Genomic DNA, 288,358 nt, shown 5'->3' on the forward strand with positions numbered 1-288,358 from the left:
AACAATATATTACATGTCATTATGTAATATTGAATTGTATATGACACCCGAGGATCACATATGCGTATTTTTACGTAACACAAAGAGAAACTACCTAATTCTATCAAACTTATATATTTTTCTGAAATCGAAGTGTTATTTTGTCTTCTGCAGCGCTATATTTTGATGCACCCTGTATATATATTTTCGATGTCAGAACAAAATATGTTGTTTTCATATTCTACACATCAGGACGAAAAGCACAAATTAGCAGAATAAAAATAAAATAATGAAGTTAGAAACATATATTCTACATAAACGACTTTAACCCTTACCTTTTCAATGAGATCACATGACGCACACCTTCTGTCAAAAATTGATTCCAATTACCACGGAGCTATTCAATTTTGTCTTAATTTTCTTATTTCACGTAAAAATGTTGGCTGGCAACCGCCTAACAATATATTACATGTCATTATGTGCATATTGAATTGTTACTAATTGTCGTGTATTATAATCTGTTTTGGTCTATATCTTAAGAACCATTTAACATATTTTCACGAAATAAAGCTCAAACTCGAGTACCAGCACTTCTCTCATAGCGGTCGCAAACCCGGGTCCCTATGGCTGAAAAAAAGTACGTTATCCTGTACCATGTTTGTTACTACTTTATTCTTTTTTTCAAAATAACGCATATTTCACTGCATTTCCCTACACTGACACACCACTAGGTTGCTTGCATATGACACCCGAGGATCACATATGCGTATTTTTACATAACACAAAGAGAAACTACCTAATTCTATCAAACTTATATATTTTTGTGAAATCGAAGTGTTATTTTGTCTTCTGCAGCGCTATATTTTGATGCACCCTGTATATATATTTTCGATGTCAGAACAAAATATGTTGTTTTCATATTCTACACATCAGGATAGGTACGAAAAGCACAAATTAGCAGAATAAAAATAAAATAATGAAGTTAGAAACATATATTCTACATGAACGACTTTAACACTTACCTTTTCAATGAGATCACATGACGCACACCTTCTGTCAAAAATTGATTCCAATTACCACAGAGCTATTCATTTTTTTTAATTTTCTTATTTCATGTAAAAATGTTGGCTGGCAACCGCCTAACAATATATTATATGTCATTATGTGCATATTGAATTGTTACTAATTATCGTGTATTATAATCTATTTTGGTCTATATCTTAAGAACCATTTAACATATTTTCACGAAATAAAGCTCAAACTCGAGCACCAGCACTTATCTCATAGCGGTCGCAAACCCGGGTCCCTATGGCTGAAACAAAGTACCTTATTCTCTACCATGTTTGTTACTACTTTATTCTTTTTTTCAAAATAACGCATATTTCAATGCATTTCCCTACACTGACACACCACTAGGTTGCTTGCATATGACACCCGAGGATCACATATGCGTATTTTTACGTAACACAAAGAGAAACTACCTAATTATATCAAACTTTTAAAATTTTCTGAAATCGAAGTTTTATCTTATCTTCTGCAACGGGTTATTTTGATGCACCCTGTATATATATTTTCAATGTTAGAACAAAAAAAATGTTTTCATATTCTACACATCAGGATAGGTACGAAAGGCACAAATTAGCAGAAAAATCATAAAATAATGAAGTTAGAAACATATATTCTACATGAACAACTATAACCCTTACCTTTTCAATGAGATCACATGACGCTCACCTTCTGTCAAAAATTGATTCCAATTACCACAGAGCTATTCATTTTTTTTAATTTTCTTATTTCATGTAAAAATGTTGGCTGGCAACCGCCTAACAATATATTATATGTCATTATGTGCATATTGAATTGTTACTAATTGCCGTGTATTATAATCTATTTTGGTCTATATCTTAAGAACCATTTAACATATTTTCACGAAATAAAGCTCAAACTCGAGTACCAGCACTTCTCTCATATAGGTCGCAAACCCGGATCCCTATGGCTGAAAAAAAGTACCTTATCCTGTACCATGTTTGTTACTACTTTATTCTTTTTTTCAAAATAACGCATATTTCACTGCATTTCCCTACACTGACACACCACTAGGTTGCTTGCATATGACACCCGAGGATCACATATGCGTATTTTTACGTAACACAAAGAGAAACTACCTAATTCTATCAAACTTATATATTTTTCTGAAATCGAAGTGTTATTTTGTCTTCTGCAGCGCTATATTTTGATGCACCCTGTATATATATTTTCGATGTCAGAACAAAATATGTTGTTTTCATATTCTACACATCAGGATATGTACGAAAAGCACAAATTAGCAGAATAAAAATAAAATAATGAAGTTAGAAACATATATTCTACATAAACGACTTTAACCCTTACCTTTTCAATGAGATCACATGACGCACACCTTCTGTCAAAAATTGATTCCAATTACCACGGAGCTATTCAATTTTGTCTTAATTTTCTTATTTCACGTAAAAATGTTGGCTGGCAACCGCCTAACAATATATTACATGTCATTATGTGCATATTGAATTGTTACTAATTGTCGTGTATTATAATCTGTTTTGGTCTATATCTTAAGAACCATTTAACATATTTTCACGAAATAAAGCTCAAACTCGAGTACCAGCACTTCTCTCATAGCGGTCGCAAACCCGGGTCCCTATGGCTGAAAAAAAGTACGTTATCCTGTACAATGTTTGTTACTACTTTATTCTTTTTTTCAAAATAACGCATATTTCACTGCATTTCCCTACACTGACACACCACTAGGTTGCTTGCATATGACACCCGAGGATCACATATGCGTATTTTTACATAACACAAAGAGAAACTACCTAATTCTATCAAACTTATATATTTTTGTGAAATCGAAGTGTTATTTTGTCTTCTGCAGCGCTATATTTTGATGCACCCTGTATATATATTTTCGATGTCAGAACAAAATATGTTGTTTTCATATTCTACACATCAGGATAGGTACGAAAAGCACAAATTAGCAGAATAAAAATAAAATAATGAAGTTAGAAACATATATTCTACATGAACGACTTTAACCCTTACCTTTTCAATGAGATCACATGACGCACACCTTCTGTCAAAAATTGATTCCAATTACCACAGAGCTATTCATTTTTTTTAATTTTCTTATTTCATGTAAAAATGTTGGCTGGCAACCGCCTAACAATATATTATATGTCATTATGTGCATATTGAATGGTTACTAATTATCGTGTATTATAATCTATTTTGGTCTATATCTTAAGAACCATTTAACATATTTTCACGAAATAAAGCTCAAACTCGAGCACCAGCACTTATCTCATAGCGGTCGCAAACCCGGGTCCCTATGGCTGAAACAAAGTACCTTATTCTCTACCATGTTTGTTACTACTTTATTCTTTTTTTCAAAATAACGCATATTTCAATGCATTTCCCTACACTGACACACCACTAGGTTGCTTGCATATGACACCCGAGGATCACATATGCGTATTTTTACGTAACACAAAGAGAAACTACCTAATTATATCAAACTTTTAAAATTTTCTGAAATCGAAGTTTTATCTTATCTTCTGCAACGGGTTATTTTGATGCACCCTGTATATATATTTTCAATGTTAGAACAAAAAAAATGTTTTCATATTCTACACATCAGGATAGGTACGAAAGGCACAAATTAGCAGAAAAATCATAAAATAATGAAGTTAGAAACTTATATTCTACATGGACAACTATAACCCTTACCTTTTCAATGAGATCACATGACGCTCACCTTCTGTCAAAAATTGATTCCAATTACCACAGAGCTATTCATTTTTTTTAAATTTTCTTATTTCATGTAAAAATGTTGGCTGGCAACCGCCTAACAATATATTATATGTCATTATGTGCATATTGAATTGTTACTAATTGTCGTGTATTATAATCTATTTTGGTCTATATCTTAAGAACCATTTAACATATATTCACGAAATAAAGCTCAAACTCGAGTACCAGCACTTCTCTCATATAGGTCGCAAACCCGGGTCCCTATGGCTGAAAAAAAGTACCTTATCCTGTACCATGTTTGTTACTACTTTATTCTTTTTTTCAAAATAACGCATATTTCACTGCATTTCCCTACACTGACACACCACTAGGTTGCTTGCATATGACACCCGAGGATCACATATGCGTATTTTTACGTAACACAAAGAGAAACTACCTAATTCTATCAAACTTATATATTTTTCTGAAATCGAAGTGTTATTTTGTCTTCTGCAGCGCTATATTTTGATGCACCCTGTATATATATTTTCGATGTCAGAACAAAATATGTTGTTTTCATATTCTACACATCAGGATATGTACGAAAAGCACAAATTAGCAGAATAAAAATAAAATAATGAAGATAGAAACATATATTCTACATGAACGACTTTAACCCTTACCTTTTCAATGAGATCACATGACGCACACCTTCTGTCAAAAATTGATTCCAATTACCACGGAGCTATTCAATTTTATTTTAATTTTCTTATTTCACGTAAAAATGTTGGCTGGCAACCGCCTAACAATATATTATATGTCATTATGTGCATATTGAATTGTTACTAATTTTCGTGTATTATAATCTGTTTTGGTCTATATCTTAAGAACCATTTAACATATTTTCACGAAATAAAGCTCAAACTCGAGCACCAGCACTTATCTCATAGCGGTCGCAAACCCGGGTCCCTATGGCTGAAACAAAGTACCTTATTCTCTACCATGTTTGTTACTACTTTATTCTTTTTTTCAAAATAACGCATATTTCAATGCATTTCCCTACACTGACACACCACTAGGTTGCTTGCATATGACACCCGAGGATCACATATGCGTATTTTTACGTAACACAAAGAGAAACTACCTAATTATATCAAACTTTTAAAATTTTCTGAAATCGAAGTTTTATCTTATCTTCTGCAACGGGTTATTTTGATGCACCCTGTATATATATTTTCAATGTTAGAACAAAAAAAATGTTTTCATATTCTACACATCAGGATAGGTACGAAAGGCACAAATTAGCAGAAAAATCATAAAATAATAAAGTTAGAAACATATATTCTACATGAACAACTATAACCCTTACCTTTTCAATGAGATCACATGACGCTCACCTTCTGTCAAAAATTGATTCCAATTACCACAGAGCTATTCATTTTTTTTAAATTTTCTTATTTCATGTAAAAATGTTGGCTGGCAACCGCCTAACAATATATTATATGTCATTATGTGCATATTGAATTGTTACTAATTGTCGTGTATTATAATCTATTTTGGTCTATATCTTAAGAACCATTTAACATATTTTCACGAAATAAAGCTCAAACTCGAGTACCAGCACTTCTCTCATATAGGTCGCAAACTCGGATCCCTATGGCTGAAAAAAAGTACCTTATCCTGTCCCATGTTTGTTACTACTTTATTCTTTTTTTCAAAATAACGCATATTTCACTGCATTTCCCTACACTGACACACCACTAGGTTGCTTGCATATGACACCCGAGGATCACATATGCGTATTTTTACGTAACACAAAGAGAAACTACCTAATTCTATCAAACTTATATATTTTTCTGAAATCGAAGTGTTATTTTGTCTTCTGCAGCGCTATATTTTGATGCACCCTGTATATATATTTTCGATGTCAGAACAAAATATGTTGTTTTCATATTCTACACATCAGGATATGTACGAAAAGCACAAATTAGCAGAATAAAAATAAAATAATGAAGATAGAAACATATATTCTACATGAACGACTTTAACCCTTACCTTTTCAATGAGATCACATGACGCACACCTTCTGTCAAAAATTGATTCCAATTACCACGGAGCTATTCAATTTTATTTTAATTTTCTTATTTCACGTAAAAATGTTGGCTGGCAACCGCCTAACAATATATTATATGTCATTATGTGCATATTGAATTGTTACTAATTTTCGTGTATTATAATCTGTTTTGGTCTATATCTTAAGAACCATTTAACATATTTTCACGAAATAAAGCTCAAACTCGAGCACCAGCACTTATCTCATAGCGGTCGCAAACCCGGGTCCCTATGGCTGAAACAAAGTACCTTATTCTCTACCATGTTTGTTACTACTTTATTCTTTTTTTCAAAATAACGCATATTTCAATGCATTTCCCTACACTGACACACCACTAGGTTGCTTGCATATGACACCCGAGGATCACATATGCGTATTTTTACGTAACACAAAGAGAAACTACCTAATTATATCAAACTTTTAAAATTTTCTGAAATCGAAGTTTTATCTTATCTTCTGCAACGGGTTATTTTGATGCACCCTGTATATATATTTTCAATGTTAGAACAAAAAAAAGTTTTCATATTCTACACATCAGGATAGGTACGAAAGGCACAAATTAGCAGAAAAATCATAAAATAATGAAGTTAGAAACATATATTCTACATGAACAACTATAACCCTTACCTTTTCAATGAGATCACATGACGCTCACCTTCTGTCAAAAATTGATTCCAATTACCACAGAGCTATTCATTTTTTTTAATTTTATTATTTCATGTAAAAATGTTGGCTGGCAACCGCCTAACAATATATTATATGTCATTATGTGCATATTGAATTGTTACTAATTGTCGTGTATTATAATCTATTTTGGTCTATATCTTAAGAACCATTTAACATATTTTCACGAAATAAAGCTCAAACTCGAGTACCAGCACTTCTCTCATATAGGTCGCAAACCCGGATCCCTATGGCTGAAAAAAAGTACCTTATCCTGTACCATGTTTGTTACTACTTTATTCTTTTTTTCAAAATAACGCATATTTCACTGCATTTCCCTACACTGACACACCACTAGGTTGCTTGCATATGACACCCGAGGATCACATATGCGTATTTTTACGTAACACAAAGAGAAACTACCTAATTCTATCAAACTTATATATTTTTCTGAAATCGAAGTGTTATTTTGTCTTCTGCAGCGCTATATTTTGATGCACCCTGTATATATATTTTCGATGTCAGAACAAAATATGTTGTTTTCATATTCTACACATCAGGATATGTACGAAAAGCACAAATTAGCAGAATAAAAATAAAATAATGAAGTTAGAAACATATATTCTACATAAACGACTTTAACCCTTACCTTTTCAATGAGATCACATGACGCACACCTTCTGTCAAAAATTGATTCCAATTACCACGGAGCTATTCAATTTTGTCTTAATTTTCTTATTTCACGTAAAAATGTTGGCTGGCAACCGCCTAACAATATATTACATGTCATTATGTGCATATTGAATTGTTACTAATTGTCGTGTATTATAATCTGTTTTGGTCTATATCTTAAGAACCATTTAACATATTTTCACGAAATAAAGCTCAAACTCGAGTACCAGCACTTCTCTCATAGCGGTCGCAAACCCGGGTCCCTATGGCTGAAAAAAAGTACGTTATCCTGTACCATGTTTGTTACTACTTTATTCTTTTTTTCAAAATAACGCATATTTCACTGCATTTCCCTACACTGACACACCACTAGGTTGCTTGCATATGACACCCGAGGATCACATATGCGTATTTTTACATAACACAAAGAGAAACTACCTAATTCTATCAAACTTATATATTTTTGTGAAATCGAAGTGTTATTTTGTCTTCTGCAGCGCTATATTTTGATGCACCCTGTATATATATTTTCGATGTCAGAACAAAATATGTTGTTTTCATATTCTACACATCAGGATAGGTACGAAAAGCACAAATTAGCAGAATAAAAATAAAATAATGAAGTTAGAAACATATATTCTACATGAACGACTTTAACCCTTACCTTTTCAATGAGATCACATGACGCACACCTTCTGTCAAAAATTGATTCCAATTACCACAGAGCTATTCATTTTTTTTAATTTTCTTATTTCATGTAAAAATGTTGGCTGGCAACCGCCTAACAATATAATATATGTCATTATGTGCATATTGAATTGTTACTAATTATCGTGTATTATAATCTATTTTGGTCTATATCTTAAGAACCATTTAACATATTTTCACGAAATAAAGCTCAAACTCGAGCACCAGCACTTATCTCATAGCGGTCGCAAACCCGGGTCCCTATGGCTGAAACAAAGTACCTTATTCTCTACCATGTTTGTTACTACTTTATTCTTTTTTTCAAAATAACGCATATTTCAATGCATTTCCCTACACTGACACACCACTAGGTTGCTTGCATATGACACCCGAGGATCACATATGCGTATTTTTACGTAACACAAAGAGAAACTACCTAATTATATCAAACTTTTAAAATTTTCTGAAATCGAAGTTTTATCTTATCTTCTGCAACGGGTTATTTTGATGCACCCTGTATATATATTTTCAATGTTAGAACAAAAAAAATGTTTTCATATTCTACACATCAGGATAGGTACGAAAGGCACAAATTAGCAGAAAAATCATAAAATAATGAAGTTAGAAACATATATTCTACATGAACAACTATAACCCTTACCTTTTCAATGAGATCACATGACGCTCACCTTCTGTCAAAAATTGATTCCAATTACCACAGAGCTATTCATTTTTTTTAATTTTCTTATTTCATGTAAAAATGTTGTCTGGCAACCGCCTAACAATATATTATATGTCATTATGTGCATATTGAATTGTTACTAATTGCCGTGTATTATAATCTATTTTGGTCTATATCTTAAGAACCATTTAACATATTTTCACGAAATAAAGCTCAAACTCGAGTACCAGCACTTCTCTCATATAGGTCGCAAACCCGGATCCCTATGGCTGAAAAAAAGTACCTTATCCTGTACCATGTTTGTTACTACTTTATTCTTTTTTTCAAAATAACGCATATTTCACTGCATTTCCCTACACTGACACACCACTAGGTTGCTTGCATATGACACCCGAGGATCACATATGCGTATTTTTACGTAACACAAAGAGAAACTACCTAATTCTATCAAACTTATATATTTTTCTGAAATCGAAGTGTTATTTTGTCTTCTGCAGCGCTATATTTTGATGCACCCTGTATATATATTTTCGATGTCAGAACAAAATATGTTGTTTTCATATTCTACACATCAGGATATGTACGAAAAGCACAAATTAGCAGAATAAAAATAAAATAATGAAGTTAGAAACATATATTCTACATAAACGACTTTAACCCTTACCTTTTCAATGAGATCACATGACGCACACCTTCTGTCAAAAATTGATTCCAATTACCACGGAGCTATTCAATTTTGTTTTAATTTTCTTATTTCACGTAAAAATGTTGGCTGGCAACCGCCTAACAATATATTACATGTCATTATGTGCATATTGAATTGTTACTAATTGTCGTGTATTATAATCTGTTTTGGTCTATATCTTAAGAACCATTTAACATATTTTCACGAAATAAAGCTCAAACTCGAGTACCAGCACTTCTCTCATAGCGGTCGCAAACCCGGGTCCCTATGGCTGAAAAAAAGTACGTTATCCTGTACCATGTTTGTTACTACTTTATTCTTTTTTTCAAAATAACGCATATTTCACTGCATTTCCCTACACTGACACACCACTAGGTTGCTTGCATATGACACCCGAGGATCACATATGCGTATTTTTACATAACACAAAGAGAAACTACCTAATTCTATCAAACTTATATATTTTTGTGAAATCGAAGTGTTATTTTGTCTTCTGCAGCGCTATATTTTGATGCACCCTGTATATATATTTTCGATGTCAGAACAAAATATGTTGTTTTCATATTCTACACATCAGGATAGGTACGAAAAGCACAAATTAGCAGAATAAAAATAAAATAATGAAGTTAGAAACATATATTCTACATGAACGACTTTAACCCTTACCTTTTCAATGAGATCACATGACGCACACCTTCTGTCAAAAATTGATTCCAATTACCACAGAGCTATTCATTTTTTTTAATTTTCTTATTTCATGTAAAAATGTTGGCTGGCAACCGCCTAACAATATATTATATGTCATTATGTGCATATTGAATTGTTACTAATTGTCGTGTATTATAATCTATTTTGGTCTATATCTTAAGAACCATTTAACATATTTTCACGAAATAAAGCTCAAACTCGAGTACCAGCACTTCTCTCATATAGGTCGCAAACCCGGATCCCTATGGCTGAAAAAAAGTACCTTATCCTGTACCATGTTTGTTACTACTTTATTCTTTTTTTCAAAATAACGCATATTTCACTGCATTTCCCTACACTGACACACCACTAGGTTGCTTGCATATGACACCCGAGGATCACATATGCGTATTTTTACGTAACACAAAGAGAAACTACCTAATTCTATCAAACTTATATATTTTTCTGAAATCGAAGTGTTATTTTGTCTTCTGCAGCGCTATATTTTGATGCACCCTGTATATATATTTTCGATGTCAGAACAAAATATGTTGTTTTCATATTCTACACATCAGGATATGTACGAAAAGCACAAATTAGCAGAATAAAAATAAAATAATGAAGTTAGAAACATATATTCTACATAAACGACTTTAACCCTTACCTTTTCAATGAGATCACATGACGCACACCTTCTGTCAAAAATTGATTCCAATTACCACGGAGCTATTCAATTTTGTCTTAATTTTCTTATTTCACGTAAAAATGTTGGCTGGCAACCGCCTAACAATATATTACATGTCATTATGTGCATATTGAATTGTTACTAATTGTCGTGTATTATAATCTGTTTTGGTCTATATCTTAAGAACCATTTAACATATTTTCACGAAATAAAGCTCAAACTCGAGTACCAGCACTTCTCTCATAGCGGTCGCAAACCCGGGTCCCTATGGCTGAAAAAAAGTACGTTATCCTGTACCATGTTTGTTACTACTTTATTCTTTTTTTCAAAATAACGCATATTTCACTGCATTTCCCTACACTGACACACCACTAGGTTGCTTGCATATGACACCCGAGGATCACATATGCGTATTTTTACATAACACAAAGAGAAACTACCTAATTCTATCAAACTTATATATTTTTGTGAAATCGAAGTGTTATTTTGTCTTCTGCAGCGCTATATTTTGATGCACCCTGTATATATATTTTCGATGTCAGAACAAAATATGTTGTTTTCATATTCTACACATCAGGATAGGTACGAAAAGCACAAATTAGCAGAATAAAAATAAAATAATGAAGTTAGAAACATATATTCTACATGAACGACTTTAACCCTTACCTTTTCAATGAGATCACATGACGCACACCTTCTGTCAAAAATTGATTCCAATTACCACAGAGCTATTCATTTTTTTTAATTTTCTTATTTCATGTAAAAATGTTGGCTGGCAACCGCCTAACAATATAATATATGTCATTATGTGCATATTGAATTGTTACTAATTATCGTGTATTATAATCTATTTTGGTCTATATCTTAAGAACCATTTAACATATTTTCACGAAATAAAGCTCAAACTCGAGCACCAGCACTTATCTCATAGCGGTCGCAAACCCGGGTCCCTATGGCTGAAACAAAGTACCTTATTCTCTACCATGTTTGTTACTACTTTATTCTTTTTTTCAAAATAACGCATATTTCAATGCATTTCCCTACACTGACACACCACTAGGTTGCTTGCATATGACACCCGAGGATCACATATGCGTATTTTTACGTAACACAAAGAGAAACTACCTAATTATATCAAACTTTTAAAATTTTCTGAAATCGAAGTTTTATCTTATCTTCTGCAACGGGTTATTTTGATGCACCCTGTATATATATTTTCAATGTTAGAACAAAAAAAATGTTTTCATATTCTACACATCAGGATAGGTACGAAAGGCACAAATTAGCAGAAAAATCATAAAATAATGAAGTTAGAAACATATATTCTACATGAACAACTATAACCCTTACCTTTTCAATGAGATCACATGACGCTCACCTTCTGTCAAAAATTGATTCCAATTACCACAGAGCTATTCATTTTTTTTAATTTTCTTATTTCATGTAAAAATGTTGTCTGGCAACCGCCTAACAATATATTATATGTCATTATGTGCATATTGAATTGTTACTAATTGCCGTGTATTATAATCTATTTTGGTCTATATCTTAAGAACCATTTAACATATTTTCACGAAATAAAGCTCAAACTCGAGTACCAGCACTTCTCTCATATAGGTCGCAAACCCGGATCCCTATGGCTGAAAAAAAGTACCTTATCCTGTACCATGTTTGTTACTACTTTATTCTTTTTTTCAAAATAACGCATATTTCACTGCATTCCCTACACTGACACACCACTAGGTTGCTTGCATATGACACCCGAGGATCACATATGCGTATTTTTACGTAACACAAAGAGAAACTACCTAATTCTATCAAACTTATATATTTTTCTGAAATCGAAGTGTTATTTTGTCTTCTGCAGCGCTATATTTTGATGCACCCTGTATATATATTTTCGATGTCAGAACAAAATATGTTGTTTTCATATTCTACACATCAGGATATGTACGAAAAGCACAAATTAGCAGAATAAAAATAAAATAATGAAGTTAGAAACATATATTCTACATAAACGACTTTAACCCTTACCTTTTCAATGAGATCACATGACGCACACCTTCTGTCAAAAATTGATTCCAATTACCACGGAGCTATTCAATTTTGTTTTAATTTTCTTATTTCACGTAAAAATGTTGGCTGGCAACCGCCTAACAATATATTACATGTCATTATGTGCATATTGAATTGTTACTAATTGTCGTGTATTATAATCTGTTTTGGTCTATATCTTAAGAACCATTTAACATATTTTCACGAAATAAAGCTCAAACTCGAGTACCAGCACTTCTCTCATAGCGGTCGCAAACCCGGGTCCCTATGGCTGAAAAAAAGTACGTTATCCTGTACCATGTTTGTTACTACTTTATTCTTTTTTTCAAAATAACGCATATTTCACTGCATTTCCCTACACTGACACACCACTAGGTTGCTTGCATATGACACCCGAGGATCACATATGCGTATTTTTACATAACACAAAGAGAAACTACCTAATTCTATCAAACTTATATATTTTTGTGAAATCGAAGTGTTATTTTGTCTTCTGCAGCGCTATATTTTGATGCACCCTGTATATATATTTTCGATGTCAGAACAAAATATGTTGTTTTCATATTCTACACATCAGGATAGGTACGAAAAGCACAAATTAGCAGAATAAAAATAAAATAATGAAGTTAGAAACATATATTCTACATGAACGACTTTAACCCTTACCTTTTCAATGAGATCACATGACGCACACCTTCTGTCAAAAATTGATTCCAATTACCACAGAGCTATTCATTTTTTTTAATTTTCTTATTTCATGTAAAAATGTTGGCTGGCAACCGCCTAACAATATATTATATGTCGTTATGTGCATATTGAATTGTTACTAATTGTCGTGTATTATAATCTATTTTGGTCTATATCTTAAGAACCATTTAACATATATTCACGAAATAAAACTCAAACTCGAGTACCAGCACTTATCTCATAGCGGTCGCAAACCCGCGTCCCTATGGCTGAAACAAAGTACCTTATTCTCTACCATGTTTGTTACTACTTTATTCTTTTTTTCAAAATAACGCATATTTCAATGCATTTCCCTACACTGACACACCACTAGGTTGCTTGCATATGACACACGAGGATCACATATGCGTATTTTTACGTAACACAAAGAGAAACTACCTAATTATATCAAACTTTTAAAATTTTCTGAAATCGAAGTTTTATCTTATCTTCTGCAACGGGTTATTTTGATGCACCCTGTATATATATTTTCAATGTTAGAACAAAAAAAATGTTTTCATATTCTACACATCAGGATAGGTACGAAAGGCACAAATTAGCAGAAAAATCATAAAATAATGAAGTTAGAAACATATATTCTACATGAACAACTATAACCCTTACCTTTTCAATGAGATCACATGACGCTCACCTTCTGTCAAAAATTGATTCCAATTACCACAGAGCTATTCATTTTTTTTTAATTTTCTTATTTCATGTAAAAATGTTGGCTGGCAACCGCCTAACAATATATTATATGTCATTATGTGCATATTGAATTGTTACTAATTGTCGTGTATTATAATCTATTTTGGTCTATATCTTAAGAACCATTTAACATATTTTCACGAAATAAAGCTCAAACTCGAGTACCAGCACTTCTCTCATATAGGTCGCAAACCCGGATCCCTATGGCTGAAAAAAAGTACCTTATCCTGTACCATGTTTGTTACTACTTTATTCTTTTTTTCAAAATAACGCATATTTCACTGCATTTCCCTACACTGACACACCACTAGGTTGCTTGCATATGACACCCGAGGATCACATATGCGTATTTTTACGTAACACAAAGAGAAACTACCTAATTCTATCAAACTTATATATTTTTCTGAAATCGAAGTGTTATTTTATCTTCTGCAGCGCTATATTTTGATGCACCCTGTATATATATTTTCGATGTCAGAACAAAATATGTTGTTTTCATATTCTACACATCAGGATAGGTACGAAAAGCACAAATTAGCAGAATAAAAATAAAATAATGAAGATAGAAACATATATTCTACATGAACGACTTTAACCCTTACCTTTTCAATGAGATCACATGACGCACACCTTCTGTCAAAAATTGATTCCAATTACCACGGAGCTATTCAATTTTATTTTAATTTTCTTATTTCACGTAAAAATGTTGGCTGGCAACCGCCTAACAATATATTATATGTCATTATGTGCATATTGAATTGTTACTAATTTTCGTGTATTATAATCTGTTTTGGTCTATATCTTAAGAACCATTTAACATATTTTCACGAAATAAAGCTCAAACTCGAGCACCAGCACTTCTCTCATAGCGGTCGCAAACCCGGGTCCCTATGGCTGAAACAAAGTACCTTATTCTCTACCATGTTTGTTACTACTTTATTCTTTTTTTCAAAATAACGCATATTTCAATGCATTTCCCTACACTGACACACCACTAGGTTGCTTGCATATGACACCCGAGGATCACATATGCGTATTTTTACGTAACACAAAGAGAAACTACCTAATTATATCAAACTTTTAAAATTTTCTGAAATCGAAGCTTTATCTTATCTTCTGCAACGGTTTATTTTGATGCACCCTGTATATATATTTTCAATGTTAGAACAAAAAAAAATGTTTTCATATTCTACACATCAGGATAGGTACGAAAGGCACAAATTAGCAGAAAAATCATAAAATAATGAAGTTAGAAACATATATTCTACATGAACAACTATAACCCTTACCTTTTCAATGAGATCACATGACGCTCACCTTCTGTCAAAAATTGATTCCAATTACCACAGAGCTATTCATTTTTTTTTAATTTTCTTATTTCATGTAAAAATGTTGGCTGGCAACCGCCTAACAATATATTATATGTCATTATGTGCATATTGAATTGTTACTAATTGTCGTGTATTATAATCTATTTTGGTCTATATCTTAAGAACCATTTAACATATTTTCACGAAATAAAGCTCAAACTCGAGTACCAGCACTTCTCTCATATAGGTCGCAAACCCGGATCCCTATGGCTGAAAAAAAGTACCTTATCCTGTACCATGTTTGTTACTACTTTATTCTTTTTTTCAAAATAACGCATATTTCACTGCATTTCCCTACACTGACACACCACTAGGTTGCTTGCATATGACACCCGAGGATCACATATGCGTATTTTTACGTAACGCAAAGAGAAACTACCTAATTCTATCAAACTTATATATTTTTCTGAAATCGAAGTGTTATTTTGTCTTCTGCAGCGCTATATTTTGATGCACCCTGTATATATATTTTCGATGTCAGAACAAAATATGTTGTTTTCATATTCTACACATCAGGATATGTACGAAAAGCACAAATTAGCAGAATAAAAATAAAATAATGAAGGTAGAAACATATATTCTACATAAACGACTTTAACCCTTACCTTTTCAATGAGATCACATGACGCACACCTTCTGTCAAAAATTGATTCCAATTACCACAGAGCTATTCATTTTTTTTAATTTTCTTATTTCATGTAAAAATGTTGGCTGGCAACCGCCTAACAATATATTATATGTCATTATGTGCATATTGAATTGTTACTAATTATCGTGTATTATAATCTATTTTGGTCTATATCTTAAGAACCATTTAACATATTTTCACGAAATAAAGCTCAAACTCGAGCACCAGCACTTATCTCATAGCGGTCGCAAACCCGGGTCCCTATGGCTGAAACAAAGTACCTTATTCTCTACCATGTTTGTTACTACTTTATTCTTTTTTTCAAAATAACGCATATTTCAATGCATTTCCCTACACTGACACACCACTAGGTTGCTTGCATATGACACCCGAGGATCACATATGCGTATTTTTACGTAACACAAAGAGAAACTACCTAATTATATCAAACTTTTAAAATTTTCTGAAATCGAAGTTTTATCTTATCTTCTGCAACGGGTTATTTTGATGCACCCTGTATATATATTTTCAATGTTAGAACAAAAAAAATGTTTTCATATTCTACACATCAGGATAGGTACGAAAGGCACAAATTAGCAGAAAAATCATAAAATAATGAAGTTAGAAACATATATTCTACATGAACAACTATAACCCTTACCTTTTCAATGAGATCACATGACGCTCACCTTCTGTCAAAAATTGATTCCAATTACCACAGAGCTATTCATTTTTTTTAATTTTCTTATTTCATGTAAAAATGTTGGCTGGCAACCGCCTAACAATATATTATATGTCATTATGTGCATATTGAATTGTTACTAATTGCCGTGTATTATAATCTATTTTGGTCTATATCTTAAGAACCATTTAACATATTTTCACGAAATAAAGCTCAAACTCGAGTACCAGCACTTCTCTCATATAGGTCGCAAACCCGGATCCCTATGGCTGAAAAAAAGTACCTTATCCTGTACCATGTTTGTTACTACTTTATTCTTTTTTTCAAAATAACGCATATTTCACTGCATTTCCCTACACTGACACACCACTAGGTTGCTTGCATATGACACCCGAGGATCACATATGCGTATTTTTACGTAACACAAAGAGAAACTACCTAATTCTATCAAACTTATATATTTTTCTGAAATCGAAGTGTTATTTTGTCTTCTGCAGCGCTATATTTTGATGCACCCTGTATATATATTTTCGATGTCAGAACAAAATATGTTGTTTTCATATTCTACACATCAGGATATGTACGAAAAGCACAAATTATCAGAATAAAAATAAAATAATGAAGTTAGAAACATATATTCTACATAAACGACTTTAACCCTTACCTTTTCAATGAGATCACATGACGCACACCTTCTGTCAAAAATTGATTCCAATTACCACGGAGCTATTCAATTTTGTTTTAATTTTCTTATTTCACGTAAAAATGTTGGCTGGCAACCGCCTAACAATATATTACATGTCATTATGTGCATATTGAATTGTTACTAATTGTCGTGTATTATAATCTGTTTTGGTCTATATCTTAAGAACCATTTAACATATTTTCACGAAATAAAGCTCAAACTCGAGTACCAGCACTTCTCTCATAGCGGTCGCAAACCCGGGTCCCTATGGCTGAAAAAAAGTACGTTATCCTGTACCATGTTTGTTACTACTTTATTCTTTTTTTCAAAATAACGCATATTTCACTGCATTTCCCTACACTGACACACCACTAGGTTGCTTGCATATGACACCCGAGGATCACATGTGCGTATTTTTACATAACACAAAGAGAAACTACCTAATTCTATCAAACTTATATATTTTTGTGAAATCGAAGTGTTATTTTGTCTTCTGCAGCGCTATATTTTGATGCACCCTGTATATATATTTTCGATGTCAGAACAAAATATGTTGTTTTCATATTCTACACATCAGGATAGGTACGAAAAGCACAAATTAGCAGAATAAAAATAAAATAATGAAGTTAGAAACATATATTCTACATGAACGACTTTAACCCTTACCTTTTCAATGAGATCACATGACGCACACCTTCTGTCAAAAATTGATTCCAATTACCACAGAGCTATTCATTTTTTTTAATTTTCTTATTTCATGTAAAAATGTTGGCTGGCAACCGCCTAACAATATATTATATGTCATTATGTGCATATTGAATTGTTACTAATTGTCGTGTATTATAATCTATTTTGGTCTATATCTTAAGAACCATTTAACATATATTCACGAAATAAAACTCAAACTCGAGTACCAGCACTTATCTCATAGCGGTCGCAAACCCGCGTCCCTATGGCTGAAACAAAGTACCTTATTCTCTACCATGTTTGTTACTACTTTATTCTTTTTTTCAAAATAACGCATATTTCAATGCATTTCCCTACACTGACACACCACTAGGTTGCTTGCATATGACACACGAGGATCACATATGCGTATTTTTACGTAACACAAAGAGAAACTACCTAATTATATCAAACTTTTAAAATTTTCTGAAATCGAAGTTTTATCTTATCTTCTGCAACGGGTTATTTTGATGCACCCTGTATATATATTTTCAATGTTAGAACAAAAAAAATGTTTTCATATTCTACACATCAGGATAGGTACGAAAGGCACAAATTAGCAGAAAAATCATAAAATAATGAAGTTAGAAACATATATTCTACATGAACAACTATAACCCTTACCTTTTCAATGAGATCACATGACGCTCACCTTCTGTCAAAAATTGATTCCAATTACCACAGAGCTATTCATTTTTTTTTAATTTTCTTATTTCATGTAAAAATGTTGGCTGGCAACCGCCTAACAATATATTATATGTCATTATGTGCATATTGAATTGTTACTAATTGTCGTGTATTATAATCTATTTTGGTCTATATCTTAAGAACCATTTAACATATTTTCACGAAATAAAGCTCAAACTCGAGTACCAGCACTTCTCTCATATAGGTCGCAAACCCGGATCCCTATGGCTGAAAAAAAGTACCTTATCCTGTACCATGTTTGTTACTACTTTATTCTTTTTTTCAAAATAACGCATATTTCACTGCATTTCCCTACACTGACACACCACTAGGTTGCTTGCATATGACACCCGAGTATCACATATGCGTATTTTTACGTAACACAAAGAGAAACTACCTAATTCTATCAAACTTATATATTTTTCTGAAATCGAAGTGTTATTTTATCTTCTGCAGCGCTATATTTTGATGCACCCTGTATATATATTTTCGATGTCAGAACAAAATATGTTGTTTTCATATTCTACACATCAGGATAGGTACGAAAAGCACAAATTAGCAGAATAAAAATAAAATAATGAAGATAGAAACATATATTCTACATGAACGACTTTAACCCTTACCTTTTCAATGAGATCACATGACGCACACCTTCTGTCAAAAATTGATTCCAATTACCACGGAGCTATTCAATTTTATTTTAATTTTCTTATTTCACGTAAAAATGTTGGCTGGCAACCGCCTAACAATATATTATATGTCATTATGTGCATATTGAATTGTTACTAATTTTCGTGTATTATAATCTGTTTTGGTCTATATCTTAAGAACCATTTAACATATTTTCACGAAATAAAGCTCAAACTCGAGCACCAGCACTTCTCTCATAGCGGTCGCAAACCCGGGTCCCTATGGCTGAAACAAAGTACCTTATTCTCTACCATGTTTGTTACTACTTTCTTCTTTTTTTCAAAATAACGCATATTTCAATGCATTTCCCTACACTGACACACCACTAGGTTGCTTGCATATGACACCCGAGGATCACATATGCGTATTTTTACGTAACACAAAGAGAAACTACCTAATTATATCAAACTTTTAAAATTTTCTGAAATCGAAGCTTTATCTTATCTTCTGCAACGGTTTATTTTGATGCACCCTGTATATATATTTTCAATGTTAGAACAAAAAAAAATGTTTTCATATTCTACACATCAGGATAGGTACGAAAGGCACAAATTAGCAGAAAAATCATAAAATAATGAAGTTAGAAACATATATTCTACATGAACAACTATAACCCTTACCTTTTCAATGAGATCACATGACGCTCACCTTCTGTCAAAAATTGATTCCAATTACCACAGAGCTATTCATTTTTTTTTAATTTTCTTATTTCATGTAAAAATGTTGGCTGGCAACCGCCTAACAATATATTATATGTCATTATGTGCATATTGAATTGTTACTTATTGTCGTGTATTATAATCTATTTTGGTCTATATCTTAAGAACCATTTAACATATTTTCACGAAATAAAGCTCAAACTCGAGTACCAGCACTTCTCTCATATAGGTCGCAAACCCGGATCCCTATGGCTGAAAAAAAGTACCTTATCCTGTACCATGTTTGTTACTACTTTATTCTTTTTTTCAAAATAACGCATATTTCACTGCATTTCCCTACACTGACACACCACTAGGTTGCTTGCATATGACACCCGAGGATCACATATGCGTATTTTTACGTAACGCAAAGAGAAACTACCTAATTCTATCAAACTTATATATTTTTCTGAAATCGAAGTGTTATTTTGTCTTCTGCAGCGCTATATTTTGATGCACCCTGTATATATATTTTCGATGTCAGAACAAAATATGTTGTTTTCATATTCTACACATCAGGATATGTACGAAAAGCACAAATTAGCAGAATAAAAATAAAATAATGAAGGTAGAAACATATATTCTACATAAACGACTTTAACCCTTACCTTTTCAATGAGATCACATGACGCACACCTTCTGTCAAAAATTGATTCCAATTACCACGGAGCTATTCAATTTTGTTTTAATTTTCTTATTTCACGTAAAAATGTTGGCTGGCAACCGCCTAACAATATATTACATGTCATTATGTGCATATTGAATTGTTACTAATTGTCGTGTATTATAATCTGTTTTGGTCTATATCTTAAGAACCATTTAACATATTTTCACGAAATAAAGCTCAAACTCGAGTACCAGCACTTCTCTCATAGCGGTCGCAAACCCGGGTCCCTATGGCTGAAAAAAAGTACGTTATCCTGTACCATGTTTGTTACTACTTTATTCTTTTTTTCAAAATAACGCATATTTCACTGCATTTCCCTACACTGACACACCACTAGGTTGCTTGCATATGACACCCGAGGATCACATATGCGTATTTTTACATAACACAAAGAGAAACTACCTAATTCTATCAAACTTATATATTTTTCTGAAATCGAAGTGTTATTTTGTCTTCTGCAGCGCTATATTTTGATGCACCCTGTATATATATTTTCGATGTCAGAACAAAATATGTTGTTTTCATATTCTACACATCAGGATATGTACGAAAAGCACAAATTAGCAGAATAAAAATAAAATAATGAAGATAGAAACATATATTCTACATGAACGACTTTAACCCTTACCTTTTCAATGAGATCACATGACGCACACCTTCTGTCAAAAATTGATTCCAATTACCACGGAGCTATTCAATTTTATTTTAATTTTCTTCTTTCACGTAAAAATGTTGGCTGGCAACCGCCTAACAATATATTATATGTCATTATGTGCATATTGAATTGTTACTAATTTTCGTGTATTATAATCTGTTTTGGTCTATATCTTAAGAACCATTTAACATATTTTCACGAAATAAAGCTCAAACTCGAGCACCAGCACTTATCTCATAGCGGTCGCAAACCCGGGTCCCTATGGCTGAAACAAAGTACCTTATTCTCTACCATGTTTGTTACTACTTTATTCTTTTTTTCAAAATAACGCATATTTCAATGCATTTCCCTACACTGACACACCACTAGGTTGCTTGCATATGACACCCGAGGATCACATATGCGTATTTTTACGTAACACAAAGAGAAACTACCTAATTATATCAAACTTTTAAAATTTTCTGAAATCGAAGTTTTATCTTATCTTCTGCAACGGGTTATTTTGATGCACCCTGTATATATATTTTCAATGTTAGAACAAAAAAAATGTTTTCATATTCTACACATCAGGATAGGTACGAAAGGCACAAATTAGCAGAAAAATCATAAAATAATGAAGTTAGAAACATATATTCTACATGAACAACTATAACCCTTACCTTTTCAATGAGATCACATGACGCTCACCTTCTGTCAAAAATTGATTCCAATTACCACAGAGCTATTCATTTTTTTTTAATTATCTTATTTCATGTAAAAATGTTGGCTGGCAACCGCCTAACAATATATTATATGTCATTATGTGCATATTGAATTGTTACTAATTGTCGTGTATTATAATCTATTTTGGTCTATATCTTAAGAACCATTTAACATATTTTCACGAAATAAAGCTCAAACTCGAGCACCAGCACTTATCTCATAGCGGTCGCAAACCCGGGTCCCTATGGCTGAAACAAAGTACCTTATTCTCTACCATGTTTGTTACTACTTTATTCTTTTTTTCAAAATAACGCATATTTCAATGCATTTCCCTACACTGACACACCACTAGGTTGCTTGCATATGACACCCGAGGATCACATATGCGTATTTTTACGTAACACAAAGAGAAACTACCTAATTATATCAAACTTTTAAAATTTTCTGAAATCGAAGTTTTATCTTATCTTCTGCAACGGTTTATTTTGATGCACCCTGTATATATATTTTCAATGTTAGAACAAAAAAAAATGTTTTCATATTCTACACATCAGGATAGGTACGAAAGGCACAAATTAGCAGAAAAATCATAAAATAATGAAGTTAGAAACATATATTCTACATGAACAACTATAACCCTTACCTTTTCAATGAGATCACATGACGCTCACCTTCTGTCAAAAATTGATTCCAATTACCACAGAGCTATTCATTTTTTTTTAATTTTCTTATTTCATGTAAAAATGTTGGCTGGCAACCGCCTAACAATATATTATATGTCATTATGTGCATATTGAATTGTTACTAATTGTCGTGTATTATAATCTATTTTGGTCTATATCTTAAGAACCATTTAACATATTTTCACGAAATAAAGCTCAAACTCGAGTACCAGCACTTCTCTCATATAGGTCGCAAACCCGGATCCCTATGGCTGAAAAAAGTACCTTATCCTGTACCATGTTTGTTACTACTTTATTCTTTTTTTCAAAATAACGCATATTTCACTGCATTTCCCTACACTGACACACCACTAGGTTGCTTGCATATGACACCCGAGGATCACATATGCGTATTTTTACGTAACACAAAGAGAAACTACCTAATTCTATCAAACTTATATATTTTTCTGAAATCGAAGTGTTATTTTGTCTTCTGCAGCGCTATATTTTGATGCACCCTGTATATATATTTTCGATGTCAGAACAAAATATGTTGTTTTCATATTCTACACATCAGGATATGTACGAAAAGCACAAATTAGCAGAATAAAAATAAAATAATGAAGTTAGAAACATATATTCTACATAAACGACTTTAACCCTTACCTTTTCAATGAGATCACATGACGCACACCTTCTGTCAAAAATTGATTCCAATTACCACGGAGCTATTCAATTTTGTTTTAATTTTCTTATTTCACGTAAAAATGTTGGCTGGCAACCGCCTAACAATATATTACATGTCATTATGTGCATATTGAATTGTTACTAATTTTCGTGTATTATAATCTGTTTTGGTCTATATCTTAAGAACCATTTAACATATTTTCACGAAATAAAGCTCAAACTCGAGCACCAGCACTTATCTCATAGCGGTCGCAAACCCGGGTCCCTATGGCTGAAACAAAGTACGTTATCCTGTACCATGTTTGTTACTACTTTATTCTTTTTTTCAAAATAACGCATATTTCAATGCATTTCCCTACACTGACACACCACTAGGTTGCTTGCATATGACACCCGAGGATCACATATGCGTATTTTTACGTAACACAAAGAGAAACTACCTAATTATATCAAACTTTTAAAATTTTCTGAAATCGAAGTTTTATCTTATCTTCTGCAACGGGTTATTTTGATGCACCCTGTATATATATTTTCAATGTTAGAACAAAAAAAATGTTTTCATATTCTACACATCAGGATAGGTACGAAAGGCACAAATTAGCAGAAAAATCATAAAATAATGAAGTTAGAAACATATATTCTACATGAACAACTATAACCCTTACCTTTTCAATGAGATCACATGACGCTCACCTTCTGTCAAAAATTGATTCCAATTACCACAGAGCTATTCATTTTTTTTAATTATCTTATTTCATGTAAAAATGTTGGCTGGCAACCGCCTAACAATATATTATATGTCATTATGTGCATATTGAATTGTTACTAATTGTCGTGTATTATAATCTATTTTGGTCTATATCTTAAGAACCATTTAACATATTTTCACGAAATAAAGCTCAAACTCGAGCACCAGCACTTATCTCATAGCGGTCGCAAACCCGGGTCCCTATGGCTGAAACAAAGTACCTTATTCTCTACCATGTTTGTTACTACTTTATTCTTTTTTTCAAAATAACGCATATTTCACTGCATTTCCCTACACTGACACACCACTAGGTTGCTTGCATATGACACCCGAGGATCACATATGCGTATTTTTACGTAACACAAAGAGAAACTACCTAATTATATCAAACTTTTAAAATTTTCTGAAATCGAAGTTTTATCTTATCTTCTGCAACGGTTTATTTTGATGCACCCTGTATATATATTTTCAATGTTAGAACAAAAAAAAATGTTTTCATATTCTACACATCAGGATAGGTACGAAAGGCACAAATTAGCAGAAAAATCATAAAATAATGAAGTTAGAAACATATATTCTACATGAACAACTATAACCCTTACCTTTTCAATGAGATCACATGACGCTCACCTTCTGTCAAAAATTGATTCCAATTACCACAGAGCTATTCATTTTTTTTTAATTTTCTTATTTCATGTAAAAATGTTGGCTGGCAACCGCCTAACAATATATTATATGTCATTATGTGCATATTGAATTGTTACTAATTGTCGTGTATTATAATCTATTTTGGTCTATATCTTAAGAACCATTTAACATATTTTCACGAAATAAAGCTCAAACTCGAGTACCAGCACTTCTCTCATATAGGTCGCAAACCCGGATCCCTATGGCTGAAAAAAAGTACCTTATCCTGTACCATGTTTGTTACTACTTTATTCTTTTTTTCAAAATAACGCATATTTCACTGCATTTCCCTACACTGACACACCACTAGGTTGCTTGCATATGACACCCGAGGATCACATATGCGTATTTTTACGTAACACAAAGAGAAACTACCTAATTCTATCAAACTTATATATTTTTCTGAAATCGAAGTGTTATTTTGTCTTCTGCAGCGCTATATTTTGATGCACCCTGTATATATATTTTCGATGTCAGAACAAAATATGTTGTTTTCATATTCTACACATCAGGATATGTACGAAAAGCACAAATTAGCAGAATAAAAATAAAATAATGAAGATAGAAACATATATTCTACATGAACGACTTTAACCCTTACCTTTTCAATGAGATCACATGACGCACACCTTCTGTCAAAAATTGATTCCAATTACCACGGAGCTATTCAATTTTATTTTAATTTTCTTATTTCACGTAAAAATGTTGGCTGGCAACCGCCTAACAATATATTATATGTCATTATGTGCATATTGAATTGTTACTAATTTTCGTGTATTATAATCTGTTTTGGTCTATATCTTAAGAACCATTTAACATATTTTCACGAAATAAAGCTCAAACTCGAGCACCAGCACTTATCTCATAGCGGTCGCAAACCCGGGTCCCTATGGCTGAAACAAAGTACTTTATCCTGTACCATGTTTGTTACTACTTTATTCTTTTTTTCAAAATAACGCATATTTCAATGCATTTCCCTACACTGACACACCACTAGGTTGCTTGCATATGACACCCGAGGATCACATATGCGTATTTTTACGTAACACAAAGAGAAACTACCTAATTATATCAAACTTTTAAAATTTTCTGAAATCGAAGTTTTATCTTATCTTCTGCAACGGGTTATTTTGATGCACCCTGTATATATATTTTCAATGTTAGAACAAAAAAAATGTTTTCATATTCTACACATCAGGATAGGTACGAAAGGCACAAATTAGCAGAAAAATCATAAAATAATGAAGTTAGAAACATATATTCTACATGAACAACTATAACCCTTACCTTTTCAATGAGATCACATGACGCTCACCTTCTGTCAAAAATTGATTCCAATTACCACAGAGCTATTCATTTTTTTTAATTATCTTATTTCATGTAAAAATGTTGGCTGGCAACAGCCTAACAATATATTATATGTCATTATGTGCATATTGAATTGTTACTAATTGTCGTGTATTATAATCTATTTTGGTCTATATCTTAAGAACCATTTAACATATTTTCACGAAATAAAGCTCAAACTCGAGTACCAGCACTTCTCTCATATAGGTCGCAAACCCGGATCCCTATGGCTGAAAAAAAGTACCTTATCCTGTACCATGTTTGTTACTACTTTATTCTTTTTTTCAAAATAACGCATATTTCACTGCATTTCCCTACACTGACACACCACTAGGTTGCTTGCATATGACACCCGAGGATCACATATGCGTATTTTTACGTAACACAAAGAGAAACTACCTAATTCTATCAAACTTATATATTTTTCTGAAATCGAAGTGTTATTTTGTCTTCTGCAGCGCTATATTTTGATGCACCCTGTATATATATTTTCGATGTCAGAACAAAATATGTTGTTTTCATATTCTACACATCAGGATATGTACGAAAAGCACAAATTAGCAGAATAAAAATAAAATAATGAAGTTAGAAACATATATTCTACATAAACGACTTTAACCCTTACCTTTTCAATGAGATCACATGACGCACACCTTCTGTCAAAAATTGATTCCAATTACCACGGAGCTATTCAATTTTGTTTTAATTTTCTTATTTCACGTAAAAATGTTGGCTGGCAACCGCCTAACAATATATTACATGTCATTATGTGCATATTGAATTGTTACTAATTGTCGTGTATTATAATCTGTTTTGGTCTATATCTTAAGAACCATTTAACATATTTTCACGAAATAAAGCTCAAACTCGAGTACCAGCACTTCTCTCATAGCGGTCGCAAACCCGGGTCCCTATGGCTGAAAAAAAGTACGTTATCCTGTACCATGTTTGTTACTACTTTATTCTTTTTTTCAAAATAACGCATATTTCACTGCATTTCCCTACACTGACACACCACTAGGTTGCTTGCATATGACACCCGAGGATCACATATGCGTATTTTTACATAACACAAAGAGAAACTACCTAATTCTATCAAACTTATATATTTTTGTGAAATCGAAGTGTTATTTTGTCTTCTGCAGCGCTATATTTTGATGCACCCTGTATATATATTTTCGATGTCAGAACAAAATATGTTGTTTTCATATTCTACACATCAGGATAGGTACGAAAAGCAGAAATTAGCAGAATAAAAATAAAATAATGAAGTTAGAAACATATATTCTACATGAACGACTTTAACCCTTACCTTTTCAATGAGATCACATGACGCACACCTTCTGTCAAAAATTGATTCCAATTACCACAGAGCTATTCATTTTTTTTAATTTTCTTACTTCATGTAAAAATGTTGGCTGGCAACCGCCTAACAATATATTATATGTCATTATGTGCATATTGAATTGTTACTAATTGTCGTGTATTATAATCTATTTTGGTCTATATCTTAAGAACCATTTAACATATATTCACGAAATAAAACTCAAACTCGAGTACCAGCACTTATCTCATAGCGGTCGCAAACCCGCGTCCCTATGGCTGAAACAAAGTACCTTATTCTCTACCATGTTTGTTACTACTTTATTCTTTTTTTCAAAATAACGCATATTTCAATGCATTTCCCTACACTGACACACCACTAGGATGCTTGCATATGACACACGAGGATCACATATGCGTATTTTTACGTAACACAAAGAGAAACTACCTAATTATATCAAACTTTTAAAATTTTCTGAAATCGAAGTTTTATCTTATCTTCTGCAACGGGTTATTTTGATGCACCCTGTATATATATTTTCAATGTTAGAACAAAAAAAATGTTTTCATATTCTACACATCAGGATAGGTACGAAAGGCACAAATTAGCAGAAAAATCATAAAATAATGAAGTTAGAAACATATATTCTACATGAACAACTATAACCCTTACCTTTTCAATGAGATCACATGACGCTCACCTTCTGTCAAAAATTGATTCCAATTACCACAGAGCTATTCATTTTTTTTTAATTTTCTTATTTCATGTAAAAATGTTGGCTGGCAACCGCCTAACAATATATTATATGTCATTATGTGCATATTGAATTGTTACTAATTGTCGTGTATTATAATCTATTTTGGTCTATATCTTAAGAACCATTTAACATATTTTCACGAAATAAAGCTCAAACTCGAGTACCAGCACTTCTCTCATATAGGTCGCAAACCCGGATCCCTATGGCTGAAAAAAAGTACCTTATCCTGTACCATGTTTGTTACTACTTTATTCTTTTTTTCAAAATAACGCATATTTCACTGCATTTCCCTACACTGACACACCACTAGGTTGCTTGCATATGACACCCGAGGATCACATATGCGTATTTTTACGTAACACAAAGAGAAACTACCTAATTCTATCAAACTTATATATTTTTCTGAAATCGAAGTGTTATTTTATCTTCTGCAGCGCTATATTTTGATGCACCCTGTATATATATTTTCGATGTCAGAACAAAATATGTTGTTTTCATATTCTACACATCAGGATATGTACGAAAAGCACAAATTAGCAGAATAAAAATAAAATAATGAAGATAGAAACATATATTCTACATGAACGACTTTAACCCTTACCTTTTCAATGAGATCACATGACGCACACCTTCTGTCAAAAATTGATTCCAATTACCACGGAGCTATTCAATTTTATTTTAATTTTCTTCTTTCACGTAAAAATGTTGGCTGGCAACCGCCTAACAATATATTATATGTCATTATGTGCATATTGAATTGTTACTAATTTTCGTGTATTATAATCTGTTTTGGTCTATATCTTAAGAACCATTTAACATATTTTCACGAAATAAAGCTCAAACTCGAGCACCAGCACTTATCTCATAGCGGTCGCAAACCCGGGTCCCTATGGCTGAAACAAAGTACCTTATTCTCTACCATGTTTGTTACTACTTTATTCTTTTTTTCAAAATAACGCATATTTCAATGCATTTCCCTACACTGACACACCACTAGGTTGCTTGCATATGACACCCGAGGATCACATATGCGTATTTTTACGTAACACAAAGAGAAACTACCTAATTATATCAAACTTTTAAAATTTTCTGAAATCGAAGTTTTATCTTATCTTCTGCAACGGGTTATTTTGATGCACCCTGTATATATATTTTCAATGTTAGAACAAAAAAAATGTTTTCATATTCTACACATCAGGATAGGTACGAAAGGCACAAATTAGCAGAAAAATCATAAAATAATGAAGTTAGAAACATATATTCTACATGAACAACTATAACCCTTACCTTTTCAATGAGATCACATGACGCTCACCTTCTGTCAAAAATTGATTCCAATTACCACAGAGCTATTCATTTTTTTTTAATTATCTTATTTCATGTAAAAATGTTGGCTGGCAACCGCCTAACAATATATTATATGTCATTATGTGCATATTGAATTGTTACTAATTGTCGTGTATTATAATCTATTTTGGTCTATATCTTAAGAACCATTTAACATATTTTCACGAAATAAAGCTCAAACTCGAGCACCAGCACTTATCTCATAGCGGTCGCAAACCCGGGTCCCTATGGCTGAAACAAAGTACCTTATTCTCTACCATGTTTGTTACTACTTTATTCTTTTTTTCAAAATAACGCATATTTCAATGCATTTCCCTACACTGACACACCACTAGGTTGCTTGCATATGACACCCGAGGATCACATATGCGTATTTTTACGTAACACAAAGAGAAACTACCTAATTATATCAAACTTTTAAAATTTTCTGAAATCGAAGTTTTATCTTATCTTCTGCAACGGTTTATTTTGATGCACCCTGTATATATATTTTCAATGTTAGAACAAAAAAAAATGTTTTCATATTCTACACATCAGGATAGGTACGAAAGGCACAAATTAGCAGAAAAATCATAAAATAATGAAGTTAGAAACATATATTCTACATGAACAACTATAACCCTTACCTTTTCAATGAGATCACATGACGCTCACCTTCTGTCAAAAATTGATTCCAATTACCACAGAGCTATTCATTTTTTTTTAATTTTCTTATTTCATGTAAAAATGTTGGCTGGCAACCGCCTAACAATATATTATATGTCATTATGTGCATATTGAATTGTTACTAATTGTCGTGTATTATAATCTATTTTGGTCTATATCTTAAGAACCATTTAACATATTTTCACGAAATAAAGCTCAAACTCGAGTACCAGCACTTCTCTCATATAGGTCGCAAACCCGGATCCCTATGGCTGAAAAAAAGTACCTTATCCTGTACCATGTTTGTTACTACTTTATTCTTTTTTTCAAAATAACGCATATTTCACTGCATTTCCCTACACTGACACACCACTAGGTTGCTTGCATATGACACCCGAGGATCACATATGCGTATTTTTACGTAACACAAAGAGAAACTACCTAATTCTATCAAACTTATATATTTTTCTGAAATCGAAGTGTTATTTTGTCTTCTGCAGCGCTATATTTTGATGCACCCTGTATATATATTTTCGATGTCAGAACAAAATATGTTGTTTTCATATTCTACACATCAGGATATGTACGAAAAGCACAAATTAGCAGAATAAAAATAAAATAATGAAGTTAGAAACATATATTCTACATAAACGACTTTAACCCTTACCTTTTCAATGAGATCACATGACGCACACCTTCTGTCAAAAATTGATTCCAATTACCACGGAGCTATTCAATTTTGTTTTAATTTTCTTATTTCACGTAAAAATGTTGGCTGGCAACCGCCTAACAATATATTACATGTCATTATGTGCATATTGAATTGTTACTAATTTTCGTGTATTATAATCTGTTTTGGTCTATATCTTAAGAACCATTTAACATATTTTCACGAAATAAAGCTCAAACTCGAGCACCAGCACTTATCTCATAGCGGTCGCAAACCCGGGTCCCTATGGCTGAAACAAAGTACGTTATCCTGTACCATGTTTGTTACTACTTTATTCTTTTTTTCAAAATAACGCATATTTCAATGCATTTCCCTACACTGACACACCACTAGGTTGCTTGCATATGACACCCGAGGATCACATATGCGTATTTTTACGTAACACAAAGAGAAACTACCTAATTATATCAAACTTTTAAAATTTTCTGAAATCGAAGTTTTATCTTATCTTCTGCAACGGGTTATTTTGATGCACCCTGTATATATATTTTCAATGTTAGAACAAAAAAAATGTTTTCATATTCTACACATCAGGATAGGTACGAAAGGCACAAATTAGCAGAAAAATCATAAAATAATGAAGTTAGAAACATATATTCTACATGAACAACTATAACCCTTACCTTTTCAATGAGATCACATGACGCTCACCTTCTGTCAAAAATTGATTCCAATTACCACAGAGCTATTCATTTTTTTTAATTATCTTATTTCATGTAAAAATGTTGGCTGGCAACCGCCTAACAATATATTATATGTCATTATGTGCATATTGAATTGTTACTAATTGTCGTGTATTATAATCTATTTTGGTCTATATCTTAAGAACCATTTAACATATTTTCACGAAATAAAGCTCAAACTCGAGCACCAGCACTTATCTCATAGCGGTCGCAAACCCGGGTCCCTATGGCTGAAACAAAGTACCTTATTCTCTACCATGTTTGTTACTACTTTATTCTTTTTTTCAAAATAACGCATATTTCACTGCATTTCCCTACACTGACACACCACTAGGTTGCTTGCATATGACACCCGAGGATCACATATGCGTATTTTTACGTAACACAAAGAGAAACTACCTAATTATATCAAACTTTTAAAATTTTCTGAAATCGAAGTTTTATCTTATCTTCTGCAACGGTTTATTTTGATGCACCCTGTATATATATTTTCAATGTTAGAACAAAAAAAAATGTTTTCATATTCTACACATCAGGATAGGTACGAAAGGCACAAATTAGCAGAAAAATCATAAAATAATGAAGTTAGAAACATATATTCTACATGAACAACTATAACCCTTACCTTTTCAATGAGATCACATGACGCTCACCTTCTGTCAAAAATTGATTCCAATTACCACAGAGCTATTCATTTTTTTTTAATTTTCTTATTTCATGTAAAAATGTTGGCTGGCAACCGCCTAACAATATATTATATGTCATTATGTGCATATTGAATTGTTACTAATTGTCGTGTATTATAATCTATTTTGGTCTATATCTTAAGAACCATTTAACATATTTTCACGAAATAAAGCTCAAACTCGAGTACCAGCACTTCTCTCATATAGGTCGCAAACCCGGATCCCTATGGCTGAAAAAAAGTACCTTATCCTGTACCATGTTTGTTACTACTTTATTCTTTTTTTCAAAATAACGCATATTTCACTGCATTTCCCTACACTGACACACCACTAGGTTGCTTGCATATGACACCCGAGGATCACATATGCGTATTTTTACGTAACACAAAGAGAAACTACCTAATTCTATCAAACTTATATATTTTTCTGAAATCGAAGTGTTATTTTGTCTTCTGCAGCGCTATATTTTGATGCACCCTGTATATATATTTTCGATGTCAGAACAAAATATGTTGTTTTCATATTCTACACATCAGGATATGTACGAAAAGCACAAATTAGCAGAATAAAAATAAAATAATGAAGTTAGAAACATATATTCTACATAAACGACTTTAACCCTTACCTTTTCAATGAGATCACATGACGCACACCTTCTGTCAAAAATTGATTCCAATTACCACGGAGCTATTCAATTTTGTTTTAATTTTCTTATTTCACGTAAAAATGTTGGCTGGCAACCGCCTAACAATATATTACATGTCATTATGTGCATATTGAATTGTTACTAATTTTCGTGTATTATAATCTGTTTTGGTCTATATCTTAAGAACCATTTAACATATTTTCACGAAATAAAGCTCAAACTCGAGTACCAGCACTTCTCTCATAGCGGTCGCAAACCCGGGTCCCTATGGCTGAAACAAAGTACTTTATCCTGTACCATGTTTGTTACTACTTTATTCTTTTTTTCAAAATAACGCATATTTCAATGCATTTCCCTACACTGACACACCACTAGGTTGCTTGCATATGACACCCGAGGATCACATATGCGTATTTTTACGTAACACAAAGAGAAACTACCTAATTATATCAAACTTTTAAAATTTTCTGAAATCGAAGTTTTATCTTATCTTCTGCAACGGGTTATTTTGATGCACCCTGTATATATATTTTCAATGTTAGAACAAAAAAAATGTTTTCGTATTCTACACATCAGGATAGGTACGAAAGGCACAAATTAGCAGAAAAATCATAAAATAATGAAGTTAGAAACATATATTCTACATGAACAACTATAACCCTTACCTTTTCAATGAGATCACATGACGCTCACCTTCTGTCAAAAATTGATTCCAATTACCACAGAGCTATTCATTTTTTTTAATTATCTTATTTCATGTAAAAATGTTGGCTGGCAACCGCCTAACAATATATTATATGTCATTATGTGCATATTGAATTGTTACTAATTGTCGTGTATTATAATCTATTTTGGTCTATATCTTAAGAACCATTTAACATATTTTCACGAAATAAAGCTCAAACTCGAGCACCAGCACTTATCTCATAGCGGTCGCAAACCCGGGTCCCTATGGCTGAAACAAAGTACCTTATTCTCTACCATGTTTGTTACTACTTTATTCTTTTTTTCAAAATAACGCATATTTCACTGCATTTCCCTACACTGACACACCACTAGGTTGCTTGCATATGACACCCGAGGATCACATATGCGTATTTTTACGTAACACAAAGAGAAACTACCTAATTATATCAAACTTTTAAAATTTTCTGAAATCGAAGTTTTATCTTATCTTCTGCAACGGTTTATTTTGATGCACCCTGTATATATATTTTCAATGTTAGAACAAAAAAAAATGTTTTCATATTCTACACATCAGGATAGGTACGAAAGGCACAAATTAGCAGAAAAATCATAAAATAATGAAGTTAGAAACATATATTCTACATGAACAACTATAACCCTTACCTTTTCAATGAGATCACATGACGCTCACCTTCTGTCAAAAATTGATTCCAATTACCACAGAGCTATTCATTTTTTTTTAATTTTCTTATTTCATGTAAAAATGTTGGCTGGCAACCGCCTAACAATATATTATATGTCATTATGTGCATATTGAATTGTTACTAATTGTCGTGTATTATAATCTATTTTGGTCTATATCTTAAGAACCATTTAACATATTTTCACGAAATAAAGCTCAAACTCGAGTACCAGCACTTCTCTCATATAGGTCGCAAACCCGGATCCCTATGGCTGAAAAAAAGTACCTTATCCTGTACCATGTTTGTTACTACTTTATTCTTTTTTTCAAAATAACGCATATTTCACTGCATTTCCCTACACTGACACACCACTAGGTTGCTTGCATATGACACCCGAGGATCACATATGCGTATTTTTACGTAACACAAAGAGAAACTACCTAATTCTATCAAACTTATATATTTTTCTGAAATCGAAGTGTTATTTTGTCTTCTGCAGCGCTATATTTTGATGCACCCTGTATATATATTTTCGATGTCAGAACAAAATATGTTGTTTTCATATTCTACACATCAGGATATGTACGAAAAGCACAAATTAGCAGAATAAAAATAAAATAATGAAGTTAGAAACATATATTCTACATAAACGACTTTAACCCTTACCTTTTCAATGAGATCACATGACGCACACCTTCTGTCAAAAATTGATTCCAATTACCACGGAGCTATTCAATTTTGTTTTAATTTTCTTATTTCACGTAAAAATGTTGGCTGGCAACCGCCTAACAATATATTACATGTCATTATGTGCATATTGAATTGTTACTAATTGTCGTGTATTATAATCTGTTTTGGTCTATATCTTAAGAACCATTTAACATATTTTCACGAAATAAAGCTCAAACTCGAGTACCAGCACTTCTCTCATAGCGGTCGCAAACCCGGGTCCCTATGGCTGAAAAAAAGTACGTTATCCTGTACCATGTTTGTTACTACTTTATTCTTTTTTTCAAAATAACGCATATTTCACTGCATTTCCCTACACTGACACACCACTAGGTTGCTTGCATATGACACCCGAGGATCACATATGCGTATTTTTACATAACACAAAGAGAAACTACCTAATTCTATCAAACTTATATATTTTTGTGAAATCGAAGTGTTATTTTGTCTTCTGCAGCGCTATATTTTGATGCACCCTGTATATATATTTTCGATGTCAGAACAAAATATGTTGTTTTCATATTCTACACATCAGGATAGGTACGAAAAGCAGAAATTAGCAGAATAAAAATAAAATAATGAAGTTAGAAACATATATTCTACATGAACGACTTTAACCCTTACCTTTTCAATGAGATCACATGACGCACACCTTCTGTCAAAAATTGATTCCAATTACCACAGAGCTATTCATTTTTTTTAATTTTCTTACTTCATGTAAAAATGTTGGCTGGCAACCGCCTAACAATATATTATATGTCATTATGTGCATATTGAATTGTTACTAATTGTCGTGTATTATAATCTATTTTGGTCTATATCTTAAGAACCATTTAACATATATTCACGAAATAAAACTCAAACTCGAGTACCAGCACTTATCTCATAGCGGTCGCAAACCCGCGTCCCTATGGCTGAAACAAAGTACCTTATTCTCTACCATGTTTGTTACTACTTTATTCTTTTTTTCAAAATAACGCATATTTCAATGCATTTCCCTACACTGACACACCACTAGGATGCTTGCATATGACACACGAGGATCACATATGCGTATTTTTACGTAACACAAAGAGAAACTACCTAATTATATCAAACTTTTAAAATTTTCTGAAATCGAAGTTTTATCTTATCTTCTGCAACGGGTTATTTTGATGCACCCTGTATATATATTTTCAATGTTAGAACAAAAAAAATGTTTTCATATTCTACACATCAGGATAGGTACGAAAGGCACAAATTAGCAGAAAAATCATAAAATAATGAAGTTAGAAACATATATTCTACATGAACAACTATAACCCTTACCTTTTCAATGAGATCACATGACGCTCACCTTCTGTCAAAAATTGATTCCAATTACCACAGAGCTATTCATTTTTTTTTAATTTTCTTATTTCATGTAAAAATGTTGGCTGGCAACCGCCTAACAATATATTATATGTCATTATGTGCATATTGAATTGTTACTAATTGTCGTGTATTATAATCTATTTTGGTCTATATCTTAAGAACCATTTAACATATTTTCACGAAATAAAGCTCAAACTCGAGTACCAGCACTTCTCTCATATAGGTCGCAAACCCGGATCCCTATGGCTGAAAAAAAGTACCTTATCCTGTACCATGTTTGTTACTACTTTATTCTTTTTTTCAAAATAACGCATATTTCACTGCATTTCCCTACACTGACACACCACTAGGTTGCTTGCATATGACACCCGAGGATCACATATGCGTATTTTTACGTAACACAAAGAGAAACTACCTAATTCTATCAAACTTATATATTTTTCTGAAATCGAAGTGTTATTTTATCTTCTGCAGCGCTATATTTTGATGCACCCTGTATATATATTTTCGATGTCAGAACAAAATATGTTGTTTTCATATTCTACACATCAGGATATGTACGAAAAGCACAAATTAGCAGAATAAAAATAAAATAATGAAGATAGAAACATATATTCTACATGAACGACTTTAACCCTTACCTTTTCAATGAGATCACATGACGCACACCTTCTGTCAAAAATTGATTCCAATTACCACGGAGCTATTCAATTTTATTTTAATTTTCTTATTTCACGTAAAAATGTTGGCTGGCAACCGCCTAACAATATATTATATGTCATTATGTGCATATTGAATTGTTACTAATTTTCGTGTATTATAATCTGTTTTGGTCTATATCTTAAGAACCATTTAACATATTTTCACGAAATAAAGCTCAAACTCGAGCACCAGCACTTATCTCATAGCGGTCGCAAACCCGGGTCCCTATGGCTGAAACAAAGTACCTTATTCTCTACCATGTTTGTTACTACTTTATTCTTTTTTTCAAAATAACGCATATTTCAATGCATTTCCCTACACTGACACACCACTAGGTTGCTTGCATATGACACCCGAGGATCACATATGCGTATTTTTACGTAACACAAAGAGAAACTACCTAATTATATCAAACTTTTAAAATTTTCTGAAATCGAAGTTTTATCTTATCTTCTGCAACGGGTTATTTTGATGCACCCTGTATATATATTTTCAATGTTAGAACAAAAAAAATGTTTTCGTATTCTACACATCAGGATAGGTACGAAAGGCACAAATTAGCAGAAAAATCATAAAATAATGAAGTTAGAAACATATATTCTACATGAACAACTATAACCCTTACCTTTTCAATGAGATCACATGACGCTCACCTTCTGTCAAAAATTGATTCCAATTACCACAGAGCTATTCATTTTTTTTAATTATCTTATTTCATGTAAAAATGTTGGCTGGCAACCGCCTAACAATATATTATATGTCATTATGTGCATATTGAATTGTTACTAATTGTCGTGTATTATAATCTATTTTGGTCTATATCTTAAGAACCATTTAACATATTTTCACGAAATAAAGCTCAAACTCGAGCACCAGCACTTATCTCATAGCGGTCGCAAACCCGGGTCCCTATGGCTGAAACAAAGTACCTTATTCTCTACCATGTTTGTTACTACTTTATTCTTTTTTTCAAAATAACGCATATTTCACTGCATTTCCCTACACTGACACACCACTAGGTTGCTTGCATATGACACCCGAGGATCACATATGCGTATTTTTACGTAACACAAAGAGAAACTACCTAATTATATCAAACTTTTAAAATTTTCTGAAATCGAAGTTTTATCTTATCTTCTGCAACGGTTTATTTTGATGCACCCTGTATATATATTTTCAATGTTAGAACAAAAAAAAATGTTTTCATATTCTACACATCAGGATAGGTACGAAAGGCACAAATTAGCAGAAAAATCATAAAATAATGAAGTTAGAAACATATATTCTACATGAACAACTATAACCCTTACCTTTTCAATGAGATCACATGACGCTCACCTTCTGTCAAAAATTGATTCCAATTACCACAGAGCTATTCATTTTTTTTTAATTTTCTTATTTCATGTAAAAATGTTGGCTGGCAACCGCCTAACAATATATTATATGTCATTATGTGCATATTGAATTGTTACTAATTGTCGTGTATTATAATCTATTTTGGTCTATATCTTAAGAACCATTTAACATATTTTCACGAAATAAAGCTCAAACTCGAGTACCAGCACTTCTCTCATATAGGTCGCAAACCCGGATCCCTATGGCTGAAAAAAAGTACCTTATCCTGTACCATGTTTGTTACTACTTTATTCTTTTTTTCAAAATAACGCATATTTCACTGCATTTCCCTACACTGACACACCACTAGGTTGCTTGCATATGACACCCGAGGATCACATATGCGTATTTTTACGTAACACAAAGAGAAACTACCTAATTCTATCAAACTTATATATTTTTCTGAAATCGAAGTGTTATTTTGTCTTCTGCAGCGCTATATTTTGATGCACCCTGTATATATATTTTCGATGTCAGAACAAAATATGTTGTTTTCATATTCTACACATCAGGATATGTACGAAAAGCACAAATTAGCAGAATAAAAATAAAATAATGAAGTTAGAAACATATATTCTACATAAACGACTTTAACCCTTACCTTTTCAATGAGATCACATGACGCACACCTTCTGTCAAAAATTGATTCCAATTACCACGGAGCTATTCAATTTTGTTTTAATTTTCTTATTTCACGTAAAAATGTTGGCTGGCAACCGCCTAACAATATATTACATGTCATTATGTGCATATTGAATTGTTACTAATTGTCGTGTATTATAATCTGTTTTGGTCTATATCTTAAGAACCATTTAACATATTTTCACGAAATAAAGCTCAAACTCGAGTACCAGCACTTCTCTCATAGCGGTCGCAAACCCGGGTCCCTATGGCTGAAAAAAAGTACGTTATCCTGTACCATGTTTGTTACTACTTTATTCTTTTTTTCAAAATAACGCATATTTCACTGCATTTCCCTACACTGACACACCACTAGGTTGCTTGCATATGACACCCGAGGATCACATATGCGTATTTTTACATAACACAAAGAGAAACTACCTAATTCTATCAAACTTATATATTTTTGTGAAATCGAAGTGTTATTTTGTCTTCTGCAGCGCTATATTTTGATGCACCCTGTATATATATTTTCGATGTCAGAACAAAATATGTTGTTTTCATATTCTACACATCAGGATAGGTACGAAAAGCAGAAATTAGCAGAATAAAAATAAAATAATGAAGTTAGAAACATATATTCTACATGAACGACTTTAACCCTTACCTTTTCAATGAGATCACATGACGCACACCTTCTGTCAAAAATTGATTCCAATTACCACAGAGCTATTCATTTTTTTTAATTTTCTTACTTCATGTAAAAATGTTGGCTGGCAACCGCCTAACAATATATTATATGTCATTATGTGCATATTGAATTGTTACTAATTGTCGTGTATTATAATCTATTTTGGTCTATATCTTAAGAACCATTTAACATATATTCACGAAATAAAACTCAAACTCGAGTACCAGCACTTATCTCATAGCGGTCGCAAACCCGCGTCCCTATGGCTGAAACAAAGTACCTTATTCTCTACCATGTTTGTTACTACTTTATTCTTTTTTTCAAAATAACGCATATTTCAATGCATTTCCCTACACTGACACACCACTAGGATGCTTGCATATGACACACGAGGATCACATATGCGTATTTTTACGTAACACAAAGAGAAACTACCTAATTATATCAAACTTTTAAAATTTTCTGAAATCGAAGTTTTATCTTATCTTCTGCAACGGGTTATTTTGATGCACCCTGTATATATATTTTCAATGTTAGAACAAAAAAAATGTTTTCATATTCTACACATCAGGATAGGTACGAAAGGCACAAATTAGCAGAAAAATCATAAAATAATGAAGTTAGAAACATATATTCTACATGAACAACTATAACCCTTACCTTTTCAATGAGATCACATGACGCTCACCTTCTGTCAAAAATTGATTCCAATTACCACAGAGCTATTCATTTTTTTTTAATTTTCTTATTTCATGTAAAAATGTTGGCTGGCAACCGCCTAACAATATATTATATGTCATTATGTGCATATTGAATTGTTACTAATTGTCGTGTATTATAATCTATTTTGGTCTATATCTTAAGAACCATTTAACATATTTTCACGAAATAAAGCTCAAACTCGAGTACCAGCACTTCTCTCATATAGGTCGCAAACCCGGATCCCTATGGCTGAAAAAAAGTACCTTATCCTGTACCATGTTTGTTACTACTTTATTCTTTTTTTCAAAATAACGCATATTTCACTGCATTTCCCTACACTGACACACCACTAGGTTGCTTGCATATGACACCCGAGGATCACATATGCGTATTTTTACGTAACACAAAGAGAAACTACCTAATTCTATCAAACTTATATATTTTTCTGAAATCGAAGTGTTATTTTATCTTCTGCAGCGCTATATTTTGATGCACCCTGTATATATATTTTCGATGTCAGAACAAAATATGTTGTTTTCATATTCTACACATCAGGATATGTACGAAAAGCACAAATTAGCAGAATAAAAATAAAATAATGAAGATAGAAACATATATTCTACATGAACGACTTTAACCCTTACCTTTTCAATGAGATCACATGACGCACACCTTCTGTCAAAAATTGATTCCAATTACCACGGAGCTATTCAATTTTATTTTAATTTTCTTATTTCACGTAAAAATGTTGGCTGGCAACCGCCTAACAATATATTATATGTCATTATGTGCATATTGAATTGTTACTAATTTTCGTGTATTATAATCTGTTTTGGTCTATATCTTAAGAACCATTTAACATATTTTCACGAAATAAAGCTCAAACTCGAGCACCAGCACTTATCTCATAGCGGTCGCAAACCCGGGTCCCTATGGCTGAAACAAAGTACCTTATTCTCTACCATGTTTGTTACTACTTTATTCTTTTTTTCAAAATAACGCATATTTCAATGCATTTCCCTACACTGACACACCACTAGGTTGCTTGCATATGACACCCGAGGATCACATATGCGTATTTTTACGTAACACAAAGAGAAACTACCTAATTATATCAAACTTTTAAAATTTTCTGAAATCGAAGCTTTATCTTATCTTCTGCAACGGTTTATTTTGATGCACCCTGTATATATATTTTCAATGTTAGAACAAAAAAAAATGTTTTCATATTCTACACATCAGGATAGGTACGAAAGGCACAAATTAGCAGAAAAATCATAAAATAATGAAGTTAGAAACATATATTCTACATGAACAACTATAACCCTTACCTTTTCAATGAGATCACATGACGCTCACCTTCTGTCAAAAATTGATTCCAATTACCACAGAGCTATTCATTTTTTTTTAATTTTCTTATTTCATGTAAAAATGTTGGCTGGCAACCGCCTAACAATATATTATATGTCATTATGTGCATATTGAATTGTTACTAATTGTCGTGTATTATAATCTATTTTGGTCTATATCTTAAGAACCATTTAACATATTTTCACGAAATAAAGCTCAAACTCGAGTACCAGCACTTCTCTCATATAGGTCGCAAACCCGGATCCCTATGGCTGAAAAAAAGTACCTTATCCTGTACCATGTTTGTTACTACTTTATTCTTTTTTTCAAAATAACGCATATTTCACTGCATTTCCCTACACTGACACACCACTAGGTTGCTTGCATATGACACCCGAGGATCACATATGCGTATTTTTACGTAACGCAAAGAGAAACTACCTAATTCTATCAAACTTATATATTTTTCTGAAATCGAAGTGTTATTTTGTCTTCTGCAGCGCTATATTTTGATGCACCCTGTATATATATTTTCGATGTCAGAACAAAATATGTTGTTTTCATATTCTACACATCAGGATATGTACGAAAAGCACAAATTAGCAGAATAAAAATAAAATAATGAAGGTAGAAACATATATTCTACATAAACGACTTTAACCCTTACCTTTTCAATGAGATCACATGACGCACACCTTCTGTCAAAAATTGATTCCAATTACCACGGAGCTATTCAATTTTGTTTTAATTTTCTTATTTCACGTAAAAATGTTGGCTGGCAACCGCCTAACAATATATTACATGTCATTATGTGCATATTGAATTGTTACTAATTGTCGTGTATTATAATCTGTTTTGGTCTATATCTTAAGAACCATTTAACATATTTTCACGAAATAAAGCTCAAACTCGAGTACCAGCACTTCTCTCATAGCGGTCGCAAACCCGGGTCCCTATGGCTGAAAAAAAGTACGTTATCCTGTACCATGTTTGTTACTACTTTATTCTTTTTTTCAAAATAACGCATATTTCACTGCATTTCCCTACACTGACACACCACTAGGTTGCTTGCATATGACACCCGAGGATCACATATGCGTATTTTTACATAACACAAAGAGAAACTACCTAATTCTATCAAACTTATATATTTTTCTGAAATCGAAGTGTTATTTTGTCTTCTGCAGCGCTATATTTTGATGCACCCTGTATATATATTTTCGATGTCAGAACAAAATATGTTGTTTTCATATTCTACACATCAGGATAGGTACGAAAAGCACAAATTAGCAGAATAAAAATAAAATAATGAAGTTAGAAACATATATTCTACATGAACGACTTTAACCCTTACCTTTTCAATGAGATCACATGACGCACACCTTCTGTCAAAAATTGATTCCAATTACCACGGAGCTATTCAATTTTGTTTTAATTTTCTTATTTCACGTAAAAATGTTGGCTGGCAACCGCCTAACAATATATTATATGTCATTATGTGCATATTGAATTGTTACTAATTTTCGTGTATTAAAATCTGTTTTGGTCTATATCTTAAGAACCATTTAACATATTTTCACGAAATAAAGCTCAAACTCGAGTACCAGCACTTATCTCATAGCGGTCGCAAACCCGCGTCCCTATGGCTGAAACAAAGTACCTTATTCTCTACCATGTTTGTTACTACTTTATTCTTTTTTTCAAAATAACGCATATTTCACTGCATTTCCCTACACTGACACACCACTAGGTTGCTTGCATATGACACCCGAGGATCACATATGCGTATTTTTACGTAACACAAAGAGAAACTACCTAATTATATCAAACTTTTAAAATTTTCTGAAATCGAAGTTTTATCTTATCTTCTGCAACGGGTTATTTTGATGCACCCTGTATATATATTTTCAATGTTAGAACAAAAAAAATGTTTTCATATTCTACACATCAGGATAGGTACGAAAGGCACAAATTAGCAGAAAAATCATAAAATAATGAAGTTAGAAACATATATTCTACATGGACAACTTTAACCCTTACCTTTTCAATGAGATCACATGACGCTCACCTTCTGTCAAAAATTGATTCCAATTACCACAGAGCTATTCATTTTTTTTTAATTTTCTTATTTCATGTAAAAATGTTGGCTGGCAACCGCCTAACAATATATTATATGTCATTATGTGCATATTGAATTGTTACTAATTGTCGTGTATTATAATCTATTTTGGTCTATATCTTAAGAACCATTTAACATATTTTCACGAAATAAAGCTCAAACTCGAGTACCAGCACTTCTCTCATATAGGTCGCAAACCCGGGTCCCTATGGCTGAAAAAAAGTACCTTATCCTGTACCATGTTTGTTACTACTTTATTCTTTTTTTCAAAATAACGCATATTTCACTGCATTTCCCTACACTGACACACCACTAGGTTGCTTGCATATGACACCCGAGGATCACATATGCGTATTTTTACGTAACACAAAGAGAAACTACCTAATTCTATCAAACTTATATATTTTTCTGAAATCGAAGTGTTATTTTGTCTTCTGCAGCGCTATATTTTGATGCACCCTGTATATATATTTTCGATGTCAGAACAAAATATGTTGTTTTCATATTCTACACATCAGGATATGTACGAAAAGCACAAATTAGCAGAATAAAAATAAAATAATGAAGATAGAAACATATATTCTACATGAACGACTTTAACCCTTACCTTTTCAATGAGATCACATGACGCACACCTTCTGTCAAAAATTGATTCCAATTACCACGGAGCTATTCAATTTTATTTTAATTTTCTTATTTCACGTAAAAATGTTGGCTGGCAACCGCCTAACAATATATTATATGTCATTATGTGCATATTGAATTGTTACTAATTTTCGTGTATTATAATCTGTTTTGGTCTATATCTTAAGAACCATTTAACATATTTTCACGAAATAAAGCTCAAACTCGAGCACCAGCACTTATCTCATAGCGGTCGCAAACCCGGGTCCCTATGGCTGAAACAAAGTACCTTATTCTCTACCATGTTTGTTACTACTTTATTCTTTTTTTCAAAATAACGCATATTTCAATGCATTTCCCTACACTGACACACCACTAGGTTGCTTGCATATGACACCCGAGGATCACATATGCGTATTTTTACGTAACACAAAGAGAAACTACCTAATTATATCAAACTTTTAAAATTTTCTGAAATCGAAGTTTTATCTTATCTTCTGCAACGGGTTATTTTGATGCACCCTGTATATATATTTTCAATGTTAGAACAAAAAAAATGTTTTCATATTCTACACATCAGGATAGGTACGAAAGGCACAAATTAGCAGAAAAATCATAAAATAATGAAGTTAGAAACATATATTCTACATGAACAACTATAACCCTTACCTTTTCAATGAGATCACATGACGCTCACCTTCTGTCAAAAATTGATTCCAATTACCACAGAGCTATTCATTTTTTTTTAATTATCTTATTTCATGTAAAAATGTTGGCTGGCAACCGCCTAACAATATATTATATGTCATTATGTGCATATTGAATTGTTACTAATTGTCGTGTATTATAATCTATTTTGGTCTATATCTTAAGAACCATTTAACATATTTTCACGAAATAAAGCTCAAACTCGAGCACCAGCACTTATCTCATAGCGGTCGCAAACCCGGGTCCCTATGGCTGAAACAAAGTACCTTATTCTCTACCATGTTTGTTACTACTTTATTCTTTTTTTCAAAATAACGCATATTTCAATGCATTTCCCTACACTGACACACCACTAGGTTGCTTGCATATGACACCCGAGGATCACATATGCGTATTTTTACGTAACACAAAGAGAAACTACCTAATTATATCAAACTTTTAAAATTTTCTGAAATCGAAGTTTTATCTTATCTTCTGCAACGGTTTATTTTGATGCACCCTGTATATATATTTTCAATGTTAGAACAAAAAAAAATGTTTTCATATTCTACACATCAGGATAGGTACGAAAGGCACAAATTAGCAGAAAAATCATAAAATAATGAAGTTAGAAACATATATTCTACATGAACAACTATAACCCTTACCTTTTCAATGAGATCACATGACGCTCACCTTCTGTCAAAAATTGATTCCAATTACCACAGAGCTATTCATTTTTTTTTAATTTTCTTATTTCATGTAAAAATGTTGGCTGGCAACCGCCTAACAATATATTATATGTCATTATGTGCATATTGAATTGTTACTAATTGTCGTGTATTATAATCTATTTTGGTCTATATCTTAAGAACCATTTAACATATTTTCACGAAATAAAGCTCAAACTCGAGTACCAGCACTTCTCTCATATAGGTCGCAAACCCGGATCCCTATGGCTGAAAAAAAGTACCTTATCCTGTACCATGTTTGTTACTACTTTATTCTTTTTTTCAAAATAACGCATATTTCACTGCATTTCCCTACACTGACACACCACTAGGTTGCTTGCATATGACACCCGAGGATCACATATGCGTATTTTTACGTAACACAAAGAGAAACTACCTAATTCTATCAAACTTATATATTTTTCTGAAATCGAAGTGTTATTTTGTCTTCTGCAGCGCTATATTTTGATGCACCCTGTATATATATTTTCGATGTCAGAACAAAATATGTTGTTTTCATATTCTACACATCAGGATATGTACGAAAAGCACAAATTAGCAGAATAAAAATAAAATAATGAAGTTAGAAACATATATTCTACATAAACGACTTTAACACTTACCTTTTCAATGAGATCACATGACGCACACCTTCTGTCAAAAATTGATTCCAATTACCACGGAGCTATTCAATTTTGTTTTAATTTTCTTATTTCACGTAAAAATGTTGGCTGGCAACCGCCTAACAATATATTACATGTCATTATGTGCATATTGAATTGTTACTAATTTTCGTGTATTATAATCTGTTTTGGTCTATATCTTAAGAACCATTTAACATATTTTCACGAAATAAAGCTCAAACTCGAGCACCAGCACTTATCTCATAGCGGTCGCAAACCCGGGTCCCTATGGCTGAAACAAAGTACGTTATCCTGTACCATGTTTGTTACTACTTTATTCTTTTTTTCAAAATAACGCATATTTCAATGCATTTCCCTACACTGACACACCACTAGGTTGCTTGCATATGACACCCGAGGATCACATATGCGTATTTTTACGTAACACAAAGAGAAACTACCTAATTATATCAAACTTTTAAAATTTTCTGAAATCGAAGTTTTATCTTATCTTCTGCAACGGGTTATTTTGATGCACCCTGTATATATATTTTCAATGTTAGAACAAAAAAAATGTTTTCATATTCTACACATCAGGATAGGTACGAAAGGCACAAATTAGCAGAAAAATCATAAAATAATGAAGTTAGAAACATATATTCTACATGAACAACTATAACCCTTACCTTTTCAATGAGATCACATGACGCTCACCTTCTGTCAAAAATTGATTCCAATTACCACAGAGCTATTCATTTTTTTTAATTATCTTATTTCATGTAAAAATGTTGGCTGGCAACCGCCTAACAATATATTATATGTCATTATGTGCATATTGAATTGTTACTAATTGTCGTGTATTATAATCTATTTTGGTCTATATCTTAAGAACCATTTAACATATTTTCACGAAATAAAGCTCAAACTCGAGCACCAGCACTTATCTCATAGCGGTCGCAAACCCGGGTCCCTATGGCTGAAACAAAGTACCTTATTCTCTACCATGTTTGTTACTACTTTATTCTTTTTTTCAAAATAACGCATATTTCACTGCATTTCCCTACACTGACACACCACTAGGTTGCTTGCATATGACACCCGAGGATCACATATGCGTATTTTTACGTAACACAAAGAGAAACTACCTAATTATATCAAACTTTTAAAATTTTCTGAAATCGAAGTTTTATCTTATCTTCTGCAACGGTTTATTTTGATGCACCCTGTATATATATTTTCAATGTTAGAACAAAAAAAATGTTTTCATATTCTACACATCAGGATAGGTACGAAAGGCACAAATTAGCAGAAAAATCATAAAATAATGAAGTTAGAAACATATATTCTACATGAACAACTATAACCCTTACCTTTTCAATGAGATCACATGACGCTCACCTTCTGTCAAAAATTGATTCCAATTACCACAGAGCTATTCATTTTTTTTTAATTTTCTTATTTCATGTAAAAATGTTGGCTGGCAACCGCCTAACAATATATTATATGTCATTATGTGCATATTGAATTGTTACTAATTGTCGTGTATTATAATCTATTTTGGTCTATATCTTAAGAACCATTTAACATATTTTCACGAAATAAAGCTCAAACTCGAGTACCAGCACTTCTCTCATATAGGTCGCAAACCCGGATCCCTATGGCTGAAAAAAAGTACCTTATCCTGTACCATGTTTGTTACTACTTTATTCTTTTTTTCAAAATAACGCATATTTCACTGCATTTCCCTACACTGACACACCACTAGGTTGCTTGCATATGACACCCGAGGATCACATATGCGTATTTTTACGTAACACAAAGAGAAACTACCTAATTCTATCAAACTTATATATTTTTCTGAAATCGAAGTGTTATTTTGTCTTCTGCAGCGCTATATTTTGATGCACCCTGTATATATATTTTCGATGTCAGAACAAAATATGTTGTTTTCATATTCTACACATCAGGATATGTACGAAAAGCACAAATTAGCAGAATAAAAATAAAATAATGAAGTTAGAAACATATATTCTACATAAACGACTTTAACCCTTACCTTTTCAATGAGATCACATGACGCACACCTTCTGTCAAAAATTGATTCCAATTACCACGGAGCTATTCAATTTTGTTTTAATTTTCTTATTTCACGTAAAAATGTTGGCTGGCAACCGCCTAACAATATATTACATGTCATTATGTGCATATTGAATTGTTACTAATTGTCGTGTATTATAATCTGTTTTGGTCTATATCTTAAGAACCATTTAACATATTTTCACGAAATAAAGCTCAAACTCGAGTACCAGCACTTCTCTCATAGCGGTCGCAAACCCGGGTCCCTATGGCTGAAAAAAAGTACGTTATCCTGTACCATGTTTGTTACTACTTTATTCTTTTTTTCAAAATAACGCATATTTCACTGCATTTCCCTACACTGACACACCACTAGGTTGCTTGCATATGACACCCGAGGATCACATATGCGTATTTTTACATAACACAAAGAGAAACTACCTAATTCTATCAAACTTATATATTTTTCTGAAATCGAAGTGTTATTTTGTCTTCTGCAGCGCTATATTTTGATGCACCCTGTATATATATTTTCGATGTCAGAACAAAATATGTTGTTTTCATATTCTACACATCAGGATAGGTACGAAAAGCACAAATTAGCAGAATAAAAATAAAATAATGAAGTTAGAAACATATATTCTACATGAACGACTTTAACCCTTACCTTTTCAATGAGATCACATGACGCACACCTTCTGTCAAAAATTGATTCCAATTACCACGGAGCTATTCAATTTTGTTTTAATTTTCTTATTTCACGTAAAAATGTTGGCTGGCAACCGCCTAACAATATATTATATGTCATTATGTGCATATTGAATTGTTACTAATTTTCGTGTATTAAAATCTGTTTTGGTCTATATCTTAAGAACCATTTAACATATTTTCACGAAATAAAGCTCAAACTCGAGTACCAGCCCTTATCTCATAGCGGTCGCAAACCCGCGTCCCTATGGCTGAAACAAAGTACCTTATTCTCTACCATGTTTGTTACTACTTTATTCTTTTTTTCAAAATAACGCATATTTCACTGCATTTCCCTACACTGACACACCACTAGGTTGCTTGCATATGACACCCGAGGATCACATATGCGTATTTTTACGTAACACAAAGAGAAACTACCTAATTATATCAAACTTTTAAAATTTTCTGAAATCGAAGTTTTATCTTATCTTCTGCAACGGGTTATTTTGATGCACCCTGTATATATATTTTCAATGTTAGAACAAAAAAAATGTTTTCATATTCTACACATCAAGATAGGTAGGAAAAGCACAAATTAGCAGAATAAAAATAAAATAATGAAGTTAGAAACATATATTCTACATGAACGACTTTAACCATTACCTTTTCAATGAGATCACATGACGCTCACCTTCTGTCAAAAATTGATTCCAATTACCACAGAGCTATTCATTTTTTTTTTAATTTTCTTATTTCACGTAAAAATGTTGGCTGGCAACCGCCTAACAATATATTATATGTCATTATGTGCATATTGAATTGTTACTAATTGTCGTGTATTATAATCTATTTTGGTCTATATCTTAAGAACCATTTAACATATTTTCACGAAATAAAGCTCAAACTCGAGTACCAGCACTTCTCTCATATAGGTCGCAAACCCGGGTCCCTATGGCTGAAAAAAAGTACCTTATCCTGTACCATGTTTGTTACTACTTTATTCTTTTTTTCAAAATAACGCATATTTCAATGCATTTCCCTACACTGACACACCACTAGGTTGCTTGCATATGACACCCGAGGATCACATATGCGTATTTTTACGTAACACAAAGAGAAACTACCTAATTCTATCAAACTTATATATTTTTCTGAAATCGAAGTGTTATTTTGTCTTCTGCAGCGCTATATTTTGATGCACCCTGTATATATATTTTCGATGTCAGAACAAAATATGTTGTTTTCATATTCTACACATCAGGATATGTACGAAAAGCACAAATTAGCAGAATAAAAATAAAATAATGAAGATAGAAACATATATTCTACATGAACGACTTTAACCCTTACCTTTTCAATGAGATCACATGACGCACACCTTCTGTCAAAAATTGATTCCAATTACCACGGAGCTATTCAATTTTATTTTAATTTTCTTATTTCACGTAAAAATGTTGGCTGGCAACCGCCTAACAATATATTATATGTCATTATGTGCATATTGAATTGTTACTAATTTTCGTGTATTATAATCTGTTTTGGTCTATATCTTAAGAACCATTTAACATATTTTCACGAAATAAAGCTCAAACTCGAGCACCAGCACTTATCTCATAGCGGTCGCAAACCCGGGTCCCTATGGCTGAAACAAAGTACCTTATTCTCTACCATGTTTGTTACTACTTTATTCTTTTTTTCAAAATAACGCATATTTCAATGCATTTCCCTACACTGACACACCACTAGGTTGCTTGCATATGACACCCGAGGATCACATATGCGTATTTTTACGTAACACAAAGAGAAACTACCTAATTATATCAAACTTTTAAAATTTTCTGAAATCGAAGTTTTATCTTATCTTCTGCAACGGGTTATTTTGATGCACCCTGTATATATATTTTCAATGTTAGAACAAAAAAAATGTTTTCATATTCTACACATCAGGATAGGTACGAAAGGCACAAATTAGCAGAAAAATCATAAAATAATGAAGTTAGAAACATATATTCTACATGAACAACTATAACCCTTACCTTTTCAATGAGATCACATGACGCTCACCTTCTGTCAAAAATTGATTCCAATTACCACAGAGCTATTCATTTTTTTTTAATTATCTTATTTCATGTAAAAATGTTGGCTGGCAACCGCCTAACAATATATTATATGTCATTATGTGCATATTGAATTGTTACTAATTGTCGTGTATTATAATCTATTTTGGTCTATATCTTAAGAACCATTTAACATATTTTCACGAAATAAAGCTCAAACTCGAGCACCAGCACTTATCTCATAGCGGTCGCAAACCCGGGTCCCTATGGCTGAAACAAAGTACCTTATTCTCTACCATGTTTGTTACTACTTTATTCTTTTTTTCAAAATAACGCATATTTCAATGCATTTCCCTACACTGACACACCACTAGGTTGCTTGCATATGACACCCGAGGATCACATATGCGTATTTTTACGTAACACAAAGAGAAACTACCTAATTATATCAAACTTTTAAAATTTTCTGAAATCGAAGTTTTATCTTATCTTCTGCAACGGGTTATTTTGATGCACCCTGTATATATATTTTCAATGTTAGAACAAAAAAAAATGTTTTCATATTCTACACATCAGGATAGGTACGAAAGGCACAAATTAGCAGAAAAATCATAAAATAATGAAGTTAGAAACATATATTCTACATGAACAACTATAACCCTTACCTTTTCAATGAGATCACATGACGCTCACCTTCTGTCAAAAATTGATTCCAATTACCACAGAGCTATTCATTTTTTTTTAATTTTCTTATTTCATGTAAAAATGTTGGCTGGCAACCGCCTAACAATATATTATATGTCATTATGTGCATATTGAATTGTTACTAATTGTCGTGTATTATAATCTATTTTGGTCTATATCTTAAGAACCATTTAACATATTTTCACGAAATAAAGCTCAAACTCGAGTACCAGCACTTCTCTCATATAGGTCGCAAACCCGGGTCCCTATGGCTGAAAAAAAGTACCTTATCCTGTACCATGTTTGTTACTACTTTATTCTTTTTTTCAAAATAACGCATATTTCAATGCATTTCCCTACACTGACACACCACTAGGTTGCTTGCATATGACACCCGAGGATCACATATGCGTATTTTTACGTAACACAAAGAGAAACTACCTAATTCTATCAAACTTATATATTTTTCTGAAATCGAAGTGTTATTTTGTCTTCTGCAGCGCTATATTTTGATGCACCCTGTATATATATTTTCGATGTCAGAACAAAATATGTTGTTTTCATATTCTACACATCAGGATATGTACGAAAAGCACAAATTAGCAGAATAAAAATAAAATAATGAAGATAGAAACATATATTCTACATGAACGACTTTAACCCTTACCTTTTCAATGAGATCACATGACGCACACCTTCTGTCAAAAATTGATTCCAATTACCACGGAGCTATTCAATTTTATTTTAATTTTCTTATTTCACGTAAAAATGTTGGCTGGCAACCGCCTAACAATATATTATATGTCATTATGTGCATATTGAATTGTTACTAATTTTCGTGTATTATAATCTGTTTTGGTCTATATCTTAAGAACCATTTAACATATTTTCACGAAATAAAGCTCAAACTCGAGCACCAGCACTTATCTCATAGCGGTCGCAAACCCGGGTCCCTATGGCTGAAACAAAGTACCTTATTCTCTACCATGTTTGTTACTACTTTATTCTTTTTTTCAAAATAACGCATATTTCAATGCATTTCCCTACACTGACACACCACTAGGTTGCTTGCATATGACACCCGAGGATCACATATGCGTATTTTTACGTAACACAAAGAGAAACTACCTAATTATATCAAACTTTTAAAATTTTCTGAAATCGAAGTTTTATCTTATCTTCTGCAACGGGTTATTTTGATGCACCCTGTATATATATTTTCAATGTTAGAACAAAAAAAATGTTTTCATATTCTACACATCAGGATAGGTACGAAAGGCACAAATTAGCAGAAAAATCATAAAATAATGAAGTTAGAAACATATATTCTACATGAACAACTATAACCCTTACCTTTTCAATGAGATCACATGACGCTCACCTTCTGTCAAAAATTGATTCCAATTACCACAGAGCTATTCATTTTTTTTTAATTATCTTATTTCATGTAAAAATGTTGGCTGGCAACCGCCTAACAATATATTATATGTCATTATGTGCATATTGAATTGTTACTAATTGTCGTGTATTATAATCTATTTTGGTCTATATCTTAAGAACCATTTAACATATTTTCACGAAATAAAGCTCAAACTCGAGCACCAGCACTTATCTCATAGCGGTCGCAAACCCGGGTCCCTATGGCTGAAACAAAGTACGTTATCCTGTACCATGTTTGTTACTACTTTATTCTTTTTTTCAAAATAACGCATATTTCAATGCATTTCCCTACACTGACACACCACTAGGTTGCTTGCATATGACACCCGAGGATCACATATGCGTATTTTTACGTAACACAAAGAGAAACTACCTAATTATATCAAACTTTTAAAATTTTCTGAAATCGAAGTTTTATCTTATCTTCTGCAACGGGTTATTTTGATGCACCCTGTATATATATTTTCAATGTTAGAACAAAAAAAATGTTTTCATATTCTACACATCAGGATAGGTACGAAAGGCACAAATTAGCAGAAAAATCATAAAATAATGAAGTTAGAAACATATATTCTACATGAACAACTATAACCCTTACCTTTTCAATGAGATCACATGACGCTCACCTTCTGTCAAAAATTGATTCCAATTACCACAGAGCTATTCATTTTTTTTAATTATCTTATTTCATGTAAAAATGTTGGCTGGCAACCGCCTAACAATATATTATATGTCATTATGTGCATATTGAATTGTTACTAATTGTCGTGTATTATAATCTATTTTGGTCTATATCTTAAGAACCATTTAACATATTTTCACGAAATAAAGCTCAAACTCGAGCACCAGCACTTATCTCATAGCGGTCGCAAACCCGGGTCCCTATGGCTGAAACAAAGTACCTTATTCTCTACCATGTTTGTTACTACTTTATTCTTTTTTTCAAAATAACACATATTTCAATGCATTTCCCTACACTGACACACCACTAGGTTGCTTGCATATGACACCCGAGGATCACATATGCGTATTTTTACGTAACACAAAGAGAAACTACCTAATTATATCAAACTTTTAAAATTTTCTGAAATCGAAGTTTTATCTTATCTTCTGCAACGGTTTATTTTGATGCACCCTGTATATATATTTTCAATGTTAGAACAAAAAAAATGTTTTCATATTCTACACATCAGGATAGGTACGAAAGGCACAAATTAGCAGAAAAATCATAAAATAATGAAGTTAGAAACATATATTCTACATGAACAACTATAACCCTTACCTTTTCAATGAGATCACATGACGCTCACCTTCTGTCAAAAATTGATTCCAATTACCACAGAGCTATTCATTTTTTTTTAATTATCTTATTTCATGTAAAAATGTTGGCTGGCAACCGCCTAACAATATATTATATGTCATTATGTGCATATTGAATTGTTACTAATTGTCGTGTATTATAATCTATTTTGGTCTATATCTTAAGAACCATTTAACATATTTTCACGAAATAAAGCTCAAACTCGAGCACCAGCACTTATCTCATAGCGGTCGCAAACCCGGGTCCCTATGGCTGAAACAAAGTACCTTATTCTCTACCATGTTTGTTACTACTTTATTCTTTTTTTCAAAATAACGCATATTTCAATGCATTTCCCTACACTGACACACCACTAGGTTGCTTGCATATGACACCCGAGGATCACATATGCGTATTTTTACGTAACACAAAGAGAAACTACCTAATTATATCAAACTTTTAAAATTTTCTGAAATCGAAGTTTTATCTTATCTTCTGCAACGGGTTATTTTGATGCACCCTGTATATATATTTTCAATGTTAGAACAAAAAAAATGTTTTCATATTCTACACATCAAGATAGGTAGGAAAAGCACAAATTAGCAGAATAAAAATAAAATAATGAAGTTAGAAACATATATTCTACATGAACGACTTTAACCATTACCTTTTCAATGAGATCACATGACGCTCACCTTCTGTCAAAAATTGATTCCAATTACCACAGAGCTATTCATTTTTTTTTTAATTTTCTTATTTCACGTAAAAATGTTGGCTGGCAACCGCCTAACAATATATTATATGTCATTATGTGCATATTGAATTGTTACTAATTGTCGTGTATTATAATCTATTTTGGTCTATATCTTAAGAACCATTTAACATATTTTCACGAAATAAAGCTCAAACTCGAGTACCAGCACTTCTCTCATATAGGTCGCAAACCCGGGTCCCTATGGCTGAAAAAAAGTACCTTATCCTGTACCATGTTTGTTACTACTTTATTCTTTTTTTCAAAATAACGCATATTTCAATGCATTTCCCTACACTGACACACCACTAGGTTGCTTGCATATGACACCCGAGGATCACATATGCGTATTTTTACGTAACACAAAGAGAAACTACCTAATTCTATCAAACTTATATATTTTTCTGAAATCGAAGTGTTATTTTGTCTTCTGCAGCGCTATATTTTGATGCACCCTGTATATATATTTTCGATGTCAGAACAAAATATGTTGTTTTCATATTCTACACATCAGGATATGTACGAAAAGCACAAATTAGCAGAATAAAAATAAAATAATGAAGATAGAAACATATATTCTACATGAACGACTTTAACCCTTACCTTTTCAATGAGATCACATGACGCACACCTTCTGTCAAAAATTGATTCCAATTACCACGGAGCTATTCAATTTTATTTTAATTTTCTTATTTCACGTAAAAATGTTGGCTGGCAACCGCCTAACAATATATTATATGTCATTATGTGCATATTGAATTGTTACTAATTTTCGTGTATTATAATCTGTTTTGGTCTATATCTTAAGAACCATTTAACATATTTTCACGAAATAAAGCTCAAACTCGAGCACCAGCACTTATCTCATAGCGGTCGCAAACCCGGGTCCCTATGGCTGAAACAAAGTACCTTATTCTCTACCATGTTTGTTACTACTTTATTCTTTTTTTCAAAATAACGCATATTTCAATGCATTTCCCTACACTGACACACCACTAGGTTGCTTGCATATGACACCCGAGGATCACATATGCGTATTTTTACGTAACACAAAGAGAAACTACCTAATTATATCAAACTTTTAAAATTTTCTGAAATCGAAGTTTTATCTTATCTTCTGCAACGGTTTATTTTGATGCACCCTGTATATATATTTTCAATGTTAGAACAAAAAAAATGTTTTCATATTCTACACATCAGGATAGGTACGAAAGGCACAAATTAGCAGAAAAATCATAAAATAATGAAGTTAGAAACATATATTCTACATGAACAACTATAACCCTTACCTTTTCAATGAGATCACATGACGCTCACCTTCTGTCAAAAATTGATTCCAATTACCACAGAGCTATTCATTTTTTTTTAATTATCTTATTTCATGTAAAAATGTTGGCTGGCAACCGCCTAACAATATATTATATGTCATTATGTGCATATTGAATTGTTACTAATTGTCGTGTATTATAATCTATTTTGGTCTATATCTTAAGAACCATTTAACATATTTTCACGAAATAAAGCTCAAACTCGAGCACCAGCACTTATCTCATAGCGGTCGCAAACCCGGGTCCCTATGGCTGAAACAAAGTACCTTATTCTCTACCATGTTTGTTACTACTTTATTCTTTTTTTCAAAATAACGCATATTTCAATGCATTTCCCTACACTGACACACCACTAGGTTGCTTGCATATGACACCCGAGGATCACATATGCGTATTTTTACGTAACACAAAGAGAAACTACCTAATTATATCAAACTTTTAAAATTTTCTGAAATCGAAGTTTTATCTTATCTTCTGCAACGGGTTATTTTGATGCACCCTGTATATATATTTTCAATGTTAGAACAAAAAAAATGTTTTCATATTCTACACATCAAGATAGGTAGGAAAAGCACAAATTAGCAGAATAAAAATAAAATAATGAAGTTAGAAACATATATTCTACATGAACGACTTTAACCATTACCTTTTCAATGAGATCACATGACGCTCACCTTCTGTCAAAAATTGATTCCAATTACCACAGAGCTATTCATTTTTTTTTTAATTTTCTTATTTCACGTAAAAATGTTGGCTGGCAACCGCCTAACAATATATTATATGTCATTATGTGCATATTGAATTGTTACTAATTGTCGTGTATTATAATCTATTTTGGTCTATATCTTAAGAACCATTTAACATATTTTCACGAAATAAAGCTCAAACTCGAGTACCAGCACTTCTCTCATATAGGTCGCAAACCCGGGTCCCTATGGCTGAAAAAAAGTACCTTATCCTGTACCATGTTTGTTACTACTTTATTCTTTTTTTCAAAATAACGCATATTTCAATGCATTTCCCTACACTGACACACCACTAGGTTGCTTGCATATGACACCCGAGGATCACATATGCGTATTTTTACGTAACACAAAGAGAAACTACCTAATTCTATCAAACTTATATATTTTTCTGAAATCGAAGTGTTATTTTGTCTTCTGCAGCGCTATATTTTGATGCACCCTGTATATATATTTTCGATGTCAGAACAAAATATGTTGTTTTCATATTCTACACATCAGGATATGTACGAAAAGCACAAATTAGCAGAATAAAAATAAAATAATGAAGATAGAAACATATATTCTACATGAACGACTTTAACCCTTACCTTTTCAATGAGATCACATGACGCACACCTTCTGTCAAAAATTGATTCCAATTACCACGGAGCTATTCAATTTTATTTTAATTTTCTTATTTCACGTAAAAATGTTGGCTGGCAACCGCCTAACAATATATTATATGTCATTATGTGCATATTGAATTGTTACTAATTTTCGTGTATTATAATCTGTTTTGGTCTATATCTTAAGAACCATTTAACATATTTTCACGAAATAAAGCTCAAACTCGAGCACCAGCACTTATCTCATAGCGGTCGCAAACCCGGGTCCCTATGGCTGAAACAAAGTACCTTATTCTCTACCATGTTTGTTACTACTTTATTCTTTTTTTCAAAATAACGCATATTTCAATGCATTTCCCTACACTGACACACCACTAGGTTGCTTGCATATGACACCCGAGGATCACATATGCGTATTTTTACGTAACACAAAGAGAAACTACCTAATTATATCAAACTTTTAAAATTTTCTGAAATCGAAGTTTTATCTTATCTTCTGCAACGGGTTATTTTGATGCACCCTGTATATATATTTTCAATGTTAGAACAAAAAAAATGTTTTCATATTCTACACATCAGGATAGGTACGAAAGGCACAAATTAGCAGAAAAATCATAAAATAATGAAGTTAGAAACATATATTCTACATGAACAACTATAACCCTTACCTTTTCAATGAGATCACATGACGCTCACCTTCTGTCAAAAATTGATTCCAATTACCACAGAGCTATTCATTTTTTTTTAATTATCTTATTTCATGTAAAAATGTTGGCTGGCAACCGCCTAACAATATATTATATGTCATTATGTGCATATTGAATTGTTACTAATTGTCGTGTATTATAATCTATTTTGGTCTATATCTTAAGAACCATTTAACATATTTTCACGAAATAAAGCTCAAACTCGAGCACCAGCACTTATCTCATAGCGGTCGCAAACCCGGGTCCCTATGGCTGAAACAAAGTACGTTATCCTGTACCATGTTTGTTACTACTTTATTCTTTTTTTCAAAATAACGCATATTTCAATGCATTTCCCTACACTGACACACCACTAGGTTGCTTGCATATGACACCCGAGGATCACATATGCGTATTTTTACGTAACACAAAGAGAAACTACCTAATTATATCAAACTTTTAAAATTTTCTGAAATCGAAGTTTTATCTTATCTTCTGCAACGGGTTATTTTGATGCACCCTGTATATATATTTTCAATGTTAGAACAAAAAAAATGTTTTCATATTCTACACATCAGGATAGGTACGAAAGGCACAAATTAGCAGAAAAATCATAAAATAATGAAGTTAGAAACATATATTCTACATGAACAACTATAACCCTTACCTTTTCAATGAGATCACATGACGCTCACCTTCTGTCAAAAATTGATTCCAATTACCACAGAGCTATTCATTTTTTTTAATTATCTTATTTCATGTAAAAATGTTGGCTGGCAACCGCCTAACAATATATTATATGTCATTATGTGCATATTGAATTGTTACTAATTGTCGTGTATTATAATCTATTTTGGTCTATATCTTAAGAACCATTTAACATATTTTCACGAAATAAAGCTCAAACTCGAGCACCAGCACTTATCTCATAGCGGTCGCAAACCCGGGTCCCTATGGCTGAAACAAAGTACCTTATTCTCTACCATGTTTGTTACTACTTTATTCTTTTTTTCAAAATAACGCATATTTCACTGCATTTCCCTACACTGACACACCACTAGGTTGCTTGCATATGACACCCGAGGATCACATATGCGTATTTTTACGTAACACAAAGAGAAACTACCTAATTATATCAAACTTTTAAAATTTTCTGAAATCGAAGTTTTATCTTATCTTCTGCAACGGTTTATTTTGATGCACCCTGTATATATATTTTCAATGTTAGAACAAAAAAAAATGCTTTCATATTCTACACATCAGGATAGGTACGAAAGGCACAAATTAGCAGAAAAATCATAAAATAATGAAGTTAGAAACATATATTCTACATGAACAACTATAACCCTTACCTTTTCAATGAGATCACATGACGCTCACCTTCTGTCAAAAATTGATTCCAATTACCACAGAGCTATTCATTTTTTTTTAATTTTCTTATTTCATGTAAAAATGTTGGCTGGCAACCGCCTAACAATATATTATATGTCATTATGTGCATATTGAATTGTTACTAATTGTCGTGTATTATAATCTATTTTGGTCTATATCTTAAGAACCATTTAACATATTTTCACGAAATAAAGCTCAAACTCGAGTACCAGCACTTCTCTCATATAGGTCGCAAACCCGGATCCCTATGGCTGAAAAAAAGTACCTTATCCTGTACCATGTTTGTTACTACTTTATTCTTTTTTTCAAAATAACGCATATTTCACTGCATTTCCCTACACTGACACACCACTAGGTTGCTTGCATATGACACCCGAGGATCACATATGCTTATTTTTACGTAACACAAAGAGAAACTACCTAATTCTATCAAACTTATATATTTTTCTGAAATCGAAGTGTTATTTTGTCTTCTGCAGCGCTATATTTTGATGCACCCTGTATATATATTTTCGATGTCAGAACAAAATATGTTGTTTTCATATTCTACACATCAGGATATGTACGAAAAGCACAAATTAGCAGAATAAAAATAAAATAATGAAGTTAGAAACATATATTCTACATAAACGACTTTAACCCTTACCTTTTCAATGAGATCACATGACGCACACCTTCTGTCAAAAATTGATTCCAATTACCACGGAGCTATTCAATTTTGTTTTAATTTTCTTATTTCACGTAAAAATGTTGGCTGGCAACCGCCTAACAATATATTACATGTCATTATGTGCATATTGAATTGTTACTAATTGTCGTGTATTATAATCTGTTTTGGTCTATATCTTAAGAACCATTTAACATATTTTCACGAAATAAAGCTCAAACTCGAGTACCAGCACTTCTCTCATAGCGGTCGCAAACCCGGGTCCCTATGGCTGAAAAAAAGTACGTTATCCTGTACCATGTTTGTTACTACTTTATTCTTTTTTTCAAAATAACGCATATTTCACTGCATTTCCCTACACTGACACACCACTAGGTTGCTTGCATATGACACCCGAGGATCACATATGCGTATTTTTACATAACACAAAGAGAAACTACCTAATTCTATCAAACTTATATATTTTTGTGAAATCGAAGTGTTATTTTGTCTTCTGCAGCGCTATATTTTGATGCACCCTGTATATATATTTTCGATGTCAGAACAAAATATGTTGTTTTCATATTCTACACATCAGGATAGGTAGGAAAAGCACAAATTAGCAGAATAAAAATAAAATAATGAAGTTAGAAACATATATTCTACATGAACGACTTTAACCCTTACCTTTTCAGTGAGATCACATGACGCACACCTTCTGTCAAAAATTGATTCCAATTACCACGGAGCTATTCAATTTTGTTTTAATTTTCTTATTTCACGTAAAAATGTTGGCTGGCAACCGCCTAACAATATATTATATGTCATTATGTGCATATTGAATTGTTACTAATTTTCGTGTATTAAAATCTGTTTTGGTCTATATCTTAAGAACCATTTAACATATTTTCACGAAATAAAGCTCAAACTCGAGTACCAGCACTTATCTCATAGCGGTCGCAAACCCGCGTCGCTATGGCTGAAACAAAGTACCTTATTCTCTACCATGTTTGTTACTACTTTATTCTTTTTTTCAAAATAACGCATATTTCACTGCATTTCCCTACACTGACACACCACTAGGTTGCTTGCATATGACACCCGAGGATCACATATGCGTATTTTTACGTAACACAAAGAGAAACTACCTAATTATATCAAACTTTTAAAATTTTCTGAAATCGAAGTTTTATCTTATCTTCTGCAACGGGTTATTTTGATGCACCCTGTATATATATTTTCAATGTTAGAACAAAAAAAAGTCTTCATATTCTACACATCAGGATAGGTACGAAAGGCACAAATTAGCAGAAAAATCATAAAATAATGAAGTTAGAAACATATATTCTACATGGACAACTATAACCCTTACCTTTTCAATGAGATCACATGACGCTCACCTTCTGTCAAAAATTGATTCCAATTACCACAGAGCTATTCATTTTTTTTTAATTTTCTTATTTCATGTAAAAATGTTGGCTGGCAACCGCCTAACAATATATTATATGTCATTATGTGCATATTGAATTGTTACTAATTTTCGTGTATTAAAATCTGTTTTGGTCTATATCTTAAGAACCATTTAACATATTTTCACGAAATAAAGCTCAAACTCGAGTACCAGCACTTCTCTCATATAGGTCGCAAAACCGGGTCCCTATGGCTGAAAAAAAGTACCTTATCCTGTACCATGTTTGTTACTACTTTATTCTTTTTTTCAAAATAACGCATATTTCACTGCATTTCCCTACACTGACACACCACTAGGTTGCTTGCATATGACACCCGAGGATCACATATGCGTATTTTTACGTAACACAAAGAGAAACTACCTAATTCTATCAAACTTATATATTTTTCTGAAATCGAAGTGTTATTTTGTCTTCTGCAGCGCTATATTTTGATGCACCCTGTATATATATTTTCGATGTCAGAACAAAATATGTTGTTTTCATATTCTACACATCAGGATATGTACGAAAAGCACAAATTAGCAGAATAAAAATAAAATAATGAAGTTAGAAACATATATTCTACATAAACGACTTTAACCCTTACCTTTTCAATGAGATCACATGACGCACACCTTCTGTCAAAAATTGATTCCAATTACCACGGAGCTATTCAATTTTGTTTTAATTTTCTTATTTCACGTAAAAATGTTGGCTGGCAACCGCCTAACAATATATTACATGTCATTATGTGCATATTGAATTGTTACTAATTGTCGTGTATTATAATCTGTTTTGGTCTATATCTTAAGAACCATTTAACATATTTTCACGAAATAAAGCTCAAACTCGAGTACCAGCACTTCTCTCATAGCGGTCGCAAACCCGGGTCCCTATGGCTGAAAAAAAGTACGTTATCCTGTACCATGTTTGTTACTACTTTATTCTTTTTTTCAAAATAACGCATATTTCACTGCATTTCCCTACACTGACACACCACTAGGTTGCTTGCATATGACACCCGAGGATCACATATGCGTATTTTTACATAACACAAAGAGAAACTACCTAATTCTATCAAACTTATATATTTTTGTGAAATCGAAGTGTTATTTTGTCTTCTGCAGCGCTATATTTTGATGCACCCTGTATATATATTTTCGATGTCAGAACAAAATATGTTGTTTTCATATTCTACACATCAGGATAGGTAGGAAAAGCACAAATTAGCAGAATAAAAATAAAATAATGAAGTTAGAAACATATATTCTACATGAACGACTTTAACCCTTACCTTTTCAGTGAGATCACATGACGCACACCTTCTGTCAAAAATTGATTCCAATTACCACGGAGCTATTCAATTTTGTTTTAATTTTCTTATTTCACGTAAAAATGTTGGCTGGCAACCGCCTAACAATATATTATATGTCATTATGTGCATATTGAATTGTTACTAATTTTCGTGTATTAAAATCTGTTTTGGTCTATATCTTAAGAACCATTTAACATATTTTCACGAAATAAAGCTCAAACTCGAGTACCAGCACTTATCTCATAGCGGTCGCAAACCCGCGTCGCTATGGCTGAAACAAAGTACCTTATTCTCTACCATGTTTGTTACTACTTTATTCTTTTTTTCAAAATAACGCATATTTCACTGCATTTCCCTACACTGACACACCACTAGGTTGCTTGCATATGACACCCGAGGATCACATATGCGTATTTTTACGTAACACAAAGAGAAACTACCTAATTATATCAAACTTTTAAAATTTTCTGAAATCGAAGTTTTATCTTATCTTCTGCAACGGGTTATTTTGATGCACCCTGTATATATATTTTCAATGTTAGAACAAAAAAAATGTCTTCATATTCTACACATCAGGATAGGTACGAAAGGCACAAATTAGCAGAAAAATCATAAAATAATGAAGTTAGAAACATATATTCTACATGGACAACTATAACCCTTACCTTTTCAATGAGATCACATGACGCTCACCTTCTGTCAAAAATTGATTCCAATTACCACAGAGCTATTCATTTTTTTTTAATTTTCTTATTTCATGTAAAAATGTTGGCTGGCAACCGCCTAACAATATATTATATGTCATTATGTGCATATTGAATTGTTACTAATTTTCGTGTATTAAAATCTGTTTTGGTCTATATCTTAAGAACCATTTAACATATTTTCACGAAATAAAGCTCAAACTCGAGTACCAGCACTTCTCTCATATAGGTCGCAAAACCGGGTCCCTATGGCTGAAAAAAAGTACCTTATCCTGTACCATGTTTGTTACTACTTTATTCTTTTTTTTCAAAATAACGCATATTTCACTGCATTTCCCTACACTGACACACCACTAGGTTGCTTGCATATGACACCCGAGGATCACATATGCGTATTTTTACGTAACACAAAGAGAAACTACCTAATTCTATCAAACTTATATATTTTTCTGAAATCGAAGTGTTATTTTGTCTTCTGCAGCGCTATATTTTGATGCACCCTGTATATATATTTTCGATGTCAGAACAAAATATGTTGTTTTCATATTCTACACATCAGGATATGTACGAAAAGCACAAATTAGCAGAATAAAAATAAAATAATGAAGATAGAAACATATATTCTACATGAACGACTTTAACCCTTACCTTTTCAATGAGATCACATGACGCACACCTTCTGTCAAAAATTGATTCCAATTACCACGGAGCTATTCAAATTTATTTTAATTTTCTTATTTCACGTAAAAATGTTGGCTGGCAACCGCCTAACAATATATTATATGTCATTATGTGCATATTGAATTGTTACTAATTTTCGTGTATTATAATCTGTTTTGGTCTATATCTTAAGAACCATTTAACATATTTTCACGAAATAAAGCTCAAACTCGAGCACCAGCACTTATCTCATAGCGGTCGCAAACCCGGGTCCCTATGGCTGAAACAAAGTACCTTATTCTCTACCATGTTTGTTACTACTTTATTCTTTTTTTCAAAATAACGCATATTTCAATGCATTTCCCTACACTGACACACCACTAGGTTGCTTGCATATGACACCCGAGGATCACATATGCGTATTTTTACGTAACACAAAGAGAAACTACCTAATTCTATCAAACTTATATATTTTTCTGAAATCGAAGTGTTATTTTGTCTTCTGCAGCGCTATATTTTGATGCACCCTGTATATATATTTTCGATGTCAGAACAAAATATGTTGTTTTCATATTCTACACATCAGGATATGTACGAAAAGCACAAATTAGCAGAATAAAAATAAAATAATGAAGATAGAAACATATATTCTACATGAACGACTTTAACCCTTACCTTTTCAATGAGATCACATGACGCACACCTTCTGTCAAAAATTGATTCCAATTACCACGGAGCTATTCAATTTTATTTTAATTTTCTTATTTCACGTAAAAATGTTGGCTGGCAACCGCCTAACAATATATTATATGTCATTATGTGCATATTGAATTGTTACTAATTTTCGTGTATTATAATCTGTTTTGGTCTATATCTTAAGAACCATTTAACATATTTTCACGAAATAAAGCTCAAACTCGAGCACCAGCACTTCTCTCATATAGGTCGCAAACCCGGGTCCCTATGGCTGAAACAAAGTACCTTATTCTCTACCATGTTTGTTACTACTTTATTCTTTTTTTCAAAATAACGCATATTTCAATGCATTTCCCTACACTGACACACCACTAGGTTGCTTGCATATGACACCCGAGGATCACATATGCGTATTTTTACGTAACACAAAGAGAAACTACCTAATTATATCAAACTTTTAAAATTTTCTGAAATCGAAGTTTTATCTTATCTTCTGCAACGGGTTATTTTGATGCACCCTGTATATATATTTTCAATGTTAGAACAAAAAAAATGTTTTCATATTCTACACATCAGGATAGGTACGAAAGGCACAAATTAGCAGAAAAATCATAAAATAATGAAGTTAGAAACATATATTCTACATGAACAACTATAACCCTTACCTTTTCAATGAGATCACATGACGCTCACCTTCTGTCAAAAATTGATTCCAATTACCACAGAGCTATTCATTTTTTTTTAATTATCTTATTTCATGTAAAAATGTTGGCTGGCAACCGCCTAACAATATATTATATGTCATTATGTGCATATTGAATTGTTACTAATTGTCGTGTATTATAATCTATTTTGGTCTATATCTTAAGAACCATTTAACATATTTTCACGAAATAAAGCTCAAACTCGAGCACCAGCACTTCTCTCATAGAGGTCGCAAACCCGGATCCCTATGGCTGAAAAAAAGTACCTTATCCTGTACCATGTTTGTTACTACTTTATTCTTTTTTTCAAAATAACGCATATTTCACTGCATTTCCCTACACTGACACACCACTAGGTTGCTTGCATATGACACCCGAGGATCACATATGCGTATTTTTACGTAACACAAAGAGAAACTACCTAATTCTATCAAACTTATATATTTTTCTGAAATCGAAGTGTTATTTTGTCTTCTGCAGCGCTATATTTTGATGCACCCTGTATATATATTTTCGATGTCAGAACAAAATATGTTGTTTTCATATTCTACACATCAGGATATGTACGAAAAGCACAAATTAGCAGAATAAAAATAAAATAATGAAGATAGAAACATATATTCTACATGAACGACTTTAACCCTTACCTTTTCAATGAGATCACATGACGCACACCTTCTGTCAAAAATTGATTCCAATTACCACGGAGCTATTCAATTTTATTTTAATTTTCTTATTTCACGTAAAAATGTTGGCTGGCAACCGCCTAACAATATATTATATGTCATTATGTGCATATTGAATTGTTACTAATTTTCGTGTATTATAATCTGTTTTGGTCTATATCTTAAGAACCATTTAACATATTTTCACGAAATAAAGCTCAAACTCGAGCACCAGCACTTATCTCATAGCGGTCGCAAACCCGGGTCCCTATGGCTGAAACAAAGTACCTTATTCTCTACCATGTTTGTTACTACTTTATTCTTTTTTTCAAAATAACGCATATTTCAATGCATTTCCCTACACTGACACACCACTAGGTTGCTTGCATATGACACCCGAGGATCACATATGCGTATTTTTACGTAACACAAAGAGAAACTACCTAATTATATCAAACTTTTAAAATTTTCTGAAATCGAAGTTTTATCTTATCTTCTGCAACGGGTTATTTTGATGCACCCTGTATATATATTTTCAATGTTAGAACAAAAAAAATGTTTTCATATTCTACACATCAGGATAGGTACGAAAGGCACAAATTAGCAGAAAAATCATAAAATAATGAAGTTAGAAACATATATTCTACATGAACAACTATAACCCTTACCTTTTCAATGAGATCACATGACGCTCACCTTCTGTCAAAAATTGATTCCAATTACCACAGAGCTATTCATTTTTTTTTAATTATCTTATTTCATGTAAAAATGTTGGCTGGCAACCGCCTAACAATATATTATATGTCATTATGTGCATATTGAATTGTTACTAATTGTCGTGTATTATAATCTATTTTGGTCTATATCTTAAGAACCATTTAACATATTTTCACGAAATAAAGCTCAAACTCGAGTACCAGCACTTCTCTCATATAGGTCGCAAACACGGATCCCTATGGCTGAAAAAAAGTACCTTATCCTGTACCATGTTTGTTACTACTTTATTCTTTTTTTCAAAATAACGCATATTTCACTGCATTTCCCTACACTGACACACCACTAGGTTGCTTGCATATGACACCCGAGGATCACATATGCGTATTTTTACGTAACACAAAGAGAAACTACCTAATTCTATCAAACTTATATATTTTTCTGAAATCGAAGTGTTATTTTGTCTTCTGCAGCGCTATATTTTGATGCACCCTGTATATATATTTTCGATGTCAGAACAAAATATGTTGTTTTCATATTCTACACATCAGGATATGTACGAAAAGCACAAATTAGCAGAATAAAAATAAAATAATGAAGATAGAAACATATATTCTACATGAACGACTTTAACCCTTACCTTTTCAATGAGATCACATGACGCACACCTTCTGTCAAAAATTGATTCCAATTACCACGGAGCTATTCAATTTTATTTTAATTTTCTTATTTCACGTAAAAATGTTGGCTGGCAACCGCCTAACAATATATTATATGTCATTATGTGCATATTGAATTGTTACTAATTTTCGTGTATTATAATCTGTTTTGGTCTATATCTTAAGAACCATTTAACATATTTTCACGAAATAAAGCTCAAACTCGAGCACCAGCACTTCTCTCATAGCGGTCGCAAACCCGGGTCCCTATGGCTGAAACAAAGTACCTTATTCTCTACCATGTTTGTTACTACTTTATTCTTTTTTTCAAAATAACGCATATTTCAATGCATTTCCCTACACTGACACACCACTAGGTTGCTTGCATATGACACCCGAGGATCACATATGCGTATTTTTACGTAACACAAAGAGAAACTACCTAATTATATCAAACTTTTAAAATTTTCTGAAATCGAAGTTTTATCTTATCTTCTGCAACGGGTTATTTTAATGCACCCTGTATATATATTTTCAATGTTAGAACAAAAAAATGTTTTCATATTCTACACATCAGGATAGGTACGAAAGGCACAAATTAGCAGAAAAATCATAAAATAATGAAGTTAGAAACATATATTCTACATGAACAACTATAACCCTTACCTTTTCAATGAGATCACATGACGCTCACCTTCTGTCAAAAATTGATTCCAATTACCACAGAGCTATTCATTTTTTTTAATTTTCTTATTTCATGTAAAAATGTTGGCTGGCAACCGCCTAACAATATATTATATGTCATTATGTGCATATTGAATTGTTACTAATTGTCGTGTATTATAATCTATTTTGGTCTATATCTTAAGAACCATTTAACATATTTTCACGAAATAAAGCTCAAACTCGAGTACCAGCACTTCTCTCATATAGGTCGCACACCCGGGTCCCTATGGCTGAAAAAAAGTACCTTATCCTGTACCATGTTTGTTACTACTTTATTCTTTTTTTCAAAATAACGCATATTTCACTGCATTTCCCTACACTGACACACCATTAGGTTGCTTGCATATGACACCCGAGGATCACATATGCGTATTTTTACGTAACACAAAGAGAAACTAAGTAATTCTATCAAACTTATATATTTTTCTGAAATCGAAGTGTTATTTTGTCTTCTGCAGCGCTATATTTTGATGCACCCTGTATATATATTTTCGATGTCAGAACAAAATATGTTGTCTTCATATTCTACACATCAGGATAGGTACGAAAGGCACAAATTAGCAGAAAAATCATAAAATAATGAAGTTAGAAACATATATTCTACATGGACAACTATAACCCTTACCTTTTCAATGAGATCACATGACGCTCACCTTCTGTCAAAAATTGATTCCAATTACCACAGAGCTATTCATTTTTTTTTAATTTTCTTATTTCATGTAAAAATGTTGGCTGGCAACCGCCTAACAATATATTATATGTCATTATGTGCATATTGAATTGTTACTAATTGTCGTGTATTATAATCTATTTTGGTCTATATCTTAAGAACCATTTAACATATTTTCACGAAATAAAGCTCAAACTCGAGTACCAGCACTTCTCTCATATAGGTCGCAAACCCGGGTCCCTATGGCTGAAAAAAAGTACCTTATCCTGTACCATGTTTGTTACTACTTTATTCTTTTTTTCAAAATAACGCATATTTCACTGCATTTCCCTACACTGACACACCACTAGGTTGCTTGCATATGACACCCGAGGATCACATATGCGTATTTTTACGTAACACAAAGAGAAACTACCTAATTCTATCAAACTTATATATTTTTCTGAAATCGAAGTGTTATTTTGTCTTCTGCAGCGCTATATTTTGATGCACCCTGTATATATATTTTCGATGTCAGAACAAAATATGTTGTTTTCATATTCTACACATCAGGATATGTACGAAAAGCACAAATTAGCAGAATAAAAATAAAATAATGAAGATAGAAACATATATTCTACATGAACGACTTTAACCCTTACCTTTTCAATGAGATCACATGACGCACACCTTCTGTCAAAAATTGATTCCAATTACCACGGAGCTATTCAAATTTATTTTAATTTTCTTATTTCACGTAAAAATGTTGGCTGGCAACCGCCTAACAATATATTATATGTCATTATGTGCATATTGAATTGTTACTAATTTTCGTGTATTATAATCTGTTTTGGTCTATATCTTAAGAACCATTTAACATATTTTCACGAAATAAAGCTCAAACTCGAGCACCAGCACTTATCTCATAGCGGTCGCAAACCCGGGTCCCTATGGCTGAAACAAAGTACCTTATTCTCTACCATGTTTGTTACTACTTTATTCTTTTTTTCAAAATAACGCATATTTCAATGCATTTCCCTACACTGACACACCACTAGGTTGCTTGCATATGACACCCGAGGATCACATATGCGTATTTTTACGTAACACAAAGAGAAAATACCTAATTATATCAAACTTTTAAAATTTTCTGAAATCGAAGTTTTATCTTATCTTCTGCAACGGGTTATTTTGATGCACCCTGTATATATATTTTCAATGTTAGAACAAAAAAAATGTTTTCATATTCTACACATCAGGATAGGTACGAAAGGCACAAATTAGCAGAAAAATCATAAAATAATGAAGTTAGAAACATATATTCTACATGAACAACTATAACCCTTACCTTTTCAATGAGATCACATGACGCTCACCTTCTGTCAAAAATTGATTCCAATTACCACAGAGCTATTCATTTTTTTTAATTTTCTTATTTCATGTAAAAATGTTGGCTGGCAACCGCCTAACAATATATTATATGTCATTATGTGCATATTGAATTGTTACTAATTGTCGTGTATTATAATCTATTTTGGTCTATATCTTAAGAACCATTTAACATATTTTCACGAAATAAAGCTCAAACTCGAGTACCAGCACTTCTCTCATATAGGTCGAACACCCGGGTCCCTATGGCTGAAAAAAAGTACCTTATCCTGTACCATGTTTGTTACTACTTTATTCTTTTTTTCAAAATAACGCATATTTCACTGCATTTCCCTACACTGACACACCATTAGGTTGCTTGCATATGACACCCGAGGATCACATATGCGTATTTTTACGTAACACAAAGAGAAACTAAGTAATTCTATCAAACTTATATATTTTTCTGAAATCGAAGTGTTATTTTGTCTTCTGCAGCGCTATATTTTGATGCACCCTGTATATATATTTTCGATGTCAGAACAAAATATGTTGTCTTCATATTCTACACATCAGGATAGGTACGAAAGGCACAAATTAGCAGAAAAATCATAAAATAATGAAGTTAGAAACATATATTCTACATGGACAACTATAACCCTTACCTTTTCAATGAGATCACATGACGCTCACCTTCTGTCAAAAATTGATTCCAATTACCACAGAGCTATTCATTTTTTTTTAATTTTCTTATTTCATGTAAAAATGTTGGCTGGCAACCGCCTAACAATATATTATATGTCATTATGTGCATATTGAATTGTTACTAATTGTCGTGTATTATAATCTATTTTGGTCTATATCTTAAGAACCATTTAACATATTTTCACGAAATAAAGCTCAAACTCGAGTACCAGCACTTCTCTCATATAGGTCGCAAACCCGGGTCCCTATGGCTGAAAAAAAGTACCTTATCCTGTACCATGTTTGTTACTACTTTATTCTTTTTTTCAAAATAACGCATATTTCACTGCATTTCCCTACACTGACACACCACTAGGTTGCTTGCATATGACACCCGAGGATCACATATGCGTATTTTTACGTAACACAAAGAGAAACTACCTAATTCTATCAAACTTATATATTTTTCTGAAATCGAAGTGTTATTTTGTCTTCTGCAGCGCTATATTTTGATGCACCCTGTATATATATTTTCGATGTCAGAACAAAATATGTTGTTTTCATATTCTACACATCAGGATATGTACGAAAAGCACAAATTAGCAGAATAAAAATAAAATAATGAAGATAGAAACATATATTCTACATGAACGACTTTAACCCTTACCTTTTCAATGAGATCACATGACGCACACCTTCTGTCAAAAATTGATTCCAATTACCACGGAGCTATTCAAATTTATTTTAATTTTCTTATTTCACGTAAAAATGTTGGCTGGCAACCGCCTAACAATATATTATATGTCATTATGTGCATATTGAATTGTTACTAATTTTCGTGTATTATAATCTGTTTTGGTCTATATCTTAAGAACCATTTAACATATTTTCACGAAATAAAGCTCAAACTCGAGCACCAGCACTTATCTCATAGCGGTCGCAAACCCGGGTCCCTATGGCTGAAACAAAGTACCTTATTCTCTACAATGTTTGTTACTACTTTATTCTTTTTTTCAAAATAACGCATATTTCAATGCATTTCCCTACACTGACACACCACTAGGTTGCTTGCATATGACACCCGAGGATCACATATGCGTATTTTTACGTAACACAAAGAGAAAATACCTAATTATATCAAACTTTTAAAATTTTCTGAAATCGAAGTTTTATCTTATCTTCTGCAACGGGTTATTTTGATGCACCCTGTATATATATTTTCAATGTTAGAACAAAAAAAATGTTTTCATATTCTACACATCAGGATAGGTACGAAAGGCACAAATTAGCAGAAAAATCATAAAATAATGAAGTTAGAAACATATATTCTACATGAACAACTATAACCCTTACCTTTTCAATGAGATCACATGACGCTCACCTTCTGTCAAAAATTGATTCCAATTACCACAGAGCTATTCATTTTTTTTTAATTATCTTATTTCATGTAAAAATGTTGGCTGGCAACCGCCTAACAATATATTATATGTCATTATGTGCATATTGAATTGTTACTAATTGTCGTGTATTATAATCTATTTTGGTCTATATCTTAAGAACCATTTAACATATTTTCACGAAATAAAGCTCAAACTCGAGTACCAGCACTTCTCTCATATAGGTCGCAAACCCGGATCCCTATGGCTGAAAAAAAGTACCTTATCCTGTACCATGTTTGTTACTACTTTATTCTTTTTTTCAAAATAACGCATATTTCACTGCATTTCCCTACACTGACACACCACTAGGTTGCTTGCATATGACACCCGAGGATCACATATGCGTATTTTTACGTAACACAAAGAGAAACTACCTAATTCTATCAAACTTATATATTTTTCTGAAATCGAAGTGTTATTTTGTCTTCTGCAGCGCTATATTTTGATGCACCCTGTATATATATTTTCGATGTCAGAACAAAATATGTTGTTTTCATATTCTACACATCAGGATATGTACGAAAAGCACAAATTAGCAGAATAAAAATAAAATAATGAAGATAGAAACATATATTCTACATGAACGACTTTAACCCTTACCTTTTCAATGAGATCACATGACGCACACCTTCTGTCAAAAATTGATTCCAATTACCACGGAGCTATTCAATTTTATTTTAATTTTCTTATTTCACGTAAAAATGTTGGCTGGCAACCGCCTAACAATATATTATATGTCATTATGTGCATATTGAATTGTTACTAATTTTCGTGTATTATAATCTGTTTTGGTCTATATCTTAAGAACCATTTAACATATTTTCACGAAATAAAGCTCAAACTCGAGCACCAGCACTTCTCTCATAGCGGTCGCAAACCCGGGTCCCTATGGCTGAAACAAAGTACCTTATTCTCTACCATGTTTGTTACTACTTTATTCTTTTTTCCAAATTAACGCATATTTCAATGCATTTCCCTACACTGACACACCACTAGGTTGCTTGCATATGACACCCGAGGATCACATATGCGTATTTTTACGTAACACAAAGAGAAACTACCTAATTATATCAAACTTTTAAAATTTTCTGAAATCGAAGTTTTATCTTATCTTCTGCAACGGGTTATTTTGATGCACCCTGTATATATATTTTCAATGTTAGAACAAAAAAAATGTTTTCATATTCTACACATCAGGATAGGTACGAAAGGCACAAATTAGCAGAAAAATCATAAAATAATGAAGTTAGAAACATATATTCTACATGAACAACTATAACCCTTACCTTTTCAATGAGATCACATGACGCTCACCTTCTGTCAAAAATTGATTCCAATTACCACAGAGCTATTCATTTTTTTTTAATTATCTTATTTCATGTAAAAATGTTGGCTGGCAACCGCCTAACAATATATTATATGTCATTATGTGCATATTGAATTGTTACTAATTGTCGTGTATTATAATCTATTTTGGTCTATATCTTAAGAACCATTTAACATATTTTCACGAAATAAAGCTCAAACTCGAGTACCAGCACTTCTCTCATATAGGTCGCAAACCCGGATCCCTATGGCTGAAAAAAGTACCTTATCCTGTACCATGTTTGTTACTGCTTTATTCTTTTTTTCAAAATAACGCATATTTCACTGCATTTCCCTACACTGACACACCACTAGGTTGCTTGCATATGACACCCGAGGATCACATATGCGTATTTTTACGTAACACAAAGAGAAACTACCTAATTCTATCAAACTTATATATTTTTCTGAAATCGAAGTGTTATTTTGTCTTCTGCAGCGCTATATTTTGATGCACCCTGTATATATATTTTCGATGTCAGAACAAAATATGTTGTTTTCATATTCTACACATCAGGATATGTACGAAAAGCACAAATTAGCAGAATAAAAATAAAATAATGAAGATAGAAACATATATTCTACATGAACGACTTTAACCCTTACCTTTTCAATGAGATCACATGACGCACACCTTCTGTCAAAAATTGATTCCAATTACCACGGAGCTATTCAATTTTATTTTAATTTTCTTATTTCACGTAAAAATGTTGGCTGGCAACCGCCTAACAATATATTATATGTCATTATGTGCATATTGAATTGTTACTAATTTTCGTGTATTATAATCTGTTTTGGTCTATATCTTAAGAACCATTTAACATATTTTCACGAAATAAAGCTCAAACTCGAGCACCAGCACTTCTCTCATAGCGGTCGCAAACCCGGGTCCCTATGGCTGAAACAAAGTACCTTATTCTCTACCATGTTTGTTACTACTTTATTCTTTTTTTCAAAATAACGCATATTTCAATGCATTTCCCTACACTGACACACCACTAGGTTGCTTGCATATGACACCCGAGGATCACATATGCGTATTTTTACGTAACACAAAGAGAAACTACCTAATTATATCAAACTTTTAAAATTTTCTGAAATCGAAGTTTTATCTTATCTTCTGCAACGGGTTATTTTGATGCACCCTGTATATATATTTTCAATGTTAGAACAAAAAAAATGTTTTCATATTCTACACATCAGGATAGGTACGAAAGGCACAAATTAGCAGAAAAATCATAAAATAATGAAGTTAGAAACATATATTCTACATGAACAACTATAACCCTTACCTTTTCAATGAGATCACATGACGCTCACCTTCTGTCAAAAATTGATTCCAATTACCACAGAGCTATTCATTTTTTTTTAATTATCTTATTTCATGTAAAAATGTTGGCTGGCAACCGCCTAACAATATATTATATGTCATTATGTGCATATTGAATTGTTACTAATTGTCGTGTATTATAATCTATTTTGGTCTATATCTTAAGAACCATTTAACATATTTTCACGAAATAAAGCTCAAACTCGAGTACCAGCACTTCTCTCATATAGGTCGAACACCCGGGTCCCTATGGCTGAAAAAAAGTACCTTATCCTGTACCATGTTTGTTACTACTTTATTCTTTTTTTCAAAATAACGCATATTTCACTGCATTTCCCTACACTGACACACCATTAGGTTGCTTGCATATGACACCCGAGGATCACATATGCGTATTTTTACGTAACACAAAGAGAAACTAAGTAATTCTATCAAACTTATATATTTTTCTGAAATCGAAGTGTTATTTTGTCTTCTGCAGCGCTATATTTTGATGCACCCTGTATATATATTTTCGATGTCAGAACAAAATATGTTGTCTTCATATTCTACACATCAGGATAGGTACGAAAGGCACAAATTAGCAGAAAAATCATAAAATAATGAAGTTAGAAACATATATTCTACATGGACAACTATAACCCTTACCTTTTCAATGAGATCACATGACGCTCACCTTCTGTCAAAAATTGATTCCAATTACCACAGAGCTATTCATTTTTTTTTAATTTTCTTATTTCATGTAAAAATGTTGGCTGGCAACCGCCTAACAATATATTATATGTCATTATGTGCATATTGAATTGTTACTAATTGTCGTGTATTATAATCTATTTTGGTCTATATCTTAAGAACCATTTAACATATTTTCACGAAATAAAGCTCAAACTCGAGTACCAGCACTTCTCTCATATAGGTCGCAAACCCGGGTCCCTATGGCTGAAAAAAAGTACCTTATCCTGTACCATGTTTGTTACTACTTTATTCTTTTTTTCAAAATAACGCATATTTCACTGCATTTCCCTACACTGACACACCACTAGGTTGCTTGCATATGACACCCGAGGATCACATATGCGTATTTTTACGTAACACAAAGAGAAACTACCTAATTCTATCAAACTTATATATTTTTCTGAAATCGAAGTGTTATTTTGTCTTCTGCAGCGCTATATTTTGATGCACCCTGTATATATATTTTCGATGTCAGAACAAAATATGTTGTTTTCATATTCTACACATCAGGATATGTACGAAAAGCACAAATTAGCAGAATAAAAATAAAATAATGAAGATAGAAACATATATTCTACATGAACGACTTTAACCCTTACCTTTTCAATGAGATCACATGACGCACACCTTCTGTCAAAAATTGATTCCAATTACCACGGAGCTATTCAAATTTATTTTAATTTTCTTATTTCACGTAAAAATGTTGGCTGGCAACCGCCTAACAATATATTATATGTCATTATGTGCATATTGAATTGTTACTAATTTTCGTGTATTATAATCTGTTTTGGTCTATATCTTAAGAACCATTTAACATATTTTCACGAAATAAAGCTCAAACTCGAGCACCAGCACTTATCTCATAGCGGTCGCAAACCCGGGTCCCTATGGCTGAAACAAAGTACCTTATTCTCTACAATGTTTGTTACTACTTTATTCTTTTTTTCAAAATAACGCATATTTCAATGCATTTCCCTACACTGACACACCACTAGGTTGCTTGCATATGACACCCGAGGATCACATATGCGTATTTTTACGTAACACAAAGAGAAAATACCTAATTATATCAAACTTTTAAAATTTTCTGAAATCGAAGTTTTATCTTATCTTCTGCAACGGGTTATTTTGATGCACCCTGTATATATATTTTCAATGTTAGAACAAAAAAAATGTTTTCATATTCTACACATCAGGATAGGTACGAAAGGCACAAATTAGCAGAAAAATCATAAAATAATGAAGTTAGAAACATATATTCTACATGAACAACTATAACCCTTACCTTTTCAATGAGATCACATGACGCTCACCTTCTGTCAAAAATTGATTCCAATTACCACAGAGCTATTCATTTTTTTTTAATTATCTTATTTCATGTAAAAATGTTGGCTGGCAACCGCCTAACAATATATTATATGTCATTATGTGCATATTGAATTGTTACTAATTGTCGTGTATTATAATCTATTTTGGTCTATATCTTAAGAACCATTTAACATATTTTCACGAAATAAAGCTCAAACTCGAGTACCAGCACTTCTCTCATATAGGTCGCAAACCCGGATCCCTATGGCTGAAAAAAAGTACCTTATCCTGTACCATGTTTGTTACTACTTTATTCTTTTTTTCAAAATAACGCATATTTCACTGCATTTCCCTACACTGACACACCACTAGGTTGCTTGCATATGACACCCGAGGATCACATATGCGTATTTTTACGTAACACAAAGAGAAACTACCTAATTCTATCAAACTTATATATTTTTCTGAAATCGAAGTGTTATTTTGTCTTCTGCAGCGCTATATTTTGATGCACCCTGTATATATATTTTCGATGTCAGAACAAAATATGTTGTTTTCATATTCTACACATCAGGATATGTACGAAAAGCACAAATTAGCAGAATAAAAATAAAATAATGAAGATAGAAACATATATTCTACATGAACGACTTTAACCCTTACCTTTTCAATGAGATCACATGACGCACACCTTCTGTCAAAAATTGATTCCAATTACCACGGAGCTATTCAATTTTATTTTAATTTTCTTATTTCACGTAAAAATGTTGGCTGGCAACCGCCTAACAATATATTATATGTCATTATGTGCATATTGAATTGTTACTAATTTTCGTGTATTATAATCTGTTTTGGTCTATATCTTAAGAACCATTTAACATATTTTCACGAAATAAAGCTCAAACTCGAGCACCAGCACTTCTCTCATAGCGGTCGCAAACCCGGGTCCCTATGGCTGAAACAAAGTACCTTATTCTCTACCATGTTTGTTACTACTTTATTCTTTTTTCCAAATTAACGCATATTTCAATGCATTTCCCTACACTGACACACCACTAGGTTGCTTGCATATGACACCCGAGGATCACATATGCGTATTTTTACGTAACACAAAGAGAAACTACCTAATTATATCAAACTTTTAAAATTTTCTGAAATCGAAGTTTTATCTTATCTTCTGCAACGGGTTATTTTGATGCACCCTGTATATATATTTTCAATGTTAGAACAAAAAAAATGTTTTCATATTCTACACATCAGGATAGGTACGAAAGGCACAAATTAGCAGAAAAATCATAAAATAATGAAGTTAGAAACATATATTCTACATGAACAACTATAACCCTTACCTTTTCAATGAGATCACATGACGCTCACCTTCTGTCAAAAATTGATTCCAATTACCACAGAGCTATTCATTTTTTTTTAATTATCTTATTTCATGTAAAAATGTTGGCTGGCAACCGCCTAACAATATATTATATGTCATTATGTGCATATTGAATTGTTACTAATTGTCGTGTATTATAATCTATTTTGGTCTATATCTTAAGAACCATTTAACATATTTTCACGAAATAAAGCTCAAACTCGAGTACCAGCACTTCTCTCATATAGGTCGCAAACCCGGATCCCTATGGCTGAAAAAAGTACCTTATCCTGTACCATGTTTGTTACTGCTTTATTCTTTTTTTCAAAATAACGCATATTTCACTGCATTTCCCTACACTGACACACCACTAGGTTGCTTGCATATGACACCCGAGGATCACATATGCGTATTTTTACGTAACACAAAGAGAAACTACCTAATTCTATCAAACTTATATATTTTTCTGAAATCGAAGTGTTATTTTGTCTTCTGCAGCGCTATATTTTGATGCACCCTGTATATATATTTTCGATGTCAGAACAAAATATGTTGTTTTCATATTCTACACATCAGGATATGTACGAAAAGCACAAATTAGCAGAATAAAAATAAAATAATGAAGATAGAAACATATATTCTACATGAACGACTTTAACCCTTACCTTTTCAATGAGATCACATGACGCACACCTTCTGTCAAAAATTGATTCCAATTACCACGGAGCTATTCAATTTTATTTTAATTTTCTTATTTCACGTAAAAATGTTGGCTGGCAACCGCCTAACAATATATTATATGTCATTATGTGCATATTGAATTGTTACTAATTTTCGTGTATTATAATCTGTTTTGGTCTATATCTTAAGAACCATTTAACATATTTTCACGAAATAAAGCTCAAACTCGAGCACCAGCACTTCTCTCATAGCGGTCGCAAACCCGGGTCCCTATGGCTGAAACAAAGTACCTTATTCTCTACCATGTTTGTTACTACTTTATTCTTTTTTTCAAAATAACGCATATTTCAATGCATTTCCCTACACTGACACACCACTAGGTTGCTTGCATATGACACCCGAGGATCACATATGCGTATTTTTACGTAACACAAAGAGAAACTACCTAATTATATCAAACTTTTAAAATTTTCTGAAATCGAAGTTTTATCTTATCTTCTGCAACGGGTTATTTTGATGCACCCTGTATATATATTTTCAATGTTAGAACAAAAAAAATGTTTTCATATTCTACACATCAGGATAGGTACGAAAGGCACAAATTAGCAGAAAAATCATAAAATAATGAAGTTAGAAACATATATTCTACATGAACAACTATAACCCTTACCTTTTCAATGAGATCACATGACGCTCACCTTCTGTCAAAAATTGATTCCAATTACCACAGAGCTATTCATTTTTTTTTAATTATCTTATTTCATGTAAAAATGTTGGCTGGCAACCGCCTAACAATATATTATATGTCATTATGTGCATATTGAATTGTTACTAATTGTCGTGTATTATAATCTATTTTGGTCTATATCTTAAGAACCATTTAACATATTTTCACGAAATAAAGCTCAAACTCGAGTACCAGCACTTCTCTCATATAGGTCGCAAACCCGGATCCCTATGGCTGAAAAAAAGTACCTTATCCTGTACCATGTTTGTTACTACTTTATTCTTTTTTTCAAAATAACGCATATTTCACTGCATTTCCCTACACTGACACACCACTAGGTTGCTTGCATATGACACCCGAGGATCACATATGCGTATTTTTACGTAACACAAAGAGAAACTACCTAATTCTATCAAACTTATATATTTTTCTGAAATCGAAGTGTTATTTTGTCTTCTGCAGCGCTATATTTTGATGCACCCTGTATATATATTTTCGATGTCAGAACAAAATATGTTGTTTTCATATTCTACACATCAGGATATGTACGAAAAGCACAAATTAGCAGAATAAAAATAAAATAATGAAGATAGAAACATATATTCTACATGAACGACTTTAACCCTTACCTTTTCAATGAGATCACATGACGCACACCTTCTGTCAAAAATTGATTCCAATTACCACGGAGCTATTCAATTTTATTTTAATTTTCTTATTTCACGTAAAAATGTTGGCTGGCAACCGCCTAACAATATATTATATGTCATTATGTGCATATTGAATTGTTACTAATTTTCGTGTATTATAATCTGTTTTGGTCTATATCTTAAGAACCATTTAACATATTTTCACGAAATAAAGCTCAAACTCGAGCACCAGCACTTCTCTCATAGCGGTCGCAAACCCGGGTCCCTATGGCTGAAAGAAAGTACGTTATCCTGTACCATGTTTGTTACTACTTTATTCTTTTTTTCAAAATAACGCATATTTCAATGCATTTCCCTACACTGACACACCACTAGGTTGCTTGCATATGACACCCGAGGATCACATATGCGTATTTTTACGTAACACAAAGAGAAACTACCTAATTATATCAAACTTTTAAAATTTTCTGAAATCGAAGTTTTATCTTATCTTCTGCAACGGGTTATTTTGATGCACCCTGTATATATATTTTCAATGTTAGAACAAAAAAAATGTTTTAATATTCTACACATCAGGATAGGTACGAAAGGCACAAATTAGCAGAAAAATCATAAAATAATGAAGTTAGAAACATATATTCTACATGAACAACTATAACCCTTACCTTTTCAATGAGATCACATGACGCTCACCTTCTGTCAAAAATTGATTCCAATTACCACAGAGCTATTCATTTTTTTTTAATTATCTTATTTCATGTAAAAATGTTGGCTGGCAACCGCCTAACAATATATTATATGTCATTATGTGCATATTGAATTGTTACTAATTGTCGTGTATTATAATCTATTTTGGTCTATATCTTAAGAACCATTTAACATATTTTCACGAAATAAAGCTCAAACTCGAGTACCAGCACTTCTCTCATAGCGGTCGCAAACCCGGATCCCTATGGCTGAAAAAAAGTACCTTATCCTGTACCATGTTTGTTACTACTTTATTCTTTTTTTCAAAATAACGCATATTTCACTGCATTTCCCTACACTGACACACCACTAGGTTGCTTGCATATGACACCCGAGGATCACATATGCGTATTTTTACGTAACACAAAGAGAAACTACCTAATTCTATCAAACTTATATATTTTTCTGAAATCGAAGTGTTATTTTGTCTTCTGCAGCGCTATATTTTGATGCACCCTGTATATATATTTTCGATGTCAGAACAAAATATGTTGTTTTCATATTCTACACATCAGGATATGTACGAAAAGCACAATTTAGCAGAATAAAAATAAAATAATGAAGATAGAAACATATATTCTACATGAACGACTTTAACCCTTACCTTTTCAATGAGATCACATGACGCACACCTTCTGTCAAAAATTGATTCCAATTACCACGGAGCTATTCAATTTTATTTTAATTTTCTTATTTCACGTAAAAATGTTGGCTGGCAACCGCCTAACAATATATTATATGTCATTATGTGCATATTGAATTGTTACTAATTTTCGTGTATTATAATCTGTTTTGGTCTATATCTTAAGAACCATTTAACATATTTTCACGAAATAAAGCTCAAACTCGAGCACCAGCACTTCTCTCATAGCGGTCGCAAACCCGGGTCCCTATGGCTGAAACAAAGTACCTTATTCTCTACCATGTTTGTTACTACTTTATTCTTTTTTTCAAAATAACGCATATTTCAATGCATTTCCCTACACTGACACACCACTAGGTTGCTTGCATATGACACCCGAGGATCACATATGCGTATTTTTACGTAACACAAAGAGAAACTACCTAATTATATCAAACTTTTAAAATTTTCTGAAATCGAAGTTTTATCTTATCTTCTGCAACGGGTTATTTTAATGCACCCTGTATATATATTTTCAATGTTAGAACAAAAAAATGTTTTCATATTCTACACATCAGGATAGGTACGAAAGGCACAAATTAGCAGAAAAATCATAAAATAATGAAGTTAGAAACATATATTCTACATGAACAACTATAACCCTTACCTTTTCAATGAGAACACATGACGCTCACCTTCTGTCAAAAATTGATTCCAATTACCACAGAGCTATTCATTTTTTTTAATTTTCTTATTTCATGTAAAAATGTTGGCTGGCAACCGCCTAACAATATATTATATGTCATTATGTGCATATTGAATTGTTACTAATTGTCGTGTATTATAATCTATTTTGGTCTATATCTTAAGAACCATTTAACATATTTTCACGAAATAAAGCTCAAACTCGAGTACCAGCACTTCTCTTATACAGGTCGCACACCCGGGTCCCTATGGCTGAAAAAAAGTACCTTATCCTGTACCATGTTTGTTACTACTTTATTCTTTTTTTCAAAATAACGCATATTTCACTGCATTTCCCTACACTGACACACCATTAGGTTGCTTGCATATGACACCCGAGGATCACATATGCGTATTTTTACGTAACACAAAGAGAAACTAAGTAATTCTATCAAACTTATATATTTTTCTGAAATCGAAGTGTTATTTTTTCTTCTGCAGCGCTATATTTTGATGCACCCTGTATATATATTTTCGATGTCAGAACAAAATATGTTGTTTTCATATTCTACACATCAGGATATGTACGAAAAGCACAAATTAGCAGAATAAAAATAAAATAATGAAGTTAGAAACATATATTCTACATAAACGACTTTAACCCTTACCTTTTCAATGAGATCACATGACGCTCACCTTCTGTCAAAAATTGATTCCAATTACCACGGAGCTATTCAATTTTGTTTTAATTTTCTTATTTCACGTAAAAATGTTGGCTGGCAACCGCCTAACAATATATTACATGTCATTATGTGCATATTGAATTGTTACTAATTTTCGTGTATTATAATCTGTTTTGGTCTATATCTTAAGAACCATTTAACATATTTTCACGAAATAAAGCTCAAACTCGAGTACCAGCACTTATCTCATAGCGGTCGCAAACCCGGGTCCCTATGGCTGAAACAAAGTACCTTATTCTCTACCATGTTTGTTACTACTTTATTCTTTTTTTCAAAATAACGCATATTTCAATGCATTTCCCTACACTGACACACCACTAGGTTGCTTGCATATGACACCCGAGGATCACATATGCGTATTTTTACGTAACACAAAGAGAAACTACCTAATTATATCAAACTTTTAAAATTTTCCGAAATCGAAGTTTTATCTTATCTTCTGCAACGGGTTATTTTGATGCACCCTGCATATATATTTTCAATGTTAGAACAAAAAAAATGTTTTCATATTCTACACATCAGGATAGGTACGAAAGGCACAAATTAGCAGAAAAATCATAAAATAATGAAGTTAGAAACATATATTCTACATGAACAACTATAACCCTTACCTTTTCAATGAGATCACATGACGCTCACCTTCTGTCAAAAATTGATTCCAATTACCACAGAGCTATTCATTTTTTTTTAATTTTCTTATTTCATGTAAAAATGTTGGCTGGCAACCGCCTAACAATATATTATATGTCATTATGTGCATATTGAATTGTTACTAATTGTCGTGTATTATAATCTATTTTGGTCTATATCTTAAGAACCATTTAACATATTTTCACGAAATAAAGCTCAAACTCGAGTACCAGCACTTCTCTCATATAGGTCGCAAACCCGGATCCCTATGGCTGAAAAAAAGTACCTTATCCTGTACCATGTTTGTTACTACTTTATTCTTTTTTTCAAAATAACGCATATTTCACTGCATTTCCCTACACTGACACACCACTAGGTTGCTTGCATATGACACCCGAGGATCACATATGCGTATTTTTACGTAACACAAAGAGAAACTACCTAATTATATCAAACTTTTAAAATTTTCTGAAATCGAAGTTTTATCTTATCTTCTGCAACGGGTTATTTTAATGCACCCTGTATATATATTTTCAATGTTAGAACAAAAAAATGTTTTCATATTCTACACATCAGGATAGGTACGAAAGGCACAAATTAGCAGAAAAATCATAAAATAATGAAGTTAGAAACATATATTCTACATGAACAACTATAACCCTTACCTTTTCAATGAGATCACATGACGCTCACCTTGTCAAAAATTGATTCCAATTACCACAGAGCTATTCATTTTTTTTTAATTTTCTTATTTCATGTAAAAATGTTGGCTGGCAACCGCCTAACAATATATTATATGTCATTATGTGCATATTGAATTGTTACTAATTGTCGTGTATTATAATCTATTTTGGTCTATATCTTAAGAACCATTTAACATATTTTCACGAAATAAAGCTCAAACTCGAGTACCAGCACTTCTCTCATATAGGTCGCACACCCGGGTCCCTATGGCTGAAAAAAAGTACCTTATCCTGTACCATGTTTGTTACTACTTTATTCTTTTTTTCAAAATAACGCATATTTCACTGCATTTCCCTACACTGACACACCATTAGGTTGCTTGCATATGACACCCGAGGATCACATATGCGTATTTTTACGTAACACAAAGAGAAACTAAGTAATTCTATCAAACTTATATATTTTTCTGAAATCGAAGTGTTATTTTGTCTTCTGCAGCGCTATATTTTGATGCACCCTGTATATATATTTTCGATGTCAGAACAAAATATGTTGTTTTCATATTCTGCACATCAGGATATGTACGAAAAGCACAAATTAGCAGAATAAAAATAAAATAATGAAGTTAGAAACATATATTCTACATAAACGACTTTAACCCTTACCTTTTCAATGAGATCACATGACGCACACCTTCTGTCAAAAATTGATTCCAATTACCACGGAGCTATTCAATTTTGTTTTAATTTTTTTATTTCACGTAAAAATGTTGGCTGGCAACCGCCTAACAATATATTACATGTCATTATGTGCATATTGAATTGTTACTAATTGTCGTGTATTATAATCTGTTTTGGTCTATATCTTAAGAACCATTTAACATATTTTCACGAAATAAAGCTCAAACTCGAGTACCAGCACTTCTCTCATAGCGGTCGCAAACCCGGGTCCCTATGGCTGAAAAAAAGTGCGTTATCCTGTACCATGTTTGTTACTACTTTATTCTTTTTTTCAAAATAACGCATATTTCACTGCATTTCCCTACACTGACACACCACTAGGTTGCTTGCATATGACACCCGAGGATCACATATGCGTATTTTTACATAACACAAAGAGAAACTACCTAATTCTATCAAACTTATATATTTTTGTGAAATCGAAGTGTTATTTTGTCTTCTGCAGCGCTATATTTTGATGCACCCTGTATATATATTTTCGATGTCAGAACAAAATATTTTTTTTCATATTCTACACATCAGGATAGGTACGAAAAGCACAAATTAGCAGAATAAAAATAAAATAATGAAGTTAGAAACATATATTCTACATGAACGACTTTAACCCTTACCTTTTCAATGAGATCACATGATGCACACCTTCTGTCAAAAATTGATTCCAATTACCACGGAGCTATTCAATTTTGTTTTAATTTTCTTATTTCACGTAAAAATGTTGGCTGGCAACCGCCTAACAATATATTATATGTCATTATGTGCATATTGAATTGTTACTAATTTTCGTGTATTATAATCTGTTTTGGTCTATATCTTAAGAACCATTTAACATATTTTCACGAAATAAAGCTCAAACTCGAGCACCAGCACTTATCTCATAGCGGTCGCAAACCCGGGTCCCTATGGCTGAAACAAAGTACCTTATTCTCTACCATGTTTGTTACTACTTTATTCTTTTTTTCAAAATAACGCATATTTCAATGCATTTCCCTACACTGACACACCACTAGGTTGCTTGCATATGACACCCGAGGATCACATATGCGTATTTTTACGTAACACAAAGAGAAACTACCTAATTATATCAAACTTTTAAAATTTTCCGAAATCGAAGTTTTATCTTATCTTCTGCAACGGGTTATTTTGATGCACCCTGTATATATATTTTCAATGTTAGAACAAAAAAAATGTTTTCATATTCTACACATCAGGATAGGTACGAAAGGCACAAATTAGCAGAAAAATCATAAAATAATGAAGTTAGAAACATATATTCTACATGAACAACTATAACCCTTACCTTTTCAATGAGATCACATGACGCTCACCTTCTGTCAAAAATTGATTCCAATTACCACAGAGCTATTCATTTTTTTTTTAATTTTCTTATTTCATGTAAAAATGTTGGCTGGCAACCGCCTAACAATATATTATATGTCATTATGTGCATATTGAATTGTTACTAATTGTCGTGTATTATAATCTATTTTGGTCTATATCTTAAGAACCATTTAACATATTTTCACGAAATAAAGCTCAAACTCGAGTACCACCACTTCTCTCATATAGGTCGCAAACCCGGATCCCTATGGCTGAAAAAAAGTACCTTATCCTGTACCATGTTTGTTACTACTTTATTCTTTTTTTCAAAATAACGCATATTTCACTGCATTTCCCTACACTGACACACCACTACGTTGCTTGCATATGACACCCGAGGATCACATATGCGTATTTTTACGTAACACAAAGAGAAACTACCTAATTCTATCAAACTTATATATTTTTCTGAAATCGAAGTGTTATTTTGTCTTCTGCAGCGCTATATTTTGATGCACCCTGTATATATATTTTCGATGTCAGAACAAAATATGTTGTTTTCATATTCTACACATCAGGATATGTACGAAAAGCACAAATTAGCAGAATAAAAATAAAATAATGAAGATAGAAACATATATTCTACATGAACGACTTTAACCCTTACCTTTTCAATGAGATCACATGACGCACACCTTCTGTCAAAAATTGATTCCAATTACCACGGAGCTATTCAATTTTATTTTAATTTTCTTATTTCACGTAAAAATGTTGGCTGGCAACCGCCTAACAATATATTATATGTCATTATGTGCATATTGAATTGTTACTAATTGTCGTGTATTATAATCTGTTTTGGTCTATATCTTAAGAACCATTTAACATATTTTCACGAAATAAAGCTCAAACTCGAGCACCAGCACTTATCTCATAGCGGTCGCAAACCCGGGTCCCTATGGCTGAAACAAAGTACCTTATTCTCTACCATGTTTGTTACTACTTTATTCTTTTTTTCAAAATAACGCATATTTCAATGCATTTCCCTACACTGACACACCACTAGGTTGCTTGCATATGACACCCGAGGATCACATATGCGTATTTTTACGTAACACAAAGAGAAACTACCTAATTATATCAAACTTTTAAAATTTTCTGAAATCGAAGTTTTATCTTATCTTCTGCAACGGGTTATTTTAATGCACCCTGTATATATATTTTCAATGTTAGAACAAAAAAATGTTTTCATATTCTACACATCAGGATAGGTACGAAAGGCACAAATTAGCAGAAAAATCATAAAATAATGAAGTTAGAAACATATATTCTACATGAACAACTATAACCCTTACCTTTTCAATGAGATCACATGACGCTCACCTTCTGTCAAAAATTGATTCCAATTACCACAGAGCTATTCATTTTTTTTTAATTTTCTTATTTCATGTAAAAATGTTGGCTGGCAACCGCCTAACAATATATTATATGTCATTATGTGCATATTGAATTGTTACTAATTGTCGTGTATTATAATCTATTTTGGTCTATATCTTAAGAACCATTTAACATATTTTCACGAAATAAAGCTCAAACTCGAGTACCAGCACTTCTCTCATATAGGTCGCACACCCGGGTCCCTATGGCTGAAAAAAAGTACCTTATCCTGTACCATGTTTGTTACTACTTTATTCTTTTTTTCAAAATAACGCATATTTCACTGCATTTCCCTACACTGACACACCATTAGGTTGCTTGCATATGACACCCGAGGATCACATATGCGTATTTTTACGTAACACAAAGAGAAACAAAGTAATTCTATCAAACTTATATATTTTTCTGAAATCGAAGTGTTATTTTGTCTTCTGCAGCGCTATATTTTGATGCACCCTGTATATATATTTTCGATGTCAGAACAAAATATGTTGTTTTCATATTCTACACATCAGGATATGTACGAAAAGCACAAATTAGCAGAATAAAAATAAAATAATGAAGTTAGAAACATATATTCTACATAAACGACTTTAACCCTTACCTTTTCAATGAGATCACATGACGCACACCTTCTGTCAAAAATTGATTCCAATTACCACGGAGCTATTCAATTTTGTTTTAATTTTCTTATTTCACGTAAAAATGTTGGCTGGCAACCGCCTAACAATATATTACATGTCATTATGTGCATATTGAATTGTTACTAATTGTCGTGTATTATAATCTGTTTTGGTCTATATCTTAAGAACCATTTAACATATTTTCACGAAATAAAGCTCAAACTCGAGTACCAGCACTTCTCTCATAGCGGTCGCAAACCCGGGTCCCTATGGCTGAAAAAAAGTACGTTATCCTGTACCATGTTTGTTACTACTTTATTCTTTTTTTCAAAATAACGCATATTTCACTGCATTTCCCTACACTGACACACCACTAGGTTGCTTGCATATGACACCCGAGGATCACATATGCGTATTTTTACATAACACAAAGAGAAACTACCTAATTCTATCAAACTTATATATTTTTGTGAAATCGAAGTGTTATTTTGTCTTCTGCAGCGCTATATTTTGATGCACCCTGTATATATATTTTCGATGTCAGAACAAAATATTTTTTTTCATATTCTACACATCAGGATAGGTACGAAAAGCACAAATTAGCAGAATAAAAATAAAATAATGAAGTTAGAAACATATATTCTACATGAACGACTTTAACCCTTACCTTTTCAATGAGATCACATGACGCACACCTTCTGTCAAAAATTGATTCCAATTACCACGGAGCTATTCAATTTTGTTTTAATTTTCTTATTTCACGTAAAAATGTTGGCTGGCAACCGCCTAACAATATATTATATGTCATTATGTGCATATTGAATTGTTACTAATTTTCGTGTATTATAATCTGTTTTGGTCTATATCTTAAGAACCATTTAACATATTTTCACGAAATAAAGCTCAAACTCGAGCACCAGCACTTATCTCATAGCGGTCGCAAACCCGGGTCCCTATGGCTGAAACAAAGTACCTTATTCTCTACCATGTTTGTTACTACTTTATTCTTTTTTTCAAAATAACGAAAATTTCAATGCATTTCCCTACACTGACACACCACTAGGTTGCTTGCATATGACACCCGAGGATCACATATGCGTATTTTTACGTAACACAAAGAGAAACTACCTAATTATATCAAACTTTTAAAATTTTCTGAAATCGAAGTTTTATCTTATCTTCTTCAACGGGTTATTTTGATGCACCCTGTATATATATTTTCAATGTTAGAACAAAAAAAATGTTTTCATATTCTACACATCAGGATAGGTACGAAAGGCACAAATTAGCAGAAAAATCATAAAATAATGAAGTTAGAAACATATATTCTACATGAACAACTATAACCCTTACCTTTTCAATGAGATCACATGACGCTCACCTTCTGTCAAAAATTGATTCCAATTACCACAGAGCTATTCATTTTTTTTTAATTTTCTTATTTCATGTAAAAATGTTGGCTGGCAACCGCCTAACAATATATTATATGTCATTATGTGCATATTGAATTGTTACTAATTGTCGTGTATTATGATCTATTTTGGTCTATATCTTAAGAACCATTTAACATATTTTCACGAAATAAAGCTCAAACTCGAGTACCAGCACTTCTCTCATATAGGTCGCAAACCCGGATCCCTATGGCTGAAAAAAAGTACCTTATCCTGTACCATATTTGTTACTACTTTATTCTTTTTTTCAAAATAACGCATATTTCACTGCATTTCCCTACACTGACACACCACTAGGTTGCTTGCATATGACACCCGAGGATCACATATGCGTATTTTTACGTAACACAAAGAGAAACTACCTAATTCTATCAAACTTATATATTTTTCTGAAATCGAAGTGTTATTTTGTCTTCTGCAGCGCTATATTTTGATGCACCCTGTATATATATTTTCGATGTCAGAACAAAATATGTTGTTTTCATATTCTACACATCAGGATATGTACGAAAAGCACAAATTAGCAGAATAAAAATAAAATAATGAAGATAGAAACATATATTCTACATGAACGACTTTAACCCTTACCTTTTCAATGAGATCACATGACGCACACCTTCTGTCAAAAATTGATTCCAATTACCACGGAGCTATTCAATTTTATTTTAATTTTCTTATTTCACGTAAAAATGTTGGCTGGCAACCGCCTAACAATATATTATATGTCATTATGTGCATATTGAATTGTTACTAATTTTCGTGTATTATAATCTGTTTTGGTCTATATCTTAAGAACCATTTAACATATTTTCACGAAATAAAGCTCAAACTCGAGCACCAGCACTTATCTCATAGCGGTCGCAAACCCGGGTCCCTATGGCTGAAACAAAGTACCTTATTCTCTACCATGTTTGTTACTACTTTATTCTTTTTTTCAAAATAACGCATATTTCAATGCATTTCCCTACACTGACACACCACTAGGTTGCTTGCATATGACACCCGAGGATCACATATGCGTATTTTTACGTAACACAAAGAGAAACTACCTAATTATATCAAACTTTTAAAATTTTCTGAAATCGAAGTTTTATCTTATCTTCTGCAACGGGTTATTTTAATGCACCCTGTATATATATTTTCAATGTTAGAACAAAAAAATGTTTTCATATTCTACACATCAGGATAGGTACGAAAGGCACAAATTAGCAGAAAAATCATAAAATAATGAAGTTAGAAACATATATTCTACATGAACAACTATAACCCTTACCTTTTCAATGAGATCACATGACGCTCACCTTCTGTCAAAAATTGATTCCAATTACCACAGAGCTATTCATTTTTTTTTAATTTTCTTATTTCATGTAAAAATGTTGGCTGGCAACCGCCTAACAATATATTATATGTCATTATGTGCATATTGAATTGTTACTAATTGTCGTGTATTATAATCTATTTTGGTCTATATCTTAAGAACCATTTAACATATTTTCACGAAATAAAGCTCAAACTCGAGTACCAGCACTTCTCTCATATAGGTCGCACACCCGGGTCCCTATGGCTGAAAAAAAGTACCTTATCCTGTACCATGTTTGTTACTACTTTATTCTTTTTTTCAAAATAACGCATATTTCACTGCATTTCCCTACACTGACACACCATTAGGTTGCTTGCATATGACACCCGAGGATCACATATGCGTATTTTTACGTAACACAAAGAGAAACTAAGTAATTCTATCAAACTTATATATTTTTCTGAAATCGAAGTGTTATTTTGTCTTCTGCAGCGCTATATTTTGATGCACCCTGTATATATATTTTCGATGTCAGAACAAAATATGTTGTTTTCATATTCTACACATCAGGATATGTACGAAAAGCACAAATTAGCAGAATAAAAATAAAATAATGAAGTTAGAAACATATATTCTACATAAACGACTTTAACCCTTACCTTTTCAATGAGATCACATGACGCACACCTTCTGTCAAAAATTGATTCCAATTACCACGGAGCTATTCAATTTTGTTTTAATTTTCTTATTTCACGTAAAAATGTTGGCTGGCAACCGCCTAACAATATATTACATGTCATTATGTGCATATTGAATTGTTACTAATTGTCGTGTATTATAATCTGTTTTGGTCTATATCTTAAGAACCATTTAACATATTTTCACGAAATAAAGCTCAAACTCGAGTACCAGCACTTCTCTCATAGCGGTCGCAAACCCGGGTCCCTATGGCTGAAAAAAAGTACGTTATCCTGTACCATGTTTGTTACTACTTTATTCTTTTTTTCAAAATAACGCATATTTCACTGCATTTCCCTACACTGACACACCACTAGGTTGCTTGCATATGACACCCGAGGATCACATATGCGTATTTTTACATAACACAAAGAGAAACTACCTAATTCTATCAAACTTATATATTTTTGTGAAATCGAAGTGTTATTTTGTCTTCTGCAGCGCTATATTTTGATGCACCCTGTATATATATTTTCGATGTCAGAACAAAATATTTTTTTTCATATTCTACACATCAGGATAGGTACGAAAAGCACAAATTAGCAGAATAAAAATAAAATAATGAAGTTAGAAACATATATTCTACATGAACGACTTTAACCCTTACCTTTTCAATGAGATCACATGACGCACACCTTCTGTCAAAAATTGATTCCAATTACCACGGAGCTATTCAATTTTGTTTTAATTTTCTTATTTCACGTAAAAATGTTGGCTGGCAACCGCCTAACAATATATTATATGTCATTATGTGCATATTGAATTGTTACTAATTTTCGTGTATTATAATCTGTTTTGGTCTATATCTTAAGAACCATTTAACATATTTTCACGAAATAAAGCTCAAACTCGAGCACCAGCACTTATCTCATAGCGGTCGCAAACCCGGGTCCCTATGGCTGAAACAAAGTACCTTATTCTCTACCATGTTTGTTACTACTTTATTCTTTTTTTCAAAATAACGCATATTTCAATGCATTTCCCTACACTGACACACCACTAGGTTGCTTGCATATGACACCCGAGGATCACATATGCGTATTTTTACGTAACACAAAGAGAAACTACCTAATTATATCAAACTTTTAAAATTTTCCGAAATCGAAGTTTTATCTTATCTTCTTCAACGGGTTATTTTGATGCACCCTGTATATATATTTTCAATGTTAGAACAAAAAAAATGTTTTCATATTCTACACATCAGGATAGGTACGAAAGGCACAAATTAGCAGAAAAATCATAAAATAATGAAGTTAGAAACATATATTCTACATGAACAACTATAACCCTTACCTTTTCAATGAGATCACATGACGCTCACCTTCTGTCAAAAATTGATTCCAATTACCACAGAGCTATTCATTTTTTTTTAATTTTCTTATTTCATGTAAAAATGTTGGCTGGCAACCGCCTAACAATATATTATATGTCATTATGTGCATATTGAATTGTTACTAATTGTCGTGTATTATGATCTACTTTGGTCTATATCTTAAGAACCATTTAACATATTTTCACGAAATAAAGCTCAAACTCGAGTACCAGCACTTCTCTCATATAGGTCGCAAACCCGGATCCCTATGGCTGAAAAAAAGTACCTTATCCTGTACCATATTTGTTACTACTTTATTCTTTTTTTTCAAAATAACGCATATTTCACTGCATTTCCCTACACTGACACACCACTAGGTTGCTTGCATATGACACCCGAGGATCACATATGCGTATTTTTACGTAACACAAAGAGAAACTACCTAATTCTATCAAACTTATATATTTTTCTGAAATCGAAGTGTTATTTTGTCTTCTGCAGCGCTATATTTTGATGCACCCTGTATATATATTTTCGATGTCAGAACAAAATATGTTGTTTTCATATTCTACACATCAGGATATGTACGAAAAGCACAAATTAGCAGAATAAAAATAAAATAATGAAGATAGAAACATATATTCTACATGAACGACTTTAACCCTTACCTTTTCAATGAGATCACATGACGCACACCTTCTGTCAAAAATTGATTCCAATTACCACGGAGCTATTCAATTTTATTTTAATTTTCTTATTTCACGTAAAAATGTTGGCTGGCAACCGCCTAACAATATATTATATGTCATTATGTGCATATTGAATTGTTACTAATTTTCGTGTATTATAATCTGTTTTGGTCTATATCTTAAGAACCATTTAACATATTTTCACGAAATAAAGCTCAAACTCGAGCACCAGCACTTATCTCATAGCGGTCGCAAACCCGGGTCCCTATGGCTGAAACAAAGTACCTTATTCTCTACCATGTTTGTTACTACTTTATTCTTTTTTTCAAAATAACGCATATTTCAATGCATTTCCCTACACTGACACACCACTAGGTTGCTTGCATATGACACCCGAGGATCACATATGCGTATTTTTACGTAACACAAAGAGAAACTACCTAATTATATCAAACTTTTAAAATTTTCTGAAATCGAAGTTTTATCTTATCTTCTGCAACGGGTTATTTTAATGCACCCTGTATATATATTTTCAATGTTAGAACAAAAAAATGTTTTCATATTCTACACATCAGGATAGGTACGAAAGGCACAAATTAGCAGAAAAATCATAAAATAATGAAGTTAGAAACATATATTCTACATGAACAACTATAACCCTTACCTTTTCAATGAGATCACATGACGCTCACCTTCTGTCAAAAATTGATTCCAATTACCACAGAGCTATTCATTTTTTTTTAATTTTCTTATTTCATGTAAAAATGTTGGCTGGCAACCGCCTAACAATATATTATATGTCATTATGTGCATATTGAATTGTTACTAATTGTCGTGTATTATAATCTATTTTGGTCTATATCTTAAGAACCATTTAACATATTTTCACGAAATAAAGCTCAAACTCGAGTACCAGCACTTCTCTCATATAGGTCGCACACCCGGGTCCCTATGGCTGAAAAAAAGTACCTTATCCTGTACCATGTTTGTTACTACTTTATTCTTTTTTTCAAAATAACGCATATTTCACTGCATTTCCCTACACTGACACACCATTAGGTTGCTTGCATATGACACCCGAGGATCACATATGCGTATTTTTACGTAACACAAAGAGAAACTAAGTAATTCTATCAAACTTATATATTTTTCTGAAATCGAAGTGTTATTTTGTCTTCTGCAGCGCTATATTTTGATGCACCCTGTATATATATTTTCGATGTCAGAACAAAATATGTTGTTTTCATATTCTACACATCAGGATATGTACGAAAAGCACAAATTAGCAGAATAAAAATAAAATAATGAAGTTAGAAACATATATTCTACATAAACGACTTTAACCCTTACCTTTTCAATGAGATCACATGACGCACACCTTCTGTCAAAAATTGATTCCAATTACCACGGAGCTATTCAATTTTGTTTTAATTTTCTTATTTCACGTAAAAATGTTGGCTGGCAACCGCCTAACAATATATTACATGTCATTATGTGCATATTGAATTGTTACTAATTGTCGTGTATTATAATCTGTTTTGGTCTATATCTTAAGAACCATTTAACATATTTTCACGAAATAAAGCTCAAACTCGAGTACCAGCACTTCTCTCATAGCGGTCGCAAACCCGGGTCCCTATGGCTGAAAAAAAGTACGTTATCCTGTACCATGTTTGTTACTACTTTATTCTTTTTTTCAAAATAACGCATATTTCACTGCATTTCCCTACACTGACACACCACTAGGTTGCTTGCATATGACACCCGAGGATCACATATGCGTATTTTTACATAACACAAAGAGAAACTACCTAATTCTATCAAACTTATATATTTTTGTGAAATCGAAGTGTTATTTTGTCTTCTGCAGCGCTATATTTTGATGCACCCTGTATATATATTTTCGATGTCAGAACAAAATATTTTTTTTCATATTCTACACATCAGGATAGGTACGAAAAGCACAAATTAGCAGAATAAAAATAAAATAATGAAGTTAGAAACATATATTCTACATGAACGACTTTAACCCTTACCTTTTCAATGAGATCACATGACGCACACCTTCTGTCAAAAATTGATTCCAATTACCACGGAGCTATTCAATTTTGTTTTAATTTTCTTATTTCACGTAAAAATGTTGGCTGGCAACCGCCTAACAATATATTATATGTCATTATGTGCATATTGAATTGTTACTAATTTTCGTGTATTATAATCTGTTTTGGTCTATATCTTAAGAACCATTTAACATATTTTCACGAAATAAAGCTCAAACTCGAGCACCAGCACTTATCTCATAGCGGTCGCAAACCCGGGTCCCTATGGCTGAAACAAAGTACCTTATTCTCTACCATGTTTGTTACTACTTTATTCTTTTTTTCAAAATAACGCATATTTCAATGCATTTCCCTACACTGACACACCACTAGGTTGCTTGCATATGACACCCGAGGATCACATATGCGTATTTTTACGTAACACAAAGAGAAACTACCTAATTATATCAAACTTTTAAAATTTTCTGAAATCGAAGTTTTATCTTATCTTCTGCAACGGGTTATTTTAATGCACCCTGTATATATATTTTCAATGTTAGAACAAAAAAATGTTTTCATATTCTACACATCAGGATAGGTACGAAAGGCACAAATTAGCAGAAAAATCATAAAATAATGAAGTTAGAAACATATATTCTACATGAACAACTATAACCCTTACCTTTTCAATGAGATCACATGACGCTCACCTTCTGTCAAAAATTGATTCCAATTACCACAGAGCTATTCATTTTTTTTTAATTTTCTTATTTCATGTAAAAATGTTGTCTGGCAACCGCCTAACAATATATTATATGTCATTATGTGCATATTGAATTGTTACTAATTGTCGTGTATTATAATCTATTTTGGTCTATATCTTAAGAACCATTTAACATATTTTCACGAAATAAAGCTCAAACTCGAGTACCAGCACTTCTCTCATACAGGTCGCACACCCGGGTCCCTATGGCTGAAAAAAAGTACCTTATCCTGTACCATGTTTGTTACTACTTTATTCTTTTTTTCAAAATAACGCATATTTCACTGCATTTCCCTACACTGACACACCATTAGGTTGCTTGCATATGACACCCGAGGATCACATATGCGTATTTTTACGTAACACAAAGAGAAACTAAGTAATTCTATCAAACTTATATATTTTTCTGAAATCGAAGTGTTATTTTGTCTTCTGCAGCGCTATATTTTGATGCACCCTGTATATATATTTTCGATGTCAGAACAAAATATGTTGTTTTCATATTCTACACATCAGGATATGTACGAAAAGCACAAATTAGCAGAATAAAAATAAAATAATGAAGTTAGAAACATATATTCTACATAAACGACTTTAACCCTTACCTTTTCAATGAGATCACATGACGCACACCTTCTGTCAAAAATTGATTCCAATTACCACGGAGCTATTCAATTTTGTTTTAATTTTCTTATTTCACGTAAAAATGTTGGCTGGCAACCGCCTAACAATATATTACATGTCATTATGTGCATATTGAATTGTTACTAATTGTCGTGTATTATAATCTGTTTTGGTCTATATCTTAAGAACCATTTAACATATTTTCACGAAATAAAGCTCAAACTCGAGTACCAGCACTTCTCTCATAGCGGTCGCAAACCCGGGTCCCTATGGCTGAAAAAAAGTACGTTATCCTGTACCATGTTTGTTACTACTTTATTCTTTTTTTCAAAATAACGCATATTTCACTGCATTTCCCTACACTGACACACCACTAGGTTGCTTGCATATGACACCCGAGGATCACATATGCGTATTTTTACATAACACAAAGAGAAACTACCTAATTCTATCAAACTTATATATTTTTGTGAAATCGAAGTGTTATTTTGTCTTCTGCAGCGCTATATTTTGATGCACCCTGTATATATATTTTCGATGTCAGAACAAAATATTTTTTTTCATATTCTACACATCAGGATAGGTACGAAAAGCACAAATTAGCAGAATAAAAATAAAATAATGAAGTTAGAAACATATATTCTACATGAACGACTTTAACCCTTACCTTTTCAATGAGATCACATGACGCACACCTTCTGTCAAAAATTGATTCCAATTACCACGGAGCTATTCAATTTTGTTTTAATTTTCTTATCTCACGTAAAAATGTTGGCTGGCAACCGCCTAACAATATATTATATGTCATTATGTGCATATTGAATTGTTACTAATTTTCGTGTATTATAATCTGTTTTGGTCTATATCTTAAGAACCATTTAACATATTTTCACGAAATAAAGCTCAAACTCGAGCACCAGCACTTATCTCATAGCGGTCGCAAACCCGGGTCCCTATGGCTGAAACAAAGTACCTTATTCTCTACCATGTTTGTTACTACTTTATTCTTTTTTTCAAAATAACGCATATTTCAATGCATTTCCCTACACTGACACACCACTAGGTTGCTTGCATATGACACCCGAGGATCACATATGCGTATTTTTACGTAACACAAAGAGAAACTACCTAATTATATCAAACTTTTAAAATTTTCCGAAATCGAAGTTTTATCTTATCTTCTTCAACGGGTTATTTTGATGCACCCTGTATATATATTTTCAATGTTAGAACAAAAAAAATGTTTTAATATTCTACACATCAGGGTAGGTACGAAAGGCACAAATTAGCAGAAAAATCATAAAATAATGAAGTTAGAAATATATATTCTACATGAACAACTATAACCCTTACCTTTTCAATGAGATCACATGACGCTCACCTTCTGTCAAAAATTGATTCCAATTACCACAGAGCTATTCATTTTTTTTTAATTTTCTTATTTCATGTAAAAATGTTGGCTGGCAACCGCCTAACAATATATTATATGTCATTATGTGCATATTGAATTGTTACTAATTGTCGTGTATTATGATCTATTTTGGTCTATATCTTAAGAACCATTTAACATATTTTCACGAAATAAAGCTCAAACTCGAGTACCAGCACTTCTCTCATATAGGTCGCAAACCCGGATCCCTATGGCTGAAAAAAAGTACCTTATCCTGTACCATATTTGTTACTACTTTATTCTTTTTTTCAAAATAACGCATATTTCACTGCATTTCCCTACACTGACACACCACTAGGTTGCTTGCATATGACACCCGAGGATCACATATGCGTATTTTTACGTAACACAAAGAGAAACTACCTAATTCTATCAAACTTATATATTTTTCTGAAATCGAAGTGTTATTTTGTCTTCTGCAGCGCTATATTTTGATGCACCCTGTATATATATTTTCGATGTCAGAACAAAATATGTTGTTTTCATATTCTACACATCAGGATATGTACGAAAAGCACAAATTAGCAGAATAAAAATAAAATAATGAAGATAGAAACATATATTCTACATGAACGACTTTAACCCTTACCTTTTCAATGAGATCACATGACGCACACCTTCTGTCAAAAATTGATTCCAATTACCACGGAGCTATTCAATTTTATTTTAATTTTCTTATTTCACGTAAAAATGTTGGCTGGCAACCGCCTAACAATATATTATATGCCATTATGTGCATATTGAATTGTTACTAATTTTCGTGTATTATAATCTGTTTTGGTCTATATCTTAAGAACCATTTAACATATTTTCACGAAATAAAGCTCAAACTCGAGCACCAGCACTTATCTCATAGCGGTCGCAAACCCGGGTCCCTATGGCTGAAACAAAGTACCTTATTCTCTACCATGTTTGTTACTACTTTATTCTTTTTTTCAAAATAACGCATATTTCAATGCATTTCCCTACACTGACACACCACTAGGTTGCTTGCATATGACACCCGAGGATCACATATGCGTATTTTTACGTAACACAAAGAGAAACTACCTAATTATATCAAACTTTTAAAATTTTCTGAAATCGAAGTTTTATCTTATCTTCTGCAACGGGTTATTTTAATGCACCCTGTATATATATTTTCAATGTTAGAACAAAAAAATGTTTTCATATTCTACACATCAGGATAGGTACGAAAGGCACAAATTAGCAGAAAAATCATAAAATAATGAAGTTAGAAACATATATTCTACATGAACAACTATAACCCTTACCTTTTCAATGAGATCACATGACGCTCACCTTCTGTCAAAAATTGATTCCAATTACCACAGAGCTATTCATTTTTTTTTAATTTTCTTATTTCATGTAAAAATGTTGGCTGGCAACCGCCTAACAATATATTATATGTCATTATGTGCATATTGAATTGTTACTAATTGTCGTGTATTATAATCTATTTTGGTCTATATCTTAAGAACCATTTAACATATTTTCACGAAATAAAGCTCAAACTCGAGTACCAGCACTTCTCTCATATAGGTCGCACACCCGGGTCCCTATGGCTGAAAAAAAGTACCTTATCCTGTACCATGTTTGTTACTACTTTATTCTTTTTTTCAAAATAACGCATATTTCACTGCATTTCCCTACACTGACACACCATTAGGTTGCTTGCATATGACACCCGAGGATCACATATGCGTATTTTTACGTAACACAAAGAGAAACTAAGTAATTCTATCAAACTTATATATTTTTCTGAAATCGAAGTGTTATTTTGTCTTCTGCAGCGCTATATTTTGATGCACCCTGTATATATATTTTCGATGTCAGAACAAAATATGTTGTTTTCATATTCTGCACATCAGGATATGTACGAAAAGCACAAATTAGCAGAATAAAAATAAAATAATGAAGTTAGAAACATATATTCTACATAAACGACTTTAACCCTTACCTTTTCAATGAGATCACATGACGCACACCTTCTGTCAAAAATTGATTCCAATTACCACGGAGCTATTTAATTTTGTTTTAATTTTCTTATTTCACGTAAAAATGTTGGCTGGCAACCGCCTAACAATATATTACATGTCATTATGTGCATATTGAATTGTTACTAATTGTCGTGTATTATAATCTGTTTTGGTCTATATCTTAAGAACCATTTAACATATTTTCACGAAATAAAGCTCAAACTCGAGTACCAGCACTTCTCTCATAGCGGTCGCAAACCCGGGTCCCTATGGCTGAAAAAAAGTGCGTTATCCTGTACCATGTTTGTTACTACTTTATTCTTTTTTTCAAAATAACGCATATTTCACTGCATTTCCCTACACTGACACACCACTAGGTTGCTTGCATATGACACCCGAGGATCACATATGCGTATTTTTACATAACACAAAGAGAAACTACCTAATTCTATCAAACTTATATATTTTTGTGAAATCGAAGTGTTATTTTGTCTTCTGCAGCGCTATATTTTGATGCACCCTGTATATATATTTTCGATGTCAGAACAAAATATTTTTTTTTCATATTCTACACATCAGGATAGGTACGAAAAGCACAAATTAGCAGAATAAAAATAAAATAATGAAGTTAGAAACATATATTCTACATGAACGACTTTAACCCTTACCTTTTCAATGAGATCACATGACGCACACCTTCTGTCAAAAAGTGATTCCAATTACCACGGAGCTATTCAATTTTGTTTTAATTTTCTTATTTCACGTAAAAATGTTGGCTGGCAACCGCCTAACAATATATTATATGTCATTATGTGCATATTGAATTGTTACTAATTTTCGTGTATTATAATCTGTTTTGGTCTATATCTTAAGAACCATTTAACATATTTTCACGAAATAAAGCTCAAACTCGAGCACCAGCACTTATCTCATAGCGGTCGCAAACCCGGGTCCCTATGGCTGAAACAAAGTACCTTATTCTCTACCATGTTTGTTACTACTTTATTCTTTTTTTCAAAATAACGCATATTTCAATGCATTTCCCTACACTGACACACCACTAGGTTGCTTGCATATGACACCCGAGGATCACATATGCGTATTTTTACGTAACACAAAGAGAAACTACCTAATTATATCAAACTTTTAAAATTTTCCGAAATCGAAGTTTTATCTTATCTTCTGCAACGGGTTATTTTGATGCACCCTGTATATATATTTTCAATGTTAGAACAAAAAAAATGTTTTCATATTCTACACATCAGGATAGGTACGAAAGGCACAAATTAGCAGAAAAATCATAAAATAATGAAGTTAGAAACATATATTCTACATGAACAACTATAACCCTTACCTTTTCAATGAGATCACATGACGCTCACCTTCTGTCAAAAATTGATTCCAATTACCACAGAGCTATTCATTTTTTTTTTAATTTTCTTATTTCATGTAAAAATGTTGGCTGGCAACCGCCTAACAATATATTATATGTCATTATGTGCATATTGAATTGTTACTAATTGTCGTGTATTATAATCTATTTTGGTCTATATCTTAAGAACCATTTAACATATTTTCACGAAATAAAGCTCAAACTCGAGTACCAGCACTTCTCTCATATAGGTCGCAAACCCGGATCCCTATGGCTGAAAAAAAGTACCTTATCCTGTACCATGTTTGTTACTACTTTATTCTTTTTTTTCAAAATAACGCATATTTCACTGCATTTCCCTACACTGACACACCACTAGGTTGCTTGCATATGACACCCGAGGATCACATATGCGTATTTTTACGTAACACAAAGAGAAACTACCTAATTCTATCAAACTTATATATTTTTCTGAAATCGAAGTGTTATTTTGTCTTCTGCAGCGCTATATTTTGATGCACCCTGTATATATATTTTCGATGTCAGAACAAAATATGTTGTTTTCATATTCTACACATCAGGATATGTACGAAAAGCACAAATTAGCAGAATAAAAATAAAATAATGAAGATAGAAAAATATATTCTACATGAACGACTTTAACCCTTACCTTTTCAATGAGATCACATGACGCACACCTTCTGTCAAAAATTGATTCCAATTACCACGGAGCTATTCAATTTTATTTTAATTTTCTTATTTCACGTAAAAATGTTGGCTGGCAACCGCCTAACAATATATTATATGTCATTATGTGCATATTGAATTGTTACTAATTTTCGTGTATTATAATCTGTTTTGGTCTATATCTTAAGAACCATTTAACATATTTTCACGAAATAAAGCTCAAACTCGAGCACCAGCACTTATCTCATAGCGGTCGCAAACCCGGGTCCCTATGGCTGAAACAAAGTACCTTATTCTCTACCATGTTTGTTACTACTTTATTCTTTTTTTCAAAATAACGCATATTTCAATGCATTTCCCTACACTGACACACCACTAGGTTGCTTGCATATGACACCCGAGGATCACATATGCGTATTTTTACGTAACACAAAGAGAAACTACCTAATTATATCAAACTTTTAAAATTTTCCGAAATCGAAGTTTTATCTTATCTTCTGCAACGGGTTATTTTGATGCACCCTGTATATATATTTTCAATGTTAGAACAAAAAAAATGTTTTCATATTCTACACATCAGGATAGGTACGAAAGGCACAAATTAGCAGAAAAATCATAAAATAATGAAGTTAGAAACATATATTCTACATGAACAACTATAACCCTTACCTTTTCAATGAGATCACATGACGCTCACCTTCTATCAAAAATTGATTCCAATTACCACAGAGCTATTCATTTTTTTTTAATTTTCTTATTTCATGTAAAAATGTTGGCTGGCAACCGCCTAACAATATATTATATGTCATTATGTGCATATTGAATTGTTACTAATTGTCGTGTATTATAATCTATTTTGGTCTATATCTTAAGAACCATTTAACATATTTTCACGAAATAAAGCTCAAACTCGAGTACCAGCACTTCTCTCATATAGGTCGCACACCCGGGTCCCTATGGCTGAAAAAAAGTACCTTATCCTGTACCATGTTTGTTACTACTTTATTCTTTTTTTCAAAATAACGCATATTTCACTGCATTTCCCTACACTGACACACCATTAGGTTGCTTGCATATGACACCCGAGGATCACATATGCGTATTTTTACGTAACACAAAGAGAAACTAAGTAATTCTATCAAACTTATATATTTTTCTGAAATCGAAGTGTTATTTTGTCTTCTGCAGCGCTATATTTTGATGCACCCTGTATATATATTTTCGATGTCAGAACAAAATATGTTGTTTTCATATTCTACACATCAGGATATGTACGAAAAGCACAAATTAGCAGAATAAAAATAAAATAATGAAGTTAGAAACATATATTCTACATAAACGACTTTAACCCTTACCTTTTCAATGAGATCACATGACGCACACCTTCTGTCAAAAATTGATTCCAATTACCACGGAGGTATTCAATTTTGTTTTAATTTTCTTATTTCACGTAAAAATGTTGGCTGGCAACCGCCTAACAATATATTACATGTCATTATGTGCATATTGAATTGTTACTAATTGTCGTGTATTATAATCTGTTTTGGTCTATATCTTAAGAACCATTTAACATATTTTCACGAAATAAAGCTCAAACTCGAGTACCAGCACTTCTCTCATAGCGGTCGCAAACCCGGGTCCCTATGGCTGAAAAAAAGTACGTTATCCTGTACCATGTTTGTTACTACTTTATTCTTTTTTTCAAAATAACGCATATTTCACTGCATTTCCCTACACTGACACACCACTAGGTTGCTTGCATATGACACCCGAGGATCACATATGCGTATTTTTACATAACACAAAGAGAAACTACCTAATTCTATCAAACTTATATATTTTTGTGAAATCGAAGTGTTATTTTGTCTTCTGCAGCGCTATATTTTGATGCACCCTGTATATATATTTTCGATGTCAGAACAAAATTTTTTTTTCATATTCTACACATCAGGATAGGTACGAAAAGCACAAATTAGCAGAATAAAAATAAAATAATGAAGTTAGAAACATATATTCTACATGAACGACTTTAACCCTTACCTTTTCAATGAGATCACATGACGCACACCTTCTGTCAAAAATTGATTCCAATTACCACGGAGCTATTCAATTTTGTTTTAATTTTCTTATTTCACGTAAAAATGTTGGCTGGCAACCGCCTAACAATATATTATATGTCATTATGTGCATATTGAATTGTTACTAATTTTCGTGTATTATAATCTGTTTTGGTCTATATCTTAAGAACCATTTAACATATTTTCACGAAATAAAGCTCAAACTCGAGCACCAGCACTTATCTCATAGCGGTTGCAAACCCGGGTCCCTATGGCTGAAACAAAGTACCTTATTCTCTACCATGTTTGTTACTACTTTATTCTTTTTTTCAAAATAACGCATATTTCAATGCATTTCCCTACACTGACACACCACTAGGTTGCTTGCATATGACACCCGAGGATCACATATGCGTATTTTTACGTAACACAAAGAGAAACTACCTAATTATATCAAACTTTTAAAATTTTCCGAAATCGAAGTTTTATCTTATCTTCTGCAACGGGTTATTTTGATGCACCCTGTATATATATTTTCAATGTTAGAACAAAAAAAATGTTTTCATATTCTACATATCAGGATAGGTACGAAAGGCACAAATTAGCAGAAAAATCATAAAATAATGAAGTTAGAAACATATATTCTACATGAACAACTATAACCCTTACCTTTTCAATGAGATCACATGACGCTCACCTTCTGTCAAAAATTGATTCCAATTACCACAGAGCTATTCATTTTTTTTTAATTTTCTTATTTCATGTAAAAATGTTGGCTGGCAACCGCCTAACAATATATTATATGTCATTATGTGCATATTGAATTGTTACTAATTGTCGTGTATTATAATCTATTTTGGTCTATATCTTAAGAACCATTTAACATATTTTCACGAAATAAAGCTCAAACTCGAGTACCAGCACTTCTCTCATATAGGTCGCAAACCCGGATCCCTATGGCTGAAAAAAAGTACCTTATCCTGTACCATGTTTGTTACTACTTTATTCTTTTTTTCAAAATAACGCATATTTCACTGCATTTCCCTACACTGACACACCACTAGGTTGCTTGCATATGACACCCGAGGATCACATATGCGTATTTTTACGTAACACAAAGAGAAACTACCTAATTCTATCAAACTTATATATTTTTCTGAAATCGAAGTGTTATTTTGTCTTCTGCAGCGCTATATTTTGATGCACCCTGTATATATATTTTCGATGTCAGAACAAAATATGTTGTTTTCATATTCTACACATCAGGATATGTACGAAAAGCACAAATTAGCAGAATAAAAATAAAATAATGAAGATAGAAACATATATTCTACATGAACGACTTTAACCCTTACCTTTTCAATGAGATCACATGACGCACACCTTCTGTCAAAAATTGATTCCAATTACCACGGAGCTATTCAATTTTATTTTAATTTTCTTATTTCACGTAAAAATGTTGGCTGGCAACCGCCTAACAATATATTATATGTCATTATGTGCATATTGAATTGTTACTAATTGTCGTGTATTATAATCTGTTTTGGTCTATATCTTAAGAACCATTTAACATATTTTCACGAAATAAAGCTCAAACTCGAGTACCAGCACTTCTCTCATAGCGGTCGCAAACCCGGGTCCCTATGGCTGAAAAAAAGTACGTTATCCTGTACCATGTTTGTTACTACTTTATTCTTTTTTTCAAAATAACGCATATTTCACTGCATTTCCCTACACTGACACACCACTAGGTTGCTTGCATATGACACCCGAGGATCACATATGCGTATTTTTACATAACACAAAGAGAAACTACCTAATTCTATCAAACTTATATATTTTTGTGAAATCGAAGTGTTATTTTGTCTTCTGCAGCGCTATATTTTGATGCACCCTGTATATATATTTTCGATGTCAGAACAAAATATTTTTTTTCATATTCTACACATCAGGATAGGTACGAAAAGCACAAATTAGCAGAATAAAAATAAAATAATGAAGTTAGAAACATATATTCTACATGAACGACTTTAACCCTTACCTTTTCAATGAGATCACATGACGCACACCTTCTGTCAAAAATTGATTCCAATTACCACGGAGCTATTCAATTTTGTTTTAATTTTCTTATTTCACGTAAAAATGTTGGCTGGCAACCGCCTAACAATATATTATATGTCATTATGTGCATATTGAATTGTTACTAATTTTCGTGTATTATAATCTGTTTTGGTCTATATCTTAAGAACCATTTAACATATTTTCACGAAATAAAGCTCAAACTCGAGCACCAGCACTTATCTCATAGCGGTCGCAAACCCGGGTCCCTATGGCTGAAACAAAGTACCTTATTCTCTACCATGTTTGTTACTACTTTATTCTTTTTTTCAAAATAACGCATATTTCAATGCATTTCCCTACACTGACACACCACTAGGTTGCTTGCATATGACACCCGAGGATCACATATGCGTATTTTTACGTAACACAAAGAGAAACTACCTAATTATATCAAACTTTTAAAATTTTCCGAAATCGAAGTTTTATCTTATCTTCTGCAACGGGTTATTTTGATGCACCCTGTATATATATTTTCAATGTTAGAACAAAAAAAATGTTTTCATATTCTACACATCAGGATAGGTACGAAAGGCACAAATTAGCAGAAAAATCATAAAATAATGAAGTTAGAAACATATATTCTACATGAACAACTATAACCCTTACCTTTTCAATGAGATCACATGACGCTCACCTTCTGTCAAAAATTGATTCCAATTACCACAGAGCTATTCATTTTTTTTTAATTTTCTTATTTCATGTAAAAATGTTGGCTGGCAACCGCCTAACAATATATTATATGTCATTATGTGCATATTGAATTGTTACTAATTGTCGTGTATTATAATCTATTTTGGTCTATATCTTAAGAACCATTTAACATATTTTCACGAAATAAAGCTCAAACTCGAGTACCAGCACTTCTCTCATACAGGTCGCAAACCCGGATCCCTATGGCTGAAAAAAAGTACCTTATCCTGTACCATGTTTGTTACTACTTTATTCTTTTTTTCAAAATAACGCATATTTCACTGCATTTCCCTACACTGACACACCACTAGGTTGCTTGCATATGACACCCGAGGATCACATATGCGTATTTTTACGTAACACAAAGAGAAACTACCTAATTCTATCAAACTTATATATTTTTCTGAAATCGAAGTGTTATTTTGTCTTCTGCAGCGCTATATTTTGATGCACCCTGTATATATATTTTCGATGTCAGAACAAAATATGTTGTTTTCATATTCTACACATCAGGATATGTACGAAAAGCACAAATTAGCAGAATAAAAATAAAATAATGAAGATAGAAACATATATTCTACATGAACGACTTTAACCCTTACCTTTTCAATGAGATCACATGACGCACACCTTCTGTCAAAAATTGATTCCAATTACCACGGAGCTATTCAATTTTATTTTAATTTTCTTATTTCACGTAAAAATGTTGGCTGGCAACCGCCTAACAATATATTATATGTCATTATGTGCATATTGAATTGTTACTAATTGTCGTGTATTATAATCTGTTTTGGTCTATATCTTAAGAACCATTTAACATATTTTCACGAAATAAAGCTCAAACTCGAGTACCAGCACTTCTCTCATAGCGGTCGCAAACCCGGGTCCCTATGGCTGAAAAAAAGTACGTTATCCTGTACCATGTTTGTTACTACTTTATTCTTTTTTTCAAAATAACGCATATTTCACTGCATTTCCCTACACTGACACACCACTAGGTTGCTTGCATATGACACCCGAGGATCACATATGCGTATTTTTACATAACACAAAGAGAAACTACCTAATTCTATCAAACTTATATATTTTTGTGAAATCGAAGTGTTATTTTGTCTTCTGCAGCGCTATATTTTGATGCACCCTGTATATATATTTTCGATGTCAGAACAAAATATTTTTTTTCATATTCTACACATCAGGATAGGTACGAAAAGCACAAATTAGCAGAATAAAAATAAAATAATGAAGTTAGAAACATATATTCTACATGAACGACTTTAACCCTTACCTTTTCAATGAGATCACATGACGCACACCTTCTGTCAAAAATTGATTCCAATTACCACGGAGCTATTCAATTTTGTTTTAATTTTCTTATTTCACGTAAAAATGTTGGCTGGCAACCGCCTAACAATATATTATATGTCATTATGTGCATATTGAATTGTTACTAATTTTCGTGTATTATAATCTGTTTTGGTCTATATCTTAAGAACCATTTAACATATTTTCACGAAATAAAGCTCAAACTCGAGCACCAGCACTTATCTCATAGCGGTCGCAAACCCGGGTCCCTATGGCTGAAACAAAGTACCTTATTCTCTACCATGTTTGTTACTACTTTATTCTTTTTTTCAAAATAACGCATATTTCAATGCATTTCCCTACACTGACACACCACTAGGTTGCTTGCATATGACACCCGAGGATCACATATGCGTATTTTTACGTAACACAAAGAGAAACTACCTAATTATATCAAACTTTTAAAATTTTCCGAAATCGAAGTTTTATCTTATCTTCTGCAACGGGTTATTTTGATGCACCCTGTATATATATTTTCAATGTTAGAACAAAAAAAATGTTTTCATATTCTACACATCAGGATAGGTACGAAAGGCACAAATTAGCAGAAAAATCATAAAATAATGAAGTTAGAAACATATATTCTACATGAACAACTATAACCCTTACCTTTTCAATGAGATCACATGACGCTCACCTTCTGTCAAAAATTGATTCCAATTACCACAGAGCTATTCATTTTTTTTTAATTTTCTTATTTCATGTAAAAATGTTGGCTGGCAACCGCCTAACAATATATTATATGTCATTATGTGCATATTGAATTGTTACTAATTGTCGTGTATTATAATCTATTTTGGTCTATATCTTAAGAACCATTTAACATATTTTCACGAAATAAAGCTCAAACTCGAGTACCAGCACTTCTCTCATACAGGTCGCAAACCCGGATCCCTATGGCTGAAAAAAAGTACCTTATCCTGTACCATGTTTGTTACTACTTTATTCTTTTTTTCAAAATAACGCATATTTCACTGCATTTCCCTACACTGACACACCACTAGGTTGCTTGCATATGACACCCGAGGATCACATATGCGTATTTTTACGTAACACAAAGAGAAACTACCTAATTCTATCAAACTTATATATTTTTCTGAAATCGAAGTGTTATTTTGTCTTCTGCAGCGCTATATTTTGATGCACCCTGTATATATATTTTCGATGTCAGAACAAAATATGTTGTTTTCATATTCTACACATCAGGATATGTACGAAAAGCACAAATTAGCAGAATAAAAATAAAATAATGAAGATAGAAACATATATTCTACATGAACGACTTTAACCCTTACCTTTTCAATGAGATCACATGACGCACACCTTCTGTCAAAAATTGATTCCAATTACCACGGAGCTATTCAATTTTGTTTTAATTTTCTTATTTCACGTAAAAATGTTGGCTGGCAACCGCCTAACAATATATTATATGTCATTATGTGCATATTGAATTGTTACTAATTTTCGTGTATTATAATCTGTTTTGGTCTATATCTTAAGAACCATTTAACATATTTTCACGAAATAAAGCTCAAACTCGAGCACCAGCACTTATCTCATAGCGGTCGCAAACCCGGGTCCCTATGGCTGAAACAAAGTACCTTATTCTCTACCATGTTTGTTACTACTTTATTCTTTTTTTCAAAATAACGCATATTTCAATGCATTTCCCTACACTGACACACCACTAGGTTGCTTGCATATGACACCCGAGGATCACATATGCGTATTTTTACGTAACACAAAGAGAAACTACCTAATTATATCAAACTTTTAAAATTTTCCGAAATCGAAGTTTTATCTTATCTTCTGCAACGGGTTATTTTGATGCACCCTGTATATATATTTTCAATGTTAGAACAAAAAAAATGTTTTCATATTCTACACATCAGGATAGGTACGAAAGGCACAAATTAGCAGAAAAATCATAAAATAATGAAGTTAGAAACATATATTCTACATGAACAACTATAACCCTTACCTTTTCAATGAGATCACATGACGCTCACCTTCTGTCAAAAATTGATTCCAATTACCACAGAGCTATTCATTTTTTTTTAATTTTCTTATTTCATGTAAAAATGTTGGCTGGCAACCGCCTAACAATATATTATATGTCATTATGTGCATATTGAATTGTTACTAATTGTCGTGTATTATAATCTATTTTGGTCTATATCTTAAGAACCATTTAACATATTTTCACGAAATAAAGCTCAAACTCGAGTACCAGCACTTCTCTCATATAGGTCGCAAACCCGGATCCCTATGGCTGAAAAAAAGTACCTTATCCTGTACCATGTTTGTTACTACTTTATTCTTTTTTTCAAAATAACGCATATTTCACTGCATTTCCCTACACTGACACACCACTAGGTTGCTTGCATATGACACCCGAGGATCACATATGCGTATTTTTACGTAACACAAAGAGAAACTACCTAATTCTATCAAACTTATATATTTTTCTGAAATCGAAGTGTTATTTTGTCTTCTGCAGCGCTATATTTTGATGCACCCTGTATATATATTTTCGATGTCAGAACAAAATATGTTGTTTTCATATTCTACACATCAGGATATGTACGAAAAGCACAAATTAGCAGAATAAAAATAAAATAATGAAGATAGAAACATATATTCTACATGAACGACTTTAACCCTTACCTTTTCAATGAGATCACATGACGCACACCTTCTGTCAAAAATTGATTCCAATTACCACGGAGCTATTCAATTTTATTTTAATTTTCTTATTTCACGTAAAAATGTTGGCTGGCAACCGCCTAACAATATATTATATGTCATTATGTGCATATTGAATTGTTACTAATTGTCGTGTATTATAATCTGTTTTGGTCTATATCTTAAGAACCATTTAACATATTTTCACGAAATAAAGCTCAAACTCGAGTACCAGCACTTCTCTCATAGCGGTCGCAAACCCGGGTCCCTATGGCTGAAAAAAAGTACGTTATCCTGTACCATGTTTGTTACTACTTTATTCTTTTTTTCAAAATAACGCATATTTCACTGCATTTCCCTACACTGACACACCACTAGGTTGCTTGCATATGACACCCGAGGATCACATATGCGTATTTTTACATAACACAAAGAGAAACTACCTAATTCTATCAAACTTATATATTTTTGTGAAATCGAAGTGTTATTTTGTCTTCTGCAGCGCTATATTTTGATGCACCCTGTATATATATTTTCGATGTCAGAACAAAATATTTTTTTTCATATTCTACACATCAGGATAGGTACGAAAAGCACAAATTAGCAGAATAAAAATAAAATAATGAAGTTAGAAACATATATTCTACATGAACGACTTTAACCCTTACCTTTTCAATGAGATCACATGACGCACACCTTCTGTCAAAAATTGATTCCAATTACCACGGAGCTATTCAATTTTGTTTTAATTTTCTTATTTCACGTAAAAATGTTGGCTGGCAACCGCCTAACAATATATTATATGTCATTATGTGCATATTGAATTGTTACTAATTTTCGTGTATTATAATCTGTTTTGGTCTATATCTTAAGAACCGTTTAACATATTTTCACGAAATAAAGCTCAAACTCGAGCACCAGCACTTATCTCATAGCGGTCGCAAACCCGGGTCCCTATGGCTGAAACAAAGTACCTTATTCTCTACCATGTTTGTTACTACTTTATTCTTTTTTTCAAAATAACGCATATTTCAATGCATTTCCCTACACTGACACACCACTAGGTTGCTTGCATATGACACCCGAGGATCACATATGCGTATTTTTACGTAACACAAAGAGAAACTACCTAATTATATCAAACTTTTAAAATTTTCCGAAATCGAAGTTTTATCTTATCTTCTGCAACGGGTTATTTTGATACACCCTGTATATATATTTTCAATGTTAGAACAAAAAAAATGTTTTCATATTCTACACATCAGGATAGGTACGAAAGGCACAAATTAGCAGAAAAATCATAAAATAATGAAGTTAGAAACATATATTCTACATGAACAACTATAACACTTACCTTTTCAATGAGATCACATGACGCTCACCTTCTGTCAAAAATTGATTCCAATTACCACAGAGCTATTCATTTTTTTTTAATTTTCTTATTTCATGTAAAAATGTTGGCTGGCAACCGCCTAACAATATATTATATGTCATTATGTGCATATTGAATTGTTACTAATTGTCGTGTATTATAATCTATTTTTGTCTATATCTTAAGAACCATTTAACATATTTTCACGAAATAAAGCTCAAACTCGAGTACCAGCACTTCTCTCATATAGGTCGCAAACCCGGATCCCTATGGCTGAAAAAAAGTACCTTATCCTGTACCATGTTTGTTACTACTTTATTCTTTTTTTCAAAATAACGCATATTTCACTGCATTTCCCTACACTGACACACCACTAGGTTGCTTGCATATGACACCCGAGGATCACATATGCGTATTTTTACGTAACACAAAGAGAAACTACCTAATTCTATCAAACTTATATATTTTTCTGAAATCGAAGTGTTATTTTGTCTTCTGCAGCGCTATATTTTGATGCACCCTGTATATATATTTTCGATGTCAGAACAAAATATGTTGTTTTCATATTCTACACATCAGGATATGTACGAAAAGCACAAATTAGCAGAATAAAAATAAAATAATGAAGATAGAAACATATATTCTACATGAACGACTTTAACCCTTACCTTTTCAATGAGATCACATGACGCACACCTTCTGTCAAAAATTGATTCCAATTACCACGGAGCTATTCAATTTTATTTTAATTTTCTTATTTCACGTAAAAATGTTGGCTGGCAACCGCCTAACAATATATTATATGTCATTATGTGCATATTGAATTGTTACTAATTTTCGTGTATTATAATCTGTTTTGGTCTATATCTTAAGAACCATTTAACATATTTTCACGAAATAAAGCTCAAACTCGAGCACCAGCACTTATCTCATATAGGTCGCAAACCCGGATCCCTATGGCTGAAACAAAGTACCTTATTCTCTACCATGTTTGTTACTACTTTATTCTTTTTTTCAAAATAACGCATATTTCAATGCATTTCCCTACACTGACACACCACTAGGTTGCTTGCATATGACACCCGAGGATCACATATGCGTATTTTTACGTAACACAAAGAGAAACTACCTAATTATATCAAACTTTTAAAATTTTCTGAAATCGAAGTTTTATCTTATCTTCTGCAACGGGTTACTTTAATGCACCCTGTATATATATTTTCAATGTTAGAACAAAAAAATGTTTTCATATTCTACACATCAGGATAGGTACGAAAGGCACAAATTAGCAGAAAAATCATAAAATAATGAAGTTAGAAACATATATTCTACATGAACAACTATAACCCTTACCTTTTCAATGAGATCACATGACGCTCACCTTCTGTCAAAAATTGATTCCAATTACCACAGAGCTATTCATTTTTTTTTAATTTTCTTATTTCATGTAAAAATGTTGTCTGGCAACCGCCTAACAATATATTATATGTCATTATGTGCATATTGAATTGTTACTAATTGTCGTGTATTATAATCTATTTTGGTCTATATCTTAAGAACCATTTAACATATTTTCACGAAATAAAGCTCAAACTCGAGTACCAGCACTTCTCTCATACAGGTCGCACACCCGGGTCCCTATGGCTGAAAAAAAGTACCTTATCCTGTACCATGTTTGTTACTACTTTATTCTTTTTTTCAAAATAACGCATATTTCACTGCATTTCCCTACACTGACACACCATTAGGTTGCTTGCATATGACACCCGAGGATCACATATGCGTATTTTTACGTAACACAAAGAGAAACTAAGTAATTCTATCAAACTTATATATTTTTCTGAAATCGAAGTGTTATTTTGTCTTCTGCAGCGCTATATTTTGATGCACCCTGTATATATATTTTCGATGTCAGAACAAAATATGTTGTTTTCATATTCTACACATCAGGATATGTACGAAAAGCACAAATTAGCAGAATAAAAATAAAATAATGAAGTTAGAAACATATATTCTACATAAACGACTTTAACCCTTACCTTTTCAATGAGATCACATGACGCACACCTTCTGTCAAAAATTGATTCCAATTACCACGGAGCTATTCAATTTTGTTTTAATTTTCTTATTTCACGTAAAAATGTTGGCTGGCAACCGCCTAACAATATATTACATGTCATTATGTGCATATTGAATTGTTACTAATTGTCGTGTATTATAATCTGTTTTGGTTTATATCTTAAGAACCATTTAACATATTTTCACGAAATAAAGCTCAAACTCGAGTACCAGCACTTCTCTCATAGCGGTCGCAAACCCGGGTCCCTATGGCTGAAAAAAAGTACGTTATCCTGTACCATGTTTGTTACTACTTTATTCTTTTTTTCAAAATAACGCATATTTCACTGCATTTCCCTACACTGACACACCACTAGGTTGCTTGCATATGACACCCGAGGATCACATATGCGTATTTTTACATAACACAAAGAGAAACTACCTAATTCTATCAAACTTATATATTTTTGTGAAATCGAAGTGTTATTTTGTCTTCTGCAGCGCTATATTTTGATGCACCCTGTATATATATTTTCGATGTCAGAACAAAATATTTTTTTTCATATTCTACACATCAGGATAGGTACGAAAAGCACAAATTAGCAGAATAAAAATAAAATAATGAAGTTAGAAACATATATTCTACATGAACGACTTTAACCCTTACCTTTTCAATGAGATCACATGACGCACACCTTCTGTCAAAAATTGATTCCAATTACCACGGAGCTATTCAATTTTGTTTTAATTTTCTTATTTCACGTAAAAATGTTGGCTGGCAACCGCCTAACAATATATTATATGTCATTATGTGCATATTGAATTGTTACTAATTTTCGTGTATTATAATCTGTTTTGGTCTATATCTTAAGAACCATTTAACATATTTTCACGAAATAAAGCTCAAACTCGAGCACCAGCACTTCTCTCATATAGGTCGCAAACCCGGGTCCCTATGGCTGAAACAAAGTACCTTATTCTCTACCATGTTTGTTACTACTTTATTCTTTTTTTCAAAATAACGCATATTTCAATGCATTTCCCTACACTGACACACCACTAGGTTGCTTGCATATGACACCCGAGGATCACATATGCGTATTTTTACGTAACACAAAGAGAAACTACCTAATTATATCAAACTTTTAAAATTTTCCGAAATCGAAGTTTTATCTTATCTTCTGCAACGGGTTATTTTGATGCACCCTGTATATATATTTTCAATGTTAGAACAAAAAAAATGTTTTCATATTCTACACATCAGGATAGGTACGAAAGGCACAAATTAGCAGAAAAATCATAAAATAATGAAGTTAGAAACATATATTCTACATGAACAACTATAACCCTTACCTTTTCAATGAGATCACATGACGCTCACCTTCTGTCAAAAATTGATTCCAATTACCACAGAGCTATTCATTTTTTTTTAATTTTCTTATTTCATGTAAAAATGTTGGCTGGCAACCGCCTAACAATATATTATATGTCATTATGTGCATATTGAATTGTTACTAATTGTCGTGTATTATAATCTATTTTGGTCTATATCTTAAGAACCATTTAACATATTTTCACGAAATAAAGCTCAAACTCGAGTACCAGCACTTCTCTCATACAGGTCGCAAACCCGGATCCCTATGGCTGAAAAAAAGTACCTTATCCTGTACCATGTTTGTTACTACTTTATTCTTTTTTTCAAAATAACGCATATTTCACTGCATTTCCCTACACTGACACACCACTAGGTTGCTTGCATATGACACCCGAGGATCACATATGCGTATTTTTACGTAACACAAAGAGAAACTACCTAATTCTATCAAACTTATATATTTTTCTGAAATCGAAGTGTTATTTTGTCTTCTGCAGCGCAATATTTTGATGCACCCTGTATATATATTTTCGATGTCAGAACAAAATATGTTGTTTTCATATTCTACACATCAGGATATGTACGAAAAGCACAAATTAGCAGAATAAAAATAAAATAATGAAGATAGAAACATATATTCTACATGAACGACTTTAACCCTTACCTTTTCAATGAGATCACATGACGCACACCTTCTGTCAAAAATTGATTCCAATTACCACGGAGCTATTCAATTTTATTTTAATTTTCTTATTTCACGTAAAAATGTTGGCTGGGAACCGCCTAACAATATATTATATGTCATTATGTGCATATTGAATTGTTACTAATTTTCGTGTATTATAATCTGTTTTGGTCTATATCTTAAGAACCATTTAACATATTTTCACGAAATAAAGCTCAAACTCGAGCACCAGCACTTATCTCATAGCGGTCGCAAACCCGGGTCCCTATGGCTGAAACAAAGTACCTTATTCTCTACCATGTTTGTTACTACTTTATTCTTTTTTTCAAAATAACGCATATTTCAATGCATTTCCCTACACTGACACACCACTAGGTTGCTTGCATATGACACCCGAGGATCACATATGCGTATTTTTACGTAACACAAAGAGAAACTACCTAATTATATCAAACTTTTAAAATTTTCTGAAATCGAAGTTTTATCTTATCTTCTGCAACGGGTTACTTTAATGCACCCTGTATATATATTTTCAATGTTAGAACAAAAAAATGTTTTCATATTCTACACATCAGGATAGGTACGAAAGGCACAAATTAGCAGAAAAATCATAAAATAATGAAGTTAGAAACATATATTCTACATGAACAACTATAACCCTTACCTTTTCAATGAGATCACATGACGCTCACCTTCTGTCAATAATTGATTCCAATTACCACAGAGCTATTCATTTTTTTTTAATTTTCTTATTTCATGTAAAAATGTTGTCTGGCAACCGCCTAACAATATATTATATGTCATTATGTGCATATTGAATTGTTACTAATTGTCGTGTATTATAATCTATTTTGGTCTATATCTTAAGAACCATTTAACATATTTTCACGAAATAAAGCTCAAACTCGAGTACCAGCACTTCTCTCATACAGGTCGCACACCCGGGTCCCTATGGCTGAAAAAAAGTACCTTATCCTGTACCATGTTTGTTACTACTTTATTCTTTTTTTCAAAATAACGCATATTTCACTGCATTTCCCTACACTGACACACCATTAGGTTGCTTGCATATGACACCCGAGGATCACATATGCGTATTTTTACGTAACACAAAGAGAAACTAAGTAATTCTATCAAACTTATATATTTTTCTGAAATCGAAGTGTTATTTTGTCTTCTGCAGCGCTATATTTTGATGCACCCTGTATATATATTTTCGATGTCAGAACAAAATATGTTGTTTTCATATTCTACACATCAGGATATGTACGAAAAGCACAAATTAGCAGAATAAAAATAAAATAATGAAGTTAGAAACATATATTCTACATAAACGACTTTAACCCTTACCTTTTCAATGAGATCACATGACGCACACCTTCTGTCAAAAATTGATTCCAATTACCACGGAGCTATTCAATTTTGTTTTAATTTTCTTATTTCACGTAAAAATGTTGGCTGGCAACCGCCTAACAATATATTACATGTCATTATGTGCATATTGAATTGTTACTAATTGTCGTGTATTATAATCTGTTTTGGTCTATATCTTAAGAACCATTTAACATATTTTCACGAAATAAAGCTCAAACTCGAGTACCAGCACTTCTCTCATAGCGGTCGCAAACCCGGGTCCCTATGGCTGAAAAAAAGTACGTTATCCTGTACCATGTTTGTTACTACTTTATTCTTTTTTTCAAAATAACGCATATTTCACTGCATTTCCCTACACTGACACACCACTAGGTTGCTTGCATATGACACCCGAGGATCACATATGCGTATTTTTACATAACACAAAGAGAAACTACCTAATTCTATCAAACTTATATATTTTTGTGAAATCGAAGTGTTATTTTGTCTTCTGCAGCGCTATATTTTGATGCACCCTGTATATATATTTTCGATGTCAGAACAAAATTTTTTTTTCATATTCTACACATCAGGATAGGTACGAAAAGCACAAATTAGCAGAATAAAAATAAAATAATGAAGTTAGAAACATATATTCTACATGAACGACTTTAACCCTTACCTTTTCAATGAGATCACATGACGCACACCTTCTGTCAAAAATTGATTCCAATTACCACGGAGCTATTCAATTTTGTTTTAATTTTCTTATTTCACGTAAAAATGTTGGCTGGCAACCGCCTAACAATATATTATATGTCATTATGTGCATATTGAATTGTTACTCATTTTCGTGTATTATAATCTGTTTTGGTCTATATCTTAAGAACCATTTAACATATTTTCACGAAATAAAGCTCAAACTCGAGCACCAGCACTTATCTCATAGCGGTCGCAAACCCGGGTCCCTATGGCTGAAACAAAGTACCTTATTCTCTACCATGTTTGTTACTACTTTATTCTTTTTTTCAAAATAACGCATATTTCAATGCATTTCCCTACACTGACACACCACTAGGTTGCTTGCATATGACACCCGAGGATCACATATGCGTATTTTTACGTAACACAAAGAGAAACTACCTAATTATATCAAACTTTTAAAATTTTCCGAAATCGAAGTTTTATCTTATCTTCTGCAACGGGTTATTTTGATGCACCCTGTATATATATTTTCAATGTTAGAACAAAAAAAATGTTTTCATATTCTACACATCAGGATAGGTACGAAAGGCACAAATTAGCAGAAAAATCATAAAATAATGAAGTTAGAAACATATATTCTACATGAACAACTATAACCCTTACCTTTTCAATGAGATCACATGACGCTCACCTTCTGTCAAAAATTGATTCCAATTACCACAGAGCTATTCATTTTTTTTTTAATTTTCTTATTTCATGTAAAAATGTTGGCTGGCAACCGCCTAACAATATATTATATGTCATTATGTGCATATTGAATTGTTACTAATTGTCGTGTATTATAATCTATTTTGGTCTATATCTTAAGAACCATTTAACATATTTTCACGAAATAAAGCTCAAACTCGAGTACCAGCACTTCTCTCATATAGGTCGCAAACCCGGATCCCTATGGCTGAAAAAAAGTACCTTATCCTGTACCATGTTTGTTACTACTTTATTCTTTTTTTCAAAATAACGCATATTTCACTGCATTTCCCTACACTGACACACCACTAGGTTGCTTGCATATGACACCCGAGGATCACATATGCGTATTTTTACGTAACACAAAGAGAAACTACCTAATTCTATCAAACTTATATATTTTTCTGAAATCGAAGTGTTATTTTGTCTTCTGCAGCGCTATATTTTGATGCACCCTGTATATATATTTTCGATGTCAGAACAAAATATGTTGTTTTCATATTCTACACATCAGGATATGTACGAAAAGCACAAATTAGCAGAATAAAAATAAAATAATGAAGATAGAAACATATATTCTACATGAACGACTTTAACCCTTACCTTTTCAATGAGATCACATGACGCACACCTTCTGTCAAAAATTGATTCCAATTACCACGGAGCTATTCAATTTTATTTTAATTTTCTTATTTCACGTAAAAATGTTGGCTGGCAACCGCCTAACAATATATTATATGTCATTATGTGCATATTGAATTGTTACTAATTTTCGTGTATTATAATCTGTTTTGGTCTATATCTTAAGAACCATTTAACATATTTTCACGAAATAAAGCTCAAACTCGAGCACCAGCACTTATCTCATAGCGGTCGCAAACCCGGGTCCCTATGGCTGAAACAAAGTACCTTATTCTCTACCATGTTTGTTACTACTTTATTCTTTTTTTCAAAATAACGCATATTTCAATGCATTTCCCTACACTGACACACCACTAGGTTGCTTGCATATGACACCCGAGGATCACATATGCGTATTTTTACGTAACACAAAGAGAAACTACCTAATTATATCAAACTTTTAAAATTTTCCGAAATCGAAGTTTTATCTTATCTTCTGCAACGGGTTATTTTGATGCACCCTGTATATATATTTTCAATGTTAGAACAAAAAAAATGTTTTCATATTCTACACATCAGGATAGGTACGAAAGGCACAAATTAGCAGAAAAATCATAAAATAATGAAGTTAGAAGCATATATTCTACATGAACGACTTTAACCCTTACCTTTTCAATGAGATCACATGACGCACACCTTCTGTCAAAAATTGATTCCAATTACCACGGAGCTATTCAATTTTGTTTTAATTTTCTTATTTCACGTAAAAATGTTGGCTGGCAACCGCCTAACAATATATTATATGTCATTATGTGCATATTGAATAGTTACTAATTTTCGTGTATTATAATCTGTTTTGGTCTATATCTTAAGAACCATTTAACATATTTTCACGAAATAAAGCTCAAACTCGAGCACCAGCACTTATCTCATAGCGGTCGCAAACCCGGGTCCCTATGGCTGAAACAAAGTACCTTATTCTCTACCATGTTTGTTACTACTTTATTCTTTTTTTCAAAATAACGCATATTTCAATGCATTTCCCTACACTGACACACCACTAGGTTGCTTGCATATGACACCCGAGGATCACATATGCGTATTTTTACGTAACACAAAGAGAAACTACCTAATTATATCAAACTTTTAAAATTTTCCGAAATCGAAGTTTTATCTTATCTTCTGCAACGGGTTATTTTGATGCACCCTGTATATATATTTTCAATGTTAGAACAAAAAAAATGTTTTCATATTCTACACATCAGGATAGGTACGAAAGGCACAAATTAGCAGAAAAATCATAAAATAATGAAGTTAGAAACATATATTCTACATGAACAACTATAACCCTTACCTTTTCAATGAGATCACATGACGCTCACCTTCTGTCAAAAATTGATTCCAATTACCACAGAGCTATTCATTTTTTTTTAATTTTCTTATTTCATGTAAAAATGTTGGCTGGCAACCGCCTAACAATATATTATATGTCATTATGTGCATATTGAATTGTTACTAATTGTCGTGTATTATAATCTATTTTGGTCTATATCTTAAGAACCATTTAACATATTTTCACGAAATAAAGCTCAAACTCGAGTACCAGCACTTCTCTCATATAGGTCGCAAACCCGGATCCCTATGGCTGAAAAAAAGTACTTTATCCTGTACCATGTTTGTTACTACTTTATTCTTTTTTTCAAAATAACGCATATTTCACTGCATTTCCCTACACTGACACACCACTAGGTTGCTTGCATATGACACCCGAGGATCACATATGCGTATTTTTACGTAACACAAAGAGAAACTACCTAATTATATCAAACTTATATATTTTTCTGAAATCGAAGTGTTATTTTGTCTTCTGCAGCGCTATATTTTGATGCACCCTGTATATATATTTTCGATGTCAGAACAAAATATGTTGTTTTCATATTCTACACATCAGGATATGTACGAAAAGCACAAATTAGCAGAATAAAAATAAAATAATGAAGATAGAAACATATATTCTACATGAACGACTTTAACCCTTACCTTTTCAATGAGATCACATGACGCACACCTTCTGTCAAAAATTGATTCCAATTACCACGGAGCTATTCAATTTTGTTTTAATTTTCTTATTTCACGTAAAAATGTTGGCTGGGAACCGCCTAACAATATATTATATGTCATTATGTGCATATTGAATTGTTACTAATTTTCGTGTATTATAATCTGTTTTGGTCTATATCTTAAGAACCATTTAACATATTTTCACGAAATAAAGCTCAAACTCGAGCACCAGCACTTATCTCATAGCGGTCGCAAACCCGGGTCCCTATGGCTGAAACAAAGTACCTTATTCTCTACCATGTTTGTTACTACTTTATTCTTTTTTTCAAAATAACGCATATTTCAATGCATTTCCCTACACTGACACACCACTAGGTTGCTTGCATATGACACCCGAGGATCACATATGCGTATTTTTACGTAACACAAAGAGAAACTACCTAATTATATCAAACTTTTAAAATTTTCCGAAATCGAAGTTTTATGTTATCTTCTGCAACGGGTTATTTTGATGCACCCTGTATATATATTTTCAATGTTAGAACAAAAAAAATGTTTTCATATTCTACACATCAGGATAGGTACGAAAGGCACAAATTAGCAGAAAAATCATAAAATAATGAAGTTAGAAACATATATTCTACATGAACAACTATAACCCTTACCTTTTCAATGAGATCACATGACGCTCACCTTCTGTCAAAAATTGATTCCAATTACCACAGAGCTATTCATTTTTTTTTTAATTTTCTTATTTCATGTAAAAATGTTGGCTGGCAACCGCCTAACAATATATTATATGTCATTATGTGCATATTGAATTGTTACTAATTGTCGTGTATTATAATCTATTTTGGTCTATATCTTAAGAACCATTTAACATATTTTCACGAAATAAAGCTCAAACTCGAGTACCAGCACTTCTCTCATATAGGTCGCAAACCCGGATCCCTATGGCTGAAAAAAAGTACCTTATCCTGTACCATGTTTGTTACTACTTTATTCTTTTTTTCAAAATAACGCATATTTCACTGCATTTCCCTACACTGACACACCACTAGGTTGCTTGCATATGACACCCGAGGATCACATATGCGTATTTTTACGTAACACAAAGAGAAACTACCTAATTCTATCAAACTTATATATTTTTCTGAAATCGAAGTGTTATTTTGTCTTCTGCAGCGCTATATTTTGATGCACCCTGTATATATATTTTCGATGTCAGAACAAAATATGTTGTTTTCATATTCTAGACATCAGGATATGTACGAAAAGCACAAATTAGCAGAATAAAAATAAAATAATGAAGATAGAAACATATATTCTACATGAACGACTTTAACCCTTACCTTTTCAATGAGATCACATGACGCACACCTTCTGTCAAAAATTGATTCCAATTACCACGGAGCTATTCAATTTTATTTTAATTTTCTTATTTCACGTAAAAATGTTGGCTGGCAACCGCCTAACAATATATTATATGTCATTATGTGCATATTGAATTGTTACTAATTGTCGTGTATTATAATCTGTTTTGGTCTATATCTTAAGAACCATTTAACATATTTTCACGAAATAAAGCTCAAACTCGAGTACCAGCACTTCTCTCATAGCGGTCGCAAACCCGGGTCCCTATGGCTGAAAAAAAGTACGTTATCCTGTACCATGTTTGTTACTACTTTATTCTTTTTTTCAAAATAACGCATATTTCACTGCATTTCCCTACACTGACACACCACTAGGTTGCTTGCATATGACACCCGAGGATCACATATGCGTATTTTTACATAACACAAAGAGAAACTACCTAATTCTATCAAACTTATATATTTTTGTGAAATCGAAGTGTTATTTTGTCTTCTGCAGCGCTATATTTTGATGCACCCTGTATATATATTTTCGATGTCAGAACAAAATATTTTTTTTTATATTCTACACATCAGGATAGGTACGAAAAGCACAAATTAGCAGAATAAAAATAAAATAATGAAGTTAGAAACATATATTCTACATGAACGACTTTAACCCTTACCTTTTCAATGAGATCACATGACGCACACCTTCTGTCAAAAATTGATTCCAATTACCACGGAGCTATTCAATTTTGTTTTAATTTTCTTATTTCACGTAAAAATGTTGGCTGGCAACCGCCTAACAATATATTATATGTCATTATGTGCATATTGAATTGTTACTAATTTTCGTGTATTATAATCTGTTTTGGTCTATATCTTAAGAACCGTTTAACATATTTTCACGAAATAAAGCTCAAACTCGAGCACCAGCACTTATCTCATAGCGGTCGCAAACCCGGGTCCCTATGGCTGAAACAAAGTACCTTATTCTCTACCATGTTTGTTACTACTTTATTCTTTTTTTCAAAATAACGCATATTTCAATGCATTTCCCTACACTGACACACCACTAGGTTGCTTGCATATGACACCCGAGGATCACATATGCGTATTTTTACGTAACACAAAGAGAAACTTCCTAATTATATCAAACTTTTAAAATTTTCCGAAATCGAAGTTTTATCTTATCTTCTGCAACGGGTTATTTTGATACACCCTGTATATATATTTTCAATGTTAGAACAAAAAAAATGTTTTCATATTCTACACATCAGGATAGGTACGAAAGGCACAAATTAGCAGAAAAATCATAAAATAATGAAGTTAGAAACATATATTCTACATGAACAACTATAACCCTTACCTTTTCAATGAGATCACATGACGCTCACCTTCTGTCAAAAATTGATTCCAATTACCACAGAGCTATTCATTTTTTTTTAATTTTCTTATTTCATGTAAAAATGTTGGCTGGCAACCGCCTAACAATATATTATATGTCATTATGTGCATATTGAATTGTTACTAATTGTCGTGTATTATAATCTATTTTGGTCTATATCTTAAGAACCATTTAACATATTTTCACGAAATAAAGCTCAAACTCGAGTACCAGCACTTCTCTCATACAGGTCGCACACCCGGGTCCCTATGGCTGAAAAAAAGTACTTTATCCTGTACCATGTTTGTTACTACTTTATTCTTTTTTTCAAAATAACGCATATTTCACTGCATTTCCCTACACTGACACACCATTAGGTTGCTTGCATATGACACCCGAGGATCACATATGCGTATTTTTACGTAACACAAAGAGAAACTAAGTAATTCTATCAAACTTATATATTTTTCTGAAATCGAAGTGTTATTTTGTCTTCTGCAGCGCTATATTTTGATGCACCCTGTATATATATTTTCGATGTCAGAACAAAATATGTTGTTTTCATATTCTACACATCAGGATATGTACGAAAAGCACAAATTAGCAGAATAAAAATAAAATAATGAAGTTAGAAACATATATTCTACATAAACGACTTTAACCCTTACCTTTTCAATGAGATCACATGACGCACACCTTCTGTCAAAAATTGATTCCAATTACCACGGAGCTATTCAATTTTGTTTTAATTTTCTTATTTCACGTAAAAATGTTGGCTTGCAACCGCCTAACAATATATTACATGTCATTATGTGCATATTGAATTGTTACTAATTGTCGTGTATTATAATCTGTTTTGGTCTATATCTTAAGAACCATTTAACATATTTTCACGAAATAAAGCTCAAACTCGAGTACCAGCACTTCTCTCATAGCGGTCGCAAACCCGGGTCCCTATGGCTGAAAAAAAGTACGTTATCCTGTACCATGTTTGTTACTACTTTATTCTTTTTTTCAAAATAACGCATATTTCACTGCATTTCCCTACACTGACACACCACTAGGTTGCTTGCATATGACACCCGAGGATCACATATGCGTATTTTTACATAACACAAAGAGAAACTACCTAATTCTATCAAACTTATATATTTTTGTGAAATCGAAGTGTTATTTTGTCTTCTGCAGCGCTATATTTTGATGCACCCTGTATATATATTTTCGATGTCAGAACAAAATATTTTTTTTTATATTCTACACATCAGGATAGGTACGAAAAGCACAAATTAGCAGAATAAAAATAAAATAATGAAGTTAGAAACATATATTCTACATGAACGACTTTAACCCTTACCTTTTCAATGAGATCACATGACGCACACCTTCTGTCAAAAATTGATTCCAATTACCACGGAGCTATTCAATTTTGTTTTAATTTTCTTATTTCACGTAAAAATGTTGGCTGGCAACCGCCTAACAATATATTATATGTCATTATGTGCATATTGAATTGTTACTAATTTTCGTGTATTATAATCTGTTTTGGTCTATATCTTAAGAACCGTTTAACATATTTTCACGAAATAAAGCTCAAACTCGAGCACCAGCACTTATCTCATAGCGGTCGCAAACCCGGGTCCCTATGGCTGAAACAAAGTACCTTATTCTCTACCATGTTTGTTACTACTTTATTCTTTTTTTCAAAATAACGCATATTTCAATGCATTTCCCTACACTGACACACCACTAGGTTGCTTGCATATGACACCCGAGGATCACATATGCGTATTTTTACGTAACACAAAGAGAAACTTCCTAATTATATCAAACTTTTAAAATTTTCCGAAATCGAAGTTTTATCTTATCTTCTGCAACGGGTTATTTTGATGCACCCTGTATATATATTTTCAATGTTAGAACAAAAAAAATGTTTTCATATTCTACACATCAGGATAGGTACGAAAGGCACAAATTAGCAGAAAAATCATAAAATAATGAAGTTAGAAACATATATTCTACATGAACAACTATAACCCTTACCTTTTCAATGAGATCACATGACGCTCACCTTCTGTCAAAAATTGATTCCAATTACCACAGAGCTATTCATTTTTTTTTAATTTTCTTATTTCATGTAAAAATGTTGGCTGGCAACCGCCTAACAATATATTATATGTCATTATGTGCATATTGAATTGTTACTAATTGTCGTGTATTATAATCTATTTTGGTCTATATCTTAAGAACCATTTAACATATTTTCACGAAATAAAGCTCAAACTCGAGTACCAGCACTTCTCTCATATAGGTCGCAAACCCGGATCCCTATGGCTGAAAAAAAGTACCTTATCCTGTACCATGTTTGTTACTACTTTATTCTTTTTTTCAAAATAACGCATATTTCACTGCATTTCCCTACACTGACACACCACTAGGTTGCTTGCATATGACACCCGAGGATCACATATGCGTATTTTTACGTAACACAAAGAGAAACTACCTAATTATATCAAACTTTTAAAATTTTCCGAAATCGAAGTTTTATCTTATCTTCTGCAGCGCTATATTTTGATGCACCCTGTATATATATTTTCGATGTCAGAACAAAATATGTTGTTTTCATATTCTACACATCAGGATATGTACGAAAAGCACAAATTAGCAGAATAAAAATAAAATAATGAAGATAGAAACATATATTCTACATGAACGACTTTAACCCTTACCTTTTCAATGAGATCACATGACGCACACCTTCTGTCAAAAATTGATTCCAATTACCACGGAGCTATTCAATTTTATTTTAATTTTCTTATTTCACGTAAAAATGTTGGCTGGCAACCGCCTAACAATATATTATATGTCATTATGTGCATATTGAATTGTTACTAATTGTCGTGTATTATAATCTGTTTTGGTCTATATCTTAAGAACCATTTAACATATTTTCACGAAATAAAGCTCAAACTCGAGTACCAGCACTTCTCTCATAGCGGTCGCAAACCCGGGTCCCTATGGCTGAAAAAAAGTACGTTATCCTGTACCATGTTTGTTACTACTTTATTCTTTTTTTCAAAATAACGCATATTTCACTGCATTTCCCTACACTGACACACCACTAGGTTGCTTGCATATGACACCCGAGGATCACATATGCGTATTTTTACATAACACAAAGAGAAACTACCTAATTCTATCAAACTTATATATTTTTGTGAAATCGAAGTGTTATTTTGTCTTCTGCAGCGCTATATTTTGATGCACCCTGTATATATATTTTCGATGTCAGAACAAAATATTTTTTTTCATATTCTACACATCAGGATAGGTACGAAAAGCACAAATTAGCAGAATAAAAATAAAATAATGAAGTTAGAAACATATATTCTACATGAACGACTTTAACCCTTACCTTTTCAATGAGATCACATGACGCACACCTTCTGTCAAAAATTGATTCCAATTACCACGGAGCTATTCAATTTTGTTTTAATTTTCTTATTTCACGTAAAAATGTTGGCTGGCAACCGCCTAACAATATATTATATGTCATTATGTGCATATTGAATTGTTACTCATTTTCGTGTATTATAATCTGTTTTGGTCTATATCTTAAGAACCATTTAACATATTTTCACGAAATAAAGCTCAAACTCGAGCACCAGCACTTATCTCATAGCGGTCGCAAACCCGGGTCCCTATGGCTGAAACAAAGTACCTTATTCTCTACCATGTTTGTTACTACTTTATTCTTTTTTTCAAAATAACGCATATTTCAATGCATTTCCCTACACTGACACACCACTAGGTTGCTTGCATATGACACCCGAGGATCACATATGCGTATTTTTACGTAACACAAAGAGAAACTACCTAATTATATCAAACTTTTAAAATTTTCCGAAATCGAAGTTTTATCTTATCTTCTGCAACGGGTTATTTTGATGCACCCTGTATATATATTTTCAATGTTAGAACAAAAAAAATGTTTTCATATTCTACACATCAGGATAGGTACGAAAGGCACAAATTAGCAGAAAAATCATAAAATAATGAAGTTAGAAACATATATTCTACATGAACAACTATAACCCTTACCTTTTCAATGAGATCACATGACGCTCACCTTCTGTCAAAAATTGATTCCAATTACCACAGAGCTATTCATTTTTTTTTAATTTTCTTATTTCATGTAAAAATGTTGGCTGGCAACCGCCTAACAATATATTATATGTCATTATGTGCATATTGAATTGTTACTAATTGTCGTGTATTATAATCTATTTTGGTCTATATCTTAAGAACCATTTAACATATTTTCACGAAATAAAGCTCAAACTCGAGTACCAGCACTTCTCTCATACAGGTCGCAAACCCGGATCCCTATGGCTGAAAAAAAGTACCTTATCCTGTACCATGTTTGTTACTACTTTATTCTTTTTTTCAAAATAACGCATATTTCACTGCATTTCCCTACACTGACACACCACTAGGTTGCTTGCATATGACACCCGAGGATCACATATGCGTATTTTTACGTAACACAAAGAGAAACTACCTAATTCTATCAAACTTATATATTTTTCTGAAATCGAAGTGTTATTTTGTCTTCTGCAGCGCTATATTTTGATGCACCCTGTATATATATTTTCGATGTCAGAACAAAATATGTTGTTTTCATATTCTACACATCAGGATATGTACGAAAAGCACAAATTAGCAGAATAAAAATAAAATAATGAAGATAGAAACATATATTCTACATGAACGACTTTAACCCTTACCTTTTCAATGAGATCACATGACGCACACCTTCTGTCAAAAATTGATTCCAATTACCACGGAGCTATTCAATTTTATTTTAATTTTCTTATTTCACGTAAAAATGTTGGCTGGGAACCGCCTAACAATATATTATATGTCATTATGTGCATATTGAATTGTTACTAATTTTCGTGTATTATAATCTGTTTTGGTCTATATCTTAAGAACCATTTAACATATTTTCACGAAATAAAGCTCAAACTCGAGCACCAGCACTTATCTCATAGCGGTCGCAAACCCGGGTCCCTATGGCTGAAACAAAGTACCTTATTCTCTACCATGTTTGTTACTACTTTATTCTTTTTTTCAAAATAACGCATATTTCAATGCATTTCCCTACACTGACACACCACTAGGTTGCTTGCATATGACACCCGAGGATCACATATGCGTATTTTTACGTAACACAAAGAGAAACTACCTAATTATATCAAACTTTTAAAATTTTCCGAAATCGAAGTTTTATCTTATCTTCTGCAACGGGTTATTTTGATGCACCCTGTATATATATTTTCAATGTTAGAACAAAAAAAATGTTTTCATATTCTACACATCAGGATAGGTACGAAAGGCACAAATTAGCAGAAAAATCATAAAATAATGAAGTTAGAAACATATATTCTACATGAACAACTATAACCCTTACCTTTTCAATGAGATCACATGACGCTCACCTTCTGTCAAAAATTGATTCCAATTACCACAGAGCTATTCATTTTTTTTTAATTTTCTTATTTCATGTAAAAATGTTGGCTGGCAACCGCCTAACAATATATTATATGTCATTATGTGCATATTGAATTGTTACTAATTGTCGTGTATTATAATCTATTTTGGTCTATATCTTAAGAACCATTTAACATATTTTCACGAAATAAAGCTCAAACTCGAGTACCAGCACTTCTCTCATACAGGTCGCAAACCCGGATCCCTATGGCTGAAAAAAAGTACCTTATCCTGTACCATGTTTGTTACTACTTTATTCTTTTTTTCAAAATAACGCATATTTCACTGCATTTCCCTACACTGACACACCACTAGGTTGCTTGCATATGACACCCGAGGATCACATATGCGTATTTTTACGTAACACAAAGAGAAACTACCTAATTCTATCAAACTTATATATTTTTCTGAAATCGAAGTGTTATTTTGTCTTCTGCAGCGCTATATTTTGATGCACCCTGTATATATATTTTCGATGTCAGAACAAAATATGTTGTTTTCATATTCTACACATCAGGATATGTACGAAAAGCACAAATTAGCAGAATAAAAATAAAATAATGAAGATAGAAACATATATTCTACATGAACGACTTTAACCCTTACCTTTTCAATGAGATCACATGACGCACACCTTCTGTCAAAAATTGATTCCAATTACCACGGAGCTATTCAATTTTATTTTAATTTTCTTATTTCACGTAAAAATGTTGGCTGGGAACCGCCTAACAATATATTATATGTCATTATGTGCATATTGAATTGTTACTAATTTTCGTGTATTATAATCTGTTTTGGTCTATATCTTAAGAACCATTTAACATATTTTCACGAAATAAAGCTCAAACTCGAGCACCAGCACTTATCTCATAGCGGTCGCAAACCCGGGTCCCTATGGCTGAAACAAAGTACCTTATTCTCTACCATGTTTGTTACTACTTTATTCTTTTTTTCAAAATAACGCATATTTCAATGCATTTCCCTACACTGACACACCACTAGGTTGCTTGCATATGACACCCGAGGATCACATATGCGTATTTTTACGTAACACAAAGAGAAACTACCTAATTATATCAAACTTTTAAAATTTTCTGAAATCGAAGTTTTATCTTATCTTCTGCAACGGGTTACTTTAATGCACCCTGTATATATATTTTCAATGTTAGAACAAAAAAATGTTTTCATATTCTACACATCAGGATAGGTACGAAAGGCACAAATTAGCAGAAAAATCATAAAATAATGAAGTTAGAAACATATATTCTACATGAACAACTATAACCCTTACCTTTTCAATGAGATCACATGACGCTCACCTTCTGTCAAAAATTGATTCCAATTACCACAGAGCTATTCATTTTTTTTTAATTTTCTTATTTCATGTAAAAATGTTGTCTGGCAACCGCCTAACAATATATTATATGTCATTATGTGCATATTGAATTGTTACTAATTGTCGTGTATTATAATCTATTTTGGTCTATATCTTAAGAACCATTTAACATATTTTCACGAAATAAAGCTCAAACTCGAGTACCAGCACTTCTCTCATACAGGTCGCACACCCGGGTCCCTATGGCTGAAAAAAAGTACCTTATCCTGTACCATGTTTGTTACTACTTTATTCTTTTTTTCAAAATAACGCATATTTCACTGCATTTCCCTACACTGACACACCATTAGGTTGCTTGCATATGACACCCGAGGATCACATATGCGTATTTTTACGTAACACAAAGAGAAACTAAGTAATTCTATCAAACTTATATATTTTTCTGAAATCGAAGTGTTATTTTGTCTTCTGCAGCGCTATATTTTGATGCACCCTGTATATATATTTTCGATGTCAGAACAAAATATGTTGTTTTCATATTCTACACATCAGGATATGTACGAAAAGCACAAATTAGCAGAATAAAAATAAAATAATGAAGTTAGAAACATATATTCTACATAAACGACTTTAACCCTTACCTTTTCAATGAGATCACATGACGCACACCTTCTGTCAAAAATTGATTCCAATTACCACGGAGCTATTCAATTTTGTTTTAATTTTCTTATTTCACGTAAAAATGTTGGCTGGCAACCGCCTAACAATATATTACATGTCATTATGTGCATATTGAATTGTTACTAATTGTCGTGTATTATAATCTGTTTTGGTCTATATCTTAAGAACCATTTAACATATTTTCACGAAATAAAGCTCAAACTCGAGTACCAGCACTTCTCTCATAGCGGTCGCAAACCCGGGTCCCTATGGCTGAAAAAAAGTACGTTATCCTGTACCATGTTTGTTACTACTTTATTCTTTTTTTCAAAATAACGCATATTTCACTGCATTTCCCTACACTGACACACCACTAGGTTGCTTGCATATGACACCCGAGGATCACATATGCGTATTTTTACATAACACAAAGAGAAACTACCTAATTCTATCAAACTTATATATTTTTGTGAAATCGAAGTGTTATTTTGTCTTCTGCAGCGCTATATTTTGATGCACCCTGTATATATATTTTCGATGTCAGAACAAAATTTTTTTTTCATATTCTACACATCAGGATAGGTACGAAAAGCACAAATTAGCAGAATAAAAATAAAATAATGAAGTTAGAAACATATATTCTACATGAACGACTTTAACCCTTACCTTTTCAATGAGATCACATGACGCACACCTTCTGTCAAAAATTGATTCCAATTACCACGGAGCTATTCAATTTTGTTTTAATTTTCTTATTTCACGTAAAAATGTTGGCTGGCAACCGCCTAACAATATATTATATGTCATTATGTGCATATTGAATTGTTACTAATTTTCGTGTATTATAATCTGTTTTGGTCTATATCTTAAGAACCATTTAACATATTTTCACGAAATAAAGCTCAAACTCGAGCACCAGCACTTATCTCATAGCGGTCGCAAACCCGGGTCCCTATGGCTGAAACAAAGTACCTTATTCTCTACCATGTTTGTTACTACTTTATTCTTTTTTTCAAAATAACGCATATTTCAATGCATTTCCCTACACTGACACACCACTAGGTTGCTTGCATATGACACCCGAGGATCACATATGCGTATTTTTACGTAACACAAAGAGAAACTACCTAATTATATCAAACTTTTAAAATTTTCCGAAATCGAAGTTTTATCTTATCTTCTGCAACGGGTTATTTTGATGCACCCTGTATATATATTTTCAATGTTAGAACAAAAAAAATGTTTTCATATTCTACACATCAGGATAGGTACGAAAGGCACAAATTAGCAGAAAAATCATAAAATAATGAAGTTAGAAACATATATTCTACATGAACAACTATAACCCTTACCTTTTCAATGAGATCACATGACGCTCACCTTCTGTCAAAAATTGATTCCAATTACCACAGAGCTATTCATTTTTTTTTAATTTTCTTATTTCATGTAAAAATGTTGGCTGGCAACCGCCTAACAATATATTATATGTCATTATGTGCATATTGAATTGTTACTAATTGTCGTGTATTATAATCTATTTTGGTCTATATCTTAAGAACCATTTAACATATTTTCACGAAATAAAGCTCAAACTCGAGTACCAGCACTTCTCTCATACAGGTCGCAAACCCGGATCCCTATGGCTGAAAAAAAGTACCTTATCCTGTACCATGTTTGTTACTACTTTATTCTTTTTTTCAAAATAACGCATATTTCACTGCATTTCCCTACACTGACACACCACTAGGTTGCTTGCATATGACACCCGAGGATCACATATGCGTATTTTTACGTAACACAAAGAGAAACTACCTAATTCTATCAAACTTATATATTTTTCTGAAATCGAAGTGTTATTTTGTCTTCTGCAGCGCTATATTTTGATGCACCCTGTATATATATTTTCGATGTCAGAACAAAATATGTTGTTTTCATATTCTACACATCAGGATATGTACGAAAAGCACAAATTAGCAGAATAAAAATAAAATAATGAAGATAGAAACATATATTCTACATGAACGACTTTAACCCTTACCTTTTCAATGAGATCACATGACGCACACCTTCTGTCAAAAATTGATTCCAATTACCACGGAGCTATTCAATTTTATTTTAATTTTCTTATTTCACGTAAAAATGTTGGCTGGGAACCGCCTAACAATATATTATATGTCATTATGTGCATATTGAATTGTTACTAATTTTCGTGTATTATAATCTGTTTTGGTCTATATCTTAAGAACCATTTAACATATTTTCACGAAATAAAGCTCAAACTCGAGCACCAGCACTTATCTCATAGCGGTCGCAAACCCGGGTCCCTATGGCTGAAACAAAGTACCTTATTCTCTACCATGTTTGTTACTACTTTATTCTTTTTTTCAAAATAACGCATATTTCAATGCATTTCCCTACACTGACACACCACTAGGTTGCTTGCATATGACACCCGAGGATCACATATGCGTATTTTTACGTAACACAAAGAGAAACTACCTAATTATATCAAACTTTTAAAATTTTCCGAAATCGAAGTTTTATCTTATCTTCTGCAACGGGTTATTTTGATGCACCCTGTATATATATTTTCAATGTTAGAACAAAAAAAATGTTTTCATATTCTACACATCAGGATAGGTACGAAAGGCACAAATTAGCAGAAAAATCATAAAATAATGAAGTTAGAAACATATATTCTACATGAACAACTATAACCCTTACCTTTTCAATGAGATCACATGACGCTCACCTTCTGTCAAAAATTGATTCCAATTACCACAGAGCTATTCATTTTTTTTTAATTTTCTTATTTCATGTAAAAATGTTGGCTGGCAACCGCCTAACAATATATTATATGTCATTATGTGCATATTGAATTGTTACTAATTGTCGTGTATTATAATCTATTTTGGTCTATATCTTAAGAACCATTTAACATATTTTCACGAAATAAAGCTCAAACTCGAGTACCAGCACTTCTCTCATACAGGTCGCAAACCCGGATCCCTATGGCTGAAAAAAAGTACCTTATCCTGTACCATGTTTGTTACTACTTTATTCTTTTTTTCAAAATAACGCATATTTCACTGCATTTCCCTACACTGACACACCACTAGGTTGCTTGCATATGACACCCGAGGATCACATATGCGTATTTTTACGTAACACAAAGAGAAACTACCTAATTCTATCAAACTTATATATTTTTCTGAAATCGAAGTGTTATTTTGTCTTCTGCAGCGCTATATTTTGATGCACCCTGTATATATATTTTCGATGTCAGAACAAAATATGTTGTTTTCATATTCTACACATCAGGATATGTACGAAAAGCACAAATTAGCAGAATAAAAATAAAATAATGAAGATAGAAACATATATTCTACATGAACGACTTTAACCCTTACCTTTTCAATGAGATCACATGACGCACACCTTCTGTCAAAAATTGATTCCAATTACCACGGAGCTATTCAATTTTATTTTAATTTTCTTATTTCACGTAAAAATGTTGGCTGGGAACCGCCTAACAATATATTATATGTCATTATGTGCATATTGAATTGTTACTAATTTTCGTGTATTATAATCTGTTTTGGTCTATATCTTAAGAACCATTTAACATATTTTCACGAAATAAAGCTCAAACTCGAGCACCAGCACTTATCTCATAGCGGTCGCAAACCCGGGTCCCTATGGCTGAAACAAAGTACCTTATTCTCTACCATGTTTGTTACTACTTTATTCTTTTTTTCAAAATAACGCATATTTCAATGCATTTCCCTACACTGACACACCACTAGGTTGCTTGCATATGACACCCGAGGATCACATATGCGTATTTTTACGTAACACAAAGAGAAACTACCTAATTATATCAAACTTTTAAAATTTTCTGAAATCGAAGTTTTATCTTATCTTCTGCAACGGGTTACTTTAATGCACCCTGTATATATATTTTCAATGTTAGAACAAAAAAATGTTTTCATATTCTACACATCAGGATAGGTACGAAAGGCACAAATTAGCAGAAAAATCATAAAATAATGAAGTTAGAAACATATATTCTACATGAACAACTATAACCCTTACCTTTTCAATGAGATCACATGACGCTCACCTTCTGTCAAAAATTGATTCCAATTACCACAGAGCTATTCATTTTTTTTTAATTTTCTTATTTCATGTAAAAATGTTGTCTGGCAACCGCCTAACAATATATTATATGTCATTATGTGCATATTGAATTGTTACTAATTGTCGTGTATTATAATCTATTTTGGTCTATATCTTAAGAACCATTTAACATATTTTCACGAAATAAAGCTCAAACTCGAGTACCAGCACTTCTCTCATACAGGTCGCACACCCGGGTCCCTATGGCTGAAAAAAAGTACCTTATCCTGTACCATGTTTGTTACTACTTTATTCTTTTTTTCAAAATAACGCATATTTCACTGCATTTCCCTACACTGACACACCATTAGGTTGCTTGCATATGACACCCGAGGATCACATATGCGTATTTTTACGTAACACAAAGAGAAACTAAGTAATTCTATCAAACTTATATATTTTTCTGAAATCGAAGTGTTATTTTGTCTTCTGCAGCGCTATATTTTGATGCACCCTGTATATATATTTTCGATGTCAGAACAAAATATGTTGTTTTCATATTCTACACATCAGGATATGTACGAAAAGCACAAATTAGCAGAATAAAAATAAAATAATGAAGTTAGAAACATATATTCTACATAAACGACTTTAACCCTTACCTTTTCAATGAGATCACATGACGCACACCTTCTGTCAAAAATTGATTCCAATTACCACGGAGCTATTCAATTTTGTTTTAATTTTCTTATTTCACGTAAAAATGTTGGCTGGCAACCGCCTAACAATATATTACATGTCATTATGTGCATATTGAATTGTTACTAATTGTCGTGTATTATAATCTGTTTTGGTCTATATCTTAAGAACCATTTAACATATTTTCACGAAATAAAGCTCAAACTCGAGTACCAGCACTTCTCTCATAGCGGTCGCAAACCCGGGTCCCTATGGCTGAAAAAAAGTACGTTATCCTGTACCATGTTTGTTACTACTTTATTCTTTTTTTCAAAATAACGCATATTTCACTGCATTTCCCTACACTGACACACCATTAGGTTGCTTGCATATGACACCCGAGGATCACATATGCGTATTTTTACATAACACAAAGAGAAACTACCTAATTCTATCAAACTTATATATTTTTGTGAAATCGAAGTGTTATTTTGTCTTCTGCAGCGCTATATTTTGATGCACCCTGTATATATATTTTCGATGTCAGAACAAAATTTTTTTTTCATATTCTACACATCAGGATAGGTACGAAAAGCACAAATTAGCAGAATAAAAATAAAATAATGAAGTTAGAAACATATATTCTACATGAACGACTTTAACCCTTACCTTTTCAATGAGATCACATGACGCACACCTTCTGTCAAAAATTGATTCCAATTACCACGGAGCTATTCAATTTTGTTTTAATTTTCTTATTTCACGTAAAAATGTTGGCTGGCAACCGCCTAACAATATATTATATGTCATTATGTGCATATTGAATTGTTACTAATTTTCGTGTATTATAATCTGTTTTGGTCTATATCTTAAGAACCATTTAACATATTTTCACGAAATAAAGCTCAAACTCGAGCACCAGCACTTATCTCATAGCGGTCGCAAACCCGGGTCCCTATGGCTGAAACAAAGTACCTTATTCTCTACCATGTTTGTTACTACTTTATTCTTTTTTTCAAAATAACGCATATTTCAATGCATTTCCCTACACTGACACACCACTAGGTTGCTTGCATATGACACCCGAGGATCACATATGCGTATTTTTACGTAACACAAAGAGAAACTACCTAATTATATCAAACTTTTAAAATTTTCCGAAATCGAAGTTTTATCTTATCTTCTGCAACGGGTTATTTTGATGCACCCTGTATATATATTTTCAATGTTAGAACAAAAAAAATGTTTTCATATTCTACACATCAGGATAGGTACGAAAGGCACAAATTAGCAGAAAAATCATAAAATAATGAAGTTAGAAACATATATTCTACATGAACAACTATAACCCTTACCTTTTCAATGAGATCACATGACGCTCACCTTCTGTCAAAAATTGATTCCAATTACCACAGAGCTATTCATTTTTTTTTTAATTTTCTTATTTCATGTAAAAATGTTGGCTGGCAACCGCCTAACAATATATTATATGTCATTATGTGCATATTGAATTGTTACTAATTGTCGTGTATTATAATCTATTTTGGTCTATATCTTAAGAACCATTTAACATATTTTCACGAAATAAAGCTCAAACTCGAGTACCAGCACTTCTCTCATATAGGTCGCAAACCCGGATCCCTATGGCTGAAAAAAAGTACCTTATCCTGTACCATGTTTGTTACTACTTTATTCTTTTTTTCAAAATAACGCATATTTCACTGCATTTCCCTACACTGACACACCACTAGGTTGCTTGCATATGACACCCGAGGATCACATATGCGTATTTTTACGTAACACAAAGAGAAACTACCTAATTCTATCAAACTTATATATTTTTCTGAAATCGAAGTGTTATTTTGTCTTCTGCAGCGCTATATTTTGATGCACCCTGTATATATATTTTCGATGTCAGAACAAAATATGTTGTTTTCATATTCTACACATCAGGATATGTACGAAAAGCACAAATTAGCAGAATAAAAATAAAATAATGAAGATAGAAACATATATTCTACATGAACGACTTTAACCCTTACCTTTTCAATGAGATCACATGACGCACACCTTCTGTCAAAAATTGATTCCAATTACCACGGAGCTATTCAATTTTATTTTAATTTTCTTATTTCACGTAAAAATGTTGGCTGGGAACCGCCTAACAATATATTATATGTCATTATGTGCATATTGAATTGTTACTAATTTTCGTGTATTATAATCTGTTTTTGTCTATATCTTAAGAACCATTTAACATATTTTCACGAAATAAAGCTCAAACTCGAGCACCAGCACTTATCTCATAGCGGTCGCAAACCCGGGTCCCTATGGCTGAAACAAAGTACCTTATTCTCTACCATGTTTGTTACTACTTTATTCTTTTTTTCAAAATAACGCATATTTCAATGCATTTCCCTACACTGACACACCACTAGGTTGCTTGCATATGACACCCGAGGATCACATATGCGTATTTTTACGTAACACAAAGAGAAACTACCTAATTATATCAAACTTTTAAAATTTTCTGAAATCGAAGTTTTATCTTATCTTCTGCAACGGGTTACTTTAATGCACCCTGTATATATATTTTCAATGTTAGAACAAAAAAATGTTTTCATATTCTACACATCAGGATAGGTACGAAAGGCACAAATTAGCAGAAAAATCATAAAATAATGAAGTTAGAAACATATATTCTACATGAACAACTATAACCCTTACCTTTTCAATGAGATCACATGACGCTCACCTTCTGTCAAAAATTGATTCCAATTACCACAGAGCTATTCATTTTTTTTTTAATTTTCTTATTTCATGTAAAAATGTTGTCTGGCAACCGCCTAACAATATATTATATGTCATTATGTGCATATTGAATTGTTACTAATTGTCGTGTATTATAATCTATTTTGGTCTATATCTTAAGAACCATTTAACATATTTTCACGAAATAAAGCTCAAACTCGAGTACCAGCACTTCTCTCATACAGGTCGCACACCCGGGTCCCTATGGCTGAAAAAAAGTACCTTATCCTGTACCATGTTTGTTACTACTTTATTCTTTTTTTCAAAATAACGCATATTTCACTGCATTTCCCTACACTGACACACCATTAGGTTGCTTGCATATGACACCCGAGGATCACATATGCGTATTTTTACGTAACACAAAGAGAAACTAAGTAATTCTATCAAACTTATATATTTTTCTGAAATCGAAGTGTTATTTTGTCTTCTGCAGCGCTATATTTTGATGCACCCTGTATATATATTTTCGATGTCAGAACAAAATATGTTGTTTTCATATTCTACACATCAGGATATGTACGAAAAGCACAAATTAGCAGAATAAAAATAAAATAATGAAGTTAGAAACATATATTCTACATAAACGACTTTAACCCTTACCTTTTCAATGAGATCACATGACGCACACCTTCTGTCAAAAATTGATTCCAATTACCACGGAGCTATTCAATTTTGTTTTAATTTTCTTATTTCACGTAAAAATGTTGGCTGGCAACCGCCTAACAATATATTACATGTCATTATGTGCATATTGAATTGTTACTAATTGTCGTGTATTATAATCTGTTTTGGTCTATATCTTAAGAACCATTTAACATATTTTCACGAAATAAAGCTCAAACTCGAGTACCAGCACTTCTCTCATAGCGGTCGCAAACCCGGGTCCCTATGGCTGAAAAAAAGTACGTTATCCTGTACCATGTTTGTTACTACTTTATTCTTTTTTTCAAAATAACGCATATTTCACTGCATTTCCCTACACTGACACACCACTAGGTTGCTTGCATATGACACCCGAGGATCACATATGCGTATTTTTACATAACACAAAGAGAAACTACCTAATTCTATCAAACTTATATATTTTTGTGAAATCGAAGTGTTATTTTGTCTTCTGCAGCGCTATATTTTGATGCACCCTGTATATATATTTTCGATGTCAGAACAAAATTTTTTTTTCATATTCTACACATCAGGATAGGTACGAAAAGCACAAATTAGCAGAATAAAAATAAAATAATGAAGTTAGAAACATATATTCTACATGAACGACTTTAACCCTTACCTTTTCAATGAGATCACATGACGCACACCTTCTGTCAAAAATTGATTCCAATTACCACGGAGCTATTCAATTTTGTTTTAATTTTCTTATTTCACGTAAAAATGTTGGCTGGCAACCGCCTAACAATATATTATATGTCATTATGTGCATATTGAATTGTTACTAATTTTCGTGTATTATAATCTGTTTTGGTCTATATCTTAAGAACCATTTAACATATTTTCACGAAATAAAGCTCAAACTCGAGCACCAGCACTTATCTCATAGCGGTCGCAAACCCGGGTCCCTATGGCTGAAACAAAGTACCTTATTCTCTACCATGTTTGTTACTACTTTATTCTTTTTTTCAAAATAACGCATATTTCAATGCATTTCCCTACACTGACACACCACTAGGTTGCTTGCATATGACACCCGAGGATCACATATGCGTATTTTTACGTAACACAAAGAGAAACTACCTAATTATATCAAACTTTTAAAATTTTCCGAAATCGAAGTTTTATCTTATCTTCTGCAACGGGTTATTTTGATGCACCCTGTATATATATTTTCAATGTTAGAACAAAAAAAATGTTTTCATATTCTACACATCAGGATAGGTACGAAAGGCACAAATTAGCAGAAAAATCATAAAATAATGAAGTTAGAAACATATATTCTACATGAACAACTATAACCCTTACCTTTTCAATGAGATCACATGACGCTCACCTTCTGTCAAAAATTGATTCCAATTACCACAGAGCTATTCATTTTTTTTTTAATTTTCTTATTTCATGTAAAAATGTTGGCTGGCAACCGCCTAACAATATATTATATGTCATTATGTGCATATTGAATTGTTACTAATTGTCGTGTATTATAATCTATTTTGGTCTATATCTTAAGAACCATTTAACATATTTTCACGAAATAAAGCTCAAACTCGAGTACCAGCACTTCTCTCATATAGGTCGCAAACCCGGATCCCTATGGCTGAAAAAAAGTACCTTATCCTGTACCATGTTTGTTACTACTTTATTCTTTTTTTCAAAATAACGCATATTTCACTGCATTTCCCTACACTGACACACCACTAGGTTGCTTGCATATGACACCCGAGGATCACATATGCGTATTTTTACGTAACACAAAGAGAAACTACCTAATTCTATCAAACTTATATATTTTTCTGAAATCGAAGTGTTATTTTGTCTTCTGCAGCGCTATATTTTGATGCACCCTGTATATATATTTTCGATGTCAGAACAAAATATGTTGTTTTCATATTCTACACATCAGGATATGTACGAAAAGCACAAATTAGCAGAATAAAAATAAAATAATGAAGATAGAAACATATATTCTACATGAACGACTTTAACCCTTACCTTTTCAATGAGATCACATGACGCACACCTTCTGTCAAAAATTGATTCCAATTACCACGGAGCTATTCAATTTTATTTTAATTTTCTTATTTCACGTAAAAATGTTGGCTGGCAACCGCCTAACAATATATTATATGTCATTATGTGCATATTGAATTGTTACTAATTGTCGTGTATTATAATCTGTTTTGGTCTATATCTTAAGAACCATTTAACATATTTTCACGAAATAAAGCTCAAACTCGAGTACCAGCACTTCTCTCATAGCGGTCGCAAACCCGGGTCCCTATGGCTGAAAAAAAGTACGTTATCCTGTACCATGTTTGTTACTACTTTATTCTTTTTTTCAAAATAACGCATATTTCACTGCATTTCCCTACACTGACACACCACTAGGTTGCTTGCATATGACACCCGAGGATCACATATGCGTATTTTTACATAACACAAAGAGAAACTACCTAATTCTATCAAACTTATATATTTTTGTGAAATCGAAGTGTTATTTTGTCTTCTGCAGCGCTATATTTTGATGCACCCTGTATATATATTTTCGATGTCAGAACAAAATATTTTTTTTCATATTCTACACATCAGGATAGGTACGAAAAGCACAAATTAGCAGAATAAAAATAAAATAATGAAGTTAGAAACATATATTCTACATGAACGACTTTAACCCTTACCTTTTCAATGAGATCACATGACGCACACCTTCTGTCAAAAATTGATTCCAATTACCACGGAGCTATTCAATTTTGTTTTAATTTTCTTATTTCACGTAAAAATGTTGGCTGGCAACCGCCTAACAATATATTATATGTCATTATGTGCATATTGAATTGTTACTAATTTTCGTGTATTATAATCTGTTTTGGTCTATATCTTAAGAACCATTTAACATATTTTCACGAAATAAAGCTCAAACTCGAGCACCAGCACTTATCTCATAGCGGTCGCAAACCCGGGTCCCTATGGCTGAAACAAAGTACCTTATTCTCTACCATGTTTGTTACTACTTTATTCTTTTTTTCAAAATAACGCATATTTCAATGCATTTCCCTACACTGACACACCACTAGGTTGCTTGCATATGACACCCGAGGATCACATATGCGTATTTTTACGTAACACAAAGAGAAACTACCTAATTATATCAAACTTTTAAAATTTTCCGAAATCGAAGTTTTATCTTATCTTCTGCAACGGGTTATTTTGATGCACCCTGTATATATATTTTCAATGTTAGAACAAAAAAAATGTTTTCATATTCTACACATCAGGATAGGTACGAAAGGCACAAATTAGCAGAAAAATCATAAAATAATGAAGTTAGAAACATATATTCTACATGAACAACTATAACCCTTACCTTTTCAATGAGATCACATGACGCTCACCTTCTGTCAAAAATTGATTCCAATTACCACAGAGCTATTCATTTTTTTTTAATTTTCTTATTTCATGTAAAAATGTTGGCTGGCAACCGCCTAACAATATATTATATGTCATTATGTGCATATTGAATTGTTACTAATTGTCGTGTATTATAATCTATTTTGGTCTATATCTTAAGAACCATTTAACATATTTTCACGAAATAAAGCTCAAACTCGAGTACCAGCACTTCTCTCATATAGGTCGCAAACCCGGATCCCTATGGCTGAAAAAAAGTACCTTATCCTGTACCATGTTTGTTACTACTTTATTCTTTTTTTCAAAATAACGCATATTTCACTGCATTTCCCTACACTGACACACCACTAGGTTGCTTGCATATGACACCCGAGGATCACATATGCGTATTTTTACGTAACACAAAGAGAAACTACCTAATTCTATCAAACTTATATATTTTTCTGAAATCGAAGTGTTATTTTGTCTTCTGCAGCGCTATATTTTGATGCACCCTGTATATATATTTTCGATGTCAGAACAAAATATGTTGTTTTCATATTCTACACATCAGGATATGTACGAAAAGCACAAATTAGCAGAATAAAAATAAAATAATGAAGATAGAAACATATATTCTACATGAACGACTTTAACCCTTACCTTTTCAATGAGATCACATGACGCACACCTTCTGTCAAAAATTGATTCCAATTACCACGGAGCTATTCAATTTTATTTTAATTTTCTTATTTCACGTAAAAATGTTGGCTGGGAACCGCCTAACAATATATTATATGTCATTATGTGCATATTGAATTGTTACTAATTTTCGTGTATTATAATCTGTTTTGGTCTATATCTTAAGAACCATTTAACATATTTTCACGAAATAAAGCTCAAACTCGAGCACCAGCACTTATCTCATAGCGGTCGCAAACCCGGGTCCCTATGGCTGAAACAAAGTACCTTATTCTCTACCATGTTTGTTACTACTTTATTCTTTTTTTCAAAATAACGCATATTTCAATGCATTTTCCGACACTGACACACCACTAGGTTGCTTGCATATGACACCCGAGGATCACATATGCGTATTTTTACGTAACACAAAGAGAAACTACCTAATTATATCAAACTTTTAAAATTTTCTGAAATCGAAGTTTTATCTTATCTTCTGCAACGGGTTACTTTAATGCACCCTGTATATATATTTTCAATGTTAGAACAAAAAAATGTTTTCATATTCTACACATCAGGATAGGTACGAAAGGCACAAATTAGCAGAAAAATCATAAAATAATGAAGTTAGAAACATATATTCTACATGAACAACTATAACCCTTACCTTTTCAATGAGATCACATGACGCTCACCTTCTGTCAAAAATTGATTCCAATTACCACAGAGCTATTCATTTTTTTTTAATTTTCTTATTTCATGTAAAAATGTTGTCTGGCAACCGCCTAACAATATATTATATGTCATTATGTGCATATTGAATTGTTACTAATTGTCGTGTATTATAATCTATTTTGGTCTATATCTTAAGAACCATTTAACATATTTTCACGAAATAAAGCTCAAACTCGAGTACCAGCACTTCTCTCATACAGGTCGCACACCCGGGTCCCTATGGCTGAAAAAAAGTACCTTATCCTGTACCATGTTTGTTACTACTTTATTCTTTTTTTCAAAATAACGCATATTTCACTGCATTTCCCTACACTGACACACCATTAGGTTGCTTGCATATGACACCCGAGGATCACATATGCGTATTTTTACGTAACACAAAGAGAAACTAAGTAATTCTATCAAACTTATATATTTTTCTGAAATCGAAGTGTTATTTTGTCTTCTGCAGCGCTATATTTTGATGCACCCTGTATATATATTTTCGATGTCAGAACAAAATATGTTGTTTTCATATTCTACACATCAGGATATGTACGAAAAGCACAAATTAGCAGAATAAAAATAAAATAATGAAGTTAGAAACATATATTCTACATAAACGACTTTAACCCTTACCTTTTCAATGAGATCACATGACGCACACCTTCTGTCAAAAATTGATTCCAATTACCACGGAGCTATTCAATTTTGTTTTAATTTTCTTATTTCACGTAAAAATGTTGGCTGGCAACCGCCTAACAATATATTACATGTCATTATGTGCATATTGAATTGTTACTAATTGTCGTGTATTATAATCTGTTTTGGTCTATATCTTAAGAACCATTTAACATATTTTCACGAAATAAAGCTCAAACTCGAGTACCAGCACTTCTCTCATAGCGGTCGCAAACCCGGGTCCCTATGGCTGAAAAAAAGTACGTTATCCTGTACCATGTTTGTTACTACTTTATTCTTTTTTTCAAAATAACGCATATTTCACTGCATTTCCCTACACTGACACACCACTAGGTTGCTTGCATATGACACCCGAGGATCACATATGCGTATTTTTACATAACACAAAGAGAAACTACCTAATTCTATCAAACTTATATATTTTTGTGAAATCGAAGTGTTATTTTGTCTTCTGCAGCGCTATATTTTGATGCACCCTGTATATATATTTTCGATGTCAGAACAAAATTTTTTTTTCATATTCTACACATCAGGATAGGTACGAAAAGCACAAATTAGCAGAATAAAAATAAAATAATGAAGTTAGAAACATATATTCTACATGAACGACTTTAACCCTTACCTTTTCAATGAGATCACATGACGCACACCTTCTGTCAAAAATTGATTCCAATTACCACGGAGCTATTCAATTTTGTTTTAATTTTCTTATTTCACGTAAAAATGTTGGCTGGCAACCGCCTAACAATATATTATATGTCATTATGTGCATATTGAATTGTTACTAATTTTCGTGTATTATAATCTGTTTTGGTCTATATCTTAAGAACCATTTAACATATTTTCACGAAATAAAGCTCAAACTCGAGCACCAGCACTTATCTCATAGCGGTCGCAAACCCGGGTCCCTATGGCTGAAACAAAGTACCTTATTCTCTACCATGTTTGTTACTACTTTATTCTTTTTTTCAAAATAACGCATATTTCAATGCATTTCCCTACACTGACACACCACTAGGTTGCTTGCATATGACACCCGAGGATCACATATGCGTATTTTTACGTAACACAAAGAGAAACTACCTAATTATATCAAACTTTTAAAATTTTCCGAAATCGAAATTTTAACTTATCTTCTGCAACGGGTTATTTTGATGCACCCTGTATATATATTTTCAATGTTAGAACAAAAAAAATGTTTTCATATTCTACACATCAGGATAGGTACGAAAGGCACAAATTAGCAGAAAAATCATAAAATAATGAAGTTAGAAACATATATTCTACATGAACAACTATAACCCTTACCTTTTCAATGAGATCACATGACGCTCACCTTCTGTCAAAAATTGATTCCAATTACCACAGAGCTATTCATTTTTTTTTTAATTTTATTATTTCATGTAAAAATGTTGGCTGGCAACCGCCTAACAATATATTATATGTCATTATGTGCATATTGAATTGTTACTAATTGTCGTGTATTATAATCTATTTTGGTCTATATCTTAAGAACCATTTAACATATTTTCACGAAATAAAGCTCAAACTCGAGTACCAGCACTTCTCTCATATAGGTCGCAAACCCGGATCCCTATGGCTGAAAAAAAGTACCTTATCCTGTACCATGTTTGTTACTACTTTATTCTTTTTTTCAAAATAACGCATATTTCACTGCATTTCCCTACACTGACACACCACTAGGTTGCTTGCATATGACACCCGAGGATCACATATGCGTATTTTTACGTAACACAAAGAGAAACTACCTAATTCTATCAAACTTATATATTTTTCTGAAATCGAAGTGTTATTTTGTCTTCTGCAGCGCTATATTTTGATGCACCCTGTATATATATTTTCGATGTCAGAACAAAATATGTTGTTTTCATATTCTACACATCAGGATATGTACGAAAAGCACAAATTAGCAGAATAAAAATAAAATAATGAAGATAGAAACATATATTCTACATGAACGACTTTAACCCTTACCTTTTCAATGAGATCACATGACGCACACCTTCTGTCAAAAATTGATTCCAATTACCACGGAGCTATTCAATTTTATTTTAATTTTCTTATTTCACGTAAAAATGTTGGCTGGCAACCGCCTAACAATATATTATATGTCATTATGTGCATATTGAATTGTTACTAATTGTCGTGTATTATAATCTGTTTTGGTCTATATCTTAAGAACCATTTAACATATTTTCACGAAATAAAGCTCAAACTCGAGTACCAGCACTTCTCTCATAGCGGTCGCAAACCCGGGTCCCTATGGCTGAAAAAAAGTACGTTATCCTGTACCATGTTTGTTACTACTTTATTCTTTTTTTCAAAATAACGCATATTTCACTGCATTTCCCTACACTGACACACCACTAGGTTGCTTGCATATGACACCCGAGGATCACATATGCGTATTTTTACATAACACAAAGAGAAACTACCTAATTCTATCAAACTTATATATTTTTGTGAAATCGAAGTGTTATTTTGTCTTCTGCAGCGCTATATTTTGATGCACCCTGTATATATATTTTCGATGTCAGAACAAAATATTTTTTTTCATATTCTACACATCAGGATATGTACGAAAAGCACAAATTAGCAGAATAAAAATAAAATAATGAAGATAGAAACATATATTCTACATGAACGACTTTAACCCTTACCTTTTCAATGAGATCACATGACGCACACCTTCTGTCAAAAATTGACTCCAATTACCACGGAGCTATTCAATTTTATTTTAATTTTCTTATTTCACGTAAAAATGTTGGCTGGCAACCGCCTAACAATATATTATATGTCATTATGTGCATATTGAATTGTTACTAATTGTCGTGTATTATAATCTGTTTTGGTCTATATCTTAAGAACCATTTAACATATTTTCACGAAATAAAGCTCAAACTCGAGTACCAGCACTTCTCTCATAGCGGTCGCAAACCCGGGTCCCTATGGCTGAAAAAAAGTACGTTATCCTGTACCATGTTTGTTACTACTTTATTCTTTTTTTCAAAATAACGCATATTTCACTGCATTTCCCTACACTGACACACCACTAGGTTGCTTGCATATGACACCCGAGGATCACATATGCGTATTTTTACATAACACAAAGAGAAACTACCTAATTCTATCAAACTTATATATTTTTGTGAAATCGAAGTGTTATTTTGTCTTCTGCAGCGCTATATTTTGATGCACCCTGTATATATATTTTCGATGTCAGTACAAAATATTTTTTTTCATATTCTACACATCAGGATAGGTACGAAAAGCACAAATTAGCAGAATAAAAATAAAATAATGAAGTTAGAAACATATATTCTACATGAACGACTTTAACCCTTACCTTTTCAATGAGATCACATGACGCACACCTTCTGTCAAAAATTGATTCCAATTACCACGGAGCTATTCAATTTTGTTTTAATTTTCTTATTTCACGTAAAAATGTTGGCTGGCAACCGCCTAACAATATATTATATGTCATTATGTGCATATTGAATTGTTACTAATTTTCGTGTATTATAATCTGTTTTGGTCTATATCTTAAGAACCATTTAACATATTTTCACGAAATAAAGCTCAAACTCGAGCACCAGCACTTATCTCATAGCGGTCGCAAACCCGGGTCCCTATGGCTGAAACAAAGTACCTTATTCTCTACCATGTTTGTTACTATTTTATTCTTTTTTTCAAAATAACGCATATTTCAATGCATTTCCCTACACTGACACACCACTAGGTTGCTTGCATATGACACCCGAGGATCACATATGCGTATTTTTACGTAACACAAAGAGAAACTACCTAATTATATCAAACTTTTAAAATTTTCCGAAATCGAAGTTTTATCTTATCTTCTGCAACGGGTTATTTTGATGCACCCTGTATATATATTTTCAATGTTAGAACAAAAAAAATGTTTTCATATTCTACACATCAGGATAGGTACGAAAGGCACAAATTAGCAGAAAAATCATAAAATAATGAAGTTAGAAACATATATTCTACATGAACAACTATAACCCTTACCTTTTCAATGAGATCACATGACGCTCACCTTCTGTCAAAAATTGATTCCAATTACCACAGAGCTATTCATTTTTTTTTAATTTTCTTATTTCATGTAAAAATGTTGGCTGGCAACCGCCTAACAATATATTATATGTCATTATGTGCATATTGAATTGTTACTAATTGTCGTGTATTATAATCTATTTTGGTCTATATCTTAAGAACCATTTAACATATTTTCACGAAATAAAGCTCAAACTCGAGTACCAGCACTTCTCTCATATAGGTCGCAAACCCGGATCCCTATGGCTGAAAAAAAGTACCTTATCCTGTACCATGTTTGTTACTACTTTATTCTTTTTTTCAAAATAACGCATATTTCACTGCATTTCCCTACACTGACACACCACTAGGTTGCTTGCATATGACACCCGAGGATCACATATGCGTATTTTTACGTAACACAAAGAGAAACTACCTAATTCTATCAAACTTATATATTTTTCTGAAATCGAAGTGTTATTTTGTCTTCTGCAGCGCTATATTTTGATGCACCCTGTATATATATTTTCGATGTCAGAACAAAATATGTTGTTTTCATATTCTACACATCAGGATATGTACGAAAAGCACAAATTAGCAGAATAAAAATAAAATAATGAAGATAGAAACATATATTCTACATGAACGACTTTAACCCTTACCTTTTCAATGAGATCACATGACGCACACCTTCTGTCAAAAATTGATTCCAATTACCACGGAGCTATTCAATTTTATTTTAATTTTCTTATTTCACGTAAAAATGTTGGCTGGGAACCGCCTAACAATATATTATATGTCATTATGTGCATATTGAATTGTTACTAATTTTCGTGTATTATAATCTGTTTTGGTCTATATCTTAAGAACCATTTAACATATTTTCACGAAATAAAGCTCAAACTCGAGCACCAGCACTTATCTCATAGCGGTCGCAAACCCGGGTCCCTATGGCTGAAACAAAGTACCTTATTCTCTACCATGTTTGTTACTACTTTATTCTTTTTTTCAAAATAACGCATATTTCAATGCATTTCCCTACACTGACACACCACTAGGTTGCTTGCATATGACACCCGAGGATCACATATGCGTATTTTTACGTAACACAAAGAGAAACTACCTAATTATATCAAACTTTTAAAATTTTCTGAAATCGAAGTTTTATCTTATCTTCTGCAACGGGTTATTTTAATGCACCCTGTATATATATTTTCAATGTTAGAACAAAAAAATGTTTTCATATTCTACACATCAGGATAGGTACGAAAGGCACAAATTAGCAGAAAAATCATAAAATAATGAAGTTAGAAACATATATTCTACATGAACAACTATAACCCTTACCTTTTCAATGAGATCACATGACGCTCACCTTCTGTCAAAAATTGATTCCAATTACCACAGAGCTATTCATTTTTTTTTAATTTTCTTATTTCATGTAAAAATGTTGGCTGGCAACCGCCTAACAATATATTATATGTCATTATGTGCATATTGAATTGTTACTAATTGTCGTGTATTATAATCTATTTTGGTCTATATCTTAAGAACCATTTAACATATTTTCACGAAATAAAGCTCAAACTCGAGTACCAGCACTTCTCTCATATAGGTCGCACACCCGGGTCCCTATGGCTGAAAAAAGTACCTTATCCTGTACCATGTTTGTTACTACTTTATTCTTTTTTTCAAAATAACGCATATTTCACTGCATTTCCCTACACTGACACACCATTAGGTTGCTTGCATATGACACCCGAGGATCACATATGCGTATTTTTACGTAACACAAAGAGAAACTAAGTAATTCTATCAAACTTATATATTTTTCTGAAATCGAAGTGTTATTTTGTCTTTTGCAGCGCTATATTTTGATGCACCCTGTATATATATTTTCGATGTCAGAACAAAATATGTTGTTTTCATATTCTACACATCAGGATATGTACGAAAAGCACAAATTAGCAGAATAAAAATAAAATAATGAAGTTAGAAACATATATTCTACATAAACGACTTTAACCCTTACCTTTTCAATGAGATCACATGACGCACACCTTCTGTCAAAAATTGATTCCAATTACCACGGAGCTATTCAATTTTGTTTTAATTTTCTTATTTCACGTAAAAATGTTGGCTGGCAACCGCCTAACAATATATTACATGTCATTATGTGCATATTGAATTGTTACTAATTGTCGTGTATTATAATCTGTTTTGGTCTATATCTTAAGAACCATTTAACATATTTTCACGAAATAAAGCTCAAACTCGAGTACCAGCACTTCTCTCATAGCGGTCGCAAACCCGGGTCCCTATGGCTGAAAAAAAGTACGTTATCCTGTACCATGTTTGTTACTACTTTATTCTTTTTTTCAAAATAACGCATATTTCACTGCATTTCCCTACACTGACACACCACTAGGTTGCTTGCATATGACACCCGAGGATCACATATGCGTATTTTTACATAACACAAAGAGAAACTACCTAATTCTATCAAACTTATATATTTTTGTGAAATCGAAGTGTTATTTTGTCTTCTGCAGCGCTATATTTTGATGCACCCTGTATATATATTTTCGATGTCAGAACAAAATATTTTTTTTTCATATTCTACACATCAGGATAGGTACGAAAAGCACAAATTAGCAGAATAAAAATAAAATAAAGAAGTTAGAAACATATATTCTACATGAACGACTTTAACCCTTACCTTTTCAATGAGATCACATGACGCACACCTTCTGTCAAAAATTGATTCCAATTACCACGGAGCTATTCAATTTTGTTTTAATTTTCTTATTTCACGTAAAAATGTTGGCTGGCAACCGCCTAACAATATATTATATGTCATTATGTGCATATTGAATTGTTACTAATTTTCGTGTATTATAATCTGTTTTGGTCTATATCTTAAGAACCATTTAACATATTTTCACGAAATAAAGCTCAAACTCGAGCACCAGCACTTATCTCATAGCGGTCGCAAACCCGGGTCCCTATGGCTGAAACAAAGTACCTTATTCTCTACCATGTTTGTTACTACTTTATTCTTTTTTTCAAAATAACGCATATTTCAATGCATTTCCCTACACTGACACACCACTAGGTTGCTTGCATATGACACCCGAGGATCACATATGCGTATTTTTACGTAACACAAAGAGAAACTACCTAATTATATCAAACTTTTAAAATTTTCCGAAATCGAAGTTTTATCTTATCTTCTGCAACGGGTTATTTTGATGCACCCTGTATATATATTTTCAATGTTAGAACAAAAAAAATGTTTTCATATTCTACACATCAGGATAGGTACGAAAGGCACAAATTAGCAGAAAAATCATAAAATAATGAAGTTAGAAACATATATTCTACATGAACAACTATAACCCTTACCTTTTCAATGAGATCACATGACGCTCACCTTCTGTCAAAAATTGATTCCAATTACCACAGAGCTATTCATTTTTTTTTAATTTTCTTATTTCATGTAAAAATGTTGGCTGGCAACCGCCTAACAATATATTATATGTCATAATGTGCATATTGAATTGTTACTAATTGTCGTGTATTATAATCTATTTTGGTCTATATCTTAAGAACCATTTAACATATTTTCACGAAATAAAGCTCAAACTCGAGTACCAGCACTTCTCTCATATAGGTCGCACACCCGGGTCCCTATGGCTGAAAAAAGTACCTTATCCTGTACCATGTTTGTTACTACTTTATTCTTTTTTTCAAAATAACGCATATTTCACTGCATTTCCCTACACTGACACACCATTAGGTTGCTTGCATATGACACCCGAGGATCACATATGCGTATTTTTACGTAACACAAAGAGAAACTAAGTAATTCTATCAAACTTATATATTTTTCTGAAATCGAAGTGTTATTTTGTCTTTTGCAGCGCTATATTTTGATGCACCCTGTATATATATTTTCGATGTCAGAACAAAATATGTTGTTTTCATATTCTACACATCAGGATATGTACGAAAAGCACAAATTAGCAGAATAAAAATAAAATAATGAAGTTAGAAACATATATTCTACATAAACGACTTTAACCCTTACCTTTTCAATGAGATCACATGACGCACACCTTCTGTCAAAAATTGATTCCAATTACCACGGAGCTATTCAATTTTGTTTTAATTTTCTTATTTCACGTAAAAATGTTGGCTGGCAACCGCCTAACAATATATTACATGTCATTATGTGCATATTGAATTGTTACTAATTGTCGTGTATTATAATCTGTTTTGGTCTATATCTTAAGAACCATTTAACATATTTTCACGAAATAAAGCTCAAACTCGAGTACCAGCACTTCTCTCATAGCGGTCGCAAACCCGGGTCCCTATGGCTGAAAAAAAGTACCTTATCCTGTACCATGTTTGTTACTACTTTATTCTTTTTTTCAAAATAACGCATATTTCACTGCATTTCCCTACACTGACACACCACTAGGTTGCTTGCATATGACACCCGAGGATCACATATGCGTATTTTTACATAACACAAAGAGAAACTACCTAATTCTATCAAACTTATATATTTTTGTGAAATCGAAGTGTTATTTTGTCTTCTGCAGCGCTATATTTTGATGCACCCTGTATATATATTTTCGATGTCAGAACAAAATATTTTTTTTCATATTCTACACATCAGGATAGGTACGAAAAGCACAAATTAGCAGAATAAAAATAAAATAATGAAGTTAGAAACATATATTCTACATGAACGACTTTAACCCTTACCTTTTCAATGAGATCACATGACGCACACCTTCTGTCAAAAATTGATTCCAATTACCACGGAGCTATTCAATTTTGTTTTAATTTTCTTATTTCACGTAAAAATGTTGGCTGGCAACCGCCTAACAATATATTATATGTCATTATGTGCATATTGAATTGTTACTAATTTTCGTGTATTATAATCTGTTTTGGTCTATATCTTAAGAACCATTTAACATATTTTCACGAAATAAAGCTCAAACTCGAGCACCAGCACTTATCTCATAGCGGTCGCAAACCCGGGTCCCTATGGCTGAAACAAAGTACCTTATTCTCTACCATGTTTGTTACTACTTTATTCTTTTTTTCAAAATAACGCATATTTCAATGCATTTCCCTACACTGACACACCACTAGGTTGCTTGCATATGACACCCGAGGATCACATATGCGTATTTTTACGTAACACAAAGAGAAACTACCTAATTATATCAAACTTTTAAAATTTTCCGAAATCGAAGTTTTATCTTATCTTCTGCAACGGGTTATTTTGATGCACCCTGTATATATATTTTCAATGTTAGAACAAAAAAAATGTTTTCATATTCTACACATCAGGATAGGTACGAAAGGCACAAATTAGCAGAAAAATCATAAAATAATGAAGTTAGAAACATATATTCTACATGAACAACTATAACCCTTACCTTTTCAATGAGATCACATGACGCTCACCTTCTGTCAAAAATTGATTCCAATTACCACAGAGCTATTCATTTTTTTTTTAATTTTCTTATTTCATGTAAAAATGTTGGCTGGCAACCGCCTAACAATATATTATATGTCATTATGTGCATATTGAATTGTTACTAATTGTCGTGTATTATAATCTATTTTGGTCTATATCTTAAGAACCATTTAACATATTTTCACGAAATAAAGCTCAAACTCGAGTACCAGCACTTCTCTCATATAGGTCGCAAACCCGGATCCCTATGGCTGAAAAAAAGTACCTTATCCTGTACCATGTTTGTTACTACTTTATTCTTTTTTTCAAAATAACGCATATTTCACTGCATTTCCCTACACTGACACACCACTAGGTTGCTTGCATATGACACCCGAGGATCACATATGCGTATTTTTACGTAACACAAAGAGAAACTACCTAATTCTATCAAACTTATATATTTTTCTGAAATCGAAGTGTTATTTTGTCTTCTGCAGCGCTATATTTTGATGCACCCTGTATATATATTTTCGATGTCAGAACAAAATATGTTGTTTTCATATTCTACACATCAGGATATGTACGAAAAGCACAAATTAGCAGAATAAAAATAAAATAATGAAGATAGAAACATATATTCTACATGAACGACTTTAACCCTTACCTTTTCAATGAGATCACATGACGCACACCTTCTGTCAAAAATTGATTCCAATTACCACGGAGCTATTCAATTTTATTTTAATTTTCTTATTTCACGTAAAAATGTTGGCTGGCAACCGCCTAACAATATATTATATGTCATTATGTGCATATTGAATTGTTACTAATTTTCGTGTATTATAATCTGTTTTGGTCTATATCTTAAGAACCATTTAACATATTTTCACGAAATAAAGCTCAAACTCGAGCACCAGCACTTATCTCATAGCGGTCGCAAACCCGGGTCCCTATGGCTGAAACAAAGTACCTTATTCTCTACCATGTTTGTTACTACTTTATTCTTTTTTTCAAAATAACGCATATTTCAATGCATTTCCCTACACTGACACACCACTAGGTTGCTTGCATATGACACCCGAGGATCACATATGCGTATTTTTACGTAACACAAAGAGAAACTACCTAATTATATCAAACTTTTAAAATTTTCTGAAATCGAAGTTTTATCTTATCTTCTGCAACGGGTTATTTTAATGCACCCTGTATATATATTCTCAATGTTAGAACAAAAAAATGTTTTCATATTCTACACATCAGGATAGGTACGAAAGGCACAAATTAGCAGAAAAATCATAAAATAATGAAGTTAGAAACATATATTCTACATGAACAACTATAACCCTTACCTTTTCAATGAGATCACATGACGCTCACCTTCTGTCAAAAATTGATTCCAATTACCACAGAGCTATTCATTTTTTTTTTAATTTTCTTATTTCATGTAAAAATGTTGGCTGGCAACCGCCTAACAATATATTATATGTCATTATGTGCATATTGAATTGTTACTAATTGTCGTGTATTATAATCTATTTTGGTCTATATCTTAAGAACCATTTAACATATTTTCACGAAATAAAGCTCAAACTCGAGTACCAGCACTTCTCTCATATAGGTCGCACACCCGGGTCCCTATGGCTGAAAAAAAGTACCTTATCCTGTACCATGTTTGTTACTACTTTATTCTTTTTTTCAAAATAACGCATATTTCACTGCATTTCCCTACACTGACACACCATTAGGTTGCTTGCATATGACACCCGAGGATCACATATGCGTATTTTTACGTAACACAAAGAGAAACTAAGTAATTCTATCAAACTTATATATTTTTCTGAAATCGAAGTGTTATTTTGTCTTCTGCAGCGCTATATTTTGATGCACCCTGTATATATATTTTCGATGTCAGAACAAAATATGTTGTTTTCATATTCTACACATCAGGATATGTACGAAAAGCACAAATTAGCAGAATAAAAATAAAATAATGAAGTTAGAAACATATATTCTACATAAACGACTTTAACCCTTACCTTTTCAATGAGATCACATGACGCACACCTTCTGTCAAAAATTGATTCCAATTACCACGGAGCTATTCAATTTTGTTTTAATTTTCTTATTTCACGTAAAAATGTTGGCTGGCAACCGCCTAACAATATATTATATGTCATTATGTGCATATTGAATTGTTACTAATTTTCGTGTATTATAATCTGTTTTGGTCTATATCTTAAGAACCATTTAACATATTTTCACGAAATAAAGCTCAAACTCGAGCACCAGCACTTATCTCATAGCGGTCGCAAACCCGGGTCCCTATGGCTGAAACAAAGTACCTTATTCTCTACCATGTTTGTTACTACTTTATTCTTTTTTTCAAAATAACGCATATTTCAATGCATTTCCCTACACTGACACACCACTAGGTTGCTTGCATATGACACCCGAGGATCACATATGCGTATTTTTACGTAACACAAAGAGAAACTACCTAATTATATCAAACTTTTAAAATTTTCCGAAATCGAAGTTTTATCTTATCTTCTGCAACGGGTTATTTTGATGCACCCTGTATATATATTTTCAATGTTAGAACAAAAAAAATGTTTTCATATTCTACACATCAGGATAGGTACGAAAGGCACAAATTAGCAGAAAAATCATAAAATAATGAAGTTAGAAACATATATTCTACATGAACAACTATAACCCTTACCTTTTCAATGAGATCACATGACGCTCACCTTCTGTCAAAAATTGATTCCAATTACCACAGAGCTATTCATTTTTTTTTTAATTTTCTTATTTCATGTAAAAATGTTGGCTGGCAACCGCCTAACAATATATTATATGTCATTATGTGCATATTGAATTGTTACTAATTGTCGTGTATTATAATCTATTTTGGTCTATATCTTAAGAACCATTTAACATATTTTCACGAAATAAAGCTCAAACTCGAGTACCAGCACTTCTCTCATATAGGTCGCACACCCGGGTCCCTATGGCTGAAAAAAGTACCTTATCCTGTACCATGTTTGTTACTACTTTATTCTTTTTTTCAAAATAACGCATATTTCACTGCATTTCCCTACACTGACACACCATTAGGTTGCTTGCATATGACACCCGAGGATCACATATGCGTATTTTTACGTAACACAAAGAGAAACTAAGTAATTCTATCAAACTTATATATTTTTCTGAAATCGAAGTGTTATTTTGTCTTTTGCAGCGCTATATTTTGATGCACCCTGTATATATATTTTCGATGTCAGAACAAAATATGTTGTTTTCATATTCTACACATCAGGATATGTACGAAAAGCACAAATTAGCAGAATAAAAATAAAATAATGAAGTTAGAAACATATATTCTACATAAACGACTTTAACCCTTACCTTTTCAATGAGATCACATGACGCACACCTTCTGTCAAAAATTGATTCCAATTACCACGGAGCTATTCAATTTTGTTTTAATTTTCTTATTTCACGTAAAAATGTTGGCTGGCAACCGCCTAACAATATATTATATGTCATTATGTGCATATTGAATTGTTACTAATTTTCGTGTATTATAATCTGTTTTGGTCTATATCTTAAGAACCATTTAACATATTTTCACGAAATAAAGCTCAAACTCGAGCACCAGCACTTATCTCATAGCGGTCGCAAACCCGGGTCCCTATGGCTGAAACAAAGTACCTTATTCTCTACCATGTTTGTTACTACTTTATTCTTTTTTTCAAAATAACGCATATTTCAATGCATTTCCCTACACTGACACACCACTAGGTTGCTTGCATATGACACCCGAGGATCACATATGCGTATTTTTACGTAACACAAAGAGAAACTACCTAATTATATCAAACTTTTAAAATTTTCTGAAATCGAAGTTTTATCTTATCTTCTGCAACGGGTTATTTTGATGCACCCTGTATATATATTTTCAATGTTAGAACAAAAAAAATGTTTTCATATTCTACACATCAGGATAGGTACGAAAGGCACAAATTAGCAGAAAAATCATAAAATAATGAAGTTAGAAACATATATTCTACATGAACAACTATAACCCTTACCTTTTCAATGAGATCACATGACGCTCACCTTCTGTCAAAAATTGATTCCAATTACCACGGAGCTATTCAATTTTATTTTAATTTTCTTATTTCACGTAAAAATGTTGGCTGGCAACCGCCTAACAATATATTATATGTCATTATGTGCATATTGAATTGTTACTAATTTTCGTGTATTATAATCTGTTTTGGTCTATATCTTAAGAACCATTTAACATATTTTCACGAAATAAAGCTCAAACTCGAGCACCAGCACTTATCTCATAGCGGTCGCAAACCCGGGTCCCTATGGCTGAAACAAAGTACCTTATTCTCTACCATGTTTGTTACTACTTTATTCTTTTTTTCAAAATAACGCATATTTCAATGCATTTCCCTACACTGACACACCACTAGGTTGCTTGCATATGACACCCGAGGATCACATATGCGTATTTTTACGTAACACAAAGAGAAACTACCTAATTATATCAAACTTTTAAAATTTTCTGAAATCGAAGTTTTATCTTATCTTCTGCAACGGGTTATTTTAATGCACCCTGTATATATATTCTCAATGTTAGAACAAAAAAATGTTTTCATATTCTACACATCAGGATAGGTACGAAAGGCACAAATTAGCAGAAAAATCATAAAATAATGAAGTTAGAAACATATATTCTACATGAACAACTATAACCCTTACCTTTTCAATGAGATCACATGACGCTCACCTTCTGTCAAAAATTGATTCCAATTACCACAGAGCTATTCATTTTTTTTTTAATTTTCTTATTTCATGTAAAAATGTTGGCTGGCAACCGCCTAACAATATATTATATGTCATTATGTGCATATTGAATTGTTACTAATTGTCGTGTATTATAATCTATTTTGGTCTATATCTTAAGAACCATTTAACATATTTTCACGAAATAAAGCTCAAACTCGAGTACCAGCACTTCTCTCATAGCGGTCGCAAACCCGGGTCCCTATGGCTGAAAAAAAGTACCTTATCCTGTACCATGTTTGTTACTACTTTATTCTTTTTTTCAAAATAACGCATATTTCACTGCATTTCCCTACACTGACACACCATTAGGTTGCTTGCATATGACACCCGAGGATCACATATGCGTATTTTTACGTAACACAAAGAGAAACTAAGTAATTCTATCAAACTTATATATTTTTCTGAAATCGAAGTGTTATTTTGTCTTCTGCAGCGCTATATTTTGATGCACCCTGTATATATATTTTCGATGTCAGAACAAAATATGTTGTTTTCATATTCTACACATCAGGATATGTACGAAAAGCACAAATTAGCAGAATAAAAATAAAATAATGAAGTTAGAAACATATATTCTACATAAACGACTTTAACCCTTACCTTTTCAATGAGATCACATGACGCACACCTTCTGTCAAAAATTGATTCCAATTACCACGGAGCTATTCAATTTTGTTTTAATTTTCTTATTTCACGTAAAAATGTTGGCTGGCAACCGCCTAACAATATATTACATGTCATTATGTGCATATTGAATTGTTACTAATTGTCGTGTATTATAATCTGTTTTGGTCTATATCTTAAGAACCATTTAACATATTTTCACGAAATAAAGCTCAAACTCGAGTACCAGCACTTCTCTCATAGCGGTCGCAAACCCGGGTCCCTATGGCTGAAAAAAAGTACGTTATCCTGTACCATGTTTGTTACTACTTTATTCTTTTTTTCAAAATAACGCATATTTCACTGCATTTCCCTACACTGACACACCACTAGGTTGCTTGCATATGACACCCGAGGATCACATATGCGTATTTTTACATAACACAAAGAGAAACTAAGTAATTCTATCAAACTTATATATTTTTGTGAAATCGAAGTGTTATTTTGTCTTCTGCAGCGCTATATTTTGATGCACCCTGTATATATATTTTCGATGTCAGAACAAAATATTTTTTTTCATATTCTACACATCAGGATAGGTACGAAAAGCACAAATTAGCAGAATAAAAATAAAATAATGAAGTTAGAAACATATATTCTACATGAACGACTTTAACCCTTACCTTTTCAATGAGATCACATGACGCACACCTTCTGTCAAAAATTGATTCCAATTACCACGGAGCTATTCAATTTTGTTTTAATTTTCTTATTTCACGTAAAAATGTTGGCTGGCAACCGCCTAACAATATATTACATGTCATTATGTGCATATTGAATTGTTACTAATTGTCGTGTATTATAATCTGTTTTGGTCTATATCTTAAGAACCATTTAACATATTTTCACGAAATAAAGCTCAAACTCGAGTACCAGCACTTCTCTCATAGCGGTCGCAAACCCGGGTCCCTATGGCTGAAAAAAAGTACGTTATCCTGTACCATGTTTGTTACTACTTTATTCTTTTTTTTCAAAATAACGCATATTTCACTGCATTTCCCTACACTGACACACCACTAGGTTGCTTTCATATGACACCCGAGGATCACATATGCGTATTTTTAACATAACACAAAGAGAAACTACCTAATTCTATCAAACTTATATATTTTTGTGAAATCGAAGTGTTATTTTGTCTTCTGCAGCGCTATATTTTGATGCACCCTGTATATATATTTTCGATGTCAGAACAAAATATTTTTTTTTCATATTCTACACATCAGGATAGGTACGAAAAGCACAAATTAGCAGAATAAAAATAAAATAATGAAGTTAGAAACATATATTCTACATGAACGACTTTAACCCTTACCTTTTCAATGAGATCACATGACGCACACCTTCTGTCAAAAATTGATTCCAATTACCACGGAGCTATTCAATTTTGTTTTAATTTTCTTATTTCACGTAAAAATGTTGGCTGGCAACCGCCTAACAATATATTATATGTCATTATGTGCATATTGAATTGTTACTAATTTTCGTGTATTATAATCTGTTTTGGTCTATATCTTAAGAACCATTTAACATATTTTCACGAAATAAAGCTCAAACTCGAGCACCAGCACTTATCTCATAGCGGTCGCAAACCCGGGTCCCTATGGCTGAAACAAAGTACCTTATTCTCTACCATGTTTGTTACTACTTTATTCTTTTTTTCAAAATAACGCATATTTCAATGCATTTCCCTACACTGACACACCACTAGGTTGCTTGCATATGACACCCGAGGATCACATATGCGTATTTTTACGTAACACAAAGAGAAACTACCTAATTATATCAAACTTTTAAAATTTTCTGAAATCGAAGTTTTATCTTATCTTCTGCAACGGGTTATTTTAATGCACCCTGTATATATATTTTCAATGTTAGAACAAAAAAATGTTTTCATATTCTACACATCAGGATAGGTACGAAAGGCACAAATTAGCAGAAAAATCATAAAATAATGAAGTTAGAAACATATATTCTACATGAACAACTATAACCCTTACCTTTTCAATGAGATCACATGACGCTCACCTTCTGTCAAAAATTGATTCCAATTACCACAGAGCTATTCATTTTTTTTAATTTTCATATTTCATGTAAAAATGTTGGCTGGCAACCGCCTAACAATATATTATATGTCATTATGTGCATATTGAATTGTTACTAATTGTCGTGTATTATAATCTATTTTGGTCTATATCTTAAGAACCATTTAACATATTTTCACGAAATAAAGCTCAAACTCGAGTACCAGCACTTCTCTCATATAGGTCGCACACCCGGGTCCCTATGGCTGAAAAAAAGTACCTTATCCTGTACCATGTTTGTTACTACTTTATTCTTTTTTTCAAAATAACGCATATTTCACTGCATTTCCCTACACTGACACACCATTAGGTTGCTTGCATATGACACCCGAGGATCACATATGCGTATTTTTACGTAACACAAAGAGAAACTAAGTAATTCTATCAAACCTATATATTTTTCTGAAATCGAAGTGTTATTTTGTCTTCTGCAGCGCTATATTTTGATGCACCCTGTATATATATTTTCGATGTCAGAACAAAATATGTTGTTTTCATATTCTACACATCAGGATATGTACGAAAAGCACAAATTAGCAGAATAAAAATAAAATAATGAAGTTAGAAACATATATTCTACATAAACGACTTTAACCCTTACCTTTTCAATGAGATCACATGACGCACACCTTCTGTCAAAAATTGATTCCAATTACCACGGAGCTATTCAATTTTGTTTTAATTTTCTTATTTCACGTAAAAATGTTGGCTGGCAACCGCCTAACAATATATTACATGTCATTATGTGCATATTGAATTGTTACTAATTGTCGTGTATTATAATCTGTTTTGGTCTATATCTTAAGAACCATTTAACATATTTTCACGAAATAAAGCTCAAACTCGAGTACCAGCACTTCTCTCATAGCGGTCGCAAACCCGGGTCCCTATGGCTGAAAAAAAGTACGTTATCCTGTACCATGTTTGTTACTACTTTATTCTTTTTTTCAAAATAACGCATATTTCACTGCATTTCCCTACACTGACACACCACTAGGTTGCTTTCATATGACACCCGAGGATCACATATGCGTATTTTTAACATAACACAAAGAGAAACTACCTAATTCTATCAAACTTATATATTTTTGTGAAATCGAAGTGTTATTTTGTCTTCTGCAGCGCTATATTTTGATGCACCCTGTATATATATTTTCGATGTCAGAACAAAATATGTTGTTTTCATATTCTACACATCAGGATATGTACGAAAAGCACAAATTAGCAGAATAAAAATAAAATAATGAAGATAGAAACATATATTCTACATGAACGACTTTAACCCTTACCTTTTCAATGAGATCACATGACGCACACCTTCTGTCAAAAATTGATTCCAATTACCACGGAGCTATTCAATTTTATTTTAATTTTCTTATTTCACGTAAAAATGTTGGCTGGCAACCGCCTAACAATATATTATATGTCATTATGTGCATATTGAATTGTTACTAATTTTCGTGTATTATAATCTGTTTTGGTCTATATCTTAAGAACCATTTAACATATTTTCACGAAATAAAGCTCAAACTCGAGCACCAGCACTTATCTCATAGCGGTCGCAAACCCGGGTCCCTATGGCTGAAACAAAGTACCTTATTCTCTACCATGTTTGTTACTACTTTATTCTTTTTTTCAAAATAACGCATATTTCAATGCATTTCCCTACACTGACACACCACTAGGTTGCTTGCATATGACACCCGAGGATCACATATGCGTATTTTTACGTAACACAAAGAGAAACTACCTAATTATATCAAACTTTTAAAATTTTCTGAAATCGAAGTTTTATCTTATCTTCTGCAACGGGTTATTTTAATGCACCCTGTATATATATTCTCAATGTTAGAACAAAAAAATGTTTTCATATTCTACACATCAGGATAGGTACGAAAGGCACAAATTAGCAGAAAAATCATAAAATAATGAAGTTAGAAACATATATTCTACATGAACAACTATAACCCTTACCTTTTCAATGAGATCACATGACGCTCACCTTCTGTCAAAAATTGATTCCAATTACCACAGAGCTATTCATTTTTTTTTTAATTTTCTTATTTCATGTAAAAATGTTGGCTGGCAACCGCCTAACAATATATTATATGTCATTATGTGCATATTGAATTGTTACTAATTGTCGTGTATTATAATCTATTTTGGTCTATATCTTAAGAACCATTTAACATATTTTCACGAAATAAAGCTCAAACTCGAGTACCAGCACTTCTCTCATACAGGTCGCACACCCGGGTCCCTATGGCTGAAAAAAAGTACCTTATCCTGTACCATGTTTGTTACTACTTTATTCTTTTTTTCAAAATAACGCATATTTCACTGCATTTCCCTACACTGACACACCATTAGGTTGCTTGCATATGACACCCGAGGATCACATATGCGTATTTTTACGTAACACAAAGAGAAACTAAGTAATTCTATCAAACTTATATATTTTTCTGAAATCGAAGTGTTATTTTGTCTTCTGCAGCGCTATATTTTGATGCACCCTGTATATATATTTTCGATGTCAGAACAAAATATGTTGTTTTCATATTCTACACATCAGGATATGTACGAAAAGCACAAATTAGCAGAATAAAAATAAAATAATGAAGTTAGAAACATATATTCTACATAAACGACTTTAACCCTTACCTTTTCAATGAGATCACATGACGCACACCTTCTGTCAAAAATTGATTCCAATTACCACGGAGCTATTCAATTTTGTTTTAATTTTCTTATTTCACGTAAAAATGTTGGCTGGCAACCGCCTAACAATATATTACATGTCATTATGTGCATATTGAATTGTTACTAATTGTCGTGTATTATAATCTATTTTGGTCTATATCTTAAGAACCATTTAACATATTTTCACGAAATAAAGCTCAAACTCGAGTACCAGCACTTCTCTCATATAGGTCGCAAACCCGGATCCTTATGGCTGAAAAAAAGTACCTTATCCTGTACCATGTTTGTTACTACTTTATTCTTTTTTTCAAAATAACGCATATTTCACTGCATTTCCCTACACTGACACACCACTAGGTTGCTTGCATATGACACCCGAGGATCACATATGCGTATTTTTACGTAACACAAAGAGAAACTACCTAATTCTATCAAACTTATATATTTTTCTGAAATCGAAGTGTTATTTTGTCTTCTGCAGCGCTATATTTTGATGCACCCTGTATATATATTTTCGATGTCAGAACAAAATATGTTGTTTTCATATTCTACACATCAGGATATGTACGAAAAGCACAAATTAGCAGAATAAAAATAAAATAATGAAGATAGAAACATATATTCTACATGAACGACTTTAACACTTACCTTTTCAATGAGATCACATGACGCACACCTTCTGTCAAAAATTGATTCCAATTACCACGGAGCTATTCAATTTTATTTTAATTTTCTTATTTCACGTAAAAATGTTGGCTGGCAACCGCCTAACAATATATTATATGTCATTATGTGCATATTGAATTGTTACTAATTTTCGTGTATTATAATCTGTTTTGGTCTATATCTTAAGAACCATTTAACATATTTTCACGAAATAAAGCTCAAACTCGAGCACCAGCACTTATCTCATAGCGGTCGCAAACCCGGGTCCCTATGGCTGAAACAAAATACCTTATTCTCTACCATGTTTGTTACTACTTTATTCTTTTTTTCAAAATAACGCATATATCACTGCATTTCCCTACACTGACACACCACTAGGTTGCTTGCATATGACACCCGAGGATCACATATGCGTATTTTTACGTAACACAAAGAGAAACTACCTAATTATATCAAACTTTTAAAATTTTCTGAAATCGAAGTTTTATCTTATCTTCTGCAACGGGTTATTTTAATGCACCCTGTATATATATTCTCAATGTTAGAACAAAAAAATGTTTTCATATTCTACACATCAGGATAGGTACGAAAGGCACAAATTAGCAGAAAAATCATAAAATAATGAAGTTAGAAACATATATTCTACATGAACAACTATAACCCTTACCTTTTCAATGAGATCACATGACGCTCACCTTCTGTCAAAAATTGATTCCAATTACCACAGAGCTATTCATTTTTTTTTAATTTTCTTATTTCATGTAAAAATGTTGGCTGGCAACCGCCTAACAATATATTATATGTCATTATGTGCATATTGAATTGTTACTAATTGTCGTGTATTATAATCTATTTTGGTCTATATCTTAAGAACCATTTAACATATTTTCACGAAATAAAGCTCAAACTCGAGTACCAGCACTTCTCTCATATAGGTCGCACACCCGGGTCCCTATGGCTGAAAAAAAGTACCTTATCCTGTACCATGTTTGTTACTACTTTATTCTTTTTTTCAAAATAACGCATATTTCACTGCATTTCCCTACACTGACACACCATTAGGTTGCTTGCATATGACACCCGAGGATCACATATGCGTATTTTTACGTAACACAAAGAGAAACTAAGTAATTCTATCAAACTTATATATTTTTCTGAAATCGAAGTGTTATTTTGTCTTCTGCAGCGCTATATTTTGATGCACCCTGTATATATATTTTCGATGTCAGAACAAAATATGTTGTTTTCATATTCTACACATCAGGATATGTACGAAAAGCACAAATTAGCAGAATAAAAATAAAATAATGAAGTTAGAAACATATATTCTACATAAACGACTTTAACCCTTACCTTTTCAATGAGATCACATGACGCACACCTTCTGTCAAAAATTGATTCCAATTACCACGGAGCTATTCAATTTTGTTTTAATTTTCTTATTTCACGTAAAAATGTTGGCTGGCAACCGCCTAACAATATATTACATGTCATTATGTGCATATTGAATTGTTACTAATTGTCGTGTATTATAATCTGTTTTGGTCTATATCTTAAGAACCATTTAACATATTTTCACGAAATAAAGCTCAAACTCGAGTACCAGCACTTCTCTCATAGCGGTCGCAAACCCGGGTCCCTATGGCTGAAAAAAAGTACGTTATCCTGTACCATGTTTGTTACTACTTTATTCTTTTTTTCAAAATAACGCATATTTCACTGCATTTCCCTACACTGACACACCACTAGGTTGCTTGCATATGACACCCGAGGATCACATATGCGTATTTTTACATAACACAAAGAGAAACTACCTAATTCTATCAAACTTATATATTTTTGTGAAATCGAAGTGTTATTTTGTCTTCTGCAGCGCTATATTTTGATGCACCCTGTATATATATTTTCGATGTCAGAACAAAATATTTTTTTTCATATTCTACACATCAGGATAGGTACGAAAAGCACAAATTAGCAGAATAAAAATAAAATAATGAAGTTAGAAACATATATTCTACATGAACGACTTTAACCCTTACCTTTTCAATGAGATCACATGACGCACACCTTCTGTCAAAAATTGATTCCAATTACCACGGAGCTATTCAATTTTGTTTTAATTTTCTTATTTCACGTAAAAATGTTGGCTGGCAACCGCCTAACAATATATTACATGTCATTATGTGCATATTGAATTGTTACTAATTGTCGTGTATTATAATCTGTTTTGGTCTATATCTTAAGAACCATTTAACATATTTTCACGAAATAAAGCTCAAACTCGAGTACCAGCACTTCTCTCATAGCGGTCGCAAACCCGGGTCCCTATGGCTGAAAAAAAGTACGTTATCCTGTACCATGTTTGTTACTACTTTATTCTTTTTTTTCAAAATAACGCATATTTCACTGCATTTCCCTACACTGACACACCACTAGGTTGCTTTCATATGACACCCGAGGATCACATATGCGTATTTTTAACATAACACAAAGAGAAACTACCTAATTCTATCAAACTTATATATTTTTGTGAAATCGAAGTGTTATTTTGTCTTCTGCAGCGCTATATTTTGATGCACCCTGTATATATATTTTCGATGTCAGAACAAAATATTTTTTTTTCATATTCTACACATCAGGATAGGTACGAAAAGCACAAATTAGCAGAATAAAAATAAAATAATGAAGATAGAAACATATATTCTACATGAACGACTTTAACACTTACCTTTTCAATGAGATCACATGACGCACACCTTCTGTCAAAAATTGATTCCAATTACCACGGAGCTATTCAATTTTATTTTAATTTTCTTATTTCACGTAAAAATGTTGGCTGGCAACCGCCTAACAATATATTATATGTCATTATGTGCATATTGAATTGTTACTAATTTTCGTGTATTATAATCTGTTTTGGTCTATATCTTAAGAACCATTTAACATATTTTCACGAAATAAAGCTCAAACTCGAGCACCAGCACTTATCTCATAGCGGTCGCAAACCCGGGTCCCTATGGCTGAAACAAAATACCTTATTCTCTACCATGTTTGTTACTACTTTATTCTTTTTTTCAAAATAACGCATATATCACTGCATTTCCCTACACTGACACACCACTAGGTTGCTTGCATATGACACCCGAGGATCACATATGCGTATTTTTACGTAACACAAAGAGAAACTACCTAATTATATCAAACTTTTAAAATTTTCTGAAATCGAAGTTTTATCTTATCTTCTGCAACGGGTTATTTTAATGCACCCTGTATATATATTCTCAATGTTAGAACAAAAAAATGTTTTCATATTCTACACATCAGGATAGGTACGAAAGGCACAAATTAGCAGAAAAATCATAAAATAATGAAGTTAGAAACATATATTCTACATGAACAACTATAACCCTTACCTTTTCAATGAGATCACATGACGCTCACCTTCTGTCAAAAATTGATTCCAATTACCACAGAGCTATTCATTTTTTTTTAATTTTCTTATTTCATGTAAAAATGTTGGCTGGCAACCGCCTAACAATATATTATATGTCATTATGTGCATATTGAATTGTTACTAATTGTCGTGTATTATAATCTATTTTGGTCTATATCTTAAGAACCATTTAACATATTTTCACGAAATAAAGCTCAAACTCGAGTACCAGCACTTCTCTCATATAGGTCGCACACCCGGGTCCCTATGGCTGAAAAAAAGTACCTTATCCTGTACCATGTTTGTTACTACTTTATTCTTTTTTTCAAAATAACGCATATTTCACTGCATTTCCCTACACTGACACACCATTAGGTTGCTTGCATATGACACCCGAGGATCACATATGCGTATTTTTACGTAACACAAAGAGAAACTAAGTAATTCTATCAAACTTATATATTTTTCTGAAATCGAAGTGTTATTTTGTCTTCTGCAGCGCTATATTTTGATGCACCCTGTATATATATTTTCGATGTCAGAACAAAATATGTTGTTTTCATATTCTACACATCAGGATATGTACGAAAAGCACAAATTAGCAGAATAAAAATAAAATAATGAAGTTAGAAACATATATTCTACATAAACGACTTTAACCCTTACCTTTTCAATGAGATCACATGACGCACACCTTCTGTCAAAAATTGATTCCAATTACCACGGAGCTATTCAATTTTGTTTTAATTTTCTTATTTCACGTAAAAATGTTGGCTGGCAACCGCCTAACAATATATTACATGTCATTATGTGCATATTGAATTGTTACTAATTGTCGTGTATTATAATCTGTTTTGGTCTATATCTTAAGAACCATTTAACATATTTTCACGAAATAAAGCTCAAACTCGAGTACCAGCACTTCTCTCATAGCGGTCGCAAACCCGGGTCCCTATGGCTGAAAAAAAGTACGTTATCCTGTACCATGTTTGTTACTACTTTATTCTTTTTTTCAAAATAACGCATATTTCACTGCATTTCCCTACACTGACACACCACTAGGTTGCTTGCATATGACACCCGAGGATCACATATGCGTATTTTTACATAACACAAAGAGAAACTACCTAATTCTATCAAACTTATATATTTTTGTGAAATCGAAGTGTTATTTTGTCTTCTGCAGCGCTATATTTTGATGCACCCTGTATATATATTTTCGATGTCAGAACAAAATATTTTTTTTCATATTCTACACATCAGGATAGGTACGAAAAGCACAAATTAGCAGAATAAAAATAAAATAATGAAGTTAGAAACATATATTCTACATGAACGACTTTAACCCTTACCTTTTCAATGAGATCACATGACGCACACCTTCTGTCAAAAATTGATTCCAATTACCACGGAGCTATTCAATTTTGTTTTAATTTTCTTATTTCACGTAAAAATGTTGGCTGGCAACCGCCTAACAATATATTACATGTCATTATGTGCATATTGAATTGTTACTAATTGTCGTGTATTATAATCTGTTTTGGTCTATATCTTAAGAACCATTTAACATATTTTCACGAAATAAAGCTCAAACTCGAGTACCAGCACTTCTCTCATAGCGGTCGCAAACCCGGGTCCCTATGGCTGAAAAAAAGTACGTTATCCTGTACCATGTTTGTTACTACTTTATTCTTTTTTTTCAAAATAACGCATATTTCACTGCATTTCCCTACACTGACACACCACTAGGTTGCTTTCATATGACACCCGAGGATCACATATGCGTATTTTTAACATAACACAAAGAGAAACTACCTAATTCTATCAAACTTATATATTTTTGTGAAATCGAAGTGTTATTTTGTCTTCTGCAGCGCTATATTTTGATGCACCCTGTATATATATTTTCGATGTCAGAACAAAATATTTTTTTTTCATATTCTACACATCAGGATAGGTACGAAAAGCACAAATTAGCAGAATAAAAATAAAATAATGAAGTTAGAAACATATATTCTACATGAACGACTTTAACCCTTACCTTTTCAATGAGATCACATGACGCACACCTTCTGTCAAAAATTGATTCCAATTACCACGGAGCTATTCAATTTTGTTTTAATTTTCTTATTTCACGTAAAAATGTTGGCTGGCAACCGCCTAACAATATATTATATGTCATTATGTGCATATTGAATTGTTACTAATTTTCGTGTATTATAATCTGTTTTGGTCTATATCTTAAGAACCATTTAACATATTTTCACGAAATAAAGCTCAAACTCGAGCACCAGCACTTATCTCATAGCGGTCGCAAACCCGGGTCCCTATGGCTGAAACAAAGTACCTTATTCTCTACCATGTTTGTTACTACTTTATTCTTTTTTTCAAAATAACGCATATTTCAATGCATTTCCCTACACTGACACACCACTAGGTTGCTTGCATATGACACCCGAGGATCACATATGCGTATTTTTACGTAACACAAAGAGAAACTACCTAATTATATCAAACTTTTAAAATTTTCTGAAATCGAAGTTTTATCTTATCTTCTGCAACGGGTTATTTTAATGCACCCTGTATATATATTTTCAATGTTAGAACAAAAAAATGTTTTCATATTCTACACATCAGGATAGGTACGAAAGGCACAAATTAGCAGAAAAATCATAAAATAATGAAGTTAGAAACATATATTCTACATGAACAACTATAACCCTTACCTTTTCAATGAGATCACATGACGCTCACCTTCTGTCAAAAATTGATTCCAATTACCACAGAGCTATTCATTTTTTTTAATTTTCTTATTTCATGTAAAAATGTTGGCTGGCAACCGCCTAACAATATATTATATGTCATTATGTGCATATTGAATTGTTACTAATTGTCGTGTATTATAATCTATTTTGGTCTATATCTTAAGAACCATTTAACATATTTTCACGAAATAAAGCTCAAACTCGAGTACCAGCACTTCTCTCATATAGGTCGCACACCCGGGTCCCTATGGCTGAAAAAAAGTACCTTATCCTGTACCATGTTTGTTACTACTTTATTCTTTTTTTCAAAATAACGCATATTTCACTGCATTTCCCTACACTGACACACCATTAGGTTGCTTGCATATGACACCCGAGGATCACATATGCGTATTTTTACGTAACACAAAGAGAAACTAAGTAATTCTATCAAACCTATATATTTTTCTGAAATCGAAGTGTTATTTTGTCTTCTGCAGCGCTATATTTTGATGCACCCTGTATATATATTTTCGATGTCAGAACAAAATATGTTGTTTTCATATTCTACACATCAGGATATGTACGAAAAGCACAAATTAGCAGAATAAAAATAAAATAATGAAGTTAGAAACATATATTCTACATAAACGACTTTAACCCTTACCTTTTCAATGAGATCACATGACGCACACCTTCTGTCAAAAATTGATTCCAATTACCACGGAGCTATTCAATTTTGTTTTAATTTTCTTATTTCACGTAAAAATGTTGGCTGGCAACCGCCTAACAATATATTACATGTCATTATGTGCATATTGAATTGTTACTAATTGTCGTGTATTATAATCTGTTTTGGTCTATATCTTAAGAACCATTTAACATATTTTCACGAAATAAAGCTCAAACTCGAGTACCAGCACTTCTCTCATAGCGGTCGCAAACCCGGGTCCCTATGGCTGAAAAAAAGTACGTTATCCTGTACCATGTTTGTTACTACTTTATTCTTTTTTTCAAAATAACGCATATTTCACTGCATTTCCCTACACTGACACACCACTAGGTTGCTTTCATATGACACCCGAGGATCACATATGCGTATTTTTAACATAACACAAAGAGAAACTACCTAATTCTATCAAACTTATATATTTTTGTGAAATCGAAGTGTTATTTTGTCTTCTGCAGCGCTATATTTTGATGCACCCTGTATATATATTTTCGATGTCAGAACAAAGTATGTTGTTTTCATATTCTACACATCAGGATATGTACGAAAAGCACAAATTAGCAGAATAAAAATAAAATAATGAAGATAGAAACATATATTCTACATGAACGACTTTAACCCTTACCTTTTCAATGAGATCACATGACGCACACCTTCTGTCAAAAATTGATTCCAATTACCACGGAGCTATTCAATTTTATTTTAATTTTCTTATTTCACGTAAAAATGTTGGCTGGCAACCGCCTAACAATATATTATATGTCATTATGTGCATATTGAATTGTTACTAATTTTCGTGTATTATAATCTGTTTTGGTCTATATCTTAAGAACCATTTAACATATTTTCACGAAATAAAGCTCAAACTCGAGCACCAGCACTTATCTCATAGCGGTCGCAAACCCGGGTCCCTATGGCTGAAACAAAGTACCTTATTCTCTACCATGTTTGTTACTACTTTATTCTTTTTTTCAAAATAACGCATATTTCAATGCATTTCCCTACACTGACACACCACTAGGTTGCTTGCATATGACACCCGAGGATCACATATGCGTATTTTTACGTAACACAAAGAGAAACTACCTAATTATATCAAACTTTTAAAATTTTCTGAAATCGAAGTTTTATCTTATCTTCTGCAACGGGTTATTTTAATGCACCCTGTATATATATTTTCAATGTTAGAACAAAAAAATGTTTTCATATTCTACACATCAGGATAGGTACGAAAGGCACAAATTAGCAGAAAAATCATAAAATAATGAAGTTAGAAACATATATTCTACATGAACAACTATAACCCTTACCTTTTCAATGAGATCACATGACGCTCACCTTCTGTCAAAAATTGATTCCAATTACCACAGAGCTATTCATTTTTTTTTAATTTTCTTATTTCATGTAAAAATGTTGGCTGGCAACCGCCTAACAATATATTATATGTCATTATGTGCATATTGAATTGTTACTAATTGTCGTGTATTATAATCTATTTTGGTCTATATCTTAAGAACCATTTAACATATTTTCACGAAATAAAGCTCAAACTCGAGTACCAGCACTTCTCTCATATAGGTCGCACACCCGGGTCCCTATGGCTGAAAAAAAGTACCTTATCCTGTACCATGTTTGTTACTACTTTATTCTTTTTTTCAAAATAACGCATATTTCACTGCATTTCCCTACACTGACACACCATTAGGTTGCTTGCATATGACACCCGAGGATCACATATGCGTATTTTTACGTAACACAAAGAGAAACTAAGTAATTCTATCAAACTTATATATTTTTCTGAAATCGAAGTGTTATTTTGTCTTCTGCAGCGCTATATTTTGATGCACCCTGTATATATATTTTCGATGTCAGAACAAAATATGTTGTTTTCATATTCTACACATCAGGATATGTACGAAAAGCACAAATTAGCAGAATAAAAATAAAATAATGAAGTTAGAAACATATATTCTACATAAACGACTTTAACCCTTACCTTTTCAATGAGATCACATGACGCACACCTTCTGTCAAAAATTGATTCCAATTACCACGGAGCTATTCAATTTTGTTTTAATTTTCTTATTTCACGTAAAAATGTTGGCTGGCAACCGCCTAACAATATATTACATGTCATTATGTGCATATTGAATTGTTACTAATTGTCGTGTATTATAATCTGTTTTGGTCTATATCTTAAGAACCATTAAACATATTTTCACGAAATAAAGCTCAAACTCGAGTACCAGCACTTCTCTCATAGCGGTCGCAAACCCGGGTCCCTATGGCTGAAAAAAAGTACCTTATCCTGTACCATGTTTGTTACTACTTTATTCTTTTTTTCAAAATAACGCATATTTCACTGCATTTCCCTACACTGACACACCACTAGGTTGCTTGCATATGACACCCGAGGTTCACATATGCGTATTTTTACATAACACAAAGAGAAACTACCTAATTCTATCAAACTTATATATTTTTGTGAAATCGAAGTGTTATTTTGTCTTCTGCAGCGCTATATTTTGATGCACCCTGTATATATATTTTCGATGTCAGAACAAAATATTTTTTTTCATATTCTACACATCAGGATAGGTACGAAAAGCACAAATTAGCAGAATAAAAATAAAATAATGAAGTTAGAAACATATATTCTACATGAACGACTTTATCCCTTACCTTTTCAATGAGATCACATGACGCACACCTTCTGTCAAAAATTGATTCCAATTACCACGGAGCTATTCAATTTTGTTTTAATTTTCTTATTTCACGTAAAAATGTTGGCTGGCAACCGCCTAACAATATATTATATGTCATTATGTGCATATTGAATTGTTACTAATTTTCGTGTATTATAATCTGTTTTGGTCTATATCTTAAGAACCATTTAACATATTTTCACGAAATAAAGCTCAAACTCGAGCACCAGCACTTATCTCATAGCGGTCGCAAACCCGGGTCCCTATGGCTGAAACAAAGTACCTTATTCTCTACCATGTTTGTTACTACTTTATTCTTTTTTTCAAAATAACGCATATTTCAATGCATTTCCCTACACTGACACACCACTAGGTTGCTTGCATATGACACCCGAGGATCACATATGCGTATTTTTACGTAACACAAAGAGAAACTACCTAATTATATCAAACTTTTAAAATTTTCCGAAATCGAAGTTTTATCTTATCTTCTGCAACGGGTTATTTTGATGCACCCTGTATATATATTTTCAATGTTAGAACAAAAAAAATGTTTTCATATTCTACACATCAGGATAGGTACGAAAGGCACAAATTAGCAGAAAAATCATAAAATAATGAAGTTAGAAACATATATTCTACATGAACAACTATAACCCTTACCTTTTCAATGAGATCACATGACGCTCACCTTCTGTCAAAAATTGATTCCAATTACCACAGAGCTATTCATTTTTTTTTAATTTTCTTATTTCATGTAAAAATGTTGGCTGGCAACCGCCTAACAATATATTATATGTCATTATGTGCATATTGAATTGTTACTAATTGTCGTGTATTATAATCTATTTTGGTCTATATCTTAAGAACCATTTAACATATTTTCACGAAATAAAGCTCAAACTCGAGTACCAGCACTTCTCTCATATAGGTCGCAAACCCGGATCCCTATGGCTGAAAAAAAGTACGTTATCCTGTACCATGTTTGTTACTACTTTATTCTTTTTTTCAAAATAACGCATATTTCACTGCATTTCCCTACACTGACACACCACTAGGTTGCTTGCATATGACACCCGAGGATCACATATGCGTATTTTTACGTAACACAAAGAGAAACTACCTAATTCTATCAAACTTATATATTTTTCTGAAATCGAAGTGTTATTTTGTCTTCTGCAGCGCTATATTTTGATGCACCCTGTATATATATTTTCGATGTCAGAACAAAATATGTTGTTTTCATATTCTACACATCAGGATATGTACGAAAAGCACAAATTAGCAGAATAAAAATAAAATAATGAAGTTAGAAACATATATTCTACATGAACGACTTTAACCCTTACCTTTTCAATGAGATCACATGACGCACACCTTCTGTCAAAAATTGATTCCAATTACCACGGAGCTATTCAATTTTATTTTAATTTTCTTATTTCACGTAAAAATGTTGGCTGGCAACCGCCTAACAATATATTATATGTCATTATGTGCATATTGAATTGTTACTAATTTTCGTGTATTATAATCTGTTTTGGTCTATATCTTAAGAACCATTTAACATATTTTCACGAAATAAAGCTCAAACTCGAGCACCAGCACTTATCTCATAGCGGTCGCAAACCCGGGTCCCTATGGCTGAAACAAAGTACCTTATTCTCTACCATGTTTGTTACTACTTTATTCTTTTTTTCAAAATAACGCATATTTCAATGCATTTCCCTACACTGACACACCACTAGGTTGCTTGCATATGACACCCGAGGATCACATATGCGTATTTTTACGTAACACAAAGAGAAACTACCTAATTATATCAAACTTTTAAAATTTTCTGAAATCGAAGTTTTATCTTATCTTCTGCAACGGGTTATTTTAATGCACCCTGTATATATATTTTCAATGTTAGAACAAAAAATGTTTTCATATTCTACACATCAGGATAGGTACGAAAGGCACAAATTAGCAGAAAAATCATAAAATAATGAAGTTAGAAACATATATTCTACATGAACAACTATAACCCTTACCTTTTCAATGAGATCACATGACGCTCACCTTCTGTCAAAAATTGATTCCAATTACCACAGAGCTATTCATTTTTTTTTAATTTTCTTATTTCATGTAAAAATGTTGGCTGGCAACCGCCTAACAATATATTATATGTCATTATGTGCATATTGAATTGTTACTAATTGTCGTGTATTATAATCTATTTTGGTCTATATCTTAAGAACCGTTTAACATATTTTCACGAAATAAAGCTCAAACTCGAGTACCAGCACTTCTCTCATATAGGTCGCACACCCGGGTCCCTATGGCTGAAAAAAAGTACCTTATCCTGTACCATGTTTGTTACTACTTTATTCTTTTTTTCAAAATAACGCATATTTCACTGCATTTCCCTACACTGACACACCATTAGGTTGCTTGCATATGACACCCGAGGATCACATATGCGTATTTTTACGTAACACAAAGAGAAACTAAGTAATTCTATCAAACTTATATATTTTTCTGAAATCGAAGTGTTATTTTGTCTTCTGCAGCGCTATATTTTGATGCACCCTGTATATATATTTTCGATGTCAGAACAAAATATGTTGTTTTCATATTCTACACATCAGGATATGTACGAAAAGCACAAATTAGCAGAATAAAAATAAAATAATGAAGTTAGAAACATATATTCTACATGAACGACTTTATCCCTTACCTTTTCAATGAGATCACATGACGCACACCTTCTGTCAAAAATTGATTCCAATTACCACGGAGCTATTCAATTTTGTTTTAATTTTCTTATTTCACGTAAAAATGTTGGCTGGCAACCGCCTAACAATATATTATATGTCATTATGTGCATATTGAATTGTTACTAATTTTCGTGTATTATAATCTGTTTTGGTCTATATCTTAAGAACCATTTAACATATTTTCACGAAATAAAGCTCAAACTCGAGCACCAGCACTTATCTCATAGCGGTCGCAAACCCGGGTCCCTATGGCTGAAACAAAGTACCTTATTCTCTACCATGTTTGTTACTACTTTATTCTTTTTTTCAAAATAACGCATATTTCAATGCATTTCCCTACACTGACACACCACTAGGTTGCTTGCATATGACACCCGAGGATCACATATGCGTATTTTTACGTAACACAAAGAGAAACTACCTAATTATATCAAACTTTTAAAATTTTCCGAAATCGAAGTTTTATCTTATCTTCTGCAACGGGTTATTTTGATGCACCCTGTATATATATTTTCAATGTTAGAACAAAAAAAATGTTTTCATATTCTACACATCAGGATAGGTACGAAAGGCACAAATTAGCAGAAAAATCATAAAATAATGAAGTTAGAAACATATATTCTACATGAACAACTATAACCCTTACCTTTTCAATGAGATCACATGACGCTCACCTTCTGTCAAAAATTGATTCCAATTACCACAGAGCTATTCATTTTTTTTTAATTTTCTTATTTCATGTAAAAATGTTGGCTGGCAACCGCCTAACAATATATTATATGTCATTATGTGCATATTGAATTGTTACTAATTGTCGTGTATTATAATCTATTTTGGTCTATATCTTAAGAACCATTTAACATATTTTCACGAAATAAAGCTCAAACTCGAGTACCAGCACTTCTCTCATATAGGTCGCACACCCGGGTCCCTATGGCTGAAAAAAAGGTACCTTATCCTGTACCATGTTTGTTACTACTTTATTCTTTTTTTCAAAATAACGCATATTTCACTGCATTTCCCTACACTGACACACCATTAGGTTGCTTGCATATGACACCCGAGGATCACATATGCGTATTTTTACGTAACACAAAGAGAAACTAAGTAATTCTATCAAACTTATATATTTTTCTGAAATCGAAGTGTTATTTTGTCTTCTGCAGCGCTATATTTTGATGCACCCTGTATATATATTTTCGATGTCAGAACAAAATATGTTGTTTTCATATTCTACACATCAGGATATGTACGAAAAGCACAAATTAGCAGAATAAAAATAAAATAATGAAGTTAGAAACATATATTCTACATAAACGACTTTAACCCTTACCTTTTCAATGAGATCACATGACGCACACCTTCTGTCAAAAATTGATTCCAATTACCACGGAGCTATTCAATTTTGTTTTAATTTTCTTATTTCACGTAAAAATGTTGGCTGGCAACCGCCTAACAATATATTACATGTCATTATGTGCATATTGAATTGTTACTAATTGTCGTGTATTATAATCTGTTTTGGTCTATATCTTAAGAACCATTAAACATATTTTCACGAAATAAAGCTCAAACTCGAGTACCAGCACTTCTCTCATAGCGGTCGCAAACCCGGGTCCCTATGGCTGAAAAAAAGTACCTTATCCTGTACCATGTTTGTTACTACTTTATTCTTTTTTTCAAAATAACGCATATTTCACTGCATTTCCCTACACTGACACACCACTAGGTTGCTTGCATATGACACCCGAGGTTCACATATGCGTATTTTTACATAACACAAAGAGAAACTACCTAATTCTATCAAACTTATATATTTTTGTGAAATCGAAGTGTTATTTTGTCTTCTGCAGCGCTATATTTTGATGCACCCTGTATATATATTTTCGATGTCAGAACAAAATATTTTTTTTCATATTCTACACATCAGGATAGGTACGAAAAGCACAAATTAGCAGAATAAAAATAAAATAATGAAGTTAGAAACATATATTCTACATGAACGACTTTATCCCTTACCTTTTCAATGAGATCACATGACGCACACCTTCTGTCAAAAATTGATTCCAATTACCACGGAGCTATTCAATTTTGTTTTAATTTTCTTATTTCACGTAAAAATGTTGGCTGGCAACCGCCTAACAATATATTATATGTCATTATGTGCATATTGAATTGTTACTAATTTTCGTGTATTATAATCTGTTTTGGTCTATATCTTAAGAACCATTTAACATATTTTCACGAAATAAAGCTCAAACTCGAGCACCAGCACTTATCTCATAGCGGTCGCAAACCCGGGTCCCTATGGCTGAAACAAAGTACCTTATTCTCTACCATGTTTGTTACTACTTTATTCTTTTTTTCAAAATAACGCATATTTCAATGCATTTCCCTACACTGACACACCACTAGGTTGCTTGCATATGACACCCGAGGATCACATATGCGTATTTTTACGTAACACAAAGAGAAACTACCTAATTATATCAAACTTTTAAAATTTTCCGAAATCGAAGTTTTATCTTATCTTCTGCAACGGGTTATTTTGATGCACCCTGTATATATATTTTCAATGTTAGAACAAAAAAAATGTTTTCATATTCTACACATCAGGATAGGTACGAAAGGCACAAATTAGCAGAAAAATCATAAAATAATGAAGTTAGAAACATATATTCTACATGAACAACTATAACCCTTACCTTTTCAATGAGATCACATGACGCTCACCTTCTGTCAAAAATTGATTCCAATTACCACAGAGCTATTCATTTTTTTTTAATTTTCTTATTTCATGTAAAAATGTTGGCTGGCAACCGCCTAACAATATATTATATGTCATTATGTGCATATTGAATTGTTACTAATTGTCGTGTATTATAATCTATTTTGGTCTATATCTTAAGAACCATTTAACATATTTTCACGAAATAAAGCTCAAACTCGAGTACCAGCACTTCTCTCATATAGGTCGCAAACCCGGATCCCTATGGCTGAAAAAAAGTACGTTATCCTGTACCATGTTTGTTACTACTTTATTCTTTTTTTCAAAATAACGCATATTTCACTGCATTTCCCTACACTGACACACCACTAGGTTGCTTGCATATGACACCCGAGGATCACATATGCGTATTTTTACGTAACACAAAGAGAAACTACCTAATTCTATCAAACTTATATATTTTTCTGAAATCGAAGTGTTATTTTGTCTTCTGCAGCGCTATATTTTGATGCACCCTGTATATATATTTTCGATGTCAGAACAAAATATGTTGTTTTCATATTCTACACATCAGGATATGTACGAAAAGCACAAATTAGCAGAATAAAAATAAAATAATGAAGTTAGAAACATATATTCTACATGAACGACTTTAACCCTTACCTTTTCAATGAGATCACATGACGCACACCTTCTGTCAAAAATTGATTCCAATTACCACGGAGCTATTCAATTTTATTTTAATTTTCTTATTTCACGTAAAAATGTTGGCTGGCAACCGCCTAACAATATATTATATGTCATTATGTGCATATTGAATTGTTACTAATTTTCGTGTATTATAATCTGTTTTGGTCTATATCTTAAGAACCATTTAACATATTTTCACGAAATAAAGCTCAAACTCGAGCACCAGCACTTATCTCATAGCGGTCGCAAACCCGGGTCCCTATGGCTGAAACAAAGTACCTTATTCTCTACCATGTTTGTTACTACTTTATTCTTTTTTTCAAAATAACGCATATTTCAATGCATTTCCCTACACTGACACACCACTAGGTTGCTTGCATATGACACCCGAGGATCACATATGCGTATTTTTACGTAACACAAAGAGAAACTACCTAATTATATCAAACTTTTAAAATTTTCTGAAATCGAAGTTTTATCTTATCTTCTGCAACGGGTTATTTTAATGCACCCTGTATATATATTTTCAATGTTAGAACAAAAAATGTTTTCATATTCTACACATCAGGATAGGTACGAAAGGCACAAATTAGCAGAAAAATCATAAAATAATGAAGTTAGAAACATATATTCTACATGAACAACTATAACCCTTACCTTTTCAATGAGATCACATGACGCTCACCTTCTGTCAAAAATTGATTCCAATTACCACAGAGCTATTCATTTTTTTTTAATTTTCTTATTTCATGTAAAAATGTTGGCTGGCAACCGCCTAACAATATATTATATGTCATTATGTGCATATTGAATTGTTACTAATTGTCGTGTATTATAATCTATTTTGGTCTATATCTTAAGAACCATTTAACATATTTTCACGAAATAAAGCTCAAACTCGAGTACCAGCACTTCTCTCATATAGGTCGCACACCCGGGTCCCTATGGCTGAAAAAAAGTACCTTATCCTGTACCATGTTTGTTACTACTTTATTCTTTTTTTCAAAATAACGCATATTTCACTGCATTTCCCTACACTGACACACCATTAGGTTGCTTGCATATGACACCCGAGGATCACATATGCGTATTTTTACGTAACACAAAGAGAAACTACCTAATTATATCAAACTTTTAAAATTTTCCGAAATCGAAGTTTTATCTTATCTTCTGCAACGGGTTATTTTGATGCACCCTGTATATATATTTTCAATGTTAGAACAAAAAAAATGTTTTCATATTCTACACATCAGGATAGGTACGAAAGGCACAAATTAGCAGAAAAATCATAAAATAATGAAGTTAGAAACATATATTCTACATGAACAACTATAACCCTTACCTTTTCAATGAGATCACATGACGCTCACCTTCTGTCAAAAATTGATTCCAATTACCACAGAGCTATTCATTTTTTTTTAATTTTCTTATTTCATGTAAAAATGTTGGCTGGCAACCGCCTAACAATATATTATATGTCATTATGTGCATATTGAATTGTTACTAATTGTCGTGTATTATAATCTATTTTGGTCTATATCTTAAGAACCATTTAACATATTTTCACGAAATAAAGCTCAAACTCGAGTACCAGCACTTCTCTCATATAGGTCGCACACCCGGGTCCCTATGGCTGAAAAAAAGGTACCTTATCCTGTACCATGTTTGTTACTACTTTATTCTTTTTTTCAAAATAACGCATATTTCACTGCATTTCCCTACACTGACACACCATTAGGTTGCTTGCATATGACACCCGAGGATCACATATGCGTATTTTTACGTAACACAAAGAGAAACTAAGTAATTCTATCAAACTTATATATTTTTCTGAAATCGAAGTGTTATTTTGTCTTCTGCAGCGCTATATTTTGATGCACCCTGTATATATATTTTCGATGTCAGAACAAAATATGTTGTTTTCATATTCTACACATCAGGATATGTACGAAAAGCACAAATTAGCAGAATAAAAATAAAATAATGAAGTTAGAAACATATATTCTACATAAACGACTTTAACCCTTACCTTTTCAATGAGATCACATGACGCACACCTTCTGTCAAAAATTGATTCCAATTACCACGGAGCTATTCAATTTTGTTTTAATTTTCTTATTTCACGTAAAAATGTTGGCTGGCAACCGCCTAACAATATATTACATGTCATTATGTGCATATTGAATTGTTACTAATTGTCGTGTATTATAATCTGTTTTGGTCTATATCTTAAGAACCATTAAACATATTTTCACGAAATAAAGCTCAAACTCGAGTACCAGCACTTCTCTCATAGCGGTCGCAAACCCGGGTCCCTATGGCTGAAAAAAAGTACCTTATCCTGTACCATGTTTGTTACTACTTTATTCTTTTTTTCAAAATAACGCATATTTCACTGCATTTCCCTACACTGACACACCACTAGGTTGCTTGCATATGACACCCGAGGTTCACATATGCGTATTTTTACATAACACAAAGAGAAACTACCTAATTCTATCAAACTTATATATTTTTGTGAAATCGAAGTGTTATTTTGTCTTCTGCAGCGCTATATTTTGATGCACCCTGTATATATATTTTCGATGTCAGAACAAAATATTTTTTTTCATATTCTACACATCAGGATAGGTACGAAAAGCACAAATTAGCAGAATAAAAATAAAATAATGAAGTTAGAAACATATATTCTACATGAACGACTTTATCCCTTACCTTTTCAATGAGATCACATGACGCACACCTTCTGTCAAAAATTGATTCCAATTACCACGGAGCTATTCAATTTTGTTTTAATTTTCTTATTTCACGTAAAAATGTTGGCTGGCAACCGCCTAACAATATATTATATGTCATTATGTGCATATTGAATTGTTACTAATTTTCGTGTATTATAATCTGTTTTGGTCTATATCTTAAGAACCATTTAACATATTTTCACGAAATAAAGCTCAAACTCGAGCACCAGCACTTATCTCATAGCGGTCGCAAACCCGGGTCCCTATGGCTGAAACAAAGTACCTTATTCTCTACCATGTTTGTTACTACTTTATTCTTTTTTTCAAAATAACGCATATTTCAATGCATTTCCCTACACTGACACACCACTAGGTTGCTTGCATATGACACCCGAGGATCACATATGCGTATTTTTACGTAACACAAAGAGAAACTACCTAATTATATCAAACTTTTAAAATTTTCCGAAATCGAAGTTTTATCTTATCTTCTGCAACGGGTTATTTTGATGCACCCTGTATATATATTTTCAATGTTAGAACAAAAAAAATGTTTTCATATTCTACACATCAGGATAGGTACGAAAGGCACAAATTAGCAGAAAAATCATAAAATAATGAAGTTAGAAACATATATTCTACATGAACAACTATAACCCTTACCTTTTCAATGAGATCACATGACGCTCACCTTCTGTCAAAAATTGATTCCAATTACCACAGAGCTATTCATTTTTTTTTAATTTTCTTATTTCATGTAAAAATGTTGGCTGGCAACCGCCTAACAATATATTATATGTCATTATGTGCATATTGAATTGTTACTAATTGTCGTGTATTATAATCTATTTTGGTCTATATCTTAAGAACCATTTAACATATTTTCACGAAATAAAGCTCAAACTCGAGTACCAGCACTTCTCTCATATAGGTCGCAAACCCGGATCCCTATGGCTGAAAAAAAGTACGTTATCCTGTACCATGTTTGTTACTACTTTATTCTTTTTTTCAAAATAACGCATATTTCACTGCATTTCCCTACACTGACACACCACTAGGTTGCTTGCATATGACACCCGAGGATCACATATGCGTATTTTTACGTAACACAAAGAGAAACTACCTAATTCTATCAAACTTATATATTTTTCTGAAATCGAAGTGTTATTTTGTCTTCTGCAGCGCTATATTTTGATGCACCCTGTATATATATTTTCGATGTCAGAACAAAATATGTTGTTTTCATATTCTACACATCAGGATATGTACGAAAAGCACAAATTAGCAGAATAAAAATAAAATAATGAAGTTAGAAACATATATTCTACATGAACGACTTTAACCCTTACCTTTTCAATGAGATCACATGACGCACACCTTCTGTCAAAAATTGATTCCAATTACCACGGAGCTATTCAATTTTATTTTAATTTTCTTATTTCACGTAAAAATGTTGGCTGGCAACCGCCTAACAATATATTATATGTCATTATGTGCATATTGAATTGTTACTAATTTTCGTGTATTATAATCTGTTTTGGTCTATATCTTAAGAACCATTTAACATATTTTCACGAAATAAAGCTCAAACTCGAGCACCAGCACTTATCTCATAGCGGTCGCAAACCCGGGTCCCTATGGCTGAAACAAAGTACCTTATTCTCTACCATGTTTGTTACTACTTTATTCTTTTTTTCAAAATAACGCATATTTCAATGCATTTCCCTACACTGACACACCACTAGGTTGCTTGCATATGACACCCGAGGATCACATATGCGTATTTTTACGTAACACAAAGAGAAACTACCTAATTATATCAAACTTTTAAAATTTTCTGAAATCGAAGTTTTATCTTATCTTCTGCAACGGGTTATTTTAATGCACCCTGTATATATATTTTCAATGTTAGAACAAAAAATGTTTTCATATTCTACACATCAGGATAGGTACGAAAGGCACAAATTAGCAGAAAAATCATAAAATAATGAAGTTAGAAACATATATTCTACATGAACAACTATAACCCTTACCTTTTCAATGAGATCACATGACGCTCACCTTCTGTCAAAAATTGATTCCAATTACCACAGAGCTATTCATTTTTTTTTAATTTTCTTATTTCATGTAAAAATGTTGGCTGGCAACCGCCTAACAATATATTATATGTCATTATGTGCATATTGAATTGTTACTAATTGTCGTGTATTATAATCTATTTTGGTCTATATCTTAAGAACCATTTAACATATTTTCACGAAATAAAGCTCAAACTCGAGTACCAGCACTTCTCTCATATAGGTCGCACACCCGGGTCCCTATGGCTGAAAAAAAGTACCTTATCCTGTACCATGTTTGTTACTACTTTATTCTTTTTTTCAAAATAACGCATATTTCACTGCATTTCCCTACACTGACACACCATTAGGTTGCTTGCATATGACACCCGAGGATCACATATGCGTATTTTTACGTAACACAAAGAGAAACTAAGTAATTCTATCAAACTTATATATTTTTCTGAAATCGAAGTGTTATTTTGTCTTCTGCAGCGCTATATTTTGATGCACCCTGTATATATATTTTCGATGTCAGAACAAAATATGTTGTTTTCATATTCTACACATCAGGATATGTACGAAAAGCACAAATTAGCAGAATAAAAATAAAATAATGAAGTTAGAAACATATATTCTACATGAACGACTTTATCCCTTACCTTTTCAATGAGATCACATGACGCACACCTTCTGTCAAAAATTGATTCCAATTACCACGGAGCTATTCAATTTTGTTTTAATTTTCTTATTTCACGTAAAAATGTTGGCTGGCAACCGCCTAACAATATATTATATGTCATTATGTGCATATTGAATTGTTACTAATTTTCGTGTATTATAATCTGTTTTGGTCTATATCTTAAGAACCATTTAACATATTTTCACGAAATAAAGCTCAAACTCGAGCACCAGCACTTATCTCATAGCGGTCGCAAACCCGGGTCCCTATGGCTGAAACAAAGTACCTTATTCTCTACCATGTTTGTTACTACTTTATTCTTTTTTTCAAAATAACGCATATTTCAATGCATTTCCCTACACTGACACACCACTAGGTTGCTTGCATATGACACCCGAGGATCACATATGCGTATTTTTACGTAACACAAAGAGAAACTACCTAATTATATCAAACTTTTAAAATTTTCCGAAATCGAAGTTTTATCTTATCTTCTGCAACGGGTTATTTTGATGCACCCTGTATATATATTTTCAATGTTAGAACAAAAAAAATGTTTTCATATTCTACACATCAGGATAGGTACGAAAGGCACAAATTAGCAGAAAAATCATAAAATAATGAAGTTAGAAACATATATTCTACATGAACAACTATAACCCTTACCTTTTCAATGAGATCACATGACGCTCACCTTCTGTCAAAAATTGATTCCAATTACCACAGAGCTATTCATTTTTTTTTAATTTTCTTATTTCATGTAAAAATGTTGGCTGGCAACCGCCTAACAATATATTATATGTCATTATGTGCATATTGAATTGTTACTAATTGTCGTGTATTATAATCTATTTTGGTCTATATCTTAAGAACCATTTAACATATTTTCACGAAATAAAGCTCAAACTCGAGTACCAGCACTTCTCTCATAGCGGTCGAAAACCCGGATCCCTATGGCTGAAAAAAAGTACCTTATCCTGTACCATGTTTGTTACTACTTTATTCTTTTTTTCAAAATAACGCATATTTCACTGCATTTCCCTACACTGACACACCACTAGGTTGCTTGCATATGACACCCGAGGATCACATATGCGTATTTTTACGTAACACAAAGAGAAACTACCTAATTCTATCAAACTTATATATTTTTCTGAAATCGAAGTGTTATTTTGTCTTCTGCAGCGCTATATTTTGATGCACCCTGTATATATATTTTCGATGTCAGAACAAAATATGTTGTTTTCATATTCTACACATCAGGATATGTACGAAAAGCACAAATTAGCAGAATAAAAATAAAATAATGAAGATAGAAACATATATTCTACATGAACGACTTTAACCCTTACCTTTTCAATGAGATCACATGACGCACACCTTCTGTCAAAAATTGATTCCAATTACCACGGAGCTATTCAATTTTATTTTAATTTTCTTATTTCACGTAAAAATGTTGGCTGGCAACCGCCTAACAATATATTATATGTCATTATGTGCATATTGAATTGTTACTAATTTTCGTGTATTATAATCTGTTTTGGTCTATATCTTAAGAACCATTTAACATATTTTCACGAAATAAAGCTCAAACTCGAGCACCAGCACTTATCTCATAGCGGTCGCAAACCCGGGTCCCTATGGCTGAAACAAAGTACCTTATTCTCTACCATGTTTGTTACTACTTTATTCTTTTTTTCAAAATAACGCATATTTCAATGCATTTCCCTACACTGACACACCACTAGGTTGCTTGCATATGACACCCGAGGATCACATATGCGTATTTTTACGTAACACAAAGAGAAACTACCTAATTATATCAAACTTTTAAAATTTTCTGAAATCGAAGTTTTATCTTATCTTCTGCAACGGTTTATTTTGATGCACCCTGTATATATATTTTCAATGTTAGAACAAAAAAAAAATGTTTTCATATTCTACACATCAGGATAGGTACGAAAGGCACAAATTAGCAGAAAAATCATAAAATAATGAAGTTAGAAACATATATTCTACATGAACAACTATAACCCTTACCTTTTCAATGAGATCACATGACGCTCACCTTCTGTCAAAAATTGATTCCAATTACCTCAGAGCTATTCATTTTTTTTTTTAATTTTCTTATTTCATGTAAAAATGTTGGCTGGCAACCGCCTAACAATATATTATATGTCATTATGTGCATATTGAATTGTTACTAATTGTCGTGTATTATAATCTATTTTGGTCTATATCTTAAGAACCATTTAACATATTTTCACGAAATAAAGCTCAAACTCGAGTACCAGCACTTCTCTCATATAGGTCGCAAACCCGGGTCCCTATGGCTGAAAAAAAGTACCTTATCCTGTACCATGTTTGTTACTACTTTATTCTTTTTTTCAAAATAACGCATATATCACTGCATTTCCCTACACTGACACACCACTAGGTTGCTTGCATATGACACCCGAGGATCACATATGCGTATTTTTACGTAACACAAAGAGAAACTACCTAATTCTATCAAACTTATATATTTTTCTGAAATCGAAGTGTTATTTTATCTTCTGCAGCGCTATATTTTGATGCACCCTGTATATATATTTTCGATGTCAGAACAAAATATGTTGTTTTCATATTCTACACATCAGGATATGTACGAAAAGCACAAATTAGCAGAATAAAAATAAAATAATGAAGTTAGAAACATATATTCTACATGAACGACTTTAACCCTTACCTTTTCAATGAGATCACATGACGCTCACCTTCTGTCAAAAATTGATTCCAATTACCACAGAGCTATTCATTTTTTTTTTAATTTTCTTATTTCATGTAAAAATGTTGGCTGGCAACCGCCTAACAATATATTATATGTCATTATGTGCATATTGAATTGTTACTAATTGTCGTGTATTATAATCTATTTTGGTCTATATCTTAAGAACCATTTAACATATTTTCACGAAATAAAGCTCAAACTCGAGTACCAGCACTTCTCTCATATAGGTCGCAAACCCGGATCCCTATGGCTGAAAAAAAGTACCTTATCCTGTACCATGTTTGTTACTACTTTATTCTTTTTTTCAAAATAACGCATATTTCACTGCATTTCCCTACACTGACACACCACTAGGTTGCTTGCATATGACACCCGAGGATCACATATGCGTATTTTTACATAACACAAAGAGAAACTACCTAATTCTATCAAACTTATATATTTTTGTGAAATCGAAGTGTTATTTTGTCTTCTGCAGCGCTATATTTTGATGCACCCTGTATACATATTTTCGATGTCAGAACAAAATATGTTGTTTTCATATTCTACACATCAGGATAGGTACGAAAAGCACAAATTAGCAGAATAAAAATAAAATAATGAAGTTAGAAACATATATTCTACATGAACGACTTTAACCCTTACCTTTTCAATGAGATCACATGACGCACACCTTCTGTCAAAAATTGATTCCAATTACCACGTAGCTATTCGATTTTGTTTTAATTTTCTTATTTCACGTAAAAATGTTGGCTGGCAACCGCCTAACAATATATTATATGTCATTATGTGCATATTGAATTGCTACTAATTTTCGTGTATTATAATCTGTTTTGGTCTATATCTTAAGAACCATTTAACATATTTTCACGAAATAAAGCTCAAACTCGAGTACCAGCACTTATCTCATAGCGGTCGCAAACCCGCGTCCCTATGGCTGAAACAAAGTACCTTATTCTCTACCATGTTTGTTACTACTTTATTCTTTTTTTCAAAATAACGCATATTTCACTGCATTTCCCTACACTGACACACCACTAGGTTGCTTGCATATGACACCCGAGAATCACATATGCGTATTTTTACGTAACACAAATAGAAACTACCTAATTATATCAAACTTTTAAAATTTTCTGAAATCGAAGTTTTATCTTATCTTCTGCAACGGGTTATTTTGATGCACCCTGTATATATATTTTCAATGTTAGAACAAAAAAAATGTTTTCATATTCTACACATCAGGATAGGTACGAAAGGCACAAATTAGCAGAAAAATCATAAAATAATGAAGTTAGAAACATATATTCTACATGGACAACTATAACCCTTACCTTTTCAATGAGATCACATGACGCTCACCTTCTGTCAAAAATTGATTCCAATTACCACAGAGCTATTCATTTTTTTTTAATTTTCTTATTTCATGTAAAAATGTTGGCTGGCAACCGCCTAACAATATAATATATGTCATTATGTGCATATTGAATTGTTACTAATTGTGTTGTATTATAATCTATTTTGGTCTATATCTTAAGAACCATTTAACATATATTCACGAAATAAAGCTCAAACTCGAGTACCAGCACTTCTCTCATAGCGGTCGCAAACCCGGGTCCCTATGGCTGAAAAAAAGTACCTTATCCTGTACCATGTTTGTTACTACTTTATTCTTTTTTTCAAAATAACGCATATTTCACTGCATTTCCCTACACTGACACACCACTAGGTTGCTTGCATATGACACCCGAGGATCACATATGCGTATTTTTACGTAACACAAAGAGAAACTACCTAATTCTATCAAACTTATATATTTTTCTGAAATCGAAGTGTTATTTTGTCTTCTGCAGCGCTATATTTTGATGCACCCTGTATATATATTTTCGATGTCAGAACAAAATATGTTGTTTTCATATTCTACACATCAGGATATGTACGAAAAGCACAAATTAGCAGAATAAAAATAAAATAATGAAGATAGAAACATATATTCTACATGAACGACTTTAACCCTTACCTTTTCAATGAGATCACATGACGCACACCTTCTGTCAAAAATTGATTCCAATTACCACGGAGCTATTCAATTTTATTTTAATTTTCTTATTTCTCGTAAAAATGGTGGCTGGCAACCGCCTAACAATATATTATATGTCATTATGTGCATATTGAATTGTTACTAATTTTCGTGTATTATAATCTGTTTTGGTCTATATCTTAAGAACCATTTAACATATTTTCACGAAATAAAGCTCAAACTCGAGCACCAGCACTTATCTCATAGCGGTCGCAAACCCGGGTCCCTATGGCTGAAACAAAGTACCTTATTCTCTACCATGTTTGTTACTACTTTATTCTTTTTTTCAAAATAACGCATATTTCAATGCATTTCCCTACACTGACACACCACTAGGTTGCTTGCATATGACACCCGAGGATCACATATGCGTATTTTTACGTAACACAAAGAGAAACTACCTAATTATATCAAACTTTTAAAATTTTCTGAAATCGAAGTTTTATCTTATCTTCTGCAACGGGTTATTTTGATGCACCCTGTATATATATTTTCAATGTTAGAAGAAAAAAATGTTTTCATATTCTACACATCAGGATAGGTACGAAAGGCACAAATTAGCAGAAAAATCATAAAATAATGAAGTTAGAAACATATATTCTACATGAACAACTATAACCCTTACCTTTTCAATGAGATCACATGACGCTCACCTTCTGTCAAAAATTGATTCCAATTACCACAGAGCTATTCATTTTTTTTTAATTTTCTTATTTCATGTAAAAATGTTGGCTGGCAACCGCCTAACAATATATTATATGTCATTATGTGCATATTGAATTGTTACTAATTGTCGTGTATTATAATCTATTTTGGTCTATATCTTAAGAACCATTTAACATATTTTCACGAAATAAAGCTCAAACTCGAGTACCAGCACTTCTCTCATATAGGTCGCAAACCCGGGTCCCTATGGCTGAAAAAAAGTACCTTATCCTGTACCATGTTTGTTACTACTTTATTCTTTTTTTCAAAATAACGCATATTTCACTGCATTTCCCTACACTGACACACCATTAGGTTGCTTGCATATGACACCCGAGGATCACATATGCGTATTTTTACGTAACACAAAGAGAAACTAAGTAATTCTATCAAACTTATATATTTTTCTGAAATCGAAGTGTTATTTTGTCTTCTGCAGCGCTATATTTTGATGCACCCTGTATATATATTTTCGATGTCAGAACAAAATATGTTGTTTTCATATTCTACACATCAGGATATGTACGAAAAGCACAAATTAGCAGAATAAAAATAAAATAATGAAGTTAGAAACATATATTCTACATGAACGACTTTATCCCTTACCTTTTCAATGAGATCACATGACGCACACCTTCTGTCAAAAATTGATTCCAATTACCACGGAGCTATTCAATTTTGTTTTAATTTTCTTATTTCACGTAAAAATGTTGGCTGGCAACCGCCTAACAATATATTATATGTCATTATGTGCATATTGAATTGTTACTAATTTTCGTGTATTATAATCTGTTTTGGTCTATATCTTAAGAACCATTTAACATATTTTCACGAAATAAAGCTCAAACTCGAGCACCAGCACTTATCTCATAGCGGTCGCAAACCCGGGTCCCTATGGCTGAAACAAAGTACCTTATTCTCTACCATGTTTGTTACTACTTTATTCTTTTTTTCAAAATAACGCATATTTCAATGCATTTCCCTACACTGACACACCACTAGGTTGCTTGCATATGACACCCGAGGATCACATATGCGTATTTTTACGTAACACAAAGAGAAACTACCTAATTATATCAAACTTTTAAAATTTTCCGAAATCGAAGTTTTATCTTATCTTCTGCAACGGGTTATTTTGATGCACCCTGTATATATATTTTCAATGTTAGAACAAAAAAAATGTTTTCATATTCTACACATCAGGATAGGTACGAAAGGCACAAATTAGCAGAAAAATCATAAAATAATGAAGTTAGAAACATATATTCTACATGAACAACTATAACCCTTACCTTTTCAATGAGATCACATGACGCTCACCTTCTGTCAAAAATTGATTCCAATTACCACAGAGCTATTCATTTTTTTTTAATTTTCTTATTTCATGTAAAAATGTTGGCTGGCAACCGCCTAACAATATATTATATGTCATTATGTGCATATTGAATTGTTACTAATTGTCGTGTATTATAATCTATTTTGGTCTATATCTTAAGAACCATTTAACATATTTTCACGAAATAAAGCTCAAACTCGAGTACCAGCACTTCTCTCATAGCGGTCGAAAACCCGGATCCCTATGGCTGAAAAAAAGTACCTTATCCTGTACCATGTTTGTTACTACTTTATTCTTTTTTTCAAAATAACGCATATTTCACTGCATTTCCCTACACTGACACACCACTAGGTTGCTTGCATATGACACCCGAGGATCACATATGCGTATTTTTACGTAACACAAAGAGAAACTACCTAATTCTATCAAACTTATATATTTTTCTGAAATCGAAGTGTTATTTTGTCTTCTGCAGCGCTATATTTTGATGCACCCTGTATATATATTTTCGATGTCAGAACAAAATATGTTGTTTTCATATTCTACACATCAGGATATGTACGAAAAGCACAAATTAGCAGAATAAAAATAAAATAATGAAGATAGAAACATATATTCTACATGAACGACTTTAACCCTTACCTTTTCAATGAGATCACATGACGCACACCTTCTGTCAAAAATTGATTCCAATTACCACGGAGCTATTCAATTTTATTTTAATTTTCTTATTTCACGTAAAAATGTTGGCTGGCAACCGCCTAACAATATATTATATGTCATTATGTGCATATTGAATTGTTACTAATTTTCGTGTATTATAATCTGTTTTGGTCTATATCTTAAGAACCATTTAACATATTTTCACGAAATAAAGCTCAAACTCGAGCACCAGCACTTATCTCATAGCGGTCGCAAACCCGGGTCCCTATGGCTGAAACAAAGTACCTTATTCTCTACCATGTTTGTTACTACTTTATTCTTTTTTTCAAAATAACGCATATTTCAATGCATTTCCCTACACTGACACACCACTAGGTTGCTTGCATATGACACCCGAGGATCACATATGCGTATTTTTACGTAACACAAAGAGAAACTACCTAATTATATCAAACTTTTAAAATTTTCTGAAATCGAAGTTTTATCTTATCTTCTGCAACGGTTTATTTTGATGCACCCTGTATATATATTTTCAATGTTAGAACAAAAAAAAATGTTTTCATATTCTACACATCAGGATAGGTACGAAAGGCACAAATTAGCAGAAAAATCATAAAATAATGAAGTTAGAAACATATATTCTACATGAACAACTATAACCCTTACCTTTTCAATGAGATCACATGACGCTCACCTTCTGTCAAAAATTGATTCCAATTACCACAGAGCTATTCATTTTTTTTTTTAATTTTCTTATTTCATGTAAAAATGTTGGCTGGCAACCGCCTAACAATATATTATATGTCATTATGTGCATATTGAATTGTTACTAATTGTCGTGTATTATAATCTATTTTGGTCTATATCTTAAGAACCATTTAACATATTTTCACGAAATAAAGCTCAAACTCGAGTACCAGCACTTCTCTCATATAGGTCGCAAACCCGGGTCCCTATGGCTGAAAAAAAGTACCTTATCCTGTACCATGTTTGTTACTACTTTATTCTTTTTTTCAAAATAACGCATATATCACTGCATTTCCCTACACTGACACACCACTAGGTTGCTTGCATATGACACCCGAGGATCACATATGCGTATTTTTACGTAACACAAAGAGAAACTACCTAATTCTATCAAACTTATATATTTTTCTGAAATCGAAGTGTTATTTTATCTTCTGCAGCGCTATATTTTGATGCACCCTGTATATATATTTTCGATGTCAGAACAAAATATGTTGTTTTCATATTCTACACATCAGGATATGTACGAAAAGCACAAATTAGCAGAATAAAAATAAAATAATGAAGTTAGAAACATATATTCTACATGAACGACTTTAACCCTTACCTTTTCAATGAGATCACATGACGCTCACCTTCTGTCAAAAATTGATTCCAATTACCACAGAGCTATTCATTTTTTTTTTAATTTTCTTATTTCATGTAAAAATGTTGGCTGGCAACCGCCTAACAATATATTATATGTCATTATGTGCATATTGAATTGTTACTAATTGTCGTGTATTATAATCTATTTTGGTCTATATCTTAAGAACCATTTAACATATTTTCACGAAATAAAGCTCAAACTCGAGTACCAGCACTTCTCTCATATAGGTCGCAAACCCGGATCCCTATGGCTGAAAAAAAGTACCTTATCCTGTACCATGTTTGTTACTACTTTATTCTTTTTTTCAAAATAACGCATATTTCACTGCATTTCCCTACACTGACACACCACTAGGTTGCTTGCATATGACACCCGAGGATCACATATGCGTATTTTTACATAACACAAAGAGAAACTACCTAATTCTATCAAACTTATATATTTTTGTGAAATCGAAGTGTTATTTTGTCTTCTGCAGCGCTATATTTTGATGCACCCTGTATACATATTTTCGATGTCAGAACAAAATATGTTGTTTTCATATTCTACACATCAGGATAGGTACGAAAAGCACAAATTAGCAGAATAAAAATAAAATAATGAAGTTAGAAACATATATTCTACATGAACGACTTTAACCCTTACCTTTTCAATGAGATCACATGACGCACACCTTCTGTCAAAAATTGATTCCAATTACCACGTAGCTATTCGATTTTGTTTTAATTTTCTTATTTCACGTAAAAATGTTGGCTGGCAACCGCCTAACAATATATTATATGTCATTATGTGCATATTGAATTGCTACTAATTTTCGTGTATTATAATCTGTTTTGGTCTATATCTTAAGAACCATTTAACATATTTTCACGAAATAAAGCTCAAACTCGAGTACCAGCACTTATCTCATAGCGGTCGCAAACCCGCGTCCCTATGGCTGAAACAAAGTACCTTATTCTCTACCATGTTTGTTACTACTTTATTCTTTTTTTCAAAATAACGCATATTTCACTGCATTTCCCTACACTGACACACCACTAGGTTGCTTGCATATGACACCCGAGAATCACATATGCGTATTTTTACGTAACACAAATAGAAACTACCTAATTATATCAAACTTTTAAAATTTTCTGAAATCGAAGTTTTATCTTATCTTCTGCAACGGGTTATTTTGATGCACCCTGTATATATATTTTCAATGTTAGAACAAAAAAAATGTTTTCATATTCTACACATCAGGATAGGTACGAAAGGTTAAAATTAGCAGAAAAATCATAAAATAATGAAGTTAGAAACATATATTCTACATGGACAACTATAACCCTTACCTTTTCAATGAGATCACATGACGCTCACCTTCTGTCAAAAATTGATTCCAATTACCACAGAGCTATTCATTTTTTTTTAATTTTCTTATTTCATGTAAAAATGTTGGCTGGCAACCGCCTAACAATATAATATATGTCATTATGTGCATATTGAATTGTTACTAATTGTCGTGTATTATAATCTATTTTGGTCTATATCTTAAGAACCATTTAACATATATTCACGAAATAAAGCTCAAACTCGAGTACCAGCACTTCTCTCATAGCGGTCGCAAACCCGGGTCCCTATGGCTGAAAAAAAGTACCTTATCCTGTACCATGTTTGTTACTACTTTATTCTTTTTTTCAAAATAACGCATATTTCACTGCATTTCCCTACACTGACACACCACTAGGTTGCTTGCATATGACACCCGAGGATCACATATGCGTATTTTTACGTAACACAAAGAGAAACTACCTAATTCTATCAAACTTATATATTTTTCTGAAATCGAAGTGTTATTTTGTCTTCTGCAGCGCTATATTTTGATGCACCCTGTATATATATTTTCGATGTCAGAACAAAATATGTTGTTTTCATATTCTACACATCAGGATATGTACGAAAAGCACAAATTAGCAGAATAAAAATAAAATAATGAAGATAGAAACATATATTCTACATGAACGACTTTAACCCTTACCTTTTCAATGAGATCACATGACGCACACCTTCTGTCAAAAATTGATTCCAATTACCACGGAGCTATTCAATTTTGTTTTAATTTTCTTATTTCTCGTAAAAATGTTGGCTGGCAACCGCCTAACAATATATTATATGTCATTATGTGCATATTGAATTGTTACTAATTTTCGTGTATTATAATCTGTTTTGGTCTATATCTTAAGAACCATTTAACATATTTTCACGAAATAAAGCTCAAACTCGAGCACCAGCACTTATCTCATAGCGGTCGCAAACCCGGGTCCCTATGGCTGAAACAAAGTACCTTATTCTCTACCATGTTTGTTACTACTTTATTCTTTTTTTCAAAATAACGCATATTTCAATGCATTTCCCTACACTGACACACCACTAGGTTGCTTGCATATGACACCCGAGGATCACATATGCGTATTTTTACGTAACACAAAGAGAAACTACCTAATTATATCAAACTTTTAAAATTTTCTGAAATCGAAGTTTTATCTTATCTCTTGCAACGGGTTATTTTAATGCACCCTGTATATATATTTTCAATGTTAGAACAAAAAAATGTTTTCATATTCTACACATCAGGATAGGTACGAAAGGCACAAATTAGCCGAAAAATCATAAAATAATGAAGTTAGAAACATATATTCTACATGAACAACTATAACCCTTACCTTTTCAATGAGATCACATGACGCTCACCTTCTGTCAAAAATTGATTCCAATTACCACAGAGCTATTCATTTTTTTTTTTAATTTTCTTATTTCATGTAAAAATGTTGGCTGGCAACCGCCTAACAATATATTATATGTCATTATGTGCATATTGAATTGTTACTAATTGTCGTGTATTATAATCTATTTTGGTCTATATCTTAAGAACCATTTAACATATTTTCACGAAATAAAGCTCAAACTCGAGTACCAGCACTTCTCTCATATAGGTCGCAAACCCGGGTCCCTATGGCTGAAAAAAAGTACCTTATCCTGTACCATGTTTGTTACTACTTTATTCTTTTTTTCAAAATAACGCATATATCACTGCATTTCCCTACACTGACACACCACTAGGTTGCTTGCATATGACACCCGAGGATCACATATGCGTATTTTTACGTAACACAAAGAGAAACTACCTAATTCTATCAAACTTATATATTTTTCTGAAATCGAAGTGTTATTTTATCTTCTGCAGCGCTATATTTTGATGCACCCTGTATATATATTTTCGATGTCAGAACAAAATATGTTGTTTTCATATTCTACACATCAGGATATGTACGAAAAGCACAAATTAGCAGAATAAAAATAAAATAATGAAGTTAGAAACATATATTCTACATGAACGACTTTAACCCTTACCTTTTCAATGAGATCACATGACGCTCACCTTCTGTCAAAAATTGATTCCAATTACCACAGAGCTATTCATTTTTTTTTTAATTTTCTTATTTCATGTAAAAATGTTGGCTGGCAACCGCCTAACAATATATTATATGTCATTATGTGCATATTGAATTGTTACTAATTGTCGTGTATTATAATCTATTTTGGTCTATATCTTAAGAACCATTTAACATATTTTCACGAAATAAAGCTCAAACTCGAGTACCAGCACTTCTCTCATATAGGTCGCAAACCCGGATCCCTATGGCTGAAAAAAAGTACCTTATCCTGTACCATGTTTGTTACTACTTTATTCTTTTTTTCAAAATAACGCATATTTCACTGCATTTCCCTACACTGACACACCACTAGGTTGCTTGCATATGACACCCGAGGATCACATATGCGTATTTTTACATAACACAAAGAGAAACTACCTAATTCTATCAAACTTATATATTTTTGTGAAATCGAAGTGTTATTTTGTCTTCTGCAGCGCTATATTTTGATGCACCCTGTATACATATTTTCGATGTCAGAACAAAATATGTTGTTTTCATATTCTACACATCAGGATAGGTACGAAAAGCACAAATTAGCAGAATAAAAATAAAATAATGAAGTTAGAAACATATATTCTACATGAACGACTTTAACCCTTACCTTTTCAATGAGATCACATGACGCACACCTTCTGTCAAAAATTGATTCCAATTACCACGTAGCTATTCGATTTTGTTTTAATTTTCTTATTTCACGTAAAAATGTTGGCTGGCAACCGCCTAACAATATATTATATGTCATTATGTGCATATTGAATTGCTACTAATTTTCGTGTATTATAATCTGTTTTGGTCTATATCTTAAGAACCATTTAACATATTTTCACGAAATAAAGCTCAAACTCGAGTACCAGCACTTATCTCATAGCGGTCGCAAACCCGCGTCCCTATGGCTGAAACAAAGTACCTTATTCTCTACCATGTTTGTTACTACTTTATTCTTTTTTTCAAAATAACGCATATTTCACTGCATTTCCCTACACTGACACACCACTAGGTTGCTTGCATATGACACCCGAGAATCACATATGCGTATTTTTACGTAACACAAATAGAAACTACCTAATTATATCAAACTTTTAAAATTTTCTGAAATCGAAGTTTTATCTTATCTTCTGCAACGGGTTATTTTGATGCACCCTGTATATATATTTTCAATGTTAGAACAAAAAAAATGTTTTCATATTCTACACATCAGGATAGGTACGAAAGGTTAAAATTAGCAGAAAAATCATAAAATAATGAAGTTAGAAACATATATTCTACATGGACAACTATAACCCTTACCTTTTCAATGAGATCACATGACGCTCACCTTCTGTCAAAAATTGATTCCAATTACCACAGAGCTATTCATTTTTTTTTAATTTTCTTATTTCATGTAAAAATGTTGGCTGGCAACCGCCTAACAATATAATATATGTCATTATGTGCATATTGAATTGTTACTAATTGTCGTGTATTATAATCTATTTTGGTCTATATCTTAAGAACCATTTAACATATATTCACGAAATAAAGCTCAAACTCGAGTACCAGCACTTCTCTCATAGCGGTCGCAAACCCGGGTCCCTATGGCTGAAAAAAAGTACCTTATCCTGTACCATGTTTGTTACTACTTTATTCTTTTTTTCAAAATAACGCATATTTCACTGCATTTCCCTACACTGACACACCACTAGGTTGCTTGCATATGACACCCGAGGATCACATATGCGTATTTTTACGTAACACAAAGAGAAACTACCTAATTCTATCAAACTTATATATTTTTCTGAAATCGAAGTGTTATTTTGTCTTCTGCAGCGCTATATTTTGATGCACCCTGTATATATATTTTCGATGTCAGAACAAAATATGTTGTTTTCATATTCTACACATCAGGATATGTACGAAAAGCACAAATTAGCAGAATAAAAATAAAATAATGAAGATAGAAACATATATTCTACATGAACGACTTTAACCCTTACCTTTTCAATGAGATCACATGACGCACACCTTCTGTCAAAAATTGATTCCAATTACCACGGAGCTATTCAATTTTGTTTTAATTTTCTTATTTCTCGTAAAAATGTTGGCTGGCAACCGCCTAACAATATATTATATGTCATTATGTGCATATTGAATTGTTACTAATTTTCGTGTATTATAATCTGTTTTGGTCTATATCTTAAGAACCATTTAACATATTTTCACGAAATAAAGCTCAAACTCGAGCACCAGCACTTATCTCATAGCGGTCGCAAACCCGGGTCCCTATGGCTGAAACAAAGTACCTTATTCTCTACCATGTTTGTTACTACTTTATTCTTTTTTTCAAAATAACGCATATTTCAATGCATTTCCCTACACTGACACACCACTAGGTTGCTTGCATATGACACCCGAGGATCACATATGCGTATTTTTACGTAACACAAAGAGAAACTACCTAATTATATCAAACTTTTAAAATTTTCTGAAATCGAAGTTTTATCTTATCTCTTGCAACGGGTTATTTTAATGCACCCTGTATATATATTTTCAATGTTAGAACAAAAAAATGTTTTCATATTCTACACATCAGGATAGGTACGAAAGGCACAAATTAGCCGAAAAATCATAAAATAATGAAGTTAGAAACATATATTCTACATGAACAACTATAACCCTTACCTTTTCAATGAGATCACATGACGCTCACCTTCTGTCAAAAATTGATTCCAATTACCACAGAGCTATTCATTTTTTTTTAATTTTCTTATTTCATGTAAAAATGTTGGCTGGCAACCGCCTAACAATATATTATATGTCATTATGTGCATATTGAATTGTTACTAATTGTCGTGTATTATAATCTATTTTGGTCTATATCTTAAGAACCATTTAACATATTTTCACGAAATAAAGCTCAAACTCGAGTACCAGCACTTCTCTCATATAGGTCGCACACCCGGGTCCCTATGGCTGAAAAAAAGTACCTTATCCTGTACCATGTTTGTTACTACTTTATTCTTTTTTTCAAAATAACGCATATTTCACTGCATTTCCCTACACTGACACACCATTAGGTTGCTTGCATATGACACCCGAGGATCACATATGCGTATTTTTACGTAACACAAAGAGAAACTAAGTAATTCTATCAAACTTATATATTTTTCTGAAATCGAAGTGTTATTTTGTCTTCTGCAGCGCTATATTTTGATGCACCCTGTATATATATTTTCGATGTCAGAACAAAATATGTTGTTTTCATATTCTACACATCAGGATATGTACGAAAAGCACAAATTAGCAGAATAAAAATAAAACAATGAAGTTAGAAACATATATTCTACATAAACGACTTTAACCCTTACCTTTTCAATGAGATCACATGACGCACACCTTCTGTCAAAAATTGATTCCAATTACCACGGAGCTATTCAATTTTGTTTTAATTTTCTTATTTCACGTAAAAATGTTGGCTGGCAACCGCCTAACAATATATTACATGTCATTATGTGCATATTGAATTGTTACTAATTGTCGTGTATTATAATCTGTTTTGGTCTATATCTTAAGAACCATTTAACATATTTTCACGAAATAAAACTCAAACTCGAGTACCAGCACTTCTGTCATAGCGGTCGCAAACCCGGGTCCCTATGGCTGAAAAAAAGTACGTTATCCTGTACCATGTTTGTTACTACTTTATTCTTTTTTTCAAAATAACGCATATTTCACTGCATTTCCCTACACTGACACACCACTAGGTTGCTTGCATATGACACCCGAGGATCACATATGCGTATTTTTACATAACACAAAGAGAAACTACCTAATTCTATCAAACTTATATATTTTTGTGAAATCGAAGTGTTATTTTGTCTTCTGCAGCGCTATATTTTGATGCACCCTGTATATATATTTTCGATGTCAGAACAAAATATTTTTTTTTCATATTCTACACATCAGGATAGGTACGAAAAGCACAAATTAGCAGACTAAAAATAAAATAATGAAGTTAGAAACATATATTCTACATGAACGACTTTAACCCTTACCTTTTCAATGAGATCACATGACGCACACCTTCTGTCAAAAATTGATTCCAATTACCACGGAGCTATTCAATTTTGTTTTAATTTTCTTATTTCACGTAAAAATGTTGGCTGGCAACCGCCTAACATTATATTACATGTCATTATGTGCATATTGAATTGTTACTAATTGTCGTGTATTATAATCTGTTTTGGTCTATATCTTAAGAACCATTTAACATATTTTCACGAAATAAAGCTCAAACTCGAGTACCAGCACTTCTCTCATAGCGGTCGCAAACCCGGGTCCCTATGGCTGAAAAAAAGTACGTTATCCTGTACCATGTTTGTTACTACTTTATTCTTTTTTTCAAAATAACGCATATTTCACTGCATTTCCCTACACTGACACACCACTAGGTTGCTTTCATATGACACCCGAGGATCACATATGCGTATTTTTAACATAACACAAAGAGAAACTACCTAATTCTATCAAACTTATATATTTTTGTGAAATCGAAGTGTTATTTTGTCTTCTGCAGCGCTATATTTTGATGCACCCTGTATATATATTTTCGATGTCAGAACAAAATATTTTTTTTTCATACTCTACACATCAGGATAGGTACGAAAAGCACAAATTAGCAGAATAAAAATAAAATAATGAAGTTAGAAACATATATTCTACATGAACGACTTTAACCCTTACCTTTTCAATGAGATCACATGACGCACACCTTCTGTCAAAAATTGATTCCAATTACCACGGAGCTATTCAATTTTGTTTTAATTTTCTTATTTCACGTAAAAATGTTGGCTGGCAACCGCCTAACAATATATTATATGTCATTATGTGCATATTGAATTGTTACTAATTTTCGTGTATTATAATCTGTTTTGGTCTATATCTTAAGAACCATTTAACATATTTTCACGAAATAAAGCTCAAACTCGAGCACCAGCACTTATCTCATAGCGGTCGCAAACCCGGGTCCCTATGGCTGAAACAAAGTACCTTATTCTCTACCATGTTTGTTACTACTTTATTCTTTTTTTTAAAAATAACGCATAGTTCAATGCATTTCCCTACACTGACACACCACTAGGTTGCTTGCATATGACACCCGAGGATCACATATGCGTATTTTTACGTAACACAAAGAGAAACTACCTAATTATATCAAACTTTTAAAATTTTCCGAAATCGAAGTTTTATCTTATCTTCTGCAACGGGTTATTTTGATGCACCCTGTATATATATTTTCAATGTTAGAACAAAAAAAATGTTTTCATATTCTACACATCAGGATAGGTAGGAAAAGCACAAATTAGCAGAAAAATCATAAAATAATGAAGTTAGAAACATATATTCTACATGAACAACTATAACCCTTACCTTTTCAATGAGATCACATGACGCTCACCTTCTGTCAAAAATTGATTCCAATTACCACAGAGCTATTCATTTTTTTTAATTTTCTTATTTCATGTAAAAATGTTGGCTGGCAACCGCCTAACAATATATTATATGTCATTATGTGCATATTGAATTGTTACTAATTGTCGTGTATTATAATCTATTTTGGTCTATATCTTAAGAACCATTTAACATATTTTCACGAAATAAAGCTCAAACTCGAGTACCAGCACTTCTCTCATATAGGTCGCAAACCCGGATCCCTATGGCTGAAAAAAAGTACCTTATCCTGTACCATGTTTGTTACTACTTTATTCTTTTTTTCAAAATAACGCATATTTCACTGCATTTCCCTACACTGACACACCACTAGGTTGCTTGCATATGACACCCGAGGATCACATATGCGTATTTTTACGTAACACAAAGAGAAACTACCTAATTCTATCAAACTTATATATTTTTCTGAAATCGAAGTGTTATTTTGTCTTCTGCAGCGCTATATTTTGATGCACCCTGTATATATATTTTCGATGTCAGAACAAAATATGTTGTTTTCATATTCTACACATCAGGATATGTACGAAAAGCACAAATTAGCAGAATAAAAATAAAATAATGAAGATAGAAACATATATTCTACATGAACGACTTTAACCCTTACCTTTTCAATGAGATCACATGACGCACACCTTCTGTCAAAAATTGATTCCAATTACCACGGAGCTATTCAATTTTATTTTAATTTTCTTATTTCACGTAAAAATGTTGGCTGGCAACCGCCTAACAATATATTATATGTCATTATGTGCATATTGAATTGTTACTAATTTTCGTGTATTATAATCTGTTTTGGTCTATATCTTAAGAACCATTTAACATATTTTCACGAAATAAAGCTCAAACTCGAGCACCAGCACTTATCTCATAGCGGTCGCAAACCCGGGTCCCTATGGCTGAAACAAAGTACCTTATTCTCTACCATGTTTGTTACTACTTTATTCTTTTTTTCAAAATAACGCATATTTCAATGCATTTCCCTACACTGACACACCACTAGGTTGCTTGCATATGACACCCGAGGATCACATATGCGTATTTTTACGTAACACAAAGAGAAACTACCTAATTATATCAAACTTTTAAAATTTTCTGAAATCGAAGTTTTATCTTATCTTCTGCAACGGGTTATTTTAATGCACCCTGTATATATATTTTCAATGTTAGAACAAAAAAATGTTTTCATATTCTACACATCAGGATAGGTACGAAAGGCACAAATTAGCAGAAAAATCATAAAATAATGAAGTTAGAAACGTATATTCTACATGAACAACTATAACCCTTACCTTTTCAATGAGATCACATGACGCTCACCTTCTGTCAAAAATTGATTCCAATTACCACAGAGCTATTCATTTTTTTTTTAATTTTCTTATTTCATGTAAAAATGTTGGCTGGCAACCGCCTAACAATATATTATATGTCATTATGTGCATATTGAATTGTTACTAATTGTCGTGTATTATAATCTATTTTGGTCTATATCTTAAGAACCATTTAACATATTTTCACGAAATAAAGCTCAAACTCGAGTACCAGCACTTCTCTCATATAGGTCGCACACCCGGGTCCCTATGGCTGAAAAAAAGTACCTTATCCTGTACCATGTTTGTTACTACTTTATTCTTTTTTTCAAAATAACGCATATTTCACTGCATTTCCCTACACTGACACACCATTAGGTTGCTTGCATATGACACCCGAGGATCACATATGCGTATTTTTACGTAACACAAAGAGAAACTAAGTAATTCTATCAAACTTATATATTTTTCTGAAATCGAAGTGTTATTTTGTCTTCTGCAGCTCTATATTTTGATGCACCCTGTATATATATTTTCGATGTCAGAACAAAATATGTTGTTTTCATATTCTACACATCAGGATATGTACGAAAAGCACAAATTAGCAGAATAAAAATAAAATAATGAAGTTAGAAACATATATTCTACATAAACGACTTTAACCCTTACCTTTTCAATGAGATCACATGACGCACACCTTCTGTCAAAAATTGATTCCAATTACCACGGAGCTATTCAATTTTGTTTTAATTTTCTTATTTCACGTAAAAATGTTGGCTGGCAACCGCCTAACAATATATTACATGTCATTATGTGCATATTGAATTGTTACTAATTGTCGTGTATTATAATCTGTTTTGGTCTATATCTTAAGAACCATTTAACATATTTTCACGAAATAAAGCTCAAACTCGAGTACCAGCACTTCTCTCATAGCGGTCGCAAACCCGGGTCCCTATGGCTGAAAAAAAGTACGTTATCCTGTACCATGTTTGTTACTACTTTATTCTTTTTTTCAAAATAACGCATATTTCACTGCATTTCCCTACACTGACACACCACTAGGTTGCTTGCATATGACACCCGAGGATCACATATGCGTATTTTTACGTAACACAAAGAGAAACTACCTAATTCTATCAAACTTATATATTTTTCTGAAATCGAAGTGTTATTTTGTCTTCTGCAGCGCTATATTTTGATGCACCCTGTATATATATTTTCGATGTCAGAGCAAAATATGTTGTTTTCATATTCTACACATCAGGATATGTACGAAAAGCACAAATTAGCAGAATAAAAATAAAATAATGAAGTTAGAAACATATATTCTACATGAACGACTTTAACCCTTACCTTTTCAATGAGATCACATGACGCACACCTTCTGTCAAAAATTGATTCCAATTACCACGTAGCTATTCGATTTTGTTTTAATTTTCTTATTTCACGTAAAAATGTTGGCTGGCAACCGCCTAACAATATATTATATGTCATTATGTGCATATTGAATTGCTACTAATTTTCGTGTATTATAATCTGTTTTGGTCTATATCTTAAGAACCATTTAACATATTTTCACGAAATAAAGCTCAAACTCGAGTACCAGCACTTATCTCATAGCGGTCGCAAACCCGCGTCCCTATGGCTGAAACAAAGTACCTTATTCTCTACCATGTTTGTTACTACTTTATTCTTTTTTTCAAAATAACGCATATTTCACTGCATTTCCCTACACTGACACACCACTAGGTTGCTTGCATATGACACCCGAGAATCACATATGCGTATTTTTACGTAACACAAATAGAAACTACCTAATTATATCAAACTTTTAAAATTTTCTGAAATCGAAGTTTTATCTTATCTTCTGCAACGGGTTATTTTGATGCACCCTGTATATATATTTTCAATGTTAGAACAAAAAAAATGTTTTCATATTCTACACATCAGGATAGGTACGAAAGGCACAAATTAGCAGAAAAATCATAAAATAATGAAGTTAGAAACATATATTCTACATGGACAACTATAACCCTTACCTTTTCAATGAGATCACATGACGCTCACCTTCTGTCAAAAATTGATTCCAATTACCACAGAGCTATTCATTTTTTTTTAATTTTCTTATTTCATGTAAAAATGTTGGCTGGCAACCGCCTAACAATATAATATATGTCATTATGTGCATATTGAATTGTTACTAATTGTCGTGTATTATAATCTATTTTGGTCTATATCTTAAGAACCATTTAACATATATTCACGAAATAAAGCTCAAACTCGAGTACCAGCACTTCTCTCATAGCGGTCGCAAACCCGGGTCCCTATGGCTGAAAAAAAGTACCTTATCCTGTACCATGTTTGTTACTACTTTATTCTTTTTTTCAAAATAACGCATATTTCACTGCATTTCCCTACACTGACACACCACTAGGTTGCTTGCATATGACACCCGAGGATCACATATGCGTATTTTTACGTAACACAAAGAGAAACTACCTAATTCTATCAAACTTATATATTTTTCTGAAATCGAAGTGTTATTTTGTCTTCTGCAGCGCTATATTTTGATGCACCCTGTATATATATTTTCGATGTCAGAACAAAATATGTTGTTTTCATATTCTACACATCAGGATATGTACGAAAAGCACAAATTAGCAGAATAAAAATAAAATAATGAAGATAGAAACATATATTCTACATGAACGACTTTAACCCTTACCTTTTCAATGAGATCACATGACGCACACCTTCTGTCAAAAATTGATTCCAATTACCACGGAGCTATTCAATTTTATTTTAATTTTCTTATTTCTCGTAAAAATGTTGGCTGGCAACCGCCTAACAATATATTATATGTCATTATGTGCATATTGAATTGTTACTAATTTTCGTGTATTATAATCTGTTTTGGTCTATATCTTAAGAACCATTTAACATATTTTCACGAAATAAAGCTCAAACTCGAGCACCAGCACTTATCTCATAGCGGTCGCAAACCCGGGTCCCTATGGCTGAAACAAAGTACCTTATTCTCTACCATGTTTGTTACTACTTTATTCTTTTTTTCAAAATAACGCATATTTCAATGCATTTCCCTACACTGACACACCACTAGGTTGCTTGCATATGACACCCGAGGATCACATATGCGTATTTTTACGTAACACAAAGAGAAACTACCTAATTATATCAAACTTTTAAAATTTTCTGAAATCGAAGTTTTATCTTATCTTCTGCAACGGGTTATTTTGATGCACCCTGTATATATATTTTCAATGTTAGAAGAAAAAAATGTTTTCATATTCTACACATCAGGATAGGTACGAAAGGCACAAATTAGCAGAAAAATCATAAAATAATGAAGTTAGAAACATATATTCTACATGAACAACTATAACCCTTACCTTTTCAATGAGATCACATGACGCTCACCTTCTGTCAAAAATTGATTCCAATTACCACAGAGCTATTCATTTTTTTTTAATTTTCTTATTTCATGTAAAAATGTTGGCTGGCAACCGCCTAACAATATATTATATGTCATTATGTGCATATTGAATTGTTACTAATTGTCGTGTATTATAATCTATTTTGGTCTATATCTTAAGAACCATTTAACATATTTTCACGAAATAAAGCTCAAACTCGAGTACCAGCACTTCTCTCATATAGGTCGCAAACCCGGGTCCCTATGGCTGAAAAAAAGTACCTTATCCTGTACCATGTTTGTTACTACTTTATTCTTTTTTTCAAAATAACGCATATTTCACTGCATTTCCCTACACTGACACACCATTAGGTTGCTTGCATATGACACCCGAGGATCACATATGCGTATTTTTACGTAACACAAAGAGAAACTAAGTAATTCTATCAAACTTATATATTTTTCTGAAATCGAAGTGTTATTTTGTCTTCTGCAGCGCTATATTTTGATGCACCCTGTATATATATTTTCGATGTCAGAACAAAATATGTTGTTTTCATATTCTACACATCAGGATATGTACGAAAAGCACAAATTAGCAGAATAAAAATAAAATAATGAAGTTAGAAACATATATTCTACATGAACGACTTTATCCCTTACCTTTTCAATGAGATCACATGACGCACACCTTCTGTCAAAAATTGATTCCAATTACCACGGAGCTATTCAATTTTGTTTTAATTTTCTTATTTCACGTAAAAATGTTGGCTGGCAACCGCCTAACAATATATTATATGTCATTATGTGCATATTGAATTGTTACTAATTTTCGTGTATTATAATCTGTTTTGGTCTATATCTTAAGAACCATTTAACATATTTTCACGAAATAAAGCTCAAACTCGAGCACCAGCACTTATCTCATAGCGGTCGCAAACCCGGGTCCCTATGGCTGAAACAAAGTACCTTATTCTCTACCATGTTTGTTACTACTTTATTCTTTTTTTCAAAATAACGCATATTTCAATGCATTTCCCTACACTGACACACCACTAGGTTGCTTGCATATGACACCCGAGGATCACATATGCGTATTTTTACGTAACACAAAGAGAAACTACCTAATTATATCAAACTTTTAAAATTTTCCGAAATCGAAGTTTTATCTTATCTTCTGCAACGGGTTATTTTGATGCACCCTGTATATATATTTTCAATGTTAGAACAAAAAAAATGTTTTCATATTCTACACATCAGGATAGGTACGAAAGGCACAAATTAGCAGAAAAATCATAAAATAATGAAGTTAGAAACATATATTCTACATGAACAACTATAACCCTTACCTTTTCAATGAGATCACATGACGCTCACCTTCTGTCAAAAATTGATTCCAATTACCACAGAGCTATTCATTTTTTTTTAATTTTCTTATTTCATGTAAAAATGTTGGCTGGCAACCGCCTAACAATATATTATATGTCATTATGTGCATATTGAATTGTTACTAATTGTCGTGTATTATAATCTATTTTGGTCTATATCTTAAGAACCATTTAACATATTTTCACGAAATAAAGCTCAAACTCGAGTACCAGCACTTCTCTCATAGCGGTCGAAAACCCGGATCCCTATGGCTGAAAAAAAGTACCTTATCCTGTACCATGTTTGTTACTACTTTATTCTTTTTTTCAAAATAACGCATATTTCACTGCATTTCCCTACACTGACACACCACTAGGTTGCTTGCATATGACACCCGAGGATCACATATGCGTATTTTTACGTAACACAAAGAGAAACTACCTAATTCTATCAAACTTATATATTTTTCTGAAATCGAAGTGTTATTTTGTCTTCTGCAGCGCTATATTTTGATGCACCCTGTATATATATTTTCGATGTCAGAACAAAATATGTTGTTTTCATATTCTACACATCAGGATATGTACGAAAAGCACAAATTAGCAGAATAAAAATAAAATAATGAAGATAGAAACATATATTCTACATGAACGACTTTAACCCTTACCTTTTCAATGAGATCACATGACGCACACCTTCTGTCAAAAATTGATTCCAATTACCACGGAGCTATTCAATTTTATTTTAATTTTCTTATTTCACGTAAAAATGTTGGCTGGCAACCGCCTAACAATATATTATATGTCATTATGTGCATATTGAATTGTTACTAATTTTCGTGTATTATAATCTGTTTTGGTCTATATCTTAAGAACCATTTAACATATTTTCACGAAATAAAGCTCAAACTCGAGCACCAGCACTTATCTCATAGCGGTCGCAAACCCGGGTCCCTATGGCTGAAACAAAGTACCTTATTCTCTACCATGTTTGTTACTACTTTATTCTTTTTTTCAAAATAACGCATATTTCAATGCATTTCCCTACACTGACACACCACTAGGTTGCTTGCATATGACACCCGAGGATCACATATGCGTATTTTTACGTAACACAAAGAGAAACTACCTAATTATATCAAACTTTTAAAATTTTCCGAAATCGAAGTTTTATCTTATCTTCTGCAACGGGTTATTTTGATGCACCCTGTATATATATTTTCAATGTTAGAACAAAAAAAATGTTTTCATATTCTACACATCAGGATAGGTACGAAAGGCACAAATTAGCAGAAAAATCATAAAATAATGAAGTTAGAAACATATATTCTACATGAACAACTATAACCCTTACCTTTTCAATGAGATCACATGACGCTCACCTTCTGTCAAAAATTGATTCCAATTACCACAGAGCTATTCATTTTTTTTTAATTTTCTTATTTCATGTAAAAATGTTGGCTGGCAACCGCCTAACAATATATTATATGTCATTATGTGCATATTGAATTGTTACTAATTGTCGTGTATTATAATCTATTTTGGTCTATATCTTAAGAACCATTTAACATATTTTCACGAAATAAAGCTCAAACTCGAGTACCAGCACTTCTCTCATAGCGGTCGAAAACCCGGATCCCTATGGCTGAAAAAAAGTACCTTATCCTGTACCATGTTTGTTACTACTTTATTCTTTTTTTCAAAATAACGCATATTTCACTGCATTTCCCTACACTGACACACCACTAGGTTGCTTGCATATGACACCCGAGGATCACATATGCGTATTTTTACGTAACACAAAGAGAAACTACCTAATTCTATCAAACTTATATATTTTTCTGAAATCGAAGTGTTATTTTGTCTTCTGCAGCGCTATATTTTGATGCACCCTGTATATATATTTTCGATGTCAGAACAAAATATGTTGTTTTCATATTCTACACATCAGGATATGTACGAAAAGCACAAATTAGCAGAATAAAAATAAAATAATGAAGATAGAAACATATATTCTACATGAACGACTTTAACCCTTACCTTTTCAATGAGATCACATGACGCACACCTTCTGTCAAAAATTGATTCCAATTACCACGGAGCTATTCAATTTTATTTTAATTTTCTTATTTCACGTAAAAATGTTGGCTGGCAACCGCCTAACAATATATTATATGTCATTATGTGCATATTGAATTGTTACTAATTTTCGTGTATTATAATCTGTTTTGGTCTATATCTTAAGAACCATTTAACATATTTTCACGAAATAAAGCTCAAACTCGAGCACCAGCACTTATCTCATAGCGGTCGCAAACCCGGGTCCCTATGGCTGAAACAAAGTACCTTATTCTCTACCATGTTTGTTACTACTTTATTCTTTTTTTCAAAATAACGCATATTTCAATGCATTTCCCTACACTGACACACCACTAGGTTGCTTGCATATGACACCCGAGGATCACATATGCGTATTTTTACGTAACACAAAGAGAAACTACCTAATTATATCAAACTTTTAAAATTTTCTGAAATCGAAGTTTTATCTTATCTTCTGCAACGGTTTATTTTGATGCACCCTGTATATATATTTTCAATGTTAGAACAAAAAAAAATGTTTTCATATTCTACACATCAGGATAGGTACGAAAGGCACAAATTAGCAGAAAAATCATAAAATAATGAAGTTAGAAACATATATTCTACATGAACAACTATAACCCTTACCTTTTCAATGAGATCACATGACGCTCACCTTCTGTCAAAAATTGATTCCAATTACCACAGAGCTATTCATTTTTTTTTTTTAATTTTCTTATTTCATGTAAAAATGTTGGCTGGCAACCGCCTAACAATATATTATATGTCATTATGTGCATATTGAATTGTTACTAATTGTCGTGTATTATAATCTATTTTGGTCTATATCTTAAGAACCATTTAACATATTTTCACGAAATAAAGCTCAAACTCGAGTACCAGCACTTCTCTCATATAGGTCGCAAACCCGGGTCCCTATGGCTGAAAAAAAGTACCTTATCCTGTACCATGTTTGTTACTACTTTATTCTTTTTTTCAAAATAACGCATATATCACTGCATTTCCCTACACTGACACACCACTAGGTTGCTTGCATATGACACCCGAGGATCACATATGCGTATTTTTACGTAACACAAAGAGAAACTACCTAATTCTATCAAACATATATTTTTCTGAAATCGAAGTGTTATTTTATCTTCTGCAGCGCTATATTTTGATGCACCCTGTATATATATTTTCGATGTCAGAACAAAATATGTTGTTTTCATATTCTACACATCAGGATATGTACGAAAAGCACAAATTAGCAGAATAAAAATAAAATAATGAAGTTAGAAACATATATTCTACATGAACGACTTTAACCCTTACCTTTTCAATGAGATCACATGACGCTCACCTTCTGTCAAAAATTGATTCCAATTACCACAGAGCTATTCATTTTTTTTTAAATTTTCTTATTTCATGTAAAAATGTTGGCTGGCAACCGCCTAACAATATATTATATGTCATTATGTGCATATTGAATTGTTACTAATTGTCGTGTATTATAATCTATTTTGGTCTATATCTTAAGAACCATTTAACATATTTTCACGAAATAAAGCTCAAACTCGAGTACCAGCACTTCTCTCATATAGGTCGCAAACCCGGATCCCTATGGCTGAAAAAAAGTACCTTATCCTGTACCATGTTTGTTACTACTTTATTCTTTTTTTCAAAATAACGCATATTTCACTGCATTTCCCTACACTGACACACCACTAGGTTGCTTGCATATGACACCCGAGGATCACATATGCGTATTTTTACATAACACAAAGAGAAACTACCTAATTCTATCAAACTTATATATTTTTGTGAAATCGAAGTGTTATTTTGTCTTCTGCAGCGCTATATTTTGATGCACCCTGTATACATATTTTCGATGTCAGAACAAAATATGTTGTTTTCATATTCTACACATCAGGATAGGTACGAAAAGCACAAATTAGCAGAATAAAAATAAAATAATGAAGTTAGAAACATATATTCTACATGAACGACTTTAACCCTTACCTTTTCAATGAGATCACATGACGCACACCTTCTGTCAAAAATTGATTCCAATTACCACGTAGCTATTCGATTTTGTTTTAATTTTCTTATTTCACGTAAAAATGTTGGCTGGCAACCGCCTAACAATATATTATATGTCATTATGTGCATATTGAATTGCTACTAATTTTCGTGTATTATAATCTGTTTTGGTCTATATCTTAAGAACCATTTAACATATTTTCACGAAATAAAGCTCAAACTCGAGTACCAGCACTTATCTCATAGCGGTCGCAAACCCGCGTCCCTATGGCTGAAACAAAGTACCTTATTCTCTACCATGTTTGTTACTACTTTATTCTTTTTTTCAAAATAACGCATATTTCACTGCATTTCCCTACACTGACACACCACTAGGTTGCTTGCATATGACACCCGAGGATCACATATGCGTATTTTTACGTAACACAAAGAGAAACTACCTAATTATATCAAACTTTTAAAATTTTCTGAAATCGAAGTTTTATCTTATCTCTTGCAACGGGTTATTTTAATGCACCCTGTATATATATTTTCAATGTTAGAACAAAAAAATGTTTTCATATTCTACACATCAGGATAGGTACGAAAGGCACAAATTAGCCGAAAAATCATAAAATAATGAAGTTAGAAACATATATTCTACATGAACAACTATAACCCTTACCTTTTCAATGAGATCACATGACGCTCACCTTCTGTCAAAAATTGATTCCAATTACCACAGAGCTATTCATTTTTTTTTAATTTTCTTATTTCATGTAAAAATGTTGGCTGGCAACCGCCTAACAATATATTATATGTCATTATGTGCATATTGAATTGTTACTAATTGTCGTGTATTATAATCTATTTTGGTCTATATCTTAAGAACCATTTAACATATTTTCACGAAATAAAGCTCAAACTCGAGTACCAGCACTTCTCTCATATAGGTCGCACACCCGGGTCCCTATGGCTGAAAAAAAGTACCTTATCCTGTACCATGTTTGTTACTACTTTATTCTTTTTTTCAAAATAACGCATATTTCACTGCATTTCCCTACACTGACACACCATTAGGTTGCTTGCATATGACACCCGAGGATCACATATGCGTATTTTTACGTAACACAAAGAGAAACTAAGTAATTCTATCAAACTTATATATTTTTCTGAAATCGAAGTGTTATTTTGTCTTCTGCAGCGCTATATTTTGATGCACCCTGTATATATATTTTCGATGTCAGAACAAAATATGTTGTTTTCATATTCTACACATCAGGATATGTACGAAAAGCACAAATTAGCAGAATAAAAATAAAACAATGAAGTTAGAAACATATATTCTACATAAACGACTTTAACCCTTACCTTTTCAATGAGATCACATGACGCACACCTTCTGTCAAAAATTGATTCCAATTACCACGGAGCTATTCAATTTTGTTTTAATTTTCTTATTTCACGTAAAAATGTTGGCTGGCAACCGCCTAACAATATATTACATGTCATTATGTGCATATTGAATTGTTACTAATTGTCGTGTATTATAATCTGTTTTGGTCTATATCTTAAGAACCATTTAACATATTTTCACGAAATAAAACTCAAACTCGAGTACCAGCACTTCTGTCATAGCGGTCGCAAACCCGGGTCCCTATGGCTGAAAAAAAGTACGTTATCCTGTACCATGTTTGTTACTACTTTATTCTTTTTTTCAAAATAACGCATATTTCACTGCATTTCCCTACACTGACACACCACTAGGTTGCTTGCATATGACACCCGAGGATCACATATGCGTATTTTTACATAACACAAAGAGAAACTACCTAATTCTATCAAACTTATATATTTTTGTGAAATCGAAGTGTTATTTTGTCTTCTGCAGCGCTATATTTTGATGCACCCTGTATATATATTTTCGATGTCAGAACAAAATATTTTTTTTTCATACTCTACACATCAGGATAGGTACGAAAAGCACAAATTAGCAGAATAAAAATAAAATAATGAAGTTAGAAACATATATTCTACATGAACGACTTTAACCCTTACCTTTTCAATGAGATCACATGACGCACACCTTCTGTCAAAAATTGATTCCAATTACCACGGAGCTATTCAATTTTGTTTTAATTTTCTTATTTCACGTAAAAATGTTGGCTGGCAACCGCCTAACAATATATTATATGTCATTATGTGCATATTGAATTGTTACTAATTTTCGTGTATTATAATCTGTTTTGGTCTATATCTTAAGAACCATTTAACATATTTTCACGAAATAAAGCTCAAACTCGAGCACCAGCACTTATCTCATAGCGGTCGCAAACCCGGGTCCCTATGGCTGAAACAAAGTACCTTATTCTCTACCATGTTTGTTACTACTTTATTCTTTTTTTTAAAAATAACGCATAGTTCAATGCATTTCCCTACACTGACACACCACTAGGTTGCTTGCATATGACACCCGAGGATCACATATGCGTATTTTTACGTAACACAAAGAGAAACTACCTAATTATATCAAACTTTTAAAATTTTCCGAAATCGAAGTTTTATCTTATCTTCTGCAACGGGTTATTTTGATGCACCCTGTATATATATTTTCAATGTTAGAACAAAAAAAATGTTTTCATATTCTACACATCAGGATAGGTAGGAAAAGCACAAATTAGCAGAAAAATCATAAAATAATGAAGTTAGAAACATATATTCTACATGAACAACTATAACCCTTACCTTTTCAATGAGATCACATGACGCTCACCTTCTGTCAAAAATTGATTCCAATTACCACAGAGCTATTCATTTTTTTTAATTTTCTTATTTCATGTAAAAATGTTGGCTGGCAACCGCCTAACAATATATTATATGTCATTATGTGCATATTGAATTGTTACTAATTGTCGTGTATTATAATCTATTTTGGTCTATATCTTAAGAACCATTTAACATATTTTCACGAAATAAAGCTCAAACTCGAGTACCAGCACTTCTCTCATATAGGTCGCAAACCCGGATCCCTATGGCTGAAAAAAAGTACCTTATCCTGTACCATGTTTGTTACTACTTTATTCTTTTTTTCAAAATAACGCATATTTCACTGCATTTCCCTACACTGACACACCACTAGGTTGCTTGCATATGACACCCGAGGATCACATATGCGTATTTTTACGTAACACAAAGAGAAACTACCTAATTCTATCAAACTTATATATTTTTCTGAAATCGAAGTGTTATTTTGTCTTCTGCAGCGCTATATTTTGATGCACCCTGTATATATATTTTCGATGTCAGAACAAAATATGTTGTTTTCATATTCTACACATCAGGATATGTACGAAAAGCACAAATTAGCAGAATAAAAATAAAATAATGAAGATAGAAACATATATTCTACATGAACGACTTTAACCCTTACCTTTTCAATGAGATCACATGACGCACACCTTCTGTCAAAAATTGATTCCAATTACCACGGAGCTATTCAATTTTATTTTAATTTTCTTATTTCACGTAAAAATGTTGGCTGGCAACCGCCTAACAATATATTATATGTCATTATGTGCATATTGAATTGTTACTAATTTTCGTGTATTATAATCTGTTTTGGTCTATATCTTAAGAACCATTTAACATATTTTCACGAAATAAAGCTCAAACTCGAGCACCAGCACTTATCTCATAGCGGTCGCAAACCCGGGTCCCTATGGCTGAAACAAAGTACCTTATTCTCTACCATGTTTGTTACTACTTTATTCTTTTTTTCAAAATAACGCATATTTCAATGCATTTCCCTACACTGACACACCACTAGGTTGCTTGCATATGACACCCGAGGATCACATATGCGTATTTTTACGTAACACAAAGAGAAACTACCTAATTATATCAAACTTTTAAAATTTTCTGAAATCGAAGTTTTATCTTATCTTCTGCAACGGGTTATTTTAATGCACCCTGTATATATATTTTCAATGTTAGAACAAAAAAATGTTTTCATATTCTACACATCAGGATAGGTACGAAAGGCACAAATTAGCAGAAAAATCATAAAATAATGAAGTTAGAAACATATATTCTACATGAACAACTATAACCCTTACCTTTTCAATGAGATCACATGACGCTCACCTTCTGTCAAAAATTGATTCCAATTACCACAGAGCTATTCATTTTTTTTTAATTTTCTTATTTCATGTAAAAATGTTGGCTGGCAACCGCCTAACAATATATTATATGTCATTATGTGCATATTGAATTGTTACTAATTGTCGTGTATTATAATCTATTTTGGTCTATATCTTAAGAACCATTTAACATATTTTCACGAAATAAAGCTCAAACTCGAGTACCAGCACTTCTCTCATATAGGTCGCACACCCGGGTCCCTATGGCTGAAAAAAAGTACCTTATCCTGTACCATGTTTGTTACTACTTTATTCTTTTTTTCAAAATAACGCATATTTCACTGCATTTCCCTACACTGACACACCATTAGGTTGCTTGCATATGACACCCGAGGATCACATATGCGTATTTTTACGTAACACAAAGAGAAACTAAGTAATTCTATCAAACTTATATATTTTTCTGAAATCGAAGTGTTATTTTGTCTTCTGCAGCTCTATATTTTGATGCACCCTGTATATATATTTTCGATGTCAGAACAAAATATGTTGTTTTCATATTCTACACATCAGGATATGTACGAAAAGCACAAATTAGCAGAATAAAAATAAAATAATGAAGTTAGAAACATATATTCTACATAAACGACTTTAACCCTTACCTTTTCAATGAGATCACATGACGCACACCTTCTGTCAAAAATTGATTCCAATTACCACGGAGCTATTCAATTTTGTTTTAATTTTCTTATTTCACGTAAAAATGTTGGCTGGCAACCGCCTAACAATATATTACATGTCATTATGTGCATATTGAATTGTTACTAATTGTCGTGTATTATAATCTGTTTTGGTCTATATCTTAAGAACCATTTAACATATTTTCACGAAATAAAGCTCAAACTCGAGTACCAGCACTTCTCTCATAGCGGTCGCAAACCCGGGTCCCTATGGCTGAAAAAAAGTACGTTATCCTGTACCATGTTTGTTACTACTTTATTCTTTTTTTCAAAATAACGCATATTTCACTGCATTTCCCTACACTGACACACCACTAGGTTGCTTGCATATGACACCCGAGGATCACATATGCGTATTTTTACGTAACACAAAGAGAAACTACCTAATTCTATCAAACTTATATATTTTTCTGAAATCGAAGTGTTATTTTGTCTTCTGCAGCGCTATATTTTGATGCACCCTGTATATATATTTTCGATGTCAGAGCAAAATATGTTGTTTTCATATTCTACACATCAGGATATGTACGAAATGCACAAATTAGCAGAATAAAAATAAAATAATGAAGTTAGAAACATATATTCTACATGAACGACTTTAACCCTTACCTTTTCAATGAGATCACATGACGCACACCTTCTGTCAAAAATTGATTCCAATTACCACGGAGCTATTCAATTTTGTTTTAATTTTCTTATTTCACGTAAAAATGTTGGCTGGCAACCGCCTAACAATATATTATATGTCATTATGTGCATATTGAATTGTTACTAATTGTCGTGTATTATAATCTGTTTTGGTCTATATCCTAAGAACCATTTAACATATTTTCACGAAATAAAGCTCAAACTCGAGTACCAGCACTTCTCTCATAGAGGTCTTAAACCCGGGTCCCTATGGCTGAAAAAAGGTACCTTATCCTGTACCATGTTTGTTACTGCTTTATTCTTTTTTTCAAAATAACGCATATTTCACTGCATTTCCCTACACTGACACACTACTAGGTTGCTTGCATATGACACCCGAGGATCACATATGCGTATTTTTACGTAACACAAAGAGAAACTACCTAATTCTATCAAACTTATAAATTTTTCTGAAATCGAAGTGTTATTTTGTCTTCTGCAGCGCTATATTTTGATGCACCCTGTATATATATTTTCGATGTCAGAGCAAAATATGTTGTTTTCATATTCTACACATCAAGATAGGTAGGAAAAGCACAAATTAGCAGAATAAAAATAAAATAATGAAGTTAGAAACATATATTCTACATGAACGACTTTAACCCTTACCTTTTCAATGAGATCACATGACGCACACCTTCTGTCAAAAATTGATTCGAATTACCACGGACCTATTCAATTTTGTTTTAATTTTCTTATTTCACGTAAAAATGTTGGCTGGCAACCGCCTAACAATATATTATATGTCATTATGTGCATATTGAATTGTTACTAATTGTCGTGTATTATAATCTGTTTTGGTCTATATCTTAAGAACCATTTAACATATTTTCACGAAATAAAGCTCAAACTCGAGTACCAGCACTTCTCGCATAGCGGTCGCAAACCCGGGTCCCTATGGCTGAAAAAAAGTACGTTATCCTGTACCAAGTTTGTTACTACTTTATTCTTTTTTTCAAAATAACGCATATTTCACTGCATTTCCCTACACTGACACACCACTAGGTTGCTTGCATATGACACCCGAGGATCACATATGCGTATTTTTACGTAACACAAAGAGAAACTACCTAATTCTATCAAACTTATATATTTTTCTGAAATCGAAGTGTTATTTTGTCTTCTGCAGCGCTATATTTTGATGCACCCTGTATATATATTTTCGATGTCAGAACAAAATATGTTATTTTCATATTCTACACATCAGGACATGTACGAAAAGCACAAATTAGCAGAATAAAAATAAAATAATGAAGTTAGAAACATATATTCTACATGCACGACTTTAACCCTTACCTTTTCAATGAGATCACATGACGCACACCTTCTGTCAAAAATTGATTCGAATTACCACGGACCTATTCAATTTTGTTTTAATTTTCTTATTTCACGTAAAAATGTTGGCTGGCAACCGCCTAACAATATATTATATGTCATTATGTGCATATTGAATTGTTACTAATTGTCGTGTATTATAATCTGTTTTGGTCTATATCTTAAGAACCATTTAACATATTTTCACGAAATAAAGCTCAAACTCGAGTACCAGCACTTCTCTCATAGCGGTCGCAAACCCGGGTCCCTATGGCTGAAAAAAAGTACCTTATCCTGTACCAAGTTTGTTACTACTTTATTCTTTTTTTCAAAATAACGCATATTTCACTGCATTTCCCTACACTGACACACCACTAGGTTGCTTGCATATGACACCCGAGGATCACATATGCGTATTTTTACGTAACACAAAGAGAAACTACCTAATTCTATCAAACTTATATATTTTTCTGAAATCGAAGTGTTATTTTGTCTTCTGCAGCGCTATATTTTGATGCACCCTGTATATATATTTTCGATGTCAGAGCAAAATATGTTGTTTTCATATTCTACACATCAAGATAGGTAGGAAAAGCACAAATTAGCAGAATAAAAATAAAATAATGAAGTTAGAAACATATATTCTACATGAACGACTTTAACCCTTACCTTTTCAATGAGATCACATGACGCACACCTTCTGTCAAAAATTGATTCGAATTACCACGGACCTATTCAATTTTGTTTTAATTTTCTTATTTCACGTAAAAATGTTGGCTGGCAACCGCCTAACAATATATTATATGTCATTATGTGCATATTGAATTGTTACTAATTGTCGTGTATTATAATCTGTTTTGGTCTATATCTTAAGAACCATTTAACATATTTTCACGAAATAAAGCTCAAACTCGAGTACCAGCACTTCTCTCATATAGGTCGCAAACCCGGATCCCTATGGCTGAAAAAAAGTACCTTATCCTGTACCATGTTTGTTACTACTTTATTCTTTTTTTCAAAATAACGCATATTTCACTGCATTTCCCTACACTGACACACCACTAGGTTGCTTGCATATGACACCCGAGGATCACATATGCGTATTTTTACATAACACAAAGAGAAACTACCTAATTCTATCAAACTTATATATTTTTGTGAAATCGAAGTGTTATTTTGTCTTCTGCAGCGCTATATTTTGATGCACCCTGTATACATATTTTCGATGTCAGAACAAAATATGTTGTTTTCATATTCTACACATCAGGATAGGTACGAAAAGCACAAATTAGCAGAATAAAAATAAAATAATGAAGTTAGAAACATATATTCTACATGAACGACTTTAACCCTTACCTTTTCAATGAGATCACATGACGCACACCTTCTGTCAAAAATTGATTCCAATTACCACGTAGCTATTCGATTTTGTTTTAATTTTCTTATTTCACGTAAAAATGTTGGCTGGCAACCGCCTAACAATATATTATATGTCATTATGTGCATATTGAATTGCTACTAATTTTCGTGTATTATAATCTGTTTTGGTCTATATCTTAAGAACCATTTAACATATTTTCACGAAATAAAGCTCAAACTCGAGTACCAGCACTTCTCTCATAGCGGTCGCAAACCCGGGTCCCTATGGCTGAAAAAAAGTACGTTATCCTGTACCAAGTTTGTTACTACTTTATTCTTTTTTTCAAAATAACGCATATTTCACTGCATTTCCCTACACTGACACACCACTAGGTTGCTTGCATATGACACCCGAGGATCACATATGCGTATTTTTACGTAACACAAAGAGAAACTACCTAATTCTATCAAACTTATATATTTTTCTGAAATCGAAGTGTTATTTTGTCTTCTGCAGCGCTATATTTTGATGCACCCTGTATATATATTTTCGATGTCAGAGCAAAATATGTTGTTTTCATATTCTACACATCAAGATAGGTAGGAAAAGCACAAATTAGCAGAATAAAAATAAAATAATGAAGTTAGAAACATATATTCTACATGAACGACTTTAACCCTTACCTTTTCAATGAGATCACATGACGCACACCTTCTGTCAAAAATTGATTCGAATTACCACGGACCTATTCAATTTTGTTTTAATTTTCTTATTTCACGTAAAAATGTTGGCTGGCAACCGCCTAACAATATATTATATGTCATTATGTGCATATTGAATTGTTACTAATTGTCGTGTATTATAATCTGTTTTGGTCTATATCTTAAGAACCATTTAACATATTTTCACGAAATAAAGCTCAAACTCGAGTACCAGCACTTCTCTCATATAGGTCGCAAACCCGGATCCCTATGGCTGAAAAAAAGTACCTTATCCTGTACCATGTTTGTTACTACTTTATTCTTTTTTTCAAAATAACGCATATTTCACTGCATTTCCCTACACTGACACACCACTAGGTTGCTTGCATATGACACCCGAGGATCACATATGCGTATTTTTACATAACACAAAGAGAAACTACCTAATTCTATCAAACTTATATATTTTTGTGAAATCGAAGTGTTATTTTGTCTTCTGCAGCGCTATATTTTGATGCACCCTGTATACATATTTTCGATGTCAGAACAAAATATGTTGTTTTCATATTCTACACATCAGGATAGGTACGAAAAGCACAAATTAGCAGAATAAAAATAAAATAATGAAGTTAGAAACATATATTCTACATGAACGACTTTAACCCTTACCTTTTCAATGAGATCACATGACGCACACCTTCTGTCAAAAATTGATTCCAATTACCACGTAGCTATTCGATTTTGTTTTAATTTTCTTATTTCACGTAAAAATGTTGGCTGGCAACCGCCTAACAATATATTATATGTCATTATGTGCATATTGAATTGCTACTAATTTTCGTGTATTATAATCTGTTTTGGTCTATATCTTAAGAACCATTTAACATATTTTCACGAAATAAAGCTCAAACTCGAGTACCAGCACTTATCTCATAGCGGTCGCAAACCCGCGTCCCTATGGCTGAAACAAAGTACCTTATTCTCTACCATGTTTGTTACTACTTTATTCTTTTTTTCAAAATAACGCATATTTCACTGCATTTCCCTACACTGACACACCACTAGGTTGCTTGCATATGACACCCGAGAATCACATATGCGTATTTTTACGTAACACAAATAGAAACTACCTAATTATATCAAACTTTTAAAATTTTCTGAAATCGAAGTTTTATCTTATCTTCTGCAACGGGTTATTTTGATGCACCCTGTATATATATTTTCAATGTTAGAACAAAAAAAATGTTTTCATATTCTACACATCAGGATAGGTACGAAAGGCACAAATTAGCAGAAAAATCATAAAATAATGAAGTTAGAAACATATATTCTACATGGACAACTATAACCCTTACCTTTTCAATGAGATCACATGACGCTCACCTTCTGTCAAAAATTGATTCCAATTACCACAGAGCTATTCATTTTTTTTTAATTTTCTTATTTCATGTAAAAATGTTGGCTGGCAACCGCCTAACAATATAATATATGTCATTATGTGCATATTGAATTGTTACTAATTGTCGTGTATTATAATCTATTTTGGTCTATATCTTAAGAACCATTTAACATATATTCACGAAATAAAGCTCAAACTCGAGTACCAGCACTTCTCTCATATAGGTCGCAAACCCGGGTCCCTATGGCTGAAAAAAAGTACCTTATCCTGTACCATGTTTGTTACTACTTTATTCTTTTTTTCAAAATAACGCATATTTCACTGCATTTCCCTACACTGACACACCACTAGGTTGCTTGCATATGACACCCGAGGATCACATATGCGTATTTTTACGTAACACAAAGAGAAACTACCTAATTCTATCAAACTTATATATTTTTCTGAAATCGAAGTGTTATTTTGTCTTCTGCAGCGCTATATTTTGATGCACCCTGTATATATATTTTCGATGTCAGAACAAAATATGTTGTTTTCATATTCTACACATCAGGATATGTACGAAAAGCACAAATTAGCAGAATAAAAATAAAATAATGAAGATAGAAACATATATTCTACATGAACGACTTTAACCCTTACCTTTTCAATGAGATCACATGACGCACACCTTCTGTCAAAAATTGATTCCAATTACCACGGAGCTATTCAATTTTATTTTAATTTTCTTATTTCTCGTAAAAATGTTGGCTGGCAACCGCCTAACAATATATTATATGTCATTATGTGCATATTGAATTGTTACTAATTTTCGTGTATTATAATCTGTTTTGGTCTATATCTTAAGAACCATTTAACATATTTTCACGAAATAAAGCTCAAACTCGAGCACCAGCACTTATCTCATAGCGGTCGCAAACCCGGGTCCCTATGGCTGAAACAAAGTACCTTATTCTCTACCATGTTTGTTACTACTTTATTCTTTTTTTCAAAATAACGCATATTTCAATGCATTTCCCTACACTGACACACCACTAGGTTGCTTGCATATGACACCCGAGGATCACATATGCGTATTTTTACGTAACACAAAGAGAAACTACCTAATTATATCAAACTTTTAAAATTTTCTGAAATCGAAGTTTTATCTTATCTTCTGCAACGGGTTATTTTGATGCACCCTGTATATATATTTTCAATGTTAGAAGAAAAAAATGTTTTCATATTCTACACATCAGGATAGGTACGAAAGGCACAAATTAGCAGAAAAATCATAAAATAATGAAGTTAGAAACATATATTCTACATGAACAACTATAACCCTTACCTTTTCAATGAGATCACATGACGCTCACCTTCTGTCAAAAATTGATTCCAATTACCACAGAGCTATTCATTTTTTTTTAATTTTCTTATTTCATGTAAAAATGTTGGCTGGCAACCGCCTAACAATATATTATATGTCATTATGTGCATATTGAATTGTTACTAATTGTCGTGTATTATAATCTATTTTGGTCTATATCTTAAGAACCATTTAACATATTTTCACGAAATAAAGCTCAAACTCGAGTACCAGCACTTCTCTCATATAGGTCGCAAACCCGGGTCCCTATGGCTGAAAAAAAGTACCTTATCCTGTACCATGTTTGTTACTACTTTATTCTTTTTTTCAAAATAACGCATATTTCACTGCATATCCCTACACTGACACACCATTAGGTTGCTTGCATATGACACCCGAGGATCACATATGCGTATTTTTACGTAACACAAAGAGAAACTAAGTAATTCTATCAAACTTATATATTTTTCTGAAATCGAAGTGTTATTTTGTCTTTTGCAGCGCTATATTTTGATGCACCCTGTATATATATTTTCGATGTCAGAACAAAATATGTTGTTTTCATATTCTACACATCAGGATATGTACGAAAAGCACAAATTAGCAGAATAAAAATAAAATAATGAAGTTAGAAACATATATTCTACATAAACGACTTTAACCCTTACCTTTTCAATGAGATCACATGACGCACACCTTCTGTCAAAAATTGATTCCAATTACCACGGAGCTATTCAATTTTGTTTTAATTTTCTTATTTCACGTAAAAATGTTGGCTGGCAACCGCCTAACAATATATTACATGTCATTATGTGCATATTGAATTGTTACTAATTGTCGTGTATTATAATCTGTTTTGGTCTATATCTTAAGAACCATTTAACATATTTTCACGAAATAAAGCTCAAACTCGAGTACCAGCACTTCTCTCATAGCGGTCGCAAACCCGGGTCCCTATGGCTGAAAAAAAGTACGTTATCCTGTACCATGTTTGTTACTACTTTATTCTTTTTTTCAAAATAACGCATATTTCACTGCATTTCCCTACACTGACACACCACTAGGTTGCTTGCATATGACACCCGAGGATCACATATGCGTATTTTTACATAACACAAAGAGAAACTACCTAATTCTATCAAACTTATATATTTTTGTGAAATCGAAGTGTTATTTTGTCTTCTGCAGCGCTATATTTTGATGCACCCTGTATATATATTTTCGATGTCAGAACAAAATATGTTTTTTTCATATTCTACACATCAGGATAGGTACGAAAAGCACAAATTAGCAGAATAAAAATAAAATAATGAAGTTAGAAACATATATTCTACATGAACGACTTTAACCCTTACCTTTTCAATGAGATCACATGACGCACACCTTCTGTCAAAAATTGATTCCAATTACCACGGAGCTATTCAATTTTGTTTTAATTTTCTTATTTCACGTAAAAATGTTGGCTGGCAACCGCCTAACAATATATTATATGTCATTATGTGCATATTGAATTGTTACTAATTTTCGTGTATTATAATCTGTTTTGGTCTATATCTTAAGAACCATTTAACATATTTTCACGAAATAAAGCTCAAACTCGAGCACCAGCACTTATCTCATAGCGGTCGCAAACCCGGGTCCCTATGGCTGAAACAAAGTACCTTATTCTCTACCATGTTTGTTACTACTTTATTCTTTTTTTCAAAATAACGCATATTTCAATGCATTTCCCTACACTGACACACCACTAGGTTGCTTGCATATGACACCCGAGGATCACATATGCGTATTTTTACGTAACACAAAGAGAAACTACCTAATTATATCAAACTTTTAAAATTTTCTGAAATCGAAGTTTTATCTTATCTCTTGCAACGGGTTATTTTAATGCACCCTGTATATATATTTTCAATGTTAGAACAAAAAAATGTTTTCATATTCTACACATCAGGATAGGTACGAAAGGCACAAATTAGCCGAAAAATCATAAAATAATGAAGTTAGAAACATATATTCTACATGAACAACTATAACCCTTACCTTTTCAATGAGATCACATGACGCTCACCTTCTGTCAAAAATTGATTCCAATTACCACAGAGCTATTCATTTTTTTTTAATTTTCTTATTTCATGTAAAAATGTTGGCTGGCAACCGCCTAACAATATATTATATGTCATTATGTGCATATTGAATTGTTACTAATTGTCGTGTATTATAATCTATTTTGGTCTATATCTTAAGAACCATTTAACATATTTTCACGAAATAAAGCTCAAACTCGAGTACCAGCACTTCTCTCATATAGGTCGCACACCCGGGTCCCTATGGCTGAAAAAAAGTACCTTATCCTGTACCATGTTTGTTACTACTTTATTCTTTTTTTCAAAATAACGCATATTTCACTGCATTTCCCTACACTGACACACCATTAGGTTGCTTGCATATGACACCCGAGGATCACATATGCGTATTTTTACGTAACACAAAGAGAAACTAAGTAATTCTATCAAACTTATATATTTTTCTGAAATCGAAGTGTTATTTTGTCTTCTGCAGCGCTATATTTTGATGCACCCTGTATATATATTTTCGATGTCAGAACAAAATATGTTGTTTTCATATTCTACACATCAGGATATGTACGAAAAGCACAAATTAGCAGAATAAAAATAAAACAATGAAGTTAGAAACATATATTCTACATAAACGACTTTAACCCTTACCTTTTCAATGAGATCACATGACGCACACCTTCTGTCAAAAATTGATTCCAATTACCACGGAGCTATTCAATTTTGTTTTAATTTTCTTATTTCACGTAAAAATGTTGGCTGGCAACCGTCTAACAATATATTACATGTCATTATGTGCATATTGAATTGTTACTAATTGTCGTGTATTATAATCTGTTTTGGTCTATATCTTAAGAACCATTTAACATATTTTCACGAAATAAAACTCAAACTCGAGTACCAGCACTTCTGTCATAGCGGTCGCAAACCCGGGTCCCTATGGCTGAAAAAAAGTACGTTATCCTGTACCATGTTTGTTACTACTTTATTCTTTTTTTCAAAATAACGCATATTTCACTGCATTTCCCTACACTGACACACCACTAGGTTGCTTGCATATGACACCCGAGGATCACATATGCGTATTTTTACATAACACAAAGAGAAACTACCTAATTCTATCAAACTTATATATTTTTGTGAAATCGAAGTGTTATTTTGTCTTCTGCAGCGCTATATTTTGATGCACCCTGTATATATATTTTCGATGTCAGAACAAAATATTTTTTTTTCATATTCTACACATCAGGATAGGTACGAAAAGCACAAATTAGCAGAATAAAAATAAAATAATGAAGTTAGAAACATATATTCTACATGAACGACTTTAACCCTTACCTTTTCAATGAGATCACATGACGCACACCTTCTGTCAAAAATTGATTCCAATTACCACGGAGCTATTCAATTTTGTTTTAATTTTCTTATTTCACGTAAAAATGTTGGCTGGCAACCGCCTAACATTATATTACATGTCATTATGTGCATATTGAATTGTTACTAATTGTCGTGTATTATAATCTGTTTTGGTCTATATCTTAAGAACCATTTAACATATTTTCACGAAATAAAGCTCAAACTCGAGTACCAGCACTTCTCTCATAGCGGTCGCAAACCCGGGTCCCTATGGCTGAAAAAAAGTACGTTATCCTGTACCATGTTTGTTACTACTTTATTCTTTTTTTCAAAATAACGCATATTTCACTGCATTTCCCTACACTGACACACCACTAGGTTGCTTTCATATGACACCCGAGGATCACATATGCGTATTTTTAACATAACACAAAGAGAAACTACCTAATTCTATCAAACTTATATATTTTTGTGAAATCGAAGTGTTATTTTGTCTTCTGCAGCGCTATATTTTGATGCACCCTGTATATATATTTTCGATGTCAGAACAAAATATTTTTTTTTCATACTCTACACATCAGGATAGGTACGAAAAGCACAAATTAGCAGAATAAAAATAAAATAATGAAGTTAGAAACATATATTCTACATGAACGACTTTAACCCTTACCTTTTCAATGAGATCACATGACGCACACCTTCTGTCAAAAATTGATTCCAATTACCACGGAGCTATTCAATTTTGTTTTAATTTTCTTATTTCACGTAAAAATGTTGGCTGGCAACCGCCTAACAATATATTATATGTCATTATGTGCATATTGAATTGTTACTAATTTTCGTGTATTATAATCTGTTTTGGTCTATATCTTAAGAACCATTTAACATATTTTCACGAAATAAAGCTCAAACTCGAGCACCAGCACTTATCTCATAGCGGTCGCAAACCCGGGTCCCTATGGCTGAAACAAAGTACCTTATTCTCTACCATGTTTGTTACTACTTTATTCTTTTTTTTAAAAATAACGCATAGTTCAATGCATTTCCCTACACTGACACACCACTAGGTTGCTTGCATATGACACCCGAGGATCACATATGCGTATTTTTACGTAACACAAAGAGAAACTACCTAATTATATCAAACTTTTAAAATTTTCCGAAATCGAAGTTTTATCTTATCTTCTGCAACGGGTTATTTTGATGCACCCTGTATATATATTTTCAATGTTAGAACAAAAAAAATGTTTTCATATTCTACACATCAGGATAGGTAGGAAAAGCACAAATTAGCAGAAAAATCATAAAATAATGAAGTTAGAAACATATATTCTACATGAACAACTATAACCCTTACCTTTTCAATGAGATCACATGACGCTCACCTTCTGTCAAAAATTGATTCCAATTACCACAGAGCTATTCATTTTTTTTAATTTTCTTATTTCATGTAAAAATGTTGGCTGGCAACCGCCTAACAATATATTATATGTCATTATGTGCATATTGAATTGTTACTAATTGTCGTGTATTATAATCTATTTTGGTCTATATCTTAAGAACCATTTAACATATTTTCACGAAATAAAGCTCAAACTCGAGTACCAGCACTTCTCTCATATAGGTCGCAAACCCGGATCCCTATGGCTGAAAAAAAGTACCTTATCCTGTACCATGTTTGTTACTACTTTATTCTTTTTTTCAAAATAACGCATATTTCACTGCATTTCCCTACACTGACACACCACTAGGTTGCTTGCATATGACACCCGAGGATCACATATGCGTATTTTTACGTAACACAAAGAGAAACTACCTAATTCTATCAAACTTATATATTTTTCTGAAATCGAAGTGTTATTTTGTCTTCTGCAGCGCTATATTTTGATGCACCCTGTATATATATTTTCGATGTCAGAACAAAATATGTTGTTTTCATATTCTACACATCAGGATATGTACGAAAAGCACAAATTAGCAGAATAAAAATAAAATAATGAAGATAGAAACATATATTCTACATGAACGACTTTAACCCTTACCTTTTCAATGAGATCACATGACGCACACCTTCTGTCAAAAATTGATTCCAATTACCACGGAGCTATTCAATTTTATTTTAATTTTCTTATTTCACGTAAAAATGTTGGCTGGCAACCGCCTAACAATATATTATATGTCATTATGTGCATATTGAATTGTTACTAATTTTCGTGTATTATAATCTGTTTTGGTCTATATCTTAAGAACCATTTAACATATTTTCACGAAATAAAGCTCAAACTCGAGCACCAGCACTTATCTCATAGCGGTCGCAAACCCGGGTCCCTATGGCTGAAACAAAGTACCTTATTCTCTACCATGTTTGTTACTACTTTATTCTTTTTTTCAAAATAACGCATATTTCAATGCATTTCCCTACACTGACACACCACTAGGTTGCTTGCATATGACACCCGAGGATCACATATGCGTATTTTTACGTAACACAAAGAGAAACTACCTAATTATATCAAACTTTTAAAATTTTCTGAAATCGAAGTTTTATCTTATCTTCTGCAACGGGTTATTTTAATGCACCCTGTATATATATTTTCAATGTTAGAACAAAAAAATGTTTTCATATTCTACACATCAGGATAGGTACGAAAGGCACAAATTAGCAGAAAAATCATAAAATAATGAAGTTAGAAACATATATTCTACATGAACAACTATAACCCTTACCTTTTCAATGAGATCACATGACGCTCACCTTCTGTCAAAAATTGATTCCAATTACCACAGAGCTATTCATTTTTTTTTAATTTTCTTATTTCATGTAAAAATGTTGGCTGGCAACCGCCTAACAATATATTATATGTCATTATGTGCATATTGAATTGTTACTAATTGTCGTGTATTATAATCTATTTTGGTCTATATCTTAAGAACCATTTAACATATTTTCACGAAATAAAGCTCAAACTCGAGTACCAGCACTTCTCTCATATAGGTCGCACACCCGGGTCCCTATGGCTGAAAAAAAGTACCTTATCCTGTACCATGTTTGTTACTACTTTATTCTTTTTTTCAAAATAACGCATATTTCACTGCATTTCCCTACACTGACACACCATTAGGTTGCTTGCATATGACACCCGAGGATCACATATGCGTATTTTTACGTAACACAAAGAGAAACTAAGTAATTCTATCAAACTTATATATTTTTCTGAAATCGAAGTGTTATTTTGTCTTCTGCAGCGCTATATTTTGATGCACCCTGTATATATATTTTCGATGTCAGAACAAAATATGTTGTTTTCATATTCTACACATCAGGATATGTACGAAAAGCACAAATTAGCAGAATAAAAATAAAATAATGAAGTTAGAAACATATATTCTACATAAACGACTTTAACCCTTACCTTTTCAATGAGATCACATGACGCACACCTTCTGTCAAAAATTGATTCCAATTACCACGGAGCTATTCAATTTTGTTTTAATTTTCTTATTTCACGAAAAAATGTTGGCTGGCAACCGCCTAACAATATATTACATGTCATTATGTGCATATTGAATTGTTACTAATTGTCGTGTATTATAATCTGTTTTGGTCTATATCTTAAGAACCATTTAACATATTTTCACGAAATAAAGCTCAAACTCGAGTACCAGCACTTCTCTCATAGCGGTCGCAAACCCGGGTCCCTATGGCTGAAAAAAAGTACGTTATCCTGTACCATGTTTGTTACTACTTTATTCTTTTTTTCAAAATAACGCATATTTCACTGCATTTCCCTACACTGACACACCACTAGGTTGCTTTCATATGACACCCGAGGATCACATATGCGTATTTTTAACATAACACAAAGAGAAACTACCTAATTCTATCAAACTTATATATTTTTGTGAAATCGAAGTGTTATTTTGTCTTCTGCAGCGCTATATTTTGATGCACCCTGTATATATATTTTCGATGTCAGAACAAAATATTTTTTTTTTCATATTCTACACATCAAGATAGGTACGAAAAGCACAAATTAGCAGAATAAAAATAAAATAATGAAGTTAGAAACATATATTCTACATGAACGACTTTAACCCTTACCTTTTCAATGAGATCACATGACGCACACCTTCTGTCAAAAATTGATTCCAATTACCACGGAGCTATTCAATTTTGTTTTAATTTTCTTATTTCACGTAAAAATGTTGGCTGGCAACCGCCTAACAATATATTATATGTCATTATGTGCATATTGAATTGTTACTAATTTTCGTGTATTATAATCTGTTTTGGTCTATATCTTAAGAACCATTTAACATATTTTCACGAAATAAAGTTCAAACTCGAGCACCAGCACTTATCTCATAGCGGTCGCAAACCCGGGTCCCTATGGCTGAAACAAAGTACCTTATTCTCTACCATGTTTGTTACTACTTTATTCTTTTTTTCAAAATAACGCATAGTTCAATGCATTTCCCTACACTGACACACCACTAGGTTGCTTGCATATGACACCCGAGGATCACATATGCGTATTTTTACGTAACACAAAGAGAAACTACCTAATTATATCAAACTTTTAAAATTTTCTGAAATCGAAGTTTTATCTTATCTTCTGCAACGGGTTATTTTAATGCACCCTGTATATATATTTTCAATGTTAGAACAAAAAAATGTTTTCATATTCTACACATCAGGATAGGTACGAAAGGCACAAATTAGCAGAAAAATCATAAAATAATGAAGTTAGAAACATATATTCTACATGAACAACTATAACCCTTACCTTTTCAATGAGATCACATGACGCTCACCTTCTGTCAAAAATTGATTCCAATTACCACAGAGCTATTCATTTTTTTTTAAATTTTCTTATTTCATGTAAAAATGTTGGCTGGCAACCGCCTAACAATATATTATATGTCATTATGTGCATATTGAATTGTTACTAATTGTCGTGTATTATAATCTATTTTGGTCTATATCTTAAGAACCATTTAACATATTTTCACGAAATAAAGCTCAAACTCGAGTACCAGCACTTCTCTCATATAGGTCGCACACCCGGGTCCCTATGGCTGAAAAAAAGTACCTTATCCTGTACCATGTTTGCTACTACTTTATTCTTTTTTTCAAAATAACGCATATTTCACTGCATTTCCCTACACTGACACACCACTAGGTTGCTTGCATATGACACCCGAGGATCACATATGCGTATTTTTACATAACACAAAGAGAAACTACCTAATTCTATCAAACTTATATATTTTTCTGAAATCGAAGTGTTATTTTGTCTTCTGCAGCGATATATTTTGATGCACCCTGTATATATATTTTCGATGTCAGAACAAAATATTTTTTTTTCATATTCTACACATCAGGATAGGTACGAAAAGCACAAATTAGCAGAATAAAAATAAAATAATGAAGTTAGAAACATATATTCTACATGAACGACTTTATCCCTTACCTTTTCAATGAGATCACATGACGCACACCTTCTGTCAAAAATTGATTCCAATTACCACGGAGCTATTCAATTTTGTTTTAATTTTCTTATTTCACGTAAAAATGTTGGCTGGCAACCGCCTAACAATATATTATATGTCATTATGTGCATATTGAATTGTTACTAATTTTCGTGTATTATAATCTGTTTTGGTCTATATCTTAAGAACCATTTAACATATTTTCACGAAATAAAGCTCAAACTCGAGTACCAGCACTTCTCTCATAGCGGTCGCAAACCCGGGTCCCTATGGCTGAAACAAAGTACCTTATTCTCTACCATGTTTGTTACTACTTTATTCTTTTTTTCAAAATAACGCATATTTCAATGCATTTCCCTACACTGACACACCACTAGGTTGCTTGCATATGACACCCGAGGATCACATATGCGTATTTTTACGTAACACAAAGAGAAACTACCTAATTATATCAAACTTTTAAAATTTTCCGAAATCGAAGTTTTATCTTATCTTCTGCAACGGGTTATTTTGATGCACCCTGTATATATATTTTCAATGTTAGAACAAAAAAAATGTTTTCATATTCTACACATCAGGATAGGTACGAAAGGCACAAATTAGCAGAAAAATCATAAAATAATGAAGTTAGAAACATATATTCTACATGAACAACTATAACCCTTACCTTTTCAATGAGATCACATGACGCTCACCTTCTGTCAAAAATTGATTCCAATTACCACAGAGCTATTCATTTTTTTTTAATTTTCTTATTTCATGTAAAAATGTTGGCTGGCAACCGCCTAACAATATATTATATGTCATTATGTGCATATTGAATTGTTACTAATTGTCGTGTATTATAATCTATTTTGGTCTATATCTTAAGAACCATTTAACATATTTTCACGAAATAAAGCTCAAACTCGAGTACCAGCACTTCTCTCATAGCGGTCGAAAACCCGGATCCCTATGGCTGAAAAAAAGTACCTTATCCTGTACCATGTTTGTTACTACTTTATTCTTTTTTTCAAAATAACGCATATTTCACTGCATTTCCCTACACTGACACACCACTAGGTTGCTTGCATATGACACCCGAGGATCACATATGCGTATTTTTACGTAACACAAAGAGAAACTACCTAATTCTATCAAACTTATATATTTTTCTGAAATCGAAGTGTTATTTTGTCTTCTGCAGCGCTATATTTTGATGCACCCTGTATATATATTTTCGATGTCAGAACAAAATATGTTGTTTTCATATTCTACACATCAGGATATGTACGAAAAGCACAAATTAGCAGAATAAAAATAAAATAATGAAGATAGAAACATATATTCTACATGAACGACTTTAACCCTTACCTTTTCAATGAGATCACATGACGCTCACCTTCTGTCAAAAATTGATTCCAATTACCACAGAGCTATTCATTTTTTTTTAATTTTCTTATTTCATGTAAAAATGTTGGCTGGCAACCGCCTAACAATATATTATATGTCATTATGTGCATATTGAATTGTTACTAATTGTCGTGTATTATAATCTATTTTGGTCTATATCTTAAGAACCATTTAACATATTTTCACGAAATAAAGCTCAAACTCGAGTACCAGCACTTATCTCATAGCGGTCGCAAACCCGCGTCCCTATGGCTGAAACAAAGTACCTTATTCTCTACCATGTTTGTTACTACTTTATTCTTTTTTTCAAAATAACGCATATTTCACTGCATTTCCCTACACTGACACACAACTAGGTTGCTTGCATATGACACCCGAGGATCACATATGCGTATTTTTACGTAACACAAAGAGAAACTACCTAATTATATCAAACTTTTAAAATTTTCTGAAATCGAAGTTTTATCTTATCTTCTGCAACGGGTTATTTTGATGCACCCTGTATATATATTTTCAATGTTAGAACAAAAAAAATGTTTTCATATTCTACACATCAGGATAGGTACGAAAGGCACAAATTAGCAGAAAAATCATAAAATAATGAAGTTAGAAACATATATTCTACATGGACAACTATAACCCTTACCTTTTCAATGAGATCACATGACGCTCACCTTCTGTCAAAAATTGATTCCAATTACCACAGAGCTATTCATTTTTTTTTTAATTTTCTTATTTCATGTAAAAATGTTGGCTGGCAACCGCCTAACAATATATTATATGTCATTATGTGCATATTGAATTGTTACTAATTGTCGTGTATTATAATCTATTTTGGTCTATATCTTAAGAACCATTTAACATATATTCACGAAATAAAGCTCAAACTCGAGTACCAGCACTTCTCTCATATAGGTCGCAAACCCGGGTCCCTATGGCTGAAAAAAAGTACCTTATCCTGTACCATGTTTGTTACTACTTTATTCTTTTTTTCAAAATAACGCATATTTCACTGCATTTCCCTACACTGACACACCACTAGGTTGCTTGCATATGACACCCGAGGATCACATATGCGTATTTTTACGTAACACAAAGAGAAACTACCTAATTCTATCAAACTTATATATTTTTCTGAAATCGAAGTGTTATTTTGTCTTCTGCAGCGCTATATTTTGATGCACCCTGTATATATATTTTCGATGTCAGAACAAAATATGTTGTTTTCATATTCTACACATCAGGATATGTACGAAAAGCACAAATTAGCAGAATAAAAATAAAATAATGAAGATAGAAACATATATTCTACATGAACGACTTTAACCCTTACCTTTTCAATGAGATCACATGACGCACACCTTCTGTCAAAAATTGATTCCAATTACCACGGAGCTATTCAATTTTATTTTAATTTTCTTATTTCACGTAAAAATGTTGGCTGGCAACCGCCTAACAATATATTATATGTCATTATGTGCATATTGAATTGTTACTAATTTTCGTGTATTATAATCTGTTTTGGTCTATATCTTAAGAACCATTTAACATATTTTCACGAAATAAAGCTCAAACTCGAGTACCAGCACTTCTCTCATAGAGGTCGTAAACCCGGGTCCCTACGGCTGAAAAAGGTACCTTATCCTGTACCATGTTTTTTACTACTTTATTCTTTTTTTCAAAATAACGCATATTTCACTGCATTTCCCTACACTGACACACCACTAGGTTGCTTGCATATGACACCCGAGGATCACATATGCGTATTTTTACGTAACACAAAGAGAAACTACCTAATTCTATCAAACTTATATATTTTTCTGAAATCGAAGTGTTATTTTGTCTTCTGCAGCGCTATATTTTGATGCACCCTGTATATATATTTTCGATGTCAGAGCAAAATATGTTGTTTTCATATTCTACACATCAGGATATGTACGAAATGCACAAATTAGCAGAATAAAAATAAAATAATGAAGTTAGAAACATATATTCTACATGAACGACTTTAACCCTTACCTTTTCAATGAGATCACATGACGCACACCTTCTGTCAAAAATTGATTCCAATTACCACGGAGCTATTCAATTTTGTTTTAATTTTCTTATTTCACGTAAAAATGTTGGCTGGCAACCGCCTAACAATATATTATATGTCATTATGTGCATATTGAATTGTTACTAATTGTCGTGTATTATAATCTGTTTTGGTCTATATCCTAAGAACCATTTAACATATTTTCACGAAATAAAGCTCAAACTCGAGTACCAGCACTTCTCTCATAGAGGTCTTAAACCCGGGTCCCTATGGCTGAAAAAAGGTACCTTATCCTGTACCATGTTTGTTACTGCTTTATTCTTTTTTTCAAAATAACGCATATTTCACTGCATTTCCCTACACTGACACACTACTAGGTTGCTTGCATATGACACCCGAGGATCACATATGCGTATTTTTACGTAACACAAAGAGAAACTACCTAATTCTATCAAACTTATAAATTTTTCTGAAATCGAAGTGTTATTTTGTCTTCTGCAGCGCTATATTTTGATGCACCCTGTATATATATTTTCGATGTCAGAGCAAAATATGTTGTTTTCATATTCTACACATCAAGATAGGTAGGAAAAGCACAAATTAGCAGAATAAAAATAAAATAATGAAGTTAGAAACATATATTCTACATGAACGACTTTAACCCTTACCTTTTCAATGAGATCACATGACGCACACCTTCTGTCAAAAATTGATTCGAATTACCACGGACCTATTCAATTTTGTTTTAATTTTCTTATTTCACGTAAAAATGTTGGCTGGCAACCGCCTAACAATATATTATATGTCATTATGTGCATATTGAATTGTTACTAATTGTCGTGTATTATAATATGTTTTGGTCTATATCTTAAGAACCATTTAACATATTTTCACGAAATAAAGCTCAAACTCGAGTACCAGCACTTCTCGCATAGCGGTCGCAAACCCGGGTCCCTATGGCTGAAAAAAAGTACGTTATCCTGTACCAAGTTTGTTACTACTTTATTCTTTTTTTCAAAATAACGCATATTTCACTGCATTTCCCTACACTGACACACCACTAGGTTGCTTGCATATGACACCCAAGGATCACATATGCGTATTTTTACGTAACACAAAGAGAAACTACCTAATTCTATCAAACTTATATATTTTTCTGAAATCGAAGTGTTATTTTGTCTTCTGCAGCGCTATATTTTGATGCACCCTGTATATATATTTTCGATGTCAGAACAAAATATGTTATTTTCATATTCTACACATCAGGACATGTACGAAAAGCACAAATTAGCAGAATAAAAATAAAATAATGAAGTTAGAAACATATATTCTACATGCACGACTTTAACCCTTACCTTTTCAATGAGATCACATGACGCACACCTTCTGTCAAAAATTGATTCGAATTACCACGGACCTATTCAATTTTGTTTTAATTTTCTTATTTCACGTAAAAATGTTGGCTGGCAACCGCCTAACAATATATTATATGTCATTATGTGCATATTGAATTGTTACTAATTGTCGTGTATTATAATCTGTTTTGGTCTATATCTTAAGAACCATTTAACATATTTTCACGAAATAAAGCTCAAACTCGAGTACCAGCACTTCTCTCATAGCGGTCGCAAACCCGGGTCCCTATGGCTGAAAAAAAGTACGTTATCCTGTACCAAGTTTGTTACTACTTTATTCTTTTTTTCAAAATAACGCATATTTCACTGCATTTCCCTACACTGACACACCACTAGGTTGCTTGCATATGACACCCGAGGATCACATATGCGTATTTTTACGTAACACAAAGAGAAACTACCTAATTCTATCAAACTTATATATTTTTCTGAAATCGAAGTGTTATTTTGTCTTCTGCAGCGCTATATTTTGATGCACCCTGTATATATATTTTCGATGTCAGAGCAAAATATGTTGTTTTCATATTCTACACATCAAGATAGGTAGGAAAAGCACAAATTAGCAGAATAAAAATAAAATAATGAAGTTAGAAACATATATTCTACATGAACGACTTTAACCCTTACCTTTTCAATGAGATCACATGACGCACACCTTCTGTCAAAAATTGATTCGAATTACCACGGACCTATTCAATTTTGTTTTAATTTTCTTATTTCACGTAAAAATGTTGGCTGGCAACCGCCTAACAATATATTATATGTCATTATGTGCATATTGAATTGTTACTAATTGTCGTGTATTATAATCTGTTTTGGTCTATATCTTAAGAACCATTTAACATATTTTCACGAAATAAAGCTCAAACTCGAGTACCAGCACTTCTCTCATAGCGGTCGCAAACCCGGGTCCCTATGGCTGAAAAAAAGTACGTTATCCTGTACCATGTTTGTTACTACTTTATTCTTTTTTTCAAAATAACGCATATTTCACTGCATTTCCCTACACTGACACACCACTAGGTTGCTTGCATATGACACCCGAGGATCACATATGCGTATTTTTACGTAACACAAAGAGAAACTACCTAATTCTATCAAACTTATATATTTTTCTGAAATCGAAGTGTCATTTTGTCTTCTGCAGCGCTATATTTTGATGCACCCTGTATATATATTTTCGATGTCAGAGCAAAATATGTTGTTTTCATATTCTACACATCAGGATATGTACGAAATGCACAAATTAGCAGAATAAAAATAAAATAATGAAGTTAGAAACATATATTCTACATGAACGACTTTAACCCTTACCTTTTCAATGAGATCACATGACGCACACCTTCTGTCAAAAATTGATTCCAATTACCACGGAGCTATTCAATTTTGTTTTAATTTTCTTATTTCACGTAAAAATGTTGGCTGGCAACCGCCTAACAATATATTATATGTCATTATGTGCATATTGAATTGTTACTAATTGTCGTGTATTATAATCTGTTTTGGTCTATATCCTAAGAACCATTTAACATATTTTCACGAAATAAAGCTCAAACTCGAGTACCAGCACTTCTCTCATAGAGGTCTTAAACCCGGGTCCCTATGGCTGAAAAAAGGTACCTTATCCTGTACCATGTTTGTTACTGCTTTATTCTTTTTTTCAAAATAACGCATATTTCACTGCATTTCCCTACACTGACACACTACTAGGTTGCTTGCATATGACACCCGAGGATCACATATGCGTATTTTTACGTAACACAAAGAGAAACTACCTAATTCTATCAAACTTATATATTTTTCTGAAATCGAAGTGTTATTTTGTCTTCTGCAGCGCTATATTTTGATGCACCCTGTATATATATTTTCGATGTCAGAGCAAAATATGTTGTTTTCATATTCTACACATCAAGATAGGTAGGAAAAGCACAAATTAGCAGAATAAAAATAAAATAATGAAGTTAGAAACATATATTCTACATGAACGACTTTAACCCTTACCTTTTCAATGAGATCACATGACGCACACCTTCTGTCAAAAATTGATTCGAATTACCACGGACCTATTCAATTTTGTTTTAATTTTCTTATTTCACGTAAAAATGTTGGCTGGCAACCGCCTAACAATATATTATATGTCATTATGTGCATATTGAATTGTTACTAATTGTCGTGTATTATAATCTGTTTTGGTCTATATCTTAAGAACCATTTAACATATTTTCACGAAATAAAGCTCAAACTCGAGTACCAGCACTTCTCTCATAGCGGTTGCAAACCCGGGTCCCTATGGCTGAAAAAAAGTACGTTATCCTGTACCAAGTTTGTTACTACTTTATTCTTTTTTTCAAAATAACGCATATTTCACTGCATTTCCCTACACTGACACACCACTAGGTTGCTTGCATATGACACCCGAGGATCACATATGCGTATTTTTACGTAACACAAAGAGAAACTACCTAATTCTATCAAACTTATATATTTTTCTGAAATCGAAGTGTTATTTTGTCATCTGCAGCGCTATATTTTGATGCACCCTGTATATATATTTTCGATGTCAGAACAAAATATGTTGTTTTCATATTCTACACATCAGGACATGTACGAAAAGCACAAATTAGCAGAATAAAAATAAAATAATAAAGTTAGAAACATATATTCTACATGCACGACTTTAACCCTTACCTTTTCAATGAGATCACATGACGCACACCTTCTGTCAAAAATTGATTCGAATTACCACGGACCTATTCAATTTTGTTTTAATTTTCTTATTTCACGTAAAAATGTTGGCTGGCAACCGCCTAACAATATATTATATGTCATTATGTGCATATTGAATTGTTACTAATTGTCGTGTATTATAATCTGTTTTGGTCTATATCTTAAGAACCATTTAACATATTTTCACGAAATAAAGCTCAAACTCGAGTACCAGCACTTATCTCATAGCGGTCGCAAACCCGCGTCCCTATGGCTGAAACAAAGTACCTTATTCTCTACCATGTTTGTTACTACTTTATTCTTTTTTTCAAAATAACGCATATTTCACTGCATTTCCCTACACTGACACACAACTAGGTTGCTTGCATATGACACCCGAGGATCACATATGCGTATTTTTACGTAACACAAAGAGAAACTACCTAATTATATCAAACTTTTAAAATTTTCTGAAATCGAAGTTTTATCTTATCTTCTGCAACGGGTTATTTTGATGCACCCTGTATATATATTTTCAATGTTAGAACAAAAAAAATGTTTTCATATTCTACACATCAGGATAGGTACGAAAGGCACAAATTAGCAGAAAAATCATAAAATAATGAAGTTAGAAACATATATTCTACATGGACAACTATAACCCTTACCTTTTCAATGAGATCACATGACGCTCACCTTCTGTCAAAAATTGATTCCAATTACCACAGAGCTATTCATTTTTTTTTTTAATTTTCTTATTTCATGTAAAAATGTTGGCTGGCAACCGCCTAACAATATATTATATGTCATTATGTGCATATTGAATTGTTACTAATTGTCGTGTATTATAATCTATTTTGGTCTATATCTTAAGAACCATTTAACATATATTCACGAAATAAAGCTCAAACTCGAGTACCAGCACTTCTCTCATATAGGTCGCAAACCCGGGTCCCTATGGCTGAAAAAAAGTACCTTATCCTGTACCATGTTTGTTACTACTTTATTCTTTTTTTCAAAATAACGCATATTTCACTGCATTTCCCTACACTGACACACCACTAGGTTGCTTGCATATGACACCCGAGGATCACATATGCGTATTTTTACGTAACACAAAGAGAAACTACCTAATTCTATCAAACTTATATATTTTTCTGAAATCGAAGTGTTATTTTGTCTTCTGCAGCGCTATATTTTGATGCACCCTGTATATATATTTTCGATGTCAGAACAAAATATGTTGTTTTCATATTCTACACATCAGGATATGTACGAAAAGCACAAATTAGCAGAATAAAAATAAAATAATGAAGATAGAAACATATATTCTACATGAACGACTTTAACCCTTACCTTTTCAATGAGATCACATGACGCACACCTTCTGTCAAAAATTGATTCCAATTACCACGGAGCTATTCAATTTTATTTTAATTTTCTTATTTCACGTAAAAATGTTGGCTGGCAACCGCCTAACAATATATTATATGTCATTATGTGCATATTGAATTGTTACTAATTTTCGTGTATTATAATCTGTTTTGGTCTATATCTTAAGAACCATTTAACATATTTTCACGAAATAAAGCTCAAACTCGAGTACCAGCACTTCTCTCATAGAGGTCGTAAACCCGGGTCCCTACGGCTGAAAAAGGTACCTTATCCTGTACCATGTTTTTTACTACTTTATTCTTTTTTTCAAAATAACGCATATTTCACTGCATTTCCCTACACTGACACACCACTAGGTTGCTTGCATATGACACCCGAGGATCACATATGCGTATTTTTACGTAACACAAAGAGAAACTACCTAATTCTATCAAACTTATATATTTTTCTGAAATCGAAGTGTTATTTTGTCTTCTGCAGCGCTATATTTTGATGCACCCTGTATATATATTTTCGATGTCAGAGCAAAATATGTTGTTTTCATATTCTACACATCAGGATATGTACGAAATGCACAAATTAGCAGAATAAAAATAAAATAATGAAGTTAGAAACATATATTCTACATGAACGACTTTAACCCTTACCTTTTCAATGAGATCACATGACGCACACCTTCTGTCAAAAATTGATTCCAATTACCACGGAGCTATTCAATTTTGTTTTAATTTTCTTATTTCACGTAAAAATGTTGGCTGGCAACCGCCTAACAATATATTATATGTCATTATGTGCATATTGAATTGTTACTAATTGTCGTGTATTATAATCTGTTTTGGTCTATATCCTAAGAACCATTTAACATATTTTCACGAAATAAAGCTCAAACTCGAGTACCAGCACTTCTCTCATAGAGGTCTTAAACCCGGGTCCCTATGGCTGAAAAAAGGTACCTTATCCTGTACCATGTTTGTTACTGCTTTATTCTTTTTTTCAAAATAACGCATATTTCACTGCATTTCCCTACACTGACACACTACTAGGTTGCTTGCATATGACACCCGAGGATCACATATGCGTATTTTTACGTAACACAAAGAGAAACTACCTAATTCTATCAAACTTATAAATTTTTCTGAAATCGAAGTGTTATTTTGTCTTCTGCAGCGCTATATTTTGATGCACCCTGTATATATATTTTCGATGTCAGAGCAAAATATGTTGTTTTCATATTCTACACATCAAGATAGGTAGGAAAAGCACAAATTAGCAGAATAAAAATAAAATAATGAAGTTAGAAACATATATTCTACATGAACGACTTTAACCCTTACCTTTTCAATGAGATCACATGACGCACACCTTCTGTCAAAAATTGATTCGAATTACCACGGACCTATTCAATTTTGTTTTAATTTTCTTATTTCACGTAAAAATGTTGGCTGGCAACCGCCTAACAATATATTATATGTCATTATGTGCATATTGAATTGTTACTAATTGTCGTGTATTATAATCTGTTTTGGTCTATATCTTAAGAACCATTTAACATATTTTCACGAAATAAAGCTCAAACTCGAGTACCAGCACTTCTCGCATAGCGGTCGCAAACCCGGGTCCCTATGGCTGAAAAAAAGTACGTTATCCTGTACCAAGTTTGTTACTACTTTATTCTTTTTTTCAAAATAACGCATATTTCACTGCATTTCCCTACACTGACACACCACTAGGTTGCTTGCATATGACACCCGAGGATCACATATGCGTATTTTTACGTAACACAAAGAGAAACTACCTAATTCTATCAAACTTATATATTTTTCTGAAATCGAAGTGTTATTTTGTCTTCTGCAGCGCTATATTTTGATGCACCCTGTATATATATTTTCGATGTCAGAACAAAATATGTTATTTTCATATTCTACACATCAGGACATGTACGAAAAGCACAAATTAGCAGAATAAAAATAAAATAATGAAGTTAGAAACATATATTCTACATGCACGACTTTAACCCTTACCTTTTCAATGAGATCACATGACGCACACCTTCTGTCAAAAATTGATTCGAATTACCACGGACCTATTCAATTTTGTTTTAATTTTCTTATTTCACGTAAAAATGTTGGCTGGCAACCGCCTAACAATATATTATATGTCATTATGTGCATATTGAATTGTTACTAATTGTCGTGTATTATAATCTGTTTTGGTCTATATCTTAAGAACCATTTAACATATTTTCACGAAATAAAGCTCAAACTCGAGTACCAGCACTTCTCTCATAGCGGTCGCAAACCCGGGTCCCTATGGCTGAAAAAAAGTACGTTATCCTGTACCAAGTTTGTTACTACTTTATTCTTTTTTTCAAAATAACGCATATTTCACTGCATTTCTTTACACTGACACACCACTAGGTTGCTTGCATATGACACCCGAGGATCACATATGCGTATTTTTACGTAACACAAAGAGAAACTACCTAATTCTATCAAACTTATATATTTTTCTGAAATCGAAGTGTTATTTTGTCTTCTGCAGCGCTATATTTTGATGCACCCTGTATATATATTTTCGATGTCAGAGCAAAATATGTTGTTTTCATATTCTACACATCAAGATAGGTAGGAAAAGCACAAATTAGCAGAATAAAAATAAAATAATGAAGTTAGAAACATATATTCTACATGAACGACTTTAACCCTTACCTTTTCAATGAGATCACATGACGCACACCTTCTGTCAAAAATTGATTCGAATTACCACGGACCTATTCAATTTTGTTTTAATTTTCTTATTTCACGTAAAAATGTTGGCTGGCAACCGCCTAACAATATATTATATGTCATTATGTGCATATTGAATTGTTACTAATTGTCGTGTATTATAATCTGTTTTGGTCTATATCTTAAGAACCATTTAACATATTTTCACGAAATAAAGCTCAAACTCGAGTACCAGCACTTCTCTCATAGCGGTCGCAAACCCGGGTCCCTATGGCTGAAAAAAAGTACGTTATCCTGTACCATGTTTGTTACTACTTTATTCTTTTTTTCAAAATAACGCATATTTCACTGCATTTCCCTACACTGACACACCACTAGGTTGCTTGCATATGACACCCGAGGATCACATATGCGTATTTTTACGTAACACAAAGAGAAACTACCTAATTCTATCAAACTTATATATTTTTCTGAAATCGAAGTGTTATTTTGTCTTCTGCAGCGCTATATTTTGATGCACCCTGTATATATATTTTCGATGTCAGAGCAAAATATGTTGTTTTCATATTCTACACATCAGGATATGTACGAAATGCACAAATTAGCAGAATAAAAATAAAATAATGAAGTTAGAAACATATATTCTACATGAACGACTTTAACCCTTACCTTTTCAATGAGATCACATGACGCACACCTTCTGTCAAAAATTGATTCCAATTACCACGGAGCTATTCAATTTTGTTTTAATTTTCTTATTTCACGTAAAAATGTTGGCTGGCAACCGCCTAACAATATATTATATGTCATTATGTGCATATTGAATTGTTACTAATTGTCGTGTATTATAATCTGTTTTGGTCTATATCCTAAGAACCATTTAACATATTTTCACGAAATAAAGCTCAAACTCGAGTACCAGCACTTCTCTCATAGAGGTCTTAAACCCGGGTCCCTATGGCTGAAAAAAGGTACCTTATCCTGTACCATGTTTGTTACTGCTTTATTCTTTTTTTCAAAATAACGCATATTTCACTGCATTTCCCTACACTGACACACTACTAGGTTGCTTGCATATGACACCCGAGGATCACATATGCGTATTTTTACGTAACACAAAGAGAAACTACCTAATTCTATCAAACTTATATATTTTTCTGAAATCGAAGTGTTATTTTGTCTTCTGCAGCGCTATATTTTGATGCACCCTGTATATATATTTTCGATGTCAGAGCAAAATATGTTGTTTTCATATTCTACACATCAAGATAGGTAGGAAAAGCACAAATTAGCAGAATAAAAATAAAATAATGAAGTTAGAAACATATATTCTACATGAACGACTTTAACCCTTACCTTTTCAATGAGATCACATGACGCACACCTTCTGTCAAAAATTGATTCGAATTACCACGGACCTATTCAATTTTGTTTTAATTTTCTTATTTCACGTAAAAATGTTGGCTGGCAACCGCCTAACAATATATTATATGTCATTATGTGCATATTGAATTGTTACTAATTGTCGTGTATTATAATCTGTTTTGGTCTATATCTTAAGAACCATTTAACATATTTTCACGAAATAAAGCTCAAACTCGAGTACCAGCACTTCTCTCATAGCGGTTGCAAACCCGGGTCCCTATGGCTGAAAAAAAGTACGTTATCCTGTACCAAGTTTGTTACTACTTTATTCTTTTTTTCAAAATAACGCATATTTCACTGCATTTCCCTACACTGACACACCACTAGGTTGCTTGCATATGACACCCGAGGATCACATATGCGTATTTTTACGTAACACAAAGAGAAACTACCTAATTCTATCAAACTTATATATTTTTCTGAAATCGAAGTGTTATTTTGTCTTCTGCAGCGCTATATTTTGATGCACCCTGTATATATATTTTCGATGTCAGAACAAAATATGTTGTTTTCATATTCTACACATCAGGACATGTACGAAAAGCACAAATTAGCAGAATAAAAATAAAATAATAAAGTTAGAAACATATATTCTACATGCACGACTTTAACCCTTACCTTTTCAATGAGATCACATGACGCACACCTTCTGTCAAAAATTGATTCGAATTACCACGGACCTATTCAATTTTGTTTTAATTTTCTTATTTCACGTAAAAATGTTGGCTGGCAACCGCCTAACAATATATTATATGTCATTATGTGCATATTGAATTGTTACTAATTGTCGTGTATTATAATCTGTTTTGGTCTATATCTTAAGAACCATTTAACATATTTTCACGAAATAAAGCTCAAACTCGAGTACCAGCACTTCTCTCATAGCGGTCGCAAACCCGGGTCCCTATGGCTTAAAAAAAATACGATATCCTCTACCATGTTTGTTACTACTTTATTCTTTTTTTCAAAATAACGCATATTTCACTGCATTTCCCTACACTGACACACCACTAGGTTGCTTGCATATGACACCCGAGGATCACATATGCGTATTTTTACGTAACACAAAGAGAAACTACCTAATTCTATCAAACTTATATATTTTTCTGAAATCGAAGTGTTATTTTGTCTTCTGCAGCGCTATATTTTGATGCACCCTGTATATATATTTTCGATGTCAGAACAAAATATGTTGTTTTCATATTCTACACATCAGGACATGTACGAAAAGCACAAATTAGCAGAATAAAAATAAAATAATGAAGTTAGAAACATATATTCTACATGCACGACTTTAACCCTTACCTTTTCAATGAGATCACATGACGCACACCTTCTGTCAAAAATTGATTCGAATTACCACGGACCTATTCAATTTTGTTTTAATTTTCTTATTTCACGTAAAAATGTTGGCTGGCAACCGCCTAACAATATATTATATGTCATTATGTGCATATTGAATTGTTACTAATTGTCGTGTATTATAATCTGTTTTGGTCTATATCTTAAGAACCATTTAACATATTTTCACGAAATAAAGCTCAAACTCGAGTACCAGCACTTCTCTCATAGCGGTCGCAAACCCGGGTCCCTATGGCTGAAAAAAGTACGTTATCCTGTACCATGTTTGTTACTACTTTATTCTTTTTTTCAAAATAACGCATATTTCACTGCATTTCCCTACACTGACACACCACTAGGTTGCTTGCATATGACACCCGAGGATCACATATGCGTATTTTTACGTAACACAAAGAGAAACTACCTAATTCTATCAAACTTATATATTTTTCTGAAATCGAAGTGTTATTTTGTCTTCTGCAGCGCTATATTTTGATGCACCCTGTATATATATTTTCGATGTCAGAGCAAAATATGTTGTTTTCATATTCTACACATCAAGATAGGTAGGAAAAGCACAAATTAGCAGAATAAAAATAAAATAATGAAGTTAGAAACATATATTCTACATGAACGACTTTAACCCTTACCTTTTCAATGAGATCACATGACGCACACCTTCTGTCAAAAATTGATTCGAATTACCACGGACCTATTCAATTTTGTTTTAATTTTCTTATTTCACGTAAAAATGTTGGCTGGCAACCGCCTAACAATATATTATATGTCATTATGTGCATATTGAATTGTTACTAATTGTCGTGTATTATAATCTGTTTTGGTCTATATCTTAAGAACCATTTAACATATTTTCACGAAATAAAGCTCAAACTCGAGTACCAGCACTTCTCTCATAGCGGTCGCAAACCCGGGTCCCTATGGCTGAAAAAAAGTACGTTATCCTGTACCATGTTTGTTACTACTTTATTCTTTTTTTCAAAATAACGCATATTTCACTGCATTTCCCTACACTGACACACCACTAGGTTGCTTGCATATGACACCCGAGGATCACATATGCGTATTTTTACGTAACACAAAGAGAAACTACCTAATTCTATCAAACTTATATATTTTTCTGAAATCGAAGTGTTATTTTGTCTTCTGCAGCGCTATATTTTGATGCACCCTGTATATATATTTTCGATGTCAGAACAAAATATGTTGTTTTCATATTCTACACATCAGGACATGTACGAAAAGCACAAATTAGCAGAATAAAAATAAAATAATAAAGATAGAAACATATATTCTACATGCACGACTTTAACCCTTACCTTTTCAATGAGATCACATGACGCACACCTTCTGTCAAAAATTGATTCGAATTACCACGGACCTATTCAATTTTGTTTTAATTTTCTTATTTCACGTAAAAATGTTGGCTGGCAACCGCCTAACAATATATTATATGTCATTATGTGCATATTGAATTGTTACTAATTGTCGTGTATTATAATCTGTTTTGGTCTATATCTTAAGAACCATTTAACATATTTTCACGAAATAAAGCTCAAACTCGAGTACCAGCACTTCTCTCATAGCGGTCGCAAACCCGGGTCCCTATGGCTGAAAAAAAGTACGTTATCCTGTACCATGTTTGTTACTACTTTATTCTTTTTTTCAAAATAACGCATATTTCACTGCATTTCCCTACACTGACACACCACTAGGTTGCTTGCATATGACACCCGAGGATCACATATGCGTATTTTTACGTAACACAAAGAGAAACTACCTAATTCTATCAAACTTATATATTTTTCTGAAATCGAAGTGTTATTTTGTCTTCTGCAGCGCTATATTTTGATGCACCCTGTATATATATTTTCGATGTCAGAGCAAAATATGTTGTTTTCATATTCTACACAACAAGATAGGTAGGAAAACCACAAATTAGCAGAATAAAAATAAAATAATGAAGTTAGAAACATATATTCTACATGAACGACTTTAACCCTTACCTTTTCAATGAGATCACATGACGCACACCTTCTGTCAAAAATTGATTCGAATTACCACGTACCTATTCAATTTTGTTTTAATTTTCTTATTTCACGTAAAAATGTTGGCTGGCAACCGCCTAACAATATATTATATGTCATTATGTGCATATTGAATTGTTACTAATTGTCGTGTATTATAATCTGTTTTGGTCTATATCTTAAGAACCATTTAACATATTTTCACGAAATAAAGCTCAAACTCGAGTACCAGCACTTCTCTCATAGCGGTCGCAAACCCGGGTCCCTATGGCTGAAAAAAAGTACGTTATCCTGTACCAAGTTTGTTACTACTTTATTCTTTTTTTCAAAATAACGCATATTTCACTGCATTTCCCTACACTGACACACCACTAGGTTGCTTGCATATGACACCCGAGGATCACATATGCGTATTTTTACGTAACACAAAGAGAAACTACCTAATTCTATCAAACTTATATATTTTTCTGAAATCGAAGTGTTATTTTGTCTTCTGCAGCGCTATATTTTGATGCACCCTGTATATATATTTTCGATGTCAGAACAAAATATGTTGTTTTTATATTCTACACATCAGGACATGTACGAAAAGCACAAATTAGCAGAATAAAAATAAAATAATGAAGTTAGAAACATATATTCTACATGCACGACTTTAACCCTTACCTTTTCAATGAGATCACATGACGCACACCTTCTGTCAAAAATTGATTCGAATTACCACGGACCTATTCAATTTTGTTTTAATTTTCTTATTTCACGTAAAAATGTTGGCTGGCAACCGCCTAACAATATATTATATGTCATTATGTGCATATTGAATTGTTACTAATTGTCGTGTATTATAATCTGTTTTGGTCTATATCTTAAGAACCATTTAACATATTTTCACGAAATAAAGCTCAAACTCGAGTACCAGCACTTCTCTCATAGCGGTCGCAAACCCGGGTCCCTATGGCTGAAAAAAAGTACGTTATCCTGTACCATGTTTGTTACTACTTTATTCTTTTTTTCAAAATAACGCATATTTCACTGCATTTCCCTACACTGACACACCACTAGGTTGCTTTCATATGACACCCGAGGATCACATATTCGTATTTTTACGTAACACAAAGAGAAACTACCTAATTCTATCAAACTTATATATTTTTCTGAAATCGAAGTGTTATTTTGTCTTCTGCAGCGCTATATTTTGATGCACCCTGTATATATATTTTCGATGTCAGAGCAAAATATGTTGTTTTCATATTCTACACATCAAGATAGGTAGGAAAAGCACAAATTAGCAGAATAAAAATAAAATAATGAAGTTAGAAACATATATTCTACATGAACGACTTTAACCCTTACCTTTTCAATGAGATCACATGACGCACACCTTCTGTCAAAAATTGATTCGAATTACCACGGACCTATTCAATTTTGTTTTAATTTTCTTATTTCACGTAAAAATGTTGGCTGGCAACCGCCTAACAATATATTATATGTCATTATGTGCATATTGAATTGTTACTAATTGTCGTGTATTATAATCTGTTTTGGTCTATATCTTAAGAACCATTTAACATATTTTCACGAAATAAAGCTCAAACTCGAGTACCAGCACTTCTCTCATAGCGGTCGCAAACCCGGGTCCCTATGGCTTAAAAAAAATACGTTATCCTCTACCATGTTTGTTACTACTTTATTCTTTTTTTCAAAATAACGCATATTTCACTGCATTTCCCTACACTGACACACCACTAGGTTGCTTGCATATGACACCCGAGGATCACATATGCGTATTTTTACGTAACACAAAGAGAAACTACCTAATTCTATCAAACTTATATATTTTTCTGAAATCGAAGTGTTATTTTGTCTTCTGCAGCGCTATATTTTGATGCACCCTGTATATATATTTTCGATGTCAGAACAAAATATGTTGTTTTCATATTCTACACATCAGGACATGTACGAAAAGCACAAATTAGCAGAATAAAAATAAAATAATGAAGTTAGAAACATATATTCTACATGCACGACTTTAACCCTTACCTTTTCAATGAGATCACATGACGCACACCTTCTGTCAAAAATTGATTCGAATTACCACGGACCTATTCAATTTTGTTTTAATTTTCTTATTTCACGTAAAAATGTTGGCTGGCAACCGCCTAACAATATATTATATGTCATTATGTGCATATTGAATTGTTACTAATTGTCGTGTATTATAATCTGTTTTGATCTATATCTTAAGAACCATTTAACATATTTTCACGAAATAAAGCTCAAACTCGAGTACCAGCACTTCTCTCATAGCGGTCGCAAACCCGGGTCCCTATGGCTGAAAAAAAGTACGTTATCCTGTACCAAGTTTGTTACTACTTTATTCTTTTTTTCAAAATAACGCATATTTCACTGCATTTCCCTACACTGACACACCACTAGGTTGCTTGCATATGACACCCGAGGATCACATATGCGTATTTTTACGTAACACAAAGAGAAACTACCTAATTCTATCAAACTTATATATTTTTCTGAAATCGAAGTGTTATTTTGTCTTCTGCAGCGCTATATTTTGATGCACCCTGTATATATATTTTCGATGTCAGAACAAAATATGTTGTTTTCATATTCTACACATCAGGACATGTACGAAAAGCACAAATTAGCAGAATAAAAATAAAATAATGAAGTTAGAAACATATATTCTACATGCACGACTTTAACCCTTACCTTTTCAATGAGATCACATGACGCACACCTTCTGTCAAAAATTGATTCGAATTACCACGGACCTATTCAATTTTGTTTTAATTTTCTTATTTCACGTAAAAATGTTGGCTGGCAACCGCCTAACAATATATTATATGTCATTATGTGCATATTGAATTGTTACTAATTGTCGTGTATTATAATCTGTTTTGGTCTATATCTTAAGAACCATTTAACATATTTTCACGAAATAAAGCTCAAACTCGAGTACCAGCACTTCTCTCATAGCGGTCGCAAACCCGGGTCCCTATGGCTGAAAAAAGTACGTTATCCTGTACCATGTTTGTTACTACTTTATTCTTTTTTTCAAAATAACGCATATTTCACTGCATTTCCCTACACTGACACACCACTAGGTTGCTTGCATATGACACCCGAGGATCACATATGCGTATTTTTACGTAACACAAAGAGAAACTACCTAATTCTATCAAACTTATATATTTTTCTGAAATCGAAGTGTTATTTTGTCTTCTGCAGCGCTATATTTTGATGCACCCTGTATATATATTTTCGATGTCAGAACAAAATATGTTGTTTTCATATTCTACACATCAGGATAGGTAGGAAAAGCACAAATTAGCAGAATAAAAATAAAATAATGAAGTTAGAAACATATTCTACATGAACGACTTTAACCCTTACCTTTTCAATGAGATCACATGACGCACACCTTCTGTCAAAAATTGATTCCAATTACCACGGAGCTATTCAATTTTGTTTTAATTTTCTTATTTCACGTAAAAATGTTGGCTGGCAACCGCCTAACAATATATTATATGTCATTATGTGCATATTGAATTGTTACTAATTGTCGTGTATTATAATCTGTTTTGGTCTATATCTTAAGAACCATTTAACATATTTTCACGAAATAAAGCTCAAACTCGAGTACCAGCACTTCTCTCATAGCGGTCGCAAACCCGGGTCCCTATGGCTGAAACAAAGTACCTTATTCTCTACCATGTTTGTTACTACTTTATTCTTTTTTTCAAAATAAGGCATATTTCACTGCATTTCCCTACACTGACACAACACTAGGTTGCTTGCATATGACACCCGAGGATCACATATGCGTATTTTTACGTAACACAAAGAGAAACTACCTAATTCTATCAAACTTATATATTTTTCTGAAATCGAAGTGTTATTTTGTCTTCTGCAGCGCTATATTTTGATGCACCCTGTATATATATTTTCGATGTCAGAACAAAATATGTTGTTTTCATATTCTATACATCAGGACATGTACGAAAAGCACAAATTATCAGAATAAAAATAAAATAATAAAGTTAGAAACAAATATTCTATATGAACGACTATAACCCTTACCTTTTCAATGAGATCACATGACGCACACCTTCTGTCAAAAATTGATTCCAATTACCACGGAGCTATTCAATTTTGTTTTAATTTTCTTATTTCACGTAAAAATGTTGGCTGGCAACCGCCTAACAATATATTATATGTCATTATGTGCATATTGAATTGTTACTAATTGTCGTGTATTATAATCTGTTTTGGTCTATATCTTAAGAACCATTTAACACATTTTCACGAAATAAAGCTCAAACTCGAGTACCAGCACTTCTCTCATAGAGGTCGTAAACCCGGGTCCCTACGGCTGAAAAAGGTACCTTATCCTGTACCATGTTTTTTACTACTTTATTCTTTTTTTCAAAATAACGCATATTTCACTGCATTTCCCTACACTGACACACCACTAGGTTGCTTGCATATGACACCCGAGGATCACATATGCGTATTTTTACGTAACACAAAGAGAAACTACCTAATTCTATCAAACTTATATATTTTTCTGAAATCGATGTGTTATTTTGTCTTCTGCAGCGCTATATTTTGATGCACCCTGTATATATATTTTCGATGTCAGAGCAAAATATGTTGTTTTCATATTCTACACATCAGGATATGTACGAAATGCACAAATTAGCAGAATAAAAATAAAATAATGAAGTTAGAAACATATATTCTACATGAACGACTTTAACCCTTACCTTTTCAATGAGATCACATGACGCACACCTTCTGTCAAAAATTGATTCCAATTACCACGGAGCTATTCAATTTTGTTTTAATTTTCTTATTTCACGTAAAAATGTTGGCTGGCAACCGCCTAACAATATATTATATGTCATTATGTGCATATTGAATTGTTACTAATTGTCGTGTATTATAATCTGTTTTGGTCTATATCTTAAGAACCATTTAACATATTTTCACGAAATAAAGCTCAAACTCGAGTACCAGCACTTCTCTCATAGCGGTCGCAAACCCGGGTCCCTATGGCTGAAAAAAAGTACGTTATCCTGTACCATGTTTGTTACTACTTTATTCTTTTTTTTTCAAAATAACGCATATTTCACTGCATTTCCCTACACTGACACACCACTAGGTTGCTTTCATATGACACCCGAGGATCACATATGCGTATTTTTACGTAACACAAAGAGAAACTACCTAATTCTATCAAACTTATATATTTTTCTGAAATCGAAGTGTTATTTTGTCTTCTGCAGCGCTATATTTTGATGCACCCTGTATATATATTTTCGATGTCAGAACAAAATATGTTGTTTTCATATTCTACACATCAGGACATGTACGAAAAGCACAAATTATCAGAATAAAAATAAAATAATAAAGTTAGAAACAAATATTCTATATGAACGACTATAACCCTTACCTTTTCAATGAGATCACATGACGCACACCTTCTGTCAAAAATTGATTCCAATTACCACGGAGCTATTCAATTTTGTTTTAATTTTCTTATTTCACGTAAAAATGTTGGCTGGCAACCGCCTAACAATATATTATATATCATTATGTGCATATTGAATTGTTACTAATTGTCGTGTATTATAATCTGTTTTGGTCTATATCTTAAGAACCATTTAACATATTTTCACGAAATAAAGCTCAAACTCGAGTACCAGCACTTCTCTCATAGAGGTCGTAAACCCGGGTCCCTACGGCTGAAAAAGGTACCTTATCCTGTACCATGTTTTTTACTACTTTATTCTTTTTTTCAAAATAACGCATATTTCACTGCATTTCCCTACACTGACACACCACTAGGTAGCTTGCATATGACACCCGAGGATCACATATGCGTATTTTTACGTAACACAAAGAGAAACTACCTAATTCTATCAAACTTATATATTTTTCTGAAATCGAAGTGTTATTTTGTCTTCTGCAGCGCTATATTTTGATGCACCCTGTATATATATTTTCGATGTCAGAGCAAAATATGTTGTTTTCATATTCTACACATCAGGATATGTACGAAATGCACAAATTAGCAGAATAAAAATAAAATAATGAAGTTAGAAACATATATTCTACATGAACGACTTTAACCCTTACCTTTTCAATGAGATCACATGACGCACACCTTCTGTCAAAAATTGATTCCAATTACCACGGAGCTATTCAATTTTGTTTTAATTTTCTTATTTCACGTAAAAATGTTGGCTGGCAACCGCCTAACAATATATTATATGTCATTATGTGCATATTGAATTGTTACTAATTGTCGTGTATTATAATCTGTTTTGGTCTATATCCTAAGAACCATTTAACATATTTTCACGAAATAAAGCTCAAACTCGAGTACCAGCACTTCTCTCATAGAGGTCTTAAACCCGGGTCCCTATGGCTGAAAAAAGGTACCTTATCCTGTACCATGTTTGTTACTGCTTTATTCTTTTTTTCAAAATAACGCATATTTCACTGCATTTCCCTACACTGACACACTACTAGGTTGCTTGCATATGACACCCGAGGATCACATATGCGTATTTTTACGTAACACAAAGAGAAACTACCTAATTCTATCAAACTTATATATTTTTCTGAAATCGAAGTGTTATTTTGTCTTCTGCAGCGCTATATTTTGATGCACCCTGTATATATATTTTCGATGTCAGAGCAAAATATGTTGTTTTCATATTCTACACATCAAGATAGGTAGGAAAAGCACAAATTAGCAGAATAAAAATAAAATAATGAAGTTAGAAACATATATTCTACATGAACGACTTTAACCCTTACCTTTTCAATGAGATCACATGACGCACACCTTCTGTCAAAAATTGATTCGAATTACCACGGACCTATTCAATTTTGTTTTAATTTTCTTATTTCACGTAAAAATGTTGGCTGGCAACCGCCTAACAATATATTATATGTCATTATGTGCATATTGAATTGTTACTAATTGTCGTGTATTATAATCTGTTTTGGTCTATATCTTAAGAACCATTTAACATATTTTCACGAAATAAAGCTCAAACTCGAGTACCAGCACTTCTCTCATAGCGGTAGCAAACCCGGGTCCCTATGGCTGAAAAAAAGTACGTTATCCTGTACCAAGTTTGTTACTACTTTATTCTTTTTTTCAAAATAACGCATATTTCACTGCATTTCCCTACACTGACACACCACTAGGTTGCTTGCATATGACACCCGAGGATCACATATGCGTATTTTTACGTAACACAAAGAGAAACTACCTAATTCTATCAAACTTATATATTTTTCTGAAATCGAAGTGTTATTTTGTCTTCTGCAGCGCTATATTTTGATGCACCCTGTATATATATTTTCGATGTCAGAACAAAATATGTTGTTTTCATATTCTACACATCAGGACATGTACGAAAAGCACAAATTAGCAGAATAAAAATAAAATAATGAAGTTAGAAACATATATTCTACATGCACGACTTTAACCCTTACCTTTTCAATGAGATCACATGACGCACACCTTCTGTCAAAAATTGATTCGAATTACCACGGACCTATTCAATTTTGTTTTAATTTTCTTATTTCACGTAAAAATGTTGGCTGGCAACCGCCTAACAATATATTATATGTCATTATGTGCATATTGAATTGTTACTAATTGTCGTGTATTATAATCTGTTTTGGTCTATATCTTAAGAACCATTTAACATATTTTCACGAAATAAAGCTCAAACTCGAGTACCAGCACTTCTCTCATAGCGGTCGCAAACCCGGGTCCCTATGGCTGAAAAAAAGTACGTTATCCTGTACCATGTTTGTTACTACTTTATTCTTTTTTTCAAAATAACGCATATTTCACTGCATTTCCCTACACTGACACACCACTAGGTTGCTTGCATATGACACCCGAGGATCACATATGCGTATTTTTACGTAACACAAAGAGAAACTACCTAATTCTATCAAACTTATATATTTTTCTGAAATCGAAGTGTTATTTTGTCTTCTGCAGCGCTATATTTTGATGCACCCTGTATATATATTTTCGATGTCAGAACAAAATATGTTGTTTTCATATTCTACACATCAGGACATGTACGAAAAGCACAAATTAGCAGAATAAAAATAAAATAATAAAGTTAGAAACATATATTCTACATGCACGACTTTAACCCTTACCTTTTCAATGAGATCACATGACGCACACCTTCTGTCAAAAATTGATTCGAATTACCACGGACCTATTCAATTTTGTTTTAATTTTCTTATTTCACGTAAAAATGTTGGCTGGCAACCGCCTAACAATATATTATATGTCATTATGTGCATATTGAATTGTTACTAATTGTCGTGTATTATAATCTGTTTTGGTCTATATCTTAAGAACCATTTAACATATTTTCACGAAATAAAGCTCAAACTCGAGTACCAGCACTTCTCTCATAGCGGTCGCAAACCCGGGTCCCTATGGCTGAAAAAAAGTACGTTATCCTGTACCATGTTTGTTACTACTTTATTCTTTTTTTCAAAATAACGCATATTTCACTGCATTTCCCTACACTGACACACCACTAGGTTGCTTGCATATGACACCCGAGGATCACATATGCGTATTTTTACGTAACACAAAGAGAAACTACCTAATTCTATCAAACTTATATATTTTTCTGAAATCGAAGTGTTATTTTGTCTTCTGCAGCGCTATATTTTGATGCACCCTGTATATATATTTTCGATGTCAGAGCAAAATATGTTGTTTTCATATTCTACACAACAAGATAGGTAGGAAAAGCACAAATTAGCAGAATAAAAATAAAATAATGAAGTTAGAAACATATATTCTACATGAACGACTTTAACCCTTACCTTTTCAATGAGATCACATGACGCACACCTTCTGTCAAAAATTGATTCGAATTACCACGTACCTATTCAATTTTGTTTTAATTTTCTTATTTCACGTAAAAATGTTGGCTGGCAACCGCCTAACAATATATTATATGTCATTATGTGCATATTGAATTGTTACTAATTGTCGTGTATTATAATCTGTTTTGGTCTATATCTTAAGAACCATTTAACATATTTTCACGAAATAAAGCTCAAACTCGAGTACCAGCACTTCTCTCATAGCGGTCGCAAACCCGGGTCCCTATGGCTGAAAAAAAGTACGTTATCCTGTACCAAGTTTGTTACTACTTTATTCTTTTTTTCAAAATAACGCATATTTCACTGCATTTCCCTACACTGACACACCACTAGGTTGCTTGCATATGACACCCGAGGATCACATATGCGTATTTTTACGTAACACAAAGAGAAACTACCTAATTCTATCAAACTTATATATTTTTCTGAAATCGAAGTGTTATTTTGTCTTCTGCAGCGCTATATTTTGATGCACCCTGTATATATATTTTCGATGTCAGAACAAAATATGTTGTTTTCATATTCTACACATCAGGACATGTACGAAAAGCACAAATTAGCAGAATAAAAATAAAATAATGAAGTTAGAAACATATATTCTACATGAACGACTTTAACCCTTACCTTTTCAATGAGATCACATGACGCACACCTTCTGTCAAAAATTGATTCGAATTACCACGGACCTATTCAATTTTGTTTTAATTTTCTTATTTCACGTAAAAATGTTGGCTGGCAACCGCCTAACAATATATTATATGTCATTATGTGCATATTGAATTGTTACTAATTGTCGTGTATTATAATCTGTTTTGGTCTATATCTTAAGAACCATTTAACATATTTTCACGAAATAAAGCTCAAACTCGAGTACCAGCACTTCTCTCATAGCGGTCGCAAACCCGGGTCCCTATGGCTTAAAAAAAATACGTTATCCTCTACCATGTTTGTTACTACTTTATTCTTTTTTTCAAAATAACGCATATTTCACTGCATTTCCCTACACTGACACACCACTAGGTTGCTTGCATATGACACCCGAGGATCACATATGCGTATTTTTACGTAACACAAAGAGAAACTACCTAATTCTATCAAACTTATATATTTTTCTGAAATCGAAGTGTTATTTTGTCTTCTGCAGCGCTATATTTTGATGCACCCTGTATATATATTTTCGATGTCAGAACAAAATATGTTGTTTTCATATTCTACACATCAGGACATGTACGAAAAGCACAAATTAGCAGAATAAAAATAAAATAATGAAGTTAGAAACATATATTCTACATGCACGACTTTAACCCTTACCTTTTCAATGAGATCACATGACGCACACCTTCTGTCAAAAATTGATTCGAATTACCACGGACCTATTCAATTTTGTTTTAATTTTCTTATTTCACGTAAAAATGTTGGCTGGCAACCGCCTAACAATATATTATATGTCATTATGTGCATATTGAATTGTTACTAATTGTCGTGTATTATAATCTGTTTTGATCTATATCTTAAGAACCATTTAACATATTTTCACGAAATAAAGCTCAAACTCGAGTACCAGCACTTCTCTCATAGCGGTCGCAAACCCGGGTCCCTATGGCTGAAAAAAAGTACGTTATCCTGTACCAAGTTTGTTACTACTTTATTCTTTTTTTCAAAATAACGCATATTTCACTGCATTTCCCTACACTGACACACCACTAGGTTGCTTGCATATGACACCCGAGGATCACATATGCGTATTTTTACGTAACACAAAGAGAAACTACCTAATTCTATCAAACTTATATATTTTTCTGAAATCGAAGTGTTATTTTGTCTTCTGCAGCGCTATATTTTGATGCACCCTGTATATATATTTTCGATGTCAGAACAAAATATGTTGTTTTCATATTCTACACATCAGGACATGTACGAAAAGCACAAATTAGCAGAATAAAAATAAAATAATGAAGTTAGAAACATATATTCTACATGCACGACTTTAACCCTTACCTTTTCAATGAGATCACATGACGCACACCTTCTGTCAAAAATTGATTCGAATTACCACGGACCTATTCAATTTTGTTTTAATTTTCTTATTTCACGTAAAAATGTTGGCTGGCAACCGCCTAACAATATATTATATGTCATTATGTGCATATTGAATTGTTACTAATTGTCGTGTATTATAATCTGTTTTGGTCTATATCTTAAGAACCATTTAACATATTTTCACGAAATAAAGCTCAAACTCGAGTACCAGCACTTCTCTCATAGCGGTCGCAAACCCGGGTCCCTATGGCTTAAAAAAAATACGTTATCCTCTACCATGTTTGTTACTACTTTATTCTTTTTTTCAAAATAACGCATATTTCACTGCATTTCCCTACACTGACACACCACTAGGTTGCTTGCATATGACACCCGAGGATCACATATGCGTATTTTTACGTAACACAAAGAGAAACTACCTAATTCTATCAAACTTATATATTTTTCTGAAATCGAAGTGTTATTTTGTCTTCTGCAGCGCTATATTTTGATGCACCCTGTATATATATTTTCGATGTCAGAACAAAATATGTTGTTTTCATATTCTACACATCAGGACATGTACGAAAAGCACAAATTAGCAGAATAAAAATAAAATAATGAAGTTAGAAACATATATTCTACATGCACGACTTTAACCCTTACCTTTTCAATGAGATCACATGACGCACACCTTCTGTCAAAAATTGATTCGAATTACCACGGACCTATTCAATTTTGTTTTAATTTTCTTATTTCACGTAAAAATGTTGGCTGGCAACCGCCTAACAATATATTATATGTCATTATGTGCATATAGAATTGTTACTAATTGTCGTGTATTATAATCTGTTTTGGTCTATATCTTAAGAACCATTTAACATATTTTCACGAAATAAAGCTCAAACTCGAGTACCAGCACTTCTCTCATAGCGGTCGCAAACCCGGGTCCCTATGGCTGAAAAAAAGTACGTTATCCTGTACCATGTTTGTTACTACTTTATTCTTTTTTTCAAAATAACGCATATTTCACTGCATTTCCCTACACTGACACACCACTAGGTTGCTTGCATATGACACCCGAGGATCACATATTCGTATTTTTACGTAACACAAAGAGAAACTACCTAATTCTATCAAACTTATATATTTTTCTGAAATCGAAGTGTTATTTTGTCTTCTGCAGCGCTATATTTTGATGCACCCTGTATATATATTTTCGATGTCAGAGCAAAATATGTTGTTTTCATATTCTACACATCAAGATAGGTAGGAAAAGCACAAATTAGCAGAATAAAAATAAAATAATGAAGTTAGAAACATATATTCTACATGAACGACTTTAACCCTTACCTTTTCAATGAGATCACATGACGCACACCTTCTGTCAAAAATTGATTCGAATTACCACGGACCTATTCAATTTTGTTTTAATTTTCTTATTTCACGTAAAAATGTTGGCTGGCAACCGCCTAACAATATATTATATGTCATTATGTGCATATTGAATTGTTACTAATTGTCGTGTATTATAATCTGTTTTGGTCTATATCTTAAGAACCATTTAACATATTTTCACGAAATAAAGCTCAAACTCGAGTACCAGCACTTCTCTCATAGCGGTCGCAAACCCGGGTCCCTATGGCTTAAAAAAAATACGTTATCCTCTACCATGTTTGTTACTACTTTATTATTTTTTTCAAAATAACGCATATTTCACTGCATTTCCCTACACTGACACACCACTAGGTTGCTTGCATATGACACCCGAGGATCACATATGCGTATTTTTACGTAACACAAAGAGAAACTACCTAATTCTATCAAACTTATATATTTTTCTGAAATCGAAGTGTTATTTTGTCTTCTGCAGCGCTATATTTTGATGCACCCTGTATATATATTTTCGATGTCAGAACAAAATATGTTGTTTTCATATTCTACACATCAGGACATGTACGAAAAGCACAAATTAGCAGAATAAAAATAAAATAATGAAGTTAGAAACATATATTCTACATGCACGACTTTAACCCTTACCTTTTCAATGAGATCACATGACGCACACCTTCTGTCAAAAATTGATTCGAATTACCACGGACCTATTCAATTTTGTTTTAATTTTCTTATTTCACGTAAAAATGTTGGCTGGCAACCGCCTAACAATATATTATATGTCATTATGTGCATATTGAATTGTTACTAATTGTCGTGTATTATAATCTGTTTTGATCTATATCTTAAGAACCATTTAACATATTTTCACGAAATAAAGCTCAAACTCGAGTACCAGCACTTCTCTCATAGCGGTCGCAAACCCGGGTCCCTATGGCTGAAAAAAAGTACGTTATCCTGTACCAAGTTTGTTACTACTTTATTCTTTTTTTCAAAATAACGCATATTTCACTGCATTTCCCTACACTGACACACCACTAGGTTGCTTGCATATGACACCCGAGGATCACATATGCGTATTTTTACGTAACACAAAGAGAAACTACCTAATTCTATCAAACTTATATATTTTTCTGAAATCGAAGTGTTATTTTGTCTTCTGCAGCGCTATATTTTGATGCACCCTGTATATATATTTTCGATGTCAGAACAAAATATGTTGTTTTCATATTCTACACATCAGGACATGTACGAAAAGCACAAATTAGCAGAATAAAAATAAAATAATGAAGTTAGAAACATATATTCTACATGCACGACTTTAACCCTTACCTTTTCAATGAGATCACATGACGCACACCTTCTGTCAAAAATTGATTCGAATTACCACGGACCTATTCAATTTTGTTTTAATTTTCTTATTTCACGTAAAAATGTTGGCTGGCAACCGCCTAACAATATATTATATGTCATTATGTGCATATTGAATTGTTACTAATTGTCGTGTATTATAATCTGTTTTGGTCTATATCTTAAGAACCATTTAACATATTTTCACGAAATAAAGCTCAAACTCGAGTACCAGCACTTCTCTCATAGCGGTCGCAAACCCGGGTCCCTATGGCTGAAAAAAGTACGTTATCCTGTACCATGTTTGTTACTACTTTATTCTTTTTTTCAAAATAACGCATATTTCACTGCATTTCCCTACACTGACACACCACTAGGTTGCTTGCATATGACACCCGAGGATCACATATGCGTATTTTTACGTAACACAAAGAGAAACTACCTAATTCTATCAAACTTATATATTTTTCTGAAATCGAAGTGTTATTTTGTCTTCTGCAGCGCTATATTTTGATGCACCCTGTATATATATTTTCGATGTCAGAACAAAATATGTTGTTTTCATATTCTACACATCAGGATAGGTAGGAAAAGCACAAATTAGCAGAATAAAAATAAAATAATGAAGTTAGAAACATATTCTACATGAACGACTTTAACCCTTACCTTTTCAATGAGATCACATGACGCACACCTTCTGTCAAAAATTGATTCCAATTACCACGGAGCTATTCAATTTTGTTTTAATTTTCTTATTTCACGTAAAAATGTTGGCTGGCAACCGCCTAACAATATATTATATGTCATTATGTGCATATTGAATTGTTACTAATTGTCGTGTATTATAATCTGTTTTGGTCTATATCTTAAGAACCATTTAACATATTTTCACGAAATAAAGCTCAAACTCGAGTACCAGCACTTCTCTCATAGCGGTCGCAAACCCGGGTCCCTATGGCTGAAAAAAAGTACGTTATCCTGTACCATGTTTGTTACTACTTTATTCTTTTTTTCAAAATAACGCATATTTCACTGCATTTCCCTACACTGACACACCACTAGGTTGCTTGCATATGACACCCGAGGATCACATATGCGTATTTTTACGTAACACAAAGAGAAACTACCTAATTCTATCAAACTTATATATTTTTCTGAAATCGAAGTGTTATTTTGTCTTCTGCAGCGCTATATTTTGATGCACCCTGTATATATATTTTCGATGTCAGAACAAAATATGTTGTTTTCATATTCTACACATCAGGACATGTACGAAAAGCACAAATTATCAGAATAAAAATAAAATAATAAAGTTAGAAACAAATATTCTATATGAACGACTATAACCCTTACCTTTTCAATGAGATCACATGACGCACACCTTCTGTCAAAAATTGATTCCAATTACCACGGAGCTATTCAATTTTGTTTTAATTTTCTTATTTCACGTAAAAATGTTGGCTGGCAACCGCCTAACAATATATTATATGTCATTATGTGCATATTGAATTGTTACTAATTGTCGTGTATTATAATCTGTTTTGGTCTATATCTTAAGAACCATTTAACATATTTTCACGAAATAAAGCTCAAACTCGAGTACCAGCACTTCTCTCATAGAGGTCGTAAACCCGGGTCCCTACGGCTGAAAAAGGTACCTTATCCTGTACCATGTTTTTTACTACTTTATTCTTTTTTTCAAAATAACGCATATTTCACTGCATTTCCCTACACTGACACACCACTAGGTTGCTTGCATATGACACCCGAGGATCACATATGCGTATTTTTACGTAACACAAAGAGAAACTACCTAATTCTATCAAACTTATATATTTTTCTGAAATCGAAGTGTTATTTTGTCTTCTGCAGCGCTATATTTTGATGCACCCTGTATATATATTTTCGATGTCAGAACAAAATATGTTGTTTTCATATTCTACACATCAGGACATGTACGAAAAGCACAAATTATCAGAATAAAAATAAAATAATAAAGTTAGAAACAAATATTCTATATGAACGACTATAACCCTTACCTTTTCAATGAGATCACATGACGCACACCTTCTGTCAAAAATTGATTCCAATTACCACGGAGCTATTCAATTTTGTTTTAATTTTCTTATTTCACGTAAAAATGTTGGCTGGCAACCGCCTAACAATATATTATATGTCATTATGTGCATATTGAATTGTTACTAATTGTCGTGTATTATAATCTGTTTTGGTCTATATCTTAAGAACCATTTAACATATTTTCACGAAATAAAGCTCAAACTCGAGTACCAGCACTTCTCTCATAGAGGTCGTAAACCCGGGTCCCTACGGCTGAAAAAGGTACCTTATCCTGTACCATGTTTTTTACTACTTTATTCTTTTTTTCAAAATAACGCATATTTCACTGCATTTCCCTACACTGACACACCACTAGGTTGCTTGCATATGACACCCGAGGATCACATATGCGTATTTTTACGTAACACAAAGAGAAACTACCTAATTCTATCAAACTTATATATTTTTCTGAAATCGATGTGTTATTTTGTCTTCTGCAGCGCTATATTTTGATGCACCCTGTATATATATTTTCGATGTCAGAGCAAAATATGTTGTTTTCATATTCTACACATCAGGATATGTACGAAATGCACAAATTAGCAGAATAAAAATAAAATAATGAAGTTAGAAACATATATTCTACATGAACGACTTTAACCCTTACCTTTTCAATGAGATCACATGACGCACACCTTCTGTCAAAAATTGATTCCAATTACCACGGAGCTATTCAATTTTGTTTTAATTTTCTTATTTCACGTAAAAATGTTGGCTGGCAACCGCCTAACAATATATTATATGTCATTATGTGCATATTGAATTGTTACTAATTGTCGTGTATTATAATCTGTTTTGGTCTATATCTTAAGAACCATTTAACATATTTTCACGAAATAAAGCTCAAACTCGAGTACCAGCACTTCTCTCATAGCGGTCGCAAACCCGGGTCCCTATGGCTGAAAAAAAGTACGTTATCCTGTACCATGTTTGTTACTACTTTATTCTTTTTTTTTCAAAATAACGCATATTTCACTGCATTTCCCTACACTGACACACCACTAGGTTGCTTTCATATGACACCCGAGGATCACATATGCGTATTTTTACGTAACACAAAGAGAAACTACCTAATTCTATCAAACTTATATATTTTTCTGAAATCGAAGTGTTATTTTGTCTTCTGCAGCGCTATATTTTGATGCACCCTGTATATATATTTTCGATGTCAGAACAAAATATGTTGTTTTCATATTCTACACATCAGGACATGTACGAAAAGCACAAATTATCAGAATAAAAATAAAATAATAAAGTTAGAAACAAATATTCTATATGAACGACTATAACCCTTACCTTTTCAATGAGATCACATGACGCACACCTTCTGTCAAAAATTGATTCCAATTACCACGGAGCTATTCAATTTTGTTTTAATTTTCTTATTTCACGTAAAAATGTTGGCTGGCAACCGCCTAACAATATATTATATATCATTATGTGCATATTGAATTGTTACTAATTGTCGTGTATTATAATCTGTTTTGGTCTATATCTTAAGAACCATTTAACATATTTTCACGAAATAAAGCTCAAACTCGAGTACCAGCACTTCTCTCATAGAGGTCGTAAACCCGGGTCCCTACGGCTGAAAAAGGTACCTTATCCTGTACCATGTTTTTTACTACTTTATTCTTTTTTTCAAAATAACGCATATTTCACTGCATTTCCCTACACTGACACACCACTAGGTAGCTTGCATATGACACCCGAGGATCACATATGCGTATTTTTACGTAACACAAAGAGAAACTACCTAATTCTATCAAACTTATATATTTTTCTGAAATCGAAGTGTTATTTTGTCTTCTGCAGCGCTATATTTTGATGCACCCTGTATATATATTTTCGATGTCAGAGCAAAATATGTTGTTTTCATATTCTACACATCAGGATATGTACGAAATGCACAAATTAGCAGAATAAAAATAAAATAATGAAGTTAGAAACATATATTCTACATGAACGACTTTAACCCTTACCTTTTCAATGAGATCACATGACGCACACCTTCTGTCAAAAATTGATTCCAATTACCACGGAGCTATTCAATTTTGTTTTAATTTTCTTATTTCACGTAAAAATGTTGGCTGGCAACCGCCTAACAATATATTATATGTCATTATGTGCATATTGAATTGTTACTAATTGTCGTGTATTATAATCTGTTTTGGTCTATATCCTAAGAACCATTTAACATATTTTCACGAAATAAAGCTCAAACTCGAGTACCAGCACTTCTCTCATAGAGGTCTTAAACCCGGGTCCCTATGGCTGAAAAAAGGTACCTTATCCTGTACCATGTTTGTTACTGCTTTATTCTTTTTTTCAAAATAACGCATATTTCACTGCATTTCCCTACACTGACACACTACTAGGTTGCTTGCATATGACACCCGAGGATCACATATGCGTATTTTTACGTAACACAAAGAGAAACTACCTAATTCTATCAAACTTATATATTTTTCTGAAATCGAAGTGTTATTTTGTCTTCTGCAGCGCTATATTTTGATGCACCCTGTATATATATTTTCGATGTCAGAGCAAAATATGTTGTTTTCATATTCTACACATCAAGATAGGTAGGAAAAGCACAAATTAGCAGAATAAAAATAAAATAATGAAGTTAGAAACATATATTCTACATGAACGACTTTAACCCTTACCTTTTCAATGAGATCACATGACGCACACCTTCTGTCAAAAATTGATTCGAATTACCACGGACCTATTCAATTTTGTTTTAATTTTCTTATTTCACGTAAAAATGTTGGCTGGCAACCGCCTAACAATATATTATATGTCATTATGTGCATATTGAATTGTTACTAATTGTCGTGTATTATAATCTGTTTTGGTCTATATCTTAAGAACCATTTAACATATTTTCACGAAATAAAGCTCAAACTCGAGTACCAGCACTTCTCTCATAGCGGTAGCAAACCCGGGTCCCTATGGCTGAAAAAAAGTACGTTATCCTGTACCAAGTTTGTTACTACTTTATTCTTTTTTTCAAAATAACGCATATTTCACTGCATTTCCCTACACTGACACACCACTAGGTTGCTTGCATATGACACCCGAGGATCACATATGCGTATTTTTACGTAACACAAAGAGAAACTACCTAATTCTATCAAACTTATATATTTTTCTGAAATCGAAGTGTTATTTTGTCTTCTGCAGCGCTATATTTTGATGCACCCTGTATATATATTTTCGATGTCAGAACAAAATATGTTGTTTTCATATTCTACACATCAGGACATGTACGAAAAGCACAAATTAGCAGAATAAAAATAAAATAATGAAGTTAGAAACATATATTCTACATGCACGACTTTAACCCTTACCTTTTCAATGAGATCACATGACGCACACCTTCTGTCAAAAATTGATTCGAATTACCACGGACCTATTCAATTTTGTTTTAATTTTCTTATTTCACGTAAAAATGTTGGCTGGCAACCGCCTAACAATATATTATATGTCATTATGTGCATATTGAATTGTTACTAATTGTCGTGTATTATAATCTGTTTTGGTCTATATCTTAAGAACCATTTAACATATTTTCACGAAATAAAGCTCAAACTCGAGTACCAGCACTTCTCTCATAGCGGTCGCAAACCCGGGTCCCTATGGCTGAAAAAAAGTACGTTATCCTGTACCATGTTTGTTACTACTTTATTCTTTTTTTCAAAATAACGCATATTTCACTGCATTTCCCTACACTGACACACCACTAGGTTGCTTGCATATGACACCCGAGGATCACATATGCGTATTTTTACGTAACACAAAGAGAAACTACCTAATTCTATCAAACTTATATATTTTTCTGAAATCGAAGTGTTATTTTGTCTTCTGCAGCGCTATATTTTGATGCACCCTGTATATATATTTTCGATGTCAGAACAAAATATGTTGTTTTCATATTCTACACATCAGGACATGTACGAAAAGCACAAATTAGCAGAATAAAAATAAAATAATAAAGTTAGAAACATATATTCTACATGCACGACTTTAACCCTTACCTTTTCAATGAGATCACATGACGCACACCTTCTGTCAAAAATTGATTCGAATTACCACGGACCTATTCAATTTTGTTTTAATTTTCTTATTTCACGTAAAAATGTTGGCTGGCAACCGCCTAACAATATATTATATGTCATTATGTGCATATTGAATTGTTACTAATTGTCGTGTATTATAATCTGTTTTGGTCTATATCTTAAGAACCATTTAACATATTTTCACGAAATAAAGCTCAAACTCGAGTACCAGCACTTCTCTCATAGCGGTCGCAAACCCGGGTCCCTATGGCTGAAAAAAAGTACGTTATCCTGTACCATGTTTGTTACTACTTTATTCTTTTTTTCAAAATAACGCATATTTCACTGCATTTCCCTACACTGACACACCACTAGGTTGCTTGCATATGACACCCGAGGATCACATATGCGTATTTTTACGTAACACAAAGAGAAACTACCTAATTCTATCAAACTTATATATTTTTCTGAAATCGAAGTGTTATTTTGTCTTCTGCAGCGCTATATTTTGATGCACCCTGTATATATATTTTCGATGTCAGAGCAAAATATGTTGTTTTCATATTCTACACAACAAGATAGGTAGGAAAAGCACAAATTAGCAGAATAAAAATAAAATAATGAAGTTAGAAACATATATTCTACATGAACGACTTTAACCCTTACCTTTTCAATGAGATCACATGACGCACACCTTCTGTCAAAAATTGATTCGAATTACCACGTACCTATTCAATTTTGTTTTAATTTTCTTATTTCACGTAAAAATGTTGGCTGGCAACCGCCTAACAATATATTATATGTCATTATGTGCATATTGAATTGTTACTAATTGTCGTGTATTATAATCTGTTTTGGTCTATATCTTAAGAACCATTTAACATATTTTCACGAAATAAAGCTCAAACTCGAGTACCAGCACTTCTCTCATAGCGGTCGCAAACCCGGGTCCCTATGGCTGAAAAAAAGTACGTTATCCTGTACCAAGTTTGTTACTACTTTATTCTTTTTTTCAAAATAACGCATATTTCACTGCATTTCCCTACACTGACACACCACTAGGTTGCTTGCATATGACACCCGAGGATCACATATGCGTATTTTTACGTAACACAAAGAGAAACTACCTAATTCTATCAAACTTATATATTTTTCTGAAATCGAAGTGTTATTTTGTCTTCTGCAGCGCTATATTTTGATGCACCCTGTATATATATTTTCGATGTCAGAACAAAATATGTTGTTTTCATATTCTACACATCAGGACATGTACGAAAAGCACAAATTAGCAGAATAAAAATAAAATAATGAAGTTAGAAACATATATTCTACATGAACGACTTTAACCCTTACCTTTTCAATGAGATCACATGACGCACACCTTCTGTCAAAAATTGATTCGAATTACCACGGACCTATTCAATTTTGTTTTAATTTTCTTATTTCACGTAAAAATGTTGGCTGGCAACCGCCTAACAATATATTATATATCATTATGTGCATATTGAATTGTTACTAATTGTCGTGTATTATAATCTGTTTTGGTCTATATCTTAAGAACCATTTAACATATTTTCACGAAATAAAGCTCAAACTCGAGTACCAGCACTTCTCTCATAGCGGTCGCAAACCCGGGTCCCTATGGCTGAAAAAAAGTACGTTATCCTGTACCATGTTTGTTACTACTTTATTCTTTTTTTCAAAATAACGCATATTTCACTGCATTTCCCTACACTGACACACCACTAGGTTGCTTGCATATGACACCCGAGGATCACATATTCGTATTTTTACGTAACACAAAGAGAAACTACCTAATTCTATCAAACTTATATATTTTTCTGAAATCGAAGTGTTATTTTGTCTTCTGCAGCGCTATATTTTGATGCACCCTGTATATATATTTTCGATGTCAGAGCAAAATATGTTGTTTTCATATTCTACACATCAAGATAGGTAGGAAAAGCACAAATTAGCAGAATAAAAATAAAATAATGAAGTTAGAAACATATATTCTACATGAACGACTTTAACCCTTACCTTTTCAATGAGATCACATGACGCACACCTTCTGTCAAAAATTGATTCGAATTACCACGGACCTATTCAATTTTGTTTTAATTTTCTTATTTCACGTAAAAATGTTGGCTGGCAACCGCCTAACAATATATTATATGTCATTATGTGCATATTGAATTGTTACTAATTGTCGTGTATTATAATCTGTTTTGGTCTATATCTTAAGAACCATTTAACATATTTTCACGAAATAAAGCTCAAACTCGAGTACCAGCACTTCTCTCATAGCGGTAGCAAACCCGGGTCCCTATGGCTTAAAAAAATACGTTATCCTCTACCATGTTTGTTACTACTTTATTCTTTTTTTCAAAATAACGCATATTTCACTGCATTTCCCTACACTGACACACCACTAGGTTGCTTGCATATGACACCCGAGGATCACATATGCGTATTTTTACGTAACACAAAGAGAAACTACCTAATTCTATCAAACTTATATATTTTTCTGAAATCGAAGTGTTATTTTGTCTTCTGCAGCGCTATATTTTGATGCACCCTGTATATATATTTTCGATGTCAGAGCAAAATATGTTGTTTTCATATTCTACACAACAAGATAGGTAGGAAAAGCACAAATTAGCAGAATAAAAATAAAATAATGAAGTTAGAAACATATATTCTACATGAACGACTTTAACCCTTACCTTTTCAATGAGATCACATGACGCACACCTTCTGTCAAAAATTGATTCGAATTACCACGGACCTATTCAATTTTGTTTTAATTTTCTTATTTCACGTAAAAATGTTGGCTGGCAACCGCCTAACAATATATTATATATCATTATGTGCATATTGAATTGTTACTAATTGTCGTGTATTATAATCTGTTTTGGTCTATATCTTAAGAACCATTTAACATATTTTCACGAAATAAAGCTCAAACTCGAGTACCAGCACTTCTCTCATAGCGGTCGCAAACCCGGGTCCCTATGGCTGAAAAAAAGTACGTTATCCTGTACCATGTTTGTTACTACTTTATTCTTTTTTTCAAAATAACGCATATTTCACTGCATTTCCCTACACTGACACACCACTAGGTTGCTTGCATATGACACCCGAGGATCACATATGCGTATTTTTACGTAACACAAAGAGAAACTACCTAATTCTATCAAACTTATATATTTTTCTGAAATCGAAGTGTTATTTTGTCTTCTGCAGCGCTATATTTTGATGCACCCTGTATATATATTTTCGATGTCAGAACAAAATATGTTGTTTTCATATTCTACACATCAGGACATGTACGAAAAGCACAAATTAGCAGAATAAAAATAAAATAATAAAGTTAGAAACATATATTCTACATGCACGACTTTAACCCTTACCTTTTCAATGAGATCACATGACGCACACCTTCTGTCAAAAATTGATTCGAATTACCACGGACCTATTCAATTTTGTTTTAATTTTCTTATTTCACGTAAAAATGTTGGCTGGCAACCGCCTAACAATATATTATATGTCATTATGTGCATATTGAATTGTTACTAATTGTCGTGTATTATAATCTGTTTTGGTCTATATCTTAAGAACCATTTAACATATTTTCACGAAATAAAGCTCAAACTCGAGTACCAGCACTTCTCTCATAGCGGTCGCAAACCCGGGTCCCTATGGCTGAAAAAAAGTACGTTATCCTGTACCATGTTTGTTACTACTTTATTCTTTTTTTCAAAATAACGCATATTTCACTGCATTTCCCTACACTGACACACCACTAGGTTGCTTGCATATGACACCCGAGGATCACATATGCGTATTTTTACGTAACACAAAGAGAAACTACCTAATTCTATCAAACTTATATATTTTTCTGAAATCGAAGTGTTATTTTGTCTTCTGCAGCGCTATATTTTGATGCACCCTGTATATATATTTTCGATGTCAGAGCAAAATATGTTGTTTTCATATTCTACACAACAAGATAGGTAGGAAAAGCACAAATTAGCAGAATAAAAATAAAATAATGAAGTTAGAAACATATATTCTACATGAACGACTTTAACCCTTACCTTTTCAATGAGATCACATGACGCACACCTTCTGTCAAAAATTGATTCGAATTACCACGTACCTATTCAATTTTGTTTTAATTTTCTTATTTCACGTAAAAATGTTGGCTGGCAACCGCCTAACAATATATTATATGTCATTATGTGCATATTGAATTGTTACTAATTGTCGTGTATTATAATCTGTTTTGGTCTATATCTTAAGAACCATTTAACATATTTTCACGAAATAAAGCTCAAACTCGAGTACCAGCACTTCTCTCATAGCGGTCGCAAACCCGGGTCCCTATGGCTGAAAAAAAGTACGTTATCCTGTACCAAGTTTGTTACTACTTTATTCTTTTTTTCAAAATAACGCATATTTCACTGCATTTCCCTACACTGACACACCACTAGGTTGCTTGCATATGACACCCGAGGATCACATATGCGTATTTTTACGTAACACAAAGAGAAACTACCTAATTCTATCAAACTTATATATTTTTCTGAAATCGAAGTGTTATTTTGTCTTCTGCAGCGCTATATTTTGATGCACCCTGTATATATATTTTCGATGTCAGAACAAAATATGTTGTTTTCATATTCTACACATCAGGACATGTACGAAAAGCACAAATTAGCAGAATAAAAATAAAATAATGAAGTTAGAAACATATATTCTACATGAACGACTTTAACCCTTACCTTTTCAATGAGATCACATGACGCACACCTTCTGTCAAAAATTGATTCGAATTACCACGGACCTATTCAATTTTGTTTTAATTTTCTTATTTCACGTAAAAATGTTGGCTGGCAACCGCCTAACAATATATTATATATCATTATGTGCATATTGAATTGTTACTAATTGTCGTGTATTATAATCTGTTTTGGTCTATATCTTAAGAACCATTTAACATATTTTCACGAAATAAAGCTCAAACTCGAGTACCAGCACTTCTCTCATAGCGGTCGCAAACCCGGGTCCCTATGGCTGAAAAAAAGTACGTTATCCTGTACCATGTTTGTTACTACTTTATTCTTTTTTTCAAAATAACGCATATTTCACTGCATTTCCCTACACTGACACACCACTAGGTTGCTTGCATATGACACCCGAGGATCACATATTCGTATTTTTACGTAACACAAAGAGAAACTACCTAATTCTATCAAACTTATATATTTTTCTGAAATCGAAGTGTTATTTTGTCTTCTGCAGCGCTATATTTTGATGCACCCTGTATATATATTTTCGATGTCAGAGCAAAATATGTTGTTTTCATATTCTACACATCAAGATAGGTAGGAAAAGCACAAATTAGCAGAATAAAAATAAAATAATGAAGTTAGAAACATATATTCTACATGAACGACTTTAACCCTTACCTTTTCAATGAGATCACATGACGCACACCTTCTGTCAAAAATTGATTCGAATTACCACGGACCTATTCAATTTTGTTTTAATTTTCTTATTTCACGTAAAAATGTTGGCTGGCAACCGCCTAACAATATATTATATGTCATTATGTGCATATTGAATTGTTACTAATTGTCGTGTATTATAATCTGTTTTGGTCTATATCTTAAGAACCATTTAACATATTTTCACGAAATAAAGCTCAAACTCGAGTACCAGCACTTCTCTCATAGCGGTAGCAAACCCGGGTCCCTATGGCTTAAAAAAATACGTTATCCTCTACCATGTTTGTTACTACTTTATTCTTTTTTTCAAAATAACGCATATTTCACTGCATTTCCCTACACTGACACACCACTAGGTTGCTTGCATATGACACCCGAGGATCACATATGCGTATTTTTACGTAACACAAAGAGAAACTACCTAATTCTATCAAACTTATATATTTTTCTGAAATCGAAGTGTTATTTTGTCTTCTGCAGCGCTATATTTTGATGCACCCTGTATATATATTTTCGATGTCAGAGCAAAATATGTTGTTTTCATATTCTACACAACAAGATAGGTAGGAAAAGCACAAATTAGCAGAATAAAAATAAAATAATGAAGTTAGAAACATATATTCTACATGAACGACTTTAACCCTTACCTTTTCAATGAGATCACATGACGCACACCTTCTGTCAAAAATTGATTCGAATTACCACGGACCTATTCAATTTTGTTTTAATTTTCTTATTTCACGTAAAAATGTTGGCTGGCAACCGCCTAACAATATATTATATATCATTATGTGCATATTGAATTGTTACTAATTGTCGTGTATTATAATCTGTTTTGGTCTATATCTTAAGAACCATTTAACATATTTTCACGAAATAAAGCTCAAACTCGAGTACCAGCACTTCTCTCATAGCGGTCGCAAACCCGGGTCCCTATGGCTGAAAAAAAGTACGTTATCCTGTACCATGTTTGTTACTACTTTATTCTTTTTTTCAAAATAACGCATATTTCACTGCATTTCCCTACACTGACACACCACTAGGTTGCTTGCATATGACACCCGAGGATCACATATGCGTATTTTTACGTAACACAAAGAGAAACTACCTAATTCTATCAAACTTATATATTTTTCTGAAATCGAAGTGTTATTTTGTCTTCTGCAGCGCTATATTTTGATGCACCCTGTATATATATTTTCGATGTCAGAGCAAAATATGTTGTTTTCATATTCTACACAACAAGATAGGTAGGAAAAGCACAAATTAGCAGAATAAAAATAAAATAATGAAGTTAGAAACATATATTCTACATGAACGACTTTAACCCTTACCTTTTCAATGAGATCACATGACGCACACCTTCTGTCAAAAATTGATTCGAATTACCACGTACCTATTCAATTTTGTTTTAATTTTCTTATTTCACGTAAAAATGTTGGCTGGCAACCGCCTAACAATATATTATATGTCATTATGTGCATATTGAATTGTTACTAATTGTCGTGTATTATAATCTGTTTTGGTCTATATCTTAAGAACCATTTAACATATTTTCACGAAATAAAGCTCAAACTCGAGTACCAGCACTTCTCTCATAGAGGTCGTAAACCCGGGTCCCTACGGCTGAAAAAGGTACCTTATCCTGTACCATGTTTTTTACTACTTTATTCTTTTTTTCAAAATAACGCATATTTCACTGCATTTCCCTACACTGACACACCACTAGGTAGCTTGCATATGACACCCGAGGATCACATATGCGTATTTTTACGTAACACAAAGAGAAACTACCTAATTCTATCAAACTTATATATTTTTCTGAAATCGAAGTGTTATTTTGTCTTCTGCAGCGCTATATTTTGATGCACCCTGTATATATATTTTCGATGTCAGAGCAAAATATGTTGTTTTCATATTCTACACATCAGGATATGTACGAAATGCACAAATTAGCAGAATAAAAATAAAATAATGAAGTTAGAAACATATATTCTACATGAACGACTTTAACCCTTACCTTTTCAATGAGATCACATGACGCACACCTTCTGTCAAAAATTGATTCCAATTACCACGGAGCTATTCAATTTTGTTTTAATTTTCTTATTTCACGTAAAAATGTTGGCTGGCAACCGCCTAACAATATATTATATGTCATTATGTGCATATTGAATTGTTACTAATTGTCGTGTATTATAATCTGTTTTGGTCTATATCCTAAGAACCATTTAACATATTTTCACGAAATAAAGCTCAAACTCGAGTACCAGCACTTCTCTCATAGAGGTCTTAAACCCGGGTCCCTATGGCTGAAAAAAGGTACCTTATCCTGTACCATGTTTGTTACTGCTTTATTCTTTTTTTCAAAATAACGCATATTTCACTGCATTTCCCTACACTGACACACTACTAGGTTGCTTGCATATGACACCCGAGGATCACATATGCGTATTTTTACGTAACACAAAGAGAAACTACCTAATTCTATCAAACTTATATATTTTTCTGAAATCGAAGTGTTATTTTGTCTTCTGCAGCGCTATATTTTGATGCACCCTGTATATATATTTTCGATGTCAGAGCAAAATATGTTGTTTTCATATTCTACACATCAAGATAGGTAGGAAAAGCACAAATTAGCAGAATAAAAATAAAATAATGAAGTTAGAAACATATATTCTACATGAACGACTTTAACCCTTACCTTTTCAATGAGATCACATGACGCACACCTTCTGTCAAAAATTGATTCGAATTACCACGGACCTATTCAATTTTGTTTTAATTTTCTTATTTCACGTAAAAATGTTGGCTGGCAACCGCCTAACAATATATTATATGTCATTATGTGCATATTGAATTGTTACTAATTGTCGTGTATTATAATCTGTTTTGGTCTATATCTTAAGAACCATTTAACATATTTTCACGAAATAAAGCTCAAACTCGAGTACCAGCACTTCTCTCATAGCGGTAGCAAACCCGGGTCCCTATGGCTGAAAAAAAGTACGTTATCCTGTACCAAGTTTGTTACTACTTTATTCTTTTTTTCAAAATAACGCATATTTCACTGCATTTCCCTACACTGACACACCACTAGGTTGCTTGCATATGACACCCGAGGATCACATATGCGTATTTTTACGTAACACAAAGAGAAACTACCTAATTCTATCAAACTTATATATTTTTCTGAAATCGAAGTGTTATTTTGTCTTCTGCAGCGCTATATTTTGATGCACCCTGTATATATATTTTCGATGTCAGAACAAAATATGTTGTTTTCATATTCTACACATCAGGACATGTACGAAAAGCACAAATTAGCAGAATAAAAATAAAATAATGAAGTTAGAAACATATATTCTACATGCACGACTTTAACCCTTACCTTTTCAATGAGATCACATGACGCACACCTTCTGTCAAAAATTGATTCGAATTACCACGGACCTATTCAATTTTGTTTTAATTTTCTTATTTCACGTAAAAATGTTGGCTGGCAACCGCCTAACAATATATTATATGTCATTATGTGCATATTGAATTGTTACTAATTGTCGTGTATTATAATCTGTTTTGGTCTATATCTTAAGAACCATTTAACATATTTTCACGAAATAAAGCTCAAACTCGAGTACCAGCACTTCTCTCATAGCGGTCGCAAACCCGGGTCCCTATGGCTGAAAAAAAGTACGTTATCCTGTACCATGTTTGTTACTACTTTATTCTTTTTTTCAAAATAACGCATATTTCACTGCATTTCCCTACACTGACACACCACTAGGTTGCTTGCATATGACACCCGAGGATCACATATGCGTATTTTTACGTAACACAAAGAGAAACTACCTAATTCTATCAAACTTATATATTTTTCTGAAATCGAAGTGTTATTTTGTCTTCTGCAGCGCTATATTTTGATGCACCCTGTATATATATTTTCGATGTCAGAACAAAATATGTTGTTTTCATATTCTACACATCAGGACATGTACGAAAAGCACAAATTAGCAGAATAAAAATAAAATAATAAAGTTAGAAACATATATTCTACATGCACGACTTTAACCCTTACCTTTTCAATGAGATCACATGACGCACACCTTCTGTCAAAAATTGATTCGAATTACCACGGACCTATTCAATTTTGTTTTAATTTTCTTATTTCACGTAAAAATGTTGGCTGGCAACCGCCTAACAATATATTATATGTCATTATGTGCATATTGAATTGTTACTAATTGTCGTGTATTATAATCTGTTTTGGTCTATATCTTAAGAACCATTTAACATATTTTCACGAAATAAAGCTCAAACTCGAGTACCAGCACTTCTCTCATAGCGGTCGCAAACCCGGGTCCCTATGGCTGAAAAAAAGTACGTTATCCTGTACCATGTTTGTTACTACTTTATTCTTTTTTTCAAAATAACGCATATTTCACTGCATTTCCCTACACTGACACACCACTAGGTTGCTTGCATATGACACCCGAGGATCACATATGCGTATTTTTACGTAACACAAAGAGAAACTACCTAATTCTATCAAACTTATATATTTTTCTGAAATCGAAGTGTTATTTTGTCTTCTGCAGCGCTATATTTTGATGCACCCTGTATATATATTTTCGATGTCAGAGCAAAATATGTTGTTTTCATATTCTACACAACAAGATAGGTAGGAAAAGCACAAATTAGCAGAATAAAAATAAAATAATGAAGTTAGAAACATATATTCTACATGAACGACTTTAACCCTTACCTTTTCAATGAGATCACATGACGCACACCTTCTGTCAAAAATTGATTCGAATTACCACGTACCTATTCAATTTTGTTTTAATTTTCTTATTTCACGTAAAAATGTTGGCTGGCAACCGCCTAACAATATATTATATGTCATTATGTGCATATTGAATTGTTACTAATTGTCGTGTATTATAATCTGTTTTGGTCTATATCTTAAGAACCATTTAACATATTTTCACGAAATAAAGCTCAAACTCGAGTACCAGCACTTCTCTCATAGCGGTCGCAAACCCGGGTCCCTATGGCTGAAAAAAAGTACGTTATCCTGTACCAAGTTTGTTACTACTTTATTCTTTTTTTCAAAATAACGCATATTTCACTGCATTTCCCTACACTGACACACCACTAGGTTGCTTGCATATGACACCCGAGGATCACATATGCGTATTTTTACGTAACACAAAGAGAAACTACCTAATTCTATCAAACTTATATATTTTTCTGAAATCGAAGTGTTATTTTGTCTTCTGCAGCGCTATATTTTGATGCACCCTGTATATATATTTTCGATGTCAGAACAAAATATGTTGTTTTCATATTCTACACATCAGGACATGTACGAAAAGCACAAATTAGCAGAATAAAAATAAAATAATGAAGTTAGAAACATATATTCTACATGAACGACTTTAACCCTTACCTTTTCAATGAGATCACATGACGCACACCTTCTGTCAAAAATTGATTCGAATTACCACGGACCTATTCAATTTTGTTTTAATTTTCTTATTTCACGTAAAAATGTTGGCTGGCAACCGCCTAACAATATATTATATATCATTATGTGCATATTGAATTGTTACTAATTGTCGTGTATTATAATCTGTTTTGGTCTATATCTTAAGAACCATTTAACATATTTTCACGAAATAAAGCTCAAACTCGAGTACCAGCACTTCTCTCATAGCGGTCGCAAACCCGGGTCCCTATGGCTGAAAAAAAGTACGTTATCCTGTACCATGTTTGTTACTACTTTATTCTTTTTTTCAAAATAACGCATATTTCACTGCATTTCCCTACACTGACACACCACTAGGTTGCTTGCATATGACACCCGAGGATCACATATTCGTATTTTTACGTAACACAAAGAGAAACTACCTAATTCTATCAAACTTATATATTTTTCTGAAATCGAAGTGTTATTTTGTCTTCTGCAGCGCTATATTTTGATGCACCCTGTATATATATTTTCGATGTCAGAGCAAAATATGTTGTTTTCATATTCTACACATCAAGATAGGTAGGAAAAGCACAAATTAGCAGAATAAAAATAAAATAATGAAGTTAGAAACATATATTCTACATGAACGACTTTAACCCTTACCTTTTCAATGAGATCACATGACGCACACCTTCTGTCAAAAATTGATTCGAATTACCACGGACCTATTCAATTTTGTTTTAATTTTCTTATTTCACGTAAAAATGTTGGCTGGCAACCGCCTAACAATATATTATATGTCATTATGTGCATATTGAATTGTTACTAATTGTCGTGTATTATAATCTGTTTTGGTCTATATCTTAAGAACCATTTAACATATTTTCACGAAATAAAGCTCAAACTCGAGTACCAGCACTTCTCTCATAGCGGTAGCAAACCCGGGTCCCTATGGCTTAAAAAAATACGTTATCCTCTACCATGTTTGTTACTACTTTATTCTTTTTTTCAAAATAACGCATATTTCACTGCATTTCCCTACACTGACACACCACTAGGTTGCTTGCATATGACACCCGAGGATCACATATGCGTATTTTTACGTAACACAAAGAGAAACTACCTAATTCTATCAAACTTATATATTTTTCTGAAATCGAAGTGTTATTTTGTCTTCTGCAGCGCTATATTTTGATGCACCCTGTATATATATTTTCGATGTCAGAACAAAATATGTTGTTTTCATATTCTACACATCAGGACATGTACGAAAAGCACAAATTAGCAGAATAAAAATAAAATAATGAAGTTAGAAACATATATTCTACATGCACGACTTTAACCCTTACCTTTTCAATGAGATCACATGACGCACACCTTCTGTCAAAAATTGATTCGAATTACCACGGACCTATTCAATTTTGTTTTAATTTTCTTATTTCACGTAAAAATGTTGGCTGGCAACCGCCTAACAATATATTATATGTCATTATGTGCATATTGAATTGTTACTAATTGTCGTGTATTATAATCTGTTTTGGTCTATATCTTAAGAACCATTTAACATATTTTCACGAAATAAAGCTCAAACTCGAGTACCAGCACTTCTCTCATAGCGGTCGCAAACCCGGGTCCCTATGGCTGAAAAAAAGTACGTTATCCTGTACCATGTTTGTTACTACTTTATTCTTTTTTTCAAAATAACGCATATTTCACTGCATTTCCCTACACTGACACACCACTAGGTTGCTTGCATATGACACCCGAGGATCACATATGCGTATTTTTACGTAACACAAAGAGAAACTACCTAATTCTATCAAACTTATATATTTTTCTGAAATCGAAGTGTTATTTTGTCTTCTGCAGCGCTATATTTTGATGCACCCTGTATATATATTTTCGATGTCAGAGCAAA

Source organism: Thermobia domestica, chromosome 16, assembly GCF_964235325.1.
Source record: "Thermobia domestica chromosome 16, izTheDome1.hap1.1, whole genome shotgun sequence".
Lineage (NCBI taxonomy): Eukaryota > Metazoa > Arthropoda > Insecta > Zygentoma > Lepismatidae > Thermobia > Thermobia domestica.